Genomic DNA, 288,358 nt, shown 5'->3' on the forward strand with positions numbered 1-288,358 from the left:
ATAGATAGACAGACAGAAAGATAGATTTAGATATGTTCAAAGCTCTCCAAAATTACAGAGCTGAAAGATTTTTAAATAATTTAGAAAAATCCCACTTCCAAGTTTTAAAAATGTATACATATCTGAATTTTTAACGAGAAAATACTGTTTTCAGAAACAAATTTATACAATGGCAAAAACAATTCTAAGTATCCATTTTCAGAGCGTTCTCTCCATAGCATGAATTTCTTCTTCAAAGCAGTCACTTTCTCGCTCACAAGGACAATGTCAGCATGACCTTGGCTGGACAGATTTGGTGTCTTTATTTTTGCAGAGCTCACTGCTAGGTTGCATATTCCAACAGCTTCTTGTCACCACAGCAAATTTCAGGAAATGTTTTCCACTCCGTAAGATGGCAGAAGGGGTCATCTCACAGGATGAACTAGTTTGTTTCTACTAGGTAGAATTATATCTTAGGAACAATTCAGGCAAATTGTGAGGGAAACAAGCGGATCGGGCTAAGTTCCTGTAAGTAACTCCTGGTGAATTCCACTGGGGCAATTGAAGAGAGTTTATTTAATAAAGGTGGTTAGCAAAGGGAAGCCAGCCGTGATAGGGCAGCAGGAGCACGAAGCTCTCCCTCCCTTCCCCTAAGCCTGGGGTCCGGGGAGGGAGCAGCATCCCAGGTCTGGGGACAGAACTGTAGCTCTGGGAGAGGGGGCATCGTCTGTACCTGTGATTTTGGGAGAGGGGCTGTATTCATTGGCTCAGAACGCCATAACAAAATACCATGACTGAGTGGCTTCAAAGATGGGAATTTATTTTCTCACAATTCTAGAGGTTAGAAGTCTGAGATCAAGGTGCCGGCAGGGTTGGTTTCTTCCGTAGTCTGTGTCCTAGTAAATGGCTGTCTTCTCCCTGTGTCTTCACGTGGTCTTTCCTTTACGCATGTGTCTGTGTCCACATTTTCTCTTCTTATAAGGACACCAGGTATATTGGATTAGGGCCCACCCTACCGACCTCATTTCAACTTAATTACCTCTTTATTTCCAAATATAGTCACATGCTGAGGTACTGGGGATCAGGACTTCAACACATGAATTTTGGGGAACACAATTCAACCCATGACAGGGACCCTGACAGTCTGTGGCCCACAGGGAGGAAGCCTGGAAAAAAACCTTAATCAATCTTCCCTCCATCCCACCAGTTGTCTGCATGTACCTCAGATGGGCCAAACCCAGATGGAAGCCAGAGGCAAGGGAGGCTGCTTGATGGCGCCCAGGAAGGTCAGTCTCCTGGGACACAGAGAGTTAAAAAGAGTAATCTGGAGAAGAAAAGAGAGACTATCCAGCTCACAAAGTCACTGTGCTGAACTTAGCAAACAGAGATTTCATTGACCCATAGGGTTATAAATTATTTAACGTAGAAAGAAGGTAAGAAGTAACGATCAGATAAGCCAAGATGTTTGGCTTTGCGGCTTGCGCTAGAGACGCTACTTTCAAAGAACTGCTGTTCCCAGGCTCTGCTTTGTGGTAATAGTTTGAGTATCTTGCAAGCACTAGTCCTCGTGAGAATTAGAAGAAGACATCCCCGGTGGGCAGATGAATTAGAGAAAGGTGCCTTCCGCTGGACCCAGCAGGCCTTCCGGTGCGCAGCTTTTGGTGAGCTCCCCGTTCGCTCTCCTCAGCCAAACTCACCCTGCGTGACCCTGCGCAGTGGTCCTTATCATGGACTCAGATGCACAGCCCGCACAGCCAGCACGCTGTTGGTACCCTCTTTCCAGCCCCACATCATGAATACCTTGAAGGATAAATTGTGATACTGTGTCTGCTGTACTCTGCACACTGGCAGCCTTCTAGTTCCACATGGAAAAAAGCGATTAGCTATAGCAAAATTCTAATATATTACTGGCTGTTTTATTAAATCAATTAAGCCCCTTTTGCTGGCAATTTCTGGCTGACCTGAACTTAAGTAACTATTTGGTGGCTTTTCCACTAAATGAAGTAATTAATGTTCATTTAGGCAATTTTTCCTTGTTACCATTTATGGCAACCCCATTTTAAGATTTTGGAATTATTGGCAAACACGAGATTTGAATATAAGCATTGGGTTTTATTTATCCATCAAACAGATTGCAGCTTACGTAAGAAAGCTGTGCCCTGCACAACTCCAAGGGGCGCCATTCACAGTCATTGCAGATTTGTATGGTCTGACAATTTTCTGGTAGATGGCAGTATAGTTTTAAGAACAGGGTATCTCCTCCCTCCTAAATTGCTATAAAGTTGCTGTTTGGGTAAGTGGCAGGTTGGGCACCCATGTGTGTTGGAAACTCTGCTGGGCACTGGAGTGGAGCTGGTAGGAAAGGACCCAATGAAGACTAGGACACGTTCCCAACTTCTCAGTAGAGTGAAGGAGGAGGACTTATGGGTACCCTCCCGGCTTCAGCTTCAGAATAATGCCCAGATCTACTACCTCTACCTGCCCCACCTTTTCAAGTTCTGCCTGTGTGAACAAGGAGGGAAAGGTTTGGAAGGAGAACACTCCACACCCGACCCAGGTGGTGGCAACATTAGGCCACTGCAGCTCTTCTTTGGGCTCAAAGGGCCAAGACTGTGAGACCCATGATGGCCACTGCCAGGCCAGGGCTGGAGGAGAATTGCTGAGGTTGAGGGGTGGGAGTCAGCAGGGACTGGTGTGAGTGGTGAGGGGGGCTAGCCCAGGAGTAGCCTGGTTAGTTCCACAGCTGCCATGGGTGTCCATGGAAGGCACTAAAACAACATTGAGGGACTAGAGTACCATAACGATGAATAGCATCCTTGCTTAGCCAAGCCCCATCCCTTCTTTTCAGGAGAAAGGAGGGGAGCTCTTTTTCAGCGGTCACAGCAGGAAGACATTTATACTGGTTATACCCTTGGCCCAGTGCCTTCCCCGTGTCTTTGAGGGCTAGGACCTCTCAGCCGTGGTTCCTCATCTGCCGGCTGATCTTTGTCAATACTCACCCTCTCACTCCCTAGGCTCTTACTGCAGTTTTTCTCTTTTTTTTTTTCAAATCTCAAGTAGAGGTATTCTTTGCAAGAAAGATAGTTATTTCATCTAATCTTAGGGTCTGTGATTACCACTTTGAAAACACTTTGGCCTTGTCTTGTAAAACCGACGCCAGGCATATGCCACGATCTAGCAATTCCACTGCTGGGCAAGTACCCTGCAGAAATATATGCAAGGATGCACCAAGTGACGTGTATAAGCGTTTTCATCACAGCCTGTTCATAATAGCCCCAAATTGGAAACAGCGCCCATGTCTAACAAGAATAAAATGGGCACGCCTTACTATATTTATACAATGAAATATGACTCAATGATAAAAACAAACAAATTACAGCTATACAAAAACTCATGATTAAATCTTAAAGATATAATACAGTCATGCATCAATTAACGATGGGGATACATTCTGAGAAATGCATTGTTAGGCGATTTCGTCGTCGTGCAAACATCATAGAGTGTATTACACAAACCTAGATGGTACAGCCTACTACACACCTAGGCTGTATGGTACTAATCTCATGGGACCACTGTCTCATATGCTGTCCATTGTTGACTGAAACGTTGTTACGTGGTGCATGACTCTATCGAGCAAAAGCAGCCAGACATGACAAAATATTTAACACATGATTCCGTTTACATAAATTTCAAATATAGGCAAAACAAAACTTTAGGTTTTAGGGATGCATATGTAGGTGGAAAAATCATAAAGAAAAGCAAGAAAGTGAATACCATAAAGTCTGCATGGTGTTACCTGCTGAGCTGGGATGGGGGTTGGGGGGTTGCAGGGGTGGGTGAGGAGGTGGGGGGCTGGGGGTGGGGACGTCGGGGGTGGGGGAGGTTTACAGTTGAGAAGAGGCACATAGGGGGGCAGTCTAGGGAGGGGGCTGTGTTCTATTTCTCACCTTGGGTGGAAGTCACAGGCTGTTCATTTTGCAATGATACTTTGAGCTATACATCCACGTTTTATGCACCCTTCTAAGCTTATTTTACAATTTAAAAAAAGTTAAAAAGAAAGTAGTTATTTATTGCTTAATTATTCTCAGGAAGATTAGGTACTGAGTTGAATCTTAAAGGATAAATAGGAGTTATCCAGGTGGAGGAGGATATTCTAGGGGTGAGACCAGAAGGGGAAAGGGGCAGAGTACAGAACTCTTGAGATTTTAAAGTTCAAGATGGGGCATGGCTGGAGGTGAGGCCCCAAAAACAGTGGAAACGGTGGCATCGGAGAGCCAGGTGTCAGCCATTTAGAACTGGTGGGGCTTGTGGAAGGATCTTAAGCAGGGGAATGAAATTTCAAGAAGAGGAGGGCTGTCAACAGTGACAAATGAAGCAAAGAAGTCATTGAGATAAGAATTGAGGGTTCTCTGACTCGGGAATAGGAGGTCCCTGTCCCCGGTGGGTGGGACCCGTGCAGTGGAGAGCTGGCAGCAGACACCAGATTGCAGTAGGATGAGGTGGAAAGGGAGGTAGGGGAGTGCAGACAAATGTGTTTGGCAGCGCTGACCAATGCTGCGGAGAGGGCCAACTGGAGGAAAAAACAGATGAGATGGATTAGATTGTGAATTCACTATTTCTTCATGACCACAAAAGGTTCTAGCTCTTTTTGTTCTCAAAAACTCACAGGCATATATTTCAGAGACTTCAGGATTAACTCCTGCGTGATGAGATGGTTCAACTGGTGAGAAAGTATCCCCACGCTCTGTGAGGCTGGACTAGATTCGCTTGGGAGGCACTGGAAAAATACCAGGGAGCATCAGTAGGCAGCTGCTTCGGCGTTTCTGTAGGATGTTGGATTTGTGGCCTCAGAGATGGCCACTCGCTGCTGCCATCTTAGAAACATCTCTGTTCCCTTAATTTAATACACACCAAAGTTGGCAGCTGAGAGCCTGTAAGAGACCAGTATGTTGACCAGGCCCTTGGGGGACAGATTTGGGAGGGTGGTGTCGGTCAACAGAGTTCATTTTATCTTCTTTTTCTCCTCCACTCAAACTTCCTTATTTTCATTTTCCTTCCCATCTCCCTCTCTCATTCTTTTCTACTTCATTTCTCTTTCTTCTTTCTGCCATGTTGTCATGTCTTTTCTTTCTATCTCCTTTCTGGATTTTCCCCTACATACCATTCCTGCTCTTCGACTCTCTACTTCAAACCTTTTACCATGTCCCATCTGACAGTGAGAGGAAAGCACACCCCAGGGGACAGATTCATGGCATCACAAAAGGCCTCCTTCCTTTGGAGAGCGTTTACCCATCATGGCAGAATTACTCCCGTCCCTTGCTATGTGGTCCTCGTCTACTCTGGGCAGGGTAGGAGGAGAACCAACTTCCTTACCATCTCCAGGCTCCCACATAGAGTGAGGTGTGAAAGCCTGAGCAGGGGGCAAGGCCAAGGCATTTGTTCGGCCAAGAGGGTGGTGTCAGAGATGGGAGGTTGGTTGCATACAGGGAAGCTGATCAAATTAGTAAACATATCAAGAATATTGGGAATCAGGTCTCTTGCTGTCAGAGGACAGAAGTAGAAACATGGACAGGGAAAATGAACCCTGTGCTGTTGGACTGGAACTGGAGGTATGGATGTGCAAACACATTTTTCAATGTTTATAGATAATGTAGAAAGTACAGATGTAAATGCGCGTGTGCACACCTGCACCCCTCCTACACACACACACATTCCCTAACCCTGTTCACTGACAGGACGTGGGAACAGTGACACGTCAGTAGCAAAGAGTACACCGAGTGTCCAAATCTCACCTTCTAAATCCCAGTGTCCACCAAAAGGACCCAGGGCTCTTCGGAGAAAGGGCTGATTCCAGAACCGGGATGGGCAAACTACATCGGATGGTGCCAAAAAGCAAGCAAGTGCTTAAGGAATGATGGAGACATACCTTTAAAAAACACAGAAGCTGGCTCGCAGGGGCTCCCACTGGCCAAATCGGGGACAATTTGAGCATCAAGACAAATAACGACTGTAACAGAGTAGACCCCATTGAATAAAATAAGAAACCCTGAGTCCATACTCATACAAATAAGTCAGTGAATAAATTCAAGGTTTGAGGAATTTCAGAATATTTACATGGTTCCAAAACATCCCCCCACAAAATACTAACTGCAAAGTGGGAGAGGAACTTTACAGGGGAGATGCCAGGCAGGCAGCACCTTGATTAAGTGATCAAAGGGAACATCGTCGGTAAAGAGACAAATTGAAATCACACACCTCCTGGCGGGATCATCGAGGAGCACACAGCTCCACTTTAGTATTCTTCCTGCCAGAGGAGCAGGACCACACGGAAACTTCAAACAAACCACTCTGCAAAATAACTGGCCTGTAATCTTCAATCGTGTCAAAGTCATGAAAGTCAAATAAGGACTGAGGAGCTTTTCAGACTGAAGGAAACTAAAAAGACATGACAACTAAATGCAATGCCTTATTTTGAACTGGATCTTTCTACTACAAAGACATGACTGGACTAATTGGTGATGCATCAGTGTGACTTTCCTTATTTTGATGCTTGTATTGTGGTCATGTAGGAGAATGTCCTTGTTTGAAGGGGATCATGGAGTATTGGGTCAGTAATTTTCTCTCAAATAAAACAGGATAAAAGTTCTTTGTACTGTACTTGCAACTTTGGTGTTTCAAATTTTTTGGTTTTGGTGAGGAGGATTCGATCTGAGCTAACATCCATTGCCAATCTTCCCCTTTTTTTGCTTGTGGATTAGCCCTGAGCTAATATTTGTGCCAGTCTTCTTCCACTTTGTAGTGGGTTGCCGTCACAGCATGGCTTGACAAGTGGTGTAGGTCCATGCCTGGGATTTGAACGCATGAACCCGGGCAGCCAAAGCGGGGCATGCCAGACTTAACCAGTATACCACAGGGCCGGCCCCAAAATTTCAAAAAACATTTAATAAATAAATAAAATGGCACAACCACTTTGGGGAAAATGAAAGATATGTTATAACGTAAGCACAGAATTCCCATTCATTGAGGAGAAAACACAGGAAACTGTGTGTTTTTGGTGGGCCACACACACAGGGCTGGGCCTCAACATCCCTGGAGTCTGCTGTGCTCTCTCCTCAGCTCTCAAGGGTCCTTTGATGGAAAAATAGAGCAGTGTTACTATTTCTGAGGCTCCTTGGAAAGCTGCAGTATTGGGTAGTGGAAAGTGCCATGATCCTACTTCTCAGCTCACAGGTCTTGCCACAGAGGAGCCAGCGTCTGCCCACCAGCCCAGCGATTCGCCCCCTTGCTGCCGCTTCAGGTGAAACGGAAGAAACTGGACCGTGTCTTAGGTATCACTTGCAGTGCTCAGGAAGCAGCAGGATGACTTGTGGCTTGCATCTTTTTCCATTTGAGGGGCTGAAAGGTGGAAGTGAAAGGAGCATCTGGAATGTTCACGCTGTTGGAAGACAGGCTTTGTCCTTCAGAACCAGAGCAATGGGCTTGGTGAGAGTGACGAAGCACATCTCATAAGAACATTTGAGAAGAGAATTAACTGAGAACATCCATTACAAGTCTATAGACTTCCAGAGTCACTTTCATGGAATGGCACTTTGAACTGCTGTCCTTGGCTTTCACGGAGGGGGCCTAGCCGAAACAGCCTTAGGAAAGTGTCATTGTATTGGCAGAGAAATGTAGTGGAGAACAATGCCCAGTAAATACTAGTAAACACTATTTTTTTCCAGAGGATCTGGTAGGCTTTGCTATCTTTGACAGTAAGAGCTATAGATGTGTGTACCTTTCTCCCTTTTCACCTTGGCTGCCAGGAAACTAAAAAAACTATTGGGGTTCAATTATAACGATTGGAGGCTTTTTAGCTTGCAGAGCTACTTTCTGTGTTCTCCTTATCTCTCTTCACTGTTAACCTCCCAAGCCCTGATTTTTAATTTTCTGTTTTACTGTCTTTCCTATAAGTTGCTTCAAACCTTTGCAAAATAAATAGACAGAAGGATCATTGGAAGAGTGAAAGTTGAGGGAAACAGAAAATCTTCTCTATAAAACTACACTAAATTTTAGGAAGAAAATCATGCATGTAAGAATGGAAGAAGTTTCTTCAGTATTTCTTAAGGGAAAATAAGAGGCAAGGCGGCCAGGAACAATATTCACAGTCTCAGGCATGTGTCAAAGCACAAGATGTAACAAAGTGGATATGATGGGATTCCTGCCGAGACTGCTGTGAAGATAGTAATAAACACAAGAGTTCTCAAGATACAGTGAAGGAGGTCAGAGAACCACACGGGTGTCTGCAAGTCCACAATCTGGCACGTGCGGAACACTTGACCGAGGGTAAAAAAGTCAAAATGATGTTATTTGGAAAGTACCCTACATCCTGCTTGATTAAAAAAAGTCAACAAAACAATACTTTCTTGCTACATATTCCAATATTTTCTGAGCAGAAGTGACAAAGGAACATCAACTCTGGACATCCGTTCCAAGGCTCATTGTGGCAAGAGCAGAGCTACCTAAGACTTCACTTGTCTGCCTATTTCGTCTCTCAGAAGGCGGAGAAATCAGGGATGGAAAAGGCTGCTTTGGAGTGAATTCTGATCAGTAGAAGGAGGAACTGGTTGGTACAGTGAAAATGACAAGAATCTCAGGAGACGGTGTTTATGTTGTCTTGGCTCCCGCTTGCAGAACTCCCAAAGCTCTTTATTATCATCAAAATTTTGTTACTTCTTGCAATATTGTCATTTATATACTTGCGTCTCCCTGCAAGAATGTCCCTCGAGGACCGGGACCACATCATGTCATCTTTGTGTCTTCGGATGTCTGGTGCGTTATTTTTTAAATGCAAAAAGTTCACCAAACATGCTGAATTGGAATATAATGAACATAGCAACTTGCATAATATCAGGATGATCCGACGTTTTTTTTAAAAACTTTTCCTGATTATAAAATGTTCTCATTGTAGAAAACTGGAAAAATTTGGAAAAGTATAAATGAGAAAATACAAACTTTCTATAATTCTTCCACCCACAGCTAAGCATTTTGAAGTAACTTCTCATCTTTTCCACTTAAATATTGCCTTATAATTATGAGCGTACTATATGTACACTTCTGTACCTAACACTTTCCATTCACTTTGTCTTCTGAATTATTTTGCGTGCCATTAAAATGTCTTCATTCCATTGCATGTCTTTATTTATAATCATTGTGACAAAAAATAGAACAACACAGAGATACTAACTGGCTAAAAGCTTAAAGAACTGTAGTGGGTCTCAGAAGTCAAAAAGGAAGCCATTTCACCTGTATAGAAGGATGGGGCTGAGCTGGGGAGATGGGTGAAGCCCCAGGACATTCCTGGGATGCTGGGTCTTATCCTGAGTCACCTGCGGCACATCTGGGGCGTGAGTGGATGCTGTGGAGTGTGGAGCCAGAGCCGACGAGGTTACAAGGAACGTCCAACCCAGGGATTTGTGAAGCCAGCAGTTTTCCATATTTGAGGAATGACCGACTTGCCTCGTTTTTAAAAAAGATTTCATTTTATAAATGGTCATACATTAGAATAGACTTCTTGGTGTACAGTTCTATGAATTTTAGCGCCTAGATAGATTTGTGTACCACCACAATCAGGATATAGAATTTTCTCACCCCTCAAAAACTCCCTTGTACTACCTCTTCATAGTCACAGCCTCCCGTCCCCTTTAACTCCTGGCCATCACTGATATGTTCTCTGTCACTATACTTTTGTCTTTTCAAGCATGGGAATGACTGACTCATTCTGCTGCCATCTGAGTTGGCAGAACAAAGGCTGATGGGTAGAACTCCTTAAGCAAGTTTGAGAGCTGTTCCAAAAAGATACAGGATGCCAGGTGGGGTGGGGAGTGCCCTGTCACTGGAGGTATTCAAGCAGAGCAAGTGGCTTCAGGGGTACTAGAGGCTAGGAGATGCCTGCAGAATCTTGCTTATGATCCATATCTTGTGTAAATGAGCAATGGAATCACCTAAATCAAATCTCAGTCTCTCAGAGTCAAATTACATGAAAATGAATTTTAAAAAGAAGAATAGCATTAAAGTTGTACTTAATCCAAAGCCACCTGTTTTCAATTCTGAGCAGCCTAGAGACCGACCTGCCAGCCTCCGAGTCATGAGGTCTGGCAAGGCTTTCGGCTTCCTCCCCTGCCTCCAGCTTCCTTGAGCCTTACAAGTCCCATTGAAGTTACTCCCCAGTCTGAGCAACAATGCTCTCGATGAGGGAGCTGCCAGCCTTGGGCGTCGGTTCTTACTGTCAACCCCCAACTTAAAATCCCTCATCCCCAGTGGCGTGTGCCTGAAGATTCTAAACATCCGCCAGCAGTCCCCGCTCCGCTCCGAGGCCGGGTCGCCTGCCTTAGAGCTCACAGCTGAAGGTGAAGAACAAAATCCTCCCTCTAGTGGCTCAAGTGAAAACACTCGCCGGCCCTACAAAGACCCAGAGCGTGTACACAAGACACTCTGGAGCCATTTCACGGGCTTGAAATTCCATTGCCTCGCCGAGTTCATCCCACAAGAAGGGATGGGCACACGACCCCACCTCTCAGCTGTGCCAAGTACTCCGGGCCGGTACCCGTGGGCGCTCACCTTTCAGCCCCACCCCTCGCTGCCATCTGGCACAGGCTGTGGCGGCGCCCGGTTCTCTCAGTGATGACTGAGGGCTGGTTATCTCACCACATTGCTATTTAAGGGGAAGAAACTGCCCGGGTTTCTTAAAACCTGAGCTCCGAGTTTCCCTCCCTCCTCGCCTACAACTTCTGAAGCTTCTTCTGTCTGGGGTGGGGGTGGGGGGCGCTGATGACAGGTCCGTGACCTTTACCCCAAGTTAGCTGGATCTTTTCTTTATTGGCTACTCCAGTGGAATGAAGGTATCAGACAGATCTGAACGTTTTTTGAGGCCCCACTCAGGCTGGGAGGCACTGCCTTTCTCCTAGTGAATTTTTAATCAGTGTTTGTGAAACTCAGGAGGAGGTGGAATTCAGGCTCCAGTGGACTGAGCGCCATAGCCCCTGAAGGGCATGGATGGTGGGAGAAAACGAGGCTCCCCCATCCACCCCCCTGGACTACCTCACCCCAACTGACACAGACGGGGAAAGATGCATGCCAGGGAGCAACTGCCAGAGCACCTTCCTTCCCCTCCAACCCAAGAATTCCACCTCAGATGCTGGGTCCCAGCCCATCTCAGAGGAAATCCTGGTTTCTGATGATGACCTGAGCAGCCACCATCTTTTTGCAAGGTGCTGTTTAACCCCGAAGGCACTGCGGTCCCTTTTTTATGCGTGAGTGACAGCTCTTTCTGAACCATTGTCACTCTGCTTTGCTCACCCCTTTCGTATAGATAAAAAAGGTGCTCTTGAAAAACTGTTTATCAGTTTCTGTGTAAAGGCAGCTACCGGATGTCCCAGGACTGCAGTGACATAAAGCCTTCTTAAAAAAATAACAAAAATAAGGTTAACAAAACCTAAGGTGCTTAGCAACCCAAACAGCATTTCTTTCCTGCCTTTGCTTGTTGGTCATTTTGAAGGAACACTGGGACAGTGCAAGGATGGGACAGAAAATGAGGCCACGCAGCTCACATTGTTAGCAGCCTGCATTTGTCTCCGTGAGGCCACACTTCCCTCCTGCCTGACGTCTTTCTCTCTGAAACAGTGGTTATCCTCGGTGGACCGTGTTCCCTTTCTGAAGGACTCATCGAGTACTGGGCCTTTCTTGGCTCTGGCAAGTGCTCTAAACCCCACTTACCTAATTCACATTCCACACTGTACACACTGCTGGGGAGGCAAACAGAAGTGGAGGCAATGGATATTTCTCTTGCCCCTTCCTTTCACCACCAGGACAGAGCCACTGGGCAGCAGAAAAAGAATACTGCAGAGCTACACTAACACATTCCACCTGCCTTGGGAAAAGGAGTCCATTTCCTGTATGAAGTGCCTCCCCCGAAGCACGTGAGTGTGAGGAAGATGAGTTCTCTCTCCCCATGAAAGCCGGACTGGAGCCTCCTACTGTGGGAACAGCCAAATGAGGTCGCTAAAGGCGGCCCTCGGTCATCAAGGCTTGGAGAAGGTCATCTTGACATCCTTAGCCATGTGCTTGCTTATGAGAGATGGGACACTGTTTTTATCCTGTCCTCCTTGCTGGACAAGTAGTGCCACAGTCAAAGGACAGCAGTAAGGAAGGAGGAAGGAGAGAGTCTGGCTCTTGGTAGACTTTTGCTGAGCTGAAATGCGGTGAGCGGACGGTGGATGTCTCTGGTCCCTGTACACAGATTTAAATAACCAGAAAGCAGGTGATGGACAGGTTTTTCCAATTCTTTTCAAGGAAATGCATTTTGAGTACACACTGAATCTGAAATAATTTTCAACTCACTTTCCAACCAATCTACTGAGCTGAAGAAAGAGATCAGAAATGAAATGAAGTTCTGACATACGTTTAATCTACTTAAAAAAAATGGACGGGAAAAATAAAATTTCAGATGTTTTTTATTCAAAGGTTCTCAAAAGAAATAAAACAGAAAAAGCTAACAATCTGATCAAATGTACAGTTCAAAAATGTCTTTTGGCGTTTTAACAACAAATCCTAGGAAAGAAAACTACAGAGTTATCTTGAACCGGACAAATAAGTTACCACTGGCAAGTTTGTGGCACTAGTTAAACAAAAATAAAAAATTAACTCTCTTGATCATATAGATATCTCTATGAAAATCTTTTTTTTTCAATCTGTACAAAAGGTCTTTCTTCATAAATTAATTTTTTTTTATAATTTAATGGCTGTCTACTATGTGATGTTTAACTGATTTTTTTTTTATGTACAGAGGTTATGTTTCCCAAATCTTACCCAGACGAGTATGGCACTTAGTTCAGACATTTCTAGCAGCAGACATCCCTCCACTCTAACCGAGCTATCAAATTTCTGTCTTAACTAATGCAAAAATATCAAGTAGTGAGAGACCCAGGTTTACAAACGTACTACGTACAAGGAGGGCGCTGCGTTCAGTCTGCACTTTCACAAAGCAGTTAATATTCCAGGGAGCATAGAACCAATAATACCACAACTTTAAAAAAGGAAACAAAAACAAAAACAAAAACACATTTCTCTTATGACTATGTAATTTTCACTAGAATCTACACTTCTCAGAGCAGCAAGGACTTTTGAAACTATGAAATGTCACTGACATCTATAATCAAATACAAGCATAAAATTTAAGAACTAAAAAATACTCGAAAGAAAAAACTGCTTAGCCCTAGCTCCTGAGCTAGGAGGATTTGGTCTGTGGAAACAGGGAGGGCCAGCAACCTGTACCAGCACAAAAGAAAACAGACTCTGAGGTAGATAACTGATCACACGCAGTTGACCAGACAAGTACACAGTTTTGGAAGACAACTTAATTTACCATTGCTTTTCAAACGTATGCCATTGGCTCCATAAAAGAGCTTGAATAACAGTGAATTATCTTCTATGTACTAAAGTAGAAATAACTGTGTATTTATGACTCAGGAATTTCATAGTTTCAAAATTGGTTTCTCTTTACACTTAACACTTGTAGTGATGATGTAAAGTGTGGCACTGCTTGGATCCAAATCTTCCTTCATGCTTCTTTTGTTTGTTTGTGTGTGTCCATACATCAGTTAAAATTATAAAACCTAAATGCAAAGGTACAAAAAAGGCACATTCTCCTAACCGCAAACTGGTCCGGCAAAAATAAAGAGCACAGAAGATGTGATGCTGAGACAAGTTGGAGCTACTGGTTACTGGCTCTTCGGTCTTTGGTGAAGTTACCTTTAAAAGTGCCAAGTAATTTTCATTTCTCAAATTTACGGAATAGAGAGAGAGAGAGCTAGTAGCCAATCATTCTGCTTCTACTCATATCTCAGCTTATGTTTGAAGATAAATCCTTACTTTTAGCTTCTGTCATTTAGTTGCAATAGCAACGTTTTTCAGTTTGCCAGATCGCAGGCATAAGTCTCATTCTAAAGCACTAGCATTAGTATAAGGAAGGACGAAACATTCAGTGACTCCCCTCCCCCTCCCCCCACCCCCTGCCCCCACGCTACCTACACTAAATCTAGAACATCAAGTTAGTTTTTTTTTTTCCTGAAAAAAGGCAAAAAAGACTTTACATTGCATCATACAGCAGATATCCTAAATCAGTCAAAACTATCAGAGGAAACTGTTCGCGTACAGCCTTACAAACGATTTACCCTATTAAAAGTTCCCCAGTCAGAAAATGTGTTTCACACAAAACATTTTTCCCTTCTTGCATTTCACTACCTTACACATTATGTGAAAAATCATTAAAAACACCTACTACATATTTAAAAAAGCCAAAATTTCAGCAACTTTTATTGACTACCTTTTAAAAGCCCTATGCTGCTGTTTTACAAGGCATAATAGACCAGCTCATCTGGTCAAAGCGTTCTACATCATTAGTTTGAACTAACTTTTACTGAAACAGCTACAGCATCAAAAGAGTTAAGGCAAATTGGAATTCATAGAAAAGGATAAGACACTTCACACTACGTCGAAAGAAAAATGGAAAGCTAAGAAAAGAGACGCTGACGGCAACACTGAATTACAGCAACACTCCCACTGCAAGCACGGAACACGGTGGGTGAAGTCAGACTATTGAAACTTCAGAAAGCCCATTTCATACAGCTGAAAAAAACAAATTCAACACAAAAGGAACAAAACCACAAAAATCCGGTCATGCACTTGGATAAGTCTTCATGGTCTTTGTGCATACCCAGAAAATTGAAGTTTTCTTTTCTTTTTTTTTCTTTTCCTTTTTTTCTTTTTTTTCCTTTTTTTTTTTTTTTTTGCATCATAACATTTGATAAAAATCTTTTGTTTTGTTTTTTTTTTTTTTTTACTAAAATAAACCTGTTCAGGGGAACAGCTACTAGATGAATTTAAGGGTTTTATGCACCTTATAGAACTTATAGCAAAAATAGTTTTAGTTGATTTCATTATAAATAACGTTTTCAAGAACCTGTGCAAAACTGTCAATAATTTCCTAAAGCACAATTGATCAGAAAAATCCATGATTGTTCAGCCTTCACACCCTTCTTCATGTAAGAACACCCTCCTGTACATCTGGAAGAGAAAAATAAAACACAAATGCTTTTGTACATTTGGTATAATACACCACAGAGCTTTGTAATCTTTCTTGTTTTAAAAATATACGTGTTTGAAAAAGGCTACGCTCATCTCTGGTGGTAGACCAATAAATGCAAACTCTGGAACTGAGGGTTGCTTTCTATGCCTCAAGTCTGCCTTTCAAATCTGGGACCTGCAACATACTTTTGTAGGAGCAATCCAGAAACCCTGGTGTTCTGAGATCCATACAGCTATTTGAAGGCAATCTGCATGACAATATGAAAGGTTTTGAGATCTGTGGTCCAAGTGAGAGCTAGGAATGCAGTCTCTTAATCTAAGGATACTGACGTTAAATTCACAGTCAAGATACTGTTCATCTTGTAATGCTAGATTAAGCAAAATCTTATGCTCTATTTCCTTCAGTTTGTGAGCACTAAAGCAATATAAATGTAGGATACATGTATTGTAGAACAAATTGTGTTCTCTGACATGTTACAGAACTTTTTGGGCGGGGGGGTAGGGAGGGAGAGAGTAAATATACATTATTTAATCCGCAAATCCAGAAAAGCACTGATTTTAACTTTTCAGTAACATTGGATTTCCTGTCCATGATTAGAGCAGTGTGACTAGATCTGAGTGAGTCCATTTTGATAAAAGAATCATAGACCTTCCCTTTCTTGAGCCCTACAGTCATGGAGAGCTTTCCCTCATACCTCACAGTTACTTATTGGGTTGAAAGGTATATGGAGAATGGTCATTAGACGTCTCCACAGCCACCTGCTGCTGACCACTCGCCTCCTACAACAAAGCAGAACAGATGAGACAGGTGAGCAATGAAATCCAAACGCCCCTACCTAGGTCTGCCTGAGTCCAACATCTTAAAAACAAGCACTCTTTAAAAGTGATGTTCTTAACGCCGTGTAGAGCTTTCAGGGTTAATTATTTCCCTAAGGAGTTAAAATGTCTGATAGACCCAAGGAACCTCCAACTCCAACTTTTATGAGTTGTCTCTTCATATGAAGCTACAATTTATCAAACAAATCTCTTAGCCCTTGGGGCCAGATGTGACTTGGAATTCAGTATTTTCAGATTTTAGAATCGGCATATGGCATTTATATGGTGTATACCCACAGAATACACCCAGTGGGTTCTAGGGGCTGTACCTCATAACCAAACACACAACAGGTCTACACTGAAAGATATGCATATGCACAGTAAGTGGGGTAAAGATTTTGTCTTGCATCATTTCAGGTTGGGAGTGGCCACAGGTTAGGTTTTTCGCTCAAGTAGTTACTGAGATAATTTTTATTTTAAGATTCTTTTATGTGTTTCAGAATTGTAGAAAAGGGATTGTGGGTTCTGGTAACTGTGGTTCACAATAATTGCACAAATTTAAATCAAGCAGAAGCAAACAAAACGAAACAAGAACGTTCCCCTACCCCCCATCCAGCCACAGTCCTAGGGCTGTTTCTGGAATTACAACCTATGGGATCTACCTAGTGGACAGGATCGATTGGGTTGATGAATTTCCTTGGAATTTTAAGGGTACTTTGCAGGAAAACTATATTTTCTGTCTGATCTTAATTCAAATATCAGCCTTCCTCTATATCAATATCATACCAGCATCTTCCCTAACAAGAACTAAGAGTTATTTGGCTATACTAACAGGCTCTATAAAACAGGTACGCTTTGTTCCTCATTCCATGACAATTCTGAAACATCAGTTTTCTCAAGTATCTTAATTATAGCTGATTTCTTTTTGTAATTACTATTATTGATATAACCTACGGTACTAGGATTGCAAACTCCAGCTTTATCTTAACTTTGCCTGTAAGTATTTTATAGGAGACAAGATAGAGCCTTGAAGGGGTAGGAATTGTGTTACAAGTTTGGAAAATATTTCTGCGAGTATTCGGTGTGGTCTAGATGTTGCTACACTAACTGTACACTTCTTTTTTTAAAGATTTTATTTTTTCCTTTTTCTCCCCAAAGTCCCCCGGTACATAGTTGTGTATTCTTCGTTGTGGGTTCTTCTAGTTGTGGCATGTGGGACGCTGCCTCAGCATGGTCTGACGAGCAGTGCCATGTCCGCGCCCAGGATTCGAACCAACGAAACACTGGGCCGCCTGCAGCGGAGCGCTGGAACTTAACCACTCGGCCACGGGGCCAGCCCCCACTAACTGTACACTTTTTAAACTCAACTCTTTATCCAAGTATTACTTTTGATCGACTTTTCTTTGAGTTCTACCTAATTTACCCATTTCTGAAACTACTGATGGCCAGAATGGCCATTGGATGGTCTGTACCAACCTCAACAGGAACCGCCGTCGTCTGCACGTGTGTGTACTGTGGCAAATAGGCTCCTTGCATAGCTGATGTTGCCGGCATGTACTGAAAAGAAGAACACGGTCAGGATGGGCAATGATAAGCCATGCAGAATTCTGAGTACTCGCGGAATTTTGAGATGGGATGTCAAGTATTTGGAAGTCTCAAAGAAGAAATTTAAACAGGCTACCTCAAAGTTTAATTCGTGCACATAAATACGTCATACGGAAGGCAAGGTGAATGTTTTCTACTTTTTGAATTTGTCAAACTAAAAATCCCACCTCTTCTTGGATTTCCTAACAAAGAAGCAAATGAGTGAAGATCACTAAGGTTTCTCATCCTTAATAATTCAATATCACTAATGTGCCATTTTATTTATTTTTAAGATTTTATTTTTCCTTTTTTTTCCTCCCCAAAGCCCCCCGGTACATAGTCGTATATTTCTAGTTGTGGGTCCTTCCAGTTGTGGCATGTGGGATGCCGCCTCAGCATGGCTTGATGAGTGGTGCCATGTCTGCGCCCAGGATCCAAACCAGTGAAACCCTGGGTCACTGAAGCAGAGTGCGAGAACTTAACCACTCGGCCCCGGGGCTGGCTCCTAACGCGCCATTTTAAATCCCTCCTCAAAAGACAGTAGCCCTCTCAATTAGTATCTAGAATTGTTTGCACAGGTGGAGACCCAAGAGGTAAATGACTTCTTAGATCTTTAACAGGTCACTGCAGAATAGGCAACAGACTCTTGCTTTCCTGATGCTGGCAGTCATCCTTTTCCAAAGGCAGGAGAGCTTTCTAGTCAATCTCATTGGACGTGGGGGGCCCTGGTTTAGCCTTCACAAGAAGCTGCTGTTGGTTTTGAATGTAAGCAGGGAAAACACACTATTCTTTTAAGCCACCATATATATGGTCTGAATTAAAAGCCTTTTGCCATGCTACCATCTAAACGCTACACATACCAACCCTAGAAGGTAATCTGGTATCAGCTCAACCTCAATACCCAACCGAGTCCCTTGGACTTTGGGGAAATAAGTCAATACTAAACAAAGATTGTGCTTCGGTGCCTCCAAATTTCATTTAAAAAAAAAAAAAAAGTGAGGAAAAATCCCCTGCCTTTACCGCCATGTATCACCTTCATCTTTTGCTTTAGGAGACCACGTCTGCCAGTGTGAATGAACGTCACTAGTTACTAGAGCTGGGTGTGGTCACGTAAGGGTGTTATATTCTAGTAAAAGAGACATACCCAGGGGACAGACTTGTAGTTCATCCATAAATTAAGAAATATCTGAGCATTTACTACGTAGAAGGCAATGTGAGGTGGGGGGAGAGGGGATCAGACAGGATCTTTGACAGCGCAGAGCCTGTAACAGAGAGGTAAGACACAGGCTGCCTTAATTCACCCTCCTCTGTCTGCCACAACACATGACATTAATTTGCCACCTACTGTTCCGGTGCTGCCTAGTGACAGATGACTCATCTGCTGGGCCAGAGGGCTGATCATAGACGTGGGCTGTAGTGACATGGTGTGCTCCATTGAGGGAGTTAACACGGCACCCTGGGAAGTCAGAGACAAGAGCAACGTAAGACAAACTGAGGGAGGGAGTTGAGAGGCGGTAATCACCTTTTGCAAAGGAAATGTCTTAGTTTGTTGAGGAATGTGAAGCAAAAATAACCTCCCCTCAAACTTGTAAATGGTATCATAAACAATTTCCTAATAATCTTCTAGATTGTGCTTCCTGGGACTTTTTAGAGAGCACTGACATCACAGAAATCCCTATATTGAACACCTCTCCCTTCACCTTCATTTGATTGTAAAGCAAGCTAGTCCAGCAGGAGGAGCTGTAATAGGAAATGCAAACTAGTTTTGGCTGGCTAGGGTTACAAAACGCTTTCTTAATTTTTTTTTTAAATAAATGACAGTTGATGTCTTATGCAGACACAAAACAATATACTATATTGAATATTACAAACACAGTGTTTTGTTTACAAATGTTCTATACAGACAGTCATTTGATTCAAGACCAGACTGTTAGGATCAAGATCACGTTCTTTATTCACTTTCTCAGAACTTTCAACTAAAATCTGGTGCCGGGGAGGGAAGCAGATTCAGATATGATTTCATGATCCAACTTCAGATTCTTTGATTTCATTTGAAAAGATTCTGGTCATTAAAAATACAGTTAAAAAACAGAGAGGAGGGGTGAAAAAAAATCGCCATAATGCAGCCTCCCTGACACATCACTGTCAGCACTGTCAGGTCCTAATGCTCAGATTCTAGCCTCAGCGTGTTTTTACAGAGTTGCAACCAGGGTACATAAACAATTTCATCTCCCGGGTTTTGCTTTAACGTAAACATTCTATTATAAATATTTACCTAACTTACTCCATCGCCATCATTATCGTCATTCTTAACGATTACATAATGGTACACTGATTGTATAAAGTGAAACTTAATTAATTCTATTTCTGGATTTTTGCATTTCCTCTAATTTATCCTAAATAATATTCTTATGGATAATATCCTTCCTCTCCCTTTTGCCATCACCCAGGTAACTGAGAATGCAATTATTCCAACACACGCTACAAATATTAATGTTATGTTTTTGGTATCACTGTACCTGACGTATCCTTTAAATACACTGTGATTTAGTGATAATTAGATACACACTGAGGGCAGAGATCAGTGTGCAGGTCTTTGAATTCTGGCCGCAGGCAGTCTAGTCTGGGTAGGGAAGGGAATGAGTTCTCAGAGGGGAACTTTCTGCACACACCACAATGGTCTCCTTGGAGATGTTAAACTAAGATATGTGCAACCTTTTTCCCTAAAAGTTGCCAGGAAAAAAGAAAGATACAGACGTGTGTGAGAAATGGTTAGTTAATACATTTCTTAAGGAAAATTTTTTCTTTTTAAGTTTTTAATTGCGTCATCAAATAGTGCGTGGTAACACGGAAATGACTCAGATGCCCAGAATATGCTGAAGGGCTTTCCTGCTCCTTTTTCTCCTTCATCTGTAGGAGTCACTGTGCCAGGAAGCCCCTAAGTGAAAAGTGAGTTGACACCCAGCATTCCAACATAGGACAGCACAAAGTACCAGGGACACAGATCGCCATGGGCGTTCATGTCTGGAGGATTCATGGGTGTCAGTAAGTATACATGCGTAGGTATGTGTGGGATTGTGGATGTACGTGTGCATACGTATGTGTGCATATTGAGACATATATGTGTATACATTTATAGAGACACACGACACATAGACATACATCATCATTGAGCTCTTCTGTGATATCAACTAAACATGCTCATTGATTCTTCAAAGTCATCTCAGCAACTGCCTGTTCAGAACTTCTCCCTGGATGCTGTTTCATAATTATGGCCTTACATTGCAGAGTACCCTCTTTAGAAGTCCTGAGAGAAATTCCTGTCTCATCTTAAGGCCAAGAATAATGTATTTTTCCTAAGCAATGGATCTGTTTTTATGTTATAAGTACTGTGAACTGTATTGTTTATCAAGATTCCCATTTTGCATTAGTTACTAGAAAGCTTGGGGCCAAATGTGTGGCCTTCTCATGGCAAGCATGAAGGTCATTGTGTTGGGCATTCTTAGCCTTTTTTGTGATTTCATTCTCCATCTTTATTTTTCAACTTTTTAAACCCATGTTTTAATTCTACAAACTGGTTTTATGTATCTTTAAAAAACACATTAAATATACTAATAGGTGAAGTGTAACTCAATTAAAAAAATGTAATATATACATGGCTACAACAAATGCTCACGCCACTAAAGAAATCACATTTGTTATTTACCAAAGAAGGTGTTACTACTTTGGTATCTCTAATTTTCACAGAGAAGGTAACAGTGATGAGAATCTCTAGCTCAATTTTCAACACTTTATATTTGCATTAAGCCGAATATAAAAAATGAGAGCTGTTTCATCCCAAGTATTGTTAAAAATTTAGAAATTTGAAAACTCTAAAATTTAAAAACTTTAAAAACTCAACTGAACAATCTCCTACAGAACTGGTATGAGGAAGAAAATGGAGCCCTGCCTCGAATATGGATATATTTTAAGTTCTTACAGGCTGAAAATTTAATTTAAATGTCAACTACCAACTTGTTTTAAGACAAGGGTGAATGGAAGTTTTACAATGAACTTCTACATTCTTATATCTGTGCTTAAAATTTCCCAACTCCTATACCATCTTTGGCAAATAGTTTTAACCCAGAGAATAGTTTTAAGGTATACATATCTTACTTGCAAACCACAAAGCCATTAAGATGAAAAACTTACGGGGTGCTGTAGGATATATGGTTGAGGTTGCATCCAAGAAGGACTTTGCACCTGGAAAAGGAGGATTTTGAAAGAAACACTGATTTCCATTGGAATGCCACCTATTTCTCTAGAACTCTTTTAATCATGTTAAAGTCTATAGAAAGAAAATAAGGAAACAACACTATCAATGATTAAACAGATTAAAGTAGTTAGAGTTCTTGGCAAACTGGTCACTCTGAATAGGATGAAATGATTATTTAAAACCAAGTTCCATTTGCCCACTCAAGAAGTATTTACTAAGTATTAGGCACCAAAGAGAAAAAGATGAGTAAGACATGGGCCCCACCCTCAAGAAATTTACTGTCTAACAAGGCAGATAAACAAGTGAACAACTGAAGTAAATAGTGAAAAGTGTTATAATCAAGGTATGAACTAGATGCTTTAGGAATACAGATCCATGAGAGTTAATTTCAGCACATCTTATTAGAAATGAATCCTTAAAGTATGTGCTTATTTAAAAAAAAAATGAAATTCAATTCCTCTTTGATATCCAGGACTTTAGGTTTTAGAAATTTTGTCTGGTGGTCAACAATTTCTAGTTAGTGTGGAAAATAAAAATCTGAAACTCAGATTTGGGAAATTAAACTCCAGTAACTAAATCTTGACATCTACAGTCAAAAGGGCATCCACATAGTAGACCCTCTGGACTGAGAAATAAGACGTGAGAGTCAGGTTCTGTGGCAGGAAAGAAAGAACGTGAAGTCTGCCACTCAAGAGAAAAAAATACCGGTCCATTTCTTGATGCCTGGAGCTTTCCTGAGACTATGTAATTTTTAAAATAAGTTTCAGTCTCTAATTCTTAACAACAAACCCCTCCTGTATGTTATCCCCTATTGTTAACTTCAGAGGTTCTACAGAGAGGATATGGGGAAGAGTCATGGGGGAAGAATGTATTGTGATTTACCTTGATAGCAGAGCCCCGATACTTGTTTTCTCTGGTTTCCTTTGCCACCTAAGGCAGACCAAAGTTAAGTGCTTCTGCCTTGTTAACATTTCAGTTATCTGGACTGCAGCCTTTCCCCAAAGGGGTATTGGTGGTTTCTTGCAGATGTCAATTTCTCAAATCCAATTGTATAAGCATATGGTGGTTTTGCAGAGAAAGGCCCACTCCAACACGAGTGCAAGGCCTTCACTGAATAAATCACGGGGAGGCGAGCAGCTCCCTATAGACCCCAATTTGGGCCAGATGCTCCCATTTTTTGTATGCTTCAGTGGTCTTAATAATCTAATGGCTTACAGCATTATGAGGTTAGGGAGCTATGACATCTAATCCAATTTTCTTTCTTAAGCAGCAAAATCAGCTGCTGTCAATTTCTATTCCTCAATTTTCCCTAACTATAAAATGGGAATAATAATTTATGTTCTATGAACTCTTTACCATTGGTTCTTTACCCTCTTTTGGGTGATGGATCCCTTTGAAAATCTGATGAAAGAAATAGACCTTTTCCTCCACCTAACTGCATATATACAAGTCGCATTTTGCAAACAATTTAAGGGAATCACAGACCACTTCAAGCTCATCGGCTGACCCTACTGGGTCCCTAAATTTATGGGGTTAAGAATCAGCCTTCAGAGTTATGGCACCGAGTGTCAGCCAAATGGAATGAAATTCCGCATGTATCTTAGGGAAACACAGAATGCTCAAGAGAAGAAATCAGGCTTTGAAATGAAATGCTGTCTCCAGTTAGGTATGAAAAATCTATTACCAACACTGGTCTTCTAATTTTCACATTCTATGAAACAATTTTGTGGCCAAAACACTCATTGCTTTTGTAATAAAGAGGGAAAAAGAGGTGGTAGGGAGATGCATTAATAGCCGTATATCTGTAGCAGCATACATTCATATTAATATGCACAACCTTTCATTTGCCTGAGAATAAGCTTACTTGTCTCTGTTTTTAGTAATATACATAAATGGCAGAGGATTCCAAGTTCAGATAGTTAAGAAAGAAGACTACCTTTTAGTATCAGACACAGGAATGGTTAATTAGGGAAAACGCACCAGAGCAGATCTCACTGATAGGCAAGGAAAATGGAGAAACCTGGAGTCCAAAATAATTAAAGAGGCACTAAATGAGTGAACACTATGCCCAGCAGACAGAAGCACCAGCATTAAGTAACAAAACAGAGAGAAGAGAGAAGAGAAAATGAGTGATAACTCAGGGAAAGGAAAAGAATCTAAAAGCTGAGGAAGGCTCTGAAAGCTACTTTAAAACTTCAGTTTTAGTGCCTTTAATCACTTTTCTTTGTTATTCAAAGCTACTTTTATGTTTTTTAGACAGAACCACCTTTATGATACTGCTTATGTTGACCAATCCATTATTTTAAAAAAGCATAAGGAATATACTCTTATCAGCCAGCTAATCCTGCATATTAATGATGATAACAATCAGAGCTAACATTCATTGAGGGCTAATAATATGCCAGGTGTTATGCTGAGCTCTTTACACAGATAGTCTCATTTAGTTCCTATAACAAGCCTATGAGATGGAAACTATTATTATCCCCATTTTAAAGATGAGGAAACTGAGGCTTACTGAAGTAAAATAACACAGTTATTAGATATTGCAGTCCCCTAACCCCAGAAATCAGGGCTACAACATCTAATTCAATCGTTTTAAAAAAAGAATACACAAAAGTTTATTACACATGATCTCAACAGTCAACAAAAGAGAACTATATTCCCACATGTCTGTAACTGAACTCCGTTATGATGCTCCTGTCTGGGCCAAGGCAGTAAGCCTGTTAGAGGCACTCTGATAAAGGAGGAGAAATGCATGTACACCACTGGGGTCATGGAGAATAGGCACTAACCCTGCAATAAAGCCAAATCAATATTATAACAAGGTGCTTAATGAGATCTTGGTTCTAAGTAGGGAATTTCTTTTAAGGTAAGGCCTCCTCACAAAATAACCTAAACAGGGACTCACCTCCTTCTTTTGGCCTCCAATCTCATTGCATTGCTCATTTAACGTTAACCTAATAGAGACACATCTTTATTTGTTAGCATGTTTACTTGCTCTTTTGTTAGTTCCTGATGAATAAACAAAGGCAGGTGTACACCTCTTCTGTTTTTTTTACCTAATGGCAATTCTCCTTAAGTTTCAATTTCTGGGACACATGGTGTCCACAGCAGGGCCTGTTGTGGAGGAAGTATTTGGGTTCATCCCAATTCTAAAATGCTCTGATTTCAAGGACTGACAACTCACAACCATTTCCCCTTGTTTTACACTCTCCTATACATAAAAGTAAATCACTCGGCCAAATAAAAAGCAGCTTATTCTAAATTGGGTATCCAAGGTGCATAAGATCTGACTTAAATTTCATTATAAATGCTCAAAATTTTAAGACACGTAAAAATGTAGCAGTGATTCATGGCCGGCAAGTTGTCGCACTCTTGATGAATCCTGAAGGTACAAACCTGGTAGGCAGATACAGGAGACGCGATATAGGGTGTAATAGAAGTTTGAGTGATCATTCGGTTTGTAGCAATACTGTATGGTGAAGGATAAAATCTAGAACAAACAAAAAAGCCTTTATTAAGTAATCCTTTCAATAGAGTAATTCACGGAACAAATGTCTGATATTTTCCACCTTCACATCTTCCCTCAACCCATTATGTATTTATCTTAATGACATACCCATTCTGTATAGCAGCTGTGGTTGGGTCATAAGTAAGTGTCATTCCAGCCTATGGGAAAGAGAAAGAAATAGAAACGTTCATTGGCAAAGGTGTGACTTAAAAATTCCATTTCTTAGAGTCATGGCAACATAAAACAGTGATAATTCGGTAGCATTTGATAAAATTGAGAGTTTCTGTCAGACAAACATAATTACAAACAATACGAGAATAAAGCTGTGGATGTGCACTGTCCCACATGGTAGCCATTAGCCACATGCAGCTCTTCAGACTTAAATGACAAACTGAGTCCCGCCAGCCTATCAGCTACATGTCAAGTGCTCAAATAGGCACATGCAGCTAGTGGTTATCATTGGGCAGTGCAGATTCTAGAATATTTCTACTAGATGGCACTTCCCTAGACATTCTTGAACCAGTATCTTCCTTTAAAAAAAAAAAAAAAATTCATTGACAATAAATACGGGGAAATGGAGGTCTGACATTTTTATTAAGAAATTCAGCTCTTTTTCTTTTTAAAAGAACAAAGAATTAGGCAAAAACACTCAACAGCAAATATACTACTTATTTTAATAATGTTATTTACAGTGATTTCTGAACAACTATAAAGGAAACCCTCTCGAAGAAACCATGACACACACAGACAAAAAACAACATGCATACACTTCTTATAGCAATTTAAAATGCTCTTTTACTTTAAATGTAGTTAACTAGTAAACACAGCTGTTTTCATGTTTATCTGGCAATCTGGAGAATTGCCAGTCTCTTAGCACCATGTCTACTGGGAAGAGTTTTAATCTGACATTATCTGGATTATGAAGTTTCAAATCTGGCACTAATCTCGCAGGCTTTCACGATTAGACACTCACACTGAAGTTTCAGGAAAGGACTTACAAGTCTCACCTCTCCTTCTCTATGCCATGGTCTGCCATTAGGGATGTATTTGTTTGGGTTCTGTCTCTTCTTCTGCCCTCCATCCGCAAACTTACACAACAAGGGTTCTGTAGGAGCTGAATAAACAGGGAGAAATAACATGAAACCAAAATTACATGTGTGTATGGAGGACAAAATGGAACCGAATTTCTTTGTTAACAGGAGCAGTGTTAGTGCTATAAGGGAATGGATAGAATGCTTATTTAAGGCAAAGCTTACTCCAACCCTTCTAAGATTATCCACTAGTGAAAACTACAGTACAGAAAATGTACTAGTTGTTATTTTCAAATCAGAGTGTAATGAGCAGATTTAAAGAGCTAGTCTGAGGAAGTTAAGGAATCCTTTGATTCACTTCTGCACTTAAGTGCAGACCCACTTCTCCTCACTCTGGGCCCTCTTGGATTCTGCCTCCACGAACCTTCAAATGTAAATAGGACTGCAGCAGCCTCCCTCCCCCAACTTAAAAATGCTTCCATGGCTTCCCACTGTAAATCCTCCGAGAGGCCTTCACTTCCTGGGTAGAAAACAAGTTCCCCTTTACACTGCTCACACTGTATTTTTATTTACAGCATTGAGAACAATGTGCGAGTGTGGTGATCTGTTGGGCCCTCCAGAGTGTAAGCTCCATGGGGGCAGTGACATCTGTCTTGTTTATCATGCTGTAGGCGCTTGTGACATCTTGGTTGAATCAATGAATGAAAACAAAGAGGTCTCATCTGTTTATTTTTAGGATACAGCATTGAGGAGAGCTGTTGCGAGAAAGCTGAGAACACCTGTCCACTCGATTTAAAGATTTTTCTGTGCCTTCTGCCACCCTATGTGGTGTTGCTTTACTATATATCCATGTTATAGAATGATCTGCAGAACAACTCAAGAAACTAACATAGGAAAGGAAAAGACGCAGAGACTATCTTACAGGGATACATATTCATTAGTTGAAAAAAAAAGAAAAATTAAAAACAAAAGTCAAACCATAGTAGGCCACCCATGGCTTTTCCTTTTCTTTGCTTTTCTATAATGGAAATAGCAGTGTATTCCTGAAAGTTGTGCATGTTTCTGTATGTTTCCACTTAATGCAATAAAAGCAATCACACCTTCCTGTCTGGTTCTCACATTCTGTCCTTTGTCTACTGTGGAACTGTGATTACTACTTTCAAGTTCTGTTTCAAAGTTAAATAAGCATGAAGGGAAAAATATTACTTGTGGAAAATTTACTCCTTTCTTCTTTGCCTCTTATTATCCTAATTCATCTCTTATTTTATATCACTATTACCCACCCACTAATGACAGGGTGGAAGCAACAGCGCCTCTCAACACTTCTCTGCCAAAAAACAGAACACAACATAAAACCCAACTGCAATTCCTTCTCGGTGAGCTGTCTACGCTGTTGTCTGGCGCTCCTGTCTCCTCTCCCTGGTGTGAACCACTCCAGAGGGACAGCTGGAATGGGCACTCCCTTCTGAATGGCAAGTGCACTACAGTAGGAGGAGACGAAACTGTGAGGTGCTAGTGAGAACACCAGCAAGTCTGGGCCCTACGCTCCACAAAGGGCACCTTTGTTTACCTTCTGACTCCACCCCCAGGCTTTCCCCGAACAAGGAACTTCCATTTAAGGCAAACTGGGTGTGATGCAAGATGGACAGGGGCCAAATCCTAGACCGCAGATGAACTGCACTCTTTGTCTTTTCAGAAAAAGGTAACTGACTTTTGGAAATTTCTACCTTCACCCACAATCACAGAAGGTAAAGTAAACGGATGCAATGAAGCAAAAGAGGTTTCTAATCACAGATGCCTTTCATTCTACAACTGGGCCATTTAGGGAGAGATGGAAACGAGGGCGAGAGAACACAGTGTTCACACAGGAGGGGAGAAAGTGCAAACCCTCCTGAGAGTGAGGAGAGTGTCTGTCTGCTGTGGCCGGGGATGCACCACCTTGATTTCTAAGGACAAATCGAGAACTCTGACAGAGATGCAAGATCTCACTCTCCACAGATCTAGAAAGGTTCTTACTACATCGAATGTTTTCTCCACTGACATCTGAGGTTTCAGGATTTTGCCTCCCCATAACCTCATAGGGCAAGAGAGAGTACAATAAACTGATGTTGGCCCTTTGTGGGACTTCACTTGGAGGAGACATTTTTATCTGGCGGCCTTCTAAAGACTAGCTCCTGGACTGAAATCCAACTTTTTTTTTTAACAAAGAGTTTACTTGGCACAGTGAGTAATGCAAACGGACCATCTTCCTTCATGGGCATCACTTCTTCCAGAGAAAGAAGGCAACCAGATTGGGCTGATTCCAGAAGTTCACTACGGGCAGGTGTGAACGAAAGCAGTTAGGGAGCAATTCCTGGCGGATGCCAAAGCTCCACATCTGCAGAAAGGCCAAGTGTTCCTGTATCTGTGGTAAGGTGCTTCCAACACATTTCGTTCATCTCAACTACGCTCTGTCGAAGAAAAAGCAATCTCACGCAACAAAAAAGCCTGCTGAAGATGTATAATGATGAGGTAAACGTCAGGTGAGCAATGACATGTTTGCAAATATATCATTTAAACTGAAACAAAGGGAACAGGATATAGTTGCATCTTTCCAAAATGAATTCTATTTACCACAAGATTTTGTGCTGTCATTAAGATATTTTTCCCCCTCTACAAGCAAAAAGGTAAGTAGCTAAAACAGTTTTTATCCTGGCAGGTGTCTCATACCTCAGGAAAGCAAACTTCCTATTTTAAAATAAGAATTATAACCAGTAGAAACCACACATTTTTAAAATAGTTGTTGGCCCCTTGTTTCAGGGAAACATTTTTAAAATAGTTGTTTCAGTTCACAGTATTCCATGTGAAGCAACATAAAATTCTAATGGCTTCTTTCTTCTATTAAAATTCCCTTTGGTCTATTTAGTGCTGAAATTTTTATTGAGTACCTACCATGTGCAAGGTACAGTGTTAAGAACTAGGGATACAGTGGTGGATAAAATACGGTCTCTCTTTTTTTTTTTTTTTACAAAATCATTCTGGTTTATTTTTATTTTTTCATTTTCTTTAAGGTATGCTTTTTGGTGAAGAAGAGTGGCCATGAGCTAACATCTGTTGCCAATCTTTCTCTTTTTAATTTTTTTTCTTTTCCCTTTCCAGAGCCCCAGTACATAGTTGTATATCCTAGTTCTAAGCTCTTCTATGCGGGATGCTGCCACAGCATGGCTTGATGAGCGGTGTGTAGGTCTGAACCAGCAAACCCTGAGCTGCTGAAGCAGAGCGCGTGAACTTAACCACTATGCCACCAAGGCTGGCTCCTAAAATAGGCTCTTACCTCATAGGGTTTGCAGTCTAATGGGGACAAGAGTGCACCCAATCTTATGAAAACTCATTTAGCCATTTGTGGGACACAGCACTGTTTTCAGAGATGTTTGTTTTTAATAAAAATGCCACCCAGAAGTGAAATACTTCTGATACAGGAACAGCATATTTCTCTTACAGCTGCTGCTCTCTATACTTGGATGACATTATGAGAAACAGCTTATCCCTATAAGTTCTTGATTTCTTATTTATTACAAAGATTACGCCATGTGCTCCAGGAAAGCAACTATGTGATGATTTCTTTAAGACATTTATGTTACCATTAAGCTACGGAAGGGTTAGATGATTTCAGATTTCTGAACAGAAAAACAAACACACACACACTCAGATCTGTGTCATGGCCCACTTGTTTTTAGTGTGTGCGCTCGTTTCAAAATGAGAGACCTTTACTTGACTGGTATATCCTGTGGCTTATTCCAAACCAGGCGATAGTCTCTAGTTTGTGTTTTGGAGCCTAATGCACAGTTTCTGGGTTGAAGATTGGGAAACCCTACATGACGTCACATTGCTCTACAGAACAGACCCTTCAGGTGACCTCCTTGATAGTTTTTTTTTAGAAAGGGGGTATTGAGGAGGACCGACATGCAGAAAAGGAAGGTCATGAATATCAGTAAGATGACTATGATCAACAGGTAAGTTTGGGCAAATTAACTTTAAAAAATTATCCTCTACGTGGTCAATTTTTTCTATTAGCAACTCTTTACCTTATTGTGCAAAACTATTAATTGCAAAGAGTTCTAACAAACGATTTGTGATTTCAGATATATTCCTGTATTAAATGGATACAAAAGTCATATAAAATTACCCCAATCAATTGATTTTGCCAAATATGCAGAGTATTCTAGGCTGAATTTCTCCTTAATTAATAACAAGTCTTTTGGGTTTGTAAAGGGTACACGTGGGATGTCTTGTGAGATCTCTCAGGTTAGATTCTCTTCCTTGTTATTTTCTTGTTCATCAGAATCAACAGGAACGTGGACTTCCAAAAGTTTGACCACTGTACTATTACCTCCAGCAGGCAACACCACAAATGCAAACACTGGTCTAATACTTTTTGGTGCCTCTTAGAGCCATCTAAGGACACTGCATCACTCGATTCTCCAGTGTCCTCAACAGGGCTTTATGGGTGGGATGATGTTTTACAATGCCCGACTTTGAGGCACTAATCATCCCTCCTAAGTGCCAGATGGGTGATGCCCATCATGACTCAATGCACATCTCTACCAAGCAGCTTCCTTACTCATCTTCTGAAGCTCAAACTCTACTGTAATTGAGGCTCAAATGTGGCCTTGATGGCCACACTATAAATCACTTCTAGAATGCCTGCTTTGACTAAGCCCTGTAGATCATGACGTGAGCTCCAGGAGTCCTCCTCACACTTCTAATCAAGTGGCTCAGAAGACTCAGATTTCTCTGTAGCATGGACCTTTTCTTCACTATGTTCTAACAGCTGGAGAAAATGCTACATCTAAATGTCCATTTTTCTAGTTACACAGTATGTTACCCCAATCAACATTCTGTAAAATGTGAACTACTCTCGACAGAAGCTTTTCCATCACTTGTGGACAACTAGCCCACTCACACCTATAATTAGCTAGCTTTCTGATAATGTTGCCTACTTTCAAAATTCCTCAATTAACAACATGCAAGGAACTACCTGGGGCTCTTCTTTTAAAAATTTCAACCTAAGATTGAATAGATATTATCCATTTTTCTATGTGTACAATATCGTTTCCTGTTTTAGCCCCCTCTTCATTTCTAACCAGATCCTGCTGTCCTGCTCAACCACAGCCCAGACTTACAGCTGCTCTCCACAGCCCCTGGCCTCCTACGCCTGTGGTTAGGTCCTCGTCTCTCCTCCTTTCCTGACTCTTATATAGTGGTGCCATCTCCCACTTAGCTTTACCTTTCAGTAAAATAACGATTTAACAACATTAAAGTCAGGTTGAATGGAAAAGGAAAATGCAGTACTTCCCCCTATCACTCCAACATCAATATTTTAATATTCTATATTTACTACTTTTCTATGTCTATATTTATTTTTCATATTTGCAATGATAGGTCCTTTCCTTCTACCATTTACATTGTGCACTTTTCCCCACCTTGTTATAGAATCATTTAAGAAAAAATGGTTACATAATGTTCTATTTGAAAAGGGATCATGTATAGTTTCTTTGTTATTACAACTAACATTGTATGAACATCTATGTGTGTATCTCATTTATCTCTCCAATCCCAGTGCCAAATGCTGTACTGGTGGTCAGATTCTATGGTCAGAACACCGGCTTTAGATTAGTCTCCCCGAGATTGAAATTTGGCTTTGCCAGTTACTAGCTAGTGACTCTGGGTAAGTTACTCAATCTCTCTGGTTTCATAATCTGTGAAATGGGAACAGTAATAGTACTCACTTCAAAGGATCATTATAATTAACATATAAAGTACTTAGAACAGCTCTTATTAACCATTGTTATTACCATGACAACAGAAGGAGCTCAAAATTTTAATTTATGGCTCCTCCTCTTGCCTTTGAATTATTAAGATAAATTCTCAAGAGAGGGACTTCTGGTTCAAAAGTTATAAACATTTTTAGGGACTGGCCTGTTTCCATGGGATTTGATTCTGTGAGATTTAACGAGCTGGTTAGGACAGCTGCCTTGGCTTCACATAAATGTTCAAGTTGTAGTTAAGGATGAAGTTACTGGCAAATGCCTTTTAGAAAACTGTTTCATAGTAACACCTACATCTTCCACCCAAGATCCTGATGCTTTAATAAAATCTTACTCCATCACTGTTTCTCCCTGACAGAACCTGATAAAGTAAAGGTGTAAAACTAATCTGAGGGCCCTGCTGTAGGCTAGGTATGATTGAGGGTGATAATAATTGTCCAAAGGCAGCCCCATTAAGCCTGGTGTGGCCCTCAGGCATCTTCTGATAAATTACTGGCACATTTCTAGTTGGGGTCCCTTGACACTTTTTACAAACTAGACTTCTTTCTCCTTAATGGAGAATGAGTTTGAGTTTTGCATCTGCAAGACAGCCCTCACCCACTGGCCACCCAGGACTGTTTCAACACTTTTGCTTTCATGGCAATGATTTCTCACAGAGTGCAGCCCTTGGAGAGGACATCTCAATATGATGTGCATTTAGACTCTGCTCTCTTGTACATGCTGGGTTGGGGGGACGTCAGCAGACCACAATTCCAAAGGTATGATCCCACTGTCCTAAAGGTACCATGAGCAGTGCACATGACTTCAAGTGTTTCTTTTGTCCTAGAGCTGCCAAAATGTTCTGTTTTTACAGAGTAACAATGCTTAAGACAAATATTCAGGGACCAAAATGGGCAATAAAAACCCTTGAAAGATTTCCAGCCTTTTTACTGGAGTCATAATTTTTCCTCTAAACGTTACCTTTTCTGCCTCCTGGCTTAGGACAACGTCCTAATAATACCAACTCTACCCAGGGAGTAAGGAAATGTGGGGAAGAGCAGTTCTGAAGCCCTGCTGGGCACATAACCCAATCTGAAAAGTCAGGGTAACACAGAAAGCAGATGTACAACAAGCCGAGGTCTTTGAATGGAGTCAGCCAGCAGTCATACGCACCTCGCTGGAGCTCCTCCATGACACAGACGAATCTCTGGGCGATGTGGCAGAACGATGCCAGCACAGTGCTGAGAATCTAACACATATCCAGTGACTAGACACATTTCTTTTTTTTTTTTTTTTAATTCTCTGCCCTTAGCACACAGGGACTTATTCAGACTCTATTAATGTCATGGAGAGGTCCAGAAAGAGAGATGGGTGATCACATTGCCTCCTGCAGCATTAAACACGTGTGACCTTTATCATGGGGGGTGTGTGTGTCGCCCACAAAGGTAAAAACAGCGGGCGCAGGGCAAGCAGCTCCAGGAGAGTTCCAGCTCACATGCCATGTGCATTAGTCTTCTCAGAGACTGCACTTTCTTCCAGGAAGGTACTGCAGCAGCATTTTTTAGACAAATCCCTGAATCACGACCGCAAGTGACAGTGTTTTTGCCTCAGGCATGTCTCCTAATTTGGACATCAGTTCTACGTAACTAAAACTTCCCATCCCTTGTTTCTAACATTCACAATGTGGGAAACCACCACCATACTATTTCTCCATAATGGAATTTTTATCTAGCAAATATTAAGTCGATATTTTAAACCTCTATGGAATTCACCTAGATCATCTCACAAAGAAGTCACTGGTTCTTTTACCCTGGGTAGGGACCTTCCAAGCAAATCTGACTTACTGCAAACCAGCCAGCACTCAAAACCAATATAGATCCAAATAACAGACAATGCTTCAACATTTACGGGGAACAGTGAGAGACTGGGTAGGGAATGACACAAGGAAAGACCTTAAGAACAATTATTTTTTTCAACACAAACTCTGAAGAGTTTAAAGAAGAATTTGATATAAGAAAAGATAAAGTCTCTCTAAAATATGGTAACATCAGACACAAAAGCATGAGATTTTTAAAAAGCAATTTCAGAAAACAGACTGCATTAAAAATTGTGACGTGGACTTTTATACAACTATAAACATGTACTACATTATGTACCATATTCCAGCCCAGGTTGGAGTCTGTCTGGCGTGGGGGAACCCAGCCACATCACCCTGGTATGAAAAGAGTGTGTTGGCAGGAGGATGGGTGGCATTTGAGAAGCGTCACCTCACGTGCACAGCTGACTTCCTTCTGCTTTTCCAAATAGAGACTTTCTTAAGAGAGTCACAGTTAAGATGAGTTCACTGTCCAGTTTGTTAATTTTCAGAAACAGGCTTTTGGAAACTGTGTTTAACATGGGTTTCTTTTCTGTACTTGGCTCCAATGTCAGAGGCAAATTGCCAGTCGTGCAAGAATCTGAGTACTCTGACAGAAACCATCCTGGATAATTCTGCTTATGCCAGCTAAACAACTTGCATCATTAAATAAACCATCCTCTGACTGTATTTATGAAATGTTATGTCTGCCTAGCAATGAGCCTACATTATTTAAACATTAAAGTGGAGGCTCATTCAATTTACCCTTGCCTGACAATATTTTCGTTTTTCATCTGGTTCTGCTGAAAAGAATCATATGCACTCCACGGAGAAACCCATGCTATGGAGTAGTCATTCAAGCTATAGAAGGGAGAGAGCAGCATCTAATAAACAGACTGATAGTCAAAGATAATTCTCCTATTATGTGTACAAAAACAAGGGAAAAAATCCAGAGAAGTTGAAAACTGTTTCAAATTCTGTTGTGGGTTCTCCTATTTACTGGGGACTTGTTCTGGGCAAAAGTTGAGTTCACTGAACAGCATGCTTTCAAGTCCTGCTCTGGACAGTTTAAGCTCCTGCCTAAAGAGAGGTGAACCATGCCTACGTGCAAAAGGGTATCCAAAAAGGCCCTCAAAATAGCCATGATTATTGGTAGGAACTCTACATGAAAAATGCTCTTGGAAACCACTTGGTAACTTCTGCTGGTCCAGGGCGATGCACAGGCTTTCTGTGCCTACCACAAGATTAAAAATAAAACACAGCCCCTGTCGCCAAAGATCATTAAATATTAGAAAATGGCATAAAATTAAGTTCTGATTCAGAGCAAAGAGAAGAGTCTAACTGCATGGCTGCTCCTTCAACAGCGATGCTCTCAATGTAGAAGGAACCTGTCTGTTTTTTGTGCCCCATTTGACACTTGGCACAACTTGGAAGAAACTATTCTCTACTAGTTGCAAAGATGCAGAAAATCCTACAATCATTTACATGTGGTTTGGAAATCAAGGTCTTTTTGTTTCCTTGAATGGGTATGACCAATAGTCTTCAAACCCACTTCGAAAGAAATAGATGACACAACTATGAAGTCATTTGGCGAAAAAAGCAAACTGTCCAACCTCCATGTGTGACACCCTGGATTTCACTCAAGGAACTGGCAGATCTTATCTCAGACTGATACAGCATCAAAACAAACATGTGCTGGGATGTTTTTCCTTCTCGAACTTTCCTTGTTGCACCCAACAATGAGCTGAGAGAGTAAAGAAGTCACAGGTTGGGGACAGCCCTGTGGTGCAGCGGTTAAGTGCACACATTCCGCTTCAGTGGCCCGGGGTTCGCTGGTTCGGATCCCGGGTGCAGACATGGCACCACTTGGCAAGCCATGCTGTGATAGGCATCCCACATATAAAGTAGAGGAAGATGGGCATGGATGCTAGCTCAGGGCGAGTCTTCCTCAGCAAAAAGAGGAGGATTGGCAGCAGATGTTAGCTCAGGGCTAATCTTCCTCAAAAAAATAAAAAAATAAAAAAAAAAGGTCACAGGTGGGTGGATGAGCAGCCCTTCAAATGGACTAATACTCCAGGGTCCTGACTAGGCAAAAGATGGCAGAGGGAAGCGAGGAGGACACCAGACGTCAGCTGTGCACGGGGCTAAATTCCCATGTACGAAATCTCTCCTTTGTCTTTACTTGGTTGGAGGGTAAAAACACTCCCTTTTCTTTTTCTTTCAACTCAAGTGTTGTTGATGGGAAAACAAAACTAACTTAAAAAACAAAGAAGCAGCTCTTTCACAAGGCTGAGTTCCTTGGAGTAGTGTACTTCCAGGTCTTACGTTTTAGGCTCCAATCTCGTGCCTGTAGGCAGTTCAAGTTCACATACAGCCATGCCAACTGTATGCTGTCAGGTTTTAGTATTACAAGATGAAGGGTAGTCTGTGGTATTGCACATACTTACAAATAGGTTCTCTATGAAGTGAGACTCAATTGATGCAGAAAATTAAAGTGTTGGGGCCGGCCCCGTGGCTGAGTGGTTAAGTTCGCGCGCTCTGCTTTGGTGGCCCAGGGTTTTGCCACTTCGGATCCTGGGCGCAGATATGGCACCGCTCATCAAGCCACACTGAGGCGGCATCCCACATGCCGCAACTAGAAGGACCCACAGCTAAAAATGCACAACTATGTACCAGGGGGCTTTGGGGAGAAAAAGGAAAAAATAAAATCTTTAAAAAAAAAAAAAAGAAAGAAAATTAAAGTGAATCCCTAGTCATAATCATCAGCCACCCAGTTAAAGCTGGAACCTCGGAGCTATAGAAAAATAAATACTGAACACTAGTTACACATGCACAGCTAGCATATGGGGGAAAAACTGAAATGTCTTCTTGTTTGTGGTCAACCACTAGCATGCTGGCTTATAAACAGGTAGCACTGTCTCGGTGAACAGTGTAGTGAAATTCACATAAAATCAACAAACATTTACTCTTGCTTAGTACGGTTTGAGTACTGTGCTGGGCACGAAAACAGTACGATGAGAAAACAGTTCCTGCCTTCGAGGAGCTTACAGTTTAGTGGACTGACAAGTAAACACATTAAATGCTGTGACACAGATGGGTGTCCTCAGGGTGCTGTGCAAACTGAAGGTAACCCAACTGGATCAGAGGAGGCCCTTGCAGGGGGAGGCAAGCCTTGAACAGAGTCTTGCAAGGTGAGGAGGCCACCCAGGTTAAAGAGAACTGGAAAGATCCAAGAAACTGGAAACCATGTGAGAGAAAGCAGAGAGAAATGAAGCAGTGTGTGTGTGGAATACCATTTGTAGCTTAGCACTGGAGGAAGATAAAGAGTAAGGCAAGGAACAGAAGGAGACAGGACTGAAGAAGTGGGCAAGAGTCCCGTCACCTCCGGCCTTCAATGTCATTCTAGGTCCCGGGTCTTCTCTTCTAGGGGAAGATGAATTTGTTAGCAGTAAAGTGACACAGAGGCCCACATTTTATCTAAATCTCTTTGGCTGCAGTCAGGGACAATATCTGAGAAAGGAAAGACTAGAGACAGGGCTGGCAATGAGGAGGCCACTATAATGGCCTAGGTGAGAGATAAGGGGTTAAACTAGGCCATGGTAGGAGGGCTGGAGGAGAGAGGAGAGATTCTAGAAATAACTGGGAAGAGAAATACAAGGACTTGAATGACTATGCGTGAGTGATGATGGACGGCGGGGGAGAGGGGAGCCCAGGATGATTCAGTCCTAGGGTCCCAGCTTGGGTACCCTGGGTGGATACTGGTTATACTAACCAAGATAAGGAAAATAGGAAGAGGAGCAGGATTAGATGGGAAGGGGAACCAGTTGAGTTTTGGAGTAGATGAATGTAAGGTGACTGAGGCCAGGCAACCTGAAACTCAGGGGAAAAGCTGGGAAGAGAGAGAAATGTTTGAGAGCTGTCTGAATTAAGTAATAGTTGAAATATTGAGAGTGAATGAAATCAATCATGAGCCAAAAATGGAATTCAGGGAAACAATAATAATTAAAGAGCAGATAGAAGAAACAAGCCCACAAAAAAGGAATTAATACAAGATGGGAAGAAAATAGAGAAAGAGGTGAAACAGAGACGAGGACACATTTCAAGCCTGAGTGAGAGACAAGCAATGCCACATACAGCAGGCAGACAGAGCATAAAAAAGACAGGAAAGTCTCCAAATTTGATAATCAGAAGGTAAGTGTTAAGGGTTGAATTGTATCTCTCTCACACACACACAGTGACCCTATTTAGAGACAGGGTCTTTAAAGTTAAAATGAAGTCATTAGGGTGGGCCCTAATACAAGGACTGGTGTCCTTATAAAAAGGGGACATTTGGACAGAGAGAGAAACACACAGAGGAAAGATAATGTGAAGTTACAGGGAGAAGACAGCCATCTAAAAGCCAAGAAGGGGGACCTAGAACAGATTCTCCTTCACAGCCCTCAGACGGAGCCAATCCTGCTGACACCTTAATCTTGGACTTCTAGCCTTCAGAACGATGACACGACACATTCTATTGTTGAAGCCACCTAGTTTGTGGTGTTTTGTCACAGCAGCCCTAGCAGACTCATACAGTGAATTTACCACGAGGACTTTCAGTCGCACCCTAGCAGAAGAAGTCAGATTAGAGAGAGCCAACGTGTGAATGGGCACTGAGGAAGTGGAGACTACACTTTTAAAAGATTTACGTGAGGAGCTAAAGAGTGCTTAATTTAATTTAGTGTCAAGATCACAGAGACCTGAATAATCTCAAACACAAATGGAAAGATTTTTTTACAAAATTATATATTACAATTTATTGGCATAATGTTGTTCATAGTTTTGTTCACATATTCTGTGATTTTAAGAATGTCTATTGTAGTTACGTTCACAATTTTTGTTCCTAGTGTTGTTTATGCATTTTCTCCCATTTCTCTATCAATTAATCTTGCCAGAGATCTGTTATTAGTTGAAAATAAAGGTTTTTGGTTTTGTTGAAAAAAAAATAAAAGCAAAAGACATTGAAATTATAGGAGAGGGAGGGAATAAGTGGCAGAGCAAGGTTCCAGTGGGGTGGGATCAAGAGCCTGGCTTTGAACCCCTTGTCCTGGAGACTTCTGGGAAGGAGAGAAGCAAGAATGGGTGTGGGTGTAGGTCTCCTTGCTGGAAGGAAGCAGGAAGTTGACGATGGCGTGTTCATTTGGTGATCTCAATTTTATTCATCAAGTAGGAAGTGAAGTCATCTGCTTAGAGTCGGGAGTCAGGGGTGAGGGAGGGGACTGAGCAGGATGGTGAAAACTGACAAGAATTACGCTAGGGAAGGGTGAGAAAGCTGAGTGAGGATCAGTGATACTGAGGGTCTGGTCAAGCTGGAGACAGCCTTTACCTGCCTGGATGTAACAGGAGCAGTGAGGGTGGACGGCTGTAGGATTAATCCAGGTTCAGGGTTCTGCTAGGCAGGTGTGACCAAAGGATAGAGTACAAGGAAACTGAGTATGCTGCTAAATAAATGGTTTTAGTGGGAAAAATGGAGACCAGATTTGGTAGGGAAGGACCAATGAAGAGTAAAAATGGAAGGATCCCTTTGTATTTCACATCAGGTTTTGTAGGAGTTAGAGCGAGTGTGAGGGTGGAACGAGAAGCTCCTGAAGTGCAGTGTTCTTGGTCTTGACAACACAAGGCAGAACAACGGGAGGAAGTGGACAGAAAGGCCGTAGGAGGTGAGGCCCAGGCATTTTAAGGAGGGAGGGGTAGCACTTGTTGAAATCTTCCAGAACAAAGGCAGGAGCTGTGGTGGAAAGTACCACAGTCCCCAACGGATGTGACTGAAGGACAGAAGATTTATTGAGGATGGTGATAAGGTGGCTTAGAGGATGGCTTAAGCATCCAAGTAGAGGTTTCTGAACGCTTTACAAGTCAGACAGCTCTGCACCATGGGTCTGCTTCCACTCATATTTAAACACCCAATGTTTGGGGAGAGGTGAGTTTTTGAGTCTTTAAGTCTTATTTGGAGATGCAAAGAAAAAATTTTAAAGAGCTAACTGAAGGGTTTTTATTCTTGACCTAAGAATCATCAAGTGCTAAAATTATATTCACCATATATAAAAGACTACTGATAAAATTTTAGACAAACAACATACCAGAAACTCCAGGTGGTGTCTTAATGAATTTTCCATTAAAATGACCAATAACAGCTTCACACTTTTCTGTTGATTCCATCCTATTTATATAAAAACAGAAGACAAATATTTAGAGATGTCTGAGTTTTCATCTTATTCTGTGCAATGTGAACACATTCTTATAGGCTTACTGGATACAAATGAAATCTATCAAAAATGTGAATAAGGAAAAGTAGGTTTATCCTATCTTTTATCTTATTGTTGTTTGTGTACTTCTTTGGTAAAATGAAAATTGATAACCACAGAGTACATTCTGAATCAAAAAAGAAATAGATTATATTGAAGTGTTCACTATTGAGCATATCAAATGTACAATTTTTTTTCTACTTGTTGGAAAATGGACAGTCAATAAGCAATAGCTTTGTTAGTCATGGTATTGAATTAAAAACAAAAATACCAGTTTAAAATACTCAGGATTTACTGCTGGTAGACTATTGGTCAATGAAAGACGGTCTTTCCTTTCACATATTCACAAAATGACAGGGTCAAAAGTCATGATAAGAACTAGTGCGAATCAGAGTGTGCCTTATATGTGTTTCACGTTTAAAATTGAATTAGTGAAGTTAACTATTTACCTTCTTTGTCATCTTGGCTTTGGAGGAGTAATTAAAGGAAAAAGCCTAACTCTACAGCTCATTCTACATCTGCAGGTGGCTAAAAACATTTGAGAAACATTTCAGGGGAATTAAATTATTTTGACTTCTTTTTCTTTTTTTTTTTTACAATTTTTTTTTTTTTTTTTTGAGGAAGATTAGCCCTGAGCTAACATCTGCCGCCAATCCTCCTCTTTTTTTTTCTGAGGAAGACTGGCCCTGAGCTAACATCCGTGCCCATCTTCCTCTACTTTATGTGGACGCCTGCCACAGCATGGCTTCACAAGTGGTGCGTAGGTCTGAACCTGGGATCTGAATTGGTGAATCCCAGGCCGCCAAAGCAGAAATGTGTGAACTTAACGGTGGCACCACCGGGCCGACCCCAACTTCTTTTTCTTTAATGGAAGAAATATTCCATAATCCAATCAAATGTGCTACACTCCTGGACTACCCAGAGACTTACATCTTGGTTTCAACGGGTAGTGCTAGTGTTAAAAAGCAACTGAATTTAACTGGGTTCTGACTTTGGACGTAGAACTGAAACTACTTGATCTGCTTTCAGAAGAACACCCACAGAGGTGACAATTTTTAGGTGACCATCTTTTCATTGTTTCATCTGGATCCTTTGTTTTTTGGAGGAAGATTAGCCCTGAGCTAACATCTGTCACAAATCCTCCTCTTTCTGCTGAGGAAGAGTGACCCTGAGCTAACATCTGTGCCCATCTTCCCCCACTTTGTATATGGGATGCCTGCCACAGCATGGCTTGATGAGCAGTGCATGGGTTCACACCCAGGATCCAAACTGGCGGACCCTGGGCCACCAAAGTGTGCAGAACGTGAACTTAACCGCTATGCCACCAGGCGAGCCCCTCATCTTGATCCTTTCAACTAATGAAGTATACTCTGGAGACGCTAGCCTTGGTGACTTTCTACCTGTAGAATATTTTAGTTAATTATAAAATTATCTTGCTAACAGAAAGAACAAAGAACTAAAAGCCAGAAGAATGAGTACCAGACCTTGCTTCATTAGTTGGCAGTCTGGTGACAGTGGAAAAGTCCCATCTTTGCCTCAATTTTCTTATATGTAAATAGTGAACAAAGCTTGCTTTGTTATCTCATAGGTCTGTGTTTGATGTGATTGTCATCAAATAGGATAATGTAAAAAGGTCAGCAATTTTTCCTTCAAAATCAAAGTCAATACTTTACATATCTGTTACTGCACAGTATTAATAGGTTCTTAAATAATGTAAAATCAGTTTTGTGCATGGGTTTTTGGATTAGAAATATGTCAAAAATCAAAGCTCCTTCTGTGTAAGATTTTTCCTTTAGAAACCAAATTACTCATTACACTGGAGTATCCTTTCTGGGGAGAAAGGGATAAAAATAAGACGGAAGGAGTGAGGGCACTTCCGATATCTGTAACTTTTGACTTCTTAAAAAAAGAATCTGAAACAAAATTATAAAATGCTACAATCAGTATAGCAACTGGTGGTTAGATGGGCGTCTTCCTTTCCGGATGTTTGAAATAATCTCATTCATTGACTTTATCAATGATGATTCAAACTCCCATCTAATGCCAAAAAAAATACCAATCTATTTAGGAACCTGAGATCTTTATTTTTAAGAAGTTATAGGCATCCTGATCTAATTAATCAAAATATTAGGGACACACACTTTCAGAACTATCGCTCATCTGATATTTCCTTGCCCTGAGTCACCAAATATTTAGTGTCCTCAGGTTCAAGAATCCTAATGAACTTCTAAAAGATTTGGAAAAATGCAAACCAGTATTTACACATTTAAATTCGTGGTGTAACTGACTCCCATAACCCTGCTTAAATTCTCTCTTCTTGCTCAATTTTTATTTTCCAGGAAACTGAGCAGAGCTGTTGTTGTTGACATAGTAAAGACAGTGCAGCATGCTTACCTAGCAAAGCCGACACCACGACTTGTACCACTGGAATCACGTAGTATCCTCGTAGAAATAACTTGTCCAAATGGTTTGAGCATATTTTCAAGTTCTTGCTCATCCATGGACAATGGCAAATTAGAAATATACAGGTTGGTAGGATCTTGTTCCTGTTGCTAAAACAGAACAGAGAATTGTTCACTAATTCCCCATAGAAGATGAGATATTTGTGTCAACACATCTACTTTTACTTAGCCACTGTCTTTGCTCAGGTCCTTTCAGTAATCCCTAGCAAGATCATGGGAACTACAGAACGCCCAAGTCACCCTGGACACTTGAAAAGAGTGTCTGAAGCCTGGACAATCTGTGCAGGTCAGACTTGTCCCACTGAGCCATTCTTAGCAGATTTGGAAGTGGAACTGCTGGCAGGCACTGCTGAGTTGAAGAGGATGCCTTCATGGAACCACAACTCTCAGCTGTTTGCAGCGTTCCCAAAAATAACCCTCTCCTCCACAGTCCATCTCAGGCACAATATTGCGCAGAAGGCTATTACTGCTGATAACTCAATCCAGAAAAACACAACAGATTCCAGGCCAACCCATCTAAAGTCCAGGGGAGCTTTGCCCAAATTCCCCTCCTCTGCTCCATGGCAGGGTCCTGACTATTTCTGACTTGGGATCACCAATAGGAAAAGGAGAGCTCCTAAATTAACAAAAACAAGAACACTCAAAGCCATATAAAATGATAAACTCAAGGCAGAGAAAATTTTAGAATCTGGGTAAAGCTGAACTCTAGATGGGGGAGGGAGTTTTGCTAAATTCTTGCTACTCAAACAGCGATCCAGGGGCCAGCAGTGATGGAACTACCTGAAAGCCAATTAGGAATGCAGAAGCCCAGGCCCCATGCAAGACCTACAGTACTAGAAGCTGTGTTTTACCAAGATTTCCAGGTGATTCATATGCATATGAAAGTTCGAGAAGCAATAATCAGATCATTTGTTACTCATCTTTCCTTTGCCGAGACAGAATCAGCTGACACCAAAGATATGCAACTGCATTTTCTGAGAACCAGTAACTGCTATATATATTTATTAAGAGTATGGTGTTAAATCATCAGGGAAAAAGCTTATATGACAAATGGAATATTTTCTGACCAAGTCAAAATTCACCTCTGCAATTGTGAGATTAGGATGGTCAATTAATTTTACAGCAGGCTTTCCTTTGATGTTATTAACCAATTGGATCTTTACATATTGAATTATGCAAGCTTCTAAGTTTTCTTTAATAAGCACTATTAGTAAAGTCATTAATTGATGTTTTAGCCTTAGGCAGCAGGAGAGGATACTCATTATATTTTAGATTTTCAAAATGCACAGTACTTTTTAAAAATATATGTGAAGCATACACATGTTCGAATTGTACAAAGTCTCTACTTCCAAGTGTGTCCAGGCATTAATTAAACCTGAAATGAAACCTGCCCTTTCATAAAATCTCCAAGTAAAAGTGAACACTGATCTTTTGTGCTATACTTATGGGCAAGATTTAAACTAACAATCTGGTATCCGAGGGAATGGCAAATACCCTAGTATTCCCAAGAATTAAAGTTATCAAAGACTGAGAAATTCTGGGCAAAAAGCACCATCGCTATGGCTTCCTGGTTCCGACAGAAGGCGGCAGCATGTCACCAGGCCAGTCCCAAAGGTATGGAGCAGAGGCTCCCAGCCTGGGTGACTCAAATTCTCGGGGGTGTGTCGGTGTGGGTGGGTCCACGGAAAAAATTAAAAATTTTCAAATGCTCAACAGCAAGCCAAACACTTAACTTCATTAACCCTTCATAGGCTAAACAAAATGGCAACTACCTTTCCTTCTAGCTGAAATTGATGAATTCAGCACGGTACCGCTGATTATCTTACGCTGAGCAAAACCTCCTAGTGACAATCACATGAAGTGTATCTTTAATGTATAAAAAGTGGAAGGCAATTTAATAAATCCTAAGGCACTAAAATAATAGACAGAATGTTTCAAAATATAGGGAAAGGCAAAATGGTCTTAGGTATTAAAATTTTCATATTCTTCCGAGGTGGGATGAGAGGTAAAATCTTATCTCCTTATTTCCACTTCACTTACTACCTCTGCCCAGTTAACTGCACAGCTCCTTGACCAGCCCTCTGAAGTCAGCTCTAAGTCCCAAGTGCCGGAAGCTTTCCTGGGGTGCGAAAGACTGTATTTATTCCTGTGGAAGTCTGCTCCTAATCGGCTAATGCATGTGGGGTCCTTTCTCTCTGAAGGTGGGTACTGAGGAGCCCTGAAGCCTCATACAGCCAAAGGACATTTACAGTCCATCTCATACGGCCCAGACTCTCCTTACAAAACAACCATGACTCTAGTCCTATCTTCTAGCTGCCAACAGTTAAGTAGGGGAGATAGAAACACCTGTAATGAGTGCTACAATAGAGATGTGTACAAATCACATGAGAGGACAGAGAGGCGCTTATCTTAGGAAGATTAGGGAAGACTTTTCAGACAACATGACATTGAGACTTGAGAAACAAGCACAAGTCACAAGGCTGAACCCAGACTATGAAATGCTAACTAAGAAGTTTGATTTTACTTTGTCAGTCACTGCTGCTTAAACTTTTCCACTTAAGCAATGCTAACAGCAAAGAAAAGGACTATGTATCCTGAAGAGTCTGTAGGCAGAGGCCCAAAAAGTAGCTTGCCAGAGCTGCAAAATTTCCTTAAAGTCTTGTGCTTTACCTTAAAAAAAAAAAAGTCACATTAATTTTGCAATCTACTTTCTAAATATTGGAGTTTGCTTTAACACACAAACAGTATTCGTGACCTAAGACTTTCAAGTAATACTGATCCTCCAGGGAGGTAAGCCACATTTATCCTGTGATTTCATGTACTCTGGTGGATGAGGGGCGAGGAGCAGTCAGAAAGCTACGCCTGGAAAAATGGGCAGCTTTTGGAGGCATGGAAACAAGAGAGTGATATGATCAAATCTATCTTATTAGATGTCTGAATCATGCTTTGTCAGATTCAGAATAAAGCTGGGAACCCCCTAATTAAAAAGCATTTTTTTGCTCCTTGGACAAAGATATGGCATAAAAAAAAGATGTACATAAGAAACACACAAATATTGTGGGCTTTCTTTTGAAGTTCTTTTTAAGTTATAAAAATCTAAATGACTAATATTTAAGAACGTTCATAGGAGAATTTGTCATGTGAAGTATTTTTAAAAGGGTTGACAAGGTAGGTACTAAGCACTTTCTAAATCTTTTAGTTGCTTATGTTATTAAAATATCAATAAAAATATTTTATTCTTTGAAGTCTTGATTCTTGAAAGTTCACCAATGAAGAAAAATACAGTAAGTGCTAAAGTCAGAATCCAGAAAGAAATTGAGCCCTTGACCCATTCTTTGATAAACAGATGGAGCAGACTAACTACAAGTAAACATTTCCTACGATTTTAAGGCATTTGTTTTCAATAGCAACAACTCAGTTAATTAGGTTTCTTCATTGGGTATGACCCTGAGAACTAACGTTATTTATCTTTCTTTTCAAATAGTCAGCTTATCCTAATGCAAACACTGACCACAAAGCTGCAATAATTAAAAAAAAACCCAAAAACCAAGTACAAGAAGAAACTCCAAGCTGGCAGTACTGGCCACAAAAATATCTAATCCCCACAGTGTCCATGCATTCTAATTACCATACATTCATAGTGAATGGTATATATAATACTTGTAGTAAGTGGGGTGGTTCCTGAATGAGGGTAATTTAGTTTCTTTAAAATCAGTGACAACCATAACTCTGTTTTATTACATACAATGCTATGTCTAAAAAAACAATTATTCTGTAAATTATGGGTGGCCAAACATAAAAATGGGGCCAACGGGCCTCTTTTTGTCCCTAGGCATGGAGAGAGATCAATGGCTTCTCTAACAAGTAGAAAACTAGATCCTACATTGGCCGTGAGAGGGATAAATGGCTACTAATGTTCACTTGAGTAGAAAAGCAGGGCTCGGAGGTCCCGCCTAGTGTAAAGCACTCAGTCGTCATCTGAAAGAAATTAACAAAAACCTCCCTGTGCATGTGGAATGGTTCCTAAAATGCAAGAAAGGGACTTGGCAGGAAGACCAGACATCTGTTTTCTCTTGTACTGAATAGGTTCACCAACCAGCAGATAGCTGCTTACGGGCATGCGAATGCAAACTGCTTGAAGCACGGTAGACCTCTGTGTGGAAGGGGGATTAAATTCTTGCTCTACTGACTGCCTGTTTACTGTCAAAAACGTGCAAGCTGACTACCAGGCAAACAACATATGATGACTGCTGACCCCCAGCAGGCCTTAAGCGGTACTGCTGAAAGGCCCACAGAAGTCACTCTATTACAGATATCACCAAGGTTGATCTGAGTTTTATGTCTTTTCAGCTCGTTAACTGAGTTTTTCTCTTCTTTCCATGGATTCTGGTTCTTTTATTTTAAAAATGCACACATCTGAAATGAATGCCAAGTTTAACATAAACAGAAATGGCCTTGAGCCTTTGGGAAAATCTTTTGAAAAGTTTCATCTGAGTACTCTATGGACAGAGCTCAATAAACATAATTTTCAAATGTCTCGTTCTTAATTCTCAATATCCGTCCAATCTGGGAAGAAAGTCTTTCTCTTGCATAACTGGCTTCTTTCATCACCAACAAAACAAACATTTCATATCTACTATATGCCAGGTACCCAGCAAGGCAGTGAAAATTAAAACAGGAATAAGAAACAGTCATTGCTGCCTAATGCTCTCCACTCGCAGTTCTGCAATTCAGTTTTTAGTATCTGTGGAGTCCCTTTTCCACTCAGGTAGCCAACATGTCAAACAGTATTATATTCTCCCCTACCCCTGGACGCCCCTACTAGAATGCCCCTTCGTTTTTTCTGATTGCATAAGAAAGCAAGGCTTTAATACGCGGCAATGTGAATTTTTTTTTTTAAGATTTTTTTTTTATGTTTTCCTTTTTCTCCCCAAAGCCCCCCAGTACATTGTTGCATATTCTTAGTTGTGGGTCCTTCCAGTTGTGGCATGTGGGATGCCGCCTCAGCGTGGCTGGATGAGCGGCACCATGTCCGTGCCCAGGATCCGAACCGACGAAACACTGGGCCACCTGCAGCGGAGCAAGTGGACTTAACCACTCGGCCACGGGGCTGGCCCCAGCAATGTGAATTTTTAAAAGCTTGTAGTACCCTGATTAATTCACTAGAGGAAAGTGGACTGTGACAGGTCCCTCATCATTCGAACAGAGAAGCCAGATATAAACTTCTCTTAAAAATTGTCTTCACATGGGGCCAGCCTGGTGGCACAGCGGTTAAGTTTGCTCGTTCCACTTCAGTGGCCCACGGTTCGCTGCTTTGGATCCTGGATGCGGACACGGCACTGCTCAGCAAGCCATGCTGTGGTAGGCGTCCCACATATAAAGTAGAGGAAGATGGGCACAGATGTTAGCTCAGGGCCAGTCTTCCTCAGCAAAAAAAGGAGGATTGGCAGCAGATGTTAGCTTGGGGCTAATTTTCCTCAAAAAAAAAAAAAAAAAAAAAACTTGCCTCCACAAAAGGTGCATGCCAGGTGCTCCTTTATCTAGATAGCGGTAAAGGGGCTAAGTCAACTCCAGCTACTCAAATCCATGGTTATGGTATGGAACAATGGATGCTCTAGTATTTAAAATACCTTTTGTACCTTTAATAATATAACAAAAAAGAAATCAGGTCCAGGAAACTCAGTCACTCTACAGAGACGTGAAGAAATTCATAAAGTGCAGAATGTTGGCACACTGCCAGCATCTCTGAACCTGCGTACTGTTCCTCCCCTACAGATGATGTGGGAAGGGATCATTTTTCCTAGCCAATTTACAGGACCAAGCCTCCTAAGGAGGTCTTTGAACAGTGCTCATTATCAACCCATGGGAAAGCTAGCATTCAAAGCACACTATTGACATGACATGTAGTGCCAATCTATACCCAGGCCAGTTTCAACTAAACGTACTGTAAAGACTTCTTCAAAACAGTGTAGGGGCCGGCCCCGGGGCTGAGTGGTTAAGTTTGCGCGCTCCGCTTCTGTGGCCCAGGGTTTCGCTGGTTTGGATCCTGGGTGCGGACATGGCACCGCTCGTCAGGCCAGGTTGAGGTGGCATCCCATAAGCCACAACTAGAAGGACCCACAACTAAAATACACAACTATGTACTAGGGGGATTTGGGGAGAAAAAGCAATTTAAAAAATAAACTGTATATTTAATATACTATGCAGCTTAATATCATCAGCACTGAAAAGATGCCTAGGTAAGTGTTCACGGGGCTGCTCTAAATAAGGACTCTGCATTTGTAGTAGGTTGTTAAAACAGGCCTCTTTCTAACTTTGTTTCAGTAGAAGCCACAAAACAATGGGTATCAGGCACTCGCACATTCCAGAATGAAAAACCAGACCACCTAAAGAGAGTCTGCAGAGGAGCTGGCTGAGAGCTGGTTTGGGATGCTCAGCTGACCACCCACCCACCTCCTGCCTGCCTATGAGAGCCTGGAGAGGCTGAGAATCAACATAAGGAGAGAAACGCCGATGTGTTCTGAGTCTCCCCATGTGGGCTGCTTCACTATCACCACCAGGCAAGTAAGAGGGGCTTCAACAGATCACTCAGGAGGCCTGATCTGTGTCCCATGGAGCTTGGTGGATATAACAGATCAACATCCAACTTAAGCCTGAGGAATCTAAAAGGTAAAAAAGCCTGGCTGAAGGAGCCTAAAGTTGGTTGGGAAGTAACAACTCTTCCACAGACAGTTGGCAAACATACCTTAGATGTGGGCCACACAATGCAGAGCGGGCCCAGGGACGTGCTAATTCTCCCAAGAAAGCTGCCTTGAAGGGCAAGGAGGCCCCAGCAGAAAGGGGCTGAAGACAGACCCTTAGATTATCAGGAGCTGAGGCTAATGGCCTGAGAATAGGTATTCTCTAGCTTCAAGGAACCAGGAAAGATCAACTGGGAGGGGAGGGGAGTGGTGTAAGAGATCTCTGAAAAATTCCCAAAGCATTCCAAGAGGGAAAGCGTCAGCTCTCTGTCTGGCCAGAGAAATCAACACCAGATTACATCATTGTCAGGTCAAGAAGCTTTCCCATCCTTACCACTACTCCAACCCCGGAGGGGTTAGAAACCACGGCTAGCCAGATGATGGAAGAGTGGGAAAAACACAAGTTCAGAAACAGGAAAGAAACTAACCATGCTCCCATCCCACTACGGGCTTACTACTTAGAACAGACGTGAGCTGGGGGAAGGGAGACGCTTTAACATTAAAGGATACTCAAAATTTCATCAAATAAACAGGACTGGACATTTAGATTACAGGTATCACACACCTAACATCAGTAATGTGTTCTTGAAAATCAGAATTCAGCATCAAAATGTTAACCAGGAGTTTATTTCCTATTATTTCAAATAAAAAAAATTATAATGTATTACACATTAATCACAACCCCAAATTTCCTAAAATGTAACTAAATATATTTGTTACATATCTGTAGGTGTGTATATGTGTGTGTATACGCACACATAATAGATGGTTATCTTGGGATGTAAACTTTTAAAACATTGCTTCCTGATCACCAAATAATTATTTGTTATTGTTAACAGACAACTGCTTTGTAAGCCGTGATTTCTTTCAGCACCAGCAACATCCAAGACACACTCCCTTTTGCTGACTCTCAGCAGAGTTTCTGAAACCTTTACACATGATTCTGACATTTTACAAATTGTATTTGGAATGTAACTTGAGATTTTCCCCATACAACATCTTCTTTAAAATACACCGAGGTTTGTTTAAATATATAGAGAAACAGCTGAAAATGTATTGAAAGATAATTATGTTCCATGAAGTTTGGATATGAAAAATCAAGAGGTATTCATTCGACAGAAAAAAATTAACCAGAAATTGAAGGGACTTTTTAAAATAATGAGAGTGGCCAGGAAAGTCATGGGAACTGCCCTGGATTTTATCCAAGAGAGGAGGAAGCAGGAGCTTCATGGAGCAGAAGAAATGGACAGAGCAGAGGAAAAAATAGAGCTGATTTCTGATTGTGCCTTAAAAGTCCTGCTTACAAAATGTATGGCTACCCATTGTTGACAGAGGCAGATTAAACATTCTGCAAATCATTATACAACACAGGTACTGCATATTCACAATTACACTTATTTAAAACTTCATAATCATTGTCTTTCAACAACGCCACAGGGAACTTGCTCAATATTATGAGCAAATAATCTGAAAATCATGGTGCTTAATATTTACAGTTCCTGTTTATTTTACCTTCTTACTCTGGAGTTCAAGAAAAGCTAAAATTAGTCCAACTCAATCCACAGCTTTAAAAATATTAGAAGTCCAGAACTACTTTCGAAAGGTGATCCCTTTCATTTATTCCTGAAATCTTTAAGTTGATTCTTTTAGTCGAGATAAATCTCGATCCTGGTAGCTGCATATATGCCCTTCAGTAGCCTTAAGGTCTTAGCACGTAACTTATCTCTTTACCAGAGTCCTTTAACTTCCATAAATTTCTTTCCTTATGGAAATAGGAATGCTCCTCAGGGAAAGATCATGTGCTTCTATTCAGAAGCAGCAGAAGACAGCACAAAATTACTTCTCTCTGTACTTCAAGAAGCCAGATAATATAAAATTATTGATCTCTCTAAAAGAATACACAAAATATCAAACTGCCAAGTTTCAGGCTTGAAAATATTTTCCACAGCAATTCAAGGACCACAAATGGAAAAAAATATACACATAATTATGTGACTATCTTAAGTGCACCATAGGTACTAGGTATGATATCACCCAAGTTTACATTTGGGCCATAAAGACCGTGGCATAAATATCACTTCAACAACAGTCCTCATCTGGAATCTAAAAGTTCATCAGAAACAAGTCTTGAATAAAGCCACTGCAGAACTACCAGAGTAATTTATATCCCATACATAACCGATTTCTAAAAATGTTTGACTTATACAGATTCAAAATAGCATCTGTAGCTCACAGTGCATTAAAACTACTCTTTGAGGATCTGGAGGCATGGGACAAGTGTCCAGAAGTAACAATGGTTAGCTGGGATGGGGGGGAGAATGGAGAAGCAATGTGTCAGGCTTCAGCACCAAAGCCAGAGACGAGAGAAGTGATTATTGGCTCTTAACTCACCTTTGCCATTTGAGCTTGAACTCCATTAGCCTTCAGGGCAGACACAGCTTTCTGAGCTGCTGCAGGACTGTCAAAGTCGACAAAACCATAACCTGAAATGGAAAACACACTTAGTTTTAAGCCATTATTTTATCATTATGTAAAGAGTGAAAGACTGACTCCATTTGGTTTCTGATGCAGGCAACACAAATGAAAACCCTAGACTGGCCTTGTGGCCTAGTGGTTAAGTTCGGCACACTTGCTTTGGAAGCCTGGGTTCAGTTGCTGGACGTAGACCTACACCACTCATTGGCAGTCATGCTGTGGAGGTGACCCACATACAAAAAAATAGAGGAAGACTGGCACAGATGTCAGCTCAGGGTGAATCTTCCTTAAGCAAAAAGAGGAGGATTGGCAACAGATGTTAGCTCAGAGCGAATCTTCCTCAGCAAAAAAAAAAAAAGAAAGAAAGAAAGAAAGAAAAGAAACTAAATGAAAACTCTGACATCCTGACAGGTCTCAAGCTTCAACAGTGGCAATGCAGCATCCTCCTCCTCAGGTTGTCCTTCCTTGTTGTCTATCAGAGGCTAGACAAGTTTCCCTTGAAAGTAAAAGAAAAAAGAGAACCAGCCTTTCCCTTTGCAGATCTTTTTCTTGGGTATCCTGTACTTACTAATAAAAAAGACATCTAAGTTACCAACCAAGGTTAAAAAAAGGGAGAGGGGATCAATTTCAAAGAAAGTGCATTTTTAATGATTTGGTAAGAAAACTGGAGCCATCCTACAGAACTTACAAAATGACAAAGATAAAGATTATGTTTATTCTGTAGACTAAACTTTATTTTTCAAATAACTTATTAAATACAACCATTAGATATCCAAAATATAAAATAATCTGAATTGTAGTAATTGATTAAAAATATCATTACTTATTTACCTAAAATACAGCTTATGACCTCCTCTCAAAATAAAGGGGGGAAAATGTCTCCAAATACCCAAAATAGCTATTTCAGCAGTTCATGCCCTAAAGTCTTAAAAACAAGACATAACAAAATAAGCAAACAAACAAATAACCCCCTAAGAGAGGCCCTGCTTCAAAGCTTATTTATCCATAGCTTTACAAATATTTTTAACAACTTGGTCAGCTATTTTTCCCGGCCACAACAAATGAAAAGCAGGAAATTAGGGAAAAAAGGGGTTGCATTGAGGGTAGGGCTGCTACAAAGTAAGCATATGGATGGTATCTAGCAGTGAAAACTAAAAACAAGCAATAAAACAGGAAAACTATACAAAGGACAGCATAAGAGCAACAGCCCCATGAACCTCAACTGATCCTGTGAGCACCATTGTATTAAACACGCAATCACTGAGTTTTCACTGTGATAACTCCTAAGTTATTGAAAAAGGTTAAGTTATATTTAGCACACTGTTAAAAAGATCAGGATACCAGGCAAAAATATCAACAGAGATTTTCTTGCAACTCAAACCTATCATAAAATTAATTTAAAAATGAATAAGAACATTTTGAAAAAGTACTGTTTGCAGGTTGCAGAGAAGAGGGGCCAGACATTTTATAGATACAGTAGTGTACACAGTAAGTTACTGGTGTCAAAATAGACGCACATCTCAACAAGACCAAACAGAAAGTTCGGAAAAGACCCAAAGGACAGTTTGCAGTATCAGTACCAAAAAAATTGCCTGCTAACAAAATAGGTCGTAATGGAACAGAGCAGACTCTCAATTACAGAAATAGACGCTTTAGGAGAAACGAGTGTTAAAGCTGAAACAAGAAGCAGGTTTCTTCTATTACTTGGAAATGGATTGAAATAAGGCTTAATTTGATTTCAACAGTGTAGAAATAGCCAGGTTGGAAGGAAAAAGAGGAGGATGACCCACGTAAAAACAGAGAATGCTACTCAACTGCCAGATTAGAAATTAGGTTAATCATATTTCAGGTGTTTTTTAGAAATCTAAACATGCAGCCCTCCATGGAAACACACACAGGCACACACACTCACCCTCATACATATTTTAATACCAAACACAATTTCAGCTGGTCATAAATGAACACCAACTACACTGAAATGATGTAATTCCTACTGATGGATATTTAAGTTTCCCTTCAATTTTGCTGTAGTCAATAAATTACAATAAACAGATGATCTCAATTTAATGATATTGTAGTTGAAGTCATTACCATTCAGGTATTATTAGTATTATTTTATCTATTATTTTCTCATTTGGAAAAATCCATAATGGTTGCATTTCAGTTAACTCTTTACATCCTTTTCTGGCCTTTTCCAACCACATTGCTATTTCGTGAATATTTGCTGAAAACAAATCTAACTGGTAAGCACACAACCTTGTGCTCATTTTCTCACTTTCAAGTAAATTTATAAGAGTATATAAATTGGAGTTACACAGGTTCTATGGGTTTCATTATATAAATATGAATGATTCACTAAATAACACAGCACGTTCACTACATCTCCAGGAGGATCTTCTCAGGTCTCAGGACTAGGAATAGTTACGGCGTTCCTGCTTCTTGGATTTTCCTCCACATTGTAATCACTGAATCATGGGATTAGCTATGTTTCCATTTTTGCTTTGGCAATTAGGAAACACAGGGCCATGTCTGCAGTAACGTAAAATTTCCTGCTCTTACCCCTATTTTCTCTTTGGTCTGATTTATCCTCACCCATTCTTACATGACAGAGACAGAGAGACAGACAGAGAGAGAGAGACAGACAGAGAGACAGAGAGTGTGAGTGAGTGAGTGTGTGTGTGTGTGTGTGTGTGTGTGTGTGTGTATTCTGGTCTTGCACCCAACTCTGTAAGCATTAATAATCAATTAATCAATATTACAATCAATCCTTTGTAAGCTCTTGGATAAAGACTATAAAATATGTTTTGTGACAAAAAAATGTTCTGTGACTGCTAAGGTCTTTAATTTCCAGGTTTAAAACTCTTTGCTCTCACAATAGCCAAGATTTGGAAACAACCTCAGTGCCGATGAATGGATAAAGAAGATGTGGTTTATATATACTGGAATACGACTCAGCCGTACAAAACATGAAATAGTGCCATTTGTGATAACATGGATGGACCTTGAGGGTATTGTGTTAATTGAAATAAGTAAAATGGAGAAAGTCAAATATCATTATTATTTCTCTCGTAAGTGGAAGATAAAAAAACAAAAAAATACACAAACATATAGAACATATTGGTGGTTGTTGGAGGGGAAGGTGGGGGGGAGAGGGTAAAAGGAGTAAAAGGGCACATGGTGAGGGATGGTAACGAGTCTCTGGGTGGTGAACATGATGTAGTCTACACAGAAATCACAATATAATGATGTACACCTGAAATTTATATAATGTTATAAGCTAATGTTTTTCTCAATAAAAATAAAAAAATCTTTGATCTGTTCAATCTCAAAAAATTAGTACACAACACAAGCACTTTTCACGTATAGTGATACACTATAATCTCTTATGCATTATCTTTCATCTATCCACCCACCCACCTACCTACCTTCTCAAGTTACTTATAAATGTGTGTAATGTTATCTTTATTATGAGCTACATCAAGTGTTATTTCTTCTCATTTTTCCTAAAATTACTTTTTTTCAGGAGCTCTCTCATTCTAAGTTCCAGGATTTTATAAACCCATTCTAGCTTACTCTCTCCCCTCTCTCACTTCCCACCCACCGACCAGGTAGTATCTGCTGACATCTATTCCTGAGAGGCCTGTGTGAGACAAAGACCCCCAGAAGGTTTCCATCACTGCTCCCACACACAAGGCAGTATCTCCTGAGACCTGCTTTGAGAGAAGGTCTCCAGGAAACATGCTGTACGAAAAATCAGTTCTGAGTTATTCCCACCCTTATTTCAAAGCCCACAGATCTCTCCTTTGGACCCTTTCTAACTGTTATGGGTTTGTATTATGAAAATACGTTAGATTTAGTATCAGTATTCTTTTACTCATACCTTTTCTAGATGATGAGCATTTTGTGGAATTCTGGTTTCTAGGGAACAGGTTCTCATTGGAAAAGAGTGTACAATGGTAGTTTTCAGTGTCGGGGGGCGGCAAAGAATTCAACCAGGGAGCCCTCTGGGTCCTCTCTCTCACATAACTAGGGTGGCTCTACTTTTTAACACACTGATCTGCCGTGTAAGATTTCTTTTTTGGGAGGTGGGCGTAGGGGAAGGAGGAAAAGCAGGGTAAGGCCATAAAACCACTTGTCTATTGTGATTTCTCTCTTGCTTTGAAACTAATGTTTGAGATCAGCTTCCTCTTTTATGCTTGCGAAAATCTATTTTTCTTTATAAAACCAAACATTTTTGTGTCCCTGCTCTCCCAAATTATTTACAAATACGTTAAATAAAACTAATCTTGGCAACTAAGTGCATATATTTCAGTCTACAATTTGACTCTCTCTAGTTTAATTTGTTTAAAATATTTGCTGAGTACCACTCTACATAAAGCATTGTTCTATTCACTGTCTTAGGGCAGAACTGCCCTAATGTGCCATGTTGATTAAACACGGGCTTAGATATTCGCCACAATAGCTCTTTTAAATTTAGGAGCTTTGAAGAAGAGACAGAAACACAATGAACCACTTCAAGTCTAGATTAAAGGAAATGGCTGGCTTCTAAGGCGGGGCCCTACGGTAGGGTTCGTTTATGTTCTTTGCCTTTTTCAGACTGTGCTAAGCCACGGCCGTCACCACTACTTGAAAAACTGGGGTCTAATTAATGAGGAGATTTGCCTTCTCTGCCTATTCCTGTCAACCTTGTTTCAATTCACGGGGTCAGTAGTTAGACTCAAAGTCAGCTGACTCCATTCTTCCCTTTTCCTAGAAATCACATGCCTATTGTTAAGATGCTGCATCATTAAAAGTCAGAACCACAGAGCATCAGTGCTGCCTACTATAGACGCCTCCTCTTCCAGCTCATGGAGCTGGATGAGCTCATCCTAATTACACAGAAAACTGAAGGTCAGTGCATCAAATTAATGCAGCAGCATATTTCAAAGGGGCGTATGACCTCCCTTCCCTATTACAATTTGGTCAGTGAAAATGGTTCTCTCCTCCTGCTGCCAATATTGTCAACAGGCATTCAGCAGAGAACAATTGGGAGTATTGAAACATGTAATTAAGTACTGCTTAAAACTACTCTATTCTAATTAATAGAGCCAATTTGCACAATATGTAATCTTTTCAGTTCTTTAGTACAGTCCAATGGTCTTCAGTAAGCAGCTCTAATCTCCTCAGACTTAGGGGAAAAAAAGCTATTTTCTAACTCTACTTCCCTTTTAAAAGTAGGGGCTAAATGCCAACCAGTATTTCGCATGTTAACTCCACTGGCGTCAAATCTGAAATTCTGGCAAACTGCTAGCTGCTGTTGGGTTTCAGGCCAAAACATGACCAGGGACAAATGTAAGCAATATGCTGACATCGTGTAAGATAGAAATTGGGTGATGTATAAGATTTGGTTTTTAAAAAAGTGGAGGTAGTTCTGAAACCAAAGATCAGGTTTAAAATTCCATCATTTTTCTAAAGGTATGATTTAGCAAATCATCAGCCAAGGAAAAATACCTTTGCATTTGTTTGTCGTCTTATCCAAAATTGCCTTCGTGGAGACTATTTTCCCATATCTAAAAAAAGACAAAAAGAAAAGAAAGAAGAAGTTATAATCAAGGAACCCTTATTAATGTCTAAGTCCAGAGAACACACATACTTTTCAAACATCTGCAAACTTTAAAGTACAAAATGTTCTTTTCTAGGGGACAGGAAATGAGAATTCTAAACTCAAAACTAAACTAAAAAGAGGGAATGGCTAGGCCTCCCGTTTAAATCTTTGGATTACACTTTCATGTTTAGCTTTGAGGAATTCGGTACTTACCTGACAATCTCGGGACCACAAAAAATGGAATGTGAGCTCTATGAAAAATACTTTCTTCTAGTAACGCTATGTTTGTGGTCAAATACCAAGCCAAACGCAAGGCTCCAGAATTCTTAAAGGAAAGTACTATGATCCAAACAGCCTTTACAAACTAATAACAGGGGGAAAGCTGCCTGCACATCTATTCATTCTAGTTGAGTGGACAGCACTGCATGGATCCAGATCATCACAGAAGGATGCGTGTGTGTGTGTGTGTGTGTGTATATATGTTTAACACACTTGATGATATATTTAAAAGAGATCTCTTTTACTTAAGATTTTTTTTTGAGGAAGATTAGCCCCGAGCTAACATCTGCTGACAATCCTCCTCTTTTTGCTGAGGAAGACTGGCCCTGAGCTCACATCCGTGCCCATCTTCCTCCACTTTATATGTGGGACACTTGCCACAGCACGGCTTGACAAGCTGTACATAGGTCCGCACCCAGGATCCAAATTGGTGAACCCTGGGCCACCAACGGGGAACGTGCGAACTTAACCTCTGTGCCATCAGGCTGGCCCCTCTTTTACCTAAGATTTTGATAACTATAAATAAATATATTTATTAACACATTTTAACTCAGTAATAATAATTATACAGTACACTCACTCACGTGTGTATATGTATGCATGCGCAAGAAATGGACAACCAAGAATATAAAGCAATCAGGGATTAGGCATTAATTTTATGAAGGTTTGTATGAGAAATGTGTTCAAATTCCTTAACATAAAACAGAAGTTGGGGGAAGAAGGAGAAAAATTCAGAACATTAAAATTTAGTGCACTGCTACTGAAATTGAAGTGGTGGTATAAGTTTAAATATGGGCACTAAGCCTACACCCTTTCACAGTGACCATGGTGATCGGAATGTAAAGCACTGCTATCTATGTTTGTTTCCTAAAAACTGAGGGAAAAAACTTTGAAAAATAATACTTAAAAGTTATTGGGACTTTGGGAAAAGCACATAACTTCACATATCTGAGACTCACTTCCTCATTTACATGGTGAATTCAAAAATTTATCTTTCCTATATGTTTACTTTAAAAATTTCACATTTTCTGGGGCTGGCCCCGTGGCCGAGTGGTTAAGTTCGCGCGCTCCGCTGCAGGCGGCCCAGTGTTTCGTTGGTTCGAATCCTGGGCGCGGACATGGCACTGCTCATCAGACCACGCTGAGGCAGCGTCCCACATGCCACAACTAGAAGAACCCACAACGAAGAATACACAACTATGTACTGGGGGGCTTTGGGGAGAAAAAGGAAAAAATAAAATCTTTAAAAAAAAAAAAATTTCACATTTTCTGTAATACTGCTTTCTCATGACTGCTTCTGAGGACTAAAAAGGGTCTTAAAAGTTTTAGGAAACGTAAGTATCCGTGTAGCATTTTAAACCATTTTGAATATTATAGATTTCTATTTTATGCATTGGACAAGCTGAAATACATTTATCTAGAAGAAACAAATGGCTTGAGCCACCCCTCTCTCAGTTAATTTTCACTCTGTGTAATCATGTAATCAAATAATTACTAACTAGGCATGAAAGTAAAGATAATTTAAGGTTCAAATGACAATTACATCCAAGAGGCCTAATGCTACACAAACACCTTCAATTCCCCATGGAGATCCTGAGGATTTATAACAGCATTAACACAGGTCACTAAGCTTACAAATAAAAAAAAATTCTTTTAAATCTGCAAACCAGAAAAAATAAGTGATTTAAAGATCATCTTTCAGCAACCATTTATCTACCTAGGTTATTTACATGCTTGATATTAACCAGCGCTCACACGTTTACACGAGTTTTAGCTGAAAGTGGTTTTAGATTGCATCCCTGCTTCATACCTTTCCAAAAGTAGGGAAGAAAGTTGGTATGACTCCAATTTAGGATAAAGGGATTGAGAGTCACAGAGATTAAGAGACTTTGCTTGAGGTCACAGAGTTCAGGGTCTTTTGTAAACCAAACAGAAGAAGGGAAATTTAGAGACGCTTAGAGCTGGCCTTCTACCCTTCTGGTTCTGCTCTCCACATTAACGATGAGAAAGACAAAGACATGGAGAAAGGGAGATACAAGAAGCAGGAAAAGAGAAAAGGCTCCTGGTGGCCCTGATACTCAATCAATCCATGCTACTCTCCCTTCTGGTTTTGGTTCTTCGATCTCTTTGATGTATTCAACATTACTCTTCACTTACACATCTATGCGACCCGCACCTCTCTCTGCCTCTGCCCTCAGGCCCGGGATCTCATTCCACCTTTCTGGGCTTTCTACCAGTGGTTCTTCGCCCGTTCAACTTCTTCCTCTCCTTCCTGAACCAAGTACGTTCACCATGTTTAATACTGGGTATTCAAACTTTCCTTTTCCAAGGAAAGTCATCCAAGGCCATGGATTTAATTAATGCATCTTCTCTGATGATGCTCATTTCTCCTTCCTGGGTTTTTGTTTTTAATCCCACCAAGCTCTAGTTTTTGTCTCTTTCCCTTTCAATTTAAACATCTTAGTATCTTAAGATACTTAAATATCTAGTTAAATGTCACTTCATGTTCATTATTTTCTAAATCCCACCCCCAAAGAACTCCAAACACACCTTTCCCTGTCTCCTCTCCATGTCTCTTTTCATTCAATAGCACTGTCACACTCTCGATCTTCCATCAAGTGTGAGGTCCTTGAGACATCATCAACTCAGCCATTCCTGAATCCAGGCAGTCAGTAACTCTTCTGAATTTTGTCTCTGACATAGTTCTAATATTCAGTCCTTCCCTTCACTGTGCCTGGACCTATGCAAAAAGCACATAATGGTTCTCCTTGCCTCCAGCCTCTAGTCCTTCCAACCTCATCTGCTGCATTAATTTACCTTAAACATCACTTTAAACACGTCTCTCTCATCTCTCCATTCTACCCAAGCTTGAACTTGAAGAACCTGTTTAAATATTATCTTTTCCATGAAACATCTCTAATCTCCTGAAACATTTACAGTCCTGGGCCACATAACAATGTTTCAGTCAACAACGAACCGCATATACAGTGGTGGTCCCATAAAGATAAGTACCCTATAGCCTAGGTGTGTAGTAGGCTATACCACCTAGGTTTGTGTAGTACACTCTACGATGTTCATACAATGATAAAATCACCTAACGACGCATTTCTCAGAATGTCCCCATCCTTAAGTGCCACAAGAAGGTAGTAAGAAACCAGAAAGGGGATTACATTTACTCAGTTCCTACTTTGGCTCTAGGCATTGTGCCAAGCACTTGGTATATATGATCTACTTTAGTTCACAACAATCTATAAGGTAGGTATTATTATTCTCATTTTTGCAAATGGGAAAACAAAAGCTCATAGATGTTCTGAGCCTAAAATCTTGCCTAAAATCCCAAAGCTCAAAAACAAATTGGGCTTAAGTTCTTACTGAAATTTATCTATGAAATAATTTTGAGAAATAATGTTTCCTTTACACACTCAGAGTATGAAAGGAAGGGAACAAAAAGGAAGATCTCTTCTATTAAGGTATTGGAATAGATTTATTTTTCAAGCCACAGCAACTTTTTTGTTTGTTTTAAATACAAGAAATAAACGTGTGGTTCACGGTTGAAAGAGGAATAAGGGGGGAAGGGGTAGGAGAAGAGAGATTTCTGAAATTTATCAGTTTTACTTTCTATTGTGGTTTTCATCATGATTTGTGGGTTAAGAGTGAAAGACCATATGACTTCCCAGAAAATCAGAAGACGGTTTTCACTCTGCCTGGGGAACTATTGCATATGGCCTCCCTGCCAGGCAGCAGCTCAGGGGGACGCTCATCTGGAGTGACCCGAGGGAAGCTGAAGGGTTTCCCTCTCCTAAAATACCTTCTTTTTTGGACTGTCCTCTCAGTTACACCACTCACAACACAAGAGGTTCTCATCAAAATACCGACCCCTGAACTGGAAGATGGAGCACTTCAAATCACTCAGGCCCTGGCTAAGCTAGCTTCTCAGTGGGTGACCCAGTCACCACGTCGTGGGAAGGGAGTACAGAACAAGTAGTTTTGATGACCTGAGAAAGGATCTAGAACTCAGGCAAGAGCCATCTATCAAATGGCTCCTCAAGAAACGAGAAAGCAGGCAGCAGGCTCAGAGTGGTCACCATTTCCCTCTACTAGTTTTCCTTGTAGTAAGATTTAATAACGTGGGGCAAGGGGTGGGGGAGGGGCGAGAAGCCATTATAGATAATGAACATTTAGTCTAATTCTATTGTTGTTCATCAGTGCCTACGAGAGTAACGGATATCTGGGTAAAAATTCATAAAGCAACCAGAGTTGTACCTTCCCTTGTTCCCATATGCAGCTTAATTTGTGAGGGGGGGGGGGGGAGTCATCACCAAGTAACAAAGGCATATGATGTACTGAGAGAAACAGGCCTCCTGACTGGCAGAAGTCACTGTCTAACACCAAGGAGATGCACACTCAAGAAAGCAAGCTGTAGAATTTTACGGGAAAAATGGTGAATATGAAGATTCTTTGGGTTTTATCCAGCTTCAAAGTAACAAGGCTCAGACCACAGCCTTGGCTACCCCGAATATAATATTCTTTGCTAAGAGTAGATAATCCACTCTAGAAGCTCTGACATTAAAAGGTTAAAGAGTAATTAAGAGATGTGACTACAGAATAATTAGAATTTCAAAGGGAGAGGATAACAAGCAAAAGCTCACATTTAAACCTATTGGCCCGAGTGAACTTGTCTGATAAAACCTTCTGCTTAGAATATATCAAAATTTCCTCTGTTTACACCACAGCTTTAGTCATTTCTCCCTCATTTCCATTTATATCTCTTCTTTCATCTGCTGTAATATAAAATCTAAGCATATTTTAGTTTGCACTTAGTAAATAAAGCTTAATTTTCTCCTCTGCCTCATCATTTTAGTCCCTCCTAAATTCTACCTTTTTGTTAGTTTACCTTAATTACAAAAGAAATACATATTTATTCTAATTAGAAGACATAGAAAAGTAGGTTGAAATGTTAAAAGCACCTCAAGCCCTAAATATGAATGTTAAAACATAATGATACATACCCTTATAAACTTTGCCCAATGTGCGTATACACACACACACACACACTCCTCTACTAGGCAGCTTGCAATCTTTGAACACCAAACTGAGTTACAAACCAAGGTTCTGGAGAGTGGAGTCCACTCCACTCACCACCAACAGATGGCGATAATGGTCGCTAAGTTATTTTCATACTGGTCATTTCAGTTGTAAATTCATTTAAGGCACCATGAGGTCATCTGCAGTGTTTGTGTTTAGTTTTGGAATACTGTATGAACCGTATTAAATCTGAAAAAGCAATGAGCGTGTGGAAAACAACAGTAAGGAAAAGTGTATACTTATAACGCAAACCAAGAAAAAGATTTTTAAGTTTGAAAAAGGGCGGCACATTGCTCAAGCATGTAGGATGATTGTTTTTGTTTTAATAGCTGAACTGCCTCTGAAGGACACAGAAGGACTCACACATCCTGTGAGAGATGCTGTGCTTGTGCCAATGACAATAATCAGCAAGAAGGAGGGTCAGGGGATTGAAATGAGGGGAAAAACCCCCACAAAACTTCTGAGTATGTGGTTATCTGACCAGAATCAACATTGGAAAACCTATGACCTAGTGAGTTAATTCAGGGAAATAGTAAAAGTCATAGCTTACACGCATACAGCTTTTATTTTATGCTAGGCACTGTTCTAAGTGATTTACGTCAATTATTTTAATCTTCACAACGTTTTGAGTACGTAAAGTACTATTCCCACTTTGGAGATGTGAAACTGAGAAGCAGAGTGAGTATGAGACCTGGTAAAAGGTTACACAGTTAATAAGTAGCAAAGATGGGAGACAGGAAGTTTGCTCTGGCCAACCATGTTGACAGCTTCAGAAACTTTGGTCACCGACCACAGACTGCTCCACAGGTTCAAATCAATTCCCATTTTGAAACTCCACAGCTCCTAATGAGTGAGGGGATGAGGGCAGACTCTGTAACTGCTAAAGTCTCTAAGACAGATGCTGATAACATTCAGAAAGCTATCTGACTTTCTCAGGTAGACAACATTGTTCTATTTGGAATAAGATGCCCAACAGAACATATGTATCAGTGAGGAGAAGGCATGAATGGCTTTAAAGCTCAAAAGGAGTAACTCATGTATCTATTTGGTGGGAATGGATTTGGGGACAAGAAGCCAAAACCACTTGTTTTTTTGGACTTGTTGGGGGAAAACGAAAAAAATATACCTAGATATACATCCACACACAGGTGATACTGTACATGTCGTTTTCTAGCTTGCTTTCTTTGCTGCTTTAGTTTTTCAGTGGCCTCCCAGGAAAACGTGATTTCCTAATATTTGCTTTAGTTCTTCTAACAGTGGTTGAATAGGGGAAGAAAAATAGTATAAATTACTGAAAAGTTTGTTGGAGAATGACGCTTAAAATAAAAAAACAGGAGTCGTCACTTATCCACGTTCTTCTGAATTCTCACTACCATGAGTAAGTCGGCTGGTTATACTTTCTTTGTTCACTTGGTATATGAAGTGGTTCAGTATTTGCAGATGAGATACGAGAGGTAAAATTTTAAAATCAGGCAATCAATATCAAACAGATTTTGTAAGACTTTTTACCCCTGAAGATTTTCATTGTTTCTATAAGACTCTTCTGAGATATAAAAATATTAAAGATATTCATTCCATTTTTCATTCCAGCTGTTTTAACTCTTACATTCAATAACTGTTCCTTCCACCTGAGTTGTACGGCAGGGCGTGCCTTGGTGAAGAAATGATTCCTGGTATATGGGACAGAACAGGAAGCTCCATCTTAGGCAGCTGGAATTGGAGCCGGGGTTTGAAGGAAGAAAACGCTTGGCAGGAAAAGCTGCTATAGCGCTAAAGGTCAGAAACAAATGTGGAGCTGAAGGTGAATGGAACACAGGAAAGATGAGTACAGTCAAGAAAGAGATCAGACCCAGAAATCAACGCACAATTATTCACACATGCCTACAGTATGCCCTTCAGCATACAAGGCCTAAGGAAAATATAGAAAATGCCATTCCTGCCATTAAGGGGGTCCATCGGGGGATGTAAGGAATTTTTAATATTAAAAAGTAACTAAGAATATTAAGATTTTATGTGATGAATGCTAAATAAAGGGGGCATAAACATAGGATGAAGGTCAAGTTCAACAAGAAAGACTTGGGGAAAGGAGAAATTCAGGTGGGCTATGGAGGACAATAAACAGAAGAATCTGTCTAATGCAACCTGTATGTGGGGGAGGGTTATAGAAGTCAGTCTGGAAAGGTCTCATTGGGCCTTGGGTTCCAGGAAAAAGACTCAGGGAACAGAATGTGGCTGGAGGTTTTGCAACTGCAGAATGATATGACGAAAGCAAGATTTTAGTAAGATTAATGAAAATCTTATGGCTAGGATTAGCACAGAGAGATGCCACATTTTATTATAAATATAAATATATATAATTTTTGCTCTTTGTACTCAAGTAATAACATTCAAGTTCAAGAAATTAAAATGGAGGGATGAGGAGCGCCAGCAAATGAATAGAAAGGTTCTAAAGGACAGACGAGTTTTAAGACAGAGGAGTTCTTTGAACTAGCCTTAAATAATTAATTTGACATCTGAGAAAAGTAACCCTGAGATTGGTGCTATGGAAAGCCAGTGGCTTGTCTTTGTGAACGCAGAGATGGGAAAAGGCACTACCATGGTTCACTTTTCTGAACTATCCTGGAAAGGGCAGTGTGTTTCAGCCCCAGCCTCAGATTGAGAGCTTGCAGATTAGAGATGACTTAGCAGGAGCTCAGACCACCTTCAAGCGGTCTAACCCTCGGCTAACGTGGTTGCCGTATAGCACGTGAGCTGACGGAGAATAAATTACAGAAGCTTTGGGACACAATATCACATTGTTCAAGAGAAAATATACACATCTACATATCTGATTTTCCATAACATTGAAATTAAGATTTAAGATAAACACATCCTTTCAGAACAAAACTTAAATTGGTAGTTTACACCCAGATTTTGGGATTAACAACCTTTCCTGACTAAATTTAGAACCATTTCTGCTAATTTGCCTTTTCAACATTCCTGGGTGGCACGACTAATCCATTATAAATGCTACACAAAAGCAAAAATTGATGCTGTTTATTGCACGTATGGCTTGAACTAAATAATTAATACAGAATGAACATTAAAACTTCCTCATTAGAAATGGCTAAGATGCCCTTCCCCCCCATATTCTATAACAAACATATCTCTCTTGTAAACAAAAAGTACACTATAAAGCATTTGATTTATTACAGAGATTTGCTCTCATCATTTAGTATCAAGTCTATTATCATCCGCAATCAAGGTAAAGTAGCTTTACACTATCTTATGGTCTTTTAAGAGTACATAGCACACAAAAGGTCATTTACATTATCTTATGACAATATTTTTGCCACAAGTCACTGTACTATAGCACTTATGAATGCAGTCACAGATGGCCAGACCGAAATTAGTGCTCCTGAGTACTAATATGTCAGAGGAAAATAATACATGCTGAAAATGGAACCCAGAATTTTGCAAGTAAAATGTAGATTATCTATCATAAAAATGAATCCCTAACTCCGAAACGCTGATTAATGCCTAACTTTTAAAACAAAGGCAATTTGATTATAGAAAGTGCTTTTTTCTGAGTTGAATTTATGAACTGATAATAATTGAGCATTTCTTAAATTCTTTTCCTCTCTCATCGAAACCTGTAACGTATTAGCTTTGACAATCTCAGCTTCACTGTATCATAAAGAAGACAATATTATATTGGAAAGTAGACTTGCAACCAGAGTGACCTATCCTCAAGTCCTCAATCGGCCAATGACCAGCTCTGATTCTCGTGTAGTTGTCTAGCCTCAGCATCCCCAACCCGAAAGCATCATGATAACATTTACCTCCCAGGACTGCTGTTAAGGGGCAAGCACAGTGTTTGATACATAAGAGATATTCAATGACTAATAAATGTTATCCGTTTCTCCCACCACCCTCCAAATAATGGCACTTCTAATTCTTAGCACTTGACAGCACTAAGCTAAACCACCTCCTTACCTTACTATCAACATGGTCCTATGCTGCAAAAAACATAGATCTTCCATTTTTATGGTTGAAAAAACTATGGACCTTCCATTTTTATGGTTACTTTTCAGGACAGTTCTCTGCATATTGTAAACACAATATACATGGCTGAATGAATGACACAGAAACACGTAACATGAATTTTTTTCCCTTAAAGTGTCTGGTGTGGAGAATTAGGGAGGTTGACAGTAGTAGGGAGAAAGGAAATACTACATTTTACCTTGGAAAACAGACATGGCCTTGTACTTTATCCCAATTTAGCTTATAAAAACACCGGGGGGAGGGGCTGGCCTGGTGGCGCAGTGGTTAAGTTTGCATGCTCTGCTTCAGCGGCCCAGGGTTTGTGGGTTCGGATCCTGGACGTGGACGTACACACCACTCATTAACCAACTGCTGTGGCAATATCCCATATACAAAGTGAAGGAAGACTGGCACGAATGTTAGCTCAGCGACAATCTTCCTCAAGCAAAAAGAGGAAGACTGGCAACAGATGTGAGCTCAGGACCAATCTTCCTCACCGAAAAAAGCCCAAAATCTAAAAACCAAACTAAAACAAAAAAACACCTGGGGGAACCAAGGTAATTAGGAGTTTGACATGGAATTAAAAATTAGTACCAAAAAGAAAAGTGTAAAAGGTTGGGGGGAAAAAAACCCAAAAAACCTAGAAGAGTTTTTGTTTCTAGATTGTTTTTCAAGTATCTCTACATTTCCTGCTCCTTTTAAAAGAAATCAAAACTGGAAACCTTTTATACACACACATACACACACACAGAGTACCAAGGAACTGTCAGTCTGTAGAAACCGAATGCATTAAACTCCAGCACTGCAAACCATAAATGACTGCTTCACTCAAAACAAGAACAGCGTGACAGAGAGTAAAAGTAAACATGCCCTCTGAAGCAAAACAGAGAGTTACCTTCAACTGTTAAAACTCTGTGCACATTACCTAGAAATTTCTCTAGATTCTGACACAAGCTACAAAGGCAGGAGTCAAATTAGACATTTTCTAGATGAACACTAATGTTGGCTTTGATCCAAAACATGGCACCAGCGTATTGATTTCCAAACGCAGTCTATCCTTTTCTAAAGTAATAAATCCTGACTGTCCCACAACCTTCAAGAGCCAGTCTGAAGAACAGACTGAAAAGGAAAATGATACCTAGTTTATTCACTTCAGTTCTAAGAAATCTGGTGATACAATATGAATGTATCACTAGGAAAAAATACACTTGGACTGTACAAGCAAGGGAATGCTAATGTAGCCTGCCAGCACAGTGGATGTTTCTAAACTCAGATATTCTGTTCAAGGGTCACTCGTGACAATGGTCATGGCTCTAAGAGCGGACCTGATGGAAAAGGATACATAGTACTCCCACACTGGTTTCCTACTGGTTTGCCTCTGAACAAGAATGTCTACAGACACTGCGGATAAAGATAAGCAATCATTCCAAAGACAGAACAGCATAGCTCTAAAAATTTATCATCTTAAAACTTAAGAAAATCAGAGAAATTATCTTTATGTGAAAGAAGGGAACTAAAGAGGATGAAAAGCTGTGAGTTACTTTAGTATCAGTTTCACATTTACCATATCCCAAACCAAGATACTACGCCTCACTCTCAAGACAGCTTCAAGTCCCTGCATTTTCCAGAAGATGTTCTGATTCTACTTTGCAAGTAAGGGGGTTGTGAACGGAGATCAGGGCTAAATAAGTGCTTCTGATTTACATGAGCTAGTCGGTAAGAATTTGACAGCCTTGCTTGTTTTGAGAAATCCTGCATAATAGGAGCAGTACTAATGGAAAGGCAAAAATGCCATTCAGATTCTTTAAAAGAATAAAATACTAGATTCTAGAAATTAAAGGCAGGTAAGGCTAATGCTGATCTGAAGCAAAATTCCAGCGTGAATTAGTAAATAGAAGGTAAAGAGACTTGTGAAAAGAAGTAGTACCAGTAAAGTGCTCAAGAGCAAGTCACGCACGTTAAACTTTTGTTCTTTCTATTTTGGGGTATGGTGAGGAAGACAGGGCTGTTTGGGAATGCTTCGAAGTAAATAAAAATCCTATTTGTTCATGGATTAGATGAGGATATCTGGGAAGAGGAAAACTGGTTTGGATGAATGGGTGCCTGGTTAAACAAGCGAGTGAGCTGAAGTCTCTGGGTCCACTAATGGTCACAGTCAGCACAGATGGAAACCTCCAGCAATATGCCACAAGGCTCTGTTCTTGGCCAGCACTTTTTCAACATTTAAAGAATGACATAAATCAGATAACTGATAGCACATTTACTAATACATAAACATCCCAAAGCTAGGGGGGATGGTGAAGGTAAGACGTCAGCATTAAAACTCAGAAATTACTTCCACAGGCTAGAATGAATACTCGGCCAAAGCCAACACTATAATAATATTTAACAGGGAAAACATCAGTCTTACATACAAGTTCCAAGGGGGAAAAGATCAACTGTACAAATTTAGGGAAAGCCTCGGCTTACATGAAAATATCTGGGTATTTTGATTAGGAACAAGTTCAGATTCTCCGGAAAAAACAAACTCAGGTTACATTGAGAAAAACATATGATTCTGATCATAGAAAGAAATTACGCTCTTGGGCCTCATTGCTCACCATTCCCCAACACCTACCATTATGGGTTGAATTGTGTCCCCCAAAAAGATTATGTTGAAGTCTTCAGCTCCAGTACCTGTGAAGGTGATCTTATTTGGAAATAGGGTCTTTGCAGATACAACCAAGTTAAGATGAGGTCATTAGGGTAGGCCCTAATCCAGTGTAGATAGGTGTTCTTAGAAGACGGAAATATGGACACAGATAGAGGACACAGGGAGAATGACATGTGATGACTGAGGCAGAGGGATACAGCTGCAAGGCACAACACCACGGATTGCTGGCAAACAACCAGAAGCCGGGAAGAGGCAAGGAAGGAGTCTCCCCTGTAGATTTCAGGGGGAACATGGCTCTGCTGACACCTTAATGTTGCACTTCTGGCCTCCAGAACTGGGAGACAACCATCTCTGTTGTTTTAAGCCATCCAGTTTGTGGTACTTTCTTACGGCAGCCCTGGGAAACTCACATAGCTCTGGTTCACCTACACATCCCTCTCCAAGGCCCTGTGCCTGCGCTACTCCATCTTGATTTCCTGACCTTTAAGATGGGCCTTCACCTGGGAAATTCAGCGTCATTCTGCAAGCCTCAGCTGAATGGTGCTCTCCGGCAGCAAGCCTGTTCTGACCTTCCCGCTGAGCTAAGAGCTGCCTCTGGACTCTGCCACTGTATCTCAGTGCAGTAGCCAGCACCCCACTGCATTACCTACATGTCTACAGCCCCGTTAGGTGCACGCCCTTGGACTGCTCTCCTCTTTGTCTATCAGGCCACAACACAGAGCCTGGTAAATAATAAACAGTCAAAATTCAGAAAACAGAAATGGGGGAATAAATGACTGACTAACGATAGCCTGCTTTCATTGAGTGCTTTCTACACTGGACACACTTGTTTTGAACATCTCCTTTTACCTAGCCTGAGCTCTTTCAGAAGAGAGTGAGCACTGGAGACAAAAGTCTAGAAATCATATCCTACGAGGAAGGAACAGCTGAAGACTGTGCAGATGCTTACCTGGAAAATGAAAGACTACAAGGAAGACCTTTCTAAATAGTGATGTAGTTTGCCACTACTGACAGGGCTCAAACAGAGCTAGGTGCCAATCTGGGTCACGGATGCTGCTACAGAGAAGTGTTTCACAAAAACCAACCATCAGTGGTAAACAGAAAAATAAGTGTAGCGAATTATTCAAAATATTCAATTTAATCTAAGATTATGTACATCCCACATTTTTGGTGATAAATGGCCTTTCTTTTTATGAGAGTGATGAAACACGGTGGTTATTTCAGTTTGTGTCTTTTTTGACAAAATAGAATTTTAACTCTATGCTGGATCCCTAACTATTTTTGCTTAGTCTCTTGGTCCTTAAAATCCAAAAATGAAGGCAATCACCAAAATATGATGGGTTGGTGGGTGGGGAGGCTGATATACCTGCTTTGAAAAGGGGACTGGACTGGATGATCAATAAGATTATTGTCAATAAGAGTAACAGTTAGGTGGAAGGAATCATTGGGTAAAACATCTTTTAATAAACCACACTTCCCAGCACCCCATTTATTTTAATTTCAAGTTATAAACTGGGATAGAAACAGCCCAATAAAATTCTGTAAAACTGTATATGAATTGACCATACCCCAAATAAAAATACACATAAGAAACAAATGAGACAACACGGAGAAGACTTTTGACTAGCTCTCCTCCAGCTAGTTCTCTCCAGGAGTCAGACTAAGTGGGCCCTGTTACCAGCAAAGATGCTCCTGATACTTCCTGTAACTGTCCTGCGAAATCAGCAGAACACAACCCTCGGCTTCCCCGACTTCCTGTGTTGTTCAGGACTTACTAAATCTTGTAAGCTTACACGGTCCAGGTAATGCGTTCTGAATATAAACGCAGCATTTTATAGATCCTCAGAAAAGCCCCACAGAACCTGCAAGGAGAGGATCCTCCAAAGGGAGCCAAGATCCTAGTGATACTAGAAAATCACTGAAGACATAGTGTCAAAGGAAGTAACCAGAAAGCTTCATTACGTAACACAGTCCTACATATATAAACACATACATATACGCACACAGATATACACATACATACACACAAACACAGTTCTTTTCAGGTAAGTGTAAAGTGCTTTATACTTTAAGGAGTAAATAACACCCCTGGCATTAAAATGGGATTCATATGTACTGCAATCCAGGTGGAGGTGAACTCACTCTCCCCAGCCCCATCCTAGGCCCTGCCGAGTGGGGACTGGCGGGGGATGGCAAGGACAGGTAGGCTTTCTTTGAGTTTGAGTTGAGGGTGAAAAGTAAGGATATGACATGATATCTCTCCTATGCTTACTTGACAAATACATATTATCTATAATAATATCTATATTTTCTAATAATAATACTAATGCCCACTCTCTTGCAAGAAACCTGGTTATCTGTTTTAGAATGAGGTAAAATAAAAGACAAAATCCTAAGTAAAAATTAAGTACCCTTTCCCACTACTTAACTGTTGAGAGCTCAGCTTATCAAAATATTAGTTTTTCTTTTACCTGGGTAGGTCCCCACCAGGCCAGCGCCTGTTCCAAACCGTATCCAGAGGAAGGTGATAATTGCCCCCTTAACACCCAGGCTATACTAGGCGCACTAATTGCTCCAATTCCCTGCTTGTTTCCTCTCACAAACACCCTAACTCAGAAGGAAATCAGGGAATGGCCTCAAGCTGCAGCTCACTTCCTAGGCCTGACTCTAAGCCCTTCCCAAACCATGCACCTCATTGACAGAGGCAACAGGACAGCAATGAAGGGCAAGTCAAGTTGGCAATGGGTGGTACACAGGAATAAGCACTTTCAGGTCCAGTAAATGACAAATTAAATTTCCTTCAAGCACCTATGCATAAAACACAAGAGATACCCAATCACAGATGAATCAGAGAGAAGCTGCAATGGAAATTCAGGAGATAATAAAAAATCAATCTTTTTTAAACCGACAAATACTTAAGAGAGAGGAAAGCATGCAACTCTTACCACAAACCCTGAATGGCAAACCTTGCAGAAAACAGAGATATATAGTGCATTCACTTTAAACAGACAGAGACTCGAGGGTTATACCACCTCATCTAGTACCATGTGTAATGAGAGGACCACATTTGTAAATCCATTTTGGCAATGACGATGATTTTGAGGACTCGGTTCTATAAATATTTTTATCCTCCGTTACTACTCACAGGGTGTTTAGCTATGGTACCTGAAGATTTCCATTTCTTGGACATGACATTATGTAAGGAGATTTTGCAGAAAAGGAGAGTAAGATGTAGCAATGTACCATAGGTCCTCAAGAAAATATTTTTGAGTAAACAAATGAGCTAATGAATGCGGAATTTGTATGTCTAACAAGTGTATGAGGAACATGGAGACGGTTAAGGTAAGAACCAGGAGAGAGGCTACAACACGCGTTTGATTTCTGTGATAAACTTTTCCAAGAACTGTCACATCTGACATTTTATAAGGGCTTTCACACATATATCTCGGCCAAGCCTCACAACCCGGCAAGGAGACTAGTCCTTTTCGACAGGAGAAGGAAACCAAGACTGAGGGGGAAAGTGACTCATCTTTCCACTGCACAAAACAGGTTATTATAGGTGCTCAGCAAAAAGAATGAGTCTGAGTCAGGCTCCTCCTGAAGCTCACGGAGGAGCCACTTCCAGCGACAATGCGTGTTAATGGCTAAAATGGGAAGAGACGGTTATTAGAGCCAAGACTGGACCTGCGCCATGAAGAGTGTGTCAGGCCAAGGAAATAATGCAACACAACCTCGTCTTTAGGAAAATGAAACTAAAACACTTAAACCCAAAACTTATCCCTTTAGTCACCATTTCTGGCTAAGTTTAAAGCACGAGTTTTAAGTTTATACTAATAAAAGTACAGACTCGACATGATTTGGGGGGAAAAAACAACCCAACGCTATAGTCTTCAAGCCAAACAAGAAAGCCAAAATGTAATGTAAGACCTTACTTTGAAATGGAGGGAAAAAGATATTTATTGCAAAAAAAAAAAAAAAAAAAAAAGGCCAAAGCCCTTCAGCTAATCACCTAACAAAAATGAAGTAATGATTAAAATCCATCCATACCTAGTGTGCAGAAGAGAGAAAGAGGAAGAAATGTCTAGAATCTAAAGAATATGGTTTATACACATAAGCTCAGCAAAGAGAAATAAATGGTTTCTGGAGAAATGGCATGTGACCTATCCACCACCTGAAAGGGGGATAAGACAATGCATAAGACATTATTTTTGGGGAAAAAATTTTTCATGTATTTATTTTACGACCGAACTAATCAACCAAGTGAGAAATGCAAAGGCACAAGGATCTGCAGGACCATCAACCTCTACTGAGAACAGGGAGAAAGAAGGCAGCACCAACGTCTAGGAGCATCCAATTCATCAACCGGCTGAGCCTCTCTCATTGTTACAACCACGCAGCAAACCTGAGACATGACAATTACAGGACAGCAACCTCCTAGGGAACTGTTCAAATTGCCGTGTGTGAAAAACGTTAATGAGCCAGAGACAACAGCGATGATCAATTTCTTGACATAAACCAGTTCCTACTCTTGCTAAATGAAAAGAAGGAAAGCTAAAGTGTGTTCAGGGTTTCTTTTCATTTGTTCTTCTCCAGTGCAGAAGGCACAGAACGGATTTTCGTAAACTCTTGGGTAATTGGACTTGCAATCCTGATGTAACTTTATTCCACGTAGCCATGCCAATTAAAAACTTCCCAGTCGAGAAGGACTCTTTTCCCCAGGATCTTCATTAGGTACTTCTAAAACTACACGTAACGCTAACTGTTCTGGGTTTCCTTTCATTTCTAGGGCACATGTATGGATTGGTTCCCACAAGATTCATCCTGCCAGGTATTCCATGCATTTTAAATGATTTATTTCTTAGGGTCTTCATGGATGGCACGAGGACCAGACATTCATTAAAAATATAATTTGGAATGGTCATGGAGTCTGATGGACTTCTGCATAAACCGCAAGTTAATCCAAACCTCTATCTAAAGTGGGTTTGGGGAAACTGTCCTGCATCCTCCTCTCCTGTTATTTTATACCGAGCAGCTCATGTCAGAGCGTAAAATTTAGTTGTTTTTCCTTTTCTAACAGAGATAACACACAGAGTCTATCAAATTGGAAAAGATAACAACAAAAAAACGAAGATCCCCAGGTTGCAGAGGAAATAGCAAAAAAAGGCACAGACCTCTGGTATGCGCAACGTGGTCACACTTGGAGGGCAATTTTGGCAAAACGGAGCAAAGGCTTAAAACCATTTCTCCTATGGAAATTACAAAGATTGTATACAAAGATTCTGTGGCAAGAAATATCACAAATAATCCAAATACTAAGTAAACTGCAAACAGCCATGGGATGGAAAAAAAATCAATGATATCGTACGTCCTTGTTACAGTGGGGAGACAGCCCACGCCTCCAGCAAAGAGGGAACAAGGTATTGTATTTTGTGAGATACAGACTGTGAAGAATCACATACACATCTCCCCTTCTTTTCTCTTGAAATACCTAGACCAGTGCTGTCCAGTAGAAACAGAATGTAAACCACAAACATGACCCACATATGTAATTTTAAATTTTGTAGTAACCACCTTAAAAAGTAAAAAGAAACATGAAATTAATTTTGATATTTTCCTTAACCCAACATATCCAAAATACTATCATTTCAACATGTATTCAATATAAAAATGAGACGTTTAAAACTTTTTCTACTAAGTATCCGAAATCCCGTGTGTATTTTATACTTCCAGCACATCTCAATTTGGACTAGCCACACTTCAAGCGCTCTATAGCCACATGTGGCCGGTGGCCACCCTGTTGCTGGCGCAGATCTACATGCTTATGGGCTGTTGCCTCTTCCGCAGTTCAGCATTTCCCTTGCCATGGGAAACAGTAGCCTGGCACCATTTAAATCACGGCCTCAGCGGCTGGCAACCACTACTTTAGATTGCTTATGGCAGCTGCTTTGGAGTGGGCACACATCAGGATAATAATCCAACTGTGGCACACTTCTGAAGTTATTTTTCTAACCTTGCCTGTAAGGGAGATTATAATCATTCACCCTTAGGGGCTACTCTCTGAGAATGTCTGAACAGCAAGGGATACCTGAAAAGTCCCAGGAGCATTTTCCTTTTAACTTTCTTGATAAGATTTTATGGTTCCTCTCACAGTATAAATGAAGTCCTGTGGTACACATATGGCCGAACATTCTACAATTTTCCCCTTATCATCTCCAACCTTGGGGCCTTTGAATGAGATTTACTCATAAACTTTGACTTTAACGAATAACAGATATGACTTAGAGTTGCATGTCAGAATGATACATTTGTTTGATAAGCCTTATTTCAAGAAAAAATTTCGGGAGGCAGTCACATATTTATTCACTATCTAAAAACAAGGAACTGACTAAATTTGAAGCCAACTGACCTTGTAGATTTGAGACCTCCTCTGTGTGTCTCAGACATCACATTTTAACCATATGCTACCACATGATGTTAAGGGAGCCACCGGGATAGCTACTAGCCTTTAAGGCACCTTTCTTGCAAATTAGAAAAAGGTACCCTCTATGGGAGGAGGAAATCCCTCAGCACAGGACTCGGTGACTGAGTGTGAGATGGATTTCAGCCCCATACACCCCCTGGCCAGGCATTTCTTGTGCAGGTGACAATGTTCCCAATTTTACATGGGGTCCTGGCAACAATTTCCCAGCTGGCATACAACAACAGACACGGGTAGCAAGCTCTGGAGATAGCAATGAGCCCAATATATAGGTCACAGATTTCCTTCAGGCACATCAGTCAAAAGAATGCCACCCTCGTTAAATAGTACAAAATGGTGACAGCCCTCCTTATGGACAGGTGAGGCAGAAAAGAAGGAGCAGAAATCAGAGTCTCAAAAAGTAAAACTGCTGCTATACATAAAGTTGTACATCAAAGTTTCCAGAGTTGAGACAGTTCTGAATAGGAATAAATATATGATGAATTTAATAAAAAACGTTTCCCATACATCTTTATGAGGCACATAATAAACGATTCTGAGAGAGTCCATCTAATGATACAACTGGGAAAGCTGGGGCTTGTTGATCACACACTTCTTCTTTCCTCTTTTGCTATAACTTGACTCGAACAGAATACGGAATAGAATACTCAAGCTAATTTTACATATGTACTATGAAAAGTTACAGTACATTCTACTGTCCATCTAAATAGGGTCTAAATGAAAATGCGCAATAACTTCAAGCCAAATTCATGGTCTCCCCAACCAAACCTGATACTCCTTCAATGCTGAGAAAACAGTCATCACATCTTACTGTCCATCTATCTTTTTTCTCTCATATATATTATAATCTTGTTAAGGATAGGAACTATGCCATATTCATTTATATGTCCTATGCTATCTGCCACAATGCCTTTCACATCAATAAATGATGGCTGAATTGATTCATCTAAAAAGAGTTAAACTGTGAAAAGGAAAGAAAAAGTAGCGGCCGTGAGGCACAAACAGGGTGAAACAGGAAGATCCAATCACCACTGGACAGTCAGAAGAGGGAAGGCAAGAGAAAGGAAAGAAAGAACCCTTATTTATTCCACTCGTATTTGTGCCAAGCACCGGCGGAGGAACTTCACATCCGTTGTCTCACTTAATCCTACTTTATGACTCAGATCACTGAGGCCAAGAAGGAAAAGCACCTTGCCCAGCATCATCCAGCCATCACACAGGGAGCGGGGACTGCACGTGGCCTCCCTACGCCAAATCACATCCCTTTCACTGGTGCCCTCGGCTCCGGGGGAGGAGCTGGGAGAGAAAAAGCCGAGATGCCAGCTATACAGACTCTGGATGCAAATTCCGTATGATGTTATCCAAATAGTTATCTTCTTTTTTTCCTTACCTGTCACATATCTTGTTCTGTTCTACTGAACAAGTTTGTTTTCATGATGAATAACATTACAATCTGAGCATAAATTCTAAATTGATGAACAAGTTATTTTCATAATATTCCATATAAAATTCCAGGAAAACAAATTATTTTTGAGTCTTTGAAGTTTATGTTAACAATGGTTTTGTTACCCGTTGTTTTTCCTGTGTTTCTGATGTAGTTGGAAACAAATAGATGTCAAAGCTATGTTAGTGCTCTGAAGTTATTTCTGGTGATCTAAAAGTTCTGGGAAGGGCATTTATAAATTAAAAATTAACTCCCACACTACCAGGAACTGAAATACAAAGGTGGATTTATTATACACTATGGGCTGGCCTAAAATAAAGTTCTTAGTAAACTGTTTAAAATAGAAAAATGAATATATGTATATGCCCAATGTATGAACACATCTGTACACACTTGTGTGTGTGATGCAATTAAAAAATGTGTGTGTATACATATATATATGAAATAGCCTTTGTGACTAAAATAAACTGTAATTAGGTATAGTTAGTAAAAGTTAGCCTAGTTCTTATTAGTTTTTTCTTATTACACAGAAAAAGTTTATTTTATCCTTGGATTGGTGACGTCTGGACCGTCCTTAGCGCTCAAATGTTCACAATATTCAGAGTGCAATGCAACCCCAAGCCTCTGTCTTTCAGAAGCCTATGCATCATTCTGTCTCCTTCTTTCTCTCTCTTTTTTTTCTCTCTCTCTCTCATAAAGTTGCTACTCTGTTGTGTAGACCTTAACGAATCCGATAAGGTTAACTAAATACACGTATTTTCAATATCAAACAATCATCTGTGGAGAGGGGTTCTTTAGCAGTGGGATTACTTTTGATTCTTAGTTTCTTCTTTAAACTGTTGTATATTTTTCCATTTTTTCATGAGCATATGTTATTTTTGAGAGAAAGTATTAAAACATACCATTTCCTTTGCTGGAATTTATTAATGGAGCCACACTATTTAAAGACTGTTAGCCAAAATATTAAAATAGCTACATGAGAGAAACATCTGAAAACACCTCTAATTCTGCTGCATCCCACTGACAGCTTTACAAAGGGACACCTTCAGGCTACGTTCTTACGGTGAGTAACAGACTCTGGAAGACGCTAGAAGTAAGAACTTCTCAAAACTTACTCCCAGGAGGCCCCACACTGACTTCTGGTTCCCCAAGGAGTAATCTAGTAACACCAGAAACACCCCAGCTGACCTCAGGGTACACGGGAAGAGAGGAGGAAAGAAAGGAGACTTCTAAGGAAGCAACGATAGCAATTAGAGGAGGCTCAAGTGTGAGGAATCAACAACTCAGGAAAAATCTGAAGCAAATTCAACAATGAAGAAACACAGATAACCAAAATTCTCTCACACGCAAGTTATAAACGATGGGCAAACTGTTACTACCACCCAGAAAAAACCAACCAACTTTAAAGTCAGAGCTAAAGAAGTTAGTAATATGTGTCTATCTCTTACTGAAAAGGTTAAATTCCCAATTTAATCTTTTAGAAAACCAGGATACACATGGGTATGTTGGTAAATATATAGAATTTTTTTTTTTAATTTGCTATTCTAAAACACATGTAAGTCCTAGAGGAGTGATCAATACCTTCAAGCTGATGTAAATACCCAAGTATTATAGACAGCGTCATACCCCAAATGATGGCTCTTAATCCAATGATTAAGAACAGTTTCACAGTCTACTCTCATTTTTTTCTATTATTTCTCCCCTTTTGTGAAATATTCATTTTTTAAAAGATTAAAAAAGGATTAGTGCTCTTATAAAATTGGAAAAAATAATTTTCTTAGAGTTAAAAAAAACATGCATGTGAGTAGGTGGATGGACAGCTAAAAATTTTTAACAAACTTGGGATCATGTTGAACATACAAGTATTAAATCTTTTTAAATTCGTAATACATTGTGACTATTTGGAGCATATCATTAAAGATTCTTCAAAAACAAGATCTGTAATGATTATAATATGTTTTAATGGACACACTATAAATTCACTATTTCTGAACATTTAGGTTGTTTCTAATTTCTTAATATTATAAATGGCACTGTGAGAGACATCCTTTTACTGATATCTTCAGCCCCATAATTACCTTCCCTCCGCCCAGCACTGAGCACTGAGTTCCTACGCTCTGACACTGAAGCTGATAACTTGGTACCACTGTCACAGAGACTCTCCCTTTTGACATCCCAAAAGGGGAAAGGGAATCTTATAGTTACCATGAGGAGGAGAGAGTGAGGGGTCCAGAAAGAAATCAGAACTGAAAAAACAAACCATAAATCTAGTTACACAAGAAGAGACATATTAACTAGATAATACCTGAGAACATTTTCCCTGTTTAGGAATACCTAGAAATGAGGATCCCTAAATGCAGACTGGATAGGACCATTGAGCTACACTACCATCTATTTTCTGTTTTCAATTGAACCAGAAAGGTAAATTAAAATGTCCAAATAATTTTACCTCACATCTCAACTTCCTTTCTATTCCATATCTCACAATAAATATTTGACTGGATAAATGAATGTGAGCAAGATCCAAAGTTGAGCTTTTACCTCCAATATAGTTATATGTTTTTAAACATTTGCAACTAAATTAAAATACTTAACGTGGCCCACTAATAATATTGAGCAAACGCAAACTTAGTAAAAAACTTACTCTCCAAAAGAAAGGTTCAGTAAACCTGGTGAGACCTTTCTTAAACCATTTGTTTTATCTAGTAATTACATATAAACTTCATTTCACCATCTTAATGTTTGATTGCCTGTGAAATCAAGCGACAGTAACATCTTGTTCAAAAGGCTAATTAAGATGCCCTAAGTTCTGAGCAGCTGTTTTATCACTGTCATTTACAGAATTTGTCTTAAATATCTGACCCTTTCTCCCCAAAGAAAATGACTTCTATTAATGCTTGGCATAGTATCATGAAACTTCAGGAGGCAAAACCATCTTCTAAGAGTGGTTGAAAGGTACAACTTTCCAGTTATAAGACAAGTCCTGAGGATGTCATGTACAGCATGGTGACTATATTTAACAACACTGTATTATGTATTTGAAAGTTGCTCAGAGAGCTTAAAAGTTCTCATCACAAGAAAAACAAAATTGTGATGATGGCTGTTAACTAAACTTAGTGTTATCATAATTTCACAACATACACATGTATCAAATTATTATATTGTACACCTAAAACTGTTATATGCCAATTATATCTCAATTAAAAAATGATATGAGAGATATGTTTCTATTTATGTCTAAACATCTAAATAGACATCGCTAGTGTCCCTTACAGTTACTGAAAGATGCAACACGTGTAACACAAAGTTAAGAAAACCCAACCAGAGATTATTTTTTAAAGCTATTACATTCATTTGTTAATAGTACCAGCTGCCTATTTATTTAAATGTTCACACAGTAAAGTCTCCTCTTAAGACTGTTAAACCAGCATTACAGAAGAAATAGAGCATATTCTTAGGGGTCAGATACTCCTTCCACCCTGAAGCATCCACATCATTTGCTCCTATCAGAGTCCTTAAGAGGCATATATCAAGTTGGCAGTAAAGGAGGGAAATTTTTTTTTTTAAGAAAAATTTTACATTCTCATCACCTCACTACAATCCAAACTAGGCATTTTCAAGTGATATATGAAAAAATGATTACCTCCTAATAACTGGAATAAGGGACACACGAAGCCATCATGGCATGGAACACACTTCATGGAAACTTACTGATGAAATCAAACTTACTGATGAAATCAAACTAGGATCCAGGCAATTTTGTCATCACAGACCACATCGAGAAGAAGGCTACTGCCTAGTTAAAAATGCTCACTGCAATCAAATGCTACATCCAAGGACGGACACAGCATAGTTCTCACAGGGTTAGGAATTCCCCTTTTCAGGAATCTTAGGCAAGACAGAACCTGATTTCCAGTGAATATACCTAAAAGTAAAATCAAGGGTATCCATTTCTTGAACCTTCAAAAACGGCTGTTCAGTGTTCCAGAAATCCTCTTTGAATGTCACAAATTTAAAAAACAACCAAACGTAAAATCTACATTAAAATGACAAACTGACTTTAGTTTGCATTGTAGCATTTGCCACATTTTGTTGTCTTCTTGTAGCAAAATCACAGCAGTGGCTCTGTCCTAGGTCTGCACAAGGAAACGCAACAAGTTCAACAGGGCCTCCTGTTTCGTTACTAAAGCTATCGCATTACTGGTTCTAATTAAGGGTTGTGTTACTGGCTACCACACAGTTATTAACGTGCATTATTGCCCTTATAGGAAGTTCTGATCTCTGCTGTGAGTCACCTGGAGTAACATTTAATTACCAACCAGAGAAAACAGGAGTAAGGATGATAAAGAATGGCTTCTTGTGAGGCATCTGTGATTGTAAAACACTATTTTATAGTTTTTGCTTTGACATTAGGAGAATTATTACAACTAAACCCCTGTCTAGAACTTTAACAAAATTCATCCTGAAGGCGAGACTACAGTGTATCTATTCTAATTTTCACATGTGCTATTAATTTGGCAAATTCTTTATATGGCATACTGTTCAAAGTTCGAGGACATGAACTACAAGTAACTGGATTTCCTGATTGAAATTAGACTGACCTTTAAAACAATACTGTAGGAATTGCCAACATATGTTTTAAAACTATTTATTTATTTCCTATCCTACCCTTTGTTGGCCAAATGCTCTGAACAATTTGGAATTAAGGAAAATAAGCTGTTACCATTTGAATGGACATTTTCTTTTTTTAACCTGAAAGTTAACATTTTTAAAAAGTCAACATGAAATCAATAAAAATGGACCTATTTCTGGTATCTTAATTACTAATTATCTCGCATAGTCCTCACGACAGCCAGCAAAGTGGGTAAAATAGGTAACCTGTCAGCAACGATCCTGGGGCGGGGCAGCAGGTGTAAGGAAGAGGCAACAGCTCATCCCTCCAGAAAGTTTAACTGAACAGCAAACACTTACCTTTCTGAGATACTTGCAATGTGGCCTCCCTCAAACAAAGAACATGGGCAGATACATTTTTACATTCCTTTCCATATCTATGATGTTCTGCCTGCCTTGCTGAGCATTTGAATTTATGACTGTAACAATATATGGAAATACTGATGTGTCCCATGAAAACGCAAACATAAGCTATTCAGAAGGAAGAGGTCAGGCTTTCATTTTCAAGAAGCAAGCATATGGGAATGGCAAAAAATGCGACAACTATGACATTTCAGAACTATGTACTGAGCGCCTACTGTGCGCTAGCACTCAGTCCAGACACTAGACTAGAGAGGACAGAAAAGAAAACTTGGTATAATACAGGTGAGTAAGTGTCAGGGGCAGTAGGCTCCAGGGGTCCTTGCCTGTTTGGCTTAGCATCATTTTAGGATCCCATTATTTAGCATAGTGCCTGACACACAGCAGATGCTCAAATAAAAGTTTATTAAATTGAACCTAGTATACAATGATTCCCCAGACTGGACAGCTGATGCACCACTAATCCTTGACTTAAAATACGATGACAATAATCATATTAACAGAAACTTCCATCTGTGAGTGTCCACGGGTTAGGTGGTCTACATGACAGCTAGGACATGTCTCGCTCTCTCCCAAAAATAACCTCAGAACGTTAGTATTCTACCCCTATTTTACAAAAAGGGAGACTAAGTTTCAGGCAAATCTGTCCAAGATTACAAAATAACTTCAGTACAAGGACACAGAAAATAGAATCCTCTCTCCTCCCACAATGCTAAGTTGAGTAACCTGTAGGCCACTTAGGTTCCACAGACTAGTGGACAAAAACACAAGACAGCAAGCAGCTGAAAAAAGAGGGCTATACCAGATATTTTCGTACCAGAAATGATCAGTAGGGAGACCTCAAAGTGCCCACTGCTGAGGGAACCTGGAGTAGGGGTTAGGCATTCACATTCCATATTACATAATTTCCGTATTAAAAGTGAAGAAACGGAAACTTAATTATTTAATGTATTCCTAAGGGTTGGCTTGTAAGCAACCCTTACTAGAAACTGGTAGGTCTAGGGCCTGAAATCAGGTCTTTTAAACTGACTCCAAATCATATGCTTTATTTTTTACTTATTCTTCAAGAAGACAGCCCAGGTAAATTGTATCCCTTTAAATCCCATTAGAAAATTAGGGAAGTTCCCCCTGGGTAGGCAGAATGGGAATAAATCAGTTTGCCAGTGCTTATTCAGACTGGTTAGAATCTGTCCTAATTGTTAAATATTTTGACTGTCACTCCAGAAGGGGGTGGTGAGTGGGAGGAATCATCTTCCCTCACAATGCCGTGTTCAACACTTTCAGAAGGAAGGACATCACTTTAACAGTCCACGCTATGTCAAGCATGGTGTCGTGATTAGCATCCTAAGTAGACAGTGACTGTTCAGAGTGAAGGACTGTGTTATTAACCTCACCTTGCATCTCCCAGCCCCTAGGCACTCTCAATGAATATTTGCTGAATTATTTGATAAACAAATTTCCCCCAAATCTAGGAAGCTTTCTCCAGTATTTGGGGTCTCCTCAAGCATGGAATATCTCTCATGCCTGCCCAGTCTAAAAATCCATTTAATCAGAGATTCAGCTCTTGATCTCTTTTGGTGTGGGTCTTCACAATTTTTACCAGAGATGCGCTATAATATGATTCACCATCAGAATGTACTTTTTAACTCAGATATGCCAGCCCAGACGTGATGCTAAAAATATTTAACTCCTATGACACAGGCACCAACCAATCAGAAGGGGCAGCAGCCAGTGGGCCCTCCTGGTGCTGAATGTGGGCCCAGAGCCAGCCTGTTCATTCCTTCAGAATGATGACCCTCTTTCCTAAGAAGGAAAATGTGTTTATCAAAATAAGAATCAGGACATATCCTTAAAATACAGACAAATTACAGAAAATATCCACATCTCCTTTATATCTATTTCCAAATTTAACCTAAGTTGACCTGAGTTGCCATGTCATTAAAACTGGCCTGAGCTTCCATTCTGTCTCTTCCTCCTAAAGATATATTAGCCAACACAGGAATGGGGTTAGCGTGAAAACAGCCAATTAGCAAGAGATGCTACACATTAACTTGCTCAATGACTAATGCTCTGACTGAATCTTTCATTTGTTTTAAGCCATTCTTAAAAGTTCAGACTTCAAAGACTTCAAAGGCAATGCAATACAATGGAAGAACCAAGAACAGAAGTTGGTGCTCTTGGTCCAGTAACAAAATCCTCTGAACACTACAGAGCTCTGACCACAACGTCTTAAAGCCAGCTTCCGAAAAACACCGAAGAAATCTTTTTATTTTTATTTTAAATAGATTAGTTCCTTAATCTATTTAAACTAAATGTAATTATTATTCAGAAGTTTTTTTTTTTTTTAAATAGCAAACTTTGCAAGACTGGTTACAAAAGAAAATTGTTTCCTTTTCTAGAAGCACTACGAAAAAGAGACCTTTTCTCATTACCCACGGAAAAAGTCTAAAACCATTATCAGAGTAAGTCTTTGCGCTCTAACTTAAATCATGTAAGAAACGAATATCAGAGAAAGAATGAATGACTTTGAACTAAAGGAATAACACCACTTTTAGTATTAACGCAGAGGTGGGACCACGGATTTCTTTCTAAGGACCAGCAATTAATTGCTTAGAACACTAGAGAAACATTTTTTTGCCTCTGTAGCTGTAATAATCCAAATGGTTTAAAGTTTCAATGAAACACCCAGCTTATTGCTCACAAGACATTTCAAACCGCATAGCAAAGTGAACACAACTCTGCAAAAACATATGCTTCTCGAACAATAAATTTTCATGTAATGGTTCTAACACCATGCTGTTTCTTATATTTAAACACATTTTTAAATCTTTTTATCCCCACTTACAGTATGCATATGATATCCAGTGAAATAAGAGGATTTCTAATAACGGATTTCTTTGATGCAAGAGACCAAGTAAGACCGTAGAAGTGGGAGAGTATTTGGAGCAGAATGGTGGTGAATACAAGCAGGACTCACCCATTTCCTCACTGGAGGTGCATCAAGTACCAGCGTAAATAACCAACCCTAAACTCTATCCCTGCAGCCACCTCAAGGGTCTGTCCACCAATTTCATCCATGGAATGCATAATTTTGGGAGTTACATTTTTTTGATCTCTAGCATCATTTAAAGGCACTTTCACATATACCAGCACATGAATCACAACATTTCTAAACTAGTGAATTTTACCGCATTTCATGGGCAATATCTCAAATCTGGCCCAAGAGCATACCAATAGAAGCTCTGATTCCTGGATCTGTTTGAATAGATGGCTTTATACTTTACAAAGTGCTTTCACATTCATTATCTCAATCTTAATTTAGAGTTCATGGCTGAGAAAGGAGGCTACAATAAACAGTAAATAAATGAGACACTGCCCATTGCATAGTCAATGGTCAGGGGCAGTATTTCCAAGCTTTGACCATTCTAAAAGAGAACAATGGCCTGCACAGTCATCTCTAATTTTTTTTTTTTTTTTTTTTTGGTGCAGAAGATTGGCCCTGAGCTAATATCCATTGCCAATCTTCCTCTTTTTGCTTGAGGAAGATTGTTGCTGAGCTAATATCTTGTGCCAATCTTCCTCTGTTTTATGTGGGATGCCACTACAGCATGGCTTCATGAGCAGTGCTAGGTCCTTGCCCAGGATCCAAACCTGCCAACCCCAGACCACTGAAGTGGAGCGCGTGAACTTAACTACTATGCCACCGGGCCGGCCCCCCATTATCTCTAATTTTGTTACCTTAAATAAGTTTCTCTAGTTGTGATCCAATTAAAGAATGTCATCTATTGCACTTAAAATGTAATGTGAAAGGAAATCATTATATAAATCTACTCAAAATCAATACTGACTATTTTTTTTAAAAAGGGTGTGTGCATTTTGACACTCAAAATGTTCCCTATAAGACATTTCAAAAGATGCCTCATTCAAAATATTCCGTTCACCAGGGGAATGAAAAGGTTTCTTAGTTGATGATTTCCATTATTTTATTTACAAAAGTAAAAGTGACATTTATCCATCTGTTTTATGCATTTAAACATATAAGCTTGTGTGCATACATGTGTGTATATATAAATATACGTACATATACATACACATATATGTGTACTTGTATGGCCTGTCCTGTTCTAGAAAGGTCTTAGGGTAGCTCACAGAAAGGCATACACTACAAGATAAAATAAAGGTTAAAAAATCAATGGTAAGGAACATAGGCTAAAGGGAAAATGAGGCAGGAGCGAAATGGCCTATTAACAAATGATCGGTTGTTTCAAGTGCCTGACTTCTCATCTGTGGTTGAGCCTGAAGAGCTTGTCTAACCAGCCCACAGATCCAACACAACAAATGACCTGGAGAACAAGCACCTGAGTGACAAGAAATCTATCATAACTTCAGCACGCACAGTTCAATGATAATTGGTCCAAATGATGCTGCTGAAATGCCAAGTGTTGAGTGTAACCTGAATCACAAGAGGAAAATGTATCTTAGTGCATTCTATTGGTTTGAAAATTGACAATTCATATAAGATATAAAAGGTAAAACTAGAATCAGAAAATTTGATTACTTAAAACAACTTGTTTCTTGACTAAATTGGAAGACAGCCTAGTTACTGACTACTTGGAGCTACAAACCCAGGGTTTATTAATGTGCTTTATGCATGGATATTAAATACCAAAACAACTGAAACAAGCAAGGTTCCAGGTCACCAGAAAGACAGAAAGTAACCCTTTACTTCTCCTTTCCTTAGATGACAGAGCCTGAAGGAATCTGCCAAGAGTTTGAAATAGCTCTCATCTTGCACACCAACTCTGATGAGTTGCTAGTGGTTACGGTGTGTATGGAAGGATTCTGAGGCCCAGCCAGGCCCAGCAGGAAAGAGTGTTCTCATCTGTTTATTAGCAGTACTGCCAGGGAAGAGGAAATGAGGCGGTACGTTGCTACTTACTTGTTTATTCCTGATCTCAGCTCGATTTGCTGATATTACCAACCAGGAGCTGCAGGCTTACAGTGGCTGGTTATTTATTTACATTTCTTTTTTAGGTTTATTTGTAGCCTGCCTTATTATAAAAATTATTTGATGTGTTACAGAAACACATAAAAGATAATGATAAATAGACGAGAAAAAATGAGAGAGATGATGAGAATGATGAGAGATGAGATGATGAGAGACAAAAAATATATATCATGGAGGAGGAAAAAGTTTGTCCTTGTGGCAAATTCTAAAGCCTTCATTTTCACTATGGCCTTTCCCAGCATTGGGTAATACAAATTCACTGATATGTTAGTCGCTCATCTCAGTGAGTGTGAATGTGTGCGTGTGTCACAAATATGCACCTCAGGACTAGGTCCCCAGTTTGGCTACCACGGAAACAACGCCTCTGCAATTAGAGATTAGGGCTCATAAGCTCAGCCTTCCTTTGTGCCATATAAAGAAGAGTTTTATTCATTCATTCAAAAATATTTACTGATATTTGCTTATGAGAAATAAGCAAAAATAAGCAAATTACACAGTTACGTGAGAGGGTGGGATTATGATAATTAAATAGCACACAGAAAGGGGGATTGATATTAAGAACACCAAGGTGAAGTGGAGGCAGATTACTATTTTTTTAAGGTGGCCCAGGGACGCTTGCTGAGAAGGCGACATTTGAGCCAAGTCTTGAAGGAGGTGAGGGAGTAAGTCCGGAGGAGCCAGGCAGGAGCCATGCAGGTGGAGGAGCAAAAATCAATGCAGGGCTGGAAGGCAGCAAGAGGCGTGGCAGGCTTTAGAAACACCAAGGAGTCTCCAATGGCTGGATTGAAGTGGGAGAGGAGAATAAGGGGAGATAAGGTCAGAAGAATAATGGGGAGAGGGGACAAAAAATATACGGCCTTGTAGTCATCATAAGACTTGTGAATTATACGCAAAGAGAAAAAGTCATTTGGGGTCGGTAAGCCGGGACAACTGAGTTTACCGGTCTTTAGAGACCTGGCCTACCTGTACATTTTGTGCAGATCGGGGCAGAGCAGGGTACACAGATTTTAGGTACATGCCCAAAGATGTTTACCTTTATGGTTCATATTGATCTATAACACGAAAAGACAGGCTCAGATTGTGACACAGCCTGGCAACTGTGTCGGTGTGGCTGCAGCATTCCTAAAATTCTGCTGCTGGGAGGTTTAGAAAGTAACAGCAATACGAGCAGAGAACAAAGGGTTGCCTAACTTGCGGCAGTCCGAGACCATTTATGAAATGTCATCCCTTCGTTTTTCTTCAGCGTGGAATCAAAATTCTTCCTCCTGGACACCTGCAAGAAGGGGAACCCACAGAGGAAACCTTGTTCTAGCAGTTTCAGAAGTCAGAATACCATTAAATCCATATAATAAGATTAGGGTATAAATTAACCTGATAAAGAAATAAAACCAATCCTGAAAAACTCACAACCGATATATCATTACTGTCTACGAAAGCCCAGTAAAGGCTGGTGCGATTAGAACAGACATTGAAAAAGAGAGGGAAGTAGAGGAGAGGAGGCCAGGAAGCTAACAACCCTGGCATGATGACCCACTTCCGGGAGAAGAGTGTTCCTTCAAGCTCAAGTCTGGGAATTTACCAAGGAATTTATCAGGAACTCATAGCAGATAGAGAATACAGCAGATGCAGGGCAGGCCCCATGGCCGAGCAGTTAAGTTTGCGCGCTCTGCTTCAGCGGCCCAGGGTTTCATTGGTCAGATACTGGGTGCAGACATGGCACCACTTGTCAGGCCACGCTGAGGTGGCGTCCCCCATGCCACAACTAGAAGGACCCACAAGTAAATATACAACTAGATACTGGGGGGATTTGGGGAGAGAAAGCAGGAAAAAAAAAAAAAAGGATTGGCAACAGTTGTTAGCTCAGGTGCCAATCTTCAAAATAGAAAAAAAAAAAGCAGATGCATAGCTCACAAGAGGTTTAGGAGACAGAACGAAATACTTTAAATTGTGACTTATTAAGCCACCAAAACACAAGTGAAACAAACTTCTACACCTAAAACACACATCCAGGCAAGTTGCTGAATGTTTCCTGTCTCCAAACCTTTTAAGAGGGACAATTAATTCAAAGCCAAAGTGAATTCCAAGTGAGAATGGGTATAAGAAAAGCACATTTAGAAAAACCTTCCTTTTATTGAAGAAGTCAGTCAAGCTAGGAGTTGCTGGAAATCATGATTTTGGGTATTCGCTAATTTTAATGTTTACTGACAGTCAGGGAACCATTGTGCACCCACTTATGTCTTTATAGGGCCATGAAAAAAAGGACTAGATTTTCCTTTCCAATGGAAATGTCATTAGATATTCGAAAATATCAGTATTCTAAGAGCCACGTTAATAAAAATGATTGCTGCACCAACTGACAGAAGATGACTAAGCAATGTTCCGTCTACGGTGATTTTAAAAGGAGTCGTCAAGCAGAAAGCATGAGAAAGCTTTATTTATACACCTTCCCATAAAAGTTTGAGACTGCTGGCAAAAATATAAGCAACATCACAAGATAGAAATAGATGCAAAGTTCAAGGTGAAGGGGAAATAAACTCAGGAGTAGAGTTCTTAGGCAGCTTTGTGAACCAGAAAGTGAGTTCCTTCAGAACTGCCAACAGTGGATGCAAATTTGGCTCCGAACTTTCTAGTAGTCAAAATAAGAAGGAAATAACAATTACAACATTGAGTGTTCATGAGAGTAAACACAAGTCTGGGGCTCAGGAGAATTTCCATTTGTCCCAGCTCTAAGGCCAGAAGGAGGTTCCTCCTGTGGTCTTCCTAACGGCCACACCCTATGTGCAATGTCTGGGCAAGGAGCACTTGGTGCTCCAGTACCCCCTGGTGCTGGTGTGGAATTCTACAAGGGCAAATAGCTAGTGGTTAACGTAACAGGCTCTCTGTCAACTCTGTTGCATCGAGGGATAATACCCACACTCCCTGAACAGTGGTTATCAAGCTAGGCGCTGAAGAGGTGCTTTAGGATTCCACCAATTTTCTGCTTGAATTTTATTTCTTAGCCTTTAAATACAAAAACAAATAGGAAATGCAAGCATACCCAGCACAACCAATCTTAACACACTGATGATCACCTTTATATTAAGCCACTTTAAGTGCAGGTGCCAGACAAATGTGTCACCTACTATCTCTTTGAATATATTTTAAATTCTAAAAATGAGTCATTGATTAGGAAAGTTATAACTCTACGGTAGTATTCTGATGTTCAAGTCTGCACATGTCCATTCACATAAAATTGTACAAATGACCCCCACACACATCATGCTCAAACAAATGACAGGCCAAGAGCAGGTACAACTAGTTGGCGTACACCCTCATCATGATCTAATAGCCAGTTGTACAATAATAAGCTGCCTACCACACTGAATCACGACAAAGTGACATCACTAAGACTGGTACTGACTAAGTTTCAAGTGCTCCTGGTCTGACTTTTATATTTATCCCGAGCCATGTGAACAGCTGTATTATTAAGGGTTCAACACCAAAACAAAAAATTTCTGGTTCTTTCCAGCTTCTGGATCAGATTAATTCAAGAAGATACTACAAAGATAAAAAACACTGTTAAAAAATTGTTACCTTTGCAACTACTTATGTATCTGACTATTTCTCCTAATACTGTACAACTACAATGGAACACAGAAATAACCCAGATATGTTAAGTTGTGATACCGTTCTGCAACTATCATCCAGAAGTCCCAATCTCAAAAGCTTTAGTTCATCAAAACTGCCTCATCACTGTTCTCCCTGATGAATTTTATAAATGTTATAAATTTCTATTTATAAAACATACACTAAAACAAATACTTTGAAATATTTGTATATGTAAGATTTATTGGTATGTGTTAAGATTTCATTTGACTAAGGGCTTTTCTACTCAAAAATTTCTAAAATCCCCCTGCTGGGGTAGTTCTATGGTAGATGTGGAGATACTGATCTCATCAACCCCTGGACACTGAGCAGGGCCTGTCACTTCCAGCACTGAGCAGCCTCGCCAATGGATGATGCACCAATCTAACCTAGTCTAATACCAACATAATCTAATACAAACATCATCCTCTTCTATGTGTGCCTGATAAGGCTGGGCAGCTCCCGTGATGAACAAAGAAGCTACAAAGCCTTCAGGCAATTCTTCATAAATCTGATTTCTTCCAACAGCTTTTGACAAGAGCTGGCAGTGGAGGGGACAAAGTTAAGTTCTTTGGCAAGAAGTTGAAGCATAGATATTTCATACTCGTGATTAAGGACAGGGATGAAGGCAGAGTTTACATTCACTCATGAAGAGTAAGGAGGCAAATCAAGAGGCATTTCAGGAGACAATGAGATCTATTCCTGGGCCGGCCACCTGCCAATTTTGACTTCAAGGTCCCTTAACCTTCTCTGAGCCTCAGCTTTCTCAGTTATAACATGAAGGGACTAAATCAGAAGCTCTTAATTGGGATTGAACATTAGAACCTCCAGAGAGCTTTAAAAAATACATAATGATCGTAGTAACATTAACACATGCCAGGAAATGTTCTGAGCACTCTACATGTAGTAATCCACTTAGTACCACAAGAACTCTGTGTTGTAGGTACTATTATTATTCTGATTTTGCAGGTGAGGAAACTGGGGCAAAGAGAGGTTGAGAAATTTGTCCAAGCAAGTGGCAAAGCCAGGTGGAAGGCTCCAGAGCCTGTGCTCTGTAGTACAACCACATGTTATCCTGCCTCTCTCCATATGTATCTCTCCGAATCTTCTGACTCAGAATCTACTGAAGTGCCTGGGCACATACATTTTAATTCTCGTGAATGCTCCTTGTTAACAGGCCCCTGACTAGAAGTGATGTAAAGATCTGTGATTCAGATTGCAGGGGAAAAAAGAGCAATAAATTTTATAATTAAATAAATGCTCAGATTCTTTTACCTCAAAAATCTGAGTCAAAATTAAATGAGTTTGGCTTTTTAACAGCTAACTGTATAGTATCAAACAAAAAAGATAATGAATAAAGGGATAGGAGGGAAAATTTAAGAAAAAAAATGTTATCTAGCCAGCAAAGGAGAAAGACTACACAGGGCCATTTAAGTAGATTAAGCATTGGAGCAAAAGCTATGCCTATAAAAGGGCAATAACAATATTTTCATAATTTATGGCTTAGATTTGGGGGTGAAGATGAAACATTTTGGAAAAACCCTTGGAAAGGATCAGTGCTCCTGTCCAAATGAGCCAGGAGCCTAATTTGTTTCTAGGATCACAAATAACTGCCTCTTTGTTTCATCTTTAAAGAAACAGTCCTTATGCTATCAGAAAGTGCCTCTGTAAGCTGGAAATCTAAAACTATGCAGGTAAATGCTGATACTCCAAAAAATGTTCATTTTTTTCTATACAGTTTTCCCCATCAATGTTTGACACTTAACAGAGGCAGGAAGATACTATGGCATAAAGAGAAAATGAGGAAGACAGGTGATCCCCGTCCCATAAGCAATTTAGACAAGTTTAAACCTGGTATGGCCAGGTCAGTGAGTGTAAATACAGATGGCCAGGAGGAGAGACTCCACGTCCCCTGGCAGCGCCATGAACTTGGTCGGGTTTGTTTGTGTTATGAGTGTACTTCCTCACTAATTCTAGATACCCCATTTAGAGAAACTCATCCTGCTCTCCTCCCACTCAGTCCCATGGCTCGCTTACAAAAATCTCTTCTCAAAAGTCTCCGGTCTGAAGCCAAATGATCCTATCAAGGGAGTTACAAAGTACTTTATTAAACAAAAAGGAACTTTTAAAAAAGTCTAAGCCCCTAAAACAACTATAAAAATTTAAGAAAATAATCACATATTAGAAGAATATATAGATCTTATCATTGTTGACCATAAGGACTATACGGACTGAAAGTTTCTAATATACAGTATTCCAGCTGACAAACATGTTTAATTACTAGTCTCTCTTCCACACTGAAGATTCACCAGTCTGGAATGGATGTATTATTTCTTTCCCTTTAGTAGCCACACCAAGAGCACACAAACTCTCGAAGCAAACAGGCACTCGATTTGGAAAGTTTCCCAAGAGTGGATGAGAATTTCCAGGCAAGAATAAAAATAAGCTCTTCCTCCTGATCTGCATGTCTGTTAATGTTACCAAACTCCCAGTTTCCTAGAATCAAAATCATACACTCATCTTTGAATCATCTTCCTCCTTGGACCCACCCGGTTTCTGACATTCCATAAAGGACAGATCCTGAGACAGTCTGTGTCACCCACCTTCCCAGTGAAGGACAAGCCTTCCTCTGGCATTAAAACCCACCATGATCAGGTAGTCCTAATGAAGATCAGACAAGGCGGGCAGCCAGACTAGTCTGGGCCTCAAACCTGGGCTTCAGCTGCTCACTCGGCCCTGAAGACTCACTCCAATGCCAAGCTTTTCCTGATGCCCCCAGTCATATGCAATCACTCTCCATTTTGTAATCACTGTGGCACTTTCTAGCTCTCATATGACACATTACATTCTGCTATACATGATGTGTAAAGTTTATTTTCTATATAAGACAAGGACCTCCTTGAGCACAGAAAATGTGTTTTAGCAAGCACAGTCTAGCAAAATCAAAGGTAATCGCCACTCACTTCTACTTATTTAATTTCTCCTCAAAAGTGGCTTCACCTTATGTTTTAATCAGATTTATAAGTGTAGTAAAAATATACTGCCACATTATGCCCATTATTTTCTAAAGCAATGTTGCTTGGAGTTGTCAGACATTGATCCCCAAAAGAATGTTTCTTTTTTGTATATGCACTAACCCCCTCAGGCATCAAGCGAATAACAAATTACGTACCTCTTCTGTGCTGTATAATCTTGGGGAGCTGCACACTAGACAGCTAATCAGGAGCTGCGTCTCATATAACCAGCTACATTAAAAGGGATTACTTTGTTAGATGCCAGGAAAGACGAGTTCCTCCTCTATCCTCTTGCCTTTACTTTGAACTTTTGATTCTGTTGACTATTCACCTGGACTTAAGGAAAGCTGACTTTTCTAACAAAATCTTGTGAAATGTATCATGGCTGAATATCTCTTCTAGAGTTCTGGAGAAATAAATCTTTGTAGCTTGTGGAAAACAGAGGAACACGGGCAATGATCAGGGAAGGATGAAGATGACCAACCAGCATTCAGAGTATATTTGGGGAGGTAGAAAGCACAGGGCTTTGGAGTATGGGCTCTAGAGCCGACTGTCCAACCTCAAGTCCTGGCTCCACCATTACCAGATGTATTATCCTAAGCAGTAAGAAAAACAAATCTCTCTCAACTTCATCTTTAAAATAGAGATAATAATACTGCTATCAAGTTGTTCTTAGCCTTAATAAAACACTTGGCATAGTTAGTGGCACAGAGTAAGCATTTGACAAAGGTTAGCTGCTGGCATTATTCAGGTCTTTACACATTATACAGGATTTTTTTCACATACATTTACTATAAAATGAAGATGGGGAAAGATGAAGGGAGAAGTTGTAAATTTCTAAGATTCATGGCAACCCAATGAGGAAATTCTTTAAGGAAGAAATTCTACAAATTTATTAAGTCAAACTGAGCACAATTCCAAGCAAAGATTTTAGAGGCCTTTATTCCTGATGACACTACATTCACCTTCATATAATGGTTAAACACCCCCAAGCTGCTGCTACAGAAATCTAAGGTTCATATAAAGGAACATGGAATGGACATAAAGTAAATTTCATCTGCTTTCACAGAGAAGGAGAAATGCTCTCCAAAAAATTTTTGTGGTTATGGCCATTATCTTCAGAGCTGGCTTCCCAATCAACTTCTGCTAAGGCTAATATTAAAACTGGTTTGCCAATAGCTTGTGCACTCTTTGGGCAACACAGGGGAGAATGGCTCTTAATCATGCCTTGGAATAACACAAAGAAATCCTGAAGAAAAAGGTCAACTGACAATAAGGAGGATTGGCTAAATCTCTAAATATCTGTACTTGCCAGCAGATTTTACACTAAGGATAAATTAGAAAATAGACAGAACTCAGATATTCTGCCAAAATATCAAATGCATCCCTTTAGTAGGTATTTGGCAATAATTAAACTTGTAGTTTCAACTACTCATGACAACACTGAAAGACTGTGACACGTAGTAATTTTTAATTTGGCTGCAGCATGTATTCGAATGGTGGGCACTCTTTAGCAGAGGGAAGCAAGCCATGTAGCCAGTGAAGAAGCATTACCCATCACCCAGGGTCCATAATTCAAGAAGGTTTTGCTCTAATTGTGTAGCAGTAACTCTCAAGGAGGGATTAAATATTGTGTTATTTTAAACAAATTGCCCACCCCCTAAAAAAAGCCAAGTGATAGTTGTAATCATAAAAGTAAAAAAAGAGCAAAGAGAGGTCTAAGAAAGAGATGGCGCTCTACTGGAAAGTAGGTATTCATGGGGAATTTTTTGATGCTAAAATTATTTTTGTGAAATTCTGGGATTTCCAAAAGTCTTCAGACTATAACTTGGTATGTCCAAGATCTACTGTATTTAAACTATTTCTTAAAAGTGTCAGAATTCTTTCACATCAAGAAGAAAAATGAAGCCGTTAACAGGAAGAAGAAAATGATTCTATATAGCTTATCCAAGAGATGAACAGGGGCAAGATTTAGTTAAATACACTGTTTCTCCTAAACTCTCAAATTTGTTTTGACTTCCATTTTTAGAAAAAAAGATCACAAAGAAGAAAAAGTTTGCTGTCTTCAGTGCATCATGTTATAGTCTTTGACTATACAGAACCATACTGGAACACCGTCCATGAAGAAAGAGTTAAATTATAATTAGTGACTCAACATTTTGACTCAATAGACTGGAATGCCTTTTTAAAAGGATGAGACAAAGTCTGAAAACTTCCATCTTAGATCACACTTTTCAGTAAAATGCCCAAGTTCCTTGTTCTAAGCCCTCATTGAATTATTTAGTATGTGTCATACTTTTATGCTAGCAATTATAGGAAAAGCCAAATCCCAGAAACTATTGCTATTAGTACTTGATGTATTGAGAATCTTCTAGATGAAGAAAGAACTCTTGAGAGGATAAAAATTAGCTGCTTTACAGAACAAAAAAATTGGAACTTAAAAGAAATCCTATTATTTATAACAAAAATAAAATATGTATATGGGCAAGAAGTTATATAATAGTAATAGAAACAAAAATGGCCTGCATTTTCTATGATTAACTGTGGAAACCTCACCATCTTAACACAACTTCACTTTTTGGGAAGCTTAAGAAAAAAGTATGTCAGCCAATAAAGAAGCCTATTTTTTTTCAAAGGTACACACTTAATGAGAGAACTATTTTTCCACTACTCTACGTTTCTGTTAACTTTTCTTTTTCCTTCTCTTTCCATGTTTTTCAAAGGAATCTGAGAAACAAAAATTTGCTAGATATAGTTTTCAGTAAACTTGTAAAACACAATTTAGAAAAAACTAAAAATTTGGCTGGCTTTGGAATAGAATACAGTTCAATATGTCCAAATCTCAATTATCTGAGATGCAATAGATGCCAAAGAAAAAATGATCTGTCAGTCTTTCATTGTTGGTGTGTGTGAGTTAAATACACCACAACCACTATTACCAGCACCACCACTAAGACACTACTTCAGCTTGCCTAGGAGACATCACTTGAAGGGTAAATTATACCTTAAAGAGAGACCATCTCCTTATACCAGCTTCTAATTCAACTCTACATCAAGAGCTTTGGGTTTGGAAGACTCACATGCCTGACTTTAGAATGATGCTGAACGTAGGCAATAAAATTTCTGGTCTATGTCTTTCACGTCTACCCAGCTATCTGAATACACCACTGTGGAAGTGATGTGGAATGTGTGTGTGTGTGTTCTCTAAAATAAGTGCACTAACTCAGGGTATGTTCAGGCTTACCTTGGGTCATCTGGCTCTAAATACTCTCTTCAATTTGAAAATGAGAACCAGATCACTTTTGGGTGAAATTTTTCCTACTTCATCACAGGATCACTGTTGTGTTTTGAATTTAAGATCCTCTCATTTCACGTTGTTTCTATAAATTCCAAAGGATTTCACGTTTACCTGAGGTTTTAGAATACTAAGTCTGGCAGGCCCATTGTTACTGTCAGAGTAAACATTTAAGGTAATTTCATAATAGGCTAAAAGTTGATTAAGCACAAAAAACTAAATTCATCTTATTAGAACGCCCTCACTTTCAAATTTTACCCTAACAGTAGTCTAATCATTTTGGAATAAAATTTTATTTTATTCCAAGGCAGAGGAAAAATAACTTTCAGCAGATAGACTGCTTAAGAAATTTTAGAATTACAGAGATAAAGGGAGACGTATACAGAAAGAATATAATTATTTCAAGTTGTCCACTTTCCTGATAGTTGCCCTACATTTTTACAACAGTCAGAACAACTTAAAATATTCTTTTAAAATCAGTGTTCAACAAATAATCTGGCGGTTTCAGAACAGGATTTAGTTCACTGGGCCCCATTTGTGGGTTGTACAAATGAATCCAAGCACAGCCACATCTGGGGAACACAGGGAGAGGCTGGTGTTTAGGATCTGAAAGAGAACCAGCAAAAATCAGTGCCTTTCCTGCATTCTCTCTCTCAGTTTAATGCAGCTCAAGTTTTCCCTTTACTCAGAGCTAAAACTTTACAGCCACTTTTAATCATGCTTGAGTCTGAATGTTCCTATGTCCAAGACACCTGCCTGCAGTCTCAGTGTCCTCTCCTCTTCCCATTTCCTATCACTGCCCTGGGCCAAGGTCGCATCCTCTCTCGCCTGTGACAATCTCTCTCCTTCTCCAAGCCAACCTTTCTACTTTCATCAGAATTACCACTCTGAGAGAGAAAAACAAACATAACATTGAGTTATGCTTCTCTCCGACTCCAAGAGCTAACTCCTCCTCTGTAACTAAAGAATAAACTCAAACATTTTAGCTTATTTGTCAAGGTGCTAACCATATATCCCCAACCTGCACCTCCAGCCTCATTTTCTTCTCCACCCACACTTTCCACTCTGGGCAGCAGCAGCCCCGGCTAACCAACAACTGCTGATTGACAGCTATGCACCAAGAAGTGTTCTTCGTGCTTTCTTAAACATTCAAGCACTCGCACACCTCCTGGGCTCTTTCTGACGCCTGGAGGACACCATAATTTCCATCCCACAAGAAATCGTCCTTGTCCTTTAAGGTTGGCATGTCATCTCCTCCTTGAAAGCTATCCTGCTCCCCGGGGAACCAAGGATAACGAAGCCTTCCTCCGACTTCTCACAGGACACTCTGCCAATTCTAACATTCACTTCATTCTGTCTTAAATTAGGGATGGTTTTGTATGTCTCCTTCTGTTGACCTGTCCTGCTTTTCTGCCTTGTCTTTTCGATACGTATTTGCATTGTATTCAAAAGACTAAGGAAAACTTGCAAAGAACAGAAAGCAAAGGGATAGGAAATGAAAATATATTGGCTATTACAACCAGGGACATGGATTATACTTCAAACATATTCCCTTTTAATTAGTAATAGGCTACCATACTGTAAGCTGGATTTAATTTCACATTTATATTATAAAAATCATGTTTTATTGCACTTTGAAATGAATTAGATATCTGTTGAATGAAAAGAAAAAAACATTCGTTGACAAAGGATTGGTTTGGGATTGAGAAAAAAGCTGTAGAAAGTGGGAGGAGTGGAAATATCTCATTTTGTTCTAATATCAATAGATGAATTTTCCTTTAACATAAGTTCTTGATGCACTGAGTTATCTAGATCTTTTCATGTGATTTCAACACCACATAATCTCTAAGTTAACTAGCCCTGGCCAACAGAAACTCACACATTGCTCCCACTATAGACCAGGAAGAGCTATGAACCAAACCTTGCACACAAATGTTGTCTTTTAAATCTTTAGTAAAGATAGTTCGGACACAATGGAAGATTTTACATGCAACAGTCATTATTATGACAAGAAATAAATCAGGGGTGGGTCACATGAGGCTGAAACTAGTCTTCTGCAAGTGCCAAGAAAAAAAAAGCCTCAAGGAGGAGGCTGGTGATTATGTTAACATAACCTACTTCCCTGGCTTTCTCAGCTTTCAAGATCAGAATCTGGTATTTTTTTATTTTCCTCCTTAGTTTTAAATGTAGGATTACAGATAAGTTTATTCTGGTAGTTAGGATTTTGAGGAGCAAAGGCTCAGGCACAGGGGAGATAAATATCCACTCAATAACAACTGTGTTCTAGGCAGCAGAGCAGTTCCTTTCCTTAGATTACTTGACTTAATCCTAATCAAACCTCATGATATAAGCATATTTGACCCAATTTACAGGCTACTTACTGAGAATTAGGTCCTTGCCTAGCACTGTGGTGGGTAACTCTAGGGTACCAAAAACTTGCCACAGTGAGCGCCGTGATTTTATAATGTAGGTGAGGAATCTGTGAAGATGATACACTGTCAGCATCACATAGTGTCATGGACACGCTGCTAGATAATATAAGACACCTGAAGAACAGAACTGTATGGAAATAAGACGCTGATTGTGTGGTGGTGACACATAAAAAGAAGCAAGGAGAGTTCAGAGTGGTCCAAGCATGAAGGAGGCAGGGTGAGCTTGGCCTTGGCCTGGAAGAAGCAAGAAAGGAGGCACCTGAGGTGAGGCAGCGGCAGGACAAATGGTTCTCGCTTGTCACACTGTAGGAAGGGAGGGAGGAACCACCCAACTCTTCTGGCAGTGAGAAGGAAGAAGAGAGCCTAAAGAAGCTACAGGATTTGGTGACTAAGAGGAGGACGGGAAATAGTCAACGACTGCTCCAAAGCTCCAAGTTGAGGAGAGTAAATTTGGCAAAGTGACAGTTTGGAGAGGAAAGAGATAATATTGAATTTGAGGAGCTAATAAAATATTCACATGGAAAAATCTATACAAAATTGGAAACAGTGGAGAATAATCCTATGAGAGGATGGGGCTACAGAGGAATGAGCCAAGAAAACTGGAATCAAAAGAGCCAACAGTGGAGGAGGAGAGGTGGTCAATAGCGAAAAAAAGCCAGAGAAAATAAGGCAGATGGAAGATGCTCGTGCAGTCTCAGTTGAGAACTTGAAGGCAAAATAAAGGGTTAAGGTGCCAAGACAATGGAAGCAACAAGAGACCTCAACTCATTTGTCTAGAAAATTCACCTGAAGAGTTCGAATGAGAGAAATAAAATGGTAACACAGTCAAGGAAAGTGTGTGTTTGGCTTGATTTTAGAGAAGGGAGAGAATTAAGAATGTCTGAAGGTCAAGGGGTAATAGAGTAATCCTTTCTGTTAGCCAGACCATTCCATTTCCTAAACTTGCTGGTTAACTGTACTGATGTACTCTTTCTGAGTAGATAACTCTTTAGAAATAGGGAGCAAAGTTGCAGCAGCCGCAAGTAGTCATGAGGTCCCGACAAGATCTCTCATATATATATTTCACAAATTAGAAATAAACTAGAGCCGGTCAGTTTCTTTCATTAAATACTCCCAGAAAAATTACCTACTTTCAATCCATACCACCATAGCACCATGACCACAGTCACATCCCTGCCTGGTCCTCGATGCTATCTCCTTCAGCAGCCTAAACTGACGGTCCTCCAGGTGGGCCCCTTCCTCTTAACTTAACCATGTTGATCTACACTTTCCAGTGTCATGAGTCTCTCTTTGAGTTGGGGTGAAGCTGCCTCTTCACTGTCACCTCTTGTTAACTGTCATCTCCTGCGCTGTGTCATCAGAGCATCTGCTTTTTCACTGTCATTTCTTCTGACACTATAGCATCTGTATATTCTGCTCCAAGCACGGCTTTTTAAAAATATTTTTTGTTTTCCTCTTGAGTTTTCACAACCCTCACGCCATTCTTGCCTTTAGCCTTGCTGCATTGTTTGTATGGAACTGAGTTACTATTAGAAACACTCTTAGGTATCTTTCCTCATCTTTCTATTAGATAACCCAAGCCCCTAGAGACCCAAATTATTTTTTTCCATTGTTGCCCCTCCTACAATCCATCCCTATCAGGTCAATTTGTAATTATAGTGCCAAATTTTTATTTCTAAAGCATGTTTTTTTAGAGCTATGAATTTACACCCATCTTTCTGCAAAGCTTCTGTTACTCACTTTTCTAAAAAAATCTCTAATTATGTCCACTGGGTTTTTTAAGCTCTAGGAGGAGTTACTTATCCATAAGTTTCTTGTCACTTTCATGTCACCAAGTACCTATTTTTTATTGGAAACAATTAAGTCCAGAACAGGAATGTCCTTTTTTGGCTCTCTCTACATTCTAAGACACAAAATTGTCTCTAAGTCAAACCTGGTACTTATTAGATGCTCTGTGTTAAAGGGAATGAAGCGTTCAGTAGATATTGACAGAGTCCTCTATTACTCCACTGTATTATATAATAGAGTCCTCCACTGTATGTCTTGCCTGTGTATACTACACGTCAAGAAAACTACCATCAGAGCTAAATATCAAACCTAGAGTTTTATAAATGATAGGAAAGAGTGAGACTGGCATTGGTTATTGCTGCTATTGATAATAGCAAAGAGAGTGATGTTTACACATTAAGAAAATCCACATATATCAAATGGAACACAACAAAAAAGAAATGAATTTTCTGGGAAAAATGATAAAATGCTCTTCTACATTTGGAATATGATTTGATTCGATAAAAAAACTGGTGGCTTAATTTTTCAAATACATACTCACTGTATATAAAACATGGCATTACGCTTTTATGGTTATTTAACTCTATCTCCTTGATGTTAAAACTCACCTTACATGATTCAAAACCAGCTGAAGGACAATTTGTGAAATCCTTTCCCCTGCTCTTATACCTCAAGGATTTGAGAGTTAGCTTCATTCTTTTGTTTCCTACAAAGTTATATTTTTAGCTCCTTAGACTCCGTGGCGCTCCATCTACCTGTAATTACGCTGCAAAAGCATAAGAAGACGCCAGTAAAGGCCAGCAACAGACAAGATAGCAAGAGGCCCATTTGTGGCCTTGAACAGCTGCAATAGGGCAGGGCGCGCCTGGCCAAGTTCCCTCTAACTCTGGCCAGGCATGACAAACGCAAAGAGCCGGACTTGCTTTGAGAGGAGTCCCTAGCACAGGACATTATTTCACTGCCCTGGAAGCAAAAGCAGTCAGCGTCCATGTGGGCTGATCGAAAGGATGCTAAAGGCTAAAGGCTAAAGGGAAAGGCACAGGGAGGGGCTAAGAGTGACGGCCTTCAGAAAGCTTTCCAGATCCTAAGATCCTAAAGAACCACCACCCACTGTCCGGCTCACCTCTCTAAAAACAAAACAAAAGCACCACCACTTCCTTATGGAAGGCCAGATGTTACTTTTAATTCCAGTTTGGAAATACTGCCCAAGTTAGTTAAAAAAATTTTTTTCCTTAAAATAAGAAGAAATGAATCTGTATCTTCACCAAGACATCAGAAAGGAGATGCTATTAATCAGCAGTTTAGAAATGGGAATATTTTTCAGGGAGTAGGAAACATCCTCTAACGGATATCTTCTACAGTTAGGTAAAATTCCTTTTGTAAGGGGCCATTATTGTCTTTGGATAAATAAAAGATGCTGTTCTGGGCCAGCCCGGTGGTGCAGCGGTTAAGTGCGCATGTTCCGCTTCGGGCGGCTGGGGTTCACTGGTTCGGATCCTGAGTGCGGACCTACTCAGTGCTTGTCCAGCCATGCTGTGGAAGGCGTCCCACGTATAAAGTGAAGGAAGATGGGCATGGATGTTAGCTCAGGGCCAATCTTCCTCAGCAAAAAGAGGAGGATTGGCAGCAGGTGTTAGCTCAGGGCTAATCTTCCTCAAAAAAAAGAGAAAAGAAAAAGAAAAAAAGGATGCTGTTCTAAGTGTAAGCTTTTCTAGCTCAATCTTGATTAGAGACTTTTAGTTATTACACAGTGATCCTTGCACTGCACAGTGCTTCTGGCCCCTTAGTTTAAATTAGTGCTTTCTTACTTAGCGAGGTAATATAATTGCAGCAAAGTAGCATAGTTATATTCTATTCATCAACAACCTTAGCACATAATGCAAATTTACTGTGGAACTTTATGCACACTTGCGTATTTCTTCACAAGACTCAGAAAGGGTGGAAGTGTGAACAGGAATAAGATTTGGGGAATAAGAATTCCCAAAGAGATGAGGGTGAGCAACCCAGACCACAAAGCTACAGGTGTGAGCAAAGACAGACTACCACTGTCCGGCTGGAATTCAGTTTTACACTTTTAGGATAAGGTTAGATAGTAACTACCTTTCTGACAAATAACGACAACTAAAGTTCCTCTTATTATGGGACAGAATGGCCCCCAGAGATGCTTCCACAAAAAATGAGCACTCCTCAAAGGATCTAGCCATACGTTTTAAAATAATTCATATTTTATTTCTCACGTGCCAACAAAAGTCACATTCTATTGAAAAAATGCTCCAATTAATTTTGTTATACAGGCATTCTGTTGATGTTAATACTGACTGAATAAGTGTCCAAGGACTTAAAACTTGGAGACCCTGCCATGGGTCGATAATGAGGGTCCAGAGATTTGTCAGGTACTAAACCTCTCTTGTAACACAATTTGTATCACTCCATAATACAAACAAGGAAATATTTAGCAGCTAAAGACAAGAACTGCCACTTACGGTTGACAGAGCTTCACCAGGTCCTGGTCTGTGGTGTTGGGAGGCAGTCCTCGGATATAGAGGTTCGTTTTGCTTAGCTGATCCCATCCTGAGTTGCTACTGCTGCTACTGTTGTTATTACTGCTGGTGGTGCTGGGGCTGGGAGGGGCCATGGGGTGCGCTGGGACCAGAGACTGCTGGAAAACCAAGACGGGGAGCGTTAAGATGCTAGATGGATGGTATTCAGAGGCTGTATGATTTCCAAAATGAAACGAAGTTACCAAGATAGAAACACAGATTATCTTAAGCTACTATAATACATACAAAATTTACACCTTAAAAAAGATCTGTTCATACTACCAAAAAAAGCCCTCTCCTTCAACATGGAATTAATAATAGGATTTTTTATTCAGTAGCATCTTCTCTATATGCACCTTAAATATGACTAAATTTATGTAAGATTAATTCAGTCACACATTTTAAGGAACACATTTACTGAGACTCCAAATTAACTTGCATGAAGTTATGTGATAATATCATTTTAATATTCAATAATTTAGAAAGCACTAGACTTTTGAAAAGGTCTTCAAATTTTGAAGAACATTTGACTGAAAGTTGCTGATAATTTTATTAAGATGATTCTTGGGGGAAAAAAAGATTACTCTTCAAGTGTGAGAAAGTAGGCATTCTATCAAGATGCTCAAATAAGGAAGACCTCTTAGTTCTAAGACAGACACACAGCCTCACTGAGACATCTGGATAAGATTCACGGCATGCTGCCTTTCCCTCTGGCTAACCTTGTGAAATTTAACCCCTGTGAGAATGGTGTAGAAGTTGGAAACCTCCGGCCTCGCAGCAACCAACGTAACTTTTGTGAAGCCTGCAACTGAGGGCTCAGTGTGGTTTCACAGTCAGTAGCCACCTAGTAAGAACGTCTGAAAACGTACTCACACCTGATAATTCTCTGTTAACCAATCCAAAGAAGCCACAGTTCTCTGTCCCTATGCCACACACGTGACTTTTGAGGAAGTCAAATGGTTCAGTTTGAGATGGAAGCGAGCACACCCCAAAAATGCCCTCACAGCAAATGCTCAGCAGTTTTGCACCAAGACAGGATTTTTTCACCTCAAATCTTCTAAATAATAAATATACTAACCCAAGGACACCACTTATATTGAGTAACAGCTTAAAAACATAAAATTAAATAGTCACTAAACATCAAAGAAAAATTTCAAATCTTACAGATTCTTACTACCACAAATAAGAAAATTAGGCATATGTAAGACACAATTAAATTCCACTTTGGAATGTTCAAAAAGCAGACCCCTTGCAATAAAGGTAACCTTGCTTACCCTGTCAGGAATCTCAACCATCCATAATAGACATCTGGCTCTGCACCTAGTTTCTGCCATGACCATCCTTTCTTTTCTTTCTTTGTTTTCAGGAAGATTAGCCCTGAGCTAACATCCATGCCCATCTTCCTCTATTTTATATGTGGGATGCCTACCACAGCATGGCTTGCCAAGCGGTGCCATGTCTGCACCCAGGATCCGAACCAGCGAACCCTGGGCCACCAAAGCGGAATGTGAGAAACTTAACTGCTGCGCCACCGGGCGGGCCCTGCCATGACCATCCTAATCTCACAGTATCCCAACGCACAGGGATCCTTATTAATCTAGACAAGCAGCCATTTCTTCATGTCCTATTTTATGCAGATTCTTCTTCTCACTGCCCAGAGTCCTTGCTAAGATCATAAAGTCCAAACACCACTTTATCTCAAGAGATTCTCTTCCAGAAGGAAAGTATCAGAAAGGTTAACAATAGTCAGTGTTTAAATGAAGGCTGAACTTGAACTGGGAACATCAGTACTGCTTAAATCCAATATAAAACCTGCCTGAGGTCATATCCTATCAAATCTATTTGACTATGCCCTTAATATGGCATTGAACTCATATCCTTTGTTTGCATCCCTAGTTCTTCTCTAAGGTATAAAGACCCTGTTTTCTAGATGTAAAACTAAGACCTCAGGCCGCCAGCTATGCCACACAAAGACCTGTGTTCCTTCTCCAAAGTCACTCGATACGACTGCAAGTTGCTACCTGAAATTAGCCAGGCATCCCCTCTTTCTCACTTCAGTTAAGAAGAGAGGTGCGGGTAAGTAACACATACATTGGCCTCCCTGCCTCAAGCCTCTGATTTACACAAAGAACTTTTAGATGTGGACGAAGCTAGCAAGACTGAATTTTTTCCCAAATCATCTTTGATTAATGTCCGAGAACCTGTCCTTGCCACAAACCACACTGTCATTCACAGTAGGACCTGGCAGGTTCAGCGCAGCTATTGGGGATGAATAGGGTCTGCTGGGATAAGACGTGGAGAGGTCTGAAAGGAGCTGTGGATCAGGTCCACCCCCGCCTCGCAGTGGGATTTACCAACACGAAGCAAATCAGCCACTGGAAAGACTGCATTCCAGGTCTGCATCCGCATCAGCTCCAACCTCTGCTTTTCTCTGGGCTGCAAAGTGCAGTGCCGGGCGTGGACTTGTATGATTCAAAGAAACACCTGGAGCTATGATTTATTTGGAGATTATTTGGACATGAAAGTAATAGGTTTTTATTTATGTATTTACTTTTGGCAGAAGTAGAACCATGATTTACATCTCAGAATTTACATAGCTGATTTAATATATCGTTGACAGGCCTCCGTATTTATTACAGTAATATGTTCCCACTCCAGGAAGTAGGTGGGGAGCCTGTCCCTCTCCACTTGCCCTCTAGCCTGCCTGACAGGGAAGAAATCTCCTAGCACCCTGATCCCAGGCGGGAGAAGGGGGCTCCTGAATGTACCCTGAGGAGGACAACCAGCCTCTGGTGAATCTTGCACAGAATAAGTTCAAATTCAAATACTATCCTATTATCAACTATTTCTCAGCACTATCTGAAGACAGAGAAAGATACCTGAAAGAGAGAAGCACTGAATTATTCTAGGTTGTCAATTTCTTATTTTCGGGTGCAGAAAATTTTAGATCAAAGATTAAGTTTTTAGAACTTGTTGAAATTAAACATTTAAATCCTGATAAAGATTGGACACATGTTCAGAGGAGAAAATTGCAACATAATAAAGCTGTTTACTCTAAAATATTTAGAATATCCATTCTGCAAATTTTAATAGTATGAGTAATCATTACTGCCATGTACTGCATGATTAGTATGTGCCAGACACTGTGCCAAGGGCTTTACATGCATTATTTTACTTAATCCAATGAGGCAGATACATTATTGTTCCCATTTTGCAGATTAGGAAACTGAGTCTCAAGAGAGATTAAGTAATGTGCCAAGGGCATCTATTTAGTAGGTGGCAGGGCTGGAATTTAAACCCAGGTCTGCTGGACAACAATCCCAAAGTCCTCAAACAGTACTCTAAAAGGCACCCCAAACACTGTTTATATCCTAAATGTCCTATTTGTATTATTTCACTTCTCTGTGCCCATCCCTCCCGCAACCTAATTATTAAATTCAAGTTCCTATGAAATGTGACATTGATAGCATTTTTTTTGGTGAGGAAGATTTGCCCTGAGCTAACCTCCGCTGCCAATCTTCCTCTTTTTGTTTTGCTTGAGGAAGATCAGCCCTGAGCCAACATCTGTGCCAATCTTCCTCTATCTTTTGTATGTGGGATGCCTCCACAGCATGGCAGAAGCAGGTCCCCTCCTGGCATCCGAACCTGCAAACCCAGGCAGCATAAGCAGAGCTTGCAGAGTGCATGGAACCTTAACCACTCGGCCATGGGCCGGCCCCAACAGCTATGTTTTTTTTAAGAAAGAAAGTCAAAGGTGCCTTCAAGTTAATTTAATGAGCACACAGTCAGTTTGTGGTTTGTTGTTGTTTTTTAACAAAGTTTGCTTTAAAAAGGTTACTTTTTAAAATTCTACCTTATAAATCTTTAACAGAAGAATTCTGCAAAATTTTTTTGAAAGCTACAGCATACTACGGCTGAACATCAGAGTCAGCATTTTAGGAAAGTTCACTTAACTCGTGAAGAATTAAACTCTCAATCCCAGACTGAAATACAATTGAAATGCAAACACTGACCAGTCTCTAACTACAACTTCAAACTCTGATCAATTCAAACCAATTACATTTGTCCTTGCGTGACTCAACAGCACTAACCACAAACTTAACAACAACAACAAAAAAGCTTACCAAGGGGTGATATTTTACCAAACTCCATTTCCATCACCGGTTGTCCTTTAACATTTTGCCTCTCCAAACCGCTAAGCTGCCTGGGAATTTGGAAAGATGCTCCCACCCCCACCCCCACCCCCACCGATGAGGCTTGTAGCTAATTTACACCAGTTCAATCTAATTAAGGAACTGGGTGGTCAGCTAAGCACTGATCCATCCCACAAGAGCCTATGGTCTATCTCTGCCTGCCCTGGTCTAATTGCAGTGCTTCAGGTCAGGTAAACAAGCTACCTATCAAGCTGTCTATCCAAGGGCAGGGAAAACAAGCTAATTCAGTTTCCATGATAACATTTATCTGGGCTTAATTTGATGCCAAAACTGACAGAAGAACAAAGTTGGAGGTGAATAAATGGGGAGGCTGTATTAGCATAGCCTCTCTGCACTCCCTGCAGCACTGGGTGTGGGCACCCGCAGGAAGTGCTTGTCAGCAATCAGGGAGGACTTCCTGTGTGGACAGCTCTGACGCCTCCATCCTGCCAGGAAAGCCCACTGGCCTCCTACACTCAAAGACAGGATGATCAACAACAGGCACACGGCAACTACATAACACGGCAAATCTATTTCCCTCTCCATCACATCATCCCCCACCCCAGGGTGGGGTGCCAGACCAAGCAGTCTCTTCTATATAACTACAAGTCGAAAGTCTCTTACCAAATGTAGGGCAAAATTAACCATGTGTGAGCTAAAATATATTAGTAGTCATGTACATTGTTGTAGAACTCTATTCAGCAAATACAATCAAAAAACAAAGACCTGTCATTATAAATTCTATTGTCTTATTTCCTTCCTATTTCTAATAGGCTAAAGAATAGGGCTCTGACCAATCTTATAGCTGAAGCTGCCCCTTCCCCCTCACACTTAGTAACTTCCCTAAGAATTCTAATGGATTTTTTAGAAAAGAAACCTAGCATCTGCCTTTTAATTACCCCCAAGTCTTCCCTAAGGCTATTACCATTCTAGTTTAAGGAGGTTATTCCATAATCCATAATCCCCATCTCCACCCTGCTGCCCCCTACACACACACACCCCCCCCAAACAGCAAGGTAACACACCAACTATTTCCTTTCTCCAGAAGCAAAATAATCACTACAGTTGCTCCTGAGAGCAGAAAGCAGTCATGGAACATTCCCATTTCCCCAGGAAATCGTATAATATCAGGCCTGGCAGGAACTGAGTACTATGCAGAGACACTGCATACTACACAAATTCCATACACTAGTTCCTCTCCATAAGCTTTCAAGATATAAAAGAAATTTCAGAATTTAAGGGAATTATCAAACAGGAGGCAAGGAAAAGCATCCAAATGGGCCAATTTCAGTTAGGGTATTTTCTTTCTTTCCTTTTAGACATCTGAATGGCCCTGAAAAGGCTAGGAATAGTGGGTGAGAAGGATAAAGTTGCTGGCACAGGGAGCTGGGAAAGTACACACAGCTGAGAAGTGGGAGGTGAAACAGTGAGAGGTGAGAAACTGGCCAGGAAGCAGATGTTCTTCCGGGAGGGCCAGGATGTGAAAGGACAGCGCCTATATTAATGAGGAACAGTAGTGCCCCTTCATACATGCAGGTTCTTGCTTATCCATAATGTGGGAAGGAGGGCAAATGGGCAAACATCATTTAACCCCATTTGATGCTAGGATATCAAAGCTTAAAATCGCAGAGCTAATTAATTAGTGAAACTGGTTCTCATATCATCACTATCCCTTGTTTGGAAACCAACTTTTCAGCCTCTAAAACTATGAAACTGAGCAATAGATTATTCAATACTTTTGGGTGGATTATGTCCATCAAAGGGGAGAGGTCCATGTTGTTACGTTAGCTATTCAAAAACAATCTAAAAATAAAAATTCCCAATAGACTTTATAATTAATATTCTCCAAGATACCTAACAAAGCCGATTCTTGCATGTAAAACTGCAATCTCTACATAGAAATCTCTTTACCTAAGCCCATGAATAAAGCATCATTTTTTTAGACTTCAAATAAAAGAAACAAAGTCAAAGCTTGCATTGAATAGATAAATATCTGCTGGATAGAACACAACTGATTGAATGGATGGAGACCATGTTGCAAGTGAAAATCAACTTAAAAGGGAAAGTCCTTAGAAATTAAAGCAGCGTGGACAAGCTTTTTGGGGTGGAGGTAGCAGCTGTGAAAGGGGTAAGATGAAGAAAGGGCAAGCAGGTGTTCAAATCCATCATAGAAAACCTACCTTAGATATAACATGAGTTCTGAGGTCAAATTTTGTTTCAAGGTTCCACCAAGAAACTAGATTCCTTATCATTCAAATATCTTTTAAAGGTCTGTGTGCTCCAGCATGTAAATCAGTTCAATTGTTCTGTTCCCTCCAGGGGTTCTCCCAAGAACCCCACTGATGTCCCAAGTTGTCCACTGACAACTCTGGTCCAAGAAACACAGTAGAGTTCTTGTGCTATTTGTTCCTTGTAGTGTTTGAAACAGTATTTACAATGTGTGGGGGTGCGGGGGTTACAAAGCAACAGGAAACTGCCATAAAAATAGTCAACTAGTCTTTGACAAAGGAGCAAAGACAATACAACGGAGCAAAGATCGTCTCTTCAACAAATGGTGCTGGAACCACTGAACATCCACATGCAAAAAAATAATCTAGACACAGACCTACAACCTCCACCAAAATTAATTCAAAGCGAATCACAGACCTAAAATGAAAATCCATAAACCTCCTAGAAGATAATGTAGGAGAAAATCTATATGACCTTGAGTACGGTGATGCCTTTTTTAGATACAACACCAAAGACACAATCCATGAAAAAAATAATTGATAAGATGGGCTTCACTAAAATTAAAAACTTCTGTGCTGCAAAAGACAAATTCAAGAGAATGAGAAGACAAGCCACAGACTAGGAGAAATATTTGCAAAAGATACATCTGATAAAGGACTGTTATCCAAAATATACAAAGAACTCTTAAAATTCAACACTAAGAAAACAAATAACCCAATAAAAAAAATGGGCCAAAGACTTAACAGACATCTCACCAAAGAAGATATATAGATGGAAAATCAGCATATGAAAAGACGCTCCACAGCATATGTCATCAGGGAATTGCAAATTAAAACAACATAGAGATACCACTGCACACTTATTAGAATGGTCAAAATCTGGAACAGTGACACCACCAAATGCTGGTGAGGATGTAGAGCAACAGAAACTCTCATACACTGCAGCTGGGAATGCAAAAAGGTACAGCCACTTTGATGGTTTCTTACAAGACTAAACACACTCTTATACAGTCTAGCAATTGCACTCCTTGGTATTTACCTAAAGGAGCTGAAAATTTATGTCCACACAAAAATACTGCACCAGACGTTTATAGCAGCATTACTCACAATTGTCAAAACTGGAAAGTAACGAAGATGTCCTTCAGTAGGTGAATGGATCAATAAACTGTGGTACATCCAGACAATGCAATATTATTCAGTGCTAAAGACATGAGTTATCAATCCATGAAAAGACACAGAGGAACTTTAAGTGCATATTACTCACTGAAAGAAGCCAATCTGAAAAAGCCACATACTGCACCATTCCAACTACATGACATTCTGCAAAAGGCAAAACTATGGAGGCAATAAGAAGATCAGCGGTTGCCAGGGGTTGTAGGGGGGAGGGATGAAAAGGCAGTACAGAGGATTTTTTGGTGAGTGAAACTATTCTTTATGATACAACAATGGAGGATCCACGTCATCACACATTTGTCTAAACCCACAGAATGTACATCAAGAGTGAACCCTAATGTAAACTACGGACACTTTGGGTGACTTTGATGTGTCAAGGTAGGTTCACCCTTGGTAACAAACATAGCATCTTCTGGTGAGTGATGTTGATAATGGAGGAGGCTATGCATGTGTAGGCGCAGGGGTATATGGGAAATCTCTCTACCTCCCTCTCGATTTTGCTGTAAACCTAAAACTGCTCTTAAAAAATAGTGTTTATGAAAAATAACACAACATGAAGATACTAGACTGGAGGCATTAAATGCAAGTTATTCATCAGAAAACTGGAGGGCCAAGAAAGTAGTAAGGGGCTTAAGGTAATGGGTTCAAAACTTCCTTCCGGAAAACAAATTCATAAGGAAGGAAAAGCATTTGACAGTGGGTTCCTGGCCTTATGTACCCTTAATTTCATCACATATAATGGTCTGGTATGGCCCAGTTTCTAAAAAGAGTTCACACAAGGGAAGGGGTGAAAAGGCCTGGGACAGAAAGGTTGAAGAAGGCTAGACAAAGGGGAGAGATGACTGAACAAGGTGAATATTAACAAGTTTTTGAGAACAAGAGGAATGGCAGTCCTGAGAGGGGCAGTGTGTGGGGAAAGGAGAGGAAGGACCAACAAAGATAGAGACAGGAAGGATGATTCCTCAAGAAGCCAGTGCAAAGACCACCTTGGGGAGCTGAGATTAGGTATGCCAGGACAAGCGGATGGTTTGGGCAGGGGAGGGAGGGAGGATGGTACTAGCAAGGGAGCTGGATAACCTAGAAATTGAGATAGAATATGGATATGATGGCACAGATTACTGTTGAGAGTCTCACAGGGAGAAAAGAAAATCCAAAAATGATAAATGAAGAGGATGGCTGGTGGGGAAATGTAAAACTAGGGAAATAATTCCTCCTCCTCTCTCTGACAAGGTATATAGACAGGAAAAATTACTGGATGGAAAAATCTGAATATCTGGATTCAAATCCTGCCTTGGTCAGTAACTGGAATGTCATCTGTGGACACTCAGTCCCTCACCTGGCAAATGAACAGGCTGGACTGGCTGATTTCTAAGCTCCTTTCTGGCTTTCAAATTCTTCGACTGGATGATGCTTCTCGCAGTCTCCAGCTAAGGCATATCCAGATAAAACCCAGCCACACTCTTGGGTACAGCCAAATAGCCAGAGACAGGCAGCAAGAGGTTAAACTGGCAGACCCAAGAAGGAAGACACATGGCTGCACAGTGCAGCTGGAAGGTCGGCAGGAATCACGCTGCTGTCCTTGTACATCACTTAGGCCAAGCACTGATTCCCTATTTAGAAAATACTATAAATATATGAGCCAAACTAAAATTACAACTAAAGCTTAAAGGAACAATTTGTTTTTTAATGACATAATATTCAGAGTTCCAGAAACTGAAGTGTCTTAAAATGAAAATATGATAGCTGAAGTCACCTTAACTTACATCTATCGAGACCTTGTGTCAGCTAAAAGCCTGGCATCTTTTTGTTTCAACGTGCAATCAGTATAAAAAGTTGCATTTCACGTCCTAATCTCTTACATATAAAAGTACCACGTAAAAGCTACAAAACCATCTTAAAAGAAAATGAAAACAATATGCAAATTACATCTGAAACAACCAGCTAATTAGAATATGCTAAACATAAAACTCTGCCCAACTTCAGGTGTGAAATTAATTACTCTTCTGGATTCTGAACGCAGGTGTGTGGAGAGTGTTTTTCTCCACCTGCTGAGCCCCAAATGCGGAATTTTCAGATCCACACCAGTTTTCTTCCTCAGCACAGAGCCTTGTGAAAGGGACAAGAACAACATCTTCTTCTCCTTTTTCCTCAAAATAAAATGAAAAGAGAACAGTTGCTCGGGGAGTGCACACGGCCTTGATCACGACAGTTTAGAACACCTCTGCAAGGCTCTGAATTTCCTGCCTCACCCCAACGGAGTTAGGATTCCAGCACAGACAACTTCCTTCCAGCTGTTTCTAAAAGTCTAAAAAAGTCTAAAAGTACAGTTTGTATCTTCTCCTAGCATTTCGTGTCAGTAAATTATCGCTGAGACTGCAAAGTCCTCAGGGTGGAAATTACCTATTTTAAAATACACTTTCCTCACATTAAACAACACTTATCGAAAGTATTATAAAGTGATTAACTAAACGTTAAACTTAAAAAAATTATGTTGAGTCAGCTTACCCAAAAAACCCCACATGAATTTATTCAAGTTAACTTTTTTTTAGATGCAAAGGGATGTGTGAATGAGCGTGCAGCATATGAGTTTCACAAATTAGCCCCCTAGAGAAAAAAGCATGATCTGTACTTTCAGAAAACTGAACAAGTATTTGAAATCTCCTCATAATAACAACTTAAAAAAAATGAAATCTTATCTGACAGTGTTATGATTTGTATACAAAGTAAAATATTATCAAACAGGAAAACTTTTTGAGTTAATACAACTCAAAAAATTAACAAATACATTTGTTTCTTTCTCATGGTAAAATCCAACAGTTTACATCTGATACAATATGGATAATCGGTATAGAACAGCTCTTGATTATGGACTTCTGTGTACGTATCTCTGTAAATGTCTGTGTGTGAGTAAAGAGAAGGGATTGAGTAGATGGTTGTCTCTGAGATAACACTGTCTCTGAGTTAAAAGAAAAAAAAAAGGCCACTGTGCTTTGTAATTTTTTTTGCCTGAGATCCAACTAAAAAATTAACTTTTTGCCTGAGATCGAAACCCTGTATACACATACAGGCATAGACATATAAAACAAAAATTTTGTGAAGTAGTCCTTTTCCTTTACTACATATGCAATGTACCCTAATATTATCTTTTGTCATCTATTTCCTTAAAAAAGAAATGCTACTGTTGACCTACTAAATTGATGGGGGACCCCTCCAACACTGCCACTTGCAGGTTAAAAAATAGTGGTCTGCTGCATTTCCCAAACTGTGATGCACACAGGAATCACCTGCATTGTTAAAATGCAGATTTTGACTCAGCCATTTGGGGTGGGGCCAAGACTGCCTTTCTGGCAAGCTTCTATGCGATGCCCATGCACAAGGAGAGACTCAGGGCATGACTCCTGGCGTGTGAGGAGGAATTTTTGAAAGGTCCCCTTCCAAATATAAGGAGGAACAAGCTGCATCTATTCACAAAATAAAACAAAAACCTTTGTTTATCTGATTTCCAATCCACTATCTGCTCAGAATCACAAAATGTTCGAGCTGAGAGAGACATCAGAGATCATGCAATCTAATAATTCTAACACAGTATAATAGAATCCTGAGAGAGGAGGTGGGGTGGGGGTGCGGGGAATACTTTAATTTTTATCACAGGGAACTTGACTTTAAAAATGTTGCAAAACACTGATCTAATCCAATCCCTCACCCCAGAGAAGTCAAAGCAAATATCCAAGGTCATACAGCTAATTCAAGGCAGAGCTAGGTTTCCGTCCCCACCACTGCTGTCCAAAAGCACCAATTCTAGTCTGCCACAAGGACTGTAGCAAGGATGATGGTACATGCCAAGTTTTCCTAATGAGTTTTAAAAACGGAAATTGATATGCCAGTCCTGTTAAGGCACCACAGAAAAAGTATATATTTTGTACAGCCCCCTTTACACCTTCTATTTCATCCACTGTCAACTTCTAGCTGACTTACTTGGATGTCCATGTCTATGCTGGATATTCAGTCTCTCGCTTAAAAAAAAAAAGGAAAGGAAAGGAAATTCATCCCATCTATTAAATTTATAATTCAAAACTCCTAAATAATGCTTATGAGTGCCACCATTTCTATTTTTGTATATATATTAAACATTTGTGAACAGCACACACAATCATTATCTGTACCATCTACAGGAAGACACAAAAATCAAACAGGTTAATTACAGCAGTTTGTTGCCTTTCTGTCAGAGAAGTACATTCCAGTCAACCAGCAATTTAATAGCTTTAGATCAGAAATTTCTGAAGAATCACTAGAATTGTCCACCCACTGTCTAGTCTCCCTATATACGTCATCAATTCACACACTTAAAACAAGTAACTTCAACCTCTCAGTTTCCTTACAAAGAAAATAGAGAGATTTGTACAACTTTTCCTTACATGTAATCCAGGGTTGGCTTTTATCCTAAAGCTTCACAACGACTATACTCATATTAATTCCCTAAAAGGAACTGGTCTTCCTTCAGAAGTCCAAAAATTTATGCGAACCCTGCTCCCAGCAGCTGGCCAGTACACTCTGGAGAACTGTTTCTCTTTTGACCTAAGCATTTCCCCGTTTTTGCAGGGACAAGCTTTCTCAGATGTCAGATTTCTCATCGATGTTGCATATTTGGACTGAATATCTCCTGCTACCAACAGTCCTGAGACCTTCCTCTCTTCTATGGAGCCAGCCCATGTACTACCATCTAATCACTTCAAGAGTGATGCTATCATCCTGCAAGAACTAGGTGCCTTGGAAGCTAACCAACCCAAATGCTAGCAAGGTTCACTCCTCTCTTCATCTTTTCTGAAGGAGAAAAACTGAAGCAGAACTTCATTCTGCAGTAAGCAGAATCTGGGAAATGGTTTCAATATTTATGTAAGCCAGACGCAATTTTTTTTCTTTTATTCTTAAAATTATTTCATAACACTCTTTGTTTAAAAGTAGGGAGTTATGGCTCAAGAAGAAAAAGAGTGAGGCTATTAATCTCCCTAAACACCTTTCTATTTTCTGTTGCTAAAGTTACTCACAAAGCATCAGTTTCATCACCTTTACCAAAACGAGCTAAATGTACACATTGCTACTTATTAAAATTTCAGAGGGACCTTCTTTTCCAAGGGATCTTGGACAATACAAATAAAGTTCTGGTTCCCTAGGACGGAGACCCAGAACCTCTGTGTGTCTGGGGGGTTGGGTGTAGCGATCACACAGCCCACAGCAGCACAGCACTTGGTGACTACGCTTGAATTTTCCCAAGCCTTTTTCCTTTCATTATAGTTATATTATAATATCAAATTATAATATCAAATTATATCTTTTAGCTTTGCTGTACTTAATCAAACACATAATCTTTCCCTCTCAATCACAATCCTAGATTAACCTTATTAGTGACAAGTACCCAAACTGGGTTTCAAAATCTCTGCCCTTCTGAATGCACAAAACAAGCAAACAATATCATCCCTTCCCACCCACCACAAAGAAACAAATTTATGAAGAAAATCATGCCTAACTGGAAATTGGCTTCAGGGGACTCCATACTCAATGACCAGCGACGGAGGACCAGCCCTCTGCCCCCACCCCACCTAAACCAAAGCAGCCACTGAGCATTTCCAGCACAGGAAAGAGAAAAACAGGCCAGAACCCAAACACTGCATGGACCCCTGCATCTGCCCCAGACGGGGCAGACAGAAACAAACGTCCAGGTGTGGCCCACAGCTATGCCGGGATCTCCAAAACTAGCCAACACAAAGCAGCAGAATCAAAACTTCACAGCAAAAAACCCCCAAAATAATAATTTAATAAAGAGCCCTAAACCGAAAAAAAACCCAAAAACTTCAGAGCACCCCTACATTATCAAATCATTTTGCTGAAAAAGAAAAAAACATGAGAGGGGGACACAAACAGTTTTTTAAATTTCTATTTCTCCATACAGCCAACATCACAAATCCTAAAATGCAAGTCCTTGGATAATTCCATTTTGGACTAGATTTAATCTCAAAACAGTACTCTCTGCCCAGTCTAAAAATCAGAGCATAGAGCAAAGGAATGAACTCGGAAGAATGGTGGGTTTTTTAAAAAAAGATCAGAACCAGGCACTATAACTTCAAATACGGGAAAAAATTTAGCAGTGAAGGGGCAAGCTGCCTTTTCCACACCACGGCCTGGAACCCGGGGAAGCGGGTCCACACCTTCTGGCAGAGAGGACCCCAGCAGCTACTCTGATCTTCCCTGCACCCCAGGAGCTGCTCTCAGTTCAGGGAACTGAAGTTAACCCTTGCAGTTCAGTGAAAAATACCGAGGGAAATCGAACGTAACTACGTGTGCAAAAGGACCCATATGGTTGGCTTGACCATAAATGAGTACTAGGGGACAAACTGACTTAGCTACTTAGACCGTTAGTATAGTTTTACCTACAGTTAATAAAATTATAATATTTAGATTAAGAAATGAAATCACCCTACTGCATAGACATTAAAAGTTCTTAGTCTAAAAGTTCATCTCTAAGTTGAGTTTTTTTTAACCAGAACACATTTTTTTCGTAGAAACATTGTATTTGGTAGTTTGGTTTCTAGGTTTTCCCAGTGTAATATTATTAATAGTAGTTGGGTTCCCAGGTTAGCCCCAAAGCCCAGTCTTCTAATGGAATTTTAGAACTGACAGTGTCAGCTTCAGTTGGGTCTCCTGTGAGCAAAGGGCTGTCACATGGTACATTAGATAAAGGAAGAAAATCTCATTCTCACCTCTAATAATCATAGTGAAAAATGTAAATCGGATGGCCTTTTGCACTCTCCCTCCTCTCTCTCTCAAGGTTGAGAATAACAAAAGTGCAGCACCTCTAATGGAACATACGCATATCTTTAAATTCCCTTGTTGATGCATCTCTCGAGAGTCTTAAGTGATGACTATTTCACCACATCCTAACCTGGAAGTTTTGGGATTTCAAAGAGGGGCCCTAACCAAAAGGCATCTGTACTTGGAATTTCAAGCAGTAAAACTAACCCAAGTGAAAACGCCCAGGGAGTATGAATGGTTTGATCAGGCCAGCTTTTCCAGGGAGCCTTTCTGGGGAATCAGCTCCCCAAGTTTTATCCGCCTTTCACAGCTTCTTTCACTTTGAAGCCACAAGGTCATTTTCGTTTTCTGTTTTCTCCATTTTTCTTTACTGTGGCTGTGCAAAGGAGCCTCAGTAGAAAGAGAGGGATTGAGAAGATGCTTGTATGTACAAGTCAGTTTTAGGATTAGGTCTGGTGGTGGCTGTGCTGGGAAGAGCCCTCGTGGTCATCTGGACACCAAGTTTGCAGAGGGACATCAAGAAAGATGAACTCAAGCACAGGTGACCGTTACTGAGTGCTTCTTACAAGCTTGGCATATTACTGAGGGCTCAACTGTGATGACCTTGTACAATCTTCACAACCACTCTGTGAGCCAGAACAGACGGTAGCATCTTCACTCAACAGATGGAGAGAGGAGACTTGGGGATGTTAAATCCTTTGCCCAAGGTCATAGTGAGTGAGTGGCAGTGGTGGGATCTGAACTTGGGCAGTCTGATTTCAGAATCCACCCTGTCAACCCTACCTGCTATACTGCCTCTTCAGAAGTCATCTTGGCCAAAGAAGTTGTTTGGCTACTGTCATTTCTTTGGAAGTTTAAAGAAATAACATTGGAGGGATAACAGTTATCATTAAAGATTTAAATTTGGATAAGAGAAGGGAAGACTAGACTTGCTATATGTTGTAGCAATTACAGATGTTTTAGAAATAAACTGAGGCATGTGCTGTCTTATAATGATCCCCCACCTTTATACCCAACCTCTATTCCATAGAGAAAAATATTACTTTGGATATGAAGCTGGACAAGATGATGTATAAGTTTCTTTCTGGATCTAATTATGGTTAAAGAATTAATTGGTATCATAACTTAGTGAGTGCTTATGTAAAATTATTCTCTAGGAGCCAGCCCGGTGGTGCAGCGGTTAAGTGCGACATTCTGCTTTGGCGGCCTGGGGTTCACCGGTTCAGATCCTGGGTGTGGACATGGCACCGCCCAGCAAGCCATGCTGTGGTAGGCGTCCCACATATAAAGTAGAGGAAGATGGACACAGATGTTAGCTCAGGGCCAGTCTTCCTCAGCAAAAAGAGGAGGATTGGAAGCAGATGTTAGTTCAGGGCTGATCTTCCTCAAAAAAAAAAATTTTCCATACCTGTTTTGATTACATAGCTCAGATTTTTAAAAATAAGATTAGGAGAGTCAAAATCAGCCTTTAGAGAAAGCCTCTTCAGTGGGTTGAATAGTATCCCCCAAATTTATGTCTAACCAGAACTTCAGAATGTGACTTAATTTGGAAATAAGACCTTTGTAGATATAATTAGTTAACGATCTTGAGAAGAAACCAAAGTGGACTTAGGGCCCACCCTAAATGACCAATGTCCTTATAAAAAGAGGATAGGACACAGACACAGAGGGATGGCCAGGTGAAGATGGAGGCAGAGATTGGAATTATGCCACCAGGAGATAAGGAACAGCAGGAGCCACCAGAACTAGAAGAGGCAAGGAAGGATTCTCCCCGAGGGCTTCCAGAGGGATCGTGGCCTGTTGACGGCTTCATCTCAGACTTCAGGCCTCCTGAAGCGTGAGAGAATAGGATCTGTTGCTGTAAGCAACTCGGTTTGCGGTAATTTCCAGCAGCCCTAGGAAACTAAGACAGTCATTTGCCACTTTCTCTCCATTCATAGTTTAGCTGTAACTTTGATATAGCTTAATGCACATATATAATGTCACTGGACAAACTGTAAGTTTTAAATTTCCTAACAGAAACTAATCACATTTAAATTGTATTGGGATGGCTATACTTACATTTAATTAACTTTTTAAAGAGTTGAAGGGCATTTCAAGGAGCAGTTTTCGTCTTTTTTTTAAAGCCATGCTGGTGTTGGGGGTGGGGTGGGGGTTGCGATTCATCTGAAAGAATTTTATCAGACTATGCAGATGACTCTATTAAGAAATTAGTCCTCTAAATAACTCTCTTACACCTCTCTAAGGTTAAAAATCAATTAAAAGGATTGGAGTGAAGGTGTCATTTTTCAATTGAGAGTCTAATAAAGCGAATCCTGGCAAGAATGAGTAACAACTGCCTGACCAGATGTGGCCATTACCAAAGGCAGGAGGATCCCAAAGTGATTACAAGTTCTTGAAGGTTTATAGTAATTCTGATTAATCTGTTTTGAAAAGACAGACACCCACGTATCTCATGTATGCAAAAGTAATAAGATTAAGATTATTAGGACTCATATTTGTCTCTGAATTATAATTCTCACTATCAATCATAATTTGTCTGGTGTCCCTGGTGTTTTGAAGTCTAAAGTCGGAATTTTTAAAGTCCACCTGTCATCAAGTGGGGAAATTGTTCCAGAGATGCTTCAGTCTGGAGAGGAAACACAACAGATTTCCAGTGGAAGTCGAGATCTTGTTTCAGCTAGGGAAATGATAGGATTGACTCATTTCTCCCCAGACGTCAAACTCCTTTCTAAGATACTTAGGTTCCATCACCAGCTAGCTGCTGCTAACTCCTTTCACCTCCTTATACCCCAGAGCTGTTCAACATACAGCCTTTTAATCACTGCAACAGTTACATGGTTTCTAACATATGTCAATCTATGTTATTTCCCTCACCAAATACATAAATCTCTTTGTCCAGGGTCCGGGCTATACAGGATGGGTTTATCAGGCAGGATGTGGTCACATGTCCTCAAGGGGCTTACAGGCTGGTGGGAGATTTGTTTTTTAATTCAAATGTACAAATATCAGGGGCTGGGCCGGTGGTATTGTGATTAAGTTCACCCTCTGCTTCGGCAGCCCAGGGTTTTTGGGTTTGGATCCTGGGTGCAGACCTACACACCGCTCATCAAGCCACGCTGTGGCAGCATCCCACATACAAAACAGAGGAAGACTGGCACAGATGTTAGTTCAGGGCCAATCTTCCTCACCAAAAAAAAAGTAGAAATATCATATTAGAAAATGTTAAACTTTTGTTGAAATTAAATATCATATATTGAGAATGGTGTACTGTTGGCACTGGAGTAAGGAAGGATCTGTCACTAAGTTTCACTGTTTCGTGACCAGTTTCTTGAGTCAAACCTTTTGGTTATGTTCTATTGATGAGTGTTAGGCAGATTTTTAGTAACCAGGACATAGGTAAACTATTCATGGCAAAGGCCAGTTTTTCTGAGAGCCTTAACAGAGCAATTATGTATCAAGTAAGACCCCCAATACATGAAACTTAATGGCACATCCCTCCCTTACTCTGGTTTTCTCTTCCGCTTAGCTCCTAAAGAGGGTGTCAGACAGACCTTATTTCACAACCAGATTGCCACTTCAGGGACCTTGGGAAAATCCCTTAACTTCAGTTTTCTTATCTGTGTATTGGTGATAATCATACCTACCTTATTCTGATTAAACGAAAGAATACATACAAAGCACTTAGCTTGGTACCAAAAACATAGTAAACATTCAACAATGTTAGCAATTAGTACTGTGAATAACACTCATCCTCCAGAAAAAAAAAATGTTTTCAGTAAGTTGTCATGGTTTAAAATGCTTTTTTCACCTTTAGTTTTTGCTTATTTAGCTATTTTTAAAGATTGCCTAGACTACTGTGAGAGTAAGAAAAAGATGAAATATTATAGCTATTAACCCTCCTTTTAGTAACTTGGGCCATCTTCCAGTGTGCTGATATCTTTCTGATAATTGTTATTCTATGTAGATTACCATTTCTCTTAGCTAGATGTCACCTAAAGGATTGAGAAGCACATTTCCTACATGGTGTACAAGTTATTGTTTTCAACAAATTTTATCACAGCACATTCACTGTCTGGTTTATCAAATCCTAAGACTGCCCCCACTTCAAGATTTTCCCGGCTGCTTTTCCCCTCTAGTCCCCTCTCGTCTCCCCTCTATTCAATGCGTCTATATATGGTTGTCAATACAGAAGTTAAAAATTTCAAAACACTGTCATTAGCTGCAGTAAGTGGGGTCAGGGAGGTGGTGATAACGGGGAAAAGGCTGAAGCAAGTGAGATTACATTACAGTAATTGTTCTTTTTATCTTACTGGTTCATTTTGCACTCTTTCCTTAGAAAGAATGAATAAAAACTGGGTAAATCTCTAAATTTCAGCACAAGTTTTTAATTAGTAAATGTTTCCTAAAATTAACAGTAACTGGCAATTTTTGTGGACTGTGGCTAAGCAAGCAGAGGAAGTGTACTGAGAGTGGAAGGAACTGACCACTGACAGGATGGTCCTTCGCTTGCCTCTGATGGTGCAGCCAACCAGCTTGGGGGTGGTGTCAGGGAGTGGGGGTCTCTGCGATGGAGTGAGTTCTGGAAACTTGCCTGTCTCTGCCGCCAATGGCAGTCTTGCCAACTCAATGTGTACAGCAGAGAGGGCGAGTAAACGGGTCAATGAAAAAAAAAAAAGAGGAAACCCACTCTCATCACTCACAGTCTTTGGGCTCTGAGAACGCTCAGAATCTCCTCCCTGTAATGTCCTCCCCAAACAAGAAACACAGAGCTAGCTGTGGATCCACCCTCCCCACCCCTGGAACACACATACAGACCCCTAAGCAGACCCCTAGGAAAAAAATGCATGGCAAAAATTCAGCAGGAAAAAAAAAAGCTTTCTGTATCCTGCATTTCAAAGATTTCATCTGGTCCCTGAGGTTTACGGCTGGCCCTGGCATCTTAGCTGGCTCAGCACATCTACAGACTGACCTCTGAAACCATTTCCAGTTTCCTATAGGAACTCAGAATGGCTTGAATGCATAGCCCAGCTAGTCCAGTACTCTGGCCAACCAAGGTGCCAAGGGACATGTGCTGCCAGCTTTTCTGGCTTAAGAGATGTATCTCAGTTTTTCTTTGGACCCAATTTTGACTCAGTTACTCATAAATTTGTCATTTTCTACGTGGCACGGATTTACATTTCCCACCTTCATCACCCCTGGACTTAAAAGATCACTGCTTTACAACAGAGCTCATTCTTCATTACTGAAAGATTCCAACAGGCAGAGCTTCTCTGAGGAATATTTCACCCAGTGGTCCTCAGACTTCAGTGAGCTTCTAATCATCTAAAGACCTTAAAATGGCCCTGTAGTGTTTGAGGATGCCTGAGGTGGTGGGATCCAATAATTTACATTTTTAATGAGCACCCCAGGAGATTCTGACAAACTTTAGGAAATGCCTATGTAAAGGGTAGAAGCAAGACAGCACACCTTAGAATTCAGAGACCCTGGTGCCCCTCCTACGCTGGAAGATCTCCTCCATGGTCTCTACAGCTGATCTGAGTCTTCAGGGCATCGGGGCTCCCCCATCCACTTATTCTCTGGCTCTGTGACGGCGCCACTTGCAAAGCAGCTGCCATTCTGCCCTCGCTCCCCACAGGGTCTATCTTTCAACTCTTCCAAATGACACTTGATCCTTTCACTTGCCAGCAGGAAAAGGCGTCTCCTGGTTCTAAAACTGCACATTCTCTGGCCACACCCTCCAGATCCTCTTTTGCATCAGCTGATCCAAGCAATTTCCGGTTCCCCGATCTGACACTTCTTACCAAAGCTCCTTCAGATGTGAGAGGTTTCTGTGGCTCCTCACTAACTGACATGCAGAGAGTTCACTGTCGGGCTCTAGGTTAACAACTCTCATACTTCACTGGGTACAAACAAATATAAATGTGTCTGCTTGGATGACTCCCCTGGGAGAGACCTTCCACGGTGCCCCTCCCACACAGTTACTAGACAAAATCCTTCTGTTTCTATTCAGTCATGGAGTTAATCCCACATACGTTCCTTTTACAAATTGTCTCAATGTTTACTTTAGTTTATGTGACTATTTGTGGCAAAAACTTCAGAAAGCGGTTGCTTTTGTAAACCCAATGACCTTATTTTGGGCAGAAAAGTACATTCCCTGACACACATCACTACCAGTGTCTGCTAGATTCTTGTGGAAATAATGACTGATAGGTATGCCTAACTTCACACACTGAATGTGTTTCTGAAAAATTCTACAAGAGAAAATCCATATTTTAAATGCAGGAAGGAAACAGGATTTTTAAAGAGAATATGAATTTTGTGCAAATATTGTGCTGCAAACATATGTATAATATACCCTGCTACATAAACCCTATGCTACAAAGAAATACAGGTTCCAGTGCTCAAAAATATTAAATAATCTAGTTGGTAATGAGAAACACACCCAAAGAAAAAGTTAAAGAAGAACTCAACAATTAAGCAGCAATTATATATAATGAGGCATTCTTTTGTTAAAAAGAAAACCAATTTAGCTGATTTTTTTAAAAAAATGGTGCTATCCGAGATGTGTCCTCAGTATTCCTCAAAAATAGAAAAGAGAAAAGTGAAGGTAGAGAATAACAAAAGTGAGGCACCTCTAATGGAAAATATGAACATTTTTAAATTTTTGTATAAGACTCGAGAGGCTTTAATACCACTTCACATTCTTACAGAATTACAGCTCTATAATAGCTTTCAAAACACACTTAGAAATGGCAAGAATCTCCCTGTTATGAAGGACTGAATTAATAACTACAGGAACTCATGCCCATTCCAAGTCCCCAGGGGTAACCTGATGCCTTAATGGGTAACGGTGCAACTCATCCCCTTCTGAACAGAAGGGCATTATTGCTTCGCCATTCCACCTACACACTGCCCCCACCCCCCAACTGAGACTCGGGTGAAGGAAAACCATCACATCAGAATTCTGTTCCAATAGTAACAGCAGGAACTGCAGAAAAGGGAGATCACAGAAACCACTTTCCTGGAAGAGGCAGACCTTGAACTTCACCTTAAAGAAAGGAATGTGAACTCAAAGACAAGAGGACAGAGTTCTGTGGCCATCTGGGACAGCCTAACAAAAGCCTGGCGGAGAGGAGGAAAAACAGACTTCAAGAGGCAAGGAAAGAACTTTTGGCTGGAATGCCAGGTATGGACTTGGGCAAAGCAGATCAGAGGAAGAGACAGTTAGTTCTCAAGGTCCTTGAAGGCTACATTGGAAATGGAGTCTTCCACAGACATTTACATGTCTAAGCTATTTCTGTAAAGAAATACCTTTTATCCCATAGGTTAAAAACAACAACAAAACACTTCCTTAAATGTTATGCACAACAGGGCCACCAGCACAACACCTCTGTTAGGAAACCTAACGTGATCACGAGTAAGTCATGAAGCATTCTGGCTTTATTTTGGGCCAATCAAGGGGCCCAGCTGCCTAAGCTGAATGAAATGTCTGGTACCAGGTTGTTATGAGTTGAATTGTGTCCCCCCAAAAAGATACATTGGAGTCCTAACCCCCAGTATCTTAAAATGTGACCTTATTTGGAGATAGGGTCTTTACAGAGGTAATCAATCAAGTTAAGATGAGGTCATTAGGGTGGGCCCTAATCCAATTTGACTGGTATCCTTACAAAAGAGGGAAAATCTGGGGGCTGGCCCCGTGGCCGAGCGGTTAAGTTCGCGCGCTCTGCTGCAGGCGGCCCAGTGTTTCGTTGGTTCGAATCCTGGGCGTGGACATGGCACTGCTCATCAAACCACACTGAAGCAGCATCCCACATGCCACAACTAGAAGGACCCACAACGAAGAATATACAACTATGCACCGGGGGGCTTTGGGGAGAAAAAGGAAAAAATAAAATCTTTAAAAAAAAATTTAAAAAAAATAAAAAATAAAAAAAAAAAGAGGGAAAATCTGGACACAGCCAGACACTCAGACACACACACACAGGGAGAACACTATGTGGAGGCTGGGGGTAGGAGAGAGAGCTGTAACAGATTCTTCCCTCACCCCTTCAGAGGGAGCATGGCCCTGCCAACACCTTGGCCTCAGACTTCTATCTTCCAGACCTGTGAGGAAATAAATCTGTTGTTTAGGGACTCAGTTTAGGAAGCTTTGTTACAGCAGCCCCTAGCAAACTAATACACAGGTACACTGATAGTTTACTTGGGCCAGGTTGTTTTGATAACAATTAGCAAAACAAATTTAGCCAAAAAATATTTTTAAAAATTAACATTTTACTCCCAGGATGCTATTTCTACTTTACTATGGCGCTCTGTCTCACTACTTCAGAATTATGGCCAAGTCTTAGGGATTCGAAACACAAAAGATGACCAAGGTGGTACTGACTACATAGATATGTGAAGGATACTTCCCCAAATAGAACCAAACAAAATAACTATCCAGTCCAGATGGAGGCTTTAATCTAAAACCTTTTGCTCAAAAATAGGAATCAGACCTGCATTCACTTGGTTTTATTCTGTGCCTACCCTATTTTGATGGTGCTAATAAGTATTATTATTATCTGGTTTGAGTCTCATTTTCTTTCAATTCTTTCTGTGCACCTTGTGGTAAAAGACTTAACAAACAAAAGGATTTTATAGATCAGGGGTCTGCAAACTACAGGGGTCTGCCACTTGTTTTCGAAAATAAAGTTCATTGGAAGACAGGCACATCTATTTGTTTATGCATTATCTATGACTGTTTTCAAGCTGCTGAGGCAGTGCTGAGCAATTGTGACAGAGACCGTATAAACTCCAAAAGCCTAAAATATTTACTACCTGGCCCTTCACAGAAAAAACCTTGCCGACCCCAGCTATGGACAGTCTCTGAAACGTATGAGCAATTCCTACGTAAACTAATGACTGTTTCCCTTGTCAACAATCCTAATTCCACAAGTACTAGCTTCTAATCCTACTTCACACATTTGACCAGCGAACAATGGAAAGAGGAAGGACCTCTTAGAAACTGAAATAGCATCTTTTTTGCTTGAATGTCTCTTTCTTTATGCTCTCTAGTTTTTCCACATCTCTTTTAAAGAACTAAAACCAAATTTGGCAATGAATTGATGCCAAGAACATGGAAGATATACTTCCTTTTCTTTTCTACTCTGCTTTAGTAGCCTAATAAGCCCCTTAATAGAGTCAATTAATGGGCAGAGTAACTCTAAGGTGACAACCAACACAACGACAAAACTTGATCAGCTAACTGAGAATCTTGTTTCTATCCTGGAACCAAATCATATGCACCTGGAAGTCGAATAGTCTAACGTCAGGTCAACTGGAGCGCGACAGCTGCAGGTGAGACATATGTTTACTATGGACTTCTTAAATCTCTACACCTCTTCTGGCAGTGATTAACTTCTGCCTTATATAGTAATTTACATACCTGTTCCATAGCCCCTATTAGACTCTAAGGTTGAGAAGAGGATCATTGATTTGTTATTCCCTTTAGGGCTTAACACAGCGGCTGGTCCATAATGGGCTCTAAAATATTGATTGAATGAATGATAATCCAAGCTGGATTTGTTTGATAAGGTCCAAACTGCACTGGTAGTCAGGATGTATGGGTTCTAGTCCAGGCTTTGTTCCAAATAAGCCATGCGATATTGAAACATCCTCTAGAAGGAGTACTTGGAAAAGCTGATCTCTTAAAGTCCTTTCAGCACTAATATTCTATGCTTCTTTTCTGATACATATGATATAATAGACATCATTTCATATCACTTCCTCCCAAACACTACTATCAAGTCAGAGGATTCATTCAGGGTAAACTTTCATGTTGTAGACACCAGAAAGAGTCAGTGAGGGACTCTGACAAATACCCATCCACTTTTCTTTAGACTAGGCAACAACTAAGAATCTTAAAATATATAAAAGAGAAATGCTCCAAGTGAACTATTAGTGCCCGAAATATCTTAATCATAAAAAAGGGCAATAAACTGGTCATTGAGATTTTTCAGCAACACACAGCAGCAGGTCCTAGATGGGTCTTCAGCACAGAGGGTGTACGGTCTTCACTGTGGTTTCTTCTATACAGGAACTTAACCTAGAAACCACAGAGCAAATTTTGCATGCTGTACTAAGTCAGGCAGGAAGGGGTCAAAAACATGTAAATTCATCTACCCACAGCCAATTATATGAAAAAGACAAAACAAACTTAGGGCAAAAGAGCATTCATTAATAATTAAAATGTACATGTCTTCTAGATCACTGATATTTTAAACTAGACTGATTTCCTAAGTCAGTAATCTTGATTTCATAAATGCTTTAAGAAGGAATAAAATAGGTGAGAAAATTAACCTTAAGAGAGGAAAAATTAAAAACAAAAGAGATGATAGTTGGCAGATACTTTTTTATTTTGTCTAAAAATAACACGCAACATACCATCCCTGAGGGCCTACTTGTTGAGAGAATTTAAAAAAAAACTTATATGAAAACAATTCTGAAAACATTGGTGCAAGGGTGTGCCACACTTGGAAAAGCCAAGACTTCTAAGATAGGGTGGTGGTGGTCTAAGAGTCAGAAGACCCAGGCTTTTCAGGCTGTGAGATCTGGGACAAATCATTTTAATTTCCTTATGGGTAAATTAAAGGGGTGAGACTAAATAATCTCGAAGGTCCCTTCCAACAGTTCCTTTAAATAAGTGTTTCCTAAACTGCTCCATAAAATGCAGTTAGTATCGTCTAGACTAAGTGGTTCCATGATCAAATAATTCTAGGAAACAATAAAATACACAAAGTTGGACAAATATCTTCACTGCCAGACTTCTCAGAAACTTCTTTATGTTAATTTATACTGTTAACTCTCTAAGACAATACTAAATAGTATGTAGTGTTTCGAGAGTTTCTTTGAACGCTGAATATTTTAATTCCTGGAATACTTTCAACATTGAGTAGAATTGGAGTATCTTAGTGAACACAATTTGGGGAAGGCAGCTTTAAACAATAAACTTCATGAATTTAAAATCAGATGCTGAAAGAAGCAAAATACTCACATAGTAGTTTAGGGCACCCATTTCAGAAACTACAACATCTCTATAGTGTTGACACGTCACAAAGCACTTTATCTTATATTAACTTGTTGACCCATTCACTCTAGGAAGTCAAGGACGGATATAAGAATCATTTCCATTTTACCAATGAGAACTGAGTTTCCCTTCTAGATTTTTCTCATCACAAAACATTTTCTGCTAATGAACAGAATGCTCACAATCTTCCACCACTGTTATCACTTCAGGCTTTCCTTGAGCCATCCTCCAAGACACTCTTGGGTAAACTGACTTGTTAGGTACGTAAACTGACTTGTTAGGTAACACCAGAAGGAAGGAGGGAAGCAGACAGAGCACCTGTGCCAGGTAACGTGTCAAGTGCTGTCACATATATGACTTCAACCAATCATTCTCAACAACATTAAGTCACTGTTATATCTAGTTTTGCCACTGAGACAATTAAGACCCAGAAAGTTTAAGAAATGTGTTCACAATAACAGAACTAATAAATGATGAAGTTGGGATCCACACCCATGTCCACCTTTTTTCTTTAAAAGCAACTTATGAGATCATTCCTGCTGGTGTAATGGAGAGAGATGCCCTAGAGGCTGGGTAAGAATCCTGGCTCTACACCCATTCGCTCTGGGATCTGGGGTGAACAACTTCAACTGTCCTCATCTGTGAAACAGGGATGAGGAAACGTCTCCCAGAGGTGTTCTAAAAGAGACAGAAAGGTGCAAAAGTACCCAGCCCCCTGCCTGCTTCACAGAGAGCGCTCAGTACATATTAGCCCCTTCCCTTCAGAGGGCTTACAGGTTTTGTGAGGAGGAGTAATTAGAAACAATAGTTCAGAAGCTAAGATGCTAAATATAACCAGGGTCAGAGAAAGAATGGTGAGCGAAGGCTCCTGGAGGAGGGGTCTTAACAAAGTAAGGTGGTGATGATGAGAAAAGTATCACGGATAAGTCTATCCAATTTTCTATTCTAAAATGAAGGAGGGGCCTAAGCTGGGCACCAGTACTTCCTAAAAAGCCTAAGGAAAAAAAAATACGTGTTCACAGTAATAGAAATAATAAATGATGAGTTGGGATCCACATCCATGTCCACCTTTTTTTCTATAAAAGCAACCTAAGATGTTTTGAAAGTTTTTAAAACTTAAGTTGGGCTTGTGGTTCAGTTAAAAAAAATTAATATTTCATTTTGGTTTGTGGTTCATGGTTGGTTGAAGTGTATTTGAAATATGATTTGATTTACACAAATTCTGTAACAGTAGTTATAGGGAGGTATTAATTATACAAGAGCCACATCCTAATAATTATAACCACCTGAGCATGCCAGACACAGACACATGAGTATTATCTCATTTAATCCTCCCAAGAACTCCGGGAGGCAGATCCTGGAACTACTCCAACTTAAAGATCTTGACTATGGAATTTCCTCCATGATCTCTCTCCTTCCCTCACTCCCAGGGACTTTTCTTTTTATCTTATCAGAAGCCCCACGCCCTTCCCTGTTCTGAAAGTTCATTATCTCTCGTGATTTTACCTGTCTCCTTAACCTTCATAACAGCGCTCTCAATTTTCACACCTATTTAACTTACCAATGCCAAACCCTACATAAACTCATTACCCAGATTCTTTCCTTCCATTTATTGCTGAAAAAGGGTCAAAATATCTTGCCAACTGGGGCCACTGAACTCCCAGGGGGCCCTCACTACAGCTTAGTCATCCTTTTATTCTCATCTCTATTTGAATGCTCACCAAACTCTCAAGAGCAATTATTCCAAATCCTTTGTCACACTCTTTTAGCCTAGAATCTGGACATCTCTAGGCTAACTAGCCTCCTGCTTCCTGTACCATTGATGGGAAACTCTCAGATCCCTTTCCTGCAAGACTAACCCTGTCTCAGTCTTTCTTAAAAGAAAGACCCATTTCCAATTATTCCCTCTGTTTTCTATTACCTTGCTTTATCTACAACTAGAGTCAAGATACTAAGATAATCTTGCCTCAAGGGTGTCTGCAGGGACTCTTTCCTTCTAACTTCTGATTTTACTAAAGACAGACACTCTTTGCTCACTCACTCCTTAAACCCTTTGAGATGTGCTTTCTATCACCCTCACCCTCAACCCTCTTCCCAGCCCCACCACAAACATACTACTTTTTCTTTCTTTCTTTTTTTTTGGTAAGGAAGATTAGCCCTGAGCTAACACCTGTGAAATCTTCCTCTATTTTGTATGTGGGACACCATAACAGCATGGCTTGACGAGCAGTTGTGTAGGTCCATACCCAGGATCTGAACCCGTGAAACCCTGGCTGCCAAAGTAGAGTGCACGAACTTAACCATTACACCACGGGGAAGCCCCCACATACTACTCTTTTGAAACTTCTGTTTGAAAGGCTTTCAAAGACCTCTCAATGGATATTTTCCAATAGCCTTTTACTTGGCCCTTGTCTTCCTTGACCTCGAGGCAACATTTAACAGAGCTGACCATCTCTCCTTGAAACTCAGCTTTTCGTGGGCTTCTGTGACACTCTCCGGATTCCCCAACATTTTGCCATTTCTTTTGCCACCTCTGCCAAGGGCTCCTCCCCCTCCTTCCCACTACAGAATCGATGCTCTTCTAGGTCTGTTCAGATTCTTCTGTACACATTCTCTTCTCTAATCTATTCCCAATCTTCTACCTATTAAGTCTGAGGAGGTTCTGAGCTTCTTGCTCAAAGCTCCAGTTCTGTTTTTCTAACTGCTTGCTAGACATTTCTGCCTGGGATGAGGGGGTGGGAAGGGTGGTAATGTGTGTTTCATGTGGCCAAACTAAAATGGCCAAACCAAGCTCATCATCTTTCCCCAGAAAGTGACTATTTTATTGTGGTAGGATGAATACTCTAACCTCTTCGCCACCCCGCCCATCCATCTTCCATACTCCTGCTGAAGTGAGAGATTTTTTTAACATAACCCATGCACTTGTTATATTATACATGTTACAGATGACTATACAGTTATAGATGGCATATACTATCAAGAAAAAGGTTTGCTGTAAAAGTGCTCCACTCCAAAGAATGCGAGGATTCAGGCCAAACATGAAAATCCATGCACCCATGTGATGCAGCCTCTAAGCTGACTTTAAGGCAATCCCAGGGGCCGGCTCAGTGGCCGAGTGGTTAAGTTCGTGCACTTTGCTGCGGCAACCCAGGGTTCGGATCATGGGTGCGGACATGGCACCTCTCGTCAGGCCACATTGAGGCGGCGTCCCACATCCCACAACTAGAAGGACCTGCAACTAAGATATACAACTGTGTACAGGGGGGGTTGGGGAGACAAAGCAGAAAAAAAAAAAACTGGCAACAGTTGTTAGCCCAGGTGCCAATCCTTAAAAAAAAAAAAAAAAAAAAAGAAGACAATCCCAGGACAGCACTAAAAAAATGTTTACAACCATCTCCTAGATCCAAAGTGAGTTCTTCAAGTGGTTCTCACTGTGGGCGCTACTGGTCTTTGAGGCTGCACAGTTCTTCCTTCTAAGACTGACTTGGACACAGAAAGGCCTTTCGCATCTCTGGTCTCTGAGCACTGAGTATCAGGAGAATTTAGCAAAGACACCCCTCATTTATTTTAACACCTAAAAGATTGTAGCAAATCCCTGTAAGAGAACGCCCGGGTTCTTCCTTATCTCTGAGCCCAGAGCAAGCAGGGTTCAGTGACTTTTCATTTTCTCAATCATTTAAGACTAGAAACCTAGGCCCCTCTTTTTACTGACCCTCCCCATCCAGTCAGTGACCAACCAAATCTTATCAATTCTCTGTGTACAACACCTTGAATCCATCCATCCATTCACACTGCCACTACTCTACTTTACAGCATTATTTCAACTGTGGCAACACCTTCTAAACTCAGTCTCTCCTCTCACCCATTTTAGCAAGCTTGACCCTAATAAAGCTTCCCCACAATATCTATCCCGCAGTTCAGCTAACCTGAATCACTCACTATTCCCCTAATAAAGCCCATTCTTTCTATCTTCAAATCTTTGCTGTAATGTTCCTTCTGCCTGGAATGTCACTTTCCATGATGCCACCATAGATCCCACCCCCTGAATTAGATATTTTGGCATCATCTTTAAGTACTTCTGCTCCCTCTCTTTCCACACGCAGTCATAAAATCTTTTCGAGGACATAGATCCCTTTGGCAAACTGATGAAAGCTATGAATCTCTCCCCAGGAAAGTGGTAATATATGCAACATTTTACTTAGGATTTTAGGGGCTTTATGTACTCAAATGTCTAGAAAATTTGGTCATTCCTCCTGTCCACAATTTAACAGCCTTCTTTGGGGTCTTTACCATCTCGCAGCTGTTTTAACAGCTAGCTAACTGGTTTATCTGACTACTATCTTCTCTAATGAGCAACACTGTATCCCGTGCATGCCACCAGTTTACTTCCTACAGAAGGTCTGTTCCAGAAACCACTTAATTTATGCTACACACTCAATAATTATTTAACTCAACATTTCTGAGTCTCTGTTAAACTTTCAGTTGAACAAAAGAACATATCCACCTCCTTGGAGTTGGTCTGATGCATCTGACCTACAAAATTGAGACTACAGAGAGAGAAAGTAGAGACAAAGTTGTTTCTAGAATGTATGACTAGGTAGGGTTGGGTTGATACAAATGGTCTTCCAAAAGGGTGATTTTTAGGTAGTTCCCTGAGGTGGAGAGACAGAAATCCGGTCTTAGAACAGAGCTGAAAGGAAATTCCAGGTGATGAGAATGATAGGAAGAAAAAAATGGGTTGCAAGAATCTGAAATAAAACAAAGCAACGAAGGCTACACATTTGCACCCAACCTACACAGCACCAAAACAAGGAGACTGTAACAGATTTTGTAAGGTGACACATCAACTAATAAAATAAGAACTAGCAAGGCAACACTGCTTTCCTTCTTTCTCTCTCACTCAGCAGCCCCCACCGCTTCCTTCCTCCCTTGGGCGCTCTCTCCTCCTTTCACTCTGAAGTCTTGCAGCCGACAATGCACACCTAAAACTCCCCAGATATACTGAAAATCCCCCTGGGTTACACAGTAACAACAGCCTGTAAAGTGCTGACATGATCTGTACAGTGTATTTCTTACAAAACTTTCACTGTTCCATTACAAATTAAAGACGCCCATAAAGGGGCCACACCTCCCATTCCACTGTGCGTTCAATAAGCTAAAACTAAAAGGCAGGTGTGTGATGAAGACAATCATGAGTATTCATATTAGAATAAACCCAAGGGATTCTGACGTAAGTAGGAGAGCAGTCTTGGGTTTTCACATTTAATACAGAAATTAAATGTAGGGGAATTTATCTGTCCATGAAACAGCTGTATTTAAATGCAGCTATAAGTCAAATGAAAACAGAGAAAATAGTGGTAATTCCTCAATATTTAGAATAGCAACTTTCCTGAAAAGTAATCTAGAATATGAAATTCCATATATATAGCTACATTTTCCCTTCAGTGACTCATACAGATAAACTGGTGTCCTAAAAATGTTTTCATAAAAGTGCAAGAAGGCCTGTGTAAAGCACATATAAAAGAGGAAAATACTAAGTTCATAATATACAAACTATCTGCCAAAAAAATAGGTGATTTCCAAAAAGGTGGTATAGGAGTTTACAATAAGAACAGAAATTCATAAAGAACAGGAAAGGAGCACATCTCAAAGCTCAAGTGAACCAAGCAGCACCTACACACTTCTTGCTGAAATTCTCAATGACGTGAATTGCTTGGGTTTTCACCACAATTTTAAGACATTAAAAATCACTGAATTTTCTAAATTGTTTTCACTTTATCTTTTTCTTGATAACCAAAGGACTGTATGTTGTGGGGAGCAATGGGGACTGAAAGGTTGGAAAAAACTGTAAAGAATCAGGAAAAATAACTCACTCATGATTCTACCTACCAACAGAAGAAAAGACTTATCAATATTTTGGCATATTTCCTTCCAGTCTATTTTTTTAAATGCATTTTTGAGACTGTGTTGCATGCACAATTAACAAATATAATCCTCCCTAGTTTATGTTACAATGTTCTGAAATTCCATATGTTTAAATGAATAAAGCAGAGCCAAAACAGATTTCTATTTATTAGGGTACTACTCTGAAGAACACTAAGTTTGTTGTCGCTGCCGCCACTTAGTGATAAATAACAATAACTTTATCGATTCATTATTTTAACACAGAATTTAGTTTGCTCCCTTCAATTTTTTCACTCTGTCCTAACTCCAGGAAAAGCTCGCTTCCTTCCTCAGGGTACGTCTATCCTATTTTAAAATTTACCAAGCTTTTAGAATGTGTTAAGCAAAGCGTTCTCTACAGACGTGAGTTTAAAAACAAACACCCACCAAACACCTACAGATGTCCAAGGACGAAAAACAAATGTTTATTTTTCTGAGTAACGCAAAGACAGCATCTTTGAAAACCAAATATACAAACAAGACAAAGGAAAGAATTCAGGAACTCATTACGCATATAATAATCAAATCTGTCCATTTTCAAGCAAATTAAAAGGAAGCATTGTTCATCACTAAGAGGATCAATGCTCTTTTTCTTCCTTTTCCAATCACGTATTTGAAGGATATAAAGAATACAAAATTGAAAGGATTTCTTTCCTGAAAGAGAAGGAAAATTCTGCTAACAAGAGTATATAATACAGGAAAAATTCTTTTAAAGTATGGTGTGATGCACTTTATACTTTTTCTTTTTCTTTTTTGTAATGTGATTCAGAATCGCATTTTAAGCTCCAAGTCCTTACCCTGGGGAGGCTGCCCCTACTTTCTAAACACAGTCCATTCTTAGAGGCTGTGTCAAGGTCTCCCAGGATCACACACAGCCTCCCAGGACCACCCCCTGTTGCTTGCTCTGTGGGGACATTAATAATAATAACACCTTAGAAGGATTAACAACAACAACCCTGTGGAGCGGGCATTATTGTCTTTACTTGACAGAAACTGAGGCTTAGCAAGGTGAAGCGAAAAAGCATGCAACTGGTAGAGCAAGAACTTAAGCCAGGGTCTTCCGATTAAGTAGAGTCATGGTTGAAGAACTTAAAACGTGAAATTTATTATTATTATCAGGGCTCAAGGAACAAGCTGAGAGGCAAAATTTTAAGTGGAAAAAGTAGGAATAATATGGTTTATAATTATGATTTTTTTAATAACTAGTTTTAAAAAATGAATTGGATTCCCCAAAGATAGAGTTGCAGGATTTAGCAAATACAAATACACAGTACCACACACTATTTGGGACATGCCTATACTAAAACATTATTTGTAGTTTATCTGAAATTCAAATTTAACTTGGCTTCCTGTATTTTTTTTTTTTTTTTTTTGAGGAAGATTAGCCCTGAGCTAACATCTGCTGCCAATCCTCCTCTTTTTGCTGAGGAAGACTGGCCCTGAGCTAACATCCATGCCCATCTTCCTCTACTTTATATGTGGGACGCCTGCCACAGCATGGCTTGCCAAGTGGCGCCATGTCCGTACCTGGGATCTGAAGTGGCGAACCCCGGGCCGCCGAAGCACAACAAGGGCACTTAACCGCCCTGCCGCCAGGCCGGCCCCAGGCTTCCTGTATGTTATCTGACAACCCTAGGGTAAAAGCCTTCATGAAAGAAAAAACGCTAATAAATTACAGAGCTCCAATTCCCAAAGCTGAAATCTGGGACACTGTATGTGCCACATGTCTTTGGGAGACAAGGAAGTGTGGTGGGGCTACAGCTGTTCCTGACTGGGCTTCCTTCTCTTTTTCCTGGTAGCAGACACAGCCCTTGACGCAAGACACCTAGCTTTCACTAACTAGGCCATTTAAATTCACTGCCTCAGAATTCCTGACCCTTCTCTCCTTAATACAGATATTGTGAAGATTAAATATAACTGAAGTCGGGAGGGGATATCGTAGATTTCTTTAAATATTTATTTATTGGCAGAGTGCTTTGGAAATGTATTCTCAGAAACTTGGACAAGACAGACTCTTCCGCATCACCAAGAAAGGACTTGAAAAGTACTACCAATATACGGTGGAGCCCAGGTGACAGCAGTCCCTCTAAAAGGAAGGAAAGAACAAAAACGAGAAATGTGTTCAAAGCCTGAAGTGAACTAGGGAAAACGTAGCGAGATGCCAAAAGGGGTGCCTTGCAGAAAAACTCGGTGATCACTGATGGGGAAGTCTGTACTCTTCAAATGGCTATGGATACACATTTAAAACAAAGTTACCTTGACTCATAAATATTATAAATCACAAAGACATCAAGATAGCCTAATATAAAAACAGGCAAGATCTTACTTATGGATACCAATTGAATTTTCTGCTACTTCTCCTTAAACCTCCAATCTCGGTTGCAGGAGTAGGTTTACCTCCTTTTAAAAAACAACCAATTGGGACTGGTGCAGACAATGTTCGTTTAAGTATTTCTAAGTACAACTTTAATCTTCAAACTTTAACAAAACCCAATCTACTCCACATAAATTGCTGTGAACAGAAACTGCTTGAAGAGGATTAATCAACAGCTTTGTATGTCATCCTCTAACATGGCCAAACACTGAATCACTGCTGAACCCTTCACGTTCAACTATGCCCTGTTAATCTTCAAGGAAGCAGCTAACCATGTAAATCTACTTAAACTGAGGAGATAAGCACTTCACTCATCAAAAGTTGGCAACATTTAACAAATACAGCTACTAGTTGGCAAGATCCTTTGTAAAGAAAAAGAAATATACATGTATACACACACGAAAATTCTTGCATTCACTCCCCTACCCCCAAAACTCCACTGCACACCACTAAGATATATTACTTAGCAACAAAGGACCTGCTACATGCCACAATTTGTAAAAACCAAAGTCTATCACATAATTGAGTCAACCACCGCAAGAAAGCAGTTCCAAAATGGAAGTAAGGAAACACGAAGAGAGAAGTAGCTAATAAAAGAATTCAAAGGTAAATGGAAATATTCATTTTCTATAAATAAAGGCTTTTCAGCATAAAGCACTTTTTCTTTTGAAACACACTAAAATATTTTTGTAACTACGAAAGTCCTGATAAATGGTTTTCGTTTTGGTTGTGGGAGTGTGTTGATATAACCAGACTGGACTTGATTACGGAATATCATATAACTGAAAGTCACAGTCAACAACAATAGGACCAACATGCTTCTCCACTGAGACTTGAACCAACGATCTTTGTCTAGATACCACCTACTGGGTTATCACTCCGCTCAAAAGCATCTGACTCTGACCTGAGCCGAGTGGGTGTATTTCTAAAGCGCTCATATGCCTGTGATGCAGGAAAATCCTGTTTATCCTAGATGATGCCAGAGATCAATGCTCCTTGAGGCCCTCGACACACTACGTGGGGTCGGAGGGGGACAAGCACCACCCACCTGTGCTTTAACTGAAACTGGCCGACTCCTATACACGTAAAATATAGGAAAAGTTAAATATAGGAAAACTTTAAAAAGTTTTAAGAAGAAACTGGATAGTCATTCAGTGAAGCAATACTTTGACATCAATGCTGCTTCCAAATATCAGGAACCCACCAGCCACATCATCCATTTATTAACCTCATCCTTCACTTCCAACCTCACCACCTCTGTCCTCTCCCCCGCCCTGCCCCCAAAACATGGGAGGAATTTCCAAACTGGACTTCTGAGGCTAGAAGGGCTATGGGCAGGGATACAGGCGAGCTCTGGATGAGTTCCTATTGAGATGTACATGTAAGCAGGCAGGTGCAGTGTGGTGGTTTCTAAGAGGTTGAGTGCCAGGGTCAAAATCCTGGCTCTGCATTTTGGGCTGTATAGACTGGGCAAGTTACTTAATCTACGCCTCAGTTTTCTTAACCGTAAAATGGAGATACTATTACCTGCCTCACAGGACTGTCAAGATGACGAAGAGTTAATGCACCTGAAGGACAGAACAGCATCCAGCAGGCAGTAAGGTGCTCAATGATGGGTAGTTACTATTATAGATGTATAATACAAGTGTGATTCTGACTCATTATGTTTTTTCCAAAGGTGATTTTTAAGTATTCCTCACATTCAATTTTCACCTCAGGCAAATTATCTGAAATCAGCTCTAAGAGCTGATTACAAATTTCTAGATTGGAATCGAACTGCACTGTAAGACCTAAAATTTACCAATTCTTTCATCAAAATGAACAAACTAATATGAACTGAAAGATGCGAGCTTAACACCACAAAATCTTATAAAAAGCATTAATTAGACTTCCCGTTTAGACTAAGGCAGGATGAGATCACAAAGTCACTCATGGTAACCAGGTCCCCGAGCTGGAAGTGTGCTTTCCCAGTGAATGGCTAAATACTAACAAAAGAAACCTTTGACTCAAATACCACTGGTACCCGGGGTCTTGTGTCTGTATAATGCCTACACATTCATTTCTTTCTTTGCCTATAGAAAAAAGAAAGTCTGTTTGTTTTTCTGATTCAGTCAGCCCTTTTAGTCTCTGAATCTAAGGAGAGCCCAGTGAAAAGAAGAGCATCTTATCAGCGTGCTCCAGACCAGCAGGCTGTCCCCCTCCACACACAAAACCTCTAGCCCCTCACAGCAAAGGGCCTCGCCCTCAGAGCTTTTCCCCCATTTCAGAGCTAACACCCCGCCGGGTTTTGACAACAAATAAATGAATACACAAGGCCCTTACATAATTAGCCATCTTTTCAGGTAGAGTGAGGTGGGTGGGGGAGGAGGGCTCCGGAGCAGAATATTTATTATAAATTGGCTTCATTGATGAAGTTGATGTAAGTGTGCTGGATCCGAGGGCATTTATTTTAAAGTGAGGCTGCATGAAGTGAGTTTAGAGATGCCTGCTTCTGAATCTTGACAATTTTAGCATATACTTCAGCCAAGTCACAAATGCAGAATTTTTTTTTTTTTTAATTAAAGGAAGGGGCTTTTCTGAAGCCAGGTAAAAGCTCCATTGACTTGGAAAGCAAGGGCACACAGAGCAGAGTGTGTTTGCTGCCTTTTCAAGAGAAAGCTAACAAATAAAAGAACCAAAGACCAGGAAAACAATACTTTTTGCCACTGTCACTGTTAGACAAAATTAGCCCTACTTTCAGATATACTCATGCTAGGACATACCCCCCAAAAATGACTTAACATAATCAATAATCCTGTGAACGTCTACAGAAAAGCCAGCAGGCATCACTGTCATCTGTCATGATCTTAACAGAGGCACGGTCTGCATGGAAGGATACAGTTCACTTGTATCATTATTGGGATAATATCTTAATTGATTTGTCTCAGTGGCTAAGGATGTAGACAAGAGATTTATTATGGAAGAAAAATATCTGCAATCGCGTTTCTGTTTTCTCAACAAGCATCTTGCCACTGACCTCTAAATCAGTTTAACCTTTTCTAAACAGACCTGCACATTTTTTACATAATTTAAAGCTAGGTTTTGTTATTGCTTCTGCTGAAAGGCTCTGTGAGATTTATCACAACATGGCTTCAGTAACCTTTTAAAAACAAAGATGAAAAACAAAACAAAAGGCCGCAACTATAAGCTCCCAGCTCCACTCCTTCTCCTGGCAGGGGATTTTGATCTAACCACTAAAGTGCTTTTGGAGTTCAATCTGTTAAAAAATGTATGAAACGGTATTAAAATAGGAAAAGGCATGTGTATGACTCAGGCTTATCCAAGTATCTCGGCAACTAGGATGTCACAGGATTTCCCTGTGCTGCTTAAAACTGAAAACCTTGAGAAAGTGACAGTAGAAGTTCCTGTTTCTTTTTCTTTTTTTTTTTTTTTAACATATATATGGGAGGGGGGGCGCGCGCGAACACACACACACACACACACACACACGCAAATTGGTCTTCCGGGTTTCCTACGAATCAGGCAGGTTCTTTGAGGTTTCGAGCGAAGATCGTTGCAAACCAACGTTACGACTTATGACCGTACTCTTCTACACACAAAGGTTTCAGAAAAACCCCAAACTTGTTGCAGAGCCAGGCGAAGCCCCCGGCCCGGCGCGCTCCTGCGCTCGCCGCCTCTCCGCCCCTTCCCCTTCCTCCACGTCCCACCCGGCCCAGCCGGCGGGCGCGAGGGCATCGCCCCTGCTAAGGTCACCGGCCCGAGCCGTCCCAGCGGGCCGCCTCCTTCGGAAACAAGGTCACCGCCCAGCCCGGTCCCTCCGCGGCGGAGAGCGGGGTCCGGCCGAGCGCTGCCGCCCTTTGTGGAGCGGGGCCGCCGGCCTCCGCGCGGCATCCCGGCCGCCGCCTCACCTGCTTGCGATAGGGCGTCCTGCAGTTGCTGCTGCCCCCGGGGTTGCCGCTGCTGCTGGGGAAGATCATCGCGGCGGGCGCGGGCGGCGGGCGCGGGCGCGGACGCGGGGCAGCCTAGCCGCGAGGGGGAGGGCGCAGGGAGGGGGCCGGCCGGGGCCGCGGCCGCTCCGGGAACTCCCTCTCGCCGCGCGGCGGCGGCCGGCGAGGGCTGCAGCTCGGGGCTGACTGCTCCTCCGCCCTCGACCTCCGGACTCGCCTAAAAGTGCGGCGCGGCGGCGGCGGGCGAGACTCGGGCAGCTCCGGCGACCGCCGCCCTGCGTGCCATGGACGGGAGTTCGCGCGCGGAGCTGGCGGCGCCGCGGACTCTGCCGGCGGCAGCGGAGGAGCAGAGCCGCCGCGTCCCCACCTCCCGCGGCCTCAACCACCGCCCCGAGAGCGCGCCGGCCGGGGGCGGGGAGGCGGCCGCGCACCGCCCCGCGCCGCGCCCGGGCCCACCCGCGCCTCCGCGCCCGCCCGCTGGGCGCCGCGCCCGCAGCCCCGCCGGCCGGCCGACCCCCGCGCGCTCCCTGCCGGGCTCGGGACCGGGGCCGGGGCCGCGCGGCCCGGGGAGCCGCAGGCGCCCCCGCTCTGCTGCAATGGTTGGGTCTGGCTCCCCGCATGCCGCACATTCCTTGGAGTAGCCACCCCCCTCCTCCTTTCTTTTTTCCCCTCGGCTCTTTGCCGAAGCACCAGCGGCAGCTTTGCGCCCCTGCTCGAAGCCCCTTTTAAGGGCATCGCTTCGGGGATCACTCTGACACCTGGGTGGGAAGCGAACTGGTCCCAGGTCTTCCCTCTTTTCTTTCATCCTGCCAAACTACTTCCCCCCCCCCGCCCCCCCTCCCAGAAAAGGTGCGGACGATCACTCCTACTTCAACGAACAAACCAGCCCTCCATCAGACCCCGTTCCCCCAATACACGCTAAGATTTTAGCAGAGAAAACAGGTCTCCACTCCCCATCCCCTCACCGCAAACGCACACGGTTAAAGTTCCATGCTTCATCCCTATGCCCGAGTTTGCGAGCTTACCTTCAAGATGCCAGTATCACAGCGAAACTCATTTAAGGCCATCGGTTTGGTTAGGCTTCCTGAAAACTGGAATAGTGTAATCCTTCTATATGTTAATTATCAGATGCAACACCAATGTGTTCTATTCAAGGGACAGAGAAACTCCGCAAAAGAGGGACAAAAGGAGGAGGTAATTTCCTTTGTTTCCCAGTTGAAATGATCTAAGGCAGCTAAAGAGGCCCCTTTTCTGGATCTCCTTTGCGTTGGTCTATGCAGCCTAGAACCTGAGCAATGCAGAAGGCTTCCACAGCCAGTCCCACAGGCAGAGCCCGCTGTCTCTGGCTAGGCCACTGGGACAGGCTTGCCAACTTTTAAGTTGGCCTGTTCAACTGTGAGTATTACAGGGTAATATCGTCGCGGTAAGTCTAACACCTTCTTGGAAAGGGCCATCTGCGATGATAATGAAAAATCCTAACTTGTTTAAGAAGTGAAGGCACTCCACTTCTGGCTCCCACAGAAACACAAAGTATCCCGTAAGGAAATTGAGTCCTCCAGCAAAGCTGTGGTCATTCAAGGGTTTTTTTTTCCAGCAGCAAGAAACTGAAAAATATCCATCCTAGTTATCCTGCTGGTGACTGAGTGAGCCGCCTCCTTACTCCGAGGTGCTGCCAACATTCCCAGCAAAAGTGATGAGAACTAGCAAGTCTCAACCTAATTAAAAACAACCATATACACAAAGTACACATATAATTCCTAATTCTTTTCATGGAAAAAAAGCAGCAGCAGCAAAGGAACTTATTCTAGGCACAGTGCTAGGTGCACAATGGGCAAGTAAGAACTTGCTAAATAAAATCCACAGAAACAGATCTGTCCTTTAAAGTGATTTAGTGAACACAGCACAGCTGTGTGTTATTCAGTTGTGTGTTATTATATACGCTAGAACTACTTCCTGCAACTCCGTGCATTTACAATTTGGCTGCCTCTTTGCTGTCTTCTCTCACTAGGACCTTTTAGTTATTGAACACAGGTATAAAATATAAGGTTTAAGGCAGAACTGTTCAACTCATACGTTCCTTCTCCTGAGAACTTAATACCCAAGACCCCAGCAGTTCAGACCTGTCATCTATGGAAAAAATTCCACATACAATGTCAGTTGTCATGACTGGTTTCTTAGGAAACCACAATCTAAACCACAAAAGAACAGCATAGATTAATTTTTCTATGGCTCTGCTGTAAGGTCATGATACTTTGGATATTGTTCTATTCTAGAATGCTAAGACTTGATTTGATACGCTGCAATAGTTTTACAGGAATAAGATGAGATTTTAAGTGATAATACAATTTATATTAGAATACTAAAAGAATTCTAATACTAGAGTCTAAAATATATGAATAATACTAAAAGAATATTAAAAGGACTCTAAGAATAAAAAAGATATCTAAATATCAAAAAATGTAGTGTTCTATAATGGTGAATGCATAAAAGGAATGAATACAAAGTATCTATTTTTAAAAACAACATCTACCAGCCAGGATTCAAAAGTTCCAGACTTAGGTAGGTGCTACCCTCTGAACTAAGTAAAGTATTACAAGAAAGGAGAAGACAGATCTTCTACCCTCAAAGACTATAAAATGTAACAGTCACTAAAGCCCAAATGATTCCAACATAAGAGAAATAACAGAAATATGACACCATGTGTATATATATAATCAATAATAGATATTCACAAGTGCTTAGTTATAAGTGATTACAGGGATAGATCCTGGTGAGATTCATCTGGGAAAGCTTACTGACCTTTGAAATAAATTGTTTTAAAACAGAGAAAGGAAGGAAACATTCCAGAGAAACTGCAAATTATCGTGGTAAGAATAAGGGCTTTGGAATCTGTCCTGGAGGCACTCATCCTCTTTAAAGGGAAACTGAGACTTTAAAGGGAAACTGGGCTGTCCCACAAGCCTTCCTCCCCCAGCTCAGTGGGTGGGTAAAGTTGTGGGAATCTGACCTAAGGGCAGCCAATCCACAGACAGTCCAGTGACCTATGACATGTCTGGGAGTGAAAAAAAGAGCAGAGCCAATCAGATTCTCATCCTTGGGAATTTGATTCAGAAAACTCCAAGAGCTGAACCGGTTGGGAAAGGGGCAGAAAGTCCAAGAGTGCCAGGGGGTAGAGTTGGGGCCACAACAAGCCAAAACCATATGCAAGCCAAGGTTATGAGGAAGCAGAAACTATGAGTAAACAGGAAGCTGACTGGCAGCAAGCAGAGAGTAGAGCAGATGCCAGGAGCGGGTGAGCCACTGGCCATGAGATGATGGAGGGAGCATCAGTCCCTAGAGCTGCTCTGGCTCTGAAGACTGACAACAGCCCCTCCAAGTGCAGAGTGAACACCCCCCCACCCCCACCCCACTTCAGATAGTTTAACTATCTGGACTTTGCAATCCAAGAAACAAAATTAAAACAGCCAAACAGATCTGGCTCATTTCAGCTGCCCACTTACTGGCCACACGGCTTTGGGCAAGTTAGTGAGCCTGAGTCCCGAACCCCTCACAAGATTGTCTTAAGTATATATACAGTGTACCAACAAAAATGCCAAACTCAATAAATGGCAGCTGTTATTATTGTTTTTCCAGGTTTTATAGCGGTGGCTTGTAGCTTTAAGTGGGTGAACTGTGTAAATAACTGATGCTTAGTAAGTCTGGCTGACCATCAACGAGCAGGAGCAGCGGCGTAGTTGGAATTGACAACAAGTAAAAAGAGCAAATTTAGGTAAGGGGAGGCTGCTTTTTTCAATAACTGTTGAAAGGCTGAATGAATATGCTTTCTCAGGCTATGTATACCACAGATTTAACTTTAAGCAGTTAAAAAAAGAAGTCTGGAGAAAGGTCTGTTCCAATAGCCTAGGTGCACTGAAGTTTTCCTCCCACGTTTGTTTTTGTCTCATTTCCTTTGAAGAAGTTATGTGTTGGACCAGGGCCATTTCTGTATGAATGGCAAGACTGTGAGCAATATCAGAGGTCACACTCTGTAAGGCAGGAGGAGTACACCAATGAGGGTAGTAAGGATGGAGCCATCAGGACATGCAGAAGCCTGCAATCTTGTAGAGGAGATGCGACTTACAAGCTGCAACTTTGTATAACTGGAATTTGAGAATCTGAATTTAGAAGACATTTGTCTCATAGAAACAATTTGAAAATGAGACTTTCGTTTATAAATCTTTCACGTCTCATTTCACTTTCACAACCCTATGAGATTGGAACAGTTATTCGGCTCCATTTACAGATGAGAGGGAAAAAAGTAAGCCTGGCTCACATACCCATAGAGCTAGTATGTAGCAAGCAAGAGTTAGAATCTAGACCTAGCTAAGGTTAAAAGATTGCCCTGTGCTCTTTCAACTCTATAATGTTACATCTCCAGAAAGCCTTATAAATAATGCTCCATTTCCCAGGTGAGTACTTGTAAGCCCTACAGCACCTGGGCTGCTGTACACTAATAATGCAAGGCATTAAGTGATAAGTGCCAGCCAAGTGGTCTAGACAATTATGTGCCATGGGAGTCCACGGGAGGGAGGGATCAATACAGGATATAACATGGGCGTGGGAAGCTCAGCTGTATAAATGTTTTGTCTGAGGGACGTTCAGAAAGAAGCACTGTGCAGATGACCAGAAAACCAGAACTTGAGACAGAGGGCTGCTAGGAGAGTAGATGTAGATTTGGGATGATCGCTGCTGAAATCACTAATCGATGAACTCCCTGAGAGGGGCAGACGATGAAGAGCTGAGAGGCTAGGGGACCTCCCCTGACTTCCAATACACACATTACTGAGCCCCAGAGAAGAGAGGAGCCTTTGAATGAAATTACTACAAAGAAAGTATGGTGAGGAAGCTAAGCTTTGAAAGAAGAAAAAAAAATGGGGGCAGAGAAGATGTCCAATGAGATAAGAATAGAACACCTCTATCAACAAAAGAACACACTTACAGCAGGTTCTCTCTCTCACTGCTAAAGCATTTCAAGCACCATTTTTTTATTTGGGTCAAATTAAAAACAGAACGGAATTAAGAGGAGAAATTCATTCGACGTTATTTCAAATTACAATCTTTAAAGAATAAAATATAACTGTATAGTATTGGTTGGTCTAAGCAGTTCACACTAAAAAATTGTTTATGTTTAAGAGTCTCTAAGTTTAAAAGCTCACAACGTCTCTGGCTCCCAGCAAAACAGAAAAAAAAAAGAGAAAAAATATGAGGTCAGCAGATTCTTAAAATTTCTGTTCTTTCCTCGTACAAAACAGAGTTGATAAAGTACCCTATTTCTAAAGTAGCAGCAATATTTTCTATTATTTACTATTTTGCTTTTTAAAAAATCTACGATTCTTATTCTAAAGACTCCCTAGACACACATAAAATCCCATGTATATAAAAATGAAACCACTCTAATAAAATAAAACCATAGCTCTATAGCTAGAATCCTAGAAAGTATATAGAACAACATAAACATAGCTATCTTCTGATGAGTCTCACCAGAAGCAATAATCCAATGGTTCTTAAATCTACCCTGGCGAACAAAACAGAAGAAATGGGCTTTGCCTTACTGCTGCAGCTCTGTATGGACTAATAAATAATAGCTGCCATTTACTGAGTAACTACTATATTCCAGGCACTTTCTCAGCATGTTCCTCTCTCTTTCTCTCCTCTCTCTCTCTCTCTCTCACACACACAGTGAGAGAAGAATGATTATCCCATTTTACTGAGGAGAAAACTGAGGCTAAGAGGTTTAAGTAACTTTCCCAAGGCCACAGATTCAATACATGATGGAGCTGAGGTTTGAACTCACGTCTTTCTGCTTCCAAAGTCCCCTGCCTCCGATAATACTAATGATAGTTATTATCACTATTAGCTGTGGATCAAGTACAAACTTAAGAGCCCAAGCCTAGGTGTGCATCTTGGCTTCTCCAGTTACCATGTATGCGACTAGGTGTGCATCTTGGCTTCTCCAGTTACCATGTATGCGACCTTGGGCAAGCCACTTAAAAAAAGGATATGAGGGGGGCCGGCCCAGTGGTGTAGTGGTTAAGTTCAGCATGCTCTACTTTGGCAGTGCAGGTTCATGGATTCAGATCCTGGGCGCGGACCTACATCATTCATCAAGCCATGCTGTGGCAGTGATCCATGTACCAAATAGAGGAAGACTGGCACAGATGTTAGCTCACAGCCAATCTGTCTCACCGAAAAAAAAGGATGTGGGATTACACTGAATTTCCATTCAGTTGAATATGAAGGCAAACTCTCCTATATTAGCATATATCATTAATAGTACAGATATATATTCTGCCCTAACCTAACTCCTAGATCTCATTTAACTGATGGTCGCTGAGATGTAACTACTCTCTTGCAACTACTTTTATTTTCTGGGATAGTTGGTAGGATGGAGTTGGGAGAGATGCAGAAAGAACTATCTTGTAAAGGCTGGGATGGTGATTAGGTAAAAACTATTTCCATAAGCCTAAATGGAACTGAGAACATATTTTCCCTCAAAAAATAGTGGAAGACCATATTAGTGATTAGCTTTATTATGGGATTCATAGATGCTTATAGTCAACTAAAATCCTAATCACCATTTAGGACATTTCTATGGCAATGGATGGGTGCCTTGATCCTCTATATTTTTTGACTGTGGAAATCTACTATTGGAGATGTTATTCTCCATTCCTATAGTAAACCTACAAAAAGTAAGTGCTCACTTTTAGAATACTCCAAGATAATTCAATGAATTTTCCATGACTTATAGTAAGACTTACAAATCACAAAAAAAAAGATATTATTAGGTAATCTTTGCTACTATGGCTTCCCTAAAGAGATGGAAGTAACATAACCATCTACTGTATGGGAGCAAACTATGGGTAAAAAATAAGAGCTGAGGTGAGGAAGGGAGTGGTTGATGTGCTGTGGAAACAGCTAATCACATCCACCTCTTGCTACATGACCTGGGAAGAGACAGAAAGTACTTAGGAAATCGACAGAATCTGTGGAAAACTAGAGCCAAAACAAACAAACAAAAAAAGTATTTAAATCATGGAAAAACAAAATTCCAAACCTGGAATGACCATCTCCTTTCCATGAGTAAAAATAACTTTTCAAGTGACAACTTTGACAGTGCAGGGCCAACAACTGTACCTGGGACAACAAAACCCTCATATAAGATAAGAATGACAAAAGGTTATCATAAGACATTCCTAAATGTCCAGGGGACATAACCAATGTCTATCCAATATCAGGGATCCATAGCACAAGTTAGGTTTTGAAGCATTCAAAACCGGCAAGAAAAAAACAAAACAGTTTCCTTTCTCTTCAGTTGCTAAGATTACCCTTGAATTAGGTCTATTTCACCTGAAGAGGAGGATGATAGAACAATTACCGACATCCTTTAAGTAAATGAGAATGCTGAAAAGCTTTTCATTTTCCACTGAATTATCAATGTAAAGGTTCAAAGCAGAAAATACAGAATTAGGAATGCATTTCTATTCAGCTGAATATGTATGAAGGCAAACTTTCTAACATTAAAATATTTAGTTAAGAGTACCGGAATGGGCTACGGGAGGAGCTTATAAAAATTCCCCACCCTAAGTGTCTTTAAGAATGACTAGTTTTGGCTTATCTAATGCACTTAACACATGGGGCAATCTGATGACAGACCTGTGGCAAACTGATACTCCCCAAGCGAAGAGAAGGCGAATGAGCAAATTCTGATGTTGCCATGACAATATGACTGATCATGACATCAGTAATTCTAATTCCAAACTATAAAGAACACTCCCAGAATGCTGACAACATGCTAAAAGATCCTCCCAGAACCACCCCCAAGCTAGGATTGGATCTCGTGGCAAATGTGGTGCTGTTTCAACCAAAGAATTATTAAGCATTAAAATCCTGTGAGTTGGAGAAAGCACCAGGGGAAAGAAGTAGATCACTTCTGAAGATATTTTTCAAACCTACAATATATATATTACAAATACATGCACATATATATATTCACACAGAGACAGAATCAAGGTATAAAAATGTTACAATTTACAGAATGTTTTATTATACATAATCTCTTAAAGTCTCAGGCAAGGAATCAGGGCAGGCATTCTCCACGTTCTTTGAACAGGTGAGACAGGATCAGGTAGGTTAAACAACTCGACATAGGTCATGAAGCCTGGAAGTATTGCATCTCAGGGCTTGAAAGAAAATAAAGGGCCAATCTCTGTGCCTGGTATATAATAATCATTCAATAAATCTCAGTAATTGTATGAAAGCTGCTGTCTCCCCTTGGACACCTTGACAAATAATAAATTCATTCCATCTATCCATATTTAGCCATATCTATTAGAAAGTTCTTTGTTAAACAGCCTCCAAATCTGAACCTATCCATCACAGGCCTGCCCCAGGACTAGAGTCCATGTCTCCTGTGGATTTTATGGTGCTTTTCTCTGTATTCTACACTGCTCTACCCACAGAAGTGAGCACTGAATCGGCTCATTTTGAGCCTTACCAATCTTGTAAGATTGTTTAAACAGTCTCTAAATCCCTAATGAGTTACTTAACCCATTGTCCTACACATGGTAGGTTTTGTTGGAGGCATGAATGAATGAGGCAAGCTTTCTTATATACACACACACAAACAGCAGAAATGATGATTTTCACCCTCTTTTCAAAACCATGATTATCTGAAGTTAGAAAGAGCTGAATGTAAGAAATGGAGTGATCAGATCTTAAAGAATAGCTTTACAGATTATATTAAACATGGTGAATTTGCATCCTAATCTTTAGATCACATGCTTATCACAAGAGGGGTTGTAATAAATGCTGCATTTTGCATTTGTATGTGGCTTACTAAGGAAATGAGATTCCATGAACAAATGGTTTCTCTTGACCTCAACTGCTACTGTCAGAATAAATCTTCCTGCTTTACTTTTTGGGGGAAAAGAGAAATGTCCTACTCATCTCTCTGAGACCAGGTCTCCTACAAATATTTGGACATAAACTGTATGTCATGCAATCTAAGACACCACTGATTATAAGATGGTTGACAATTACTGAGATGTTAACACTTGAAAAAAATGGACAACAGTAATTATAAGACATCATAAATTATAAGATGCATCCTGATTTCAGAGATGTTGAAATGTGAAAAAGGGGAGTCTTAGCATCTGTGCAATACGGCATACAGGTGCATGAACACAATACATGCAAATGCAGACACGTGTTCTCTTTATTCATAGTCTGGGCTCAAGAAAAGTATTTTTTCAAACATTCATTTTTAACCTTCCTAAGGAAACAGAGCTACTAAGTGGTTACAAGCAAATGGATCACACACTCAGTTTTTCCAAGGAGATCTTGTGTGGGCACAGTCTCCCCGAGTCAGAATGAGAAACAACCCTGATCTTACAAGGGCACCCATCACAAAGGAACAAGCTGAGCTGTCTGCTTCCCTCTCAGCCATCTCCTCACAATCACATCAAGTTACATTCATAGTGTTTTAGATATACAGTGCACTTATAGAATAAGAAAGGTTAAAGGGAGATGAACCTAAATCTCTATATATTTATCAGACTTCTCCACTCTACACTTACTGCTATTAGTGCTTTAAAGCTGTCAGGTGCAAACATAACTTGAGAACATTCGTCCTGGACTGTTACTTCTTTAGCAAGTTGTAGTCACACACACATATGCACATGGACACACACACACTCAGAAGACCGGTCATCAGTGCTGTTCTGGCACACAGCATCAAATCCAAACTACGAGTCTTACAAACAGATTTCCATGTTTTTGCAGGACCTGGAGCGCCAGTTCTCAGTCTGCCTAGGGATTCGGATTGGAAAAGTAGTTTTTACATAAATAAGGTAAGTCAGATAAAAAGATATATATCTGAAATGGTTATCACAATCCTTAAAATTGATAAGAAATTACAAAGTGAATCAAAAGCAATAACTTAGCAGGTAAGATGACCCAGTTACAGAAAAAGATATAAATGGTTCCCAGTTGAAGCAATGACTATTATTAGTAAATGTTAGTATCTGATATTTCATATTTGTTCAGGAACTAACTAGTCCCCTTGCATTTCCTCCTTCTTCCTTGTGCAACTTTCGTTTTAGTCATTTCACTGCTGGTGTGACAATTAAACCAATATTAGTGAAACAAACTGGTCAGTTTATTAACTGACTATAGGTTGGTCAAATTGAAGCTTGGAGATTATCTATGAATTACATTTATCTGTAATGTTTCCCTTGTTATATGGGAAAATTATGATTGATTTCGCACTGAAAATTATCTTAGGAGAATTACTAACACACCAGATCACTAATATATCCCAAGCCTGTAACTTAGAGCCGGGCACATATTAGGCATTAAAATATTGGTTCAATGAATGTATAAATAAATGAATACGGGGTATCTTCAAAATGCACACAAGTTCCTATTCAAACAGATGTTATTATTCCATAAAAGTAAAACAAGCTTACGATTTTGAGATATGTTAATTCAATGACAAACTGTAAATTCCAATTTATTAGCCAAACTTCTTCACTATTGAGGAGTATCAATTCCAGGTACTCTCACTCATGATCTCTTGAGTGACTTGAAAATATATTCTATTTTAGGGGCTCTTTCAAGTAGTCTTAGAATTCACTTAAGCTATTTACCATGACATCATTAAGCATATCAAGCTACAAAATATTGCAAATCACTGTAGGGACTGGTTTTCCCTACTTCTGTATCTATCTGTCCCCTTTATTTTAAAAAAACATAATTTTAGTTTTTGATGACTATCAAACTTTTTAAAGTAGGTATACAAAGTTTTGTAATTGAAAATCATGTGGTTTGTTTTATTCTATCACATAACATTTTCAAAAAATTCTATCAGTAAGTAATGGCAAATTGTTGATAATTATTGTAGCTATTCTTTCTCCTTTAGCGTGTGTTTGAAAATTTCCACAATTAAAACATTTTTAGATGATACCAGGGTACTAAAAGCCTTGTGAGTTTTATTCTTAGAGGATTCCAGAAACAAAGACAAATTGATTCTTGCTGCTCTAACATCTATAAAGTGAGTACATAGTTGGTTATAAGTTTTCTTTTAAAAAACTACTTTATCTGCTCATTTTACCCTTTTCTCCATGAACCTCTTCTAAAAAACAAAACAGAGTAAGAAAAAGAAACATTAAAAAAGTTGATCTATGAGACTACAGTCTGGATAATATGAAGGTGACAGTGAATCTGTTAGAAAATGCTACAAATCCAAGTGATTAAACAGATAGGATTCAGCCAACTTCAACATTGGACAGTGAAAATGCAGAATGTCTAAATTAGCAGCATCTCTACTGTTCTTACTGACTCTCTTTTCTTTTTCTCTTTTATCCGTTAGTTTCCTCAAGCTAGAACGGCTTGGAACCTCTTCTGTTTCTTCCTCTGACTGGTCCTTATTTATGCCAAATCGTTGTGTACATTGCTTCCAGAATTATTCTTTATGACCTCTTTGGCCATATGATACTACTTCCCAAAGCTCCCACATCAAGTGCAAATTTCTGAACATCACTTGTAAAGCACTCTACTTTCTAACTCCTTTCTCCCTTTACCTCTTCCAGCTACTATTTGTGTTTTGGCTGCCCATGAACTCACTCTTTTCTGGCTCTGAGTTTTGCCAGGAAACAGCCTCTGTTTTTCCATCAGCCAAACCACATTCATCCCTCCCTCTGTTTACTTTGTTGAAATCACAGCTCATGGTCTACCCCCTCTGGGTTTTTCCTACTCTCATCCATTTTCTAAGACCTCTCACTATATTTTCTAAGGACTGTAATAATGCCTAAATTAGGTCAACTTAGTGTCTTTACATTATAAACTCTTCTACTGACGAAACCATGGCCAAGATTTACCATGTGCTTTCCACTATTTACTCTATGGAAAGGCATCCTGTGAGAGCTCAGCAAGTACTTATTGACCCGGCTTCATTATAAATCAGTTGTTCTCAGCCTCTTTTCCACTCCAGCACACCTGAGGAATACCATTTATTCCCATCAGTCACTGTGGCTTACTTTTACACGACTCTGAGTCAGAAGTGATGAGAATATACACTCCTATCCTTATCTGAAAAGCATTGTTATAAAGAATGAACCAGAGAGTGGTTATAGGAACCCAGAAAAGATAAGTATTTAACTTCAGCTAGCTAGCTAGTGTGTGCTTGTGCATGCTCTCTCTCTATATATAGTAGATATATCTATATCTATAACAAATATATTATAGATAAATAATATATAAAGTACATGAAAATTATAGCCTCTTGACCTAAGAGGGCTTGGGAATGACTAAATGTTTTCTTGGCTGAGCATGTATTTATTAAAACCCAAGATGGTACCAAAATGTGTTTTACAATGATTAAAAGCAGCTGAGAATTACTTTTCCTGATGACACAACTTCCCTTGAAACTCCAGTGGTTGAGTCTTCTGTCTTTCCGACACAGAGAGGCATGTGCCTTTTCCTTGTTCCTCTTCAATGCAAAACAGCACAGTCCTTGAAATGTACTCCATCGATCCACTGCCATTTATAGTATGGAGTAGCGCACAAGGCAAGGGCTTTCAATAAAAACTGCCATGTTTGAAAGACAATTCTACCACTTGCTAGCTTAGCAGTCTTCGCCTAAATCTATTTAACTATTAAAAAAAAAAGGGAAAAGATAATAATACCTCACCTACAGAGTTTTTGGGAGAAGCAAATAAGACACTTCAGTTTGTTAAATTACAAAGATCAGTTATCATCACCTACTTACTTTCAGCCCAAATTTACTTACCTTCAGATAACTTAGCACATAGCTAAGAGCTTTTCCTAGGTGGTATCATTTCATCTAAAACCCCAACCTTACAGGTCCTTGAACTCCATTTCAAGAAAACCTGAATATTCACTTTGCTTCAATAACTAACATCAGTGCATGTCATCAAGTCTGAAATTCCCATTCTCCCATCTATTCTGCACTCTTATTAATAAAAATAATAGCATCAGATAATATTTTTTGAGTGCATAATATGTGCCAGACATTGTTATAAGTATTTTACAGGCACTGTCTCATTAATCTTCACACCACCATTATTCTTTCCACTTCCAGATGTGGAAATTTAAGCTTCCCCTTCATTCTTTTTATTCTCCATTCCTCTATCAGGTCATCATTATCACCACTGTCACCACCATCACCCCTTCCCCAAATTTCACTTAATTCCAACCAATCTAAATTCCCAAATCAAGCAACCCAAGTTTGTTATTTCTGGTACCCAGGATCCACAGACCTTTCATTTTGTCTTTAAGATGAGCTCTTTGACCATCAGATTTTTCTATGCCTCCTCCTGAGTTGCTGACAACTGCAAATCATAATTATGCTTCTTGGCTTCAAGAAAAATTCGCTTAAGCTTAGCATTCATTTTACTCACTTCCAAGTGGCTCCCTACCCCATCCCACACAGAATTAATTCCAAACCTTTTATTTTTTTCCCTCAAACTCTCAGTATTCACTGCCAAATGTTAAGGTAGAGATCATGTGACATTATTTACATGAACTTCCCTCAGTTCTTTCTCAAATATATATCTCTCTATATTTTTTTCTTGGCATTCTTCTCTACCTAGTAATAGCAATGTTCCTAGTTCTTTTCAAAATATAGGTTTCCATTTCTATCTTTGATTTCAAATGAACTTCCCTATTACTTCCTCTGCCCCACACCATCACCTCTTTCCCCAACCCAATTTCTGTACTGGCTTTCTTTCTTTCTTTTACTTTTCTCAGCTACTTAATATTTTTTTTTTTACTATAAAAGTCATACATTAATACATTTTCCTTTTAGAAATAAGAACAGCAGATGCAATGGCCTTTTTTCTCTATAAACTAACTTGCTCAAGTCTTCTCTATCCTAAGAAAAGGGAAATGCTTTCTTTGATTCTTAAGCTATTTTATTCCTTCTTTCCTTCATTGCCAGAGTTCCTCAAAGGGCCATTCATCAGTGGATGTTTGTATGTCTTCTCTTCCCATTCTAGTTACAGACCACTATAATCTGGCTTCTGCCTCCACCACTCACCCACAACTGCCTCTTGATCCCCATCCAACATAATTTAGTTCTGTAACTCACCTTCATGGAATTCCAAGATGTCTACTCTTTTGGTTGTCCTCCTTTGCCCTCTTTTTTTCCCTGCTGAGATTCTTTTCCATATATGAGTTCACCCATGACTAGCACTTCAATAATTACCCCAAACAAAGAAGTTCACATCTAGAGATTCAATCTTGGCTTTTCTCTAGAAAACCAGACCCATGGTTCAAACTTTCTTGAGCCTCTGTTTCACCCGGTCAGCAGTCACTGCTCTGTCTCTCTGATGTCCCCACTGAAATTTACATGGTCCCTAACACAGCCACTTGTATTGTACTTTGGTTGTATCTGTCTGTGCAGTTCACTGGAATGTAAGCTTCTCAAGACCTAGGGGTCCAGCTCGATGCCTTGCACACAGTTATAGTTATATATAGTTTTGTCTATAGTTATAGACAAAAGTTATTTTAAATTTACTGACTTATGAGTCCAAGAAAAAAAGTACCATTTTCATAAAACTAAAGAGAAACTTTTCCTCACACTCATGAATTTGTTATCTATTTTATTTTTATTTTGTTTTTACATAGAAAGTCTTCAGAATCTGAGAAGCACTTCTTCTCTAATAAGGGAAAATATTCTCAAATGCGTTTGAGAATGCCGATCATTTCCAAAGTGTAAGAGGAATGAAAGCCCCATTAACTGGTGACTTTGGGCATTCACACTTTTAGAGGAGGAGCTGAACAACTGAATTTTAAACTGCTTTTCAGGTTCTGCAATTTTTAGTTGAAAATTTTTAAATGAAAAGAAGAATTACACATTGGGGTCTAACTGTGTCTACTGTCTATTCATAAACTATTATACAAATGGCAGAAACTAGCAAAGATTTTATTTTACAGAGTGAACTTCAGAATCTCTTTTTCATATTTAAAAAAAAAAAAAAAAAAGCCAGCAAGGGAATGAAGAATTGAGAACGCTTTCCTGGTGTTTATTTTTTACCTTATTTTTTCCAGTTATAAGATGAGTAAGTTCTGGGGATCCAATGTATTCCTGGTGTTTATTTTCATACCCTGAGCAAACAAAAGGTAAAAGATGAGCAGCTTAGGAAGGCAGAGGATTTAAAAGGCAAACATAAAAGGGATGGTTGCCTTAAGATAATTAGGAATTGATAATCTATTCACAGACAAATAATTAAGATTAAGATCTGAAGGCCAAAAAAAAGTAGTCTTCAGACCCATATTAGAGACCTTAATCTTGGTTCTTGAGTGGAATATGGTCAATAAAATGACTGCTGCACTTCTTGGCATCTGCAGTTAAATTATCTCCATTGCCAATAGTATGTGTAGCTGCCTAAATGGGGCAGCATGAAGTGGGAGAATTTAAAGGCGCGTCTGTCTTTCAATGGGATAGTCTGGACTCTCAAGCTTAAACATGTACATTTCTTCAATGCCTCTGTAAACAAAGAATTTCTCACTACTATTACAGTGAAATCTTTTTAACCCAAAGGGAGACCATCAAGTCTCTTAAAATTTTCAAAATGTCTTTCCTCTTCCAGCTGCCTTTCAGTTATTTTGTATGTGATTAGCTCATTTAAAGTTTGATTAAAAGAGACCATTACTTTTTTTCTCCCTAAAAATGTTCCTTATCTATTCATTCAAACAACGTTTACAGGAAGCCTACTAAAGTCAAACCGTTGGGTGCTGTACAGAGGGGGGCCATGACTAAGCTGAATTTGGGAGGAGCAGAAACAATGAGACAGAGGACTCATCCCTTGTAATGGTGACTCACAGGGCAGGGATTTTCAACAACATGGAGACTCAAAGGAGTGGAGGAAGGAGATGCTGGTAGATAGCAAGAAGCCAAATAGCCAGGCTTAGAAACCAGCGAACAACAGAGAAACTGGGTGACAGAAATGGTGCAAGTTCAAGGGATAAAATTCAAAGCTCCTGCTCTGGAATTTGTGCCTAGAACTGAGAACAATCATCTAGTTGGTCTCCACAAGGCCCACGGCCATTATGGTTCCAGCCAATCCCCAGGCCTGGAAGGCAGCTTTCCGGGGTTCCCCTGAGGTCTGGTCTCCTAATTGTGCTTCTGATGCCCTTATATTCTTAGAACAACCCCACTCCCACTACTTAATACAAACAGTAGTAGGTCTCTATCACTTGCAATCAAAAGCATCTTGCTAAACAAATACTAACAAAGTGGTATAATAAAGTGCTTCTTGGAAGTTAGCACTTAGCAATAAAGTTATTTCAAGAGGGAAATAATTTCATGTCAGGCAGCACCACCTGCGTATTTAAGACAAGTTACTAAATTATTTCCATTTCTTTCAAATCATTTATTATAACAAAATTGCCCTACTTGCACCTACCTGATCAGCAGGTATTACATTCATCTTTCTTATCAACCCGATTACAGTATCACCTGTTGTCCAAAGAGCAAGCTTCTCATATATAATCTGAGCTGTCTCAAATTCTTTAAAAGGAATGACAACATATAAGCTCCCCCTTCCCCCAAAAAACACATACAAATTAAACTGCCCTTCATCAAACTTAAAACATGTCTCTAATGTTTATATATTTCAATGTCTCTAAAATAAACTACCATTTGATATATAAGAGAGAATGTTATTTGTTGCAAATCCTTCTAAAAAGTGTATATATGATGTATTGTTTAAGTAAGTCTCAGGGATTCTATTTTGCTTTTCAGTGTATATATGTTAAATCAAATGAGGCACTTTTTTTGCTATTAGAAGCCAAGAGATTTTTGATAAGATGGCCTTAAGGGTTGTGTTATATTTTAGGAATGAGCACTTCCTGTCCAGATTTGTGCCGCCGCCTCATTCCTGGTGACTTCTAAACAAACTAAGGTCACAGTGGCCTCTCTTTAATTAGTATCTCACTGGAGGGAGGGGAACATGTCAAGAGGAAAAGAATGCATGAAGACATGATAAACAAGGTCTTCGAGATTTGGTCAAGGAATGAAAGAAAGCCAAGCTTCTTCTTTGTTAGCAAACTACAGCTGGAAATGGTTTTGATTCCTACAAATTGAGAAGGCTGGAATTTTTATGTATGTTTGTTAATTCTGGCTTAATGTGTTAGACTTTATCTCTATTTCAATTTGGTAGCCTTGATTCGTTGTTTAGACAGCAAAAGAGTGATCCAAAAAGGAAACAACTGATTCAGTAAACACTCTCCTATCTAAGGTATAATCCCACTAAGGTTTGGCAATATTCAAGTTATATTGATGTAATATTTTCTTTCTTTAAATTAAGTAGTATGATATGTAGGAGAGTAAAAGTCAGTAATACCTACCTAAAAGATATTTTTAAAAACAGATATTAAATAGCTAAAACTGTACCTTTCATATACATACATAATCAACTAATCTTATGAGGCTAGGAACAGAAATTCTATTTAAATTAGGCTCACCACAATGAATGAATGAAACTGAAACGAAAATAAATTTGCCTGAAACTCAAGAATGACACAATTTAAAAATTCTGAAAAGCCTAAATATACATAAACATATGTAGAAACTCTATCTATCTATGAGTGTCTGTAATAGACAGACATAGATTCCATACAAATATAATCCCACAAGGGAATTATATTTTCAAAATACCAAAGAGTAAAATTCTGGAAAATTAAGATGCTCATGTGTATGAAGAAGCAATGCTTTTAGATTATTAAATCTTCAGGTAAAAAAACCGAGACTGATTAACGGTTCCTATTGGGTACTATTTACAAGAAAGCACCTCAGCAGGGTGCCCGTGTCCAGTTTCATAATCACATAGTACACTCACTCTACAGGATTACGTTCCAGGCAAGTTCACATGTTAAGTTGAATTTCCTTCTCTTCAGGAAGTGACTTTTACTCAAGATTGAATACAGCTGTTAGCACAAACCACTGTTCCAAAAACACTTCTACGAGAACTGGAAGAAAACACCATTTTAAGAATTGCAAATTCACTTTCATTATTCCAAATCTGTGCAACTAGATGGGAGGGAAATCTTTCGTCTCCATTTGTTAGTTAAATTCAGTTTTCATAAATATTCAAAAAAACCATGCACGGTGGTTAAAAGGTGGCTATAAGACTTTCCATATTCTTCTGTAGCCTATATATTTTAATAACCAGATGACCAGTTTGTTTATAACAAATTTAGTGCATTTTTTTTTGTTTCAAAAATCAAAGTTATACTAACACTTAAGTTTTTGTAAAATTTCACTCTCCAATACAACTTGGTTTTCTCTCTATATTCACAGAAATGAAGCCTGGCAAATAAAGTGGGCCTCAACAGAGGAAATGCTGCCAGCTAAAAACACCGGATGTAATCGAGACCACAAGAGACACTACTCGGTTATAAATGTTGAACGAAAAAGAGGTACTGGAAAGAAACAAAGTCTAACTTTTTATTGGACGGTTTAAGTGTTTTCGTGAAATCATAGTAGCTCGTAGTTTACTCCCAAACAAAACAAAATCTCTGGGAATTATTGTGATAATGCTACGTTCCACTTTCTGGAGATTTAAAAAGAGAAAAATCTATGGGTTCTTACCTACCAGCCCTGGCCATTCTGCTATCTTTGTGGGCAGGAGAAGAGAGGGATGCCAGCCTCAGCCTGCCAGGTAAGACAATGCACTGTAAGTAACCTGGATCAGCTTAAACAAATAGTAGAGAAAATAGCATTTTGTAAGCATATTTTTTCTGCTAGCATTATAGAAAATGTCCTTCTTTAAAGAATTAGAATAAATCTGTCTGTGAATGGACAGGTAACAGAGTGAGTTAACGAGCATTATTAACTCTCTTTGCTGTGGGGTGGGGATAGGAAAACTTCATTTACGAAGTCCTAGTAGCTGTTTTTCTATTCCCACCCTTTGACGTTGGGTTTCCTTTTGCACCAAGCAATAGTGATAGCTATGATGAATATTGTTTCCCCACCCCGCTACGAAAATCCAAATTTGAACTTTTTTAAAGAGGAAGCATAAGGCTTTGGTACCTCTGGGGTTTTTTGTTGTTTTTTTTTCCGTTTGGCTATTAGTACCTTCCAAGTTTCACATTTCAATAGCTACCTATTGCTCTCTTTCTAAAGATTTTTGCAATTAAATACATTTATCTGTTCAAAAAATAATTCTTGAGACAAAAATTTAAAATTCAATTCAGGGATCAAGACATTTTAGTTGTCCAAATACAATAATTTTTACTTAAGACCTTGATTGATGGAAGCAGTTAGCAATTTTTATACTTTAAAAGTTAACAGGAAGTCTCCTTTCCATTTTTTTTCATATAATATGATCAACGTTTCTTAGGAAGGTGAACATTTCTCATAAGAGACGAAAGAATCTACCATAACTCACGCAGGAGAAAGCATATATCTTAGCAAAAGCCAGTCATTTTTGAAACTGTCTTGTGTTATATATGTCAGCCATCTTATTATTTCAAGCAAGCTCTTTGAAAAAAAATAAAAGAAGATCTTTTGCCACTAGAGGGAGTTCAAAATTCTCTTTGTATCAATAAATGTGTAGAGTGCATTTAGCTTCTGAAACAATAAAAAGAAAGATTGTCGTACGTTCCTTTTTTATTAAACAATAAGACTAAATCAGGAATTATATTTTTAGGGGATGCTTTTCCTCTCCAACTAGAGTAAGTACAGTGAATACATTCGATGGCTATTATGCAGAGAACATATTAAAAACGACTCAAAAATTTTAATCTCTGGAAGTAGCCTAAGTCAAGAGTTTGATTCTAATTGCTTATTTATTGAGAAGGGGATCTTTTAATTTATCAAACTTTAATAATAACTGTGGTAGAGTGTTCCAAAGATGGCCGTCACAATCCTTCCCATTCTGCACATGCTTTCCCACTGCGACTCTGCCCTTCTTGGTCAAGAGCTGGAACCTATTTTTCCTCCCCCGGAATATGGGATGGTCCTGTGATGGACCAGAAGAATGCAAAAGTACTGCTGTATGACTTGCTGGTCTAGGTCTTAAGAGGCCTTCAGCCAAATGCTATGTAAAGAAATCTGGACTGGTCTGCTCTCCAGATAGAGAGCCCACATGGAGAGAGAGGTCCTGCAGAATAGGAAGCCAGGTAGAGGGGAACAGAGGGTCTCCAGCCAAGAGCCAGGCCACCGTGAGGCATGTTAGTGCAGCCATCTTGGACATTCCATCCACAGCCAAGCTCCCAACTGCGTGCAGCTGCATGAGTGACCCAACATAATATGGAGCAGAAGAGCCACCCAGCTGATCCCAGCCAACCAGGAATTGTACAAAATAACAAATCATTGTTTTAAATTCGAGGTGATTTCTTCCTCAGTAATAGACAACTTAAACAATAATACTAGCAGATACATCTGTATGGTGCTCTAGTTTTTAAAAGTCCTTTCACATCCACCATCTCTTATAGCTCTACCACACAGTAGGAAATTGAGTCAGAGGTTGCCCAAGGGCTGAAGAGTGCTTAAAAGCAAAGACAAAGTTTATATTTAAAAGCGAGATGTTTCTCATAAGAAAATACTGTATCTCTATTTTTCTATTTTGTATCTGGTATAGTAGTGATTATCAAATAATCAAGCAGTGACTAAAAACTACTCTTTCCAGCACTTCTTTTTACTAAGAACTGATTAATCTAAACAATTTATTCATTTCTACTAGTCCTCAGGATTCAAAAAGCAAAAATTACCTTTCTGGACTTGTGCCTCTTTATGCACACCTCTAGTTTTGTTTTGAAGTTTGAGAAATGGTATCATTGAAAAGGTCTATGCACAAAGCATTGCCATCTTCAAGCAATGTTAGAAACTGGATTTTTAAATTTGAAAATGCCCTTAAAAATGTCTTGCCTTCCTTGTTCTCACTGCATTCGCAGATTTTGCAACTCTCCTATCTGTTGGAGTTCCAGTACAACAAAATAATGATTGAGCACTTAGCACCAACTTCTTTGTATTTTGGTCCCCCTGCTCTTTTCTTTCTCCAAGCTTACGAGGAGACTAATTATGACTGATATGGACACATAGCTCCAGCAAGGGAAAAATGCTGGGAATTTCCCTTTGACAGCCACGTGTTCGGGGGGTGGGGAGTATTGTGTGTGGCAGGGCGAAGGAATGGTTTCAGAATTCAAGAATGGCCCAGTTTACCCAGGCAATAGTCCAAAAAGAAATTGGTAGGAAGACAATTGCTAGAAATCAGTTTTTCAGAATAAACTGAGTGGTCCATGAAGACAGAATAAAATTCAAATTTTGAAAGCCTTGGATCCAAACGGGTAGTCCTTCAACCTACTAGTCAGCTTCTTTTCTGAGGAGGTATCTCATTTTCTTTCAGTAGAGAGGTTCCAATTACCTGTATAAATCATGCCACTTCCTCTTTTCACCCCCAACAGTGCAAATGAGAACAAAGAGCATAAATGTAGTCAAAGAAGCGGGAAGGTGAAAGCTGTTAGAATTTAATTGAATAAATATGTAGACTAAGCATCTTCCATTTTATACCTTTCAATGGCTGTTTCTTGATTTTAGGCTAAAGAACCAAATCCTTCACCTGGCCCACAAATCTCTGGAAGATTTGACACCTATCTACTCCTCCCACACCGAATCCCACCATTCTCTTCCTCACTCACTAAGTCCCAGGTATTCTGTCTTTCAGCTCTTCATATCTGCAAGGCCACCTGTCCAGCAACATGCTTCACACATGCCCTCTACATGGAATGCACTTCTTATACCACAGCCTGGTTAACTCATACTTATCCTTCAAGTCTCAACTTACACCACTTCTACCAGAAAAACCTTCCCTCTCACCCCACAGTCTTACATATATGAGATTGTACAATCTCCTTTTCTGGACTCCTCAAGTTGCAATTTAAATTATTATTTAATGTCCATCCTCTGATGAAAGCTCCTTGAGAGAAGGGGTCATACCTGTTTTGTTCATTGTTTCTTCACCAGTGTCTCGTACAATGTAGAGTTGAATTGAATATGAATCTATAATATTTAAGGAACTTAAAAATACATGTCTATGTAGAAACATATATTATGTTATGTTATAAGTGCTTCTGAAGGTACAAAGAAGAATGTGACAGTTTCACTAAGAAAGAGACATGCACAAATGACCAAGTGGCCATGCAGAACCTGAGCAGTAATACGACAGAGATCTAAATAACATACAGGGCAAGGACAGGGAGAAGGAAACTGACTCCAAATGGTGGCTGTAGGACGCTTAGTGGAGAAGGTTCTGAAAGGGCCTGTAAGAATGAGCAAGATTTGCACAAACACATTTTCCAGGCCCACTAGAACAGTGAAATTCCCAAGCCTTTGTCATCCCCACAAACACTTTTCTCTTCTTCAATCTTCCTTTCCACCTGGTGTCTCATACGCCTTCCAAACTCTAGGAAATAAAAGAAATGGTGATTTCATGAGGCACAGGCAATGAGTAACTCAAAGAAATGGTATTTTAATGATATACTATTAGATGTATGTGTCAAGACTGAAATCCTTGCAGCAATGAAGCTTGGCATCCATGCAGGAATTCAGATTAGGAATTGCAAACCAACCCTGCCCAAGAAAAGTCCTTGGCTAAGTCCAGATATAAGGGATGTACACTGCTTGGGAGTCGGGAGAGAGCTGGCAGGTAGCCTGGTGGCAATGTGTTTATGAAGAAGCCAGAGCTTTAGGAAAAGCCAGGCTTGCTGCAACACAGCAGGGAACTCTTGTTGACACGTTGATGTTTCATGACACAGTGATTAGAAAACACTGATGATAAGCATTTCATTCAATGGTTTGGAAATCTGGACAGATATGCTAAGTAGCCTGCCCAACTACCTAGAACAAAGCAGATGCAGACCTAGGACATCACCCTCGTTGCTCAATCCTCAAGCAGTTCACATCACGTAGGATGTCCAATGAGATGAGCTGTGAGCTACTCTTTCCTTCTGAAGTTTGTGGCTCCTGGCCAACTGGCTGACTCTCCCAGGGGAGTTCCTATTCTTCTGGTTTTGATATGAAGATAGGAAAACAGGCTTACAGCAAGTCTGTTCACAGAATTCAAGTTTTCAGAAACAAGACTTTATCTTTAGTTTCACAATTAAAATTACTGGAATTTGGGGCCGGCCGGGTGGCATAGTGGTTAAGTTCTCACCTTCTGCTTTGGCAGCCCAGGGTTCCCAGGTTCAGATCCCGGGTGCAGACCCAGCACCGCTCGTCAAGCCACATCGTGGCGGCATCCCATATAAAACAGAGGAAGATTAGCAGAGATGTTAGCTCAGCGAGAATCTTCCTCAAGCAAAAAGAGGAAGATTGGCAACAGATGTTAGCTCAGGGCCAATCTTCCTCACAAAAATACAAACAAATTACTGAAATTGGTCCATGTAGCAAATATCAAGTGACATAAAGGTATAATCTTGTTTCTTGGCTTTTCATAAATTATGTCAATGTTAAGGTGAAAAACAGGCTTCCTTGACGGCAGACCCCTTTGGTAAACTACATGCTTATACAAACGTCTCTGGTTCTGATTCAGCGTGTGGCTTGGCTTTGAAAACTGTTCTTTTTTACATCACATCTCCACAGTGCTATCTGAAAGCCTTTTTAGCACCCACTCATCATAAGTGAATTCTAATTCCCAAGTCTATTTTAATATCGATTTCTCAACATGAAGCACCATAATTTAAAAGCAGTGTGGAATACCCCGGAACATGCCTGTGCAACTGAACTGTGCTGCTTACGTCCAGAATTGTGCAATCCTCGTTTACTTTGGGTTTTGTGATAAGGACTCAACTCCTAATCATTTTAATCTCACATTTTTTATGACCTCCTTGTTTAAAGTCAATATTTTAATTGGCATATATCAACATCCAAACAGATCTTGGATCAGAAATTTTGTTTAAACTGAGAAAAGGGCACATCCTACTTCAAATGACCTAGATATGAGCATAGTGGCCTAATTTTCACTTAGTAAAAGAGTCCGTAATAAACTGAAATTTTTAGAAGTAATGAAACAATACTCAATGGGAAAAGTGTAGTCACTTGCTCACGAGAAGTGTTTAACTAATGCATGATTCTAATCCATTTAAAAAACAAACATAGCCGCCTCTTCAACCACCGCTGGGCAATAAATATAAATGGAATTCAAAGACATTTCAAAAATCTTATTCTAGTAAACTGGGTAAAATTCCAGTTTACCCAGTTACCAACTATTTCATCAATACTATTAAAACACAGACACACTGGACAGGAGTTTGATCTCTTTTTTGCCCATTGCTCACCCATAACAAACAAGCACCAAAGAAAGTGCCTTTGAGGGAGACAGCAGGGAAAAAACAGCAACAAACGAGTTAGGAAAAAAGACTATAACAGTGTCAGCCATTAGAATTTCTGTAATGGTGAAAATGTTCTACAAGTGTGCTGTCCAATACAGTGGCTACTAGCCACATGCAGCTAGTGTGCACTTGAAACATGGCGAGTGTTGACTGAGGAACTGAAATTTTTTATTTTAATTAATTTAAATTTAAGTAGTCATATATACCTGGCGGGTACTGTATTAGATAGCACAGGTCTATAATTTAGTGAATCTCTGAAAAACGAAACACAAACTATTGTAAACCATCAGTTAAATGTGGCGATTATTTTGCGGCCACCAGGAGTCTAGAATTATTTTTATCTGACGATTATCTGAGAGTCTTCTAAAATCCTTATTAAATTCATCATGAAAAGAACCTTTAACCATAAAAAAGTAAAAGTACTGTCAAGGAAGGCCAGAAATGACAGAATGTCACGGCAGAAAGGACAATTCCAGTCCTGAGTCCTGCGGTTACTGTTCTGCCATGTTACCAGCGCTGACAGGGAATTGAACATTAAAGGGGACTGGTATTTTGGTCAGGGCAGTTCAGCCTGGCTCAAACTTTCTACATAACCAGCAGAGCCAAGCAGAACTGCCAAGAAAAGGTCTTGCTAGCTCTCTCTGGATATGACTGGGATTATTTTAAACTATCTCTACGGCTTAATGAGATATTCCACTGGAAATACTCTCTAAGGAAACTTGAATCCACTGGCGGGAATACATATATATATTTAGTTGAGTTCTTTCTCACTTTTTTTTTTGGTATCCCAACACTTCTCTTATCACCCAGTTATCATAGCTTATGTGTGGCCTTGAATACTTTTATTCATTTAAATTTCACACACACTCTCTGAGGGAGGTGGAGTAAGAATTATTCTCCTCATTTTACAGATTATGAAAAAGGCTGAGACCTGACAAAGGCAACCAGAACATTGATCCTCTCATTCCTATTCCATGACTCTATCTTCCAAATATTTAATACACAACAATCATGCAATGTATTTTGTTGTCTAACAATCGGAATGCAACAGGAACAGCAGATGTTTATATTCAGCAAGCTATAGATTAGTCTTTATATTTGGGGAGATTTTTACATTAGAATTCCAGCCTTGTTTTTTCTCCTACAAAAGGCACTTATTTTCAAGATCCTCTCTGGCTGTGAGAAAACGGACATACTTCTCCTCCAGGAAGTGAGAGAAAAAATAAGACGAGTTACATGGTCAATTGGAGTACAATAATGTGAAATCTAGAATTATTTTCAGGTCTAGACTAAATTAATCTTCTTTGCCCCAATTTGTTAAGAATCAAGAATGCATTCATTACAGTATCCCAAAGATACTTCCAGGTTACATGTGTAAATAACCATGACAGATAATCTCCAAACAGCCATCATCAATTCCTTCCATTCCTGTACGCACATGCCACTCCACCCATCAAGAGGTGGAATCTACTCGCTTCATCTTGAATCTGGCCTGGCATGTAACTTACTTTGACCAATAAAATGTGGTGGAAGTGATGCCTGGCAGCTTCCACCTTTCCCCATGGAAGCCAACCACCATATAAGACATCCAGCTATCTTGAGACCACCGTCCTGTGACAAAGGCCAAGCGACAAAGGAGGAGAAAGGATAAGAGAAAAGCAAGAGGCACTAGCTATTAAAAGTGAAATGTTCACAGCCTTCTAGCCCATCCAAGCTGCCTATTGAATGCAGTTGAATGAATGAACCCCAGCTGAAGACATGTAGAGCAGCCAACTCTGTCCAAATTCCCGTGCCACAGAATCATGGGAAAGAATAAATTACTGTTGTTTTAAGCTGTGAAGTTTGGGGTTGATTTGTTATGTTATCTATTCTATACTTTATTACCAAACTTGCTAATTCTACTTTTTATTCTGAATAAAAGAAATAACTTGAAAGTTTCAGTTGTCCATTTTCACTCAAGCTTAAACATGGCTGTGCACAAATATCTTTGAGGGTGTTGCCACCATGGAAATGGCCCACTCAAGCAGAAAGCTCATCTTTGGGGTTTCCTGCTACGTTGGTCTCACCCTTCTTGCCGCCACCAAGTAAAAAGAAAAGAAAAAGTGGGCTAACAGAGTAATGGGTTCCTGGAACGCTGTAGGATACATTTTTATACTGTTCAGAAAAAATATGTTTAGCAAAAAAATCCTCAGCTGGGGCTGGCCCCGTGGCCGAGTGGTTGAGTTCGCGTGCTCCGCTGCAGGCGGCCCAGTGTTTCGTCGGTTCGAGTCCTGGGCGCGGACATGGCACTGCTCATCGGGCCACGCTGGGGCAGCGTCCCACATGCCATGGCTGGAGGGACCCACAGCGGAGAATATACAGCTATATACTGGGGGGCTTTGGGGAGAAAAAGGAAAAAAAGAAAATCTTTAAAAAGAAAAAAATCCTCAGCTAAGGTCATTAAATTGAAATTTGAAGGGTGATGAAGAAAAATAGCCAGATAAAACTGAAATCAAGCAGCCCAGCTGTCCATCTCTGGAGTATATCCTAGATTCTCGTCCCCACCCCCACTCTATGTCATGTCTTTTCTTTTTTACCATGAATATTTAATTCAATGATGGGATTAAAACTTTAAATCATCACAAAACCTAAGTAGATAAGTGCTAACTTTGCACATTAATCTTGTTCATTTGTGGAGGAGACAGATTGATTTCCCTACAATGACATGACGCTGGGAAAATATTTTAATAAATATTTAACAAAATAAATATGAATGGTATGAAAAAAGCTGAACAGCTAGAGAAGTCTAAAATGCTAAAGGGGGATCCCCTCCAAGGTAAAAACTGTTTTAGAGCTTCGATTCCACTTAGTTGAACCCTGAAAGAGTGATGTTAAAGGCAAAAAAAACTTACATAAAAATAGAATAGCAAATCGGCAACTACTGTCCTCAAGGCCATGATCCCAGACCTTCATGGTTACTCTCAGAGACACCTGAGTTAGCTCCACCACGGCCACCACCTCCTTAGTTTTCTGTCCAGTTTGTGACTCCCACCTCTGCCCTTCTAAAGGTACTCTGGGGGAGGGAGAGGTGAGAGCGTACGTAGACTGTTCTCATTTCTCTTTCAATCTCTCCCAGTTTAGCATAATTAGCAAGAATGGTATATAATCCATAGTAAAGTGATATATAATCCATAAAGCAAAATCTACCTAATGCCTCACTCAAAGTGAAAAATCGCCAGTTCTGTCAAAAATGCTAACAGGCCCATCCAGTATTCACTACACAGAATCTTCATCTTTCCATCGGAACATGCAGGAGTAACAGATGTTAAAATACAACCAATTTTGTGGCTGACAAATGAATCTTGAAATGTCTATAACCATATGAACAAAGGGAATCTGACATTTTCTTCTGGATCAACCTCCCAAGGGTTTGGTGGACATTGTCTCACAACATTTTTGCATCTTTAGAACACAGATATAACACAGGAAGTGTTCAAACTGAGACGGCTTTGAGTACAGAGGAACAGTCCATATCACATGCAGTAGACACTGCTATCATTCAGGAAAATCAGAGGCACTGATTATTAAGGGACCCAAGTGATATTTCATAGTCTTTCTAAAGCCAAGTTCCAATTACGGCCGTATTAGATACTTCCCCACTTACGGGAATAAGAATATACAAGCAAATTTCTCTGAAACAGTTTTCAAGAGCCTGATTCCAAAAATGCAGGAGAATCACCCTACTCATTCTACTTTTACTTCTGTGATCAGCTCAGATTTTTGACAGGACCTGCCAAGAAATAAGAAATGCCTTAGGGTTCTGCTGTTTCTGACATTGTAGGAAGGGAAGAAGTGACTTTGATGTTGATGCCCTCCCTGACTTCCTCTCAAGTCCTTTTTGCTTTTCAGCAACATCGAAAGCATCCGGAAGTCAAGAATACTCATTGAGATCATTATAAGGGACTCCATAGGGGAATCAAGTTATATAAAGTCTATTGTTTATGCAGATGAAAGGCAATCTTTGAAGGACCAATGCTTTCCGGTAGCTGGAAACATAAAGGAATTCTTCTTCATCAAAAAGGTTGACCTGATAGATCCCGTCTCCTGTCTGAGTTGGAACTCAAGATTCCTGGCCTTAAGAAACAGAGTCCAAAGTGCAATTCTGACACCTAAAACCAATCCAGTGTCCCTGACTTCAGGATGCTTCCAGCTCAGCTCCACCTTGAACATTCACCAACTAACTGATCTTTTCATCAGTCAACGGCCAAGCTGAGGAACATGAAAAGTATCCTCAGAAGATCTCCATGTACTGCCTTCTCCTCTGAATGAAGCACGAGAGTCAGCATCTCTGCCCCTCCAGCCCCTCATCAAAATCTGCTCACTCTAAAATGGCCTCTTCAGTGTTGTCTCTAGATCTGCTGGTACAGAAACTGCACTTTCCATTTCTCTTTCCTTAGTAGGGTGTTGACTACAGATCCTCCTAAGATTCTTGTGAGGGGTTCTCATAGCATAGACATATTTGTGCACATTGGAGGCAGCCAATTTCTTCTTCTTCCAAGAAATCTCACATATAACATTTTCTCACATTCTCTAGGCTCCCATCTTGGATTATTCATCAGTCCGCAACCGTTTTGGTGGAGGAAGATAGATTCTTCTTATTTTTCTTTTTAAACTGAGATATAATTAACACAAAATAAAACACAGAGGGGCCAGCCCCATGGCCTAGTGGTTAAGTTCACGTGCTCTGCTTCAGCAGCCCAGGGTTCGTGGGTTTGGATCCTAGGCACAGACCTAGCACCACTCATCAAGCCATGCTGAGGTGGTGACCCACACAGAAGAACTAGAAGAACCTACAACTAGGATATACAACTATGTACTCAGGGTCTTTGGGGAGAAAAAAAAAAGAGGAAGATTGGCAACACATGTTAGCTCAGGGCCAATCTTCCAAAAGAAAAAAAGAAAGAAGTTAAAAAAACAAAACAAAACAGAGATCTTAAGTGTTCAGTTCATGAGTTTTAACAATTGTATACAGTAGACTAACCACAATTCAAAACAAGACAGGTCATTTCCATCCCTAAGAGAGTTCCATCATGTCCCTTTCCTGTGAACTTCTCTCTCCAACCACTATCTGATGTCTGTCATGATAGATTAGTTTTGCCTATATTTAGATTTTATGTAAATGAAATCACAGAATAAGACCCTTTTTACAACAGGCTTCTTTCACTCAGCATGTTTTGGAGATTCATCTGTCGTTGCCTGAATCAGTAGTTTGTTCTTTTTTTTATTGCTAAGTAGTATTCCCTTATAAAGGAATATGTTTATCCAATCTCCTGTTAATGAACATCTGAACTGTTTCTAGTTTTGGGCTTTATGAATAAGGTTGCTATAAACATTCTTAAGCAAGTCTTTTTGTGGGCCCATATTTTTATTACTCATTGGTAAATACCTAAGAGTAGAGCTGCTAGGTCATATGGTAGACGTATGTTTAACTTTATAAGAAATTACCCAACAGTTCTGCAACGTGGTTAGACCATTTTATACTCCCACACAGACTGAGAAGCCCAGGGGCTCCACATCCTCCACAACATTTGGTATTGGCAGTCTTTGTTATTTTAGCTATTCTAGTGGATGTGTAATGGCACCTGTCTGTGGCTATAATTTGCATTTCCCTGATGCTTAATGATACTGAGCACTTTTTTGAGCTTATTAGTCATTCATATATCTTTTTTCGTGCAGTACCTGTTCAAGTCTTTAATTGGGTTGTTTGTCCTTTTCTCATAAATTTGTAGAAATTCTTTATGTATTTTGGATTCAAATCCTTTGTCAGATATAAGCGCTGTGATCATTTTCCCAGTTGGTACTTATCTTCTGATTTTCTTAAAGGTACATTTTGGTGAGCAGAAATATTTAATTTTGATGATTTCTAATTTATCAATTTTTTAGTTCATGATTTGTGCTTTTTGTGTGGTGTCCAAGAAATCTTTGTCTACTCTGAGGTCACAAAGATATCCTCCTATGTCTTCTAGAAGATTTCTGGTTCTGAGTTTACATTTGGGTCTATGATCCAGTTTAGATTAATTTTTTAGAATGGAGATAGATGTCAAAGTTCATTTTTTTTCCCAGAGAGACTGTTTCTTGATACTATATTTGCCCATAGTTTGAGAAATGGTTGCATCCCAGTGCACTTGAAATATAATTTATATACGCCTTAGTTTGCATATAAACTGTACATTCCCACACCACGCTGAAGTTATCTTCTACTGCATTCAATATTCTAGTAGAACTGGCCATCCTAATGCTGAAAAGTGTTACAAAGACAGATCACTTGAGCTGTACATCCTACAGCAGTAAGAGACTGCACTACATAAATATTTCACTTCAATTTCTTTTTCAAAGCAGGAGCTCAGATATAAAAAGACTCGTTTCTAATTTTAGTAAAAGTCTTACAATTTGACTCATAAGTACAACCATTTAGAATAAAATGTTTATAAGTGTAAAATATCCATGACTTGTTCACGTACTCAAAATGGGATAGAGAGGTAAGCAATGGGCCCAACTCCACAACATGAATTCAGGAAAAGAGAACTGTTTGCTAGGAAGGGGGCTAAGAGAACTCATGAGCATTTTCTTTCTTGCTTTTTCTCCTTCCATTTTTTTTGAACCCTGCCTGCCAAACAGAAATGACTTTGATGCTGGTAGAAAATTTAGCTTCTGCTCTAGACTTAGAAAGAGCCAGGAAGGACTGGAGACTGACAGTGTGTGTTGCAAATCTTGGAAAAGAATTCATTATTTGAAAATCAGTTAAGTGCATTTTCTCCACCCTTTTAATTCAATTCAAATTCTAGTCAGTGTTCAATTGAACACAGGAAATAGAATATTGGCCAAAGAATTAGGCCACTTATTGGTGGCCTAGGAGCTACTGGTAAGTTGTCAACCGTTTTCTACTCAGCTTTCCAAGACACTAAGTGAGGATAATCTTTGACCTCAAACTCCCTTGAGTTAGAGGCCAAAGATTAGTGAATTTCTTGTTATGGATGAAGTACCTTGATTTCCACAGCAATAAGGTATAGAACCATGTGTTCTATTTTTTATTGTACAAATAGGAAAAAGTGTGTGTGCGTGTGTGTGTGTGTGTGTCCAAGGACTAAGTGGCAAAACGGGAAAAGTAGAGAATTCCTTTTTCTACTGCTAGGAAAGTTACTCCACAATTGCTATTTGGTAGAATGTGCACAGCATCATCCTGAAATCTTTAGATAATAGACAGAGAAGGTCCTGAGTCTGTTTGGAGACCAGACATTCTCCAGTGCTGGGGGATGGGACAGCATAGAGGGGTGGGGGGAAGGCAGATCAACACTGATGGGAACAACTCTTTATAAGAATTTTGTAAAATAAAATATACTATATTCTCTTATATTTAAGCATCTATCAAGATTCAGGGGGAAATTTTCAAGGCATGCTGTGAATTCCCAAAGCCAGTGGTCATTTCATATGTAAACATGACATACTTGGAGATCACATATATAAAATCACAAAATTCTTAGCTAATGGCCTAAATATCTAGTTGTATATTTACTAATAACCAACATTTATCGCTTGCTTAGTAGATGCCATGCATTAAGTCCTTTGCACGTCTTAACTCATTTATTCAACACAATAAGGTTATGAAATAATTACTATCTTTATTCTCAGCTACAGAAAACTGAGAAATGGGGTAAGTAACTTGCCCCAGGTCACATTCAAACTCAGGCAGTCTGACTCTAGAGCTCACTGCCTATGTGCTATGGAGTGAATTGTGTCCCCCTCAAAATTCACATGTTGACGCCCTAACTCCCAATGTGACTATATTTGGAAATAGGGCTTTTAGAAGAGAATTAAGGCTGACTGAGGTTATAAGTGTGGGGACCTAATCCAGTTGAATTGGTGGCTTCTCTCTCCATGTTCACCTGAGCACCAAGGATAGACCATGAGAGCACACAGCAAGAAGTTAGTCATCTAAGAGCCGGGAAAAGGGCTCTCGCCAGAAGCCAACCACACTGGCACCCTGACTTCAGACTTACAGCCCCCAAGCACTGTGAGAAAATAAATGTCTGTTTTTTAAGCCATTCAGTCTACAGCATTTTGTTACAGCAGCCCGTGCAGACTAAAACACTATGAAATCATCTTTTCAGAAACTTCCAAGTAAGGGGAGAAGCAAAAGAAACACAAGATCTAATTTTTGCTTCATCTCTAATTTCTTCTCATACTCGTAAACTTGACCCTCTTTCATAGGATACTAAAAGCACCTGAGAAACTGAAATCTTATTGGATTTTATCACTATAAATATTCATAGAGTTTTAAAATATACGCTTCAATACATGCAAGTTAAGACGTGTTTACTACATTGATCTTTGCAAAAGAAATATAAAAGCTTCTGATCAATATAAATGTACAAGTTTTTGGTCAGATCTTTAACATAACTAGATTTTCAGGCAATGACTGGGCGTAAAAATGGAATAAGAATGAAGATCTTAAATGGCTGCTGTTACAATGTTCCTGATTTATTAAAAACAGCCACAGAGCATTACTAGTAATACTAAATCTCTAGGATTCTGATCTAGTGAAAGGAATTATCAGTGTCTAAAAGGTCTTTGTCAACTCTAACATCTATAAACATTTAAGTGGTTATTGAGCAGATTCCATAATCTGATCTGCTTTTAACTGTGGAAATCAATGCAATTATTAAGAAGCTATTTGAATAATTCATGTTGTAAGAGAAGGCCTTCAGAGCAGCCATAATGTGTTTGCATCTTAATGGTATTTTAAATAAAGTTGTGTCTTGCTACAATGCACATTTGGAAAGCAAGACCAATCAATCCCAATCCATCAGTTCAGAGACAGCAATGAGAGAAATTCTGACAGCTTCAGAGGAACAGCTGAGCTATCTGGTTTGGATAAATAGGGGAGCTAAGGGAAAGTTTCTTTCCCCATATCTCAGAGAAGATAGTATCTGCCTTTTCATTCACCCCACTGCCTTGCTGTTGAGGTGTGACATTCTACTGGAGATACCATTCGGTGATATCATTGCAAGGTCATTTAGCCATGTTAACTGGACAAAATGCTTATTCATCAGCCCCAACAAAAAGTATGTATTAAGTGCCAAATGGCTAGCTCTGGGTAAAGACATTTGTGTAAGCACAGCTTTCTCTCTCTTTGAAAGTGTTTAACCCTTATATCATACATTTCCCTGACCTTGAAACCAGGGTGAATGCAAGTAAAGTGAGCCTTCATAAAATTTTAAATTTCAGATAAATATCAAGGAATATCCAGTCCCAGCCTCATCTAATACTTGAACCACCTCCAAGGCAATACCTCCAAGCTGTGAAGCCAGTCTATTTCAACCCTTCCTGCTCATAAAACTCATTGTCACCTTCTCCCGGACTGAACGATTGCTCTTCAGGCAAATAGGACAGAAAGTTCTTCCTTATGCTGAACCCATATCTGTCTTGCTACCCTTCTACCTATTTGCCTTAACTAGGCTTTGGGGCCACTCAGTCAAGTATAACCCTCTTCTACCTGCTATCCATACTTGAAGGTAATGATTGTGGTCTTTCCAAGTTCCCTCTTCTTCAGGCTTAACATTCGCAACTGCTTCACTTTTCTCATGTTCTATCAATGTCCATGTCCCCATCAGCATCAACGGAAGGGTCTACAATCACACACTTTTGGAGACCTTGTATGTGAGAAAATCTACCAAGCATGTCTGTTACTAAAAATTATCTTTATTATGAGAAATTGTTTCTATTAAAACATTTACCAAAGCTGGGTTAGCTCCTATCCTTTGTTGCTTGCACATGACCATTACGCACTCCATCTCTTAGGCTCCTTTTCCCTCAGGTCTAGGTGGTCTCCTCCCTTAGTCTGGCCCACAAAGCTTTCCATGATTTGCCCTTGACTTTCCTTTCCAGTCCCATCCGTAAATACTGTCCTATACTCCTGCTACTCCCTGGCCACACCAAACTATTGACTGTTTCCTAAAAGTTCCAAGTTTTCTCCTTCTCCTATGCTGTTCTCCACCTGGGACACTCCTGTTTCCCTTCTTCACATAACTAATGCTTACTAGGCGCAGGTATCCTGAGACTGGACAGAGAGTACATTAATCAATATAGATTACCTGCTATAAAAAATAACCTTTAAAATTTAAGGACTTAAGGGGCTGGCCCCGTTGCCGAGTGGTTAAGTTCGCGTGCTCCACTGCAGGTGGCCCAGTGTTTCGTTGGTTCGAATCCTGGGCGCGGACATGGCACTGCTCATCAAAACCACGCTGAGGCAGCGTCCCACATGCCACAACTAGAAGAATCCACAACGAAGAATATATACAACTATGTACCAGGGGGCTTTGGGGAGAAAAAGGAAATAATAAAATCTTAAAAAAAAAAAAAAATTTAAGGACTTAACACAATGAAAGCTTATTTCTCACTTTCTTACAGTCCGATATCATTTGGGAGGAGCAGTGTTTATTGCTGAGTGAGTGAAATACACACAATCCTTCAAGGACCCAGACTCCTTTTGTCTGATAATGTTGCCATCTTCTACATCTGGCCTCAAGGGTCACCTCAGAAAGAGAAGAAGGAGCGTGAAGGATTTTATGTCCATCCAGGCCAAGATGTGGTGTACATCACTTCTGCCCACATTCCACTCACCACAACTCAGTCACAGGGCTCCATTCTTACTGCAAAAGAAGCTGGGAAATCTAACTGCCAGAGGAAAATGAAACAGAGTTGCTGAATCCATAGCCCCATCTCTGGATCACTCTACTTCACTGTCCACAAAAGTCCAAGGTTACTGATCTCATTGCACTTAGTACACTGGATGGGAAAATTATGTATGTTGACTTGTTTGTTTCCCCAGCTGAACTGTAAGCTCCTGGAGGACAGCAATGGGGCTTTCATTTTTATACTGCTAGGATGTAGCACAGGACCACTCTGCCATATATGTCATTTTATACTTGTGAGTCAATGGATTAGTGGAGGAGTCTTGGCCCACTCTTCCTACTATTCCTAACTAACTTGCTGAAATGGAACCTGAAGACCCAAAGATCAACACATACTGAAGCATGGCTCCTCTGAGCACTGGAGGTCAAGAGATGCTACAGTGACCCTTAGAGTGGACTGGATGATGCCCTTCATAACGATGGAGAAGATTAAGCCATCCCCTTTTCCCCTAGACTCTGAGCTCTCCAAAAGCAGGAGCTAGGTCTTACTCATCTCTGAATCCTCAGCACTGAGCACCCTTAGAAACTGTCTGTTAAATGAATGAATGTAAAGTATTGTTATAAATAGGATAATCAGATCATAAGCTCTATTAACTTTAATTTCATGCCCAAAGTAATAAAATTTGATATCAGGACCAGCCAAGAAATCCCAACAAAGAGTCAGTTTTACTATGGCTTACAACAATTACTTTTATCTCCTTTTATAATGCTGTCTACAGTTGTGCATTGCTTAATGATGGGGATGGGGACACCTTCTGACAAATGAGTCATTAGGCAATCTGTCATTGTGTGAACATCACACACAAACCTAGACGGTACAGCCTACTACATCCCTAGGCTCTATAACTACCCTTAGGGGACCACAGTCTGTCACTGACCGACACATCGTTATGTGGTGCATGACTGTATTCTTATATTCTATTTACGACCAGCTCCACTATATTTTAGGGCGAAGAAATTTTTTAGAAAGTTGCATTAACTTTTAAATAAAGTGAAATGGTAGAAATCCCCTAACCACTTGAATTTCACAACCCTGACTCCAGCTTCTAACAGTGGTGGTTCCTTCCGCAGACATCGAAAGAATGCCTTCTTCCTTTGGATTAATTCATCACAAACCGAGATATCATCATTAGGAAACTGAAAAAGCAGGAAAGGCTGTCTTCCTTTTCCAGTCTATAAATAAACAGGAAGACGAAGATAAAGACTGAAGTAGCTCCCAGGCCAATATTTTGAAACTCATGTTGACCTGCCTTAAATCCCTTACTTACGGTGACCGATTTTTGTTAAGAGGGGAAAAAAAACCAACTCAACTAAATGTCTAAAACTAGAAAAAAATTCACAACGTGTGCCTCTTTTCTTGACACTTTGTATTAACTGGTAAAGAAATAGTCAGGATCCTCAAATTTGTTTATGTCAAAACTAATTTATACGTTTGCTCTTTGGATGCGGGTTGTTGCGCTCAAAATACTGCAGATTAACCTGCTAAAATGAGTGTTCACCTTCCAGTGCCTTCAGTTTTTACCTCTTGCTAAATAGAACAGAGAAGCAACAAGTCCAAAACCAATCCAAAAATATATTTACTTCTGTATACACAGTACAGCTTACATTTGAATTGAAATGTAAAAATCAATAATTTACCTTTTTTGTAATAAAAAAACCTTCAGTTTCTTTATTGGTAATTTTCAAATCTACTTAAATCCAATCCATCTGGCAAAATATGAAAATGAAACTTTCAATACAACATAATCTTGAAAAATCATCTATGATCTTCATCTAATTTTTTTTTCAAATTATAAAGCCTTAAAAGTTCAATAAAAATCAGATGGATAAAACCTGAATAAAAGCAAACTTGAACTCTTAAAGGAAACTGCTCAGAGAATTTGAATATCAATCTTGGCAGGCCTGGAGTCCCTGTGGTCCAGACCTGCATGAGGACACGATGTAGTTCAAGCCCTAGAAAATCACTGCATTTATGAGAGGCCCCACGGAATAAAGGGAACTGAGATGAGATGATAAAAAAGATACAGAGTTTGATCTAGAGGCATTTAAGCCCCAGGAAATTCCAAAGTCTGCATATCTTAAGGCCCCAGGGCTGTCATGGAGCCAAGCTAACAAGTGTCCCCTCCCAGTGTGGGCACTTGGACCAGGTGGGTGTACCACAGACTTAGACGGACCTTACTACAAGAATAGCTATCTTTAGGGTCAAGTGGCTGGTCAACTGAGCACCCCACCATGCGCCATGTAACCACAAAGCTAAGCATTAGAGGGGATAGCCAGGAAAAAGACAGACATAGAATGTGCCCTCACGGGGCATACACTCCAACAGGGAAGAGCCACCTTTATCACATAAGTGCCAATGGGATAAAAGTCTCCCCAGAGAAATTAGGAGCGTATGAAATCACATTACAGGGGTTCCTAACTTGGTCAGAGGTGCGGAAGGCTTCCCTGAGGACGCGATAAGCAGTGATACGTACGCTTGTCTAAGTCAGTTAATCTGGCAATGCCTCAGTATCTTCATCTGTAAAATGGGATAATAATCATATCTACCAGATAGACAACTGTTGTGAAGATTAAATTAGATAACAAACGAAAGCACTAACCACAGTGCCTATCATTGGAAAGTGATAAATATATATTTCTATAATAATTATGGTGATGTTGCTTATTATTACTATTATTATTTGCCTGAAGGATTAAAAGATGGCCAGGTAAAAGGAGGGGAGGAAGGACAGCAAGGGGAACTATTCCAGACAGAGGAAAAACATGCATATATGCAAAAGCCCTCAGACCCAAAAGGTGGTGGCCCCTCTAGGCAGATAAAATCAGGACCTATGGAGAAAAAAGAAAGAAACTAAGGGATCTCCACGAGGGAAGATCCTTCTGGATCCTTTCCGAAAGTTCCTCCTTACCCTGACCATCCTAAGAACATTTTCCCTTGGCTCTGCTTTCCCTTCCAGAAACCATATTGTAATCTTTATCTTCTTTTTAAAATAATTTTCTGCATTTTCTCTACTAAACATGTATTATTTTCATAATTTAAAAAAAAAAAAAGGAAATACTTTTAAAAGAGATCCCATCATTATTTCCCTTCCCATAACAACCTAACTTCCACAAAGTTTGGCTGGTGTTCACTGCCCTCCTCCTTCCCTTCCCGCTCACTCGGCAACTCATTGCCACCACTCCACTAAAACAGCTCTCTTCAGATAGGTCTTCAGATAGAACTCTGGCATGATGTTTCTAAAACACAGATCGGCTCTCTCACTCACCTGCTTGTAACATTTCACAGCCTTTTATGGCCTACAAAATAACATCCAAACCTTTAGCAAAATCACCCAGATGATGCAGGACCTAAGCCTAATCTATCCTTCCAGTGTCATTTCCTGCCACTCTCCTCCATTACTCACCCTTCTCCACAACCACTCCCAGCCACACAGAACTTCTCGCCAAATTTCCTCAACACCATGTACTTTGATGCCCCTCTACCTTACTTAGCCCATTTTAGTTTTTCTGCCAAGAGCAGCCTTCCAACCTTCTCCATCTAGCAAAATTCTGCTCCTTCTTCCAAACTCATGGAGCTTCGACGTCATCTCCTTTATGAAAAGTTTATCCTATCTTGTCTACCACTCCCCAAAACATATGCCCTTGGAAAGTATCCCCATATTGTCTTCCAAAGAGTTAGATAAACGTTTCTCTCTCTGCTTACATTATGAGTTCCATTAAAGTAGAAGCTACATCTAATTTACCTTTATGTGCAGAAGCACCCAGCTCATAACTCAATAAATGTCTGTGTCATTGCTACTCAAATTAAAATAATATCATAACGGTTTCTTTGAGGAAACCCCATGAGAGGTAGAATGTTTACAGCAAACTAGAGATAGAAAAGAAACAAAGACAACATATGGCAACCATTTCAATTATTTATCCTTCTCTTGCAATGTTACATATTTATCAATTCAGCACACAGCTATTGAGTGCTCGCTGTTTCCCAGGCACTGTGCTGGGCGCTACATATATATTTGTGAATAAAACAGAATCCTTGTTTTCCGGGGGCTTACAATCTATTTGTGAGATGGATGCTAAAGAAACTCACAAATAAATATACAATTACAGATTGCCATAAGAGAAAAGAACAGGAGACCATAAAAAATGAGGACTTTGGAGCTCTAATTTAAATCGAGGAACCAGGGAAGCCCTCTCTAAGAAAGTAAGTGTGACAATGAAAAGTAAAGGCTAAGGCTGAGGAGGAATTAACCCCGTAAAGAATGGGAGAAAGAGCATTACAAAAGAGGTAAGATGTTCTGGTAGGTCCTGAGGCAGGAGCGAGCGGAGAGTATTTGAGAAAGTGAAGGATGCTCAGTATGCCTGGTATCTGGTGAAGAAGCAGGAGTGCCATGGGCCAGCTCTTCTAAGGTGTGCTGGTTCTGTGAAAGAGACTGCATTTTCTTCTAAAAGGACCCATGGGCCGCTGAAGATTTTACGTAGTGTTGGCAGGGGTGGGAGTAGGGTGACAGGATCAGATTTACGTTTTTAAAATAACATTCAGAAGTGAGGAATTAAAATTCCTTTTAGGTAGAATTTCTAGTGAGACCGAAAAGTTCTCAGCTGATTTGATTTTCAGTACACTTAGGATAACAGTTATTTGAACATCCATCAGTCAAATATTATATTCATCAGCCAAATATTTGTCTCTGATCATTCTCAAAAGTTAAACCCAAACCACCCCTGGAAGCTGTTGTTTTTCTGAATGATATACTTCAGGTGTACAAAGTTACAGTACAGATCCTGGTTCCTAGAATGCCACATTGTATGTGCCAACAAATGTTTAATCAGAACTATTGTTCCAAAGTGTTTCAAGCCTCCTGTCAAGATAAAGACTAGTATCTGATGTTGACTGAAACTTAAATTTTTCATCTTAACTTCAGTTGAAGACTTGGCTTCTCTACCTGAGCTGATGCTTTATGAATGGCATGTAAGAAACAGTGAAGGCTGTTATTTTCGTTTGTTTAGAAATGTCACAATCCTTCTCTCTGTCAAGAACAAATTCACTCAAGCTACAATTACGTCACAAAAAGGAGAGAAAGCATAGCATCATTTTTAGAATGTTCTTGTGACATTTTTGTTAAACCAAGAGAAATGTTACAACCAGAAATAGGGAGAGGAAGGAAGAAGAGGAATAGAGATGCAGATAGAACCAAGACGAACAGAAACACACAGACACACTTCAATATATGGACTTGGGCTGCCAAGCAGCAGTGTTGTTACCTGGTTGCTTCTTAGAGCTTGGGAAGGAAAAACGAAAACACGCATGGAGAGGACACCAAAGAAATATCCAACATCCAGCCAAGACAAGAAAAGAAAGAAAACCAAGGAAAACGTATAACCATCACGCGCAATGTAATATAAAACCCCTGCTCAAGCTTTTAATGGGCAGTGGTTTATCTCATACAAAAACAATGTCTGAAAAACCAAAGATAGATGAGGAAATCTACAGCAATCAAGGAAGTAAAGAGCAACGAACTTCAGGTAATCTAAAAGGAGTGGGACTCAATAGTTTCAGAAACAAATTCTTGGAAAGGTAAAATAGCAACTGTAACATTCATAGTAAGAACACCAACAATAAAAGCTAAGCTTTATTTAGCACATACTCTGTATTAGGGCCTGTGCTAAGAGTTTTCCACGGGTTATCTGATTTAAACCTCTTACCAGTTTTACGGTGGGTGGTAATTTTAGTTCAATTTGAAAGATGAGAAAATTGGTGCTAAATGCAATCATGAGGAGGCTTCGATGTGAATGTGAGGTCAGGTCTGTTTGACTGGAGCTTTTGCAAATGACTTCCAGGTAAGTTTTGTTGTTTTTCATGTAGATCATTAAGGCTTAAATAAAACACAATATAGATTTTTACCTTAACTCTTTCAACGAAAAGTTTTCTAAGTCATACTTTAGATTTTTCCTTCTTTCTTAAATGCAATATCCTGAGCATAATTTAAAGTTCTCTTAACAATTCACAAAATACTGAGCGTAATTTAAACATTAGCTATCAGATCTGCCTTAATAGCAACTTCAAGAAATACTAAGATACGTAGGACTATTTGTTCCTACAGCAAATGGGAGCCAAACGTTCTTTGAGTTGTTTCTGATTTGTATATTGTGGAAATATACAAATCAGAATCCCTCATTCTGTTTATTCCCTCATTGCCAGATTATCAACTCTTAACTTCTGGCTGCTGCCAGCGTACTGAGCTGGAGCAGCAATCTGCCCTGCCCTGCCTCCAGTTCAGCTGCTTCTCCATCCTTCTCTTGCTCCATCCACTGCCTCATGAATTTCAACCGGTTCAATCCAATATATTTTATAAAGTCTACTTTGACCTGCATTTGTCCTCCATGGGCTATTTTACCAACAATAGTAGTAGAGAGATTGTCCCAAACCAAGAAAACTTACACTTCCTTTCCAGCAAACCTCAGAGAGCTAGTTCTGAGGGATTTTGTGTAGCTTAATGGAGGTTAAGACTGACAATCCTACAAATTCGTCGGAGCATCCTCATTTTACAGAGAGGTAAACTGAGGCTCAGAAATATTAAGCAAGTCACTCAGGCTTTCACAGCTAATAAGTAGCAGAGCTGGGATTTGAACATAGGGTTTCTGATTCCTAAGCTTCCCTGAAACAAACGGGAGGGGAAAACAAAGCAATTTCATGCAGTATTAATGGTCTCAAGAAAGAGCCACAATCTGCTTTATATCCTTAATGTATGGTAAGGATTGAATAACATCACAAATCTACTCTGAAATTATAAGACAAGATTCAGAGCATTGACTAGAAACTGTTAAATAGGCAACATACAGTTTATGATCCGCTGGGAGTGCCACCTGTGCATTAATCACCTTTACACACCATGAATGTACACTTCTACACATCACGAGACTTCCTCAGTGATTTCCTGGCACTCTTGGGTGCAACCCACCACTTTCGAGGCAGATTATTGCATAAGAATAAAATAGCTATGCAAAGAAATATAGATTTCTTTAACACATATTAAATACCTTTAGAATAAAAATATTGCTGGCATCAATTTTTGCTTACTGACCACCTTATTCAGAAGCCCATTTATCTCTCCTATTTAGACCTACTTCTATTTCAGCCTGGTTTTCCAAACTCATGTATATATTTAACCAATATTTATTAAGTAGATACTCTGTGCTATATATTATTCTAGATGGCAGGACATAGGTGACTTTTATAGTATAACCCTGGATGTTTACTTAGATACAGTGATTATGACTGGATTAACACGTACATTTGCTCACAATGATCATTAAAATTGTCAATATTTACAAAGTGGATCTTTCCATAGAAGTTGTTTCATACATAAAATTACATTAAAAGCATTTTCTTCCCAATTTCCTAATATTTAAAGTTACTGAAGTCTTTACAAGGAGCGGAGAGGTCTTCATATGGCAACCACACCTCGAGGAACTTCCTTAGATCTGTAGTAAGAACAACAGGTCACATCTTGGGGTCCTGGATCTCAGAGCACACAGACAGAAAGAAATCTCCAGAGAAACTTTGTAAACACAAAGGCCAATAATATATACTACATGCAGGGAGTTGCGGAGAAATGGCTTCTTGGATGGGGCAGACCCTTGCGTTTCATTCACTTTAGACTCACACAGCCTTTATGTGCTGCCTTGACTGTTTTTAATCATAAATCTGAGGCACCCTGGCAAAAACTGCATCCGCTAAAAAAGCTCCTTAGAAGTCCAGGCAGCACCTTTATGATACCGCTTGGAAGACAAGACCTAATACCCACCATGTGGTCTAATTGTTTTCGTGATGCAATTACATCTTGAGATTGCCTGACCTATGGCTGGTCTGAATTCATGTTCCAAACCATCCTGTTAATAGAGTGTCGATAGCACTTTAGATAGTTTCCATTCATACAGATTCAAGCTTTCTTTAAATATATTTATAGACTCCTTTCTAGGCATATTTATTCCTATTTCCCACAAACATCTATTCTTTCTTAGGGTTACTAAGTTGTTGTCTCCCTCAGAAAAAAACTCCAGTAGGCTTCCCAAATACATGACATTTAATTTCATCTTAGAAAAGTAAACAAGACACCACACGAAGTGCTGCCATTCTTCCTGCTTATAAGATTTACATTTAAAATGCTTCTACCTGATCCTCCGTGATCTTTTTAAAAGCACAAATGCTTAAAAGATTAAATAAATTTGGGGGAAACTTTAAATCCGTAATTCTCAATGGTGTTATTTCAAATAACTGAAAATGATACACATGCTGATTTTTAAAGAATTTCAAACACAGGCCAGCCCAGTGGTGTAATGGTTAAGTTCGCATGCTGCACTTTGGAGGCCCGGGGTTCACAGGTTCAGATCCCAGGCACAGACCTACATACCTCTCATCAAACCATGTTGTGGCAGCATCCTATATACAAAGTAGAGGAAGACTGGCATGGATGTTAGCTCAGGGACCATCTTCCTCAAGCAAAAAGAGGAAGATTGGCAATAGATGTTAGCTTAGGGCCAATCTTCCTCACCAAAAAAAAAAAAAAAAAAAAAACAGAAGTATGAACCAACATAAGCATTACTTTTCTGAACTACTTGAAAACATTTTCCTCTTTCTTCCACCCATTTATTATTAACTGTTAACCAAAATCATATTTTATTTCATATATTATACGGTGAATCTTATTGCCTCTAATGATCTGGGGGCATTTTATGACTAAAGTCTTCAATAAATAATTTATTCCACTTTTCCGTTACTTGGAAAGTAAAGTTCGAGAATAGTGCCTGACACTAATACTCGAAGTGTAGCAAGTGACTTACTGGATAGATGAGATAAGGTCTAACACACTTATCTTCCTTTCAAGAGATCAGTTCGTCAATACTGATTGAAGCCAACGGGCACAAAAGCATATATGAGGAGAGAGGGACTTCCTCTAAACACTACTTTACCTCAAGCCTAAGCTTGCTGAACCATGGGAGAATTTATGGCCTTTCCTACACCAGTATCGTTAATTGGGAAGAATCTTTAATTACAATCTAACACACAATTAAATCCATTAACCTTGTAGATAAGTTAAAACAAATCTCTGGGCCCAGAGAAGGCAGTCTCCCGAAAGCAAATGATGACCACACCCCACCCCCGACTGTTCCAACCTTAACCTGAAGCAAGGCAATCAAGGTGAATGTCCTGCTTCTGGTCATCAATTTGGGGATGCACCTGCTTTTCTGTGGGGAATAGGAAGTTAAGGCCACCTAATGACTGTGAGAGGAGCAGGAGAAGGAGGTGGTGCCCAGACGTGGGTGCCTTCCTCACTCACCATGTCACCATGAGGTAAGGGAATCAAGAACCAGGGGTTCCACAAACGACAACTTTGTGGCTAAGGACACTGTGGTTCAGAGAGGCTGAGTCTCGGTTAAGGTTACTGTAGAGCTACTGGGGTTTGGCCACAGGTCCACTAGCTGGCTAGTTAGGGGAAGAAAGTTCTGGAGCTGCTGCTACAACAGTGCTCACTCTCTCTTCTACTACAGGCCATCAGACAACCGGTTGCTTTTTTTTGTATTTTTCTCTTTGGCTGTTCTGTTCCCCTTTAAGGCCGTCCTTGACTCAGCTTATTCTAATTGCACTAATGTAACCATCATGTTGAGTGGATATGTGAGGTGAGGAGGAAGGAGGTGTGTTTTCTCTTGGTCCCTAGGCTTCCTGAGGAATGACCACCCCCCTCACCTCCCCTCATGGTGACCTTGTTGCAGCTCTTCTAAAGACAGCATCCTCTTGTTCTCTTTGTCCTTCACCCACTCTACTACAGTGAGCGTTAAATGAGCAACGAAGCTTAATATTATCCCACTCAGAAAATGTGCCTTTTTTTTTTTTAAACCAGGGGTAATGCTCTAACGAAAGGAATAAAGTGCAAATGGTGGGATTACACACATCAGAGCAAGAAAGGGTGGCTGTGGCCTTGTCTACAGTTCTAGAACTTACTTCACTCCAATTCAAGGGAGTGGAGGGGCAGGGTGTGACTTCCCGTCTCTTTCCTTTTACTTTTGTAAAGTCAGCACAATGGTCCCTGGAGGGCAACAGCCTGCATCTCCATCACCTCTGGAAGGAGAGCCACTGTAGCTGGTCTGGCTTCATGAGAGCTTCGGGGCTGCAGCGAGCACACAGGGCCACAAAGGCTGTGGAAGACACCCTGCCTGAGCTCCCATCCATCACTGCCACTCACCGCCTTCCTCCCTGAGTTATCACTTCCGTTTTCACTGCTCTATACTCCATTAGGCCCACACAAGTATTTGCCTACAGCAAATGACTCAGAAATTCTTCACAAATACAAATTTCCAGTAGAATATAATAGAAAGGGAGTCAGAGAAAGGAGAGAGAGTTTAATTTCCCTTGGACCTGCTGCTTATTTTCTTTCAGGCACTAGCCATGTGGCCATTTGTTTAGCTGTAAAAGACTAACTTTCTTAACTTTCTTGCCCTCAGGCTTATGGGCAGCAGAATGGAATCACCATTGTCATCTTCTTGATTTAATAATTTCAATCAATATTCACTTTTCTATGGCAACGGAAGGCAAATGGCAGAGCAGATGACCCAGAAGAAGAGATAACACAAGTTATTATTATTGTTTTAGCTGTTACAGTTCAACATGCTCAGCTCCCACCAATTTCCTTCCCCAGCTCCCTTCTGTTTAGCCCAATGGGCCCCAAACTTGGGTGTGCACCAAATTCATCTAGGGGAGGGTATTCAAGTAGGCTGAAAGTATATTATGTTGTCAAGAAAATCAATCTGTTTTGTGCCATTTATCACAGATAACTGGCAAGTGGACACTCGAGAGTTTGTGCTTAATATTTACCGACATCACAAATGTGCTAAGTACTATATTGAAATAACAAGGACATGGTCCCTGCGCTCTGCTCCGACATCTGTCTTTTGTCAGGGCGTTTCATGGTAGCCGCCCTCAGGAGACTTTCTCCTGACCCACAATTTAACATATCACACTGGTCAGATGAGGGCAGGAAAAGAAAGGGCTGACGAAAGAGAAAAGGCTGATTTTCCGATGACAAAAGCAGTGAGTGGGACTTAGGAAGAAGACTTTACAACCAAGTGATTTTTGTGATTCTAGTGCTGGGAAAGCAGAAATGATACTCCCAACGATAAAAATATTTGGCAAGAGGAATAGAGAATTTGGCAAAAGATAAAGAAAATCATATTAGCCACGGTCATTTGTAAGATTTAGACGGGCATTTCAGTCAAAGAATGAAAATATGAGATGAATGGAAGAGATTTGAGGTTAAAAAGGCAGTCTAACCCATTCTATTGATACATTAAAGGAAAAGCCTGTCAAGAAAATGGAGTCTTCCTGCAGAACTGAGAAGAAAACAGAACCTACTGTCAGGAGAAGAGAGAAAAAAAAATCACAATCCATAAAATTAGGCATAATGCTTTTTTGTTTTTCCTTGCGACAAAACCAGAATTTCATTTCTGCTCACACGAGTTTCCAAACAAAAGAGATGATATCTTTTCTAGAAGAAAGGGGTCAAAAAGATGTTCACAGTGGTCAGGATGATTAATCCAACAACTGTAAAAGCTGATTCTTACGTACGCTATTTAATCCAGAACCTTTCATTAGATATCTACTTTCATTTTATAATACAACTCTCAAAAAGCATCCATTCAGGCTGCTATAAGACTAAGTATTTAGGGCTGAAAAACTATTATTTTGTAGTCTTTTCAACCAGGCTTGTCATCAGGAGGTTCAGTCCACACCTCTTTCAGAATGAGATGCACTTCATGTAGCTGAACAGCCACGTTCGACGGAGAGCCACAACTGGGTTTTTAACCTAACGTCTCATCTTTTATTCCAAGGTATCCCCTTTTTTCATTTACAAGTGTTTTGTTTATTACGTTGCCTTCCTTTCTCCTCTAAGATTATGAAAAAAAACTGAATTTTGTGAAATTAAATAGCAGTTAAGCCATCTACCATGAACTTAAAGAAAAAACCCACTTTACATATTTTACTAAATACTAAAGTCTCGTGGAAAAACATGGAGAAAAGGTATTCTCCTGCATGTCAGCGGAAGGATAAGTAAAGACAGCCCTTTCAGGGGCCACACAACACACCAAGACCTTCCAGAAGCAGTCCTCAGGGAAGCTCCCACACATGCACGCAAACAGACCCATACAGGGATGTTCGTGGGGACATTTCTGTAACAGTGAAACAACCTGCAACAGTCTAACTACGCCACAAAAAGTGAATAGATAAATTATGGTATAAGACAGAAAACGAAGCGACAAAATGAATAAAATAAATATATATGTAATCACCATGGACATTTCTCAAAAACATAACTTTGAACAAAATTGCAGAAGGATACTCTACCATACAGTATGATAGCATAAATGTAAATTTAAAAACACGAAGTAATCCAGCACCATATATTATTTTGTTGATACACACAAATGTAGGAAGAGTACAAGGACATGAACATGAAGAGTGGTCTCAAAATTCACGATGAGAGGTGCTTCTGAGGAAGGAGGGAGGGCAATATTTTATTTCTTTTATTAAAAAGAAAAAAGGAAGTAAAGGATATATAGCAAATGTTAATAACTATTAATACTTTACGGTATATGGGTTCTTACGTTATTTTCTGCAGCTTTCTGGATGTTAAGTTGATTTTTTAAAATAGTGTAGCTTTGAATACTCTATTTAAAAGTCATATATTTTCTTAAATTCATTCAATTGCCCATTTACTCATGCAGTCAACAAATATTTGTTGAACATGTCATTAATTCTGGGATATGAAAAAGAAGAAAAGATCCTTGCCCTTGCAAGGCCCACACGAATGGGCTAATTCCTATTGAGGAATCCTGTCACATTCTGCAACGTAGGTTCTGCACACAGTAAGGAAGGCTTTCCATTAGGTTAAAACTGCCCAAGAGTAAGTGCAATGTGCTTATTTACAGAATAGCATACTACTATAGTTCCAAAACTATAATTGTCAATATTTATCTTTATCTTCTTGCCAAGAGTTTTTAAAAGAGCACTGAAGCAAATGAGTTTTGAAGATGTTCCAAAGTGAGTTATTATCAAACAGACAATCATATGACCAAAAGTCAAATAAGTTCATCTTTCTTTGAAGGTTTTTGAAAGAGGGAGATTAATTGGCCAACCTCTGCCACTACTAATGACAACAGTATGTAACACAGTGAAACTTGAATTTGGCACAGTCACCATAATACGACCACAGTACCTTCGATATATTTTTTTTTATTTAAATATTTTTTTTTTATTTTTTCCTTTTTCTCCCCAAAGCCCCCCGGTACATAGTTATATATTCTTCGTTGTGGGTCCTTCTAGTTGTGGCGTGTGGGACGCTGCCTCAGCATGGTTTGATGAGCAGTGCCATGTCCGCGCCCAGGATTCGAACCAATGAAACACTGGGCCGCCTGCAGCGGAGCGCACGAACTTAACGACTCGGCCAGGGGGTCAGCCCCGTACCTCCAATACCTTACCACTAGAGTATGTAGAAATTCAAGACTAAAAGTCTCGTCTATCCTGTTTTTCTCTAAGGTAGCTTTGTATACTCTTGGCACCACAAATATACATCACCACCTATACTGAAAAAAATCAAGCCCCGATATTGTTGGTTAACTCCAACATTATTGCCCCTGCCCGAAGCAATCCTATACTCTTCATTCAACTTTTTTATTTGATAAAGATGAGAGAGGCACCACTTTTTCAGCATCACCTGTCAGCCCCCAAGGCCTGCAGTCAGGCCACCCTGACTATTATTTACTTTCAAAGAGGCACCATGTCTAAGGGTGAGAACAAGTCAGATATTAACCAGACCACAGGCAGTATCAGGAGTAAGGGATCCCAGGGTGGAAGCATTAAAGCTTGGCTCAGGAACCAGGTGTGAGGACTGTGGGACTGAATTCTCTGTTCTGTCTAACACCTTCTCCTGAGAGTGCTCATCAGTCATCAAAGTTCACGGCAGAGCCCATCAGATTAGACGGCTGCTTCAGATTACAAAACCTTACGGCTTGAGTCCGATCAAGCAGCAGGAAGGAGAAGCCAGGTAAATAAATAGGACTTGGTAGGGCTACAGGTATGTGTCCACAAAGACACACGCATGCACACAAACACTTGTGAATTTCAACCTTTATCTAGTAATTATGAATGTCATCTAGCTTCCAGAAAGCCTCCCTCTCTGGGTAATGCTAACACGTATCAGAAAAGTTTTTGTTAAAGTGTATTCACATATTATCATCATACGGTATACATACACTCAAAGAGTTTTATTAGAATTTTATTGCAATTTATTGCCATCCCAAGTTACATTATGTCTGTCAATCATAGCTATAAAAACAAAAGTTTCTAAAATTTTCTTTTGACATTAAATTTACTCAATAGATTATATCGTAGTAAATTCTAGAGATTCTCAGAACACAACTAAATGTAAATATAAAATATAGCTTGCTTTCAATTGATGCTTTGCCAAGTCCTAGTTAGAGGAAAAAACGCTACAGTAGACATCCATGTGAAAATGAGACGCCAAAGCAGATGTCATGCTACTTTTAAGATTTTTAAATTTGAGAACTGAATTAGCGAGGCCTCAGCTCTTGTTTTCATCTGAGGTCAAAGTACTCATTTCTCAAATGTTAACACAGTAACCAAAAACCAACATGTACAAAACACACACACACCCACACACAAAAATGAAAGCGCAAATTTCAAGCTTCCAGGCCCACACCTATGATGCAATCAGATGCAGCATCTGCTTTTAGTTGAATTTTAAATGTGTGTTCAATCTCTTATCGTGAATAAATCACTTAAGCGAGCCTAAGAGAAGCTAAAAAAAAAAACCTAAGTGAAGCTCTGCCCTCAGATGAAGCGATGAGGTACAGTGAAGACAGTTGGCTTTGAAGTCTGACACAGGTTTCAAATCCTGGCTCAGCGCTTTACCCGCTGGACAGCCTTCAACAGGCGCTTCACATCCGTGAACCTGAGTCTCATCTTACGTAAAATGAAATAATAATAATTATCTGCCATGGGTGGCTGTGAGGATTAAATAAAATAATTTCACAAAGTAGAAGGCACATTACTAGGATATTAGTAGGCAATAAATAAATGTTAATTCTCTTCCTCCTATCTGGGGAGAGGAGAGAAGAGAATCACCTGGGGACAGAAGCAGCAAGAAAGTGTTGGCAACACTTCTGAAGGAGAGAAGTGAAGAGTCTGTTACTAAGTGGTGATTACGATGCGGGAGGGCATTCTAGTCTGCACATGCGACAGCAAAAAGATGGGCAAGGACTAATTGCTATGAGAAATGCAAAAGGGATGCAGCTGACCAGCAAGTCTGTAAAGTAGACCCTGAGCTATAAAGCAAAATAAAAGGTGTTTAGTGAGAGCTAACGAGAAGAATCAGGACTTTTGATTAAACACCACCTGGATTCCTGACTGTATCACTTGAGTACCATCTCAAAGTGAACCTTATGCACAGCGAGGATCCAGGATGAAGTAACTACAATGAGACTTTGTTTCCCAAACCCCAAATAGGCTTAGCAGAGTTAACACTGCTAAGACATTGTCATCCAGACTGACTCATACCTTCAGATCCACAAGGGTATCATAAGCATATTCTATACAAAATAAGTTTTCTGGTCCCTGTGGCAGCCAACCAGAACCTTTGTCTGGGCTTTTAAATGCCATGGATCACATGGATAACTGCAACCTGAATGAGTATTGTATTTCATCAAATCTAAGATGCCATCAACAATAGGATACACCATTACTTTATGTACCACTTAGAAATAAAAAATGCTCTAAAATGAGGAATCAGATAAAAGAGTGCTATAGAAAACTGGGACACCAAAGGGTCACATTCTCTGGGGAAGGGCAAACAAGAAATAAACTGGCCGTGCCGAAAGAGACAGCAAGGAAATGTCCCCGTCTCAAAATTGTGACTGGGTGAAGAGAGGCAAAAAAAATCTCCCCGGAGAATCTGAACTACCAGCTGGTGCTGCATCCACACAACCAGTGTGGCCAAGAAAACCTCAAGCAGAGAATTTAATTTCAAGTGGTCTCAGACTGGTAATGTCCCCAGGTGGCTATCACAAGTAAACATAATTCTTCTCCACACATCTTCTCCAGAAGAACTGGGCTCTAATCCATGCTGACGGCCCCTCAGACATGCCATCAACTACAGGACGCACTCTGATTTCAGGAAGGTAAAAATACAGGGGGAAATGTGTGCATCTGCTATTACAGAAATGCAGTGGCTGTTTTCTTAAAAAGAATAAGATGGTATTATATATGGATCTGGGTCACTCGACAAGTATTTATTAGTATGTATGCACTACGTGCATAACAGAGGTTTCAAAGCAATTGAAGGCATGACCCTTGCTCACAAGCAGCTCACTAACAATCTCTCTGGGAACACAGATTCATGTTTCTGTCTGCTTTACTTCTGGATTATTTTGCCAACATGGTTATAGTGCTGTCACAAAATGGTTAGTGAGGTAAATGTGCACACTCCCCATGTTGGGTCTGCTTTTAAAGGGCGTCTATATAAAGTCAGCTTTAATAGAAGTAAACTTATTTTCATCCCTCCAATTTCAACAAAAAACATACAAGGTACTTTCTTTTTACTTTGACTATATTTCACTCAAAATAACAGTATTACATACAACATGTGGGATATTCAATTGTGATCATTTGGTTAAAATTTATAGCATAAGTAAATATGACTAACTTCTTTCTTGGGAAGGAAAGTTTAAGGGAACTTCATCCTGAAGGCTTTAAAAAAAAAAAAAGCCATAATGTAAGAAATCACTAAAGCAACTTTCATGCATTAATTCAGTTTTGCAAAATGAACATCTAATTTATTGGTCAAGAGAGAGTCGAACTCTTGCATGAAAAGAAGTAGCAGGGCTAGCTCAATAACAGCTCACTGAAAAAGTTATTTGTTAGCGTTCGTTCTGCCCTCACCCATGACAGAGTTAGTATTTACCTGTGTCAGGATTATTGCACAAACATATGCCAGAACCCAGCCTCAGGGGACCCTTACACAAAAAGTCTCTGTTTGACACCACTTCTTGAGAAATGTTCTGTTACCATCATCTGAAGGAATACAGGTTTCTCCTTCAAAAACAGAGCCACTTGGGTTCAGGCCTTTGTCCTTTTCTTACAAGGCCCTCAATCCCCACTGAGTCCTTCAGCACTATGTGTTCAGAAAGTCATTTGAAATAGACAAAATGATTGACGGAGACTGTTTGCAAGAAACATAAAGAGAATTTCGGGGACTAAACCACAGACAAATAAGACATATTATAGGTACACGCTCTCAAATTCACATGGTCTGGCTCACGTTTATGAATTAGATCGCTCCTTCACGGCATTTTCAGTCTCTTTTCTAAGTTCACCCTCACTCTCTACCCTAACTCAAACCAGAGTCCTCTCTGTCTGCCTCGTTGGACATGAAGGACCGGACCCGGAGGTTCTTGCCTAGGTCTGGTTCTCATGCCCTGGGTTCCTGCTGCCACCACAGCACTGACTCCAGTCTTCCTTGGACTCTCTCCCTACAAGTCACGTGGTCCTCAATGGCAGCATGGGGTTGCAGGGCCTTGAGAGCTTCCAGTGTTTTCTAAACTCACAGTTTCTCTAGTAGGTTCCAGCTTCTTCACAGTTGGACAACCCTCCACCAGCATCACCATCCAAAGGTTTCTAATTGCCCACCTTGGTATCCACCTCCCTAAAGACCATTTTACTTTAGGGAGTCACTAATCTCAGCATTTGTATCTGGACCTTCTGTTTTCTCTTAGGACTTTATTGGTACCCATCTAACTTTCACTCATGCCACAGACTTAGGCAAACAACTCGAAAATCATTCTGGGAAAGCATCAAGAGAGTTGTCACAGGGCAACATATATGATTATAGCAGCTACACATTCTGGAAGGTAATTCCGCAAGAGAGCACAAAAGACATTTCAAAAAATAAAGTAAAAGTTAAGGAGACAAAAAGCTGACCTCATAGTGAACAGATAAAACAATGAAAAGTGGAGAGAGGTCAGGGCTACAAATTTCTGAAAGGAGGATTGAGAAAGAAGAGTCTTAATAAAAGATGCTCAGCCTGCATTGGCAGCATCTGATGCCTAATGCAGATAACTACGATCTTCATTGAGTGTAGTGCTCCAGAGCCAAGATGATGAAACTGCACAGATATATTTTTAAATCCATGAGGCTGTTGTGCGGGTGTAGATGTAAAAGAAAAACAAATCCAAGCTGGTGTTCTGCTTGGAATAGCTCCACATCACACTCCCCAAATATTATTCTGTACACCCAATTTATTTTTACTTTCTAGCATATGTTAATGAACTATATTATAGACTTTTTCAATTATCAGTATAAAACAGTGACATTATTCATTTCCCACAGTGCCTAGTACACAGGCATTTTCTTGATGATATGAAGGACTATATTTATAGATTAAGTTTGTTCTATTTATCAAGCATTTCAATTTGTTCTTCTCTTCCCTTTTCTCTATTGTTTACTCTAACATGAGATATATTCATACTTAACTATACATTATATTTTAACAATAGTGATTTGCATACATATAAACTCCTTGGAACAGTGCCTGGCACACAGTAAATACTCAATAAATGTTAGCTGTAATCATTATTATTTTTGTTATTTTTGTTAGCAACAATTTACCTTACTATAATGAATTCTAATTATACTATAGCCTGTACCTGCCAGGAAATTCCTACAGCTGGGCAGGATGGATTTACATAGTACTTGAGTCTGATAAGGTGAAATTACAAATTCAAATAATTAATGAAAAAACGTAGAATCACTTTGGCTGGATATCTTTTGTACAAATTGCAAGCACCTTGATTTTGTACTTAAATATTTTTGTGGTCAGGAGTGAAAAGAACTGTTTAACACTAATTTTATTTGAAAGAATATAGGCAGTACCTCAGTTAGCGGTTTCCAAGAAATCTTTGACAAGTTTCCCGCAGAATCTACTTTAAAATACAAGCAAACAAAGCTTAGAGTTCCCCTCACCTCCAAACCATTCCTCATGCATCTGCTGAATTAATCCCCCTGAAATGCTGTCATTCTTCAGCTTAAAAGCTGCAAAAGCTCCCCAATGCCCGAAGGATGAAGCAAGAACTTTTCACTTGCCTCGTCTTCCTCCGTGGATGCCAGACTGTACCTGCACTGCTCCTCTAGTCCACCCCACCTTCCAGGGCTGCTCTGCCACCAATACCACCCATCCTGATCATTATCTTTCTTTCAAGGTTGAGCATACATGTTCCCCATCCACTAGCTTTTTTATCTCTCCTGGACAGAAGTGAAGTCTGTTTCTCCACTTGTCCATAGACCACTCTCCTCTTACCATCCACAGCCCTCATTTTAGGTTGTTAACGGCTATTAATTACACGCTATTTCCCCTAGTTGTGTCGGACTCTCTCCAAGAGTGAGGATATGTCATCTGACCTGTGAATCCTCCACATGCCTAGTTAAGAGCATTTGTGCAATGAACCTTATTATGGAAGGAAATGTAAAGAAACCCACATAAGAATCATGAGGTAACTCTTTTAAGTTCCAAGAACGGTGTCTCTCAGACTCATGCCTGGCTTAATTTCACATTTTTATATAGCACTTGAAAGAAGTAGTATACATTGAAATGCCACATCTGCATATACCACTCTACCCTTTTATCACAAGACACACTGTGCTGATGAGGATGAGCCGCGGGAAAGTGGGTCAAAAAGGTGACAGATGATCCTCAATATCCATAAGACTAAGACTAACACAGCCCACTAAACTATCAGTTACAAATGGACCGTGTTTGGGAGTCATTTGGGACAATCCGAGGGGTACCAGCCCAACGTGAACCATAACCCAAAAGAGCAATAAGCACTAGGTATGAGTTATTTAATGGAAATAAGATCGAAAACCTCATGTTACTATGTACGAATGTCAAGTGCACCCGGGTCACTCTAGGAAGTTGTAATTATTGCCCTTCCAAACAACAAAACGGAAAACTAAAATGATTCAAAGAAAGATATTTCCATGCAAGTATAATTTTAAAATTGGGATGCTTCATTCTGGAAAGATATTAATTTGAAGGAGATATTTTTAAAGTTTATAAAATCGTAACCAAACTTATTTCTCAAATTATGGACAATTAGGAATAAAGAAAACATTTGAAATCTGTTATCTTCTTGAAAAAAAGAAGCCAGTAGAACTTCACAAATGTGTGTGGATCACGTTGCTCTGTGTCCTAAACACATGAATCGGTCCAACAGTGGGCTAGCCACACTCACAGATGATTGATCCATTGGTATATGTAAGGGATATTTGGGGCATTTGGTTGACCTTGTCCAACTGACAACCAGTGCTCCAAAAAGTCCCTCCCTTATTTCCAAAAGAAGGGTGAAGACCATGTTTGGGAAATCCTTGGTCTAACTCAATATAACCTTTCAGATATTCTGATTATAAGTGGAGGCTCACCACGTATTTTGAGAAGTGGGGAGAAGGAATTATACTATAAGAGAAAGTAAACGACAAAGAGTTATCTGTACTGAGGGTTCTAAACTATAAGTTTCAGGCCAAGGTTAGGGGGAGGCAAACATTTCTTTCTTTTATTGAAAAACCATATTTCAGATAACCTTCTAATTTTTTGAGGTGCTCTAACTCTCAGTCATTCAAATATCATGCTGCAAACCTTTCATATATCAGGTTGACAGCACTTTGGAGGGAGGGGTGTCATATAATAAGTCAACTTTCTGTCAAGCAAGTTCAAACCTCTCTAGAAACATGATTAACAAATTTCCAAATTTTAGACAACAGACTAGAAAACAGAGGCAAAAACAGCTGGAGTCACCGGCTCCAGTGACCTAAATTGAGCTCAAATCTCCCTCTTGGTATTGCCAGGCGATACGGCTATGTTTTATTTTGGTGTCCACGTAAACTAATTTTAAGAATTATAAAGCCAACCATTTCAGCGAAACTGACAGGAAAAAAAAAAAACTACAGGGAAAACCCAATACGTGTATTAAAAATATACATTTATATTACTGCAGGACAGAACTATAAATTAATCTCTTAAATATTCCACTTTCCAAAAAAAGGGAATTGCTTCAGCTATGTATCTGTCCCTCTTATTGTTGCCATCAACACGGAAAGATCGACCTTTCTGGTGTAGCTATAGCTATTAAATTGGTCTAACAGATCAACAAAACATGACGTGGATTTAACACTTAGCATGCATTTGGTTTCACTTTAATCTAGGATATTCTGTTGCTTCTTTTCATTTGTTATTTTAAGTACCCGTCTGAAAGAGGGAACCAGGAAGTGCATTTTGCATTAATTTCTAGTGTAAGGTTATTTTCAAACAAATAAACTTCGCTTTGTAATAAATTTAAACACAACCTCTTGTTTATATAAGCTTACATAAAAGTCCAAAGACCTAAGTGCTTAGGCTCAGTTGCAAACAAAAGTATTACATTTTTTGACAGTCAAAGAAATAATGCTCATTCAGTGATCCCTTCATTATTGCTATCTTTAGTTTCCATGGGGGTTTATGTGAATAAAATAAAATAAAATCTGGCATGCACTTAGATAGAATTACAAATGAATGTTCTCTATTCCTGTTTATGTTAAGAGTTCCAAGAATGACTATCATGTGAGCATAATGGCGGTCTTTTAGCAATGCTGACATAAAAGGGCCGTTCGACAGTGCTGTTTAATTGTATATATTCCAATGCTAGGCAACTCTCCAGACCTTATTGTAAACATTGTATAAGGTCTGTAAGTTCAGCAAAGTAGTGGAGTTAGGCTTTTTACAGTTAACTCCAAGTGACAGTTGACTTCTCTTTAGGATTTTATATATTGTTCACCATGATTAGTGCAGATTGCTTTGTCACATAAAACAAGGTGACATTTGGAAACACAGCCTGATGTTATGCTCCAAGGGTGTCATTCTTTTCCCCAGGAACACTGACTTGGTGCAGTATTTTGTTTCCAGGTCTATAGAAACAGATAATCTGTTACAGATTGTTGTGTTAAGGTTGGAAATACAGAAATATACTATCAACAGCTATATTGAACAGGTATTAAGTATACTGGTTATCGAGCAACAGGGAGATTTTTGTTAATTTGATGAAAATTATAATTTTAGAAGTATTTATAGGCAAAAATACGTGTTTTTGTAAGCTCAAAGTAGACACTAGTTTCTGTGCAATGATTAAGGAGGAAGGAAAGGCAGAGAACTATAGAATAAAAGGTAGTACATTCCTACCCTCGAATTTTATAAGAATGAGGCTCATTTGCTGTTCAAAGGACATTGTTTATACATTCCAGACTTCCATCTTATAATTGCTCCAGGATTTGTAAAAAGGAAATCTCAGCAGGGCAGCAAAATTTATTCAAAGCAATAGCTGCACATAATTGGTATAAAATACCAGAACAGTCTGCTCTGAAAACTCTTTTCTCAGTAATACAGATTTCCACCCCTTCAACTCTTTCTATATTCAAATAAAGTTTGACTTCTCTTCTATTACTTGGATCTTTCCTTCCCCTACCCAGGCAAGATATTTTTTAAAAGATCCTATGAAGAATTTTCAACACAAATTATGTGAGAAACTTTTTTGATGCCCATTTGGTTTTATTAGTGTTTACCTGGTTCCTATGGCAACAGTAAGTAGGAGGAACCCATGTTGTGGAAGAAACCTGGTTTTATCTTTCATATTTTCACAAAACAGTATGAGTTAATTATGTGTTTCACCACACATAAAAGTAAGTTAAAATTTCATTGTTGTATTAGTATCATCTCAAGAACTCAATTAAATGAACAAAAGAAAGGAAGCTTAAGTCTGGATATTATTATACAAACTTGAAAAATACATTAAAGGAAGGTGAGTCACAAAGTGTGGCATATCCCATGCATGACAACCACAACCTTTCTTCAGCATACCATATCACTGCTCTATAGCGTTAGCTGGATTTCTGACAAAATTCCTCCAAAAGTGAAATGGAGAAAAGAAAAATTAACTGCATCTTCCTATTTAAAGTGCCGTTTTCATTTACAAAGTTATTTCAACAAGTTCTTTCTGTGTGTTGATGAGCAAGCCTACAATACCTTTGCTAATTTAATACCACTTTAAAATGCCATTGGACAGGATTTTAGCATGTGTTTCTTTACTGATATGAATGAGAATTTCTGGAAGATTTTGCTGTTTTTCTTTCTGAAAGAGAAAAAGAAACTCCAAGAAACTGGAAACATCTTTTTTCTCAATATTAAGGATCAAGAAATGTTCTTGAGTGAGATGGCTGCACACGATACGAATGTACCTAATGCCACGGAAGTGTACAATTTAAAACAGTAAAAACGGTAACTTTTATAACATGTATATGTTACCAAAATAAACAAAAACAAACACATTCTTGAGTTTGTACAGCAAAAGCCATTTTTAAAACGTGTCATAATGAACTTAGAACTTGTTCCTTTTAAAAGGCATAGTCTCATATATAATTCTTATGTCCTATTAAATCAGATCAAATAAAGCATAATGTGGAAAACACAGACTTGAGTAGAATGATAATCAGAGAAAAAATATCTATGAATCTAATGCCCCGAAAAGTATTTTTAGTTGAATTACAGATAATATGTCATATTTATGACGTGACAATCTGTTTTTCCCTATGGAATAATTATGAGCTTCAAGTGATCGTCTTTTCAGATTCTGGACTTAAGACAACGCAAATTTCTGAAGACAAGCTAAAAAGAAGAAAAAGTGTTATAAAAAGGGCTAAGAGAACTCTCAGATTTTATCATAGAGCTGAATATAAATACGTATATAGACATATATCCAATAAACCCAAGAAAATAAACAAAAAAATGAAATGAAGCCACTAATATCAAAATCTTGAAGAGAAGATACACATGCCTTTACTATATCATCAGTCATATTTTCTTCTAGCTGTGTACATAATAGATTTCCTATCTTCACTTTTTGAATATCTTCTTTGTCACCAATTGCCTATGTATGGCAGCAACTAGTATGGTAATTAAGGATCAAATATCCAGAATAATTACATCATGGAAATAAACGGGTTTTTTTTTAATTGAAGCGGACTTCTTAATGATGATAAACCTGGACACAATGGTCTATTTTTAAGTGTAACTCAGACTAAATAAATATAACCTACATTGTAAAGCATATATAACATAAAAGGGTTCTTGCATCTTTTATTTTGCTTTTATTAGCCAAAGCCTTAGGACCTGCTCAATCTTAGTTGCTTTTGATTTCTTTTCCCTTTACATACTAGTCACCAGTATTTGCAGGGTTTCCAAATATGGAGGCTTCACTGTTCGTGCTGTCCAGTTGACTTCTAGAGACTCTGTGTACAGCAGAGTGGAGCCCTGCCCAGTCTATTCCGCCATCCTCTCACCTTCCGGCACTGTATCAGACAATGCTCGCTGCCATTCAATTTTTTCAGATGTGGGTGGCCAGGTCCTTCTTCCTAGTCTTTCTTAGTCTGGGAGCTCCACTGAAACCTGTCCACTATGGGTGACCCTGCCGGTATTTGACATACTGGTGGCACAGCTTTCAGCATCACAGCAACATGCAGCTGCCACAGTATGACAACCAACAGATGGGTGGTGTGGTTCCCTGCCCGGGAAATGAACCCAGGCCACGGCGGCAAGAGAGCTACATCTTAAACACTAGACCACCAGGGCTGGCTTGAAGAGTTTAAGTATACTATAAATGTAAACTTATAATCTAAAATTCATTTTGGCAACTTTGATTTTTCCCCCCAAGAAACTCAAGAGCACAGTATTCCATGATATATCCATCCAATTCTGCCCACTTTAATTATTAAATTTTTCAACTTATAAAAAAACCATTAGACCACCAGTGCTGGCTACATGTGTGCGTATCTATCTATCTATCTATCTATCTATCCAAAGATAGAGAGAGAGCACTCAAGCAAACTGTTCCTATATGTGGAGTCTAGCAATCTGAAAATCCAAAAATGCAAGATGCAACTTCTTCAAAATGGATTTCATATAAAAATTAAATCAGATAGTGTATACTTACTTAACAATCTACTATAGCTGCATCGTCCAATAGGAAAGCCACTAGCCACATGTGGCTAAAAATTTTAAATTCAGTTACTCAGCCACACTACCAAATTTCAAGTGCCTAATAGCCTCTATGGGGCCAGTGGCCACTGTAACAGACAGTGCAGATATAGAACACTTCCATCATCACAGAAACTTCTACTGGACAGGGCTGAACTACACGATTGCTTTAAAAAGCAAGCTTCCCAAATTTATTTGAAATGAGGTTCTTTGGATTCTTTATAACGTCACTTCAAAGTATTTAATGTCAACACTCGTTTGGTTGTTTTCAGTATCATCTATTATGTAAAGCAAGGTACAACTCCACCAGCAGCTAATTTCGTTAGAAAGTTATCCTCTATGGATAGCAACAGGCCTGGCAAAATGCTTTGCACACAGCAGGCACCCTACTAAATACAGCTTATCTCATTTGAGTAATAATGCAGATTTTTAAGAAATAAGCAGCACTGTTACTTGAAAGAGGAAAAGCAGTAAGCACTCTTTCACTTATTCAACAAATATTTACTGATCCCCATCCCTCTGTTTACTCTCCACCTTCTCCACCCTATTCTGTGCCCTGGGAGGCTCACCAGAAATGCCCTGCATCAAAGAGATCGTCCTCCCTCCCGCTTCCTATTGGTTCCACCTAGAGGCAATGGCAGGAGCTCCAAAGGTGGGAGGAGAGTGAGGGATGTCTGCCCAACATGGGTTGGCCTTGGTCCCCAGCTGAAGGTCACTGCTCCTCTCAGGCAGCCCTCTTCCCAGGGCTACCCCTCTAGGTTCCGGTAACTGCTCCCATCCCTTGCCCTTCAGATCCTGAATAGTAAAGGTGCCCATCTTTTGCTGGCCTCAGAATACGTCATTACCCCTTTTTGGTCCTGCCAACACATTTGTGAGTATTCTTGTTTATTAAGCATCCATTAAATACCAAGTTTAAGTATGCCATGTTTCTTGTCAGAACCCTGACAAATATAGTCATATATCCTTTCAGACAGTTCTAGGCCCTTAGATTCCAGCTAATCCTAGGAAATATCGTTCTTAGAAATGTAGTCTTCTTAAAAAATTCAACTGCTTTTTAATAATAACACCCCATCCACATGTAATTCAAAAAACTACACTTACAGAGTAGAAATTTTCATTTTAATGGACCATCCATCTCTATACACATTATATTTGCTATATTTAACTTAAGATAGTCATTGAATATTTTGTTTTTATATTTCATGAAGTACTTCTATGACAATGACAAACTAGACTAGGAAGAGTGATAGCCTTCTAGGTACGAACAAGGAGTTGAATAGTAAGTCTTGAGATTGAGAAAATTATTTAGGTGATTTAGACTAAAAGCCTGTTTTGATCCTAATCATGTGTGTATTTTAAGCAGAAGCATTTCATCCCTGAAGAATTCTGGCCGTGCTTCATATTTCTCTTTACCATGTTAGTAAACAAAAAGTACAGATTCAATTTAATAAACATTTATTAATTACCTACCATGTGCAAAGCATTGTAATAGGCACAAAAATGAACATGATATATTAAGAATGTTACATTCTTATAAAGGAGACCACGTGTACACAAATTACTGTTAACAAAATGCTACATCGAACTGTTACTAAATATACATATATCTTCATGCCATGCTTTTTCTTTCCTGATATCTTCTGACTTTTTTCAGTCTTTCCCCCCAACATGTAAATTATATGATAATGGAAATTTATTATACAGTATAGTCTAAATGAAATGCCACTGAGTGAAAGTTAAAATATAATCAGACAAAGAAATATCAAATTAGTCTCACATCTCCATCTTTTAAACATCCTAAAAATAAGACTTTATAAGCTAAGAGTGAGTATATAACCAACAAAGAATTTGCTATATCTGCCTTAATTTGTCTGTATATTCTTTAAAATGTGGGTAAATTGTGCTCAAAAGCTTCATAACATGTTGAGGAAGACAGATAAAAGGTGCTAAAATCAGAAACTTTTCGTTTAGGAAGTAAACTTGGATCAGAAAGGAAATTCCCTGTATTTCTACGGATAACAATTATTCAAGTGCTTACTGGAACCCTAACTTTCCTTTTACACTTTAGGTCACCCTGACTGAATATGTACATGTTTAACTCAGACAAATAATGCACAGGACTTCTAAGGTGTCAAGCACGCCTATCTTTCATTGTTGAATATTAAAGAAGTAAGGAGAATCCAAATACAAGGGTACTGCTGTGTTTTCGGAGCGATTCAGAGCAACTTACACATGACCATTGTTAACAGCAAAATGTGTTGGATCAACAATGTTGTTTAAGATGCTTCACTTGATCCCACTTAGAGAACTTTCTAGCCCAAACAGTCAACAGCTCTGTAAAAAAGGGAAGCTAAAATGTTTAAAAAGGCACGTGTCTTTCCAGTCTTCAAACATACTCCACACTGGAAACCTCCTTGACTCTGACACTTGTCAACTAATAATGATCCGCAAACAAATTGGTTTTGTTACAGATAATATAGAGGCCCTAACGTGACTTTAAATTGCCCACAGCCCTTTCTGTCATGTCCTTCTGTGCATCCAGGGCTTCCAGAGTTCACCAGTTACAGCTCCACACTCTTACAGGGACAAAATCAATCAGCACAGAGGACTCTTGAAACAGTGAGAACAAAATGAAGCCAGTGACAGTTGGATCTTGCTTTCCTCAATCCTTCACTCCTAAGAAGCTGGGTTTAAATCAAATACAGCAAAATGAACCCATCCTTTCCAACTAACTTAAGAAATTATTTCACAAACTATTTTTCTTAATATCTAATTAATCTTTAATAAACCAGAGTTCCTGATGGCTTAACTCTAAATTATACTTTCTGTCAAAGACTTAGTGACCTGGAATAATCCCTGAAATATGGAAATGAACTCAGGAGGCATTTTCACCGGCGAATCGTTTTGTAAACCGTGCAAAAATCATTCTCTTTTATATCCTTAATACAGTCCTCCCTTATCCATGGTTTCGCTTTCCACAGTTTCAGTTACCCATGGTCAACCAGGGTCTGAAAACATTAAATGGAAAATTCCAGAAATAAACAATTTCTAAGTTTTAAACTGCGTGCTGTTCTGCACAGTACGATGAAATCTTGCACTGTCCCGCTCTGTCCCAGGTGTGAATCACCCCTTTATCCTACATATCCACACTGCACACCATCCGAAGTTTCAGGCATCCACTGGGGGGTCTTGGAAAGTATACTCCATGGATAAGGGGGGACCACTGTATATCTCAATTTCTCCTATATTTGATTTCCCTAATGCGCAGCATATAGCAGGCACAATATTTTCAGCTAGTGTATCTAATGAGGGAAAAGCTGTGTCCCAGCAGCACAATGGGTTTGCTGATGCCACCTACTTGCATTCTGTTTTTCCAAGGTTCTCCACATAACTGACGGAAACAGAGCTCCTGAAGCCCCATCGTCTGACTAGTGCTAAAGGCTGCCAACTGTGTTCAAATATTTCATAAAAAATAAGAGATACCAGAGACTAGGGTGGAGCGCTGGGCATTAGGAAGAACGTGGTTCCCGTCAGAGTGGTGAACAAGAGGGTTGGCTTCAACAAATAAAGAAGGTTCAATCAGAGCCTCTCTGGGGCTTTTTTTGGTGACCAAACAGGTTATAACAGGTAGTGATGGCAGGACAGAGGAAATTTTGCAGGAATGAAGTAGACTGGAGTCTATTTTGCCAGTGCGGGAAAGCTCTAGGCATGCTGAAAAAGCAAGAGGGTTTTGGCGTCAGACTCAGGGCTCTAAAATCAAAGACTCTTAGGAATGTTGTCAAGAAAAATCCAGAAACAGAACAAGGCCCTGAACAGGTTAAGAAGCCATGGAGGATGCGCTCTGGGCTACCCAGCTAATCTGCAAAGTCAGAAACATGAGAACAAAGCACACTCAGCTCTGAACACTGTTCTGGCAAACCAGGAGAAGCGGCTGTGCTGGTGGAAGGACAGGCAGAAGTCTGGGCAGCCCTACCTGCTGGAGTGATCTCAGACTGAGTGACCACGACTGATTCCTCATTAGACACCAGCTGATGCTGCTGGCCTCATTCACACCCCAGTCCAACCTTGGTGATAAATTTCCTGGCATGGCCGCTAAAGCTGTGTGTGGCCTCCCTTCTCCTTCCTTCCTCTTTAGGTCACTGCACTGACTGTCATATGAGGTCAGGCTGCCACCCTCTCCATCTCTGGCCCTCCTGCCACTGCCCCCAACCCTCTGGAGCTCTATTGCTGTCTCTTCACTCTGGGTAGCTTTCCTCATCTGTAAGATGAGACGCTTGGGCCAGATTATCTTAAAGTTCCTTCCAGTTCTAACATTCTGTGATTCTTGGATGTTACAAATTCCCAGAATCATAAAATTTAGAGTTGAAAGGAACTTCAGAAGCCATCGTTCAACTTCCTTCTCAACCTAAGCTAACCTAGCCAGAGCTAATAAGCTTTGAAAGCTCTATGTAGTTGTTTTTGGCTGGCTAAATACAGCAATAATCAAAGCTTTCAAATCTTAAATATAAAGCATGAAAAACATATATGAAAGATTTCTAGAACATCTAAGAAAAAGTTTGAACGATCTGAAGCCCACAGAGCAGCACGCTCTACTGCTTAGAAGTTAGTATCTAAGCAGCAATTCCCCATCTTTGTTTTCACAATATCCGGGGCATACTGAAAAATTACAAGGGATGTCAGAAAATTCTCCAAACACAACTAATTTTCAATTTATCATTATGCTTATAAATATATAAGACAGGGTGATGGGACTTCACAGCATCAATCAAACAAAGCCTCAAAAGGAGAATAAAAAGTGTAAAGAAGAAACATAGTCATATTTTGAGATGCATTCAAGAAAAATTAAAAAGAATATCATCTGTTCTGAAAGGGTAAATTTCAGTTAGTAAGCTACTTTCCAAAATTAATTTTGATCTCTGATAATATACATTCCCTTCCCTCTTTAAAAGAATAATCTTCTTAACAGAGTGTATGCCACCTATCATACTACAGATCTTGAAGAAATTATTGGATGTATTTACGAAACAAGCACTTAAAACAATTAGAATTTTCCATTGTGTTTTACTATTAATTACTTAAAAGTGGTCAGTTCATAAATAAATAAGAAGAGATATACTTAACTGTTTGGAAGTTAATTCTCCCAAAATTGATGTATAGATTTAATGCCATTCCAATAAAAATCCTATCAGATTTCTTTTTTATAGAAATTGACAAACAGATTCTAAAATTTATAAAGAAATGAAAAGGATCTAGAATAGTTAAGATGCTTCAAAAAATAAACACTTAATACATTGCTACAGCAATTAAGGCTGTATAGTATCGACACAAAGATACATATGGAACAAAACAAAAAGTCAGAAAAAGACATAAATGCGGTCACCTGATTTACAATAAAGGTAACAGTAAAATTCAAAGGGGAAAATGAAAATGTCTTTTTAGTAAGTGGTACTGGATCAATTAGATATTCATATGTGGGAAAAAAAATCTTGTCCCTATCTATGCCAAACACAAAAACTAATTAGAAATGGAGTACAGACCTCAATGTGAAAGGTAAAATACAGCTTCTAGGGAAAAATATAGGAATACATCGTCATGACCTTAAAGTAAGCAAAGATTTCTTAAACAAGACACAAATAGCAATGATCATAACGGATGGGTAAATTGCACTTCTTTAAAATTAAGAACTTCTATTCATTAAAAGATACTAATCAGACAGTGAAAGGGAAAACTGAAAATTGGGAGAAGACATTCTCATACATTTATCTGACGGATTTGCATCCAGACTATATTTAAAAACCTACAAACCAATCAAAAGGACAACCCAATATAAAAAGTGAGCAAAAGGTTGAGTTGTACATTATGTGAATTATGTTCAATAAAGCTGTTATTTTTAAAAAGTGAGCAGAAAACTTGAAAGACACTTCACAAAAGAGGCTATCCAAGTGGCCAAGAAATATATGAAAAATCACTCAATAGCATCAATCCTCAGGGAAATGCAGATTAAAACCATAATGAGATACCACCCACCAGAAGGGCTAAAATAAAAACAATGACAATACCAAGTGTTAGCGACATGCAGAGCAATTAGATTTCTCACGCTTTGCTTGAGACCATGTCAGAGCAAAAAACTGGCAATATCTACCAAAGCTGAACAGAGATATATCCTATGATCTACCAGTTCCTCGCTTACGAGTACATGCAGAGGTTGACCAAATGATATGAACACGAATAATTACAGCAATTTTACTCATAATAACTGCAAACTGAAATAATCCAAATGCCCATTAATAGCAGAACAGATAAATAAATTGCGGTATACTCTGTGATGGAATACTACATAGCATTAAAAAAGAACCAACAACTGCTACACATAACAACATGGATGAATCAAACCAAAATAATGATGAGCTAAAGAGGCCAGACACAAAAGGATATGTACTATAGGATTTCATTTTTATGAGGCACAAGAACAGGCAAAACCAATCTACCAAGACAGAAGACTAGTGGCTACTCTGGGGAATGCAAACTGGGAAGGGGCAAGAGGATGCTTTCTGGGTGCTAAAAATGTTATATAGTGACCTGGGTGACCATTACATGAGTATTGTCAATCTATATATTTAAAATTTGTACACTATACTATATGAATGTCTAACTCAATAAAAATTTTAAATAAACAAGTAAATAAAATTATTCCATTGTGTTGCACAATGGCACGAATCATGTCGTATTTACATATTTGCACCTTCCTAATACAATAGGCCTAACACAATGCCTGCCCAGGTAGTTCCCACTATATGATCTTAACTATATGATTCTAGTACAACATGTCTGAGTTGTCAATAGTAGAACTGTAGCTGTATGCTTGCTTCCTGCAGACTCCTTTTAAATTCCCAATGTATTCATATTTTAAAAATATCTGGCTTTTCTTTTTCCCCAAAAGAAGGAGATAGGAGCATCTGCATATTGAAAAACAACCCCATTTGCAGGGTTTAACAAGATTCAAATCAAAAAGGCAAAAGAAGAGGAAACAAAGGAAGGTGCTGCCGTGGTGCCCTAGAAAGCAGATGTTCATTAGGGCCCAGACACAGAGATTACTATCACAATGCACTCATCTGAACGTGCTATCATCAGACCACACAGTCAAATCAAATTTCGAAGGCTCAAAGGATGTACGCTGAAGAACATCCTGCACTGCTGAAACATGAATTTGAATTCTGTGACAGAGACAGAGGGGTAGAAGAGAACACCAGATATCACCCACTGTCATTTTAAATCCTATTTATATGTTAAGATATAATCTATTCTTAAAAAAAAGAAAACAATCAAAACCAACATTTAAGATTTCTGCTATTAAAATTAAAATCTGAGGAACTATTACCAAGTGAGAAACATCTTTTTTCAGTCTTTTGCAAATTAAAAAAAGCACAATAACTTTTGTTATTATTTTTAGACAAAGAACGGTTTGTGAAATATTCAAGAAAGGGAAAAAATAGTTATGAGTGATTTTAAATTTTAGTACTGGTGAAGAAAAAATGCAAACAGCTTATCATTTCACTGTCATATTTAAATTCCAATCTCATTAGGAGTACACATTTATCATCAAAATACTTTCTATTATGCTAATTATGTTCTCTTTTGTTCAAAGTATTACATCACGTCTGTGCTTCTATAACATGTTTACATATCACCAAATAAAATTTTATTTAAAATTTCCATATAAAATTGGATAAGGAATCAGAAAGAAAATCCAATTCAAAGAGGCAATTGTAGTTAGCAAATTCTTAATCATAATCTGTAGCATTAAGAGGTAGTAAAGATATTTTTAGCCAAATTAAGTCAGGCACACTTGGTCCCTGATTTGGGAAGATGCAGTGGGAGGAGCTTATATGTGACAAGCACCCTGGTGAATCAACCAGTAACGCACACACCTGTAGCTGGTTAGAAATAAGTCCAGAGTAACACTGCTCTCAGTGTGCAGGAAGAAAAGTGGGGCAGAGGAGCGGGGGAGAAGGGAGAAGAAGCAGGGAGTAGGGGAAAAAAATAGAAGGGACTTTATCCCCACCCATTCCCACTTTGCAGGCCCTTATATACGAATTACAGGAAATGAGTTTCAAATTCTAAGGAACTGACAAGTGAACTTCTTGGAACAAAACCTGTTGGAAATACAAATCCTTGTAAGTTACGGTATAAATCATTACACAAATCACGGAGAGCCTTAGAAAACATCATCTGCTCAGCTATAGAATTTTTGCCATAGAAGTTTCCCCGGTAGCCAATTCTTTCTGTGTTGTGGTGTTGTTGCTGCTTAATAAAAGCAGGCAAGTGATCATGTGGAATGAAACCTATGAAGAGGCTGAGAGTAGGAACCTTTTAAGATTTCCATTTTTAAAACAATGAAATTAATCAAAGCTGTGCTTTGTAGAAAGTAGAGAAGGCCTTGGGAGAATTTCACTTAATGACCTGAAAATAAAAACTGGCAAACTTTTCTTTTTATAAATGTCTGCATGTGTCAAAAGCTTGTTTGGTGATGAATCCATATTGCTGTTGAGAAGACAAAAGTAAAGTTAACAGTATTAGAAATTTCTAATAAAATTTACTTTTCCTTATAGCCAAATATTGTAACCTGAGACTTTATTTTACAGTGAAGATATTTCATTGTCATTCTACAGGTAAGGGTTTAGAGAGTCCCCAGCACAAAAATACTCCCAATTGCAACTCTCAAAATCACCATGTTTAAAAAGTGTTAAACAGGGAAAGCAGTATAGTGTCATCTGAAGACCCTTTTTATTAGAATTGTGGAGTCAATTCTGACCCTGTGTTCAGCAGAACAGAATCCTGCCCAGTCTTTTTGCACCATCCTCTCATCTTCTAGAGCTGTATCAGACAATGCTTGCTGCTATTCACAGAGTTTTCATAGCCAATTTTTTCAGAGGTAGGAGCCCAGGTCCTTTTTTCCAAGTCTATTTCAGCAATACAACACGCAGCCGCCACAGCATGACAACCAACAGATGGGTAGTGGGGTTCCCTGACGGGAAAAGGAACCGGGACCACAGCAGCCGAAGCTTAACCACCTAGACCACCAGGGCTGGGTTGAAGAGCTTGAGTATAACATAAATGTCAACTTATAATCTAAATTTATTTTGGCAACTTTGATTTTTCCCCCCAAGAAACTCAAGTGAAGAGCAACTATTCCATGATATATCCATCCAATTCTGCCCATTCTAATTATTATATTTTTCAACTTAAAAAAAAAACTGGTATCATATAAAATGGGTCCACACTTGCAGAGCTGAAACGAAGCATTTTTCCTTCAAGATCAGTAATAATTCCATATAATCTGTGAAATGATCTGGTTTGGTACACAACCTTTCCCTGGTGTCGCTCTTTATCTGGGACCCAGCAGCCCAATAGTTCGTGTTGTTCAACGGGCAGCCAGAGGGATGGGTTCTGTGTCCCACACTAAGGTCTACCAGAGGACAACATGACTCCTGAAGGACTTAGTTCCATTCGCAGAGGTGAATAACAGCTTGTTTTAAATGAATTAAAGCTACATAATGATCAAATAAGGAGAATAAATGGCTATATTTACAAAAGATCAGAAATAATAAGAAATCTACTATTTTCTGAAGAAATGCCAGCTCACATTAGATATATTATCAATGTGTAGATTGCAGGCACACAATGATCTAATTAGCAGCATAACAAAACCCCAAACTTATTTTTTCCCCTTTGCCATGAGCAAGGCTAATGAATTAGAACAAATAAACATCACTTCAATTGGTTTAAAATAATAAAAGTAATATTTCTGTATAACCATTCTGTATGATTTAAGGATTATATTCTCAGCCTGTCACAAGCTAATAGGTTGACCTACAGCACATTTATAAAGCATAACAGTGGAAAATAATAATGTAAAATAAGGTAATTGAATATGAAACTCTGAGGGGAAGGAGTTAAAATAAAGTACAAAAAAAGTTATTGTTTAAAATTCTAAGTACTCATAAGAGGATTATAAAGCAGAAAAAATGCAAAACAATGCTGATTATCAATTCAAGAAATTTTCATTCATTACAGTCTAATTTCTTTTTAAAATTCCCAGATTTACTGTAGCTTTTATTAGCACTGTTTTCTCACAAAACGCATGGCATTCTTCTTAATCCCACATATAGATCTTAGTGCTTTTCTGTTAACTCAGACCCTTGGTTGGTATGCTGCCTTCCTGGGTTTACTGTTTTATAAGTATTCTTCACTTGTTTCTTGTACGGTGTCTATTCTGTCTTCCCTGGTGAGATGCTCGAGAGCAGGGACCAGATATTAAACTCCTTATCCTTTCCCAATGTCAAGCGCAGAGAACGCTGCTTTGGGGGCACTCAGGAAACCCAATCGATTAGTTAGTATTCTAGCCCTTCATAAGCCTCAGCAATTTTCCAACAAGCTACTAGCTTAAAACTTAACCTAATTCCAGAATAAAGATGTTACAGCCAATGTAGGAAAGCATCCACCAGACATTGATTTTGTGTGTTTACAGTATCAGATTTATAAGCAAGTTAACTGTTCATCTTACCATCAAATCTCTCTTGTAGAATCTAGGTTTTCATATTCATCATCCACAAAACTATTCCCCATCCTCTAAAACAACAAAAGGCATCCATTTAAGAATTAGCTAAAAGACAACGAATGGAGAAGGATAATGTTCAATTTTAGACACTGTTTCCCCTAGGAGGTCTAGGATGTTGATTTTTGCACTCTCCTTGTGTCTCTCTCTCTCTCATCATCTTTGACATGCCTATTTTCCAGTGCTTGCTTGAAAAATTAAAATATTCATATAATTATGTTAAGGAGACTAGATGCATTAAGCAAAAATAAGGAATTTGATTATGGGAGATACATGTTCAGTTTGTTGTTGGCTTAGTGGCATCATCCCCTTTAAACGTTTCCCCTCATATCTACCTGACTGAGAAATCTTTAGTTTCTGTTATCAAATTTGCGTGTGCTCAAATGTGCATGTGTTCGACACACGCGGTTCTAAGAAGACATTTCGCTGTGTGTCATCTGACCATACTCTCAGAGGTAAACATCTGTATCATCCAAGTGCTGCCTCTCAGGAGGCACAGCCGAGTTACATCAGGTTTTACTATTTATTCATTAAAACGATACAGCAGAAAAAACAGAACATTTAAATTCATCCACACAAAATCCCCAAGCTCAACATTCAATTTTGAATATATGCTTTGATTTTATACCAAATATCATAGCACTGCATTTAAATCACTGACATATCATTACTACATTTTCGTTATAATAAGCCATGTTACATCAAATAAAACATTTCCACTTGAGAGCAACTTGATATATTCTTGCTTATTCCTACAATATCCCAACGAATGGGATAAAAACCTTAATGGCTGAATGTCATGTTTAGGGTTATGCAACAGTCAGTAACTGAGATAGCTATTAATTCTGAACACCTCAGTGCTAGTTTATATTTTAGTTACTATCCATTAAATGAATAAATGTTTTTACCAAGTCTGAAATATACTGAAAGAGGGATTTCCTTGAAAATTAAGCAGGAAAAAGTGTGCACTGTGTTGGTGGGGCCATTGATAAGAAGCAAAGACAGGCTGAGTCACCAATTCACCACGGGGAGCATTTCTTCCTCCAACATAATACTACGAGATTTTTTTCTGGCACCACATTTTTTAATAAAGATGGCACAGAAAGATAGTTTTGATTCCATAAATTAAGCAGTGACCAACTGATATGCAATTTATCTTAATTCATAAAACATTTGGAAGTTTTTATTATGGGAACACGATAAATAAAACACAAAACAAACTATATTGAGATTTCATTAGAAAATTTTAAGCTGGAGTGTTATATTTGTAGATTTTGGCCTATAATTTTTTTCTGGTCTACAGTAATTTTTCATGTACTTATCCAGAATAATAATAGTCACTAACAAGCATTTATTTAATACCTACTGTTGTGTGCATCCAGCAAAGAACTGAAAGGTGTTGAGATCCTTTGAAGAGACACAGTGACACAGGGAGCCCACGCTAGGGGAAAATAAATTTAGTGAACTAAGTATCCAATAAAAAACTAGACACGAAACTCCTCATCTTTAAAAAGAATGAGTGATATTTAAGTGTCCATATCATTTTCACTAAGCACTTATCCTTCTATTCTAGAGCTTCCTCACATGATTTTTACTGGTTAAGCAGATACAGGGGGAAAAAAACGATTTTTTCTTGCAACTCTCTCTTTAGTAAAAAGAAAAGGAAAAAAGATAACCTTCGTCTTTGGCTAAAAGATCCCTAACTTAAAATTTCACCACTCTTTAAGTAAGCTGGGATAATTTTCAAGTTTCAATCAACCATTAAGCAAAATACAAAGCCTGAGCGATATACCAGTAACGCTTAAAAAAAAAAAATTCTTGAAAGCATATTACACGGAAATTGCCTATATGTGAATTTAAACTCAAAGCCAAGAGTGCCAAACATGTAAGTGTATCTAATTATACTGATAATAAACGATTGAATACTTTCCTACTTCTCTTCACTTATATTTTCCTGTTCCCTTCTAGTAGCTTAAGATTTGGTTCCCAACACATAAAAAAATAACATGTATTATGAGAAATTCACAAGAAACAGCTATCTGAGGAAAGGATGCTACAATATTGCATTATAATGCATCTTCATTTTAACATATCCATGACCTTGAGTCTTTCAACACTGCTTCCAGAGAGCCACAATATCCCACTCACCTAAGGGAAATAAGGTATATTCATGGCATAAAATATTGCATTACTATACAGATACATTTAAGCAAACTTTATTCACCTCATAAATGTGGTTACTTCTTAAGACACAAAGAACCCCAAGTCTTATTAATATCATGCCTCTCCCTCCAATCCACCTTCATATACTCAGTAGTTCTATGTATCAAATCATGACCCCTAATTCCTCGAGAAACAGACTGACACAATATTCATTTGACTACAACTAAGAAAAGGCTAAGGACTTCAACGAAAAGTTAATGCATGCAAAAATTCAATTCAGAAAAACTGTATGTCTATTAGACTTTATTAAAAGAACCCCAAATTACATCACTTACTAATTTTCAGATTTTGAAGCTAGGTTCAGGTTTGTTCTTTGGTATACACTTAAACAAAAATGGCTTTAAAACAAACTTTTGTTTTAAAACAAACATTTCTTTAATATAGAAAACAATACTGTTGTACACATGAAAAGCTTAAAAATCAAGCTTTCAATATGATATATTTTATAGAAATATATTTTGATAACTATGAATAAACATCACAAATGCCTCAAATTGCTTTTAGTTGGTATAAGCTATTCACTAACCACGTAAAGAACATTTTGTACTTCCCTTTTTTCAAAAGAAATAGAATAAGTATTGCAATTCCCATAAATATTTGCACACACGCACTAGCAGTCATGAACGTTACAGTATCTTTGAAATAAACAGATCATGATTCAAGGGGTGCCTTTAGAGTAAGTAAAGCCATCGTCTGAAAATGTGTACATCCAAATATTTAGGTTAAAATATGTCAAATTATCAGAATTTTTCCTGTGTAGCTGAAAAGTGGATACCAAATTAAATTTGTCATAGTATAGTCATTTTATAACTTAGAAAATCCTTTAGAACAACACGTGCTAATACTTACGAAGCTACATCAAACTACATCTTACAATGAATGTCAGATGATAAAGAGAACCTGCTGTGGTAAGACCATCCTGACAGAGCAATATGAGTACCCAACAAGCACGTAAAATCAGGCTACTTGAAATCTATGTTACTCTACACTAAGTATTAAGAAATTTCACAATCGCCTTCATTTCCACCCATGTCCTGCCTTTCCATAGCATCCTCGAATGTACTTTTTGTTTAATGCAGCTGTAATCCTTTAATGATTTTCTCTTTCTGTCAAAGCACAGAGCACACGAACACGGTCATACATTGCAATACAGCTCCACAAATTTTTGTCCTTCTTAATAAAATGTAGAAGTAACTAATATGTTTTTATGGGAGAAAACTACTAAATAAATTTTCCAAAACAGACTCTAATTAGACGATTAACACAAGAAGAATGATTTGACATATGTTAACTTTTTAAAGTATGGTAACAAAACTCGTTTTCAAGGGCCATTTTCATTGGTATCTATTCCTTCTGATGAAAAGAAATTCCATTCGTTTATTATTTCTCAGTTCAAAACAATCACATCCTTCTCTTGAGCACAAGTTTAAGTCAAATATCACTCTGTAAACAACGTGCTATTCCTCAGGTTTGATAGAGCTTCCAAATAGAAGTTTCAAAACAACCCTGACTGGCAAACACATCACTGTACTTTAAACAGAGTGATGTTTTCTATCCCATATTTCAGGAAGGTTAAAACACACACACAAACGCAGGCAAGGATCACCACTGTAGACAACAGATTCTAAGTGAGTTCATTAACTCTTTAGGTAGATTGGGCAACATTTGTTTTTAAACTAACTATAAATCAAACAAAGTGTCTATTTTTTTTAATGACTCACACTACCATGTCACCAACAGATACGTAAAGGAGGGGGGGAAAAAAGGGCTATGTGTTCCAAACTGTGCTTACCTAAAATCTGCATCTAGTCACTTTGCATTTTGGGAGTTGTCCCTTTCTGAGATAATCAAGATACTTTACAATAGGGAATTTAGATTTAATTATCAAACTTTAATACCCTGTTATATAGGTCAAGTGAGTATGTCTTTCTCCAGAAACAAAGAGATTCAGAGTAATAGGATTTCAGATTTCAGAGTAGAAACAACAAGATATGTTTTGAGAATGTCATTTACCGTAACACAAATCAATATGAAATGCTTTATGCAGGAAGCACACTTTCAGAAAATGGGCCCTAAAGCTTTCTGGGATCCGACCCTAATTACTAGAGCAGGCTCTTGCCGTTTGCTTCTCTCTTCAATTATTTACGGGGCAAAAAGAGCCAAATGGCATTGCATTAGCTATATTAAATGCTATGTACTTGGTTTCTAACTTACTAATGGTACATAAAAATTACTAAGGTGAACGTGCCTGTAGAAACATGGCCTTTTCTCTTCTTCACCTGAGTGTATATATTTATTATTCATATAGTTAAGTGTTGAACAGGCTGTCTTTTAGGCACCCAATGCTTGCATAATTTAAACAAGTGCATTAAACATATATGATATTTAAAAGGTACTGCATTGATTATGCCTCAAAATTTCTTTGAATAACTTATATTCACAATGTAGCTCACAAAAAACGAGCACCTCTCTCCAGTCCCTGAAAACAATACGTGGGGACCACACAGAAATGAATAACGGGTATCCTTACCGCTACCATCTTGCTGCTTTCTGGCGACCCAAAGTAAAACGAGAATTGGGGGAGTGAAAATGAGGCCCTTGAGAGCTAGGAAATTGCTGGTCTCTATGCTGACAAGTGTCCTTTTTACATGGACAAACACAAAGCTATGTTGTAGGTACATAAAGTGGACCACACACACTGTAAGAAAGAAAAGCTTATCAAGGTTGAATCAGAGATTCTTTGTACCAGGCCAGAAATGCCCGCTGCCCGCAAGCAAGGCAAGACTGCAATCTCCCACAGAAAGTTCAGACACTGCATCCATACTTAATTCTTTTGTGATCTAGAAGGGAACCTGGAGTCGAGACAGGAGATGCTAATTGCAGAAGAAGGCTGATGCATCCAACTTCCGCCCTCCCAAATTACGGAAGAAGCTTCCAAAGCAGTGAGACCCTCCCTCTTCGTGAACCTAATTTGTTTTTTTAACGATTTCAAGAGGCATCAAATTCTTATTGTAAAAATAAGATAGGTCCACTATCAAAGTACCCAGGGTCCCTAGAAAGCCAGTCACAATTTCTATGGCTTCACGTCATCAGTGTTACCTAAGAGCGTGCCAAGGCCACTTTTGAGAAAGCACTATTGGAAATCGATCTGTGGTAAACATATAAGGTAGTATTTTTCTAAACTGAATACAAAGTCACTTCTTTCTCTGCACTGAAATCTGCCCATTATCCCTCCTTTGCAAAAGCCACAGAGAAGATTAAAAGGGACATCAATGAACGCTGAGTGAACTTTGACCACCCTTCTACCCAAAACACCAGCGTAAAAGTAGAAATCAGTAACCAGGTAAAGTGCCACACCGCACAAAGATCAAGACGAGGGGCGGGCGCGCAGGGCCGGAGGCGGGGAGGAAAATGTTCCGTCCCCCCTGGCCCCAGTCACCGCGCGCGCGGGAGGTGGAGGGGCGTCCCCGGGGGGCAGGAGGCTCCGCGCCACTCCGAGGAAAGCCAAGAGTTACTGCTCGCGAGGCGAGGCCCAGGAGAAGGGGTCGACGACCGCGCCGCCAGCGGGTCCTGCCGCGGGCCCCAGGCGTCGGCGGCCGAGCAGCCAACGCTCGGCAAGGGGCGCCGCTCGGCCCCGCGACCCTCCCCGCCTCCCGGGCCAGGAAGGGGCTGGCGGCTCTTTCCTGTCTAGTCTCTCCCCCAGCGGCTCGCTGTAACCCGATCCCCGCACTCCGCTCCCCGGGCAGCCGCCGCCCCGCGCGCCGCCCGCCTCTGCCCAGGCCAGCGCTATAGTTAGCAACCTTTCATCAACTCCAACGGGGCCGACCGGGGCTCGCCGCGCGCGCCCGCGGCGCCCCCTCCTCCGGTAGCCCCCCCTCGCCCAGCGCCCCTTTACCTTCGCTTGAAGATACTGGGGGTAGTAGTAGGTGGCGTACTGAGGGTACATCTGCTGTTTCCACACTTTGCCCATGAAGCTGGAAGGGAGCCTGCTGTGCAGGGTCGCGGGCACTTTGGGGTTTCCAAGTCTCGATGTCTCCTGCCTCTCCCTTTCCGGCGGCGGCGGCGGCGGCGGCTGCCGCTGCTCCACCTCCTAGCCGGGACCAGACGTCCTCCTCCTCCTCCTTCTCCTCCTCCCAGGCAGAGAGAAAGACACTGCAGAGCGCAGAGGGCACCCCGGACAGGGCGCTCCCAAGGAGTTGCCTCCCGGAGCCCGAGTGCTCCGGGGCTGCCAAGAGCTAGTGCGCTGGCCGCGCTCCGCTCGGGCGAGCAGGCTGAGCCGGGCTGGGAGGTGATCGATACAAGTGGAAAGTGTTGCTGCGGCGGCGGCGGCGGCGGTGGCTGCGCTCGGTGCCAAGCGGCATCTGGGGTGGGTGCGCCCGATTGGGAGAGGGGAGAGGGGCTGGCGTGCCGAGGCCGTGGGGGAAGGGCGGACGGGGGCGGGGCTTGGGCGCCGCGGAGCAGGGACCGGCTGGAGGTGAGGGCTGAGTTTTAACCACTCCTCACCTCCCAGGCTCACGGTGGGACGGGCAGAAATCCTAGGATCCCGAATCGCTTTGTGTCGGGGGGGTAGGGGCTGAATTCGGGGGACACAGCTTAAGAACTGGAGAGTGGACACCTCGTTGGCTTGCATGAGTTTTTATCTCCGTCAGGGGGAGGGGAGATAAGGAGAAAAAGGAGGAAATCTGATTAATCTCTCACTTCCCCCCGCCCAATGATTTTTTTTTTCCACAAGGGAAGGAAAGTGATTTAGTGCCCAACCACAAAGCTGGAGTCGAGATACCTGGGTTCTGTTAACCCCACTCCCCCCAGGTCACAAGACTAATTTTCTAGGTGACCTTGGGAGGGTTAGTGTCCTTCGGTTTGGTTTTCCCAGATGTGAGAGGTGAAATCATGCCCTTTACACAAGGAGAGGCAAAGCTCGCGCGCGCGCGCGCGCGCGCGCTGACACACACACACACACACACACACACACAGACAAACGCACACACACCTCACAACAAATAGCCGGATCCTTCTAAAGGTGGAGATGCCGCAAAGAGGCAGAATGTTATTATTAGAGGACACAATATAGACATCAGCTTTTCTCTGCCTGTTTCTAATGCTGCCAGACAGTCTGTCAACTCCCACTCAGGAGCAAGGAAACTCCCTGAGTTTGGAATATTTTAAGGCCATTTTGAAAGTCACGCTGGCATATTGTTGCAGTGTGCTTCAGTGACATATAACATCAATCTCTCTCTTTCTGCCTCTCTCCATCTCCTAATTGTCACAGCTCTGGACAGCCCCAGACAGCAGTGGTTCAGTTCACTACGTAACTGGATATAATTTAATGCAGTTAATTGGTCCCTGAAGCCTGTAGACGACTTTTATACTCTAGCTCAAAAAGAGAGAATACCAAAATGTACAAGTAGGATAAGTAAGAAAGCACCTCCAAATTGGAGTTCTTGCACATCTAATAAAATATAATGAAAAATTCATTTGTTATTGAATAGATCTTGATTACTTTGTTTTGTCATTTTGGTTTTCCGAAAGTCTGTTTTGGTAACCTAACAAAGGTAAATCGAAGTGAAATGGAATGCATGATTTTGTTAAACAGTTACATTTTTATATGATTACATTTCAAAACAGGTTTAGTAAGATATGTAAAACAATGAAATAGTGAACTAAAACTTTTATAATCTTTTTATGACTTAGACAAATTTCTAGCTTATGCATTTTGACAAAACAAAATAAATAAGTTCATATGAGAACAATTTGGATATGCAGGGGGGCAAATCATGTTTTCTTAAAAAAAAAGAGAGAGAGAGAACATTTAACTTATGTGAAATCCTCTATGGAAACTGGTATTTACTGAGCTGCTATATTGTGGGCACTGTTGGTTAATGCCAATCTGAAGGTTGGAGTGGTTCACCGTCTAGCTAGAGGAGATTAAAACACTTCATTTTATTGTTTCCATGCGGGACTCTTTACTGTTTTTGAGCAGAGAACGGACATGAACTAATTTGTGCTTTAAGAAACTGGGAGGACTAGAAATGATGGTTTGGAGGAGAGACTAAAGGAAGAGAACAAGTTAAGAGCAATCTCAGAAGTTCTAGGCTTGAGGTGAGAAAGGAAATTACCAAACTTAGACTGTTCTATTTTTTTCTGGATGATGAAAATTCAGCCTGTTTTAGAGAGCCCAGAAGCACATCTACAATTATGTAGACACTTGATTTATGACCCAGTTGGTCTTGCAGAGCAGTGGAGAAAGAATGAGCTTTTCAAAAAATGATTCTGGGTCAATTGGCAATCCATATGGAAAAAATGAAATTGGAACCCTGCCTCACAAAAGGGGAAGAAAAAAGTTCAAGTGAATTAAAGACCTAGATGTAAAAAACAAAACTGTAAAGCTGTTAGAAGACCATATAGGAAAATCTCTTTATAACCTTGAGGTAGGGAAAGATTTCTTTAATAAAGTGACCAAGAGTACAAGATTAATCAGTGTGACTATATTGAAATTCTGCACACTGATTCATCAAGGGATGCTATAAAGAAAATGAAAAAGCAAGACTCAAAATAGTTATTTGTAATCCATATAACTACAAAAGGTTAATATACAGAATATATTAAGAACTCCTTGAAATCAATAAGAAAAAGAAAAACAACTTGTTAGAATATGAGCAAAAGAATGAATGTGTATATTTCACAGAGAAGGAAGCACAAATGTCCCTATGACATATGAAAAGATGCTCACACTCATTAGCAATAAAGGAAATGCAAACTAAAATAATAATGAGATATCATTTCACACTCACCAGTTTGGCCAAAATTAAGAACTCTGAAAATATTAAGAGTTGGTGAAGATATAGAAAAGGGGAAAGTCTTGAAAACACTGCTTATGGAGGAAATGTAAATTGGTACAACCACCTCATTAGAAAACAGCATAGCGTTACTCAATTTCATTTGCATGTATTTGCATGTATTTACAAGTATTTGTATGGTTGTCTCTGAGGGAGAGGAAGGGTGAGATGTTGAGGGGTGGGCCAAAGGGACCTTGTAGAGATGGTACTGTCCCATGTTTTGCACTGGGTTGTAAATACATAGGACTATGTTTCAATATTTTTCATTATGTGGTTCATAGACTCTTTTGTATGTTCACTATATTTTATATTAACACATTTTAAAAACAAAACTCAGCTTTTAATTTTAATCATGATCATTTTCAAACAAATACAAAAGTAGAGAGAATAGAATAATGAGCCCTCTGTTCCTAATACCCAGCTTCAACATTTATCAACATTTTGTCATTCTTGTTTCACACACACACGTTTTTATTTTTCTGGAGTGTTTTAAAGTAAATCCCAAATGTCATATCATTTCATCTGCAACTATTTTAATATCTATCTCTAACAAATAAGAACTTTATCTGGTAACACAACATCATGATCACAGCTAACAAAATTGACAATAATTTTTTAAGATCAGCTAATACCCAGTTCTCGTTCGTTTTTCTCTGACTATCCAAAAATGGCTTTTTGTAGTTCATTTCTTTAAATTAGAATGAAACAATACCCACATTAAATTTGGTTGATATATCTCTAAAACCTATTTTAATATATCAAAGTTCACTCCCATTCAGTTTTTAGATTGATATTTATTTGTTGAAGAAATCAGGTCATTTGTCCTATAGATTTTCCCACATAGCTGACTGCAACCTCATGGTGTCGTTTAAAGTGATGGTTAGTTCTAGAGGTTTAGTTACATGCAGGTTCGCTTTTTTGGCAAAGAATACTTCATAGATGGTTCTGAACATATGTCGGTGATGTGCATAATATAATGTCTGATTGTCTCACTTTTAGTAACGTTAAGATTGATCAGATGTTCAGGTATTACCAGTCTGATTTACCTGTTAAAAAGTTCCATGGTTTTAATAGTCATTCATGGGTGTCACCTCAATCCATTATTTCATTAGGGGTTACAAAGTTGTGGTTTTTATAGTTTTATCATTCCTTCTGCACTTACTGGTTGCAAATTGTCTATGGAGAAGAGCTTTCTCACTTCAACTCTTTGGTTAACTTGAAATACAGTTAGCATAGGAAAAGCAGGATAAATTTCCCCCTATTTACCAATTTTCAAAATAATGAGTTGATGCCATGGGAAACTCCAAGCTAACCAGTTTTAAATAACATTCTGAACCTGTGGATTTTTATGTATTTGCTTTGTTTCAATCCGTTGCAGTCATTATTCTTGTTGATGCTCAAATTGTCCCCTCTTCAGCCAATGGGAGACCCTTTGAATTGTTTCCTGTGTCTTTTTTAGCATTCCGCAATAGTCTGATACATTTTTTGCTTTCTAGCATAATAAAATTCTTCCAAGTTCTTGTACAATTCATGCCCAAATCTGGATCAGCTATTTCTCTAAGAAACACACATCAGCTTGACCTTAAAAAAAATGTTTTTTAATAGTAACAAATTCTTGAGGCCAGCCTGGTGGCACAGTGATTAAGTTTGTGTGCTCTGCTTCGGTGGCCTGGGGTTTGCCAGTTTGGATCCTGGGCGCAGACCTACACACTACTTGTGAAACCATGCTGTGGAGCCGTCCCATATACAGCATAGAGGAAGATTGGCACAGATGTTAGCTCCAGGGCAATCCTCCTCAGGCAGAAAGGGGAAGGTTGGCAATGGATGTTGACTCGGGACCAATCTTCCTCACACACACACACACACACACACACACAAAACAAATTCTTTAAAATGTGTTCTTCATACTTGTCACATTTGGGGGAAGAAGCTCATAAAAGATTCTTAATGAAATTTGTGCCAAGATGACCCCTAGGAGACCATGAGCCATTGAGTGACTTTCCAATAGAGAAGTTATACATTTATACCTTCACCAGCATTTAAGAAACATCCTCTATGTGCAGGACATTGGGGATATGGTTGACTTGGTGTTCACCTGCACGGGGCTTACAATCTAGTGAGAGAAACAGAAATAAAACAAGGATAAATTGTGATAACCTCTATGAAGAAAGCAACAAGATAATGGGAAGAGAGTAACTTTGTAACAGTTGGGTCAGGAATTTTAAGTAGAGTAGTCAGGGCAAACCACTACGACGAGACATGATAAATGAGAATGGGTCAGCCACAAGAACCTTGTATGAGGGAAAGAGTGGGGGGTGTGTCCCTGCAAAAACAGCAGCAAGGTAAAAACTTTGAGGCACAGATTGTCCCATCCAAGATCTCCAGTCTGGTTTCACTTATAATCAAAGGTCAACATATTTTTTGTTATAGTTAATCAGAAGTGGACCAAACAAATTAGCTTTGGTTAATGCCTTTGTTCTAAGGCCATCTGCCTGAGAGTATTGCAATATTTGAAGGATAAAATTAGAAATTTTGCTACAAAAAGCCGCTGTGCTGGAGCATCAGCGAATTGGAAATGGGATTTAGGTTCACTGGAAAGATCTCACACAGAACCTGAAGAATCACTGATCAGTGAGTACTCTTGCTTTCACACTAGACATCTAGGTGATGTCTGTAATACATTTACTGAACACTTAAAGCAGAAAAGCCGCATGGTTTTTGCAAGGTGGAAGTGTGACTGACATATACGTTAGAGTTCTCAGAGGGTTAAACAAATAAGAATGTAGATGAAAGGGAAGCAGTGGTTATAATCTACAATGAACTTTTGTCACAAATAGGGAATTGTTCTACAGTCTTCAGGGAAGGGTAAGTATAAATCTTCTAGCCTGATGTTTCTTAGATATTTTTCCTCAGACTCTATTTTGTGGAGCCGTGCCCTAAGAAACTAAAATCTTACTATCTTCATCAGTAGTAATATACTTAAAAATTTTTTTCATCAAAATGAAAGAAAAATTTAAAAATTCTCAGAATGCAATCCTTATCCCACACTAGAGTTTGAGAAGCAGTATTTAGTTCATACTTTTTATCACAGCTCACAACTCCTTTTCTGGCCAGACCTTCCCATGTTTCCAGATTCATTTCCTTCCACTATACTACCTCTCGGCTTGTAGCTCTTTCCTCCCCTCCATGCTTGGCTTGTGATTCTTTCCTCCCCTCCACGCCTGCTCCTCCCATTCCTTACCATATTGTTGTACGACTCCAACCAGCTTTGGCTTTTTCTGATCCACCTGCCGAGAGCACCTTTCACCTTTCTTCACCTCTCTTACTCTTTCTTAAGACTCGGCTTCATCAAGACTTCTTTCAGGGGTAGTTGGCGCGCTCCACTTCAGTGGCTCCGAGTTTCGTCATTGGGATCCTGGGCCCAGACATGGCACTGCTCGTCAAGCCATGCTGAGGCAGTATCACACATAAAACAATCAAAAAGGCCTACATCTAGACTATACAACTATGTACTGGGAGGTTTTGGGGAGAAGAAGATGGAAAAAAAAAAAAGTAGATTGGCAACGGATGTTAGCTCAGGTGCCAATCTTTTTTTTTTAAAGACTTCTTTAGTCACCATGTTGGATTGAATGCCCTTCCTGTGGCACCCAGTCTGAGCCTCTCTCTGATCACCATTTATCCAATTAATGTGCAAATTCATTGGAGGGAAGTGGAGAAATGTCAAGAGTAGGCATCCTCCAGAATTCTTGTTAAGAAATGTTTAAGTGCTCAAAGTTCCCTTCCAATTTAGAAGTTCAGTGATTTTTTGATTTGCAAAAGTGACTGTGTTAACAACCACTCACATATTTTCTCTTTGCCCCATTGCATCTTAGACCAATAAAAGGAGCATATATTTCAACCAGTAAGTGTGAAACTTTAGGAAAACATTCCTCCAAGAAGTGAAATAAACAAAAATTGTATATGAATTAAAGATTGTTTTTGATAAATTTATTAATGAGGGCTAAAATTTGGCACAGTTGAGGAACGTAGTTACAGTGAATATTTAGTCGTGTTTATGATGGCAAACCACTATGTCCTAAATTTAGTAAGTAATGCACTAAGTTGGATGCTGCTATCTAAGAACGTGGTGGAACTAAGGACTCAGTTGACCACCAAGAACGTACATTCTCCCAATCGGCTCTTCTTGTGATGGGTGGTCCATAAAGAAGGTTTCACCCCGTTATCACCATACCCAGATGACCATCTCTACAAAGGGACAAATGAAATAATTTAGTAACTAATTAATTCATCCAGCAAGCACTTAGTAAGCATCATCAGTATGCAAGGGCCTATTTGTTGATGGCCTCTAGAGAGGAGTAAAGACATAGACCTTGCCCTCAAGGAACCATGGTTCCATTATTTGCACTCATTAGCTGATCCTATGAATGTGTTTGTAAACAGGTTGCTGATAAGTACTATTATAACCTTTGATGACATCAAAGCCCAAAATAAGTTAAAATTTTCAAAAGTTAAGGGAGTAAGCCAGTTGAATGTGAAGGGAAAAATATTCTTTCACTTTACCGTCTGATTTCTTTCTTATAGGTTAGCAGTCTTCAAGCTGCTTTCTGTTGGAAATTTGGATTTTGTGGAGGCCAATATTTCTTAAAGATAGCTTTTATTTTTATGCCTTTGCTTTCCATGTTTTAAAAACGCTTTTGATAAAAATCATTTAATGGCATCATTTTTTAAAAAATGGTTTAAAAAGACCAACAAAATCATGTTATTAAACATGTGTCTACTGAGGGTTATCTTTTCAACTGTAATTTCCCTTCTGAATAGAGCCTGACCTGTGCAGCAGTCTGTTGAGCTGCATGTGTGAGGCAGGCTATGATTTCATGATTTCAGAGTCAGAAGAGGGCAAAAAAAGGTTCCTGTGCCCCCAACACTTTAAGGCTCTCTTTTAATTAGAGAATGTTTCCAGTATGTTCATCAATAAGAGAACTTCCAAAGAGATATGAGAAGAGATAGAGAGAAGAGAATTATTGCTGTTCTCCACTTCTTTCTTTTTATATATATATATTTTAAAAAACATTAAAGATAACTATTTAGTATTCAATTCTTAGATGTTAGAGTTTTTTTTAAGTATTTAAAAATGAGATAGAACAATGTCCTCAAAGCTGAGATTTCATCAAATTGTGTGTGTGTATACATACATCTGTATGTATATCCTCTTCAATGAGTACTGAAATGAAAAGATTATAACATGTGTTTCAAAATCACGTAGAAATATTTAATAAAAATAAAAATCCAAGACTATAAATTCCATCAATTTTTATCTACCACAGAGTATGGGTTCTTTGGCATTATAGATTATTTGCCAAGTTAAGGTGGAAGGCACTGGTAATTCTATTTACTTGATGCTGCTGCAGAATTAGAAAGCTGAGGAAGAAAGAAAGAACACATAAAGGAAGCATCATTTTTAGCTTCTTTAGCACTTGTAAATTTTCCAAATCTAAATTATAGTAGAATTCTCAGCAATACTTTGTTTTTGTTCTTAAGACTTCCTGTAGTCTTATCTGAACTTTATCACCATCGTTGCTATAATAATTATTTTGAAATTATTTTAACATCTTAATTACTTTTTAGTTTACAAAACCCTCTCACATAATATACCTCATTTGGTCTTCACTGAAGTCCTTCCAGGTAGGTATTGTTATTAAGGACACAGACTCGAGTCAGATTGCCTCAGTTTAAAGTTGGCTGTTCACTTCCTAGCTAGGAAGGTGTAAAATAAGGTTGTTGAGAGAATTAAATGAGTTAATATATATAAGGCATTTAGAATAGTGCCTGGCACAGAGTAAGCACTATAAAAGTATTAATTATTATTAGTTATTTTATATATGAAAGGAACCAAGGCTCAGAGACATGCAATAATCGGCCTAACAAGATAGTTCTTTATGGTAAGTTAACAATCTAGGGCAAATCCCAGGACTTCTGATGCTAAAAGCCCTATTTTTTTTAGTATTGTCAGTACTATCCTCTCACTTAGATTGGGCTTCTTTTAAGATTTCTTTCTTCCCTCTCTTCTTTCTCCCTTTTGTCCTCTCATCTTTTTCTTCTCTTTCATCCTTTCCTTTCTCTCTTCTTCCTCTTCTTTCTCCTGGCATTACCATCATCCTTACCATCTGTTCCACCACCAGTGCCACCAACATCACCACCAAAAACACTAGTGTGATGAACTAAGTTATCAACAAACTTGAAAGGAAGTTATGATTATAAATTTTTTTTAATAGGATGACAAAGAAGGAAGGAAGGAGGGTAAGAAAGAAGGAAAGGATAATTTATGTGCTATAGCACAAAGGGACACATTTTAGCTGACAACCATGCTGTGCTGTATATTTAAATTGAAGTTATGATCTCTACTTATTTATTAAAAAAAATGCTGAGAGGAAAAGTGTACTTGAAAAGATGAGCAGCAGCTTAGACACTGCAGAAGAAAAGTTTAGTGAATTTGAACAGAGAACAATAGAAGCTATCCAAAATGAAAAATGAATGCAGAATGCTAAACTGTCCAAATGCTATGAATAGAAATTGATAATTTATATAAAATAATTACCTAGAAAAATATGGAAATGCTTGTGTAAATATTACTAGTATGTGAGTTAGGGTGTTGTGATAGTGGATAGTTTTTGTTGCTGTCGTTGCTTTAATTATCAATATTTATTCATTCCATTGTTAAGCACATACCTCCTGGGTAGCCTGACACTGTGTTAATCAACAGAGCACTAAAGATGAATTGAATATAATTTCTGTCCTTGAGTAGTTCTTGGTCCAGTAGAGAAAACAGATATGTAAACTATAATTGCTATAGAGTATGGTGAGCTGGATAAGGAGGAAGCACTTTATTTAGACTGAGGAAGTCCAATGAAGCTTCTCTAAGAAGAGACATTTTTAGCTATAGTTTGTGGGGGGAAAAAAAAAAGAATTCATCGAGTAAATAGCAGTACAATTGAAATGGAGTAGGGGTACAGTTGGAGGAGAATTGGAAAAATCCAGCAAAAGATTAGTATGTGCACATATAGTGCAATATAAGAAATTTTCCAGTATTTTCACCTGGGCGTCATTCTGTAGGTGCAAGGGAGTTATTAAGGGATTTTACATAATCTGAGTTACAAGGTCAGATTTATGATTAGAAAGATTACACTGTCATCAGTATGGTGGATAGATTCAATGGGGGAGACTAGAATCAGAAACTCCAGTAATTCTAGGGAAGAGATGACAATGGCTTACTCGAGCAGGGATATAGGAGAGCAGCAGGAGCAGGCAATAAGGAGGTACATTGTGGAGAACGTAACAATAAGAAAGCTAACTAAAAGTCAGTATGCTTTATATTATCGCCATGCACAATTTGTATCACTAAACAATGTTAGTGATAAAACACTCCTCCCTGAAAAAAATCTTTTGTTGGTCTAAGTTCCAAACAATTGCCGTGGTTACCAGTGAGTTTTAATAATTGTATTAGTTGTCTATTGCTGCTTAACAAATTACCCCAAATTTAGCAACTTAAACAACAAACATTCATTATCTCACATAGTTTCTGAGGGTCGAGAATTTGAGAGTGGCTTAGCTGAATGATTCTGGCTCAGGGTCTCTCATGAGTTTTAGCTGTCAACTGGGATTGTAGTCACCTGAAGTTCTAACTGAAGTTGGAGCATCCATTTCCAAGCTCACTCATGTGGCTGTTGGCTGATATTAGCTGGTGTCCTCAGTTCCTCTCCATGTGAGCCTCTCTATAGAACTACTCATGATGTGACAGCTATCTCTATCTCTATCTATCTCTCTATCTATCTATCTATGAGAGAGAGAAGGCTCAACCAAGACAGAAGCTGTAGTGTTTTTTTATAACCTAATCTCAGAAGTGACATACCATCACTTCTGCCATATTCTATTAGTCACATCTAGCAAGGAACTGATTACACAAGAAAGTGAATACCAGGAGTGAGGATCATTGGAGGCCTGTTGGAGTCTATATACAATAATGTATATAGAAAGTTCAAATGAACACATCCTTATTACTTACTCTTTTGCTTACTCTACTTACTTACTCATATAATAAACACTGTATGCTACATGTAAATTAATTCAGTAAATTACCTATTAAGCAAGCATTCCCCATTCCCCTCTCCTCCCAGCCCCTGACAACCAACAATCTGCTTTCTGTTTATATGGATTTATCATTTCTGGATATTTAATATAAATGGAATGGTACAACATGGGACTTTCTTTGTGTGACATCTTTCACTAAGCATATTTTAGATGTTCATCCACATTGTAAAATGTGTCAGTACCTTATTCCTTTTTATGGCTGAATAATATTCCATTGCATATATATACCACAATTTGTTTATCCATTCATTCGCTGGTGGATATTTGAGTTGTTTCTATCTTTTGGCTATTGTGAATAGTGCTGTTATGAACATCCATGTAAAAATATTTGTTTGAGGGCATACTGATTTTTGAGTTGCCAGTGAATACGTGAGTGAATGTGTCCAGCAGGTATTTGTATCTGTGAGTCTGTGAGTCCAGAGTCTCTCTGGAGATATCAGAGATATAGATAGACTTAGAGTCAGGACGTATATATGGGTTGTGGTCAAAACCAAGAGAGGAGATGAGATCACTTAATGAGAGCATGTACAGAAAAAAAAAGCAGGAGATTGAAGGTAGGAGTTAAGTCAAGATGTTTATAAGCATGTAAGACTTGGCTAAAACTCTAGATATGCTCTGCTCCAACCCCTTGAATCTCCTCAAGCATCAAACTAGCTCGCATTAGGCAGAGCTTCTCATTTATCGTTGACCTATAGACTTTGCAAGATCACATAACTTCCTTCAATAACTTATTCAAGAGTTTAGTCATTTTATTTTCAAGAAATCTCTTCTTTCTAGGTGCTCAAATGGCAATTTATGACATTAAGAAATCACATCCTGCCCTGTGGAAGATGGATAATGTTTAGTCAGTGCTCTGTGATATAAATAACTTCTCAGACATCTTTTCTATTGACTAAATAACTTCAGGTCTTTCATCTTTCCTTTAAATATTTTCTAGTATCTAGATGCATTTTCTGATTCAATTGGATAGTCTAGTAAAGTGCTGTCTCATGCTCAATAAAGTATGTACCCTACCAAGCTCTTATGGTCTGCCCTTCTTTTAAGATAGTGTCATGTTCTATTATTACAAAAAGGAACAAGACAAATCCACTATTGATTTATCAGTATCTTTAACTTGTGTTCCATTGTAATCTCAAACCCAGGTATTGATGTTCATATCTAGATCATCGTTTGTTCTATTATATCAGCAGAGAGTGTTTTAATATCAGGGCACTTGTTAATGTTGCCTTTGTACTTTTCTCTCAAAATTCTTTGTTTACACATATCTCTAATTTATAAAGAACACTTTTGATTTTCTTCTTGTATTTTTTACATTATAATCTTGTCATATTTACTGTCATACCAGAATTGAGAATTTCCCAATTCCATTTTCTCACTGATAAGGAATATTGAACAACGTTGGGGACCTAAAAGTCACCCCAGTATGGTAGCTTTCAATTAGATTGACACTAAGCTGTTCACTTGGACTTTTTGGGGACATTACTCTCCATCAAATTATCCTTCTAGGATTGCATGAACCTCTTTATGTTTGCCGCCTTCCCACTTTAATGGATATTGGAGCATAAGCAGGACTGTAAATCTGTCTGGTGGACTAAATTCCAGCTCTTACAAACCTCAATCGTCTCCCTTTCCTGCATGTGCATTGCAGAATGCAGTGATTGTAAACCGTCCAATCTTTGTCAGGACTTTCTGTGTTTGGTATATATTGTGATTGACACAGCAACGATAATGAAATGCAAGTAATCCTGTGCTGTCAAGATGCTTTAGATGGATTTCCTTGTATTTGGGAGATGTCTGGCCAGGGAGAGGAGGAAATCTAATCTAGCATTCAGAAAACAGTACCTGCACCCTGATGTCTAGAAGGAAGTAAGTTAGACTCCAGGGTAATGCTATTACAAGGCAGTGGTGTTTACTGCGATGCAATCATTAGGATATTTCAACTCTTTGAAAGGCTGGTATCATGTGCTCAAAGGGTGGAGTTAACATTCCTTAATCAATGCTGTGCAGAGAGACTTGATTGCCTAGTGGGTAATTGGCATCTGTGGGGAATGGGCAAAGTGTGGTTAGGTCAGGGCATCGCTGCCCCACCAGGATCTAGCCCGAAAAACAGCCATTTTCTAGCTGGCTTCCTGGAGGTCATGCTAACATATGACTTCCATGAATCTTTTACACTGGATAGCTTTTGCACAATGTCAGCCATTTATTAAATGTTATATCACTTAATTTTCTCAGTCACCCTGCTTTGTAGGTTACTATCTTTGCATTTGCAGATGAGGAGACAAAGGCTGTGTGAGGTTACCACTTCCCGAGGCTTCAGAGTAGAAGAATCAGGATTTGAACTGAGTTCATACACCATGGATTAGGCTTCATTATTTCACTTTAAGCAAAGAGCCAACAAAAGATGTGAATGATCCAGTTAATTCATTTTATAATTAATTTTGAAATTAGTAGGCACTTTTATGTAAATTTTTTGTAACACTGTGTTTTAATCTACCCTCATCTTGTAAAAACTTCTTCTGACCTTAATTCAGATATAATTATAATTTTCATATAGTTGTAATCATAACAAATGCACAATTTCAAGTTCCACCTTTCTCATGTAACATTTCATTTACATTTTTCTATGTTGAATAATTTTTATAGTTATAATTTTAGTAGCTACACAACAATACGGTCAGTAAATATTCAATCATTAAAAAAATTCATGTAATAATAAAGATTAAGACAGTACCATACAAGTATACCTCACTTTAGAAAAACCAAAATTATGGACAAACAAAAAAGCAAAACAGAGAGTGAATATTTTCTTAACGAAAGGATTCAATATAAAATTCCTTTAAATAGTACGTCCCCCTGAGTCTCCAGGGGATTCAGTTTCCTAAAATTATGAGTTATGTGAGTGTGTGAAGCTCTGCCTAAGGCTAGATATTTCCTGAGATCCTTTCTAGCACCACCATGACTAATACATCGATTGGGTAAAACAAGGCTGTCCATATATTCCAGACATTTTTCAGTTACAGAAACCTACAGGAATGAAGGATGTGCTTACTTCTCAGGCCTTGGTGGTTCAATAAGAACTCAGAGGAGTTTTTCCCTCCTATACTCCCACGATGTCAAGTCCAAAGCATTTGTAGAATCATAGATTCCTCAGGATGTCGGAGACAGAGCGCGTCGTCTACTCTAGTCCATCCTCCTGCCTCCAGTCGGGACCACACCCAAACCAGCCCAGACAGAGGAGACTCTGTCCTATTTTTAACAAGACCCAGGGACTGGGTGCATTCCTCATTTCCTCAATAACTCATTTCAAATCCTACCCACACTTTAATTTTCACCCAATTAAGTGACATCTCCATGCACTTCTTACAACTTTAGATGAAACACTTTCATGAATTTAAAATTAAGAAAGTAAGAAATATGGATCAAATAGACAACAAAATGTCTTTTAGATTGTGACTTTAGATATGCTAGTATAATGTCATATTATGTTGTAATGTTAGGATATGCAATAGCAAATATTATTTCCTAAAAGTCCTGAATTCTGTGAATGTAAATACGTATCTTAAATATCTTAAGACATTTGACTAGAAACGGATGATTATATTTAAGACAGAAGATAGTGTCACACCCTTCACTCACCCCTCAAAAAAGATTTCATTCTTGCTTAGTGAGATTAGATTATATGTAATCGAGATTATATTTGAGCAAGTTTATTTTTAAGACACACAGTAATGAAAACCATTCTACCCCCTTCCACACACAAAATACAGTTTTATTTTCGTTCAATGAGGTTAGATTGCTTCGGGAGAAAAATCGGTATTTACCATTCTGCCTGTGTTCTGCTAATTGCCTCCCATCAGCTTTGATTTTAGCTCTTTTAAATATCAGGAAGCTGAAAATTTTGAGGAGACTTAAAAGAATGAAGATTAATCAAAGATAGAAGTGCCTACTTTAAGTCGGACCTGATCAGCATCCCTACTTTTATTTTTTCTGCATGGCCCCCTCCCAAAGTCAAGTGCTTGTTGGGTATTGCAGGAAGCTTTCTTAACAGACAAGGACATGCTTTCCTAAAGTGTCATGAGTTATTGCTGTAGTTTTGGCTTGTGTATCTTATAAACTTATTCTACAAAAATTGATTGATTGTCTTTCTCTCATATCAACATTCTGACAGGCCTGGTTCCCTCATTTTCTTTTTCTTAGAAAATTTCTGTTTTGAAGAATGTGAACAATTGTGAATACTGCCCCTTGATGCAGTCTTCTTTTGTCTGTTTTCTTTCTTCCTTTTATTGGCACCGAGGCTGATAGGCAGCCACGAGTACTAGATAAGAATTCTCTATCAGATTCAGCTGTTCTGCACATGATTAATTTTGTTATGGGCAAAACAGAGTGTGTTTTCTAGGTTCCTCCGGCAGTCACCATATAAAGCTATTCCCGGCCTTAAATCACCTTAGTTTGTGTGTGGTAGAATATGTCTTAATTGAAACAGTTGTTTTCTTCCATTCATGCTGCCATATCTCCTGGACTTTCCAGGACCATATTTTCATATTTATGAAAATGGTTAATATCACTTTGACAGACTGTCTTGATCTTTTTCCATGAGTTATAAAATCTTGTGATAAAAACATGATTTTATTTTTCCTGTTATAACTAATTTTGAGGCAAGGTACTTTAGTAAAAAAGAGACGAAGAAGATAACAGTCTGAATCAGATAAAATAAAACAAAAACAAAGCAGAAAACAAGATATCTTTCTTATCAGGCTCTGCTAAAAATGTACAAACTCCTCAAGAGCAATGAAATTTTATATTTTACCAGAGTTCAGTAGGTGTATGATCAACAAATATTACCGAGTGGTTGATAGGTCTGCAGACTCAGAAAATTTAGCCAAAGGTTTATTTGCTGATCATATCCAACTATAGTATTTTTACGTTGTGTATGAAGATGGCTTGGTAGGTGAGAGGTAGGAGATAGACCTAGATTTGAACTTTGCTCTCTCACTTAATTGCTGTGTGACCCTGGGGAAGTTACTTAACCTCTGTGTGCCTCAGTTTCCTCAGAATAAAATGGGGAAGATGATAATTGTTCCTACTCATAAGTTGTATTAAATGAATATGAATAAATATATATTTGAATATATTGAATAATATTCAAAACATATGACTATTAAGATATTATTCATGTCATATATGTATATATCATTGAGAAGGGTACTGGGGAAATAATAAGCACTATATATGTTAGCTATTATTACTAATTTTAAAATGTAAAATCTCATTGCCGCGATTATTCTACTGATCTTGGCCATTAGCAAAAATTGTGATGTTTGGAAGTGATTCCCAAGAGAATAGAAATTCTTCATAGAGATTCCAGATGGCACAGGAACTCCTAGAAGATGTGCAAACAGGAAGAAATGAATTTACTCTTTACTGGGCAAAGTTACCACTGTTTTATGATTAACTGAATCTTAAGGTTCAGTTACCGTCCTGGGGAGTCACAGGCGCAACTGTGACTTTCCTGAGAGCTCCACAGCTGGCCTCACCTGAGCCAGTCAGTACAAGTCAGGGTGGATGGGATCCATATTCCAAACTGCCTTTGGTTTACAGGGACCCGCAAGCTGCCTTAGCTTCATACTTGTCACCCTCTCTACTTGTCCCATGGTGCTGTCTTCAAATTTCATCTGTGTTCTCCACATTTGGGTAACCAGTTGCCAAGTCTCAAATTTCTTCAGGTGGCATTGGAACAGTCAGTAAACATCACTAGATCTTTTGCAAATTCTCCCTATTGTTCGCGCTATCTGTAAGAATTGCTTAATTTTAAAAGAACTACAAGCAGATTAGAATACTTTCTCATTTTTAGTGTTCATTTATTTATTAGACAGATATATATTGAACACCAGCTATGTGTTAAGCACTTGATATATAGGGATAAGTAAACAATGGTCCTTGTCCATATCGGATTTATACTCTGGTAATTTGGTGTTGATCTCTTATATAGTTGGTCCTCATTATTGTTTAGTTTACTCACTAACATTTATTCATAATTCCAAAATCAATACTTGTGGTGCTTTGAAGTCATTTGTAGACATGTGTAGGGTGGCCAAAAATTTGAGTCCCCGGTCACATATTTCCAGTTGAAGTTGAACCAGGCGATGCTCTGCCTTCTTGTTTCATCCCTCACACTGTAAACAGTGTGTTTTCTGCAGTCTGTTTCTTGCCACATTTTTTGCATTTTTGTGCTTTTTATTGGTGATTTTGCTGTTTAAAATGGCCTCAAGTGTAGTACTGAAGTGCTGCTAGTGTTCCTAAACACTGGACTGTGATGTTCCAGAGAAAATATGTGTGTTTGATAAGCTTTGTTTGGACAAGATTTATAGTACTGTTGGCTGTGAGTTTAATGTTTATGAATCAACACTGTGGTACACCCAGAAAAAGAGAGAGAAAATTCACTAATCTGTACATGAGACTGCTCCAGAAAGGGCAACAGTAACATCTACAGTGCATGATGAAGCCACGAAAAAGACGGAAAAGTGGCCAAACTTGTGGATTCATGAGATGATGTATTGTTGTGAAGCTGAAAACTAACAAAATTTACAGTTATGTTATCCAGGGTTGGGAAAATGTTAAACCTGTCTTGGCTAGTGTTTTATTATAAGGAAATACTGCATATAATCATTTGTAAGAAGTATATATTAAATATATTGTCTTTAAACAGAAACACACATAAAACAAGGTTAGGTATTGATTTTGTTGTGACCAGAAGCTCACAGGAACCTAACCCTGTATTTCCGCTAAGAGCAATGGCTCAGTATTCATTAATTCAGTGTTTCTAGTGATTTTATAGAACATAACTGCTGTGCATAACAAGAACTCTCTGTATATTCTTCGATAATCTAGCAATGATTCTCAACTAGGGTGATTTTGCACCCCACGGGACACTTAGTGATATGTGGAGGCATTTTGATGGTCATGACTTTGTGGAGGGTGGAGGATGGGAGTGGGTGCCACTGGCATCTGGTTGGTAAAAGCCAAGGATGCAGGTAAACTTCCTACAATGCACAGGACAGCCCCCCACAACGAGGAATTATCCCATTAAAAATGTCAACAGTGCCAAAGTGGAGAAACTCTCCTCTATACCGAGGGTCTGCAAATTTTTTCCATAGGTGCCAGATAATTAATATTTTTATCTTTGTGGGCCACCCAGTCTCCATCACAACTACTTCCATTGTGGCATGAAAGCAGCCGCCGACAATATACCAGTTGACAAGAGGTACAGTTGTTTTTCAATAAGCTTTATTTACAATAACAGTCAGCATGCTGGATTTGGGCCTGGGCTATTCTTTGTGGACACCTCCATGGCAGTCATTCTCAATCTTTGATGCTCATTCGAAGAATCCAGGAGCTTTTAAATGATGGTATTGCCTGGACTCCCCTCCCCCAAATTGGTCTGGGAGGGGTCCCCAGTGTTGGTATTATTTAGAAGCTCCCTGGGGATTACAATGTGCAGCCAATGTTGAGAGCCATTGCTCTGAAATAGTTGCTGTTTGTGTATCCGAAAGTTGACCCAGCACAGTAGACCCTTATCAGCAATCAGCAGACTCTTTTCTTGCGATCTGGCTTTTGTCCCAAGCACTTCCCTGAAAGTCCCCAAATTAATGGCCTTTTATTAGTGCTCATTCCTCTGAACCTCTGAGGTTCAGATTTAGAAACACTCCGTATTTTGGGGTATCCTGAAACTACTCAGTCTCCTGGTTCTTCTGCACTCCTAACTACTCTTCTGCTGCTTCTTCAACCTTTTGCACATTAAACATAGGTGCTCCCCAAAGAGCTGTCCTAGAGTTCTTCTCTGATTAATTTTCCCTGCACTGCATCACGGCTTTACCTCTCTATAAACAACGTTCACATAACTATCTGTTGGCCTGATCTCTCCCACAGGGGTGGTTTTAGTAGGCCACCTGGCAACTCTATTCTTGGTTTGATAAAAGTTTTGGAAATTAGATATGAAAATTCTTACTCATGAAACAAAGTTACAATCTCTTCTTCCAAATATCAATTCCCACTGCACACGACGTTTCACAGAACATTTTTAAAACTATAACCCTTACTATGGAACTATCATACAGGAGAAACAACCCCACCGTAAAGTCATTCCAGGACTTTGTAACATAACTTATGCATCTAGACCTACTCATGCCGGATGGAATGTTAACAGTGTATACAAATTTAAATACTATTTAATAAGAATAAGTACAATAAATACCAATTTTGCATATATGTCACCAGAACACTCCTAGAGTGCAGAGTTATAGTAACGAGGCATTCATTGCCAGATGTATCCAGCAGACCTTGCCGGGACATAGGCAGCTCACTCAAACTGGGTAATTGGCAAGAGTTTCAAGAGGGTCTGTTTACAAAGATAGGGCAGATATATTTGTTTCCCAGGGCTGCTGTAACAAATTACCACAAACTTGGGGGCTTAAAGCAACACCAATTTATTCTCTCCTTCTGGAGGCCAGAAGTCCAAAATCAAGGTGTTGGCAGGGCTGCACTCCCTGCGGAGGCTCTAGAGGAGAGTCCTTCCTTGCCTCTTCCAGCTTCTGGCGGCTCTTGGTATTCCTTGGCTTCCTTGACTTGTGGCCACATCACTCCAATCTCTGCCTCTGTTTTTACATCACCTTCTCCTCTTCTCTTCTGTCTGTGTCAAATTTCGCTTTGCCTTTGTTTTATAAGGACACTTGTCATTGGATTTAGGACCCACCCAAATAGTCCAGGATGATCTCCTCATCTCAAGAGCTTCAACTTAATTACATCTGCAAAGACCATTTTTGCAAATAAGGGGTTAAGACATGGACATATCTTTTTGGGAGCCATCATTCAACCCACCACAGCAGGATTGGGGGAAACCAACAAGGGACAGTGAAGTCCTATGGGGTTGTCTTTAGTAGGGCTGCAAGAGAGAAAAGGAAGCACTCAGTGGAATCTAGAGCCAGCGGCTGTAACTGAAGGGTGGGAAGGGAGGCACCTGACAGCAGTGTGGCTTTTGAAAGATAATTTTACTTAATGAGTAAACTGACATAATGAAAACTGAGGGAATAGATACCCAATTTTATTCTCTTCCCACTCTCCTACTGGTGCTTTTCGTTGGCCCAATCAAAATGGATGCCAGAGAAAAAGATGCCCAGTGATGCAGTCCATAAAGGAGAAGGGTACAGAATGGATGTGGAGGGGCATATGAGGACATTACCACTCCTGAGGAGGAACAGATAAGTTCTCAAGTTAGAGGTTCAAATGAGGTTGCTTTCACAAGTGCAGCAGTAAGTTTAGCTTTTTCTATATGTAAAAAAAAATGAGAACATATTTCACTTTTTCCTGTAATTTCATTCCGTTACACACTTGTACTGGGAAATACTAATTACCTCTGTGTTTTGGGAAAAGAACTATAAGCAGAGTACAAACCGCGATGGTCCCTTCCATATATAGAAATAATCCCATTATCATAAGCATCATCATCATTATTATAATTGTACTTCTCTTATTTATATTCCTTTTATTTCTCAAAAGGAATTTAGGTGGCTCATGGAGAAGAGATGTATTATAAGGATGATGAAATTGAAATACGAAGTCAAGACCCTGGAAAGGAGGAGAAAGCAAATATGTCAACCTCAAGGGTTAATAGAGTTGCTGTGTGTGATTGAGCATTGAATTTGGTTCTACCTTCCTGGCAGCATCATTATGATAACATAGTTACATCTACATCTCACTCGAACAGAGCTCTGCTTATCTAGTCATGAGAAACTCTGCAGCACGATTCCATAAAGGCTGTCTCCCTCTCCCGTTCGTGTACCCGTCACTATGATCAAAAATTACCAGATAATTGTAGAGCTAATCACTTCTTGTGGAAATAAAAATTTGAGGGATGAGAAAAAGACTATAGAAGAACACAGAGGGACCAGAAGAAAAGAAGTAATGAGGAGAGAAGAGGAAAAAGAGTGAAGGTCAATGTAGCTCTTGTAATTGCTAAGTATTTCCAAATTTTTCTCATTCCTTTTGTATTTTTTATTTGTTTTATTGAGGTATAATTTAAAATATATTTAAAATTTTTAATTTAATTTTATTATGCCTTTATTATAATATATATTACATTCACCAACTTTACATGAATTGTTGATGTTTATTGGTAAATGTTTACAGCTGTGAAACTACCACCATAATCACGCTATAGAACATTTTCATCACCGCTCAGAATTCTCTCATACCCTTTTACACTCAATCCCCTCCTCCCACTGCTGGCCTCTAGCAACAACTGATCTGCTTCTTATCAATATAGTTGTGGCTTTTCTAAAATTTCACATGTACGTAGTCTTTTGTGTCTGGCTTCTTTCACCCAGCACAATGCTCTTGAGATTCATCTATGTTGTTGCAGGTGTCATAGCTCACTCCTGTTTATTTTTGAGTAGTTATCCATTTTTTAATACCCCACAATTTGTTTATCTATTCACCAGTTCAACAGACATTTGAATTGTTTCCAGTTTTTGGCAATTATGAATACAACTGTCGTAAACATACAATACAAGTCTTTGTGTGAGCACATAGCTTCATTTTCCTGGAATAAATACCTCATAGTGGGATTAGTGGGTTGTATGGTAGATGCATGTTTAACTTTATAAGAAACTGCCAAACTGTTTTGAAAGTGGCTGTACCATTTTACCTTCCCACAAGCAATGTATACTACTATTTTACATCTTTGTCAATGTTTAGTATTGTCAGTCTTCTTAATTTTGGCTTATTCAAGTGAGTGTGTAGGTGGTATCTTTTTAATTTGCAGTTTCCTAAAGATTAATAATGTTAAGCATCTTTTTATTATTCATTTGCCACTCTTTGGTAAAGTGTCCATTCAATTCTCTTGCTCATTTGAAAAATTGGGCTTTTAAAAATATTTTTATCAAGTCCTAAGAGGTTTATTTTTGTTTTAAAATATGTTCTGACTTAAACAAATCTGTTAGTGAATGTGTTTTGCAAATACTTTTTCTCAACTATGAAAAAGAAATATTGCTTATACCATAGAGCTGTTGTTAAGAATTAAATTAAACTAGATAATATGCAAAGGTTCCAATACCTAATAGCCACTCAGTAAATGAGAGTTCTCTCTCAGGAAATGAGGGTTCTCTTCCCATGTCCCTTCTCCTTACCAATAGATTCAAATCCTCTAGAAAAGTTGAGAATGAAGCAAGCAAGAAAAATTCTCTCAATGAGGGCACCTTGGAGAGAATATTTTCAGGACAATGAAAATTGGGAAATTGCAGGGAATATTGGGAGAAAAACAGGGAAATTGCAAAGGATTAAAGAGTGAAGGGTAAGGATTTAACCAAAGGCAAATGTTATTCTTTCAGAAAATTGGGAGATGAAGGAAAAGAGAGAAAGCAGTCGCATGAGTGAGAGGCAGAAGTGTACAGCGGTTAGCACAAGAGTCTGCGGCTGGGTTGCTTGGGTTTGAAGCCCAACTCTGCCACTTACAAGCTGTGTGAAGATGGCAAGCTCTTTAACTTCTCTGTGGAAGAGCAAGTAAGAGAGGAGGGCAAGGCCCCAAGGGAAGTTATGAGGCATAAGCCTGGGAAAGGTTTGTTTTTACTATAGGATAACAGGAGCAAAGACCACAAGGAACTCTGAAAGATACATCAAATTAGATGATCATTATTTTTTCAGTAAAATGTGATGTTAAATCATCTTCCCAGAAAGAGGAATATGAAGGGCAAAACTGGGAGTTAAGGAAAGTGAAGAAGGTAAGGAGCAGTAGTTGTTGAGATTCAAATAGTGACTTGGCAAGAAAGGCATTAAAAGATTGCCAAAAATCAAAAAGGATCCAGGTGAGCTTGGAGAGCAGGAATTAGAAATGGATTCCATCAACAGGTTTTTGTGACTCACTCTAATAGTATTTATCAGCCTGAAAGCAGGAAAGGGAGAAAACAGAACACAACCTACTGAGGGAAGATAGTGGTTGGCAAAACAGCAAATATTTCAAGGATTCCAGATGAACACATTGTTGAAATGGTCAGCCATGTTACAGTGGACAAGGTACAGCTAAAGAAAGAGGTGTTCATGAGCATGTTTTATTTCTGAAAGTAGAAAAAACAAAGAACAATTTTTTTAAGTGACAAATTTTAAATGGCTGCCCAGATGGACAGAGTAAGATGGAGACAAAAACTGAAAATGTGGTTACTCAGATATTTCAGATTCAGTGATAAACAAATGCAGATGGAGTTGAGTTGATGGATGGAGAGATCAAATGGGAGGTTCTCCTGTCATGGGGAATTTTAGTTTGGAGATTTTGAGGTAGGGAACTTTGGAGGTTGAGGTACATGGTCTCATGAGTATCAGAGTCAGAGTGGAGAAGGGAGAAATGGCAAATGAGTTGATTAAGAGACTGTAGGGTCAGTATTAGGAAGAGTAATGCTAGGGGTGGTACATGAAGGTGCTCACACACACTGAGGAAGACTGAAGTCCCCATGAAACAAGGAAGAGTGCTTTAGTGATCAGTAGATTATTGCAGAGATTTCTCAACTACATTATGTTACCAATCAATCCTAAAAACAGGAGGAAAATTTTGTCCAAATGAATATTTGCTTAGCCTTGCCTTGTAACTGACGCTAAGTGAATTTTTATATTATCTTTTATAACTGATGTCATCTGAGTATTTATCGTACACCCACACCAGGCTCCAGAAAACATGAAGCTATCAAAACTCAGTTCTCAGCAGCTTCCTCCTCATTCTCAGATGTAACATGCCTGCTGGGGATAACTCTAATGAGCTGCCTTTGCTTGGGACAGAACAGGAGGGCTGGAGAAAATGGAAAACAAAGTATTCTTCTCTTCTTCTTACTGTGGGTCCACCCAAAGGGGAGTGGAAGAGTGGGAGGGAGAGCTTACTCATATTTCAGTGCTGGTTAAAAAACATACCTTGGCTTTTCACTCAAGGTGCTTATTTATATATTTTACATATTTGCACGCTGAGCCCTAGGCTTCTTAACTAGTACACATGCATGCAAAAGACCATTTAAGATGAGTCACTGAAATCTCTAGGGGAGTGTCTTCTCCTTCTACTTCTAGAGTGTTAGGTAATGTTGTCTTTGAAGGAGGCCCCCAGGAAGAGCAACAGTCTTCGGAATTCATCTAGAGCTTGCGGTACATCATTGACCACATTGAAAAAAAATTAAACTTGCCAATGTCTCCCTTGAAAGGTCTTAAAATTTACTTAAATGGGGTCAATTTCTTCTTTTTCTATGAAAATAGGCAAAATACTGCCATTTAATATCACATTCCAAGCTATTGGCAGCACATACTCAAATAACTTAGGGGTTGCAAGGCCTGTATTGATAATTCAAGTTTCAAAATGGGATTCTGAGAAAATATTTTACTGCTTATGTGGTACAGACTGACTGTCTCCATTAAATACATTAATTGGATAATTGCTTAACTTTACACTTTCCTTTTCTAGTGAAGTCACATATAATATGTCCAAAATGGCTAGAGGAATCATGGGATTTGGCATATAAATACAGCATTGCTTTTCAAAAAGGACAGAATATGTTCAAGAACTATTTATATTCTGGGTAAGCTTTAAATTGTATATATTACATGCAGAAGAAAATAATTCATTGTGAGCATATCTCATGTTGTACACCAAACTAAATGACTCTTTGATACTGATGTCATGCTCATTCATATTAGTGGGAGTTGTAGATACCAAGAGAACCAAAAGCCAATGCCAAGAATGCATGGAATGGTTTCCATGGAGCATAAAGGCACAATTGTCTGATGGAACAAAATTGAAAAGAACTAGAGAACAGGAAAAGGGTGTGGTGTCTGCAAAAATAAAAAACTTTATTCATGGATTCAAATTTATGCTTAAAATGAATTGGATGTGATATATCATTCTCAGTTTTCAGGCAAAAGTTAGAAACTAGTTAAATAGTGATGGAACTTTCAGAGTAATCTGGCAAATTCTCTTGGAGCTTTCTTTCCCTCCACCTCAAATATACTTATTATCATCAGTTCTATCTTTCTACCCTAGAGGATGACAGACTATTCTCCTTTTTTAAACCAATGATTTTGAAAAGGTCCCTTCCATATCCTTTTTAAGACTTCATGCCAACAGTCTTCACATAGCCTTGTAAACCTGCCATTTCCTCCCACACATCTGGAAGGGCCTGTGGGTAGAGTCCATTACCATAAAAAACCCAACCTGAGTAAGAGACAGTTGGAAAAAAATTCTAAACATTTCTTTTGTCTCCCCCTCAGACTGTTGGTTATATTTTTATTCTGTTCTCTAACCATAATTAAACCTTCCTTTGATTTCCTTTTTGAACACTGAAAACCAATAAACAGCTTTAACATTATTATAAGTATGTAAATACTGGTCGCTTAGAGGCTTCCCAGTGGTACACTTTCATGACTTTGGTGTCATTCCAAGGACAGTTTCTTGTGTTAAGTTCAAATGAAAGTGCCTTTTTAATGCCACCAATTGCTTAAAATTATTTCACAGTTCTGTTTGTTTCACAATGTCTAGTTCAGACAGTTTTCTTATGGTGCCTTCCCCATTGTATATCGAAATAGTCTCTTACTCTTTATAACTTGAAGTCCATTTGATTGTCTCTTAAGTCTCTTGACTTTCTGTTTTAATTTGACTGTTTTTTTCATTTGTGGATCAATATTTTCATACTTACCCTCACTCCTCCCTCCCAACTCTTACCAAAGATCTCCTTGGGATTCTTTCATCTTAGTAGTATTAAAATTTGGAGTGGCTTTCTAGACTTGATGTCATTCTAGAGCTTCGTCTTCTTGTGCTCCTTGATTGGATGGATCTACTATTTTTTGGATTCTACATCTTCCCTTTGATTACTTTGTACCTTTGTTTTCCTACATTTTCAAGTAACTGCCTATGAAAAGATAAATGGGATGCAAATGTTCCGAGACTTTGCAAGTTTTAAAAGGTCTTTTATCTGCTCTCACCTTTGATTGAGAGCTTGGCTGAGTGTAGAATTCTGGGTTGCAAAAAACATTCCCTTAGAACATCCTCAATAAGATAAAAGGAATTTATGAAAAACCCACAGCGAACGTCACACTCAATGGTGAAAGAATGAAAGCTTTCTCCCTAAGACTAGGAATAAGACAAAGTTGTCTGTTTTTGCCACTTCTATTTAACTTTGTACTGGAAGCTTTGGCTCGAGCAATTAGGCAAGAAGCTGAATAAAAGGCATTCAGATGGCAAAGGAAGAAGTAAAACTATCTATCCACAGATTACATGACCTTCCATATAGAAAATCCTAAAGAATTCTTCAAAACTATTAGTGCTAATAAATGAATTCAGCAAGCTGCAAGATACAAGATCAACAGACAAAATTCAGTTGTATTTCTATACACTATTAATGAACAATCCAAAAGAGAAATTAGGAAGACAATTCCCTTTACAATAACATCCAAAAGAATAAAATACTTAGGAATAAATTTAACTAAGGAGGTAAGAGGCTTGTACACTGAAAACTAGAAAACATTGCTGAAAGAAATTAAAGAAGACCTAAATAAATGGAAAGACACAAAATGTTCATAGATTGGAAGACTTAATATTGTTAAAATGGCAATGCTACCCAAAGTAATCTACACCTTTAATGCAATGCCTATCAAAATTCCAATAGCCTTTTTAGCAGAAATGGAAAAGTCAACCCTCAAATTCATATGGAATTGCAAGGAAACCTAAATAGCCAAAATAATATTGAAAAACAAGAAGAAAGTTGGAGGACTCACACTTCCTGATTTAAAAACTTACTGCAAAGCCACAGTAATGAAAACATTGTGATACTGGCATAAAGATAGACATATAGATCAGTGGAACAGAATTGTAAGTCTAGAAATAAACCCATAGTCAACTGATTTCAACAAAGATGCCAAGACCATTCAATGAAAAAGAAAAGTCTCTTCAACAAATGGTACTGGGACAACTGGATATCCACAAAAAAGAATGAAGTTGGGCTTACCTCACTCCATATACAAAAACCAACTCAAAATGGATTAAAGAGGTAAAACTATAAAACTATTAGATGAACATAGGGCTAAATCTTCATGACTTTAACTTTGACAATGGTTTTCTTAGATATGACACCAAAAGGACAAGTAACAAAAGAAAAAAATAGATAAATTGGATTTCATTGAAATTAAAACTTTTATGCATCAAACGCTATCAAGAGAGTAAATGAAAGGCAACCCATGGAACGGGAAAGAAACATTTGTAAATCATATATCCGATAAAGATCTAGTATATAGAATATATAAAGAACTCATACTCAACAACGAAAAGATAAAAAATCCGATTTAAAAGTTGGCAAAGAACTTGAATAGATGTTTCTCCAAAGAAGATATACCACTGGCCAACAAGCACGTAAAAAGATGACCAAAATCATTAGGCATTAGGAAAATGTAAAGCAAAATCAAAACCACAAGATACCACTGCACATCCACTAGGATGGCCATTGGGCGGGGGTGGGGGACGGGCGGAGGAAAGTAACAACAACGTAGAGAAATTAGGACCCTTAAACATTGCTATGGTGAATTTTAACTTACGTGTATTTTACCAGAATAAAAAGAAAAAAGATGGGTAAAGGAGGTTAAAGTAGGCACCTGTGTTGGTTAGTTACTTGTCAACCTGGTTAGGCTATAGTACGCAGTTATTTAATCAAAAGAGAATCTAGGTGTTGCTGTGAAGGTTGTAGATTCCTTAACATCTACAATTGGTTGACTTTAAATAAAGGAGATTACCCTTGATAATGTGAATGGGTCTCACCCAATCAGTCCTATGGACTTGAGAGCAAAAAAATAAAAATAAAAATTCTGCCTTAAGACTACAGTGTCAACTCCTGCCTGATTTTCCAGCCTCCTGGCCTGCCCTACAAATTTCAGACTTGCCACCCCTCTAGGGGACCTCCTACAATTACATGTGCCAATTCCTTCAAATAAATCCCTGTCACTCGTATACAGGAGAAAAAAAGAGTCTCTTAAAATATTGAAGGCATTCTTCCAAATCTTTCAGTTTCTGATGAGGATTCTGATACCGGTCTGATAATTATTCTTTTGTGCAAGATTTCTTTCTTTGTCTTTCTTCCTTTCTTTCTCTCTTTCTCTTATCCTTCCTTCCTTCTTTCCTTCCTTCCTTTCTTCCTTCCTTCTTTCTTCCTTTGTCTCTCTCTGTCTTTGGACTCTTCTTATCTTTGGTTCTAAAGTCAGATAGTGGTATACCAAGTGTTGGTCTTTATTCTTTCATTGGCAGAATAGGGGTTTTCCCACTATTGAAGACATGTATCTCTCTTTAGTTCTGGAAAGTTACTTGTGTAATTTCTTTAATTATTTTTTCTTCATTGTTTTCTTTGTTCTCTATGTCTGGCATGCCTATTAGACAGATATTTGATCTTTTGATTGATCTTCTATGTCTCCTTTCTCTCTGTCATTTTGTTTTATTTTTTAAAAGAAGTTCCATGATTTATCTTTCTACCTTGGGTTGATAATTTTTGGGAGGAAATTATATTTGAAATATTCAAGAGCTCCTTATTTATTCAGTAATTGTTCCTTTTTCATTTTATTTTACAAGTGTAATATTTTCTGGAACACCTAATGAAACATTTTGTTTGATATAAGTTATCTCTTTTCTCTGGGGCCAGTTTTCTGTGCATCATGAGAGGCAATATAGCAGAGTAGTTTATCAGTGCAGACTGGAAACAGATCAAATCTCACCTTCAATACAGGCTAACTGTGTAACTTTGGTCAAGTTACATAAGTCATCTCTGCCTCAGTTTCCTGGGGCATAATAGTTATATTAAGCTGTACAATTTTTGTACAGATTTAGAGAGTTTGTTTATGAGTGTACTTAGACAATTCCCAGCACATAGTAAGCACCTAATAAGTGTGAGCTATTATTATTGGTCTTTTCTTTTACATTGCAAGCTTTATTCATATGACTAATGAATCTTGGTTGCCCATTCCTATTTTTTAAATGTGAGACTATAAAGTTGACTTGGGAGCTCAGTTTTTGTGGGTGAAATTTGCTGACTGAAAAGCCTAGTTTTAGCAGAGTCAGAAACGGGCATCGAATTAAGCCAAATGAAGAGACTTTCACTATGGGTCACCAACATCCATGTTCTAGTTCTGCCTAGATAATTGGTTCAATTTCTTTAGAGAAAAACCCTCAAATTATATTGCTTTGTATTAAGTGCCTGACTGCAAGCTCTCTACATGGAGAGACAGTGTGGGAGGGGTTAATTGTTAAGCATATTCATCTAGAAATGACTCCCCAACTTTCAGCCACAGTCTCTACCCTGCACGCTTGGTCCTATTTGGCTGACTCTCTTCTGGGTTTAGTGGGTGGTTGCCTCTTTCCTTGGCTGCACTTCCTTCCACATGTTTTCTGAGTGATGGCTTTCTTTTTTCTCTTCATTAATACGCTCTTTTCTCTTCTTTTTTTTTTCATTTATTTGTTTATTTTCAGATGTACATCATATTTCGAATTCTGTCTAGATTACATCATGTTCACCACCCGAAAACTAATTATAGTCCATCCCCTCGCATGTGAGCTTAATCATCCCTTTTGCCCTCCGCCCTCTCCCCTTCCCCTATGGTAACCACCAATCCAGTCTCCAATGTTATGTGTTTGTTTGTTGTGGTTTTTATCTTCTACTTACGAGTGAAATCATATGGTATTTGCCTTTCTCCCTCTGACTTATTTCACTCAGCATGATACCCTCAAGGTCCATCCATATTGTCACAAAGGTCCAGATTTCATCATTTCTTATGGCTGAGTAGTAGTCTATTGTGTATAAATACCATATCTTCTTTATCCATTCGTCCCTTGATGGGCACCCAGGTTGCTTCCAAGTCTTGGCTATTGTGTATAATGCTGCAGTGGACTCAGGGGTGCAAGCATCTTTATGCCTTTGTGTTTTCAAGTTCTTTGGATAAATACCCAGCAGTGGGATAGCTGGATCATATGGTAGATCTATCCTTAATTTTCTGAGGATACTCCATACTGCTTTCCATAATGGTTGCACCAGTTTGCACTCCCACCAGCAGTGAACAAGGGTTCCCTTCTCTCCACACCCTCTCCAATATTTGTTGTTCCCTGTCTTGTTAATTATAGCCATTCTGACCGGAGTGAGGTGATAGCTCATTGTAGTTTTGATTTGCATTTCCCTGATAGCTAATGATGTTGAGCGTCTTTTCATATGCCTGTTGGCCGTCCGTGTATCTTCTTTGGAGAAATCTCTGTTCAGATCTTTTGCCCATTTTCTAATTGCATTGTTGGTTTTTTTGTTGTTGAGCTGTATGAATTCTTTGTATATTTTGGGTATTAACCCCTTATCTGATATATGGTTTGCAAATATCTTCTCCCAATTGTTAGGTTATCTTTTCGTTTCGTTGATAGTTTCCTTTGCCGTGCGGAAGCTTTTTAGTTTGATGTAGTCCCATTTGTTCACTTTTTCTTTTGTTTCCCTTGCCCGGTCAGTCATGGGACTTGAAAATATGCTGCTCAGACCGATGTCAAAGAGCGTACTGCCTATGTTTTCTTCTAGAAGCTTCATGGTTTCGGGTCTTACATTCAAGTCTTTAATCCATTTTGAGTTGATTTTTGTGCAGTATTACACTCTTTTCCATCTTCTCTTCGTCTTCCAGAAATTTGTAGAAATTTCTTATCAGCTAAAAACTTCTGCCACCACGTTTCCTTTCTCTTTTTGTGAGATTCTTCTTATTTTTTAAAACCTTCTTTCTTATTTTAATGTGACCTCAGGAGGGTGAGGAGCAAAACAGATGTGCTCAGTGACTATTTTGAACCAAAAACCCTGATTTTTTTTTTACACTTTTGCAGTCTAAATTCCATGTTAATTCCTAAATTGAAAATATTCCATTCTATTTCCATCAACAACTTACTGTTTCATCTTCTACAATAGTGGTGCTATTTAATTTCCCCTTTTTAAAAGCTAATTTTGTCCTTGTTTACAGAAAACTCTAGTTTACTGTAAAGAAATTTGAAAAATAAGAAAAACCACAAAAAAGTAAAAATCAATCATAATCCCATCACACCAAGGTAATTATTGTTAATTTCCACTTTTTCCCCCTTTAAAATCGCCATCTTCCCTTCTCCAGTTCAGTTTCTAGGCATTTTAGAAATTCTGCAACCCTAAAGCCTAGCATACAGGCTGACAAAGACAGAATCCTCTCATAGCAGGTGAGGAAAGGATAGAGACATGTGGAAGAGTCCCTCTCATATCTGAGGAACTGCAAGGAGACCAGGGTGGCTGGACCTGAGCAAAGAAGGAGAGTATTAGAAGAAGAGGTCAGAGAGATGGGGGTATGTGTGCGTGTGGCATATCACGCATACACTTAGAGACAGACCATTGTAAGATCTTGGACTTTTTTTTTTTTTTAAAGATTTTATTTTTTCCTTTTTCTCCCCAAAGCCCCCCGGTACATAGTTGTGTATTCTTCGTTGTGGGTTCTTCTAGTTGTGGCATGTGGGACGCTGCCTCAGCGTGGTCTGATGAGTAGTGCCATGTCCGCGCCCAGGATTCGAACTAACGAAACACTGGGCCGCCTGCAGCGGAGCGCGCGAACTTAACCACTCGGCCACGGGGCCAGCCCCCAGATCTTGGACTTTTACTCTGAGAAAATGTCAAGTTATTGGAGGGATATGAGCAAAGAAATGACATGCTATAAGTTACGTTTTTAAAAAATCTCTCTGGTGAAAAATGGGCAATAAGGGGCAAAAGCAAAAGCAGAAAGAGCAGTTAGGAGATCATTCAATAATCTAAGAGAAAAATGATGGTTGGGACCAGGGTGGTTATTGCAGAAGTAGTAAGAAGTGGTCAGATTATGCATATATTTTTATGTCTATATTCAAGAATGAGACTTATCTAACCATCCATTCACCTGCCTGCTTGTCTGTCCATCCATCCATCCATCCATTCATCCATCCATTCTTCCATTTATTCATGTGTCTATCTATTCCTATTGTAAGGTTTATATTTCAGAATTTGGATTTGGAAAATGTCCATATTTTTCTATGGTCCAAAACAGTTCAGAGAGTATGGAAATTGTATGTTCTTTGAAGTTCAAAAAATCTTGCTCATCTGATTTGCTGGACCTGACGCTTTTCTTGTAGATAAGGCTTTGACAACTTTTTATGTATCTTCCATGTTAGTGGTATGTTAAGATTGTCTATCTCTTCCTGAGTCAGTATTGGTCATTTGCATTTTTCTAGAAAGTAATTCATTTTCTTGAGATTTAAAAATGTATGCTTTGCATTGTATATAGTTTATAGTTTTAAAAATCTCTCTGTATGTTTGTGGCTATATCCTCATTATTATTATCTTTATGTATTTATGTTTTGTCTGTCTTTTGATTTACTAGACTAAGTAGAGAGTTGTCTATTTTAATGTATCTTTTTCCCCCAAAGAATAGGCAGCTCTTAAATTTCTTTGTCTATTTACCACATCTACTTGTTTTTCAGGTCACATTTTTATTTCTTTTTAAGTTATTTCCTTCTTCCTGCTTTACTTATATTTGCTTCCCCCCCCCCACTCTTGTAATTTCTTGAATTAAATACTTAGTTCACCTTTTTTCTTGTGTTCTGAATTTGCCTCAGATAAATGCTTTAGCTACGCCTCATTGGTGTTGACATGTTATGTTATCATTATTGCTCTTTTCTTAGTACTCTATACTTTCAGATTTGTCCCAAGAGCTATTTATTAGTGATTTTTCTTTTCATTTCAAAATGATGCTTTTCAGTTTACATATTTGAAATTAATTTCTAGTTATAAAGATTTGTGGTCAGAGACTATGTCTTATATGATTTCTGTTTTATTGGAATTCACTGAGGTTTTCTTTATGGCTTAATGCAGGATCATTTTCATAAAGTTTCCATGGGTCTTTAAAATAGAGAGTGAATTTTCTGTTGAGTACTAAGTTCAATTTGTAGTTATTAAATCAACCTTATTAATTACATTATTTAGCACTTCAATTTTTATAATTTTTCCTTGATTAATATGTAAAGGAGAAAGATATTTAAGTCATCCACATTCATTGTGTTGTTTATTTACCTTTTTTACTTTATATATTTTATTTGAAGCATATAGTTTCATAACTATTATAATCTTTGTTGATTGCATCCTTCATTAATATACAATGTCTCTTTGCTATTCTGTAATTATCCCATTCAATGTATTTTTTGCCTTGAATTCTTTTTGGACTGGTATTAATATTGTAATCACTGCTTTCTTTTTCTTTGAATTTTCCTGATTCTAAGACCCTATCATTTGGTGTCACCATATAACTTTAGCTTTATTAGAAATCAATTGAGAGAAGTCAATATTGATAATTTGATTTTTCTTTAAAAATTGTGTTACGTTAAATACATAGTCTACTTATTTTACATTTTTAGAATTATCTTATAAAATTTATGTAAATTCATGTGATATGATTTCAAAATATAGGTTTGAAATGGAAAATAAATAATATGAAAATTTAAGATTATTTTTAAAAATTTGGTGTCATAATATAACATTTTAACAATGGGAAATTATAAAAGCTGCCTTCAATTTATTTTTGGTATAGATTCAGAAAGATACCTGTCTCAACAACTTTTGGTAAATAAAATACAAATTACAAATAATAGCATAAGACATATGGATGACAATGTTACAGGATTATATGTCTGTAGTTAATTATTATGTGACATAGAAAAATTTAAAGACCTCAAGCTTCTCCATTATTATTGTGTTACTTATTTTGTTTGTCTTCCGACGCTCCCTTCCTCAGATCCATTTTCTGCCCTTCTCTGTCCTGACTGTGCCCTAGGAGTCTGACCCTCTGCAAACTGCTTCACCCACTCTCCCTTGTCAACAGGCTTCTCATAGTGCTCAGCCAGTGGGAGGAATAGAAAGGAGATCGGAGGACAAGAGGAGAAAAAGGTTAGAGTATTTTTTCCCATCGATTGGGCAGCCCCATCCTTCTTGGCTTCTGTTCTTGCTGGGCTCCAGTAACACTATTTCTTCTCCTTTTCCCTTCAGGCCTAGAGTTGGTAATGGTGCTAATCTCTGGGTACCTCAACACCCCTTCTTGGTCCCATTAACCCTGCCTACACCTCTCTAAATTGTCTCTTCATAGAAGTCTCTTCAGGTGAATCATGTCAACAGAATTCTGTTTTCTTCTGGGATCCTGACTGATCCAGCACAGCATAAGCCTGGGTTTTTTTTTTTAAAGTAACGGAAAACAACCTGGCCTTTCTTGTAGAAGAAGGAGGAGGAGGAGATGGAAGAGAAGGAGGAGGAGTTGGCAGGGGAGGAAGAGGGAAGGATATCAGGGTGCAGAGAATTAATGGGAGGCTTGAGAACAAGGTTTAGAAAGTGGGCAAGAGCCGAAACGGTCTGAGAGCTAGGCAACCCGTAGTGTTGGTCACGCTATGGGAATGATCTGGTTCACATGCTTCTGCTCTTGAGATATTATTGAACTCTCTCAAAATAATTTTATTCCTGACTCAGCATCCAAAGCCCTAGGAGAAGTCAGTCATTTGCCCAGACCCTGGCTGTGATTGGGACAGGGAGAGGGGATCTCAATCATTTGGCTTCAGAAATATGATATGTCCATAGGAAAATTGGGCAGATGAGAAGGAGAGGTGGATAACAAAGACAGAGATCACCAATGTCCACCATAGATATGATCTTTAGTGGCATATTAAAGTTCAACACATACTATTATATAAAGGCTTACTATAATACATTATGGACTTAACAGGTGGTGGGGTTAAGTGACTCTCTTAATTACTAGGTAATTATTTGCTCATTCATTTATTGATTTCACCTGTGTGTCTGCAATTGAACAAGAGCCATTGGTTAAGTTATCCAGGGTGTTTCCTTAGATTTCATTTCTATAAACCCAATAAATTAACATTCAAGTAAAGCAAATATACACATCGCAAGAAGTTCAGAATTTTATGAATCAGATTCACATCTAAATATGCTATACTCAGTCTTTCCCAAGACATAATGTTGTCAGAGGTTGTTGATAATCCTCACAAACGAATTTGTTCTTGGTTATCAGGATACTAAGCCCATATTGAAAATCAATGTTAGTTCAAGAATTCTCACTTCAAAATGCAGCTTGTTTTGAGCTCCAGGAATTGTGCAGGAGAAGGAAAAAGGAATGATTTGTGATCTGAGGAATATGTTTTGACAGCCCAAACCCAACACACATTCAAAAATTTTCACAGGGGCTTTAAAGATGACCTTGCTGGGAACGGGACAGCAATCTTCATCTGGTGAAGACAGGGTGACAAACACTGCCTAGAAAGATACACAGACTAAATTTAAGGTAAGAAGAATTTTGGATTTTACCAGATGTGTGCTTTGGCCTTCTGAAAATACAGTTTAAAATGCTGGCATCTCAGCAATAAATATTGGAGAACCTGGAGACTAGGCATCAGATGGCGGCGCTATCAATAAACCTTCAAGAACAGGAGAAGATTCAGCTGCTGTAAAAGGGAGCATTGGCTCCTGCTGCCCCCAAACCATGGATTGTTCGTTGAAATGACTCTCCAACAGCCTCCTTGCAAGCTGGTTCTGGAGCTGGTCCACAGGGTATAATTATGAGATTCCTAAGCTCCCATTCTGCTGTTAGCCAGAAGTAAAGGTCATCTAACTTACAGTTCAGCTAGAAATCCTTGTCCTGAGGAAAGTATGAAGGAACAGGAGTAGGGGAGGCCTTGTGTTTCAATTCATAAACTTTTTCCTTAAAATGAAACATTGGTAGAAATCGTTCCACTGCTCCTCCTTGTTTCATGGGTATAGAAATAAAGTGCCAGATACTTAAATGTACGAAAGGAAAACTTCAAGCTTATGTTCAAAATAGAACACATAGCCTCTAAACTATAAAATCATAGTAAACTGTGATGGACATTTCTTTAATATAACTTTAAGAACTTTATAGTCATTATTATCTTCATTAGCCTAGAAGTATTATGGGACAAAATGGGTCACAATGCTGCTGGAATTAGTTAGAAATCTTAAAAGCCTTGTTTCATTTTCAAAATGAAAGATTTCTTTCCAGGTTTTTTAAAAGAAAGCATTAGGTTGAACATTTGAAGAGAGAGGCTAATCTTGGGGGTACTTCTGACTTAGAAAAATAAAAATCCATTCTCTCAAAACTGATGTGAGTTTCAAGGATTATTTCTTGTTCAAAGATGTTTTTACATGTTTTGAGCCTATTAGAAATATTTTAAAAGATCAGAAATGAATGCCTATATGGGGCATTCCATATGTACCACACTGTTCTAAGCCATTAAATCGGAAGACATGACCCTGCCTTCAAAGGACTCACGATTTAAAAAGCATGGATTACAGATAACCCAACATCGGTGGTGGAGGACAAGAAAGACCAGGCCAGGAGGCTGAGGTCCTGGCCTTACCAACACTTCATTTGAACCTTGTTGAAGTTAACTAAACATGTAGTATCTGTTTCCTCATGTTTCAGTGGTAAGGTAATAATATCTGCCCTCCTTAGCTCATGGGTTCCTGTATGGAAAACACGAGATAACGACTATAAACATTCCTAAAAATTCTAATGCCTTGTTGTTATTTATATCAGGCTCGGAAAGACTGCAAAGGAGAGTGCATTTCCTTATAAATAGCTTTAAGAAGCATAGTTAATATTTGTAAACTCTGAAAATCTCTTCGGTCCAAAACTGCAGAACTGTGTTTTTAGCTACAGCTTGGGCTGTGACTTCAGAGGAAGACGTAAGTTATACCTCCTCTAACCAGAAGCAAAATGCTGATATTTTGAAGAACTTTTTTTCCCCATTTTATTGAGAAATAATTGGCATATGTCACTATATCAGTTTATAACCAGCACGATGGTTTGATTTACATATTTTGTGAAATGATTACCACAATAGGTTTGGTTGACATTAGTCATCTCATACAGAGATAATAAAAAAAAAAGAGAAAAAATTTCTCTTTGTGATGAGAAGTCTTAGGATTCACTCTCTTAACTTTCCTACATATCCTACAGCAGTGTCAAGTATAGTCATCATGTTGTACATTACTTCGCTAGTACTTACTTATCTTATAACTGGAAGTTTGTACCTTTTGACCACCTCCCTCCATTTCTACTTTCCCCACCCTCAACAAATCTGATCTCTTTTTGTATGAGTTTGGTGGGGTTTTTTGTTTGTTTGTTTTTCACATCAAAGAATGTTTTTACTGACACTCAGAGAAATGTGGGAAGTAGCAAAATCCAAGAGGAAGAGGAAGATTATACTTTTTAAGTCCTGAAATATAAAAACTTTGGCTTTGGCTTTGGCTTAGGGCCTTTTGGGGTAATTGACAAAGTAGTTTAATCTACTTTATTGAACCTTTGGAATGTCAGGTATAGAATAACACTTTTTAGGGATGCAATGATACTTGAATATATTTGAAATTTATATAAGATATTGTTGACTTACAGAGAAAAAATGTGGAGAGCTGAGAAAATACATTAAAGGCAGAAGACATTGGTTTCAATTCTAGGTTCATTCATGATAAAATGAAACCTTGAATGTAAAAAACTATTCCCACAAGAGTTAAAGGTGTTTTGTGCCACTGCATCTTAGCATCTTAGTGTTTGCTAGTGTGTCTCTGAGTTTCTGCTGCCTTGATCAAGTCTATTTCCAGGTATTTCACGTTTAAACTTCCCAAGAGAAGATTGGCTGGATGATCACTTTATTCAGTATTTGGCAATCCTCTAGGTCTCAAAACAGGGCACTTAGAAGTCACTGGTAAGTCAACTGCTGTTCCAATTAGTCGTGGCTGTGGTGATGGGGTCAAATGATGCAAAGCACACCCTGGTGATTCTAGTGCACTGAGTTTATGCAAGAAGTGCAGGAAACATTAGTTGGGGAGTGGGGGAGTGAGACAGGGAAGGAAAGGCAGCCAGTAAAGGGTGCATTATCAAGCACTGTGGGTGACTGGAGTTTAATCCCATGGGGAAATCCAGGAAAATGGCATAAAACACATGTCTCAGTGTTATCTCAACAAAGGGCAAGGGAGCTGGGGTATTTATACACCAACTCTCCTTTAATCAATGGTTAAGGGCTGCAGGGAGGGAGGTAGAAGAGGGATGTTCATTTTTCCATACTCCAGTGTTTGCGCCCTCAGGCCAAGAGATGCAGTTGAAAGTGCTGGAGCTCACTGAAGTGCTCAGGCCTGAGGGATCTGAGCTGGTACTGTAGCATTTACTGCACTCAGTGCCTCTGTGTAAGAAATCACTCGTAGCAACCTTCCCCTAGAAAGGCTCTTCACGTGTAGGCTTCAAGGCTTGTCCAATACCATTTTTATTAAGGCAGTAATTCAATTTAAATTTTAAATTTAATTTAACATGGGTGGTATTAGATTTTTGTGTTTGACTTTTTGGACAACCTTTATTTGTATATACAAGTTTAAGTGCCTAAAACCCTTCTTTATATTGAATTTAGATTTTTTCATACATTAGCTGATGGATGAATATTAAGCTTTTCTGTGGGAATTCTGGGTGCTCATTAATAGCTCAGTTTTGGCAGCATTGACACTTTTTGTCAATTAGTTGAATTGGGCAATTAGTTGTCTATTTTATTTTGATTTTTGCCCCAATTTTAATGAAAAGTAGAAGTGTTAATATTAATCATGGGGACATTCATATGCTTAATAAAATAGAGACAAAGATGCAAACCATAAAGCATGCCAAAAATGGAAATCTTTAGTCACATTTGAACTTAAGCTTTGTTTTCAATTTCAAGAACAAAATTAACAAGAACAAAGCACAAGATTATGATTCAAATGTAAGGTGAGATTAGGATTTTTATATTTTTTAATTTTTGAGAACAGCACTCTTTAAGAAATATGTCTATTGTTTGACTTTCACTTTTCAACTTTTGTGCATGTTGTTTCAGGAGTGTGCAGAGACAGAAATTAGAGACTCCATAGTAAAACTGCTTTCTGGGAAAATAGAAATGCTTGAAAATGTCATTTTACTAAAGGTGAAATTGAGCCCTGGTAGAGATGGAGTGCCTCACCAAGAGACCATGGATTTGGAACTGGCCCTCAGCATCTGAGTTCTGTCATCCCACCAAGTTGCAATGTCGGGCAGGCCCAGTAGCCATCCAACATGATATGGCAGTGATACACTTGGGGTTGAGCACAAGCAGGACCAGAGGGCACAAGCAAGCTGTGGGAGCAAAAACCCCAGACCCCATGTCTGAAGAAGCACCTCAGCTGACACTTGTGGTTGTATGGGAATTCATTACCACCAGCTGATGGAAGAGGAAATAACCTAAATTTAGCTTATAGGTGGATCTGCCTTATTTGTGGGTACAAACCAAGAATTCAAGAGTGACCTTGAAATGATGTGATACAAACAGGGGATCGCATAGCCTTAGAAGACTACGGCATCTTCTCTGCTGTAAAGTGGATCCCCTGGTCTGTGTGGGAATCCTCTGCTGGTGGACCAAACACCCTATTAGCCTTCATAGTGATCTAGCTGGGATCCTGCAGGTAGGAAAGGCAAACCTATAACTGGAATATGTATCTACTCCTGGTAGGACAAATTTCTGGCCCTTCCAGGATGAGGGTCCATGTAGCCAATGACTGAGACTGCTGATGTCAGCTGTCCAAGTCATTTTGTCTGCTTAGTTGATTAGGGTCTCCTCTATGTTGAATGGCCCTCTTTTGGGTGCAGACATGTGAAACATAGATCTTCACATTGCACCCACTCGTGTATGTTGATCCACATGTCTCTATCTTACACCTCATTGTACTTAATCTTCAAATTTTTTGTTTTCCAGGCCTCTGAACAGTTGACCATTTTTTGGCCTCTGGCCAAAAAGCTAAGCTTGTTGCCACCTTCTCTGAATCATGTATACTGTAACCTTGGGCCACTCCCCCTTGTACCCAAAGTGGACATAGCCAAGTGCTAGGAGCATTTATATATATTTACATTTCTATGTTTTTGTTTCTCTTGAGTAAATATCTAGAAGTGGAATTGCTGGCTCATATGGTAAGTGTCTGTTTAACTCTATAAGAAACTGCCGATGTGTTTTCAAAGTGGCTGTAGCCTTTTGCATTCCCACCAGCAAAGCATGGGGATACACACTAAGGCTTCGACTTTTCAATCTTTAACTTCAGCTATTTAAATTTTGGTATGCCTTAGCATCTCATTGTGGTTCTAATTTGCATTTTCCTTGGAACTAATGGTGTTGACTACCTATTTATGTCCTTAATGGTTGATTATATTTCTATTTTTGTGAAGTAGCTATTCAAATCTTATGCCCATTTTAAAGAATTGGATTACTATTTTTTTTATTATTGAGCAATAAGATTTCTTTACATAATTTAGATTCAAGAAATATTTTCTCCCAGTCTGTGGCCTGCCTTTTCATTTCTTAATGGTATCTTTTGAAGAGAAAAATTTTTAATTTTGGAGAAGTTCAGTTTATCAAGTTTTTCTTTTATGTCTTATGATTTTTGTGTCCTAGCCAAAAAAATCTTTGCCTACCACAAGGTTGCAAGATTCTCTCTTATGTTTTTATCTAAAAGTTTTATAATTTTAGTTTTCATGTAGGTCTATGATTTATTTAGAGATTTTTTTGGTTGTGTGTATAGTGTGAAGGAAATATCAATTGACTTTTCTTTATGTGGATATCCAGTTGTTCCAGCACTGTTTGTTGCAGATTGTGCTTTTCACACTGAGTTGCCTTGGCACCTTGGTCAAAAATCAATTTACCATATATGTGTGGGTCTATTTCTAGACTTTCTATTCTGTCCCATTTATTTATACCTTCCTTTTTATGCCAATACCACACTGTCTTTTGCTTTACAGTAAGTCTTAATTACTTTAGCTTTATAATGAGTTTTGAGATTAGACATACAAGTTCTGCAACTCTGTTCTTCTTTTTTAAAATTGTTTTGTCTATTCTAGATCTTTGTAATTTCTACATAAAAAGTCTGCTGGTATTTTGACTAGGCTTGCACTGAATCTGTAGATCACTTTGAGTAGAAATGACTTCCGAACCATATTGAGTCTTTCAACCCAGAAACATATTATATTTCACCATTTATTTAGATATGTTTAATTTCTTTTTGCGTTTTTCAGTGCACAGGTCTCATACATATTTTTATTAAATATATCTCTAGGTGTTTCATGTGTTGGATGCTACTGTAAATGCAATCATTCTTTTAATTTTATTTTCCAATTGCTTGTTGATTATATATTGAAATACATTTGGCTTATATATATTTGCTTTGTATTTAGCAACCTTGCTAAATTCACTTATTAATTCCAGTAACTCCTTTGTAGAATATTTAGGATCATGTCATTTTACTTCTCTTTCAATTTTTATTTATTTATTTGTTTGTTTGTTTGTTTGTTTGTGTGGCTTATAGCATGGGCTAGAAGCTCCAGTATAATGCTGAAAAAAAGTGGTTTGAGTAGACATCCTTTTTTTGTTTCTGATTATAAGGGAAAAGCAATCTTTTACTATTAAATTTGACATTGTCTGAGATTCTTATAGATGTCCTTTATCAGGTTGAAGAAGTTCTTTTTTATTTTTGAAAAATCTTTGTTGAGATATAATTCATATACCATAAAATTCAGAGTTGTGCAACCATGACCACAATCTAAGTTTACAACATTTTCATTACCCCAAAAAGTAGCCCTGTACCCACTAGCAATCCCTGCCCCTCCTCCCACCCCGCCACCTCTCCCAGTGGCAACCGCTAACTTACGTTCTGTCTCTATAAATTTACCTATTCTGGACAGTTCACATAAAGAGAATCATGCAATATATGTGGTCTTTTGTGACTGATTTCTTTCACTTTGCATAATATTTTCAAGATTCATATATGGTGTAGCATATAATCCACTCCTTTTTATTGCTGAAGAATGATAATAATAATAACAATGATAGTAATGATAATGCCTTATGGTATGTTTTCTTTATTCACTCATCAGTGGGTTGTTTCCACTTTTTGGCTACTATGAATAGTGCTGCTATGAACATACAGGTACAAGTTTTTGTGTGGACATATGTTTTCTTTTCTCATGGGTATACAGCTAGGAGTAGAATTGCTAGGTCATATGGTAAATCTATGTTAAACATTTGAAGAACTGTGAGACTGTTTTCCAAAGAGGCCAAAACATTTTAAATTTCTGCCAGCAACGTATGAGGGTTCCGATTTCTTCATATCCTAGGTAACACTTGTTATTATCTGTCTTTTTTATTATAGTCATCCTAGTGGGTATGAAGCGGTGTCTCACTGTAGTTTTGATTTCCATTTCCCTGATGACATTCTTGGTGTGATGTTTTGAAAACAAATAGAACTGTACAGAAAATTTAAATATAACTCAGTAGTTTTACTGTTAATAGTAAAATTATTATTGTAATTTTGAAGCTATTTCTTACATGGTAGAGTGAAGCAAATGAGATAATTTGTTAATGTTATTTATTAGGAAGCAAGATCTTTTAATGTAAGCAGTAGGAGGTAAAAGAGAAAATTAAAGAAGGTAAGGGAAAAGGCCCTCTGCTATTTAAATCTGAACTGAACATCTCAACATAAAACTCTTGATTTTATATTAGACTTTACCCATTGAAACAGTGTAGAATCAATGACACCCCAGTAACAACAGTTATACTTAACATCCTCATCTTGTTTCTAAATACCTTGGAGCTGAAAGGAATCAGCTCCTTGGAGAAATGACCGATCCTTAGACATACGACAGGAAAAGTACAAAGCGAATCTGGGATGTTTTGCAGTTGTAGAAAGCAAGGAAGTGCTCAAAGACCAGTGGGCATGTGAGCAAAGTATATAAGAGTCAGATTGAAGAGGCTCCCATTGGCCAAATTTGGGACAATTTTAGGGTTAGAAAGAGTATCAACTGTCATTGATTATAGTTCACAGATCCGTAGTGCAAAAGAGTAGGAGAGAGCGCGCATGCCTCATTTGTCACATTGAAGGTGACTTTGACGTCAAGTCCTCACTGTGAAAATCTGTAATTAAAGGAAAAGAATAATCATTTACCATGTCTCTTTAGAAGATGATAAGGGGAAGCTCTTCTTTATAGAAGAATGTCAGCTAACAAATGTAGAAGAACTGAGAGAATTAGAAAACTGTCATTTTGCAATTCCCAATGAAATAGTTGATTTTTGGCAGAATGATCCATGGGTGCTAAGACTGAAATCATTAGGTGAAAGGTAGTTGTAGAGAAGGACTGTCTCATGATGCCTAAATATCCCGTTACTGCTAATTGTTGGGGGGAAAACAAAACTTCTTTTACAATAGGAGAATCTGGTTGTCAACTCTTAACTGAATCAACTTACAGTAAAGTTCAAATGATGTCTTTTCCAGCAAGAGGATCCATTCTATGATTATGTGTTGCACCCAGTTGCCAGGTCTTTATAGTCTCTCTCAGTCTGGAACACATTCTTTGCCTATCCTTGAGATCCACGCCACTGACATTTTTGTAGATTACAGTGAATTCCTTTTTCAGAATGTGCCTGAATTTGGGTTTGTCCAATGTTTTTTCATGATAGAACCCAGGTATATCAGAGAAGCGAAGCTGTGTTCTCACTGCATGCTATCTGGTATTAGACGGAGTCCATTTGTACCATTACTCATGAACTTAACTGTGAGTACTTAATTAAGAAGTGTTTGCTGAATATCTCCACCTTCAAGTTACTTTTCTTTCCCTTTGTAAATTAGTAAGCATTTTTTGAGGAGACGCTCCTGAGAGTATGTGAATATTTAATTTCTTATTCAACTTTTACCCATGAGTTCTAGCATCCATCGATATTTATCTGAATCATTACTCTGATGATTGCCAAATGATTTTCTAATTCCATTATTTCTTCTGCATTTATTTTTCAGCTTTCTGTGGTAAGAAATCTCTTTTTCATCTCCATATTTGTTTACTTATTTATGTCAGTGTGGACTCAGGGACTCCTATTTTATTCAATTACTTGTAATCTGTCACTATTTTTATTTATTTTGATGCTCAGATTGTCCCAGAGTTGGATATTAGAAGTTCCTGCAAGCTGCCTTCCATATGTCCTTTTGACATGTCCCATCACTCTTTGAGCATTTTCTTTTTTTCTTTTTTTTTGAGGAAGTTTGACCCTGAGCTAACATCAGTTGCCAATCTTCCTCTTTTTGCTTGAGGAAGATTGTTACTGGCTAACATTTGTGCCAGTCCTCCTCTACTTTATGTGGGATGCTGCCACAGCATGGCTTGATGAACCATGTGTAGGTCTGTGCCCAGGATCCAAACCCACAAACCCTGGGCCACTGATGTGGAGCATGCGAGCTTAACCACTACACCACCAGGCCAACCCCTGAGCATTTGCTTACTTTCTGGCATAATAAGATGTTCCAGGCTCATCTTGTATCTTTTCTGTCCACTCCTGCAATTAGCCATTTCTCCAAGAAGTCTTGGTTCCTTTTAGTGGAGAGTTTGATTTGGAAACCAGGATTTGGGTGTGACTGTGCTCATGGTTATTGGAGTATTACTGCCCCCAGACCCTCTCAGTGGGAGCAGCAGGAGGTATACAGACAAATCTTTATACATATATATCTCCTTGAGTTCAAGTAACTCCAATTTCATTTCAATACTGCAGGAGTCATTCTACTTTCATCTTTTCCATGTTCGTATTCCCCATCTCCGTCAGTGAGAACTCAGCTCCAGGGGCTCTCCCTGCCATCCCATTATGACAGTGTCCTTGTGTGGGACACAGGTACTGGCTGACACTGAAATGTCCTTCTTCCCATTCTGACACTGTTCTTATTCTTACCAACTGCCACTGGGCTTCCCCTGATGTCTCACTCTGATACTGTTCTCATGCGGGCTGTTATTATCCATCTTGTTTCTTATGGTAATGGAAGTAATTCTAATGATTCTTCATTATGTATGATGCTAGATTTTGGTTATGTGTATATATATGTATATATGCAGACATATATACATATATGTGCATATATATATGTTTTTTAAACTAGGGAAGGACGTTCAACTTTGCAAAATACATTTTTGCCATTTATTCAGGTGATTAAATAGGATTTCTCCTTTAACTTATTAATGAGATAATAATAAATTGATAGATATTCTAATTTTGAACTATCCCTTGCATTCCCAGAATAAACCCTGTTTGATCATTGTATATTAATCTGTTAATTTGCTTATATTTTATGGCGTTCCTGCAGTCGTCAATGGGACTCATGGGCCTGGTGCTTCAGTGACAGGTTAATCTTTGATCACCTTCTCTAGTTCTTACTAGTAATTGGTCTGTTTGTTTTAAAAAAATCTTTCCTAGGGTCAGATTTGATAATTTATATTTCATTAGAAACTGATTTATTTTGTCTAGATTTTCAAGTGTATTTGCATAATTTTATGCAAAGTATGTTCTTAGACCTAATTATTGTTTTAAACCATTCTAAGTGCTGATCTTGTGTTTATGGTTTTCTCACACATCCTTTAAAAAATGAGACAAGCTACCATCTTATCCACTTTGTTGATATTTTTCAAGTAATCAGTTGTGTTTGTTTCATTTATATTTTGTTTCAAAATCATAAATACATGATTTTGTCTTTAATTTCTTTTTTCTGCTTTCCTTAGGTATATAGTCTTATTCTTTTTCTTACCTCTTGCTTTAAATATGAACTCATTTATTTTCTTTCATGTTTGTTAATTTATTAAGGCTCTGAATTATTGTTCCTCAAAGCATTGCTTTTAGCCATAACACATGGATTCTGATGCATAGTGTTTTCATTAATATTATTTTCTAAATATCCTTCAATTTCAGTTTCTATTGCCTTTAAGTCAACTTTTTAAATAGCCTTAATTTTTAAGCAGTTGGGGATTTTGTTTTTCTATTAAAAAAAAAATCAATTCTACTTTCTTTGCACCATAATTTGAGAAGATGATCTGTGTTGTTTTTATTTGTCATATTTTTTGAGAGTATTTTGGAGTCCTACATAAACTAAATTTTTGTGAATGTTCTTTGGGTACTTAAAGACGGAGTATTCTTTATTTTCAGGGTGAAGGGTGTGGTATATCTTAGAGAGATTAAAATTTTAGATTGACTTTATGAATTATAGAATTCGATCCTATATATTTACCTTTTTGCTGTTTTCTTGATCTGTCACAGGTCAAGAGAATAAGTGAACTTTCCCTGTTACTTCTGTATTTCTCTCTATTTCTCCTTGTATCTTATGCAGTTTTTACTTTAAGAATTTTCCTGCTAGGATCTTTGGCATTAATGATCTATGACAGGTCTTCACTGAGATTGACTCCCTTATTATTATAAAGAGAACTTATTTGTCTTATTTAATGCTTTCTGCTGTGAATTCAACTTTGTTTGATCTTAATAACGTAACCACTCTATTAGCCTTTTTAAGGTAATTACCTGACATAAATGCGCAGTATTTAATCTTGCCTGAAATGTATCTCTCGCCTGCAACAAATAGTTGAGTTTAGTTTTCTAAACCTGAGAATATTTTCCTTTTAATAGGTGGGCTTTTTTCTTTTCTTTTTTTTCTTTTTTCTTTTTTTTTTTTTATTGAGTTAATGATAGGTTACAATCTTGTGAAATTTCAGTTGTACATTATTGTTTGTCAGTTGTGTTGTAGGTGCACCACTTCACCCCACCTTTCTCCTGGTAGCCACTAATCTGTTCTCTTTGTGTACATTTTTAAATTCCTCATATGAGTGGAGTCATACAGAAAAAATATGGAATGCTTCACGAACTTGCGTGTCATCCTTGCGCGGGGGCCATGCTAATCTTCTCTGTATCGTTCCAGTTCTAGTATATGTGCTGCCGAAGCGAGCACTTAATAGATGGGCTTTTACATATATTGTTACACTTACATAAATTGTTACACAGATGTGTTTGGTATTAGTTCTCTTATCTTGTGTGATTTCTGCTGTTACTGCTTTATTTTCTGTCTTGCTAAATTATCTATCCTTTTAAAATTAAATGTGTACGTGTCTTTTCGTTCTGATAGTTCAGAAGATTTATAAAGTATTTTTAAGCCCTTTAGTGGTTACTTTATAACTTTTAATAATATACTTAAGCTTACATTTTTTGATTTGTCAACTTTTGACACTACCTACCTATTGCCTCCCTGCTATGAATGAGAAAACTAACTTGTGTTCACTTCCATACACCTCTCATCCAACACCTAATTTTAATTAATTGTATTACTTTCTTTAATTCTTCTTTACAACTATAATTTACATGATGTATAAACTGGTTTCTTTTTTGAACATCAGATTTATTAAGATATAATTTACATACAGCAAAATTCATCCTTTTTAGGTGTATAGTTCTCTGAGTTTTGATAAATGGGTACAGTAGTATAACCAGTAGCACAATGACCATATGGTAGAATATTTCCCTCACACCATAAAGTGCCCTGTAGGCCTTTGTAATCAATCTCCTACCCCACCCCTAAACTCTGGCAACAACTGATTTGGTTTTTATCCCTACAGTTTTGCTTTTCAGGAATGTCATATACATTGAGTAATCCATTATGTAATCTTTCGTGTCTGCCTTCTTTCACCTAGTATAATAAGTTTGAGATTCATCCATGTGGTTGCATGTGTCAGTAGTTTCTCCCTTTATGTTGTTAAGCATGGTTATGTCACAATTTGTTTATCCATTCCCAGGTGAGTGGACATTTGGATAGTTTCTGGTTTTTAGGGATTATGAATAAAGCTGCTTTAAACATTTGCGCATAGGCACTTGTATGGACATATGTTTTCATTTCTCTTGGATAAATACCTATTACTGGATTGCTGAGTGTATGTTTAACCTTATAAGAAACTGTCAAACTGTTTTCTAAAGTGGCTTTTCTATTTTACATTTCCAGCAGAAAGGTGTGAGAGATTCAGTTGCCTTGCTTCGTTGTTAATGCTAGGTATTGTCACTTTTTAAAATTTTACCTATTCTAATAGATGCATGTACCACTGAGGTTTTAATTTGAATTTCCCTAATGTCTAATAATGTTGAACATATGTTCATGTATTTGCCATTTGGATCTTTTCTTTGTTCAAGCGTCTCTTCAAATCTTCTACTTTATTTTTTTCTAATTGAGTCGTTTGTTTTCTTGCTATTGCATTTTGAGAGTCTTTATATATCTTGGGTACTACTCCAATTTATCATTTTTTATTTTATGGTTTATACTTTCTGTGTCTTAAGAAATCTTTGCTAGCCCAATGTCACAAAGATTTTCTTTTTTTTTTTTCCCCTTAACAGTTTTATAGTGTCAAAGAAAAACCAGAGCTGGACAGTAGTTAAAGAGGTAAAACCAGATTTTATTCAGGACTGTTGCATTAGGGGAAAAGAGACCTCAGGATAGAACTGGGCTCAGTTCCGAATACAGCACGGGCAAGGGGGGATTTATAGCCTAGGAGCAGGGTGGGGGTCAGTGGAAGGAACATTACTGAAAGGAAATATCAGAGGTAAGGGGGATTCTGGCTAAGCTGGCCTAACAGATTTCTTCTGAAGACAGGCCAGGGCGATCAGACATCACCCAGGGGTTGGTGGAGGACAAGGAACTCGATCAAATATTGAGGTGGGGAGTTCTGGTCAAACTCACATAAAAGGGTTCTTGCTAAAACTGGATTTTACAAGGGAGTGCCTAGGAGAAGGTGCAAAATACATAATTATGTACAAAATATGTAATTTTTGCATGTGGTGTGAGATATGGACCCAGCTTATCAACTTTTTTCTTTATAGTTTGTGCCTTTTGTGTACTAAGAAATATTTGTTAGCTTAAAGTTCCAAAGATTTTCTCTTATATTTTCTTTTAGAAGTTTTATAGTTTGAAGTTTTAATTTAGGTCTATGATTCATTTTGAATTAACTTTTGTATACAATTGAAGATATGGGTCAAGCTTCTTATTTTTGTTTTTTTTTTAAACATACAGATGTTACCATTTGTTGAAAAGACTATCCTTTCTCTATTGAATTACCTTGGCACTTCTGTCAAAATTTGATCATAGATACATGGGTCTATTTCTAGACTTTCTATTCTGTTCTTTTATCTGTATGTCTATCCTTTAGCCAGCATCACACTTTCTGGATTATAGTAGCTTTATAATAAGTCTTAAAATAAGGTGGGATGAGTCCAACTTTATTTTTCTTTTTCAAAGTCATTTTTGCTATTCTAGGACCTTTGATTTTCTATATAAGTTTTAGAATCAATTTGTTGATTTCTACAAAAATGTCTCTTGGGAATTGGATTGGGAATTGCATTCAATCTACGGATGGATTTGGGTGGAATTCACATCTTAATGATGTTGAATTTGCTGATCCATGAACATAGTATATCTAATTATTTATTATGTCTTTGATTTCCCTCATCAATGTTTCATATTTTTTAGCTTTTTGCCAATTATGGAGGAGGTAATGTAGACTGAAAATAAAAATGACTTTATTTCTTCCTTTCCAATCTGTGTGTCTTGTATTTCTTTCCCTTGCTTTATTGCTTTGGTTAGAACTTCAATACAATATTGCATAGGAATGGTGAAAGTGGACTTCCTCGTTTTGTTCCCAATCTTAACGGGAAAGCATTTAGCCTTTTATCACTAAGTACAATATAGGCTGTAAACTTCATTGTTTTTTAAACAGTATAATTGACTATGCCCCCTTTCCATGAAAGCTAAGTCCATTTCTACCCATTAGCTTCTAGACTTTGTGAGTAATGCTATTATTTCTATATTGCTTTGGTTTATAACGTGTACATTTTATATTGGTTGCTTAGTCTTAGTTCTACATTTAAGTTAATTTAAAGAGGACTATCAGTCCTTTAACCACGTTTTCTCTATTTATCTCTTGGTTAGTGAAGTGCTTCTTGAAATTTATTTAAGAAGATTGAGGTGAACTGTATTATAAATTCCTTCATGTTTGAAAATAGCTGGGTTTTTTTTTATACTTGAAAGAATGTTTAACTGGCTTTTTTCCTATGATCTTTGTAGATATTCCTCCATTGTTTTCTAAAGTTGAGCACTGCTGTGAAGAAATCTAAAGCTACTTTTTTTTTATTTTTTTAACTCTTCCAGGTGATTTTATTATTATTATTGCCTGGCCTCTCACGAAAATATCTTTTTAAACATTTAAGCTCACTTAGACTAGTGCCTCGGACTTAATAATCACTCAGTAAACGTTAGCTATATGCTTTGATTTCTTGTTGCATAAAGACCATTGTTTTCTTCAAAGTTCTCTTATTTAATGGAGAACAATTTAGCTTATTTTATGGGAGAAATTTGTGTGTGTTCATCTGGTTTTTGTTAGCTCTTTTACTTGAATTATTTTCATGTAGATTCTAAGCTGATTCTGTTTTTGAAAATTACTGATTTCTAAACTAGGGGAATTCTTCCTGAATAAGCTATTTTTTAAAGAGAAATGTGGAGGAAGAGCCAGGGAACTAAGCTGAGGTAGCAGTAATTTGAGAAATCTTAGACTCTTTGGAAACTCTTTCCTTAGCACACTGGCCTATGGGTATTCATTGTCTCTGGGATGGTGTGATTTCTCCTATGTCGGGGTGTATGTGTGTGTGTGTGTGGTGTATGTGTGTGTGTGATTTAGATTTCCTTTCCCTCCATATCCTTGACTCTATTTTAAACACTGTTCAGTCTACATTTTGTTTTTCCTGCTTATTTTCTGTATTGGTTTTATTTTCTTTCATCTGCTCACTTTATATGTCTTTCTGCAGTCTAATCAGTCTTCTTTGTTTTGTTGCTTTCCTGCTCGTTGGTTGCACAGTTCCGTTTCTGATTATCACTCATCTTTGAAAGGATTGTCTGGTCATAACTCGCAATGACCTCAACTATTCGGAGGAAAGAGACCCAGAAAGTGAGCTGAAGCAGCAGGCAGTTTCAACTCAGGGGACTAAGCTGAGGTAACAGTAATTTGAGAAATCTTTGAGTTCGTGGAAACTCTGAAAACCTCAGAACACTTTCTAGCACTCTCTGTTAAGGGCTCTGCCTGTGAACATATCTCTTACCAGTGTTTTCAACATTCTCTGTGCTATCCTTGGGTGAGCAGGTTGCCTTTCTTTTTACTGACAAAGATTTTCACGTGTGCTGATGTTTCCTTCCTTCATTTTTTCACTCATTTATATTTCCCTTCAAAGACGCACTATAAATTAGTGGTTATGAGCACAAACTCTGGAGCCATTCTGCTTAGGTTTGAACTCAGGCTCTGTCATTCAGAAGCTGTGGCCCTGGGCAAGTCACTTAACCTCTCAGTGTCCTCACTTGGTTAAGGATGTTGATAATAAAAGTACCTACCTCGTAGGGCTATCAGGATTAAATGAGTTTGTAACATACCTTGAACAACTCTTGGCAAAGAACAAGAACTAATGGTTTATAAAAATAAATAAAATTGTCTATGATCACCTGCTACAAAATACAATTGTTTCTTACCATCTCTTCTCCATCCTGTCACACGGGCAGACTTCTTGTAGAAATGTCATGTCTCAGTGTTTCCCACTCAGCTCTACATCTCCTACTGCTGGCAGATCAGAACAGACTTCAGGAATATTCCTGGGCAAACTCCAAGAATTTGCTGTTCCAGCCGAGGCATCCCTGATTGAGCCCTTCAGGGCCACATGCTGCTTTTGGGGAACTTGGCCCACTGCATGAGATCTGTCAGTTTGGTGTCTTTCCTCTTGGCCTCTTTCAATTTGGTCCAGAATCTGCTGTCTTTTGGCAGCCTCTTTTCATAGTTTATGGTCTGAGGTTGTGATTATTTTCCAGTTTCATTGGAGATGAAGTTTCTGTCTCCGTTTTTATCATTCTTATTGTTGAGGTTGGTTTCAGGGAGGACAGCAGGGGTAGAAATGTCTCGAGAAGGTCACCTAGAACTAAAAGTTGAGTCAACTCGACTTCAACTGATTTTATTAAATCAGCTTTTAAATCGTTATTCAGAAACTACAAAACTGTTTGTTTATTTTCTCTAAATTAAGCACTTGTTCTTCACAACTCAGAGACGTGTTTCAGTTTGTCTATATATTTTAGAGCAGTAATTACCAATTTTTATTAAATAAATATATTCACCTAGTTACAAATCAAATAAGACAGAAAAGCCCAAATAAAAGTTTCTCTGCCCCTGCCCCATTTCCAGTTTTCTCAGCTCTGCTTCCCAAGAGCAATCTTTTTATCCGTTTCTCTTTTGAGTTCTTCTGGCAGTTAGCTTGACATATTTAAATCACCAAGAATGAGTTTATATATAAATATATTTTTCCTGGTTAATTTTGCAATACATAAAAAAAGAAAAACAAATTGGCACGTTAGGACATGTTGCATGGGTCATGTCATGATTCTCCTGATAGAGTTGCACTGCCTGAATTTACATGGAACTTCAGGAACCTAGTCTCAGATATGAATTCCTTGCAGTTTGCTGTCAGAGCAGGTCTTCCTTTCCACCGTAAAACTGATTCATTGACTCTCAGGGAAATGGGGACAATTTTTCCTGAAGATTCCCAGAGTAGTAGTCTTCAAAAGCTTTCTTTTTATTGCTCTGTCATTTCACCTTATGTTTAAGTCAGACATCATTTCCCTACCCAGATTTACTCAGAGTTTTCCTGAAAACACTTTAATTCAATCTGAGATTTAAAAAAAAAATTGATCCTTTAGTAGTTTTTTCCTTTACAAGTTCAAAATGCTTTATCCACAAGTACAAATTAAAAAACTCTGAAAGCTGGGGGCCGGTCCCATGGCTGAGGGGTTGAGATTGCGTGCTCTGCTTCTGTGGCCCAGGGTTTCACTGGTTCGGATCCTGGGTGCAGACATGGCACCGCTCATCAGGCCATGCTGAGGCGGCGTCCCACATGCCACAACTAGAAGGATCCACAACTAAAAATACACAACTATGTACTGAGTGGCTTTGGGGAGAAAAAGGAAAAATTTTTAAAAGATCTTTAAAAAAAAAAACTCTGAAAACCATGAGTTTTTTTTTTCTTTTGGTCACTCATTTTGTGGCAAAACCTGAACTGAACTGATCTGAGGGACTATTTATCCCCTCAAGTGTTGAATGACGAGGGAACTACTGTCCCACACCCCATTGGACCTATCACACAATTTAATGTATATACTATGACCTTTCTAAAATCTGAAATATTCTGAATTCTGAGACAATTTCTGGCCCTGAAAACTTTGAATAAGGGCTTGTTGACCTGTATTACAAAAGTAGAATGTTATTGGTACTGGAATTCTCAGCTTAATTAAGTAAGTGGACCTGTTTGCTAAATGCCATCTTAAGTCAACAGTGCTGTTTATATTTGCATCCCTTAGTGCCCAGTCAGGAAAAAGAAACCATACTAGTTATTTTAAGAGAGAGAATTTGATCTAGGACTTTGGTTAAATGCTTGCTAGAAAATCAAAAAGCAGAAGGAGAACAATGCCTTTAGATAGATGTAGCAACGGCAGGAAGACCTGTCACTCCAGGACTGGAAGAACAAAGGGACAAAGGGAAGATTCTGGAATTATTCGAAGCTAGAAAGTTGGATAGAGACTCTGAGGGGTGGGAAATCAAGCCAACAAAGAGCTGCCACTATGTGTCTGGAGCTCGTATGTTTAAGGAGGTATAATGAGGTTGGTTGTGGGGGTGACAGAAAATGAGCACTGCTGCTGACAGGATGGAGGGCAATTGTTGGGGTGACATGGATAAGAACAGCAAGCAAACAGGAGAGGATAAGTCCTTTCTCTCTCCTCTCGCCTTCCTCTAGTGCCCTCTATTAATAGAGGCTATCAAGGAACCAGCTAGCAAAGGAGGAATACAGTTTGCAGATTTCTATCGACAAGATTCCAAAGCTGAGCATAGGTTTGGAGCTGAGCGGCATTAGCTGAAAAATTGGCATAGTTCAATTTTTGGGCTACTCGGCATCCTTTCTAAACATATTTGAATTTCCATATACCAACAATAGCGAATATATGCAACTACCTCTCATACAAAAGAAGTTGTTTTCACCTTCTACTCAAAAAGGAGAGCTATAGAGTCACAATAGTCAAATTAAATAATATCCTAACATATTTAGTATTTAATATGAGGACGATCACAGTGTCCATCTCTAGATAATATTAATTCCTCCTTAAATTTCTTCCCAGTCCCATATGAATACTCTGTAATCTAATGACTAAATTATGAAGTTAATCACCACCAATAATCTTTCAAAAGAAAATGGAAAAAAAGGGGGAAGGAAAAAAGAAATTTGTTAATATATGCAAGTATATATATTACATAATATGTAATGTAAAGGATAGTAATAAAATATTATAATAATATATCATCTAATATATATTTATTTAGGTAACAAGCAAGGAAGAAAATACACATAGTTGCTGTAGTCATAGTTTCACGAGGCTGTAGTGATATTTATAAATTCCTTCTTTTACTAAACATTTCAGGTTTTCTTTGCCCTTAGCCCAGCACTTCAGCTGGCCTAAATCCTTTACCTGGTGAGGTGACCCAAATCTTCATTATTAAACTGTCTAAATCTTTAGTGGTCATGACTTTCTTTCATTCTTATACTTTTCCAGTAACTTTTTGTATTGGAAATGGAAGTACTAGGAGGCGTCTGAAAGAATACCTGGGTTCCATACATTTTCCTTCTTGCCCCCGTTTTGTAGCAGCAAATAACTTCCCCTTGGTAACCAGGACCAATCGCACCAGTCAATAAGTGACTCCTTTCTTTAGCTGTTGAAAAAGTAGCATAAGGACCTCAAAATGGCCAGGTATGAGCTTACAATTCAGTGGAATCATTGTTGTGTCCCTGGTGGAAGCATTCCTCTCAGACCTCCAAATCTGCAGAATTCAAAACTGGGAGAACAGGCGTCAAATAGTTTCTGAGTGGTTATAATGTTGAAAGAAGCCATCCTGCTTCTACCCTTTGATGATCCCTGGACCCACCTAATCTGGCTATGGGAGAAACCGTGCTATATTGGTCACTGATTCAAAGTTTATACTGTAGTCTTTAAGGGAGAAACCAAACATTTCAGGATATTGTCTCGTAACTGTTGTTGTAACTGAATCTTCAGTAGGTTAGTCTACTTTTGTATCAGACCAATCATTTCTGGGTGATGGGGTACTTGGTTATATCCTGCTAGCCACAGGTCACCAGAAACACAGTTAAATTTATTAGCTTGTTGCTACAAGGGAGAATGCACACATTGGGGAACCATGGGGTGTGTGACAATGGGTGAATCAAGGAAGGTTTATAGGGTTTAGGGTGCTGGAGTTAGCCAGAGAATGGTCTTGTCAAGGATACATCAGAATTTGTAAATCAGTCAAGTTGCTGGGACAGTCAGTGGTCTTATCTTTAACATAGGAGTCCATGCAGTTCCCACTGGATCAGTTAGTCAGTGATCTTATACTGGAACACAGGGATCTGAATGAGCTGTGTTAAAACAGTATGAGTTTAGATTATCGGTCTTGCATGCTATGGTTATCTGTTCTGCGAGTCCTGGTACAATTTTGCAAATTGCGGTTTCTGCTTCAATTTTCAGATACCCCCTCATGGCTATCATTTGGGCTTTTTTCTTTTTTTTTTCTCCCTTCATCAGACTCCCTTTCTAAAAGATGGACTATTATCTTCTGGGGATGTGATCAATCCAGCTCTGCATTGTTCTTTGAGAGGTCATTATTATGTACTGAGCTTTCAGCGGTAATTGTTTTCATCTCTTTAATCGTCAACCTTCTTGGTCTCTTTGTTGGATAATCACTTGTTGAATTACATGGCATGACAGCAGTTATACAGCAACAATTAAGACTCTGGAGATCACATGTTTGGCTTCTGAAACACAGACAAATACTGAAAAGGATTATTATTAAAGTTTGCATGGCACTTGAAGAACAAAATATTAGACTTCTAAATCTGAGCCGTGAAGACATGTCTTATAATCCATGTGAATCTTCCTTAGATAATCATGCAACATTTTCCCTTAATTTGAATATGGATTACTCGGTTTAGCCAGCGTCTGAATAGTCAGTCCTGTATCTAGTGACTGCTATGGGTAAGGATCTTAGGAGAGCTGTGATTAAAGGCTGGGGATTCCTGTGCACTATTTAGAACCTTAAACCAGCTGAGAAGGAAGAAAATAACCAAGAGTTAAAGACCAAAAATATGCAAAGAAGTGAGATGCAAAGAGAGGCTTTTGGCATCTGGAGTGTCTCATTCTGACTGTCACGGGTGAAATGAATCTACTTCTACTAGTTTTTTCTTCTAAAGTCCAAAAGACAGCAGCTTGCACTGCAGACTGGACTTGTTACTGAGCCTTTTCTTACTTGGAGCCCACACAAAATTTGCAGCCATACAAGTTATTTGGTAAATGGGTCAGAGAAGCACTCACAAATGTGCTATATATTTTCCTCTGATTCCTGAGATTCCCAGGTTGGGCACCAAGAGACAAAAGCTTAAAAACCAGCACAGAATTTAACCTTCTTGAGCCTTAACACTTTTAAAGAGAGAAGAGAACTAGACTCTAAATATAACAAGATGATTAAGTCTGTTCTTTTTAGTTCCATTATAATAAGCATGTTAAAAATAATTGCTCTCAGCACATGCTAACTATATGAAGTCCCTTATAAGCATTATGTCACTTAATCCTGACTAGACTATAAGAAAGTAAAATGAGGAAAATTTTCCAGTTTATCCTTAATGATCCTTGATTATCTTTGGAGATGACAGATCCATAATTTACAAACTCAGGCTAACATCTTTGCTCATGCTCAATGAGAACTTGAAGACCTCCTCAAGGCTAGTCTGAAACTACTTACATCAGAATCATTTCAAGAGCTTAGTGAAGACTTAGACGCCTGGATTTTATGCCCAAACTTCCCATGGCTATTTTTGAGGATGGGACGCTGGAATCTGCCATTTATCAAGCTTCCTAGGTGATTCTTATGCACATTCAAATTTGAGGGTCACTGTTCCACCTATATTCATTAATTTCAGATTTCCATTGGATACGTTAATGTTTTAAAATGAGATTTCCTAAATAATCTAGTACAGTGTTTAAGGAATTCTGTAATATTGAGTTCTTGACGAAGTCTTTGACCTGGTGCACTTATTAATAACACCCTGATAAAACAGCTGTATGAGTAAATATATAATATGCTATATGATAGTTCACCTGATTTATGAGGCTTAGGTTCCTAAAAACACTGTGGAAGGAGAATTCACAGGTGAAAAATGTTAGAATTTAAAGGAATAAAGAGATAAGAGGATTAAAGTCCTATGTGAAACTATTCATTTATACATTTGTATAAATGTGAACACAAAATTAAAATCATAAACATATCTAAGTAAAGAGACTATCATTGGGCATTTTACACATCTCATATTAGTGTTTTAGTTTGGATTCTGTCTGCTGTAGTGGCAAAAAGCCAAATCAAACTGACTTCACTTAAAAACTTTTTAAAAAATTGGTCTATGTAATTAAAAAGTCAAGTTGGTAGGCTCAGTTAGATTCAGGTACACACATGAGACCCTCAGCAATCTGTGTCCCTCCCATTCTGTCTTCCCTGACATCCCCTGAATTGTTTTCATTTCAGACAGCTTCTCCCAGTAGTGCAAAAAGATAGGCACCACCAAGTCCAGGCCTAGAGCACATCAGTTTGGCAATCCCAGGGAAGAATCCTTCTCTTTCCCAGTAATTCCAGTGAAATACCCATATAGGTTGATCAGAGTCATGCAGAATTGTTTTCTTTCTTTTTTGAGGAAGATTAGCCCTGAGCTAACTTCTGCTGCCAATCCTCCTCTTTTTGCTGAGGAAGACTTGCCCTGAGCTAACATCCGCGCCTATCTTCCTCTGCTTTATATGTAGGATGCCTGCCACAGCATGGCTTGATAAGCGGAGGGTACGTCTGCACCTGTGATCCGAACCAGTGAACCCTGGGCTGCTGAAGCAGAATGTGCAAACTTAACCGCTGCACGACCAGGTTGGCCCCCATGCAGAACTTTTTTTTTTTTTTTTTTGAGTTAATGATAGGTTACAATCTTGTGAAATTTCAGTTGTACATTAATGTTTGTCAGTCATGTTGTAGGGGCACCACTTCACCCTTTGTGCCCAACCCCCACCCCACCTTTCCCCTGGTATCCACTAAACAGTTCTTAGTCCGTAATTTTAAATTCCTCATATGAGTGGAGTCATACACAGATTATCCTTCTCTCGCTGGCTTATTTCACTTAACATAATTCCCTCAAGGGCCATCCATGTTATTGCAAATGGAATGATTTTGTTCTGTTTTACAGCTGAGTAGTATTCCATTGTATATATGTACCACATCTTCTTTATCCATTCGTCTGTTGCTGGGCACTTAGTTTGCTGCCATGTCTTGGCTATTGTAAATAATGCTGCAATGAACATTGGGGTGCATAGGACTTTTGGGATCGCTGACTTCAAGCTCTTTGGATAAATACCCAGTAGTGGGATGGCTGGATCGTATGGTAGTTCTATTTTTAATTTTTTGAGGAATCTCCACACTGTTTTCCATAGTGGCTGCACCAGTTTGCATTCCCACCAGCAGTGTATGAGGGTTCCTTTCTCTCCGCAACCTCTCCAACATTTGTTACTATTAGTTTTAGATATTTTTGTCATTCTAATGGGTGTAAGGTGATATCTTAGTGTAGTTTTGATTTGCATTTCCCTGATGATCAGCGATGATGAGCATCTTTTCATGTGCCTATTGGCCATCAGTATATCTTCTTTGGAGAAATGTCTGTTCATGTCTCCAGCCCATTTTTTGATTGGGTTGTTTGATGTTTTGTTGTTGAGTTGCGAGAGTTCTTTATATATTATGGATATTAAGCCTTTGTCAGATATATGACTTGCAAATATTTTTTCCCAGTTAGTGGGTTGCTTTTTTGTTTCAATCCTGTTTTCATTTGCCTTGAAGAAACTCTTTAGTCTGATGAAGTCCCATTTGTTTATTCTTTCTATTGTTTCCCTTTTCTGAGAAGGCATGGTGTCCAAAAAGATCCTTTTAATACTGATGTCAAAGAGTGTACTGCCTACGTTTTCTTCCAGAAGTCTTATGGTTTCAGGTCTCACCTTTAGGTCTTTGATCCATTTTGAGTTTATTTTGGTGAATGGTGAAAAAGAATGGTCAATTTTCATTCTTTTACATGTGGCTTTCCAGTTTTCCCAGCACCATTTATTGAAAAGACTTTCTTTTCTCCATTGTATGCCCTCAGCTCCTTTGTCAAAGATAAGCTGTCCATAGATGTGTGGTTTTATTTCTGGGCTTTCAATTCTGTTCCATTGATCTGTGCACCTGTTTTTGTACCAGTACCATGCTGTTTTGTTTACTGTAGCTTTGTAGTATGTTTTGAAGTCAGGGGTTGTGATGCCTCCCGTTTTGTTCTTTTTTCTCAGGATTGCTTTAGCAATTCGGGGTCTTTTGTTGCCCCATATGAATTTTAGGATTCTTTGTTCTAATTCTGTAAAGAATGTCATTGGGATTCCGATTGGGATGGTGTTGAATCTGTAGATTGCTTTAGGTAGAATGGACATTTTAACTATGTTTATTCTTCCAATCCATGTACATGGAATGTCTTTCCATCTCCTTATGTCTTCATCCAATTCTCTCAGACAGGCCTTGTAATTTTCATTATATAGGTCCTTCACTTCCTTAGTTAAATTTACCCCAAGGTATTTTATTCTTTTTGTTGCGATTGTGAATGGTATTGTGTTGTTGAGTTCTTTTTCTTTTGGTTCATTACTGGAGTATAGAAATCCATGCAGAACTTTTAATGACCAGATCGGGGTCTTGGGTCCAGGTTGGGAGTGAACTCAGTCTCACTAGAATTTGCCCTGAGATGGGGGGAGGGTGATTTCTCAAAGGAAAACCAGGAAACTCTTTTCAGAAGACAAGTATAGTTTATGGGCAGGTGAAAACAACAGCGACAGTGTGTAAACTGAGTAGTGTGTAATTGGTTTCTCCTTACTGCCTTAAGATACTTTAAAGAAATCTTTAGAATCTTACACCTTTACTCCTTTCAATAAGATGCTTATTAAGTTTGTTTGCGAATGCTGTGGATAACATTTATATGAAGAGGCTTCCTCTTCTTTTTTTTTCCTTTCCTGTTCCCTGTCTTTCTTTCAAATAATCAATGCCTTTCTAACTTTTGACTCAGTTTTGATTTTCAGTTTGAATGAGGATTCTGGGTCCGGAGATGAAAAATAACTAGAAATCTTGTGGTGCAAAAACTTTTGTTTAGCGCTTATTTAACCCTTTCAGCATAGTCAACTAAGTACATCTTGTTCTCTGCTCCAATACAGAGAATTATATATATTTGGTCATGAGGACAGTGTCACACAGTGTTTAAGCCCACAGTTTCTGGAGTCATACTGCCTGGATTCAATCCTGTCTTTGCCTTTGCTAGCTGTGACCCTGGCACATTTTAAACCTTCGTATGACTCAGCGTCTTCATCTACAGAATGAGGCTAATGCGCCTCTCCAGGGGCATTGCTGTAAAGATGGATTAAGTGATCTCATCTGTGTGGTGCATAGGAAAGTTTCAAGAGTCTTTATTCATGCCAAAGCTCAGGAAGTCTGTCAGCAGCCTTTTACTAATATCTGGTTCTTGCCTTCCTTACAGACACGCAGCCTGTGTAGCTCCAAGCATGAGGTCTACTTTCTCTCAACATTCTTTTCTTCTCTGCAAAAAATCTTCATTGCAAAACTCTCTACTCCAGTTCTGCCATATACTTTACCTGATTAGTCACGCTAATCACAGTTTTAACTAATGATTATCATACACTTTCTGTATTCCAGGCCCTGTTGCAAGTGCTTTATGAATATGAATCATTTAACTTCACTACACCAGTCATTCCCATTTTGCAGACGAAGAAATGGAGTCTCAGAGAGCCTAAGTTTCCTGTCTAAGATCATGTAACTTCTAAGTATGGATTTTTCATAATAACTATGAACAGGGGAATATTTGCTTGTTAAGCATATGCTTAAAGGATAACCAGAAAACCTACTAAATAAAATGGTGTGGGATTATGATAGCTCTTTGCCTTAATTAATCATTACAGTCATCTACAAGATTCTACATTTTGAAAACTCAGGGTTTTTTAAGCTTCTCATTATATGGTATTTCTACTTTTCTTCCATCTATTCTTTTATTTATTTTCTCATTGATTTATTCCATAAACATTTATCAAGTGTCTATTGCAAGCCACACAGGACAAAGGTAAATAAGAGACCTTTATTTTCTCTAGAAGAGTAGGCTCTTTTAAATCTATGGATGGTCATCTTTGGGAATTATAAGTTGTTCTCTATTAAATATCAAAAAGATTTTGGGGGTGATATTGACGGGGAAAGCAAGGGTAAGTTAGGAAGTAGGCAAAATTTTCACAAGCACTTTACTGGCAAGGTTTTCTAGAGATGGAGAAATGTCCTTTTTGAGGGCTTTTTCTTTACTCTCCCATGCACTCTGTCCACTTTGCTCACATCCATATTTTGCTGTCAAAGAAACCTGCTGATACACAAATAGATAAAGAAAAGGCTGAAGTTGTTAACCACCCATTTCAGAATTATAAAACATTTTTTCTCAATCTTATTGTCTTAAGATTTAAGCTGAGTCTCAAAGAACTAGTAAGGGTTTTCAAAATAGCCTCCAAATTTCCAATGTTGTTACATGCACTTGGTAAAAATAATTAAAATGCATTTCTTTATTGTTGTTCACTTACCTGTTTTCAAAAGTTTTACTGTTTAAAATAATGCCATAGAGAAATTATTTGCTATAGTAGATCCTGGCCAATACTTACTTCTTAGGATTGTGTATGACATTAGTCATAAAAAATAAAAATTCTAAAAAGTAGACCTACTTGGTGATATAAACCATCTTATTTCTATTAATACCAATATATTCTTGTTTTTGACTGTTCCCATCTCACCTCTGATGAAATTCCTGATAAAACAAAACAAAACAAAGCATCCCATATCCTTAATATGGTCTGGAGGGACAATTTCCCAATTCCTTTTAAAGGCACTTGCACCTAAAGGCATAGATGCTTTCTAATCAGGAAGCTGGGGCATTTGATCCAGGGTGTGGTGAACTAAAGAGTTTTGGATCTAGAGGTGGAAAATGTGAGCCCCGGAAAACAAAGAATCCAACTTCTCATGAGAGAACATATTTTAAACTACTACAAGACAAAGTTTTGTTCGTTATCAATTTCATCTATTACTGGTTTCTGGATGCTGTGTTAAATCAATCTGTGTTCTAAAATTTGGAAAGGATAGTCTGATTAAATTTCAAGATTAAAAAATATCCCATCCCCTCAAGATAACCCTTTAAAATATATGTTTTGCTTTTCCCCCTGTGATTAAAACACAAAAACCTAACACAGAATAAAGATATAATATATTCAACTTAGATTTCATGCTTCCATCTTTGTCTTTGATTGGAGGTCAGTGATTCTGAACGTCCTTTTTAGTTATTTTATAAGACCCACAAACCTAAGTGCAGGTGAACCAACTTGAAAAACTCATCCTGTTTGGTATAAAGCTCTCCACTGCATTGAAAGAGTTGGAAAATGTTCCCTTGGCCAAGCAGCAGAGCCAGCTATGGAGAAGGAAATGAGGCACCGCTCCACAGAATGTGTGAATGCTACTTCTCAGGCTTAAGAAGAATGTTTATCGATTGAAAACAGAGGCCATGTGGGATATGAGCAATCAGCTTGTTCATGTAAAGGTGCCAGAACTAGCAGGATTTTTCTGGGTCTTTTTCCCTCTTCCACTGCATATAAATGGATTCTGGTCTGGTCATTAATTTGGGCATCTTCAGAATTCAAATTTCTGAATTTCTGTAGAGAGTCTAGCAGAGAAAACTTCGGTTCTTTATCCAGGTGTCATTGGCTTTTAGGCTAACATATTTATGACTCAAATGAGCAGAGTATTTTAAAGATTTCTTCAAGGTTTTGAGGACAGGAAAGACAGAGTGCCTTTTAGCATTCAAGATATCTTTAAGTTTCTCATTTCCTGACCCTGATGTGTTCACCTTCAATATTTCTTTCCTATCAACAGATTTCTAAACGGCTCTCCAGTAGCATTCCATTTGAAATGGAATTGATTTTGTCTTGAGGCAGCTAACATTAGGAGCTAAGTGCATATTTTCTGTTTAATCATTTCAACTTCATTTCCTAAAAAATGAGCACACCGAGCATTTAAGCTGTTTGCTGGTAGAAAAAAAAAGTACAGACCTTTGGCCCACAGCCTAAAAAAACCCAATAAGATCTTAAGAGGTAGCAGTTTGGGAAGCAGTTAAGTATGTAATTAAAAACAAGTCTAGAATCCTCAGATCGCATTGGAAAAAATCTCAGGATTTTCGGGGATCAGTCTTATGACCCCTAATCCAATCACTCAACTGGGGTTTGACTCCCATTACACCCTTGCCAAGTGGTCACCCTGATGTGTGATTATCTTTGCAGGGCAGGGAACTCAGCACACTCCAAAACAGTTCCCGCTAACTCTGATCACGAGGAAGATTTTCATTATGTGGACTCAGAATCTGTGTCATGGTAATTTTTACTCATTGGTTCTGGGGAAATCAATGGGAGCCCCACAAAACAAGTTCAAAATTCTATTCCACAGTTCATTAAATTTCTAAAGACAGACTGACATTTCCAATTCTGTCAACAGTTCCTGCATTCCAGCCCTGTGTTGAGCAGACTCCAATTTGCTTATGAAGTTTGTGACTATGACACCTGATCTCAACCTCTTGCTCCAGTTGCAGCCTGAGCAGAGCAGAGTAAATCATGGCTTCATCAGCCTCATTTCAGGCAGTGGGATTCTAATTAAATAAAGCCTTAAATGACATGGACTCCTTTGGCAACTCTGTCCCACAACTGAAATCTATTGGATGTAATATTCATTGCTAAATCTTTTTCATAGCTATTTACCAGGTAATATTCCTGCCAGCACTCCCATATACACATCACTACTAACAGCTAACATTTTTTCTGTTAGTCTGTGCCAGGGACTGTTCAACTGCTTTACATATAGTAACTCACGTAAGCTACTACGAATTAGGTGTTATTATTATTTCCATTTACTCATGTGGAAACTGAGGCAGTTAAGGAGAGAGAAGTAATTTGTTGAAGTTTATACAGGCTGTTAGTGGCAGAACCAGAGAATGAACTCAAGCTCTCTAGTCACAAATATACAAGATCTTGTAATTAGTTGGCTTTTCTGGGCTCAAGTAAAAGGCTGGTCACATATTTCTATTGGATATCAATTTACATTGGTTCATCACTCTGATTGATCCAGATCTTTGTGGATCCTGAACTGGCATCTGATTCAGTCTCACCCTGGGTTTCATGTCATCAGCAATTATAATCAGCTTGCTTTCTGAATCTCATCCAAGACACTGACAAAAATGTAAAACTAGGCAGACCCAAACTAAGACTGACCCTGTGGAGCACCATGTGGAGCCACCCTCCAGGGTGACATCTATCCATTAAGCAACAACTTTGTATAAAAGTACTCAACCATATATGTGGCTTTATAATTATACTATTTTTCTAGCTGAAGATTTCTCAACTCTGATGTTACAACATACTGGTGTTGCAATCAACTATGAGGTGTTTCATAACTAATTCGTTTCTTAAAAAAATAGAGCAGATTAAAGATTACCAGCAGTTTAAAGCCACACTCATTCAGTTACATTTTATCAAACTTAAGTCTTGAGTGTGATAAATAAAGTAGGGGTTATAGCTGGCATGGGAATAATGGTGGATATGTCTTTCCCAGGGTGACAAATAGAAAACTCAACTCTCAAATGTGTGACAGTGGAAGAAAATGATAAATATTGCTCCAGCCCACGTTTTTCCATTCTGGTTATAAGACTTTAATGAGAAGATTTGTTAAATTCACTTTGATTAGTTCCTGTCTTCATTCCCATGGCCAAGACCCTGCATTAGGTCCTTATCATTTCTTTCATAGAGAATTAGAATGAATTTTTCAGTAATTTTTTATTCTGAAAAATTTCAAACTTAGAAAAATTGCTAGAAGTATATAATGAACACCCATATACCCACCTTGATTCAGCACTTTATCACATTTGCTTTCTCTGTATTTATATGTATATATTTTGTTCTGTGAACTATTTGAAAATAAGTTACGAGCATCATGACAATTCTCCCTTGAGCCAGTCACTTGCCTGCTTGATCCATTTCCTGTTCTTCTGTATTGTTCTGTTTCCCTGGGAGCTAGTGCCTCCAAACTACATTTCCCAGTCTCCCTTGCAAAAGGGTTCTGTTTAGATTTTGGCCAATGGGAAGTAGTAGCTGGAGATTGGATGGTAAGAGGAGAGGAGAAGACAGGATATTTCTATTATCCTCACTGTGCTTTGGGAAGTGTCTTTGATTATTTCTGTCAAACAGTCCCTTTCTCCATGGTCCAGGCTTCCACTGGGGAGCCCCTGCCAATTCTCACTGAACAGCCCTGGCTCCTGGGCTCTGGTAACACCATCTTCTCCCATTGTCCCTCCAGTCAAAGGGGTGGCAGTGACTTTCTACTTTTGTTAATCACTGGGTCACTTCTTTGTCCCTTGTATTCAACTCTTCCAGCACCTTTTAAAACAGTTCCCTTGATTGAATCTCCTCTTTTGAATTCCTTTTCTTGGGAGTTCTGTTTGCCTGATTCTGAATAACGCAGCCTTTAGATTCTTCAACATGCTTCTCCTGAAAAAAGAACATTCTTTTATCAACTTCAATACCATTATCATTAAGAAAATTACTAATTCTCTAATATCATCTAATATTCCAGTCCATATTAACATTTCCTCACTTGTCCCAAAATGTTTTTTAAGGTGATTTCTTCAAACTAATTCCAGTCAACGTTCACTCATTGCATTTGATTGCTGTGTCTTTTTAGTTTCTCTTGATCTGGAACAATTCCGCAATTTTTCCCTCATAACTTTGACTTTTTGAAGATACCACATCAGCTCTTTTAGAATGTTCCACATTCTGGATTTTTCTGACTTTTTATTCCTGATGCTGTTGGATTTATTTCTAAACTCCCTACATTATTTATAACCTGGAAGTTAGGAATAAAGACTTGATTAAATTCAAGTAAAAAAATTTTTGGCAAGAATGCTTTGTAGATGCTGCTATTTATTTCATATTGTGTCACACCAGGAAACAACATGACAGGATGTTCCACTATGAGTGATGAAATGTTTAATCACTTAGATAAGATTATGACTACCAGATCTTACAAGTAGTCAAGTATAAGGGTATTTTGCACTTTTGTATTTTGTTTTGGGCATTTTTGTAGCCTGTATGGTAGCTAATTGGATGTTAGTATCGTATTTCTATTACATTTTAAAATTATGTTTTCTATATACATAGTTTAGTGAGCTTTGTAATTTCTATAGAATACTATCGTGAGGATTGTACATGTTCTGTGAACATTTGTGAAATGAATGGCCAGCCATGAGTTTTATAGCAGTGTGATTGCTTGCTCTTATATCCTAGTTCCTCTTTCACTGATCTCTTTCTTTTTTGCTAATCTCTTTCACTCTTAGCCTTTACATCCAGTGAAGAAACAATGAAATAGAAATGGGTTGGAACTAAAATCAACTTGCTTTTTGTCCATTCAAATCAGTTGACTCAACATGTCTGAAGGAGAACTCATCATCTTTCCTACCAAACTTGCTCTTCTCCCTTTATTGCTTAACTTAGTGATTAGCATCATTCAATAGCACCAACCACCAACAGAGGATTCATCTTTGACCCCTGACTGTCACTCACACCCCTCATTCAATTACTTCCTAATGTGTCCATTCTGCCTCCCTGGCTGTGTCTTCTGCAATAACTCGACTCTTATTACTATTACTCAAGGTCAGTTTTTCACTAACTCTCCTGTGGACTACTTCAAAAACCGGCCCCCCTGCCTTGTCTTCAAATCTTTCTTCCACATTGCTTTCAGAAGTTCACTCTGATATGCAGATTTTCTCCTCTCAATCTCCTGTTTAAAATCTTTTAATTGCTTTCCATCACCTACAGGATACAAGGCCCTTCATATCAATGTGTTGTTTGGCTCTCTACTCGCACATCTTGATGTTCTGCTCCTTGTGTCCTCTACACTAGCTCTACCCCCCACCCCATTACAGTCCCATGATAGGCTATCCTCTTTTATCTATACATTTGCACCCATGCTGTTCCTCCTCCTTGGAATGTCCCTCCATGTCATACGTACTCACTTGCCTCAAGTCTCAGCTGAAGAGCTGCCTTTATGTGAATCCTTTCTTGACTCTCTCAGACAATGTATACTTGAATCCCAGTATCTAGCACAGTGCTGACATCAGTACATGTGCCCCTACACCACTGAAGGGAGTACCCAACCACATTTCTCCCTGCAACCCTCAAAAGGCTTTTCCTGATCCTTCCTTCCATCTGAATTAGCCTCTATCCCCATTAATCTCTGTCTTAGCAAAATTTTCCTTTATTGCCCAGACTTGTGATGGCTATATATAAGTATAAAAATATTAAAGATGTAAAAATATATCCAAAACATGAAGACTCAAGGCTTGAAGCAGAGATCCTCAGATCGGCATCAGGGCCCCCGGGGACAGAAGTCTAATGAGGTCACAGAAATCATCAGGCCAGAGTATGTCATTGCCAGGAGTCAAGGGCCAACATCCAAATCAGGACGTGGGAACAACAGCAGGGCCAAAACCTTGAAGAAGCAGCCATGAGAATTCCGCTGTGCCCTTCTTTCCATCTCATCTTTGGGGCTATGCAGGCCAGTGATGAATCTAGAAGTTTATAGTTTGTACCGGCTCTGTGAAGTCACAAGATAGGGCTGATAATAGTTGTATAAGAAGGAAGACCGGGGATTAGTCTTAAATTCGGTACATTAAATAACCATTTCTTTTTCTTGAATGAATCTCTGTTTTTCTGCCTCTTTTGGAGCATAGGCAAATGAAAACAAGAGACCTAAGAAAGAATAAAAATAAACCAATGATGTTTTTTAATAAGGCCAATTCAGAAGACTGCAAATACTGCTGCGTGAATCTGGATAGCAGAAGGAAAAATGTTTAAGGAGAAGTGATTATACAAAGATCGATAAAAATAGCAGCATAATGTATGGGAAAAAATAACACATGAATAATAAGATATCTTTATTTTCTAACTTCCTTATCTGCTGAGTATCTGATAATCACGTCACTCTTCTTCCTAAAATCCTCCAATGCCTTTTTAATGTATTTGGAATAAAATCCAAAATCCTTAGCATGACCTGCAAAGTCCCAGGATCTGGCCTCTGTCCACATTTCCAGCTGCCTCTCACACCCCTCTTCCCCTCCCTCACAGGGCTCCAACCACACTGGCCTTCCTTTCATTTTTACATATACCAAGCTCCTTTTTGCCTCAAGGCCTTTGCAGATATTTCCCCCTCTTCCTGGAATTGTCCCAATCCACTGCCAGCTGATCCTTGTGCCAGCGTCCCCCATCATACTTCTCCCTACAACCTTCAAAAGGCTGTCCCTGATCCCTTCTGCCATCTAAATTAGCCCCGATCCCCATTAGTCTCGCTCCTAGCAAAATTTTCCTTTATTGCACTAATCAAAATATGTAATCATATATCCATCTTGGTGGTTTTTGTTTAATGTTTGAAAACTCCATAAATGTAGGAACCATATCTGTGATGTTTACTGCTAGACAGTAGGAACTCAAAAGATAACTTTTGATTGAATAAAGACTAAAAGGGCGGATGAAAAAATGAGCTGATGTGTCCATCTTTGCAGTAGAGACTGCTATTTATCCCTCAATCCCTCTCAATATAATCTCTTCTTCATTAGTAATGGAACCTCAGTGTTGACCTGGACACATGTCTGACCAGAAAAAGACTACGTTTTCTCAGACTCCGTTGCAGCAGAGTGTAGCTCTCTGTGACTAAGTTCTGGTTAATCATATGTAAGCAGAAGTATCGTTTGCAACTAATAAGAAGGATCTTAGGAAAGGAGCTGTGTGCCATTCTTTGACCTCTAATTTTTTCTATTGGCTGGAGTAAAGATGTGATGGCTGGAATTCAAGCAGCTAACTTGACATGAGGTGGCATGCAAAGAGTGACAGAGTGCAAAGTAGAAGGACCCTGCATCCCTGATGATTTTGTGGAACAGAGCAGCCATACTAGGTTGGGACTATGGAACTGTTACTCACAGCTGTACCTAATCCTATACGTAAGCATAGATAAGGTCTTGTGGGACAGGGCATGGGACTTAAGGAAATTTAAGCAGAGTCTTGA

At 39.1% G+C, this 288,358-nt stretch overlaps 1 protein-coding gene, 2 long non-coding RNA genes and 1 other non-coding gene across 23 annotated transcripts; 2 read left to right on the forward strand and 2 right to left on the reverse strand.

Annotated features, from left to right (window-relative positions):
* Positions 1 to 12,449: 12,449 nt before the first annotated feature.
* On the reverse strand, positions 12,450 to 219,651 carry RBMS1 (RNA binding motif single stranded interacting protein 1). Of its 20 annotated transcripts, none has more exons than XM_070241150.1 (15): positions 218,938 to 219,651; positions 104,117 to 104,292; positions 57,386 to 57,444; positions 51,812 to 51,903; positions 42,613 to 42,770; positions 40,054 to 40,133; positions 26,273 to 26,379; positions 25,374 to 25,423; positions 25,154 to 25,247; positions 22,637 to 22,684; positions 21,691 to 21,741; positions 18,845 to 18,955; positions 17,392 to 17,472; positions 15,795 to 15,879; positions 12,450 to 15,078 (listed from the first exon to the last, which is right to left on the reverse strand). In XM_070241150.1, exons 1-14 carry the CDS (start codon positions 219,010 to 219,012, stop codon positions 15,802 to 15,804), a joined length of 1,260 nt encoding a protein of 419 aa, XP_070097251.1. In that variant the 5' UTR covers positions 219,013 to 219,651; the 3' UTR covers positions 12,450 to 15,078; positions 15,795 to 15,801. The 20 variants fall into 20 exon arrangements, with proteins under 20 accessions (XP_070097251.1, XP_023478761.1, XP_070097252.1 ...); XM_023622993.2 differs by having other exon boundaries at positions 26,264 to 26,379; XM_070241151.1 differs by having other exon boundaries at positions 104,117 to 104,289; positions 218,938 to 219,480.
* On the forward strand, positions 112,091 to 116,940 carry LOC138918661 (uncharacterized). The gene is made up of 2 exons (XR_011428250.1): positions 112,091 to 112,145; positions 116,367 to 116,940. It is a non-coding gene; the product is annotated as an uncharacterized lncRNA (long non-coding RNA).
* On the forward strand, positions 160,354 to 178,694 carry LOC138918660 (uncharacterized). Its single transcript, XR_011428249.1, has 2 exons — positions 160,354 to 160,625; positions 176,743 to 178,694. It is a non-coding gene; the product is annotated as an uncharacterized lncRNA (long non-coding RNA).
* Positions 219,652 to 265,819: 46,168 nt separating the features above from the next.
* Positions 265,820 to 265,926, reverse strand: LOC111768930 (U6 spliceosomal RNA). Its single transcript, XR_002801613.1, has one exon. It is a non-coding gene; the product is annotated as a U6 spliceosomal RNA (small nuclear RNA).
* Between the last annotated feature and the right edge of the window lie 22,432 nt (positions 265,927 to 288,358).

Source organism: Equus caballus, chromosome 18 (assembly GCF_041296265.1).
Source record: "Equus caballus isolate H_3958 breed thoroughbred chromosome 18, TB-T2T, whole genome shotgun sequence".
NCBI classification, from domain to species: domain Eukaryota; kingdom Metazoa; phylum Chordata; class Mammalia; order Perissodactyla; family Equidae; genus Equus; species Equus caballus.

Coding starts and splice junctions, on each gene's coding strand:
- RBMS1 (XM_023622993.2), bottom strand. CDS start 219,012: ATGGGCAAAGTGTGGAAACAGCAGATGTACCCTCAGTACGCCACCTAC. Junction 18,956..21,690: donor CATATATCCTACAGCACCCC/GTAAGTTTTTCA, acceptor CTGACTTCCCAG/GGTGCCGTGTTAACTCCCTC. Junction 17,473..18,844: donor CACTAGGCAGCACCGGAACA/GTAGGTGGCAAA, acceptor TCTTCTTTTCAG/TACATGCCGGCAACATCAGC.